General features: G+C 39.7%; 15 protein-coding genes and 2 long non-coding RNA genes across 71 annotated transcripts; 9 read left to right on the forward strand and 8 right to left on the reverse strand.

The window, feature by feature from the left end:
- The first annotated feature begins 24,722 nt into the window (after window positions 1-24,722).
- Window positions 24,723-42,428, forward strand: aak1a (AP2 associated kinase 1a). Of its 18 annotated transcripts, none has more exons than XM_023958561.2 (20): window positions 24,723-24,890; window positions 25,483-25,672; window positions 27,875-27,993; window positions 28,280-28,388; window positions 28,863-29,005; window positions 29,114-29,235; window positions 29,316-29,397; window positions 29,497-29,629; window positions 29,711-29,814; window positions 30,032-30,111; window positions 30,193-30,356; window positions 30,767-30,945; window positions 31,464-31,661; window positions 31,950-32,137; window positions 32,394-32,584; window positions 32,672-32,740; window positions 34,624-34,725; window positions 35,303-35,467; window positions 35,794-35,883; window positions 40,315-42,428. In XM_023958561.2, the coding sequence occupies exons 2-20, from the start codon at window positions 25,510-25,512 to the stop codon at window positions 41,115-41,117; spliced, it is 3,204 nt and encodes a 1,067-aa protein (XP_023814329.1). In that variant the 5' UTR covers window positions 24,723-24,890; window positions 25,483-25,509; the 3' UTR covers window positions 41,118-42,428. The 18 variants fall into 18 exon arrangements, with proteins under 18 accessions (XP_023814329.1, XP_020561707.1, XP_023814328.1 ...); XM_020706048.3 differs by adding an exon at window positions 36,390-36,489 and having other exon boundaries at window positions 24,815-25,672; XM_023958560.2 differs by having other exon boundaries at window positions 24,815-25,672.
- Window positions 42,429-42,794: 366 nt separating this feature from the next.
- On the forward strand, window positions 42,795-46,520 carry med22 (mediator complex subunit 22). Its single transcript, XM_004072488.5, has 4 exons — window positions 42,795-43,261; window positions 43,348-43,428; window positions 44,736-44,944; window positions 46,036-46,520. The coding sequence occupies exons 1-4, from the start codon at window positions 43,139-43,141 to the stop codon at window positions 46,223-46,225; spliced, it is 603 nt and encodes a 200-aa protein (XP_004072536.1). The 5' UTR covers window positions 42,795-43,138; the 3' UTR covers window positions 46,226-46,520.
- Window positions 46,329-49,006, reverse strand: c9h9orf78 (chromosome 9 C9orf78 homolog). 2 transcript variants are annotated; one of them, XM_011479335.4, is made up of 9 exons: window positions 48,859-49,006; window positions 48,633-48,692; window positions 48,492-48,543; window positions 48,327-48,397; window positions 48,140-48,217; window positions 47,670-47,867; window positions 47,444-47,580; window positions 47,257-47,364; window positions 46,329-46,998 (listed from the first exon to the last, which is right to left on the reverse strand). In XM_011479335.4, exons 1-9 carry the CDS (start codon window positions 48,936-48,938, stop codon window positions 46,901-46,903), a joined length of 882 nt encoding a protein of 293 aa, XP_011477637.1. In that variant the 5' UTR covers window positions 48,939-49,006; the 3' UTR covers window positions 46,329-46,900. The 2 variants fall into 2 exon arrangements, with proteins under 2 accessions (XP_011477637.1, XP_004072535.1); XM_004072487.5 differs by having other exon boundaries at window positions 46,329-47,001.
- nfu1 (NFU1 iron-sulfur cluster scaffold homolog (S. cerevisiae)) lies at window positions 48,997-52,674 on the forward strand. The gene is made up of 8 exons (XM_004072486.5): window positions 48,997-49,155; window positions 50,169-50,263; window positions 50,557-50,692; window positions 51,149-51,215; window positions 51,290-51,407; window positions 51,480-51,543; window positions 51,628-51,802; window positions 52,264-52,674. Exons 1-8 carry the CDS (start codon window positions 49,097-49,099, stop codon window positions 52,300-52,302), a joined length of 753 nt encoding a protein of 250 aa, XP_004072534.1. The 5' UTR covers window positions 48,997-49,096; the 3' UTR covers window positions 52,303-52,674.
- Window positions 52,675-54,211: 1,537 nt separating this feature from the next.
- On the forward strand, window positions 54,212-67,241 carry gfpt1 (glutamine--fructose-6-phosphate transaminase 1). Its single transcript, XM_004072485.5, has 19 exons — window positions 54,212-54,340; window positions 55,909-56,016; window positions 56,365-56,472; window positions 56,585-56,710; window positions 56,805-56,863; window positions 56,946-57,080; window positions 57,166-57,227; window positions 57,362-57,441; window positions 57,519-57,627; window positions 57,747-57,910; window positions 59,254-59,349; window positions 59,586-59,683; window positions 60,889-61,009; window positions 61,179-61,336; window positions 63,798-63,912; window positions 64,290-64,417; window positions 64,515-64,682; window positions 64,939-65,100; window positions 65,774-67,241. The coding sequence occupies exons 1-19, from the start codon at window positions 54,334-54,336 to the stop codon at window positions 65,816-65,818; spliced, it is 2,049 nt and encodes a 682-aa protein (XP_004072533.1). The 5' UTR covers window positions 54,212-54,333; the 3' UTR covers window positions 65,819-67,241.
- A 1,173-nt stretch (window positions 67,242-68,414) lies between these two features.
- Window positions 68,415-72,826, forward strand: LOC110015626 (uncharacterized). Its single transcript, XR_002290858.3, has 3 exons — window positions 68,415-68,552; window positions 72,399-72,473; window positions 72,710-72,826. It is a non-coding gene; the product is annotated as an uncharacterized LOC110015626 (long non-coding RNA).
- Window positions 71,093-87,430, reverse strand: antxr1a (ANTXR cell adhesion molecule 1a). Of its 3 annotated transcripts, XM_078952810.1 has the most exons (19): window positions 86,898-87,036; window positions 86,500-86,582; window positions 85,324-85,395; window positions 85,170-85,241; window positions 84,708-84,789; window positions 84,535-84,568; window positions 84,056-84,165; window positions 83,449-83,517; window positions 83,119-83,199; window positions 82,699-82,759; window positions 82,315-82,413; window positions 79,985-80,054; window positions 79,822-79,900; window positions 79,515-79,610; window positions 77,171-77,212; window positions 75,831-75,926; window positions 75,515-75,682; window positions 74,757-74,837; window positions 71,093-73,084 (listed from the first exon to the last, which is right to left on the reverse strand). In XM_078952810.1, exons 4-19 carry the CDS (start codon window positions 85,226-85,228, stop codon window positions 72,704-72,706), a joined length of 1,608 nt encoding a protein of 535 aa, XP_078808936.1. In that variant the 5' UTR covers window positions 85,229-85,241; window positions 85,324-85,395; window positions 86,500-86,582; window positions 86,898-87,036; the 3' UTR covers window positions 71,093-72,703. The 3 variants fall into 3 exon arrangements, with proteins under 3 accessions (XP_078808936.1, XP_004072716.1, XP_011477634.1); XM_004072668.5 differs by lacking the exon at window positions 86,500-86,582 and having other exon boundaries at window positions 84,086-84,165; window positions 86,898-87,430; XM_011479332.4 differs by lacking the exon at window positions 86,500-86,582 and having other exon boundaries at window positions 86,898-87,430.
- A 2,615-nt stretch (window positions 87,431-90,045) lies between these two features.
- LOC110015625 (uncharacterized) lies at window positions 90,046-90,730 on the reverse strand. Its single transcript, XR_002290857.3, has 3 exons — window positions 90,650-90,730; window positions 90,164-90,266; window positions 90,046-90,082 (listed from the first exon to the last, which is right to left on the reverse strand). It is a non-coding gene; the product is annotated as an uncharacterized LOC110015625 (long non-coding RNA).
- A 1,418-nt stretch (window positions 90,731-92,148) lies between these two features.
- kansl3 (KAT8 regulatory NSL complex subunit 3) lies at window positions 92,149-108,170 on the forward strand. 20 transcript variants are annotated; one of them, XR_013658148.1, is made up of 22 exons: window positions 92,149-92,358; window positions 92,646-92,915; window positions 93,037-93,207; window positions 93,296-93,386; window positions 93,693-93,878; window positions 93,966-94,094; window positions 94,211-94,327; window positions 94,409-94,507; window positions 94,831-94,902; window positions 94,971-95,045; window positions 95,244-95,401; window positions 95,497-95,560; window positions 95,655-95,843; window positions 101,625-101,781; window positions 102,108-102,185; window positions 102,468-102,641; window positions 103,914-104,001; window positions 104,266-104,352; window positions 104,682-104,788; window positions 105,038-105,236; window positions 106,020-106,138; window positions 107,483-108,170. XR_013658148.1 is itself a non-coding variant. In XM_011479326.4 (22 exons), the coding sequence occupies exons 2-22, from the start codon at window positions 92,707-92,709 to the stop codon at window positions 107,486-107,488; spliced, it is 2,616 nt and encodes an 871-aa protein (XP_011477628.1). In that variant the 5' UTR covers window positions 92,149-92,358; window positions 92,646-92,706; the 3' UTR covers window positions 107,489-108,170. The 20 variants fall into 20 exon arrangements, 16 of the variants coding, with proteins under 16 accessions (XP_011477628.1, XP_011477629.1, XP_078808940.1 ...); XM_011479326.4 differs by having other exon boundaries at window positions 104,225-104,352; XM_011479327.4 differs by having other exon boundaries at window positions 104,225-104,352; window positions 107,486-108,170.
- Window positions 108,171-111,175: 3,005 nt separating this feature from the next.
- Window positions 111,176-144,364, forward strand: bmp1a (bone morphogenetic protein 1a). Of its 2 annotated transcripts, XM_004072482.5 has the most exons (20): window positions 111,176-111,574; window positions 118,315-118,428; window positions 120,760-120,885; window positions 121,592-121,709; window positions 123,043-123,221; window positions 127,356-127,461; window positions 132,351-132,475; window positions 133,962-134,077; window positions 135,020-135,122; window positions 137,527-137,643; window positions 138,020-138,165; window positions 138,252-138,447; window positions 138,659-138,784; window positions 140,105-140,265; window positions 140,434-140,614; window positions 140,692-140,817; window positions 140,916-141,043; window positions 141,376-141,589; window positions 141,733-141,983; window positions 143,079-144,364. In XM_004072482.5, exons 1-20 carry the CDS (start codon window positions 111,430-111,432, stop codon window positions 143,211-143,213), a joined length of 2,913 nt encoding a protein of 970 aa, XP_004072530.1. In that variant the 5' UTR covers window positions 111,176-111,429; the 3' UTR covers window positions 143,214-144,364. The 2 variants fall into 2 exon arrangements, with proteins under 2 accessions (XP_004072530.1, XP_078808948.1); XM_078952822.1 differs by lacking the exons at window positions 111,176-111,574; window positions 118,315-118,428 and adding an exon at window positions 120,435-120,546.
- Window positions 144,365-145,261: 897 nt separating this feature from the next.
- On the reverse strand, window positions 145,262-159,634 carry disp3 (dispatched RND transporter family member 3). 2 transcript variants are annotated; one of them, XM_078952821.1, is made up of 22 exons: window positions 159,616-159,634; window positions 158,734-158,840; window positions 153,195-154,112; window positions 152,886-153,105; window positions 152,613-152,749; window positions 152,401-152,535; window positions 151,315-151,475; window positions 151,002-151,141; window positions 150,811-150,902; window positions 150,547-150,711; window positions 150,118-150,279; window positions 149,895-150,038; window positions 149,674-149,810; window positions 149,405-149,574; window positions 149,186-149,316; window positions 147,863-148,047; window positions 147,641-147,767; window positions 147,241-147,386; window positions 146,996-147,155; window positions 146,785-146,898; window positions 146,535-146,707; window positions 145,262-146,447 (listed from the first exon to the last, which is right to left on the reverse strand). In XM_078952821.1, the coding sequence occupies exons 3-22, from the start codon at window positions 154,102-154,104 to the stop codon at window positions 146,088-146,090; spliced, it is 3,969 nt and encodes a 1,322-aa protein (XP_078808947.1). In that variant the 5' UTR covers window positions 154,105-154,112; window positions 158,734-158,840; window positions 159,616-159,634; the 3' UTR covers window positions 145,262-146,087. The 2 variants fall into 2 exon arrangements, with proteins under 2 accessions (XP_078808947.1, XP_011477626.1); XM_011479324.4 differs by lacking the exon at window positions 159,616-159,634 and adding an exon at window positions 159,084-159,405.
- Window positions 159,635-160,136: 502 nt separating this feature from the next.
- si:dkey-32e23.4 (dynamin-1-like protein) lies at window positions 160,137-167,340 on the reverse strand. Of its 6 annotated transcripts, none has more exons than XM_004072481.5 (18): window positions 167,174-167,340; window positions 166,555-166,676; window positions 166,200-166,341; window positions 165,981-166,019; window positions 165,742-165,788; window positions 165,581-165,652; window positions 165,404-165,490; window positions 165,095-165,257; window positions 164,746-164,866; window positions 164,318-164,656; window positions 162,872-162,992; window positions 162,610-162,765; window positions 162,414-162,503; window positions 162,227-162,325; window positions 161,998-162,114; window positions 161,804-161,913; window positions 161,548-161,707; window positions 160,137-161,450 (listed from the first exon to the last, which is right to left on the reverse strand). In XM_004072481.5, exons 2-18 carry the CDS (start codon window positions 166,654-166,656, stop codon window positions 161,394-161,396), a joined length of 2,022 nt encoding a protein of 673 aa, XP_004072529.1. In that variant the 5' UTR covers window positions 166,657-166,676; window positions 167,174-167,340; the 3' UTR covers window positions 160,137-161,393. The 6 variants fall into 6 exon arrangements, with proteins under 6 accessions (XP_004072529.1, XP_020561704.1, XP_023814326.1 ...); XM_020706045.3 differs by having other exon boundaries at window positions 166,555-166,673; window positions 167,174-167,331; XM_023958558.2 differs by lacking the exon at window positions 167,174-167,340 and adding an exon at window positions 166,789-166,909.
- Window positions 167,341-167,552: 212 nt separating this feature from the next.
- On the reverse strand, window positions 167,553-170,145 carry ubl4a (ubiquitin like 4A). Its single transcript, XM_004072480.5, has 4 exons — window positions 169,931-170,145; window positions 168,635-168,740; window positions 168,341-168,546; window positions 167,553-168,144 (listed from the first exon to the last, which is right to left on the reverse strand). The coding sequence occupies exons 1-4, from the start codon at window positions 169,976-169,978 to the stop codon at window positions 168,037-168,039; spliced, it is 468 nt and encodes a 155-aa protein (XP_004072528.1). The 5' UTR covers window positions 169,979-170,145; the 3' UTR covers window positions 167,553-168,036.
- Window positions 170,146-170,656: 511 nt separating this feature from the next.
- Window positions 170,657-178,758, forward strand: prkg1l (protein kinase cGMP-dependent 1, like). 5 transcript variants are annotated; one of them, XM_023958554.2, is made up of 20 exons: window positions 170,657-170,788; window positions 171,227-171,416; window positions 171,489-171,606; window positions 171,784-171,950; window positions 172,349-172,462; window positions 173,761-173,866; window positions 174,074-174,137; window positions 174,299-174,376; window positions 174,499-174,593; window positions 174,694-174,759; window positions 176,587-176,664; window positions 176,919-177,015; window positions 177,115-177,254; window positions 177,339-177,428; window positions 177,512-177,653; window positions 177,742-177,905; window positions 177,994-178,116; window positions 178,262-178,324; window positions 178,408-178,474; window positions 178,553-178,758. In XM_023958554.2, exons 2-20 carry the CDS (start codon window positions 171,230-171,232, stop codon window positions 178,634-178,636), a joined length of 2,043 nt encoding a protein of 680 aa, XP_023814322.1. In that variant the 5' UTR covers window positions 170,657-170,788; window positions 171,227-171,229; the 3' UTR covers window positions 178,637-178,758. The 5 variants fall into 5 exon arrangements, with proteins under 5 accessions (XP_023814322.1, XP_023814321.1, XP_023814323.1 ...); XM_023958553.2 differs by having other exon boundaries at window positions 177,115-177,428; XM_078952827.1 differs by having other exon boundaries at window positions 170,688-170,788; window positions 171,183-171,416; window positions 177,115-177,428.
- Window positions 178,759-179,965: 1,207 nt separating this feature from the next.
- acsl2 (acyl-CoA synthetase long chain family member 2) lies at window positions 179,966-197,232 on the forward strand. Of its 4 annotated transcripts, XM_078952824.1 has the most exons (21): window positions 180,782-180,837; window positions 180,939-181,074; window positions 190,499-190,734; window positions 190,813-190,927; window positions 191,088-191,152; window positions 191,220-191,321; window positions 191,729-191,828; window positions 193,132-193,310; window positions 193,416-193,448; window positions 193,609-193,660; window positions 193,816-193,889; window positions 194,177-194,254; window positions 194,328-194,462; window positions 194,542-194,676; window positions 195,379-195,547; window positions 195,632-195,720; window positions 195,804-195,920; window positions 196,013-196,156; window positions 196,244-196,345; window positions 196,424-196,495; window positions 196,571-197,232. In XM_078952824.1, the coding sequence occupies exons 3-21, from the start codon at window positions 190,501-190,503 to the stop codon at window positions 196,709-196,711; spliced, it is 2,136 nt and encodes a 711-aa protein (XP_078808950.1). In that variant the 5' UTR covers window positions 180,782-180,837; window positions 180,939-181,074; window positions 190,499-190,500; the 3' UTR covers window positions 196,712-197,232. The 4 variants fall into 4 exon arrangements, with proteins under 4 accessions (XP_078808951.1, XP_004072527.2, XP_078808950.1 ...); XM_078952825.1 differs by lacking the exons at window positions 180,782-180,837; window positions 180,939-181,074 and adding an exon at window positions 179,966-180,081; XM_004072479.5 differs by lacking the exon at window positions 180,939-181,074 and having other exon boundaries at window positions 180,699-180,837.
- Window positions 196,923-230,099, reverse strand: bin3 (bridging integrator 3). Its single transcript, XM_004072478.5, has 9 exons — window positions 229,966-230,099; window positions 218,262-218,304; window positions 213,016-213,056; window positions 211,166-211,227; window positions 208,830-208,966; window positions 204,568-204,608; window positions 201,009-201,150; window positions 199,897-200,031; window positions 196,923-198,594 (listed from the first exon to the last, which is right to left on the reverse strand). Exons 1-9 carry the CDS (start codon window positions 229,971-229,973, stop codon window positions 198,448-198,450), a joined length of 756 nt encoding a protein of 251 aa, XP_004072526.1. The 5' UTR covers window positions 229,974-230,099; the 3' UTR covers window positions 196,923-198,447.
- A 1,096-nt stretch (window positions 230,100-231,195) lies between these two features.
- On the reverse strand, window positions 231,196-237,872 carry egr3 (early growth response 3). Of its 2 annotated transcripts, none has more exons than XM_078952088.1 (2): window positions 235,730-235,787; window positions 231,196-235,479 (listed from the first exon to the last, which is right to left on the reverse strand). In XM_078952088.1, the coding sequence occupies exons 1-2, from the start codon at window positions 235,734-235,736 to the stop codon at window positions 234,401-234,403; spliced, it is 1,086 nt and encodes a 361-aa protein (XP_078808214.1). In that variant the 5' UTR covers window positions 235,737-235,787; the 3' UTR covers window positions 231,196-234,400.
- Between the last annotated feature and the right edge of the window lie 5,225 nt (window positions 237,873-243,097).

The following is a 243,097-nucleotide window of genomic DNA, read 5'->3' on the forward strand; positions in this document are numbered from 1 at the left end:
GGCGCGCAGTAGTAGCGGTGCTTGGAGAAAAAACTATCAGTTTACTTTTATCTATTATTTCACAGAGTTTGTACCACCCGGAAACCTTTGAATTGCCTCCCTGAGGAAGAGCGCGCAGTTTTGGGGACGGGATGTGTGAGGAAGAAAGCAGAGGGGGTGGGGGGTGGGGGGGGGACCGGCAGCAGGTGAATCGCGCAGAGATGGTAAAAACGTAAACCCGCTGCCCGTCACTCCTGCAGCGTGGGTGTGTGTTTGGTTCCATGTCTGTCTCACATCTACAGAACATTCAGACCTACGATCACGTTTAAAGTCTCAACGCCTGCATGAAGCAGAAACTCACCACGTATCAACCAGACTAGACCATCAGCAAACCACCACGAGAAATACTCATCATTTATTAGCAACAGTATAACAATGTTATTAAAAAGAATCCACAGACTTATTGGACTTTAAAAATGTTGAAATTACATCAAATGCACACATTCATTTGTATATTTAGTTTTAAACATATTGTCGCGGACTGAGTTTAACTTGGCTGTTGGGCCGCGTTAAAAGTTCTGGAGTTCATGGAACGCATCGTTCAAGCAGAGATCTGATTGGCCCTCAGTTCTGTCGCTCAGCCTGTTGTTAGGGAGTTTGGACCAATGGGGTTCAGCCATGGGCCGAATAAGGAAATGGGAGGGCTGGAGCAGGACGGGGGAATATAAAGTTGGGAGAAGTGCTCTCGTCTCGGCGGGAGAGATTCAGGAGTTGCTGAATTAATTGTACGGCGTTTGTTGTGGTCTACAGTAACCAGAATAAAGAACCTTAAAAGAGGTTAAGTCTCCGTGCCTTAGTGTGGGAAAGGGACACTACATTATTGTATGGCTCTTTCGAAATTACATTTAAAAATATGTGGCGTTTATGGCTCTCCTGGCCAAAAAGGTTCCCGACCCCTGATCTACAGTAATAGATAATACCAGTGGAATGTATATAATAATTCATTAATTTAGCTTTATTGAATTGGAATTTGACTAGAATACAATTTGGATTAAACTGTTGCACAAATAATAATTTTTCCTCTTTCACATTAAATTTAAGCAAAATAGTGTCTGTCAGACAAACTGTTTTTATTCATTTTTACATTTACAGCTCATTTTTATGATTTGATTCATTAGAGCTTATAATGTGGCTACTGTTTTCTATTAATTTACTGTCATTAGTGATTATTTTTTCTGGTCATATTTATTGAAAATTTATGCAAACTGATTGCTAAACGGCAATTTGAATTGTCATACCACATATGTTTTATATTTTAAATGAGCATTATAAACATGGAAAGGTATAGAAAAACCATTAAGATGTTGAAGGATAACTTAAGAAAGTTGTAGATTTAATTTTTTTTTACTAAAGGACACTAAAATTGCTTCCACAATAGAAAAAGAAATTACACCTTACATTATTTTAACAGCTGATTGCGACTATTATAGGACCAAAAAAAATTTGTGAAACTCTACCACCTATACTTCTTCTATATAATAAGTTGTACATCTGCAATGAATGTTGGCAGATCGTATCATATTGCATGGGTCAAATTGTTGTGAAAATCAGCAGATAGAATTCTAAGGCCCATAAACTGGTTGTCAGGTTTAAGTATTGACATAACTGAAACCACAGGCAGCTTTAGATTTAAAGTTCAGCTTTTGTACCAAATTCAGGAAAGTGTCCCAAAAGGCTGTCACTTCAAACTCACATTATATTAGAATTTGAATATTACAAATTGCACATGATGCTTGTTTTTCTTGTGCTTTTTTTTTGTCTAGTTGGCATCTTGCACAGATGAACATATTTTGCAGCCATTTGGGCTGAAATTTCCTCAGCTTTATTTGCCTTTACCCTTCTTGATAAATTGCGATTTAAAAATGAGCTTGTTTTTCTTTCTATATTTATCAGATTTATCAACATATTTTAGCATCTTATTATCAAATGTAGTCTCACAAATGCAGTTCAGAGAGTGCAGTCATGGTCTCTTTTTGATTGCATATTAACCTGTGATTAAGCTTTCATTTTTCTTCATTTTTTCTACATCATAACATGCCCTTTTAAGGATTTTATTTTATGTTCAACTCCTAATGGCTTTTACTTTCTGGTTATTTTGTTATTTCAGCAACAACAACAGAGTGCATTGGTTTAATAATCAGCAGCACTGAGAACCTGCCGCACGTCACTGTTGATCCACACAGAAGACTGAAAGAATGCTATTGGGTCTACATGCAGAATTAATATTGAAACTGAAATCATCAGCTTTTTTTTGGTTTGATTTACTTTTGCATAACGTGTGAGATTTTCCGACTGTTATTCAGTTAGTTGGGTTTCTGTTCCTGCTTTGCTTAGAACACAACTGGGTAACGTATATGATCATCACTCCTGCTTACCCGTCATTTGAGCCCAGAAACAGTGAGGTTTTCTCTCTCAGCCGCCTTTTCCCTTTTCAGTTCTGAAAAGAGTGTTATGATTTTGTCACACTATCCTTGGGTCTAGTTACTGTCGTGTTTATTTAAACTGTTCAGGATTTCATTTTCCAGAACCATCAGTCATGACTTTTCTGCCTTTATAATCCTGATGATTTCCAACTTTTTGTAGTGAAAAGAAAACTCAATTTACAAACAAAGAATTTGGTTTGCTTTAAATATTAAAATTATTATCAATTATTAAATATTGAGAAACCTCATCTACTGAAACAAGTATTGATCATGTGTCAATATTTTTTTTACTCATTTACACAATAAATGCACATAAAGGGAACATTTTTTTACACTTGATTTCTTACATTTTTTAATTACTGTGCTAATAAAAGATTTCTATCAGATTTATTTTGTTTAGAATTACTTTCTCCCACAATAGGTAACAATAAGGCATGCAGCATCCATGGAATAAGCATGAGACTACAAAGATATCCAGACCGGGAACCAATTTGCCATCATGCTTAAAGGTATGTTTCTAAAGCGCAAGTTCTAAGAACCCAGAAGAAAGGACTACAGCAATGTTTGGAAGAGAAATACTGCAATTTAGTGGTTGTATTTGAATTGAAAAACTTTGTGTAAATGTGGCAAAATTTAAACACTGTGCACATCAAGGGCATTCTATTTAATTTAGATTAAAATACTCCCTGAGGAGAATATAGGAATGGTAATAATTGGGTCTCTTGTGGCATCACCATAAGAAATGTTCCCGCTTAAAGTCAACAGCCTGGGGAGTTAGACTAATCTCCTCTGATTAGAGTACATGAACTGCTTTTTTTAAGTTTGAGAATATAAAAAGTGCTTTTCTGTAAAGTTTAGATAAATTGGCTGAGTCAAATATGATTTTGCCAAAAATCAAAATGGAAAAATATTGAATAATATACGTTTCCATAATGAACATGTCTGTCTTAAATCTTTCTTTACATGAAGACAATATTGCAGTGTGAGTAGCTGGTTTGGCAATTCTAAAAGGATGCATGTAAATTACTGACACCTTGTTATGGAGAGTTTTAGGAGTTGAAATAATTTATTTGAATCTCCTTTTGTAGTCTGTGCGATTAGCAAGTGTTTAAGAAAGGATACTGCCATTAGTGGTGCCCAGTTTGACTGCACCTTTAAGGCTATGGCAGAAAGTTCTGCCCATGGCGCCATTTGAAGCATATTATAATAAGGCTTAACATGCTGATGGAAGATAAAGCTGAGAAAAGGAAATGTAGAGGAAGGGGAACTGGGATGTGTAATCTAGTAATGAATGATCGTTCATAGAGAAGAAGAACATCCTGTTCTATACAACCTTAAAAAAATAATAATACAATGTGTCATTGAATAAAATTGTAGTCTGCATTTTTACTTAGTGTAAACTTCATTCTAGAACTGCTTTGCTCATGATCCCAAAGGGCGGCATAGATAAAGGGGACAGGCAACCAGCAAAGGGAAAGGCGGCATCTGCTTTCCTTTGTTAAAAAATTCCTGCACTGCACGCAACTCCCTTGACATGCACAGCTCCTCAGTGAGGACTGGACTCAGATTAGAACAGACACATCTCAACCTTGCTTTCTAATGTGGCTTGGTCTGATTACCTGTATGCCCCAAAGAATGTTGACTGGTCAGTTCATGCTTGATTTGCACTGCGGAGACAGGCTGACGGAGCAGGTAAATAATAGATGCAAATCAGAGAGAGAGGGACAAGCTTGAAGGAGAAGACAGACAGGCGAGGTTTCAGTCTGCAGATTCAGACAGCAGTAGCACTCCATTGGCATGAAAACATGAGTGTGCACTTCTGTGATACCATCTTTTCGGCCAGCTTCCTTTTGCTTTGGAACATTGCTCACATTGCTAATGGTATATGTGTGTAATCTACAAGCGCAAACCTGTTCTCGACTTTTAAATAGAACAGCCAGCCCCCTGTGTTCTCCTGACTCTTATGTTGCAGAAAGGCCAGTCCAGAACCAACCACTAAAAAGTGCAAACGTCTTGTTACTCAGGGGAAACCAATGTCCATTATGTGGTGAAAAAAAAGCCCAAGAAACAGGTCTTTTCCCAAAGTCATTAGAGCTTTTCTGCTTTTCCCTTGAACCAGAGTTTTAGACTTTGAATGCCAGCGTTTGTAAAGCAACTTCCAGAAAAAGTGAATGTTTTCTGGAAGCTGCAAGGCCAGGAAAATTGAAGTTTTCAGAGGGAGACAGATGTGGAATCACACAGTGTTTACAGGAGTACAACAAGTTCCTAATGACATTAAATGTCACTAGAACTGCTTCTATAAAAATAGCAGCTTATCAGCAACAGAGTGATCAGGATGTGATCAGGTGCCAGGGTTGGTTTGAGCCTTATCTGGCTCTTAGGGCATGGATACAAATCTGGATTACTACTCAACAGTTTTTACTGATAATAATTCTGCCTGTTGCTATACTTGAGTGAATCTTTTATTCCAGAGATTGTTTAGGGTTTGTTCTCCGATGGATCCTAAGACACAATTCTGATTGTTTAATGTAGTTCATAATGTTAATTTGGGTTTATCAGCAAATAATTCTATATTTAAAGATAAAAAACAGTGCGTATTGTCTACCAAGATCTATTAACACAATTTAACATTTATACAAAAGGAAAAACTGAAAAAAATACAAAACAAATTAAAGTAATTTCTTGACACATTTAAACTTTAAATTTTAAACTTAAGACATAAAATAACATATTTTGAAATCTGAAACTAGAATGGTTTTCAGAAGCTTCTTTTTGTTAGCTTAACCTGAATTGTCAATTAATGTTTGTCCTAAATGTTTTGAAAAATTTGTGTCTTGTGGTGTTTGAAAACCACGTACGTAACCACGTAGGCCTCACGTAGGCGGGCAAGGCTACACACAGGGAACTAATCCAAAGAGAATGTTATCCTTGTTCAGTGGTCTGCAACCTGAGGCCACATGTGGCTCTTTTACCCCTGCATTGTGACTCTCTGGTTTAAGAAAACAAAAAGTAAGTATGGGGGGGGGGGGGGGGCAGTGGCTCATGTGGTTGAGCGGGTCGTCCAATGACCGAAGGGTTGGCGGCTCGATCCCCGCTCCCACCAGCCAAAAATGTCGTTGTGTCCTTGGGCAAGACACTTCACCCTCAGTGCCTCCAGTGTGGCTCCACTGGTGTGTGAATGTATATGGATGATCCCGGTGATGGTCAGAGGGGCCGTAGGCACAAAATGGCAGCCACGCCTCTGTCAGTCTGCCCCAGGGCAGCTGTGGCTACAACCATAGCTTACCATCACCAAGTATGAATGAGGAGTGAATGAATAATGGACAGAATGTAATCGCTTTGAGTGTCTTGAAAAGCGCAGATAAATCCAATCCATTATTATTATTATTATTATTATTATGTAAAAGTTTAAAAAAAGTAAACTAACTCAAACTTCATTCAACTCAATCACAAACAGGCAGACTTTCAATTTTTTAACAACTTAGAGGATTTTAAGTGTGCCTTAATTTTAGTTTGTCAAATTTACAAATTTCTGCCTGAAATGCACCACAAATGATCAAATAAATTTTTTTTACTACACTACCAAAAACTACATTTGATGCATTGAGATAATCCTATGTGGCACAGGGTGTCTTTTATTTTGAAAGGAAGTCATATGAAACTAGACTGTCAGAAGTTATCAACTATTTCGTATTTTGAAAAAGGCTATTTTGTCTTTATGTTTATGTTTTGTGTCTGCCAAAACAAACCATGTTTCCTTTATAATATACATAATAGTAAAAATAACATAAATGCAAATCAGTGTCTTATTTTCTAAAGGATGAAATGAGACTTTTTGGCTCCTACTGGGCTGTGGTCAGGGAGACATCAACCCGATTGGCTCCTTAAGTGTTGAAGGTTGCAGACTCCTGTCCTTGTTATTTTGCAAGAGGTTATCTTTCTTTTTAGTCCCATCCGCCAAGTCTTCAGTATGCAGGTCCATCTATCCCAGCTGTGTTGACTAGTCAAATATTAAGCTAAGCGGCAAATCATGGTCCCTTTTGCATCCATGCACAGACTTTTAGCTCGTGGCTTCATGCACTCTGCACGTGTGTCTGTTTGCACAAATCCACTGAATATGTGCATTTCCACAGTGCAAAAGGCCAACTGCATTTACTTCACTTATTTCTGTGAGGGTCACACAAAAAAGCGATCCAAGGCGCTTAAGCGAAAACAAATATTTGGTCATTCATCATATTTTCCCGTGCTTTGTTGAAATGATTAGTCAGTTTTCTAAGAGAGGAAGGAGAAATGAGGACACACAAACACACACACACTGTACAAAAGGCTGAAATAGTGGGATTTCGCACATAGGTAATTCCATCTAACAAACATACAAACTACAACATATTGTCAAGAATTTATAGTGGCTAAATCAAATAAAAATAGCTGTGTATTGTCATGTCCCACTTAGCGTTAATCGAGTGGATTATAAAGCCTGTGCGCTCTGCTGTTTCTGTGAGAGGGAACTGGATAAGATGAGTTTAATGGGAGTTAATGCTGCAAAGAAAAAGTTCATTAAATGTGCTTCAGTGATTTCACATGCGGATTTTGAATACCCACTCCTCTTGTTGCACGGAGAGATCTAATGATTTAAAGTAGGCATCCATAGTGAGCCATGGGAAAGCGAGGGAGCTTTAAGCATGCAGTGTGTTTTGAATTGGATTTGATTAGTGTTATTGCAGACTATTTTGGTCTGTCACAGCACTGCAGCATGCAGCTTAAAAGGCAGTTTTAGCAAAACAGTTATTAGACTAAATAAGGTCAGCTTTTGGGCATTATTTTTGCAAAAAAATCTCAACGCTTCATGCCCTCTGTTTTTCTCTTTCTCGCCTATTTTTGTTGCTTAATCACCCTAATCTGGAGCCTTAAAGACCCACTCCAATGAAAATTGTGTTTTTGGTGTTTTTATCATGTTATTGAGGCATTTTTCTTAAGATTTAGGACATATGTAAAGGAAATTAAGCTCAAAAAGTCTTTCTTTATTCAAACTGTGGTGAATCAGGAGCAGACAAAAAAAAGTTCTTTGAAAAATCTTGTAGTTGTTACGGCCACATGCATCCTGCTCTAACCCCTTCTGAACCATCCACTTGCAGAGAAGCAGATCCATTAACGTCTTAGTTTTCCAAAACTGGATAGCTCCGATTGTTCGCCATTTTTGTTGCACTGCTAATGTTAGGTTGGTGTTGTGAGGGGTTGCAAGATAACAGAAGAGAGTGTGAACAAAGGGATGATGGGAAATGAGCGCAGGCTTACTCTGTGCCAACAGTGCTGCCCATAACTCAGAGGCAAAATTTCCTGCCGCTCTGCAGAACCTGTCCTAGAAAACAACAGAGCTTTTTTGATTTTGCCTAATTAAAAGACCACTGGGAATGCTTTTACAATAGATCAAAAGATGATCAATATAACTTTAATATCTCACCTAACCGAATTCTTAATTCACCTGTTAGTAAAGCCATTTTCTGAGTCACAGTTTGCTAAGTTTTTGCTTGGTTGGTTCTCTCCAGCATTCCCTTATCCCTCTCTTATCATGGTGAGTCCTTCATCCCAGTGTGGCAGGTTCTGGCTTAGACCCAAGCAGACCTGATAATGGAGAAAAGGTAGAGTAATCAAACATACTTTGCTCTATTCATGTAATAGATGATTTGTTTTTTACTCTTATATGTCTTGTTGAGTCATAACATGTCTTTATTTTCTATCTGCAGCAGTGGATATTAGGCTGTGTGTTATTCTTGGATGTCTGCAAGAAATCAAGTATGCCGATTCTTACTTTGTGCTTACTCTGAGGGAACTCACTAAATGCTGCTGTCTGCCTTTCCCTTTTTTTCCCCTCTTTTGATCTCGCTTTAGATTACATACTTCCTCCATCTTTTATCACTCTCAGTTGATGCACGACAAATGAGCTTTTTTACTCTTGGCCCAAAAAACAGAAGAAATCTGATGGTACATTTTGTTCTCATAATTTACTGTGTTATATGTTGGAAGAGATAACCACACAACATGTTATTATTAGGAATATTCAGTGTGAGAAAACTATGGATTACTTTACGTTAGACAGATACATGCTTTCTTGAATTTTGTTGACAGTTTCCAGAACTGCAGTGAATCAAGTTTCCCCACTGACCTTATTTTTAAACTCTCCGTTTAGTCATGGCAAAAAGGAAATTTGCTGCCCTGCGTGTCAGCGTGTTAAATGAATGGTGCTGCCATGTGTGCTGAGTAAACTCAGCTTCCATCTGTGGTTTCTTTAGCAGGTAAAGTCCAGATGGCTGACCATGTTCAGAACAAAAACAAAAAAAGCCATTTCTTTGTGCCTGCATAAAAACTCAAGCAAGACATGACTCTGGCTTGCTTTGTATCCCATGAATCACTTTTCATTTATATCATGATAAGAGAAGAGATGAGTGATTAGGTTGGGAGGCTGTTTTGCAGCTGCTCTACAACAAAAAATCTGACATTACGCACACTTTATACTTCAGAGACGCTCTAATTCCTCGTGTCTAAATAAGAATCACTTTGATCAGGTAACACAACAAGATTTAAAAAAAAAAAAAAGATGGCCTTGGTCTTTGAGATAGCTCTTCATTTTACTTACAACACTGATCCAGACACGTAACATAACATCATCAGAATTCTTCTGGCTTTCATTCCAGTCTAAATATTCTTGCACTTGACATTTGACCGCATGGCCTCAAATGGCCTCAACCTCACATCCACCTGCAGCTTTTAAAACTGTTAAGAACAGAAATGAGCTGTCATTAGTGATTTATGAGCTGATTGTAGATCTTGGCTTTTGACTAAGGTGAATCCTTATCAGTGAAGAGATTAGGTCTTTGTAAAACTTTGATTTTAGCATGTTTAAAGCTAAAGGGAGAAGGCTGGCCGCAACTGGTCCGAGTGGGCTTTTTGGGGAACAGGTCTGTTTTTAGACATGAATTGTGAGTTTGTTCCGATAGCAGCTGCAAAGACAAAGACTTTTTTGGTGGATTTCACCCATAATGGCTGAACAAACAGTGCTGCATTTAGGAGCCTGGTATTATCAGCAATCCTGGAGATAACACAGTGTGTTTTTACTGGAGGAGACAATGGGAAATGAGGGCTTGGGGTGGGATGGAAGGACTTAAGGGTGGGTATACATTGTGAACTTAAAAATGTCTGGGCTTCCTTGCACCAGCATGATTAATCTCTTTCACACACTCACACACAGGCAGGCAGACTTGACCAATTGAAGTTTGTGGGAATGTTGCTCAGACCAATGAGAAACTTCTTTGCACAACTGCATTCTTCAAAAGCGTGTTCCCTTGAGACACAAGGTATATGTTCAAAACAGGAAAACCAGTTCTGTAAACCTATATATTTATTTGCAATGCCTTTGGGAGTTATTTCAGGCTCAGAGTAGCAGTTTACAGTTGCTTGTGAATTGGTAGATTGACATTCCTTTCTTGTTCTCAGGCCCTCATGCTGGTTTCCACATGTCCACTCTTTGGGTCAAGCCCCTTCACCCCAACCCGCCTGCCACAGTGCAGCCACAGTGAGCACAGTTCTATTGTAACTGCCGACTGAGACAGTTTATAAGAAAAATAGATGTCTAAAACTCTATTTTCACCACCTACAAAAAAACAAGTGGAGCAGATACAAACTTGGTTTTTTTCTGTTTAGATAAAATAGTTATTGACAATTGTAAAGTTTTACTTACAATACATTTACTAAAGTTACCTTTAATGTGGAATGTCACATCTCAAAAATTTACGATTCTACTTAAACATATTGTACTGCTAGGCTAATTGTTGGCAGTCAATAAGTGCTACTTACAAAGGCACTTTTTCACTAGGATTAAGGCTCCCCTGCAAACATACCCATTTTGGTTCAGGGACACTGTGTATGCAGACAGACTGTTGAGCAAACCAAAAAGATGTTGTCTCATGGTGCAAAAAGAAAGCCCCCATCAAACAAAGTCATATGAAGACAGCTACCAAGTATTCTACTTTTCTACTTCTTTCAGATCAATGCTCATTTCTGGCCACACATTATCCAAATGTACAACAGTTGTAACTGAATTACAGTAAAACCAAGTTTTCCAGACTTTCTTATGTAACCATTTTACAGTTTTTCTCAGTCGCTTTAGCACAATTCTCAGATCAGAATTGAAGTTTGCAAATTCACGTGTGCATTTCTCCAAACAATTTGTACAAACAGCAAAACACTATGGATTTCTTGCAAAAGCCTGTAACTTGCTCAAAATCTTTAGTTCATCTCTCAAAACTAAGTCTTTATGTCATTGAACTTGTCAGTGCCATCAGAATGTCAAGTCCTTGTGTCATTGTCTACGAACAAGACTGTCAAATTACTTATTCATGTTGTCAATATAACTGTGTACTTTAGAGGGAGGTTCTGATGTAAACTATGGCTAAAGTTTTGATGACAATTACAGTATTGTAAAATGTAAGTTACACCTTTTTTGTTTTATTGCAAGAGACTGGACAAGATTCACATTTACACTTTTATTGTTCATATTGTAATTTGTTGACAGAACCATGTCATACCAACATAGAAAAAACCCACTGCAAACAGCAACACAAAGGGGAAAAAAAGATAGGACAATATTCTGTACAACAGTACAGGCAGTGCAGTAGGAATTGGTGTGGTCTTCCTACACCTCTTGTTGTTCCTGTATGTTAGGCCACAAATTCTCATCCACATCACAGCGAATATCCTCTCTTGCAATGCAGCGAAATATGTTTGTGACATTATGACAACTTGGTTAACCATTTTGCAGTTAATGACTTATACGATGAAGAAATGACTGGGTGTTTTGAGGAGTAAGACTATTGCACAGTGAACTATATAATACATTTTGATCAACATGACATAAACAATTGATAATGTAGCAAAGAGCAGAGAATTGTACATAATCATTTGCATTGTTGTACCAAAGCAATTGCAACTTGTTCAAAGAAGTGAGAAACTGCTTATATGATGTGCACAAGTGACATCGTGATGTGAAGATTGAACAAATGGTTTTGGGAATTTCATTCTGATCTGAGAATTGTACTAAAGCGACTGAGAAAAACTGTAAAGCAGAGAACAATCGATCAATTGTTATTTACTACACTCTTTTTAATGTACTCAGTGACCGGAGTGCTTTATGTGGAACAGTATTGTAAAATAATTTGACGAATTGATCATTAAGTCCTGCAGAGTGAATGTAGCTTAAGAGCGTCATTGTACACCACCTGTATCTTTCTCATACTGGCACTTTTATAGTTTGCCCAAAGACGAGATGTATACAGAGGATTACAAAATGCTTTAAACAGCGCTACCTTGACTCCTTCTGTACACATACCAAACTTTCGAGAAAGAGTCTTGGCTTGGCCACATACCACACGTAGCTGTCTGCATCATCTGATATTTCTGTGGTGAGATGTATTTTAGGGGCTGCACGGTGGGGCAGTGGTCAGCGCTCTTGCCTCACAGCAAGAAGGCCCCTTGTTCAAGTCCCAGCTGGGGGACTTGAAGCAGAACAACAATGGAGTTTGAATGTGTGGAGTTTGCATGTTCTCCCTGTGCATGCATGGGTTCTCCCCAGTGACTCCAGCTTTCTCCCACCATCCAAAAACATGCTTCATAGGTTAATTGGTCACCCCAAATTGTCCATAGATGTGAATGTGAGAGTGCATGGGTGTGTGATATGTGTGACCCTGCAACAGACTGGCAACCTGTCCAGGGTGTCCCCTGCCTCCACCCACAAGTGGCTGGGATAGAATTTTAGCTCTTTTCCAGAAATAATATAATGATTCAAAAACGATAAAATAATTAAAAAGCTAGTTTTTAAGACCAATGACAACCAGTTCATATTCGCATACAGCTTAAACTGTTGTTGTCTAATGGTATACACATCCTTGAAAAAAAACACACATTAAAAAAACGACTTTAGTTTTGCACAAGTTATGCTGAGCAAACAGCTGTGCTGTCAAGAGTAATTTTTGCTTCACTTTCTTGTCAAGCAAATCCCAGAAGACTCTTAAAATAATTTAGAACTCTGCTTTCTGTTCTGTTTACAGACCCCAGACTCCCACTGTGTGGCTCATTTTAAGTCCTTCCTGTCATTATAACTAACATGTATATATTACACTTTGGACATTCTTTATTTGATTTTTATACAGAGCTTTGTTTTCAGAGCAATGACTCACCATGTATGGGTGTTCAGGTGGACTCCATATCAACGCTTCACTATGTGAAATCTCATTTTACTGATTGGCCAAAGTTCCAGAAACAAATCAAATAGTTTCTAAGGTGAAGTAAGCTTTGTGGATCTCCTCTACTGTAAAAAAAAAATCCACATGGCATGGGACTTTCAACCCAGACTCATATCTAAATAATCCTTTCCCCACCCGACTCCGTCAGCCATTGGATTGTTAGAAAAGAGGCTATTTCACATTGCCACAACGTCACCCTTCCATCTGGTTCTGTAATTTATAACCCACCACAGTTGGGAAAAACACAAGGAAATTGTTTCTATGTGGTCTGGCAACATCCATTGTTTCGGTAAAAGAAAAAAACACATCCCATTTGTCAAACACAAGTTAATATTTGGAGACAAAGATTTATGGATTGATGTGTCAACAGATGCTGAACTGAAACAATATCTCCATGTTTTCCTAAACTATTTTTACATGATCAATGGAGAGATTTACTTCATCATTTTAATCTTTATACCTGCATTGTTTTTAAAAAGGAATAGAGAAACACTGAGTGGTAAAACTCAAGTGAATGGATGTCTACAACATAAACAAAAAACACGTCTTGAGTATTTGTCACTACAACAGAACTTTTTCTAGTGATTGCATGTACAAATTATATTACATCATGTTGTGATAGTACTGAATTTTTTGTAAAAAATTTTTACACTTTCAAGTTTTTAACCAGCAATGATAAAAATGTCTAAGCTGAATTAAGCTGATTTTTCTCAGGTGTCACTAGACTCCATCAGAGGGGCTTAAAAGTAAAACAGTAAATTTTTACTGTTTAACATCCCCCGTGTGTTGTACAAGATAATCAGACTGGTGATTATCTAAATTTTAAAAAAAAAATCTGATTTCTGGATATAGACAAAGATTTTTTTTTTTGAAGAACTTGGTTTGTATCGAATTTGGAACAAAAAGTGGGGACCACATCCATCCATCTTCAGAGCCACTCTTTAAGGGTCATGAGGTTGATGGTACCAATGCAGCTACTGTTTGACAAAGGTGGGGTACATCCTAGACAGGTCACCAGTCCATTGCAGGGACACACACTCACATCCACACCTAGGAACTATTTAGATATACAAATTAACCTATGAAATAAGTTTTTAAATTGTGAGAGGAAGCTGGAGTGCCTGGAGAAAACCCGCAAATGCACAGGGAGAACATCCTCCACACAAAAAAAGGTCCCAGGCAGAATTTGAACAAGACCAATATTTCAGATGCCTTAGACTTTTTGAATGGCCTTGTCACATATTCTCCCTGATTTTGATTTAGCTCACATGTGTGAAACTCAATGTGCCCCGCCATGTAATTTTATGTGGCCCCCGAGAGCATAAAAGTTTTTCATTCACCTTTTTCTGTCCAGATTGCATTTCTATTCCATGAAGGCAGAACCATAATTAATTTGAAAGGGATAAAACATGCATGGCTAAAACTTGCTTTTTTCAAATATGCACTTAAAGAGTTAAAAGAGCATCAACAGTGCGTTTAATGACTTTTCCATGCAGGAAAAGCTAAACAACCAATCAGTCTCAGATGTCCAATTACAACCAACGCACAGCATATCACACGACCTATGCAATAATACATGTGTGTTGATGTTTGTTATTTCCCAGCCACAAAAAAAAACTTTTTTTCCCATAAGATTGACAGTAATTGCAAAAACTTGCATACTTGCTTACTCTAGTAAATGACAGGAAAAGATAAGATAAAAAGATAATTGTTTTTGGCTGCATTTTTAAAAATACCCTAAATGTTGCAAATGTGCAGTTAAAATAACTTTGAAACTGGTTAAAAAAAATGAAAAACAAGTCAAACTGTTAAAATATATCTATAATATTTTGCATAACGATGTCCAGGAGGTCTTTTCATTTTGCTATTGCTTTTCGCTCTCAAGCCAGAAACTGTTATTTTGGTGACTAGACAGAAGATGCCAGGCTCAGGAAACATTGCTGACGCGTATGACAAGCCCCTAATGCTCCACTTCACACCATTCATCTCATTTTACAGTGACTGATCATTTGTCTTGTGTTTGTTAACCTGTTCCCTCAGCCAACCATGAAATAAGCTTTGATTGAGCCTCATCGCTTGGAGGCGATTCTTTTGCACGTACACATTATTCAGTATAGATCTTGGTTCAGTCTTGTGACCCTCCGTGCTCTAAAACGTCTTTTTTTAATGTGTTGTCAAAGTAACTGGCATTTTAGTTTGGAACTGCACCAATTCTTAAAAACACAGATTCAAAATTCTTTGACTTTAAAGCAAGGAAAGATGATCTCAATTACTTCAAATGTTTACTTCTGCCTTAAGGTATTTAAGCAGAGCTGGCAGGAGCTGCAGATGAACTGTGGAGAGATATCTTGCCTGGTGTCCTATTGAAAGATCTGCAAAACATCCTCCTCTTCTTTGTAATTCAGTGTGTTAAAAGATTCAAACAGACAGATCATTTTACATGGTACATCCCAGACACAGCTGTTTTTAAAAGGTGATATGAAGTTAAACAAGGAAATAAAGCCTAAAATCTCAGTTGGATACTTGCCTGTGTGAAAACATTACACAGAGGGGTGTTAAACCTTCTGCAAAAACATGAATGGGGCAAACTGAGTTCTTGTTTTTTAACCAATGAAAAAAACTTAGGACTAAAAATAGAGGACAAAAGATATACAAATCATATTTAAAGTTATGTAGTTTATACAGATGCTGCTTGTATACAAATAACAGCAGGGACTTCCATAATCTAATCTTTAGGGCACCAAAAACAACCAAAATAAAAATAAAAATCAAAAAACAACCATAATGTCATCTACCTTCAGCATCAATTTTAAGATACTTTCTGGATATCATGAAAGTCTTCTACTCTTGGCTTTTTCTCAAGATGTGCATGTCATCAAAAAAAATGGTAAACTTGATTTATTTGAGAGGAGCTCATGAAAAAAAATCCCCATTTTTGCAAAATAAAACATCTCAAAGCCTTCATCAATTTATCTATAAAATTCATCCACTTCAGCGCATCTGGCTCTCTTCCCAGCTGTTATCAGATGGCAGGCAGACAGAAATGTTGGGCTTTGAACCAGACCCTACTGCAATATAATACTGCAATTATTTGTGCCATTATATGTTTTCAATAATGGTAATATTGGATGTCAATTAGTGTTAGTCATAACAGCTTGTTTTTAAAGCTGACATTACAAATTACTCATAACTTATGATATCTATGAGGCTGTCTTGGTCAGTCTTTAAAGGAGTAGATGTGAGAGCCTAGAACGTGACTCCCTTCACAAAAACTGAAACTGTATGTACCAGCATGTCTTTGAGTGTATGATGAATGCAGCCTATATAATGCCCGTATTCAGGGTTTCTACTTATTTACCTCCAGTAACAAAAATTTTTTTTTCTCAAAGTAGTTTCAAAATGCAACACAATCTTTAGACGAGATCAGTAAAGTCAAAATGTTTGTATGTATCTCCAATCATCTCTGCAAGTTGATTGGAGTTGAAAACATTTGACTATCTATAATCTATTAAAACAAACAAGCTTAAAATATCTTTACAAAAACTACTCTTTATAACTCGATGTCTGCAAACAGCATCATCAGTTCAAATTCTGTGATGGTTTCAATGATGCAGAAGGTTCAGTCTTTGCTTGATCTATTGTAGAAGGATTGTGTTTCTCTGGCAAAGAGTAAGGCAGGTTTTGTTTTGACATTTTCCTCTTAGGCATAGGGGTTTCAGGGTCTCGCCATGCAATCTTAGAGAACTTCTCATTTCTGTCTTGGTCAGCACTTCCTGACCATGTTTTCCCCTATAACCCTGTATTTAGTTGTGCGATTAACCTTTGTGCTATCCCAGGCATTTTAATATTGAGAGTTGGGTCATCTAGACCCACTAGACAGTGCGCTGAACCTTTTTTTTTCAATGATTTGTGATCTTCACTGGTGTCCATGGATTACATGAAATCTTACCACCTTTATCCACCTTTGTCATGGTAGGGAGAACACGTCAAAGTAGGGGTGGGGTCATCTAAGATAGCACAAGGGATAACCATTCACTCAATCCGTTCTCAGACAGTCCTCAACGATGAGCAAAAGAAGCTGCAAAGTTGAAATCTATGAGAAATCCATCAAAACATTGGCTGAAGAGCATAAGATTAAAGGACTTGAAATCAGTTAGTAGCTGAGTTGAAGAAGAAAAAATCTATAATTAATTCATTTGTAAAACAAAAATTACAATAAAATTTCAAACATGCTATGCCAATGTTAGCTCACATACATTCTGTATCTACAAGTTTTGTAAAACCTTTCTTATGGCATTTTGTTTATATAGAATGTTTTTACAAAAGGTTACAAAATCAAATGCCAAAATGGAAACTAGAATTTTTTATGAAATGCGTCACTTGCATCAAATTCACGAATTACTTTACTATATATTCGGTTAACTAAATGTATTTAAAGTAAACCATCTTTGTAGGTTTTTTTTATTTTTTTTTTTACAATTTTTTGTTTTCTACATTCCGGCAATTTAGAACCTGCACTGTAGCTTTTCCCTGTCAGCAGATGGTCAAAAAATGTGAATACGTTTTTTTGGGCTTTTTTGACATCTAAAATAATAATCTGCAATTTGGAAAAAATATATGTATAATATTAATATTAATATAATATAACACGAGCTGTGATTAAGACAGAAATTGTTTTTTTATTCAGCCATTCTCTCTGAGTGTAAATTTTCATTCTAATAAATTTGGATTTTAAAATAAACTCAGTCATGACAAGATGTAGGTTTCTTTTTTCTCTCTTTGTTTTGGTGCAAGTGAGCTACATCCCTACTGATTTTTTCAAAGCTCCTATGTCAGTTTCTTCTTCATTCATGAACAAATTCTTATCTTATAAAACTTCTGCTTCTGTTTACTAAAACAGGGAAGTGCTAGCGCGTTCTGTTCTCTGACCGCATATGATTTCAAAAAAAGGGAATTGGAGTTAATGCTCCCCTCTTCTGTTGGCAAAAAGCACTCCACCCTTTTTGCTTGAGAATGAGTAACATTCCACAGGAAGTTTATCCATCGCCTCTTCCCTTCATCCCTCACTCTTCCTGCCTTGACTGATTTGAAGTGATAACTGATGGCTGGCTTTGCTGATAAGATATGCTAATGAGAAGAGGGGACCCCTAGCCATTTAATGATCCAAAACATTTCCACAAACACGTAAATTGACATAAACGCTGAAAGAGCACTCCACATTTTCAAAAATGGAACATGTGATGGTGCAACGTAAAGACAGAGCAACAAGCCAAATGTGAGGTTAATGCACAGAGCTCCAAAAAAAGGAAGTACACCTTCTTTCAGTTCTATATGTTTACCTTTAAGAGCAAAGTAAACAATAAAATAGAAAATGGATTTTAAAAAGAAGTAAGAATGCAACATTGGAATATTGCAACTGTTTCATTTTAAATTGAAAAAATACAAAACAAAAAAATAATAATAGAAATGTTGAACAGTTTTATAAAAATGGATATCAAGTCCTCTATTTGACACGTTCTGCTTGTTTTGTTCTTGGTTTTCACTCTGATCTTGTGCAGCGGGGTCTGCTGTGGCTTCTTCTCCCTCCTGCTCTGCCCACTGGAGTCCACAGCTTGGACCCTGTCAGTTGATTGGATTGTCTGTCTATTTAAGCCACCTTGTTTTGAATCTGTGTTGGAGTGTTTTGTGTGCTACTCATTGGTTTTGGTGTACTGTTCTTAAACAGTTTTCAAACTTGGCCTTTTGCATCAAGTATTGCTCTGCATTTGGGTTCTTGAGTTGTAGACCATAACACTATTAACATTATTGTAAAGTGTGAAAATCTGGGCAAAGCAAAGGGTTTTGGCAATTTCTTGGTTTGAGCAGTTGGTTTGTTTGTTTTTTCAATCTCAGGGAAGCAAGTGCTGCCATCTACCAGTCTACAAATGACAATTCTCAACAGTTTGAATATTTTAGCGGGAAACATTATTCACAAATATTAAACAGTCAAGACAGCTTCCAGTCTTTCCTACAAGAAAGTCATACTCAAAGTCATGAATTGGTTACAAACGACTTCTACACCACTGCTTTTGGGTCATCAGAAATTTTTATATTAACGCAGTGTTGGCTCTGTTTTGGACATATGCACAAATACTGCACAAAAAAATAATTACTCATACACATTTTAACTTAACATTTTTGGAAAATTCTTGCACAAACCCTTTTCACTGTGGAATGACAAAGATACAGTTTTTTTTCTTTTTTTATATTGTGCTTTTAATATCTATTTTTAATCTTTGTACAGTGTCATTGGGTTTCATGAAAGGCGCTTTAAATAAAATGGATTATTATTATTATTAGTTGAAGGACACTGTGATTGGCATAGTTTTGTGAGTCTTTCATTCAACAGATGCTGAATGAGACAAGTTCAGAAATGTTCTCATTGGACTTGGTTTGTGATTTAACATACAGACTGTCCTGGATAGAAACCACATTTAAAAACTAGCACCAAAAAAAAAAAAAGATTCAAATAAAACATAAAAACCCACTTTTAATGTTGAGATCATTGTTAAAGAATTTTGTTGGGGGAGTTACTGAAACAAAGCAGCGATAATTTCTCCAGTTGGGATTACAGCTGTTGCTGGAAAAGAATGCAGTGAATCATGATCTCGTCCAGCATTGACGGTGTATCATTTAGAAAATGCTCATGAAATGTGCTATATCGTGTACTTACCAGAGAATAGTACTTTTGCTTTGAACACAGAGTGTTTGTAAACTCAGCCCTGGTTTATACACAGTTGAAGAAATGATTATTTAAAATTGTTTGCAGCCACGAGCGCCTTCAACTTTGTTATTGATATGAACAAAACATTATTCCCAGGTCTAATTTTGGGATCTTATCTGCTGCAAAAAGCATCCAGCTTGTTTATTTAGAGAACCACTTCAATAAAAAATCTTGTTTTGGGTGTTTTTAACATGTTCTTGAATGTTCTGATCGTGTTCTGAATATATCTCCTAGTAAACAACACTGTTTGTTTTTTTTGTTGTTGTTTTTTTTGGCTAAAAATGGCATTTTCTAAAAATCAAATCAAAAGATGATCAGTTTCTTCAGAGAATCAACAAAGAGGGAAGATGGTTGACCCACTAAAAACTGAGATTAGGCTTAATTTTTCAACTCTTTCCTAAATGGGTGCTTGTGTGGGCATCTGTTTTGTAGTGATAGAGTTAGGGCAAAAATACAAACAAGTAGCAAAGTAATCAGCATTAACTGTTCCATGTGAATTAACTAAGTGTAGTAGTAAGTATGTAGTGGCAGTCAAACTTTTAGTCCATCCAGGCAAATGTACAGATGGATCCAATCACTAAAGAAATACATGATGTAATTAAACAGTATGGTTAAGGGAACTTGTGTTCAATAGAATTCAATGGAATCTCCTATTAAACAGGAGTGTATACTGTACACAAGGGAGTGTTTGCATGTGGGTTGGGTAGATTGCAGCTGCCACAGGTTCCATCAGTTATCAGATTGTTCCAGGTAGTTTGTCCCCACGGCTATCAGCACTAGAAGACAGCACAGCTCGAGCCACTTCAGTCTTCAGATAAGTCCAACGCCTGCTGCTGTCATCTGTGCCTGTATGAAAAGCTACCTGTCATCACAGTTTGTAGAAAAAAAATGTACTATTTACTCACACAACTGCTGCATATGTGTTCAACATTTTGCAAACACGCAGGTGACAAATGCATCCTGTTACAGGAAAAGTCAAACACTGTGTCACTCTTTGGGGTAAGTTTTGTTTGCCCAAAAGCACGGTCTGTGCATATCTTGAATCATCAATCAAACGATGAAAATAGATAAACATGTAACAGTCACTGTATTTCACTGTTTTATTCCACCCTCTGCACCATGAGACTAGGATATCCATCCATCCATTTTCTACACCCACTTATCCCATTCAGGATACATCTAGTGCAGATCGCCAATCCATCGTAAGGCCACACAAAGCAGATTTCCACACACACTCACAGCTAAGTGACAATTTGTATTCACCTATGAAGCACATTTTTGGACAGTGTTTGGAAGCAGGAGTACCCAGGGAAAACTCATGCATGTACAAGGAGATCATGCAAACTTCACACAAAGAGATCCCAACTGGGATTTGAACTGTTAGACATTCAAGTGCTAATTTATGGCAGGAAAGTAAATCTTTTTTTTTTTTTTTTAGCAACTGAAGGTCTTCACAAAGTCATTAATGATTCATGTGGCAGTGTGGTCTGAAATATGTTGACTGAGCAGTTGTCTGTTACATTGAAAAGTGCCTAACTGTAATCTCAAAAACAAGTCACAAAGCACAGATATGTTTGATCTACTAAAATATTTCAAAGGAAAATAAGGATTTCATGTTGCTGAAATACATCAGCAAAGATGTGAAACAAGTGTGTTACTTTGCAAAGCAGAGGTAAACCTAAAAAGAAAGGGCTTTGATCAAATTGTATTCTTTGAAACTGCAAGGTTAACTTCACCACATATTGCATTTATATACTCAGGCAAACACTCGCACGCAGGTTTTATTCAAGCTCGGACAATCTTAAAGTTATTGTATTCAAAACTTACTACACACCTTTGTATACTGCCCACCTGTGGACAATTTATAGGGCATCCAGCATGAGGAAGCTACAGGTTGCCTATAATGATGCCCTAAGGATTTTATTAAAACAGCCTCGGTGGTGCAGCCCAAGCAGTTTGTTTGTTGGTGCTAGAGTTAATACTCTCCAAGCGTTATTAAGACATTTTATTTATGGTTTTATTTGTCGTCTTAATGCTTCAAATAATGATATCATTTTAACTCTCACCAATGTAAAGCACAGCACTTTTAGATACCAATCCCCTATTCGGAGGTTTTGGTACGATCATCTTTTTAAACTTTTAAGTTTTCATTTATTTGTTTAAGTCAGCAGTTTTAGTCTTTTTATTAAGTTCATGATACCTGGTTTTTTATTGTTCTTATACTCTTATCTCGTTGTTTTTGTATTCCTATGTAATTGATTTTTATACTTCTATGACATTGTTTTTTATCTAATACCTTTTATGTCATTTTCTTATACTTGTTTGAATGTTCTATTTTTATCATTAAGTCTTTTATATGTTTTGTGTATTTTTGTGGCAAATGGACCTTGAGTCTGTAATAAAGCTTATTATTATTATTATAGAGAAACAGAATTCTTTTAAAAAAAATATATCCGCATGACTGAAACTTTAAAAACGCATTGAAACTCCCAAGTTTGGACCACCTTAATGGAAATCTTCACACCTCTGGCTAATAGATGCAACAATTAGAGTGTGGGCCTGTCTATTGTCAAAGCCCCAAAAAGTACATGGTGTTTACTTATTATGTTTGTGGTGACAGGCTTTCCCTCACGGGGAGAGGAAATCCAAATGTGTAGTGCTTCTGCTTCATGAGTAAAAATGGGCACTCCAGCTCTCACATGTGGGTACATTCTGTCTTGAATACTCCAAAATTTTAATAATCATAGCCTCTGAAACAGCACTGCAAGCCAAAAAAAGCCAGCACACAGGAGGGAGTCTGACAGCACCTCTTCTAGATGTGCTGTTAGATTTGCTTTTTAAAAATAAACTACTAGATATCAAGAACAAATCTGGCTGTTTTATGAGTATCTGATATATACAAGATTTTTCAGCACGACTACTTTGATCTGCTTTCATCAAATGAAGTATCTATAAAAGTTGTCTTTGATCAACCACATGGAAGATGGAAATGCTGTATTGCATAATGCTTTTATAGGCTTTTTTTATCAAATACAAGGTTAAGATACTGTTCAGCTTTTTTATTGTTAATGTCAGAGATGCTGGTTTTTACTCATGTTGCCTTTCCAGGGTTCAAGTACAGCTAAGAGTCAGATGAGAAGTCTGGTTGCGTCAGCTGGACGATAAACAATATAAAAAATTATTTGTGATATTAGAATAAGGACAATCAAAATACAATAAAAGATCATTTAAAGCTCAAAAAGGCTGTCTGGATGAAAACAGACTATAAAATAAGCTTAGGCTGTAAGCAAAAGACAAAGGTTACTATGATTTTTGCAAAGTAGTTTAAAAATGGAATTTTAAAGGTGCAACAAAATATTCCAAAAATCCTGAACAAATTACTTTTTTTACATTTTTCATCAATATTATTGATAAAATATTTTTTCCTCAAAACATTTGTGGTAGCACGAGTTGATTTTAATTTTACAGTTTCTTTTTGTTGTCTGTTTTAATTTGTAAAGCGCCCTGAGCTGCATGGCATGAAGAGCGCTTTTTTTAGTTAATTAAATAAATAAGCTTGATGCCAAAACTATATGTCTCTTTTTTACAGTGGCAGGTCTATCTTTTATGATGAGGTAATACCACCTGCTGTTATGATGCGTATACAAAAACAGCATACCATGTCAGATGATCATACCTACACTGAACCATAAGAATTGTTTGGTTCTCAAGAGATCACACCACAACGGGGAAAAACATGTTTTCATTTTAGCATTCGAATTGGTTAACATGTGTGACATTGTAGAATATGAGAGCGGAAACAACGTCTCATTTCAATGACATTTGTCACCAGCGCACAAACAACTATGCTGCAAAAATGACTCAATGGGTCCATTTTTATGCTAAATCATCACCACATGTTTAAAATGTGGCCACATTGATTCCAGGGAATTAGCTGTGGTGAAAAGAATGTCCTACATTATGTAAGCAAACACCAACTGACATAAACACTGTACATTAGAAAGGATCTAACTATAACTTAAATGAGAAAGGTCTTTTCTTCTGGGTAACTTTACCAAAATGTATACAAATTTACTTTAATTGAAATTGGTAGGTATCTAGGGACTATAAATTATTGTCAGTTCTGAGATGAATTGACCACGAAGGTTTTAGCCAATTTTGCACAAAACAGAATCAAATATTCATTTTAATAATAAAGAAATACAAATGTTTAAATAATTTTAAATATTTAAAATCCCATCACAACACTCTAGAGAGCTTTTGAAAATTTGTCAGTTGGCAGGTATAAGAGGACAGAGGCCTGACTACATTTTTTGTGATAACACAGTGACCCCTACAGGAAAATCTTACGTGATTGTTAATATTTACTGTATGTATATTGTACCTATGCTAAGCAATGTCAAGCAATATCCCTGTTGCAGGATCAATTAAAGTTCTATCTATATACGTATTAGAATGGTGGTATCCCGATTATGTATATAGATATTAGGGATGCCACATATTAGGGCTGCTACAATTCTCAGTTTAAACCGAACTGTATGTTACACCATTGCCCTAAATTGGGAGGAAAGCGAATCATTGCATTCCTACTGCATACCAGTATGTTTGCATTGAATGTATCAAACAATTGTGCTAAATGTAAGAAAGATTTATTATTTATTGTTTCATTACATTACACCAGGCTTAGTATGAGCTAGCAGAAAGGTTTTCTTCATTGTTACTTGCTTAATGCCATTTAAAAAATAGGATTTTTTTTCCTGAATTTTTAGTTTTTTTGTTATTTTTTTGTAATAGACAAAGCATATCTCGATCAAAACAAAAATGACCCAAAATATTCAGTTTGAACCAAATCATGGGGAAAGAGGGCCCTGAAACAATCCAGTACATAGCTGCAGGGTTTAAGATGCTGGAATAATGTACGAGAACATGTGCGGAGAATATGGACTGGAAACCCTAAAAAAAAGAGTCTAAATAACAATCAGTTGCTTGTTGCTGATTCTCTACTGACATCTAGCTGCTGCTGCCACAAAAAGGAGCACGTTCCTCCCACATAAAGCTTGTGAGTTTCTTCAGGGCTGACAGAAAAGGAGTTGAAGGTGGCAGCAAATAGTAAGAGCCATCCAATACTGCATTATTTTTTTTTTTACAACACTTTATTTTTTTAAGTGGACAACATGTATTTTTTCACATTTGGATCCACAGAAAATCCAGTACCCACAAGGTGTCTCCTAGATGTGAGACAGCACCACCAATTCCAGGAAAAGTGAAGGGATCTGGGCGGGCTACCGGAAGTTACTTCTGATTTGACCAATCACGTGATCAGAAGTCCAGCATGACGAGAGACCCGAACACAAGAGCTGGAACGAAGGGGTTTGGACTCTTCTCACTAGCCTCTCCTCTGTAGCTAGCCCCGACTGTCATTAAATTAAGCGAAAGTTGACCGGGCATTTTTTTACAGCTTCTTTTTCAATTTTAGTAAGCGAAGAATGATTATTTTGATAAAGAGCCAAATGAATTTATGAACACTTTAACTTAAGTGGAGATGTGTGACTACCTACAGTGGAGACAGAGGACCTCCCTGGTTTGCCAGTCTGGCAACTGACAGCTGTCATATAGGTGTTAGCTTACTAGCTAGGTGAGCTAACAGCTTTGCAGCTTAGCAAACTTTAGTAAGTGTTAGAATCGGTTAGATAAATTAAAACGACATTTTTATCTTTATTTGATTCCGCATTTTTTTCCTAGATCATGTCAGATGAGTGTTGGCAACCAGTATTTCTAATATTTTAAGGTAACGCTATTTTGGCTAGCATTGTTAGGCTAGCTCGTTGTTTTCATTGAGTGAGGTGAAGCTCTCCTGGAGCTCGTGCAAATGTATTTGGGGGATTAGGAGTTCACTGCTGCTATCTTTAGGTGTTTGTTTGTTTTTTCCTACTCAAAAAAAAAAAAAAAAACTGCAAACTAGGCTGTACTCTGGATACAATCTGCGGAAATGAAAAAATTTTTTGATTCTCGTCGGGAGCTTGCGAGTTCCGGGCCTGGTTCGGGAGCCGGTGGTGGAAGCGCTTGTTGTTCCGGCGGCGGCGGCAGCTTCATAGGAAGAATGTTCAGCATTGGACGATACCAAGTAACAGTGGAGGAAATAATCGCCGAAGGTGAACTTTAACATTTGTCACTCCATTATTGCTCTACTACAATAATAATTAAAAAAACAAGTTTCACACGCTTGTAACTGACATTATTTTCATGGCTTAACCCCATTCTTTTGTTCACACTTTGCAAGCCAAGTAACATTATTCTTTGCGACATGTTTTTTGTTTTTAGATTACGGCACCTTGTTGCCGCAAAAGGTTTTATTTGTCTCCCAACCTCATTCGATGCTAATGTTTTTTTCATATTATTCTTTCTCTGTTATGAGTTAAATATCAGAACAAGGCGAGGTTTTACATCGATTAAAACCTGTTGGACAAACTTCCAAACAGCATTTAGTGATTATTACAAAGACTTCACCCGAGGGCTGGGAGGAGGGACGCGCTGTGTGTGAATTCATTTTCCACTGTACTGTGGGAGACAGAAGCCATGATGATTCATGCCTTCCTGTGTTTGCAGAAGGAGTGTTCGATGTTTCAAATGCTGATCAAAGACAATTTAATGAAAGGACATAAGAAATTACTTTTTGGTTTTACAGACACTCACATTTATGTATAGGAAAAGTTAAATACACAATGTTAATCACACATTTTATCAGGACCTAGATCTTGTTTTTATAGTCCAGGTTATTAAATTAAAATAAAAGATGGACTGAAACTATATTCGTTCCAAACTCGATCCAAAAACTGTTGTAGTCTGAGAAATGTCAGACTTTTCTCATGTTCATTTCTCTTTTCAATGAGTATTGCTAGCCTCTACAACTTAGAGGGTTGGTTACTGAATAATAAATGAAAGGCTGACTTATTTATCAGTGCTGTCCCATAGACCGCCTTTGTCTGTTTGGCCACATTTTAGGTTCAGTGGCTCACTCCAATACTCAACAGGTAAATATTTTGAGATGAATTCCATTTGCATGACATTCCACCTTTTCCCGCCTGATGGCGATTCAAATCTAGTGCCTTTGCCAGGGTTTAAAAGTATATATTGCAAGTACACTGACAATAGTAGTCAATATTTATTTTTTTATTGTTCAAGATTCAGGGACACACTTTTTCTTTATTGTTAGTAGAATGTTTGTATGTACCAAAATAGTAACTGAGCCATTTGTGGGCATTAAATATTTGAAATAAAAGAAAATGTAATTTTCTTGAGGTTTTGAGGACATACAAGTAGTTGTATTCTAAAGCAAGGTTTTGGGCTGTAAACGTAAACTTTAGATACACATAACACTGTAGCTCTGAAATAAAATGCAAAGAACTCTAAAGACTGACATTTCTGCTTTCACTTTACCCTTCAACGTGATACTTAAAGTAATTTTCTGTTTGCATATACACTTCATCTAAAACAGTTTGATTCTTACAGTAATTAACGTGAGAAGGCAGTGGCTATTTGTAGATGTCTAAAAGGGGACTAAGATTGTAGACCTTTGCTAACTGTTGCTTAAGAAGGCTGCTAATCCTAATTTCTCACATGCATCTCAGATTAGACTCCACCAGACAGCAGTGGCTCAGGTGTCTCCACTCCAATGGTCTACACAACTTTGGATTGACACACACTGTCAATTCTTCAAATACTTTCATCTCAATTTTAAATATCAAATCTGATATTTAATTGCATAATCATTTTCGTGCATGGAAATAAATAGACATTTGAATTACATTTAAAAAGAAATGTAGTGATCTATAGTAATTCACTTGAATTTACATGGGACAAAATGTTAAGAACGCCCAAGAAAACTCTAAAATGTAAAGAGTTTGATTTAATCAAGAAGGGATGGAAGTGTCTTTGGCTCAGTGATGCCAGCTGAATGAGTCGGTGTGCTGTGTGGCCTTAACTCAAGCTGTTAGGAGAAAAACAGAGCATGATAGCAGCAGTTAAAACCCTCTTCCAGTGCCCACAGTGAAAGCTGCAGTAAGCTGTGGAAAGTTTATTATTTTATCTGCAAGGTGGTGATGAGAAAAACTGTCACTGAAGTCTACAGTTGACTGCTGGAACTGTTTTGCATAATACTGTGGATTCAGAGTCTGTGTTAAACCAAATGGTTATGCTAAAGTTGCTGGTAGCTTTGTTTATTATGTGCTGTCATACCTTTTGAGTGTTTGTGTGTTTCAGGAAACAAAAAATCCATTTCTTAATTGGTTCAGTTATTTTCCCAGCTTCTAACTTTCAACACTAAGATCCTTTTTCATGCTTCCTGTTTTTTGCAGGCGGTTTTGCCATAGTGTTTCTGGTGCGAACCCATCAGGGTCATCGCTGTGCACTAAAAAGAATGTATGTAAACAATGAGCATGACCTGCAGATCTGCAAACTAGAGATACAGATTATGGTGAGTAGGAACTCATAACTGCAGATTGCAGAACACTCTTGTGAAAACGTGATCTCTTGTGTTTGTGCAGTGTCTAGAATTCATGGGTTGATAAATTTGCAGTAAAGTTTTTGTCAATTAATCCAAATTCAAAGGATCATTTTTTAGAAAACAGAAGTTTAGAAAATGGAAGCATTATTTTGAAAATAAAATGTTTATGAATACTTTTAAAGTTTTTATGTCTGAACATGTCATTCAAAAATACTAAAAGACTAACATTGGCCCGGTTTGCTTTTATTTCTTACAGAGAGACCTAGTGGGCAACAAAAACATAGTTGGTTTTCTGGACTCCAGCATAACTGCAGTGGGATCTGGTGATGTGTGGGAAGTCCTAATCTTAATGGACTTCTGTCGAGGTAAACCTGTCCAGCCCCACCCCCCAAGCCCCAGGGCCTTCCCTTTGGATTCAAAGCTCCATTACCATTGCCCTCGGCTGCTCACATTCTACTCTGCTCAAAGGGGCTCATTCATCTGACAGCAGTCATGGTCAATGGATCTACAGATTCATTCTATACGTAACTAGAACTGTGAAGTTCTTTTGAGCCTATAATCCAGCGAGAGGATCTGCGGAACAGGAGCAAAAAAGTGTAGTTCTGAGACATTACCAGTGATGTTTTTTAAGTACAATACTCATACTAATATTAGTTTGAATCCTAACTATCTCAAAGATATATTTCAATTTTAACAAAGTTGCACAACCTCAAATTTTAGATCATATTTGATTCTCTTAAACAAAAAGAAGTGAGGAGCCTGAGGAATCACTTGTGAAAGATTTGGGTCTTTATTGTCTTTTAGCTTATCTTTTTCTTTGAACTTATTGTTTGGTGTAGGTGGACAGGTGGTAAACCTCATGAACCAGCGGTTACAGACGGGCTTTAGTGAAGCTGAGGTGCTGCAGATCTTTTGTGACACGTGTGAGGCAGTGGCTCGTCTCCATCACTGCAAAACTCCCATCATTCATCGAGATCTCAAGGTAAGCTGCTTTCTTTTATTTTGTTATTTCTGTGTTACTCACTACATATGAATTCATTGATTCATAAAAGATGATGTGACGAGGGACGAACTACTTCTGTTTGTTTAGGTTGAAAACATCCTCCTCCATGACAGAGGCCACTACGTTCTCTGTGACTTCGGAAGTGCCACCAACCGCTTTCAGAATCCACAGGAAGAAGGGGTGGCAGCTGTGGAGGAGGAAATCAAAAAGTTTGTCTTTTATCTGCACTAACTGCCTGGTATCCTGTCTGCAAGCATGTGAAAAGTCATGTTTTACCCCTTAACCCCAGGTACACCACTTTGTCATACCGTGCTCCAGAGATGGTCAACCTCTATGGTGGAGAAGCCATAACAACAAAAGCAGATATTTGGGTGAGACTTTGTCGTTAGAAAAATACTAAAGAATTCAAGTAATTCATGGTCACGGGAGCTCAAAACACTAAAAAGATTTTTTTTTTTATGTTGATATAGGCCTTGGGTTGTCTACTCTATAAGCTGTGCTTTTTTACGCTTCCTTTTGGCGAGAGCCAAGTGGCAATTTGTGACGGCAGTTTTACAATCCCGGACAATTCCCGCTACTCCCAGGAGATGCATTGCCTCATCAGTGAGTAACCCAGGGTTCTACATGAAGCCTGAATCTTGAAAATGCTAATATCTACCGAAATTCTATTGAACCATGTTTCAGGATACATGCTGGAACCTCACCCAGATATACGACCAGACATCTACCAAGTGTCTTACTTTGCCTTTAAACTTGCTCGACGAGAGTGTCCAGTTCCAAACCTGCATGTAAGTCAGTCTGGCTGCAGGACAGAATTCCAAAATATTTGCTTAGAAACTGGGTTTTTGGGTTTGAGTTGAAATAAAAGATTTGTGTTTTCTTGCTTTTGGATCATATTGTATATGTTTATATTTAAGTGATAAAGGAATGCACATGTGCATCTCTGTAGTGGTGTAAGAGCACTCTGTGGGGCTGGTTGTCTGAAAAATCTCCTTATTGTTGTAGAATTCTCCCATTCCTGCCAAACTTCCTGAGCCCATCAGAGCCAGTGAGGCAGTGGCCAAAAAGAGTCAGACCAAAGCGAGGTGAGCGACGAGCATCACAGTAGAGGACGACTGTTTTTCACTGGACTTTCCTTGCTACCTGGCTGTTTTATCTTTCAACAGGCTTACAGATCCAGTCCCGACGACCGAGACATCAATTGCCCCCCGACAAAGGCCTAAAGCTGGCCAGGCGCAGCCCCAGCCTATCTCAGGCATTCTTCCCATCCAGCCTGCTCTCACGCCACGCAAGAGGCCCAGTGTGGCTACAGGAACCACTCCAGCAATAGGTATGAGGCACCTTAACTTGATTGGATTTGAACCCCATTGTGGAAAGCTTTTGGGAAATGACAAGCTTTGGCCATTTTGCTTTTCCTGGAAAAAAGGATTGCAATTCAATTGCTGCTAAATTTTAGCTGCTGGATAAACTGACTCCTATTTGACTTTACAAGTCCTCTTCTCTCCAAATAGCAATAGTCCAGTCCTTAATGTTTTTCCAAGTCAACCCTACAAACAGATGAATATCCTCTTTGAAGCCTGTCGATGCTTGTCGCTGAGCTTTGTTCATGACATTCATGACAGCTGTTTGGAACTCGGCAAGCGCGTACACAGAGCTGACATGTATTCTCGATTTTACAGCATTAGGTGCTGGTAATGGAACTGAATGCAGATTCATTTCATGCATTTATTTTCCTTCCAGGTGTCGGTATCGGTGTCCCAGCTGCAGCTCAGGCTATTCAACAAGTTCCAACTGTGCAGACCGCTCCGCAGGCATTGCAGACGGCAAACTTGCAACTGCAAGGGACTCCTCAGCATCAGCAACTATTCATGAAGCAGCAGCAAGCCCCTGCTTTCTTGAGCCCTCAAATCAACCAGCAGGTACCATTCCATCAACAAAAAACATAGAAACAGTGCTGAGTGGAATTAAACAATTAAGATGAAATACTTTGATTCTCTGTTTTCTTTCTAAGACAATTGTTTATTTCTAAATCACCAGTTTGTTTCAGAATTGTTCTAATGGTTTTAGATGGTAAAAAAGCTGCAACCTAAAACCTTCAAAGAGAAATTTCATTTTGATTCGTTTGACCATGGTCTTTATTCTTAATTTTTAATGTTTCCTCATTATAAATAAGGATTTTTAGAGCACCACTTTTTGCTGAACTGAAATCTGCATTTTCTTTTTGTTTTGCCCCCAGTTCATTTCAAATTCAGCCTAGATTGAATACATCAGCATCTTTGTGTTCTGTTTAAATCTTCATTTCCTACAGGAGTATGTTAAAAACCGTTTTCTTTTAGAGCAATATTAACAAGCTATTTGAAACTCTTTAATGTTAAAGGTAGATAAAACTATTGATCTGAGTCATCCTCACTATCGGATGTGTGGTATTCCAATGTAGCATCAACTACAGGACCTCCAGCAACAACAAACACCTCCTCAACCGTCTGCTTTGCCACAGTCCAATGCAAACGCCATTCCTCCAGTTGTCCCCATGCAGCAGCAGCAGCAGCAGCACCTTATAGTTCATGAAAAAGCCGCATCCCATCTCACAGCCATCCCTGAGTCTGCAGTCATAGGTCCTGCAGCAGACCCTGAGGTTGTGGTAACAATATACTACTTCTGCTGTCTGTGGTTCTTTGGGTCGGGGCTGATTGAATCACACTCCATCTTGCTCTGTTTCCATCCTGTTTAGATCTAAGAAATGTTTTTTTTCTGGATTGTCTCTGTTATAACAGCATCTTTTCCTCTTTACATAGATAGTCTACATCTCTGCTTTTTTCATATTTATTGAATGTATTCTATCTGATTTTCTGTGGTGTTTCTTTTTCAGGTCATCAAGTTGTGCTTTCCTATAATCCCGGTCTGTTTTTTTTTTTCTCACCAGGGTTTTTGCCGAGGGATTCACAAAGCTGGTTCCTTGACGCCCCCCTCATCGCCAAAGATCGCCCCTAAGAGCGGCCACAGACGGATCCTAAGCGATGTCACCCACAGTGCAGTATTTGGGGTTCCAGTCAGCAAGTCCACCCAGCTACTTCAAGCAGCCGCAGCTGAGGCCAGCCTAAACAAGTCAAAGTGAGCAGAACAAACTCCTTTTAGTGATCTGGGGAAGAACTGTCCTTTCATGGCACAGAGCGAAGCCAGAAGCTCATTTAAAATTCCAATGAATCGACAGAACGCAGAAGAAAGATAAACAAACCTTTCACCCCATCAGAATCCAGGTCAAACAACTGTTATGTTCAGCCTTTGCACAGATCAGCAGTCCACTATGTACAGACTTTACACCCTCTATCCTGTTGCGCTTTGACCATTGGATGTGTTTGCACTGCAGATCTGCTAGCACCACTCCTTCGGGTTCCCCATGCTCGTCCCAACAGAGCGTCTATCATCCAGGTGGCGTTGATGCCCCATCAGGATTTGCTGCACCCAACACCTCCGGCTGGAACCCATTTGCAGACGACAACTTCTCCAAGCTAACAGCAGAGGAGCTGCTCAACAAAGATTTTGCTAAATTAGCCGAGAGTATGTTGTCTCTCAACATTCGCGAGGGCAACGATGGCAAACTAAGGAAGTCACATAACCGACGCAATGTATTGTTTTTTTGCACAGCTGCCGCAGTGGAGGAGAAAGTTGCGCGTTCCAGTGAAGGTGTTATTCCAGAGCTTAGTGCGTTTCCAGGTAAGACTTGGTTTAGCTTTGCACACTGCTTTGTGTACTCTGTTTCCCAAAAGCCCTTTCCTGTTATCTGTCATGTCTCAGCCTCCATGTGGTGTTTGCATTCTACAAGATACCACGTTATGAGCTATTTTTTTTTATATCTGGAAATTTCTAACCACTTTCATGCACTCTGTAGTGTTTTAATTCTCAGTAGTTGGAGATTTTAAATTAGCATAAACTTAATTATTCTCAGGTTTAGAAATATTTAGTGTGAAACATCCAGATGTTGTGTTATTTTTCTTTGTAATGGATTCACTGTGAATCTATACACACGTGTGTCCTGTTGACATAACAGACGGCTTCACAACAGCGTCTTGTAGGCATCCAAGAATAGACACTTTAGCTACAGCTAGATGTCATCTTACTTGCAGATTTGTACTGTTGCTGTTGCCTGGTAACGGGAAGGACAAGCTTTGGTTTGTTAATTGGATTGCTTTGCTGCCAGAGGAACATAAAGTGCCAATAATAACAAGAAAGAATTAGGTACAATATCTTGTTAAAATAAAGACATATTCTTATTACATTCTCTTTAAGATCAATCATTAGCCTTTAAGCTATTTTTTCTACCTCAAAAGGAATATGAGATGGTGAGTTTATTATGTGGGAAAATCCTTAAGAGTTCTACTCATTTAGGTTAGATGTGCACAAGCAGCCACTGGCTTGTTTTTTTTTTTTTGCCTAAACGTCCCTGGTCTACATGAAAGATGCCTATTAGCATAAAATAAACTTTAGTGTTTATTACATTCGGATGGCTGGAACGTTTGAAATTGATGAGGAATATTAGCTCAAGCTTTTCCAATCTTTTGATCAGTTCTGGCCTTTTTCCTGTAGAAAAGGGAGCAAACGGTCACTTCTGCTGTGCCATTTGCTGATCCGACACATTCTTTTAAGACCTTCCCCAAACACCACTTTAACCGTTTTCTTGTAAGTACAAGCATCCGTCAGGAGTTAGGTGTTCTGTGCATGGAGTTTAACGTACACACTAAATTTACATAAGCCCAAACATTTTAACAGGTTTTTAAGTGAGGATTTTGGCGAAGTTTGAAGAGGATTTTTGTGCCACGGCTCTACTTTGATTCTAAACAGTCAACACTTAGTAAACACAGTAGAGGTGATAGTAAAAGCAGCTGGCACTGCTCTGTACAGACAGCACCTGTGTTTGCCCCTGTGTTGTGTGGACAACTGCATGTCGAGTGACGGCGCTGAATGGATGAAGCTTGAGCTGCTCTGGTGGACAGACTGTGTACTGACACTAAGCAACTTTTTCTGCCACGTGTTTCATTAAAAATGCTTTATCTCTGCAAACACACACACACACACACACACACACACACACACACAGCTATCTGTTGACTGAGGCCTGTATGGGCTGATAGTCTGACATGGCGGATCCAATCGTTTCAGCTCAACACCTTGTTTATGCTTCTGATCCTGACCTTATTGTAAATGGTGTGTAAACACTGATAATACTGTAATGTTGGAACAGAAATATTAAGGCTGATGGAACTCCTCTGTGTATTCTTAGGATGTACTGCAGCTACAAAAGTAAAACTCTTTAGTCACGTCTTCACACTTCTCTTTACTCCTCTGCTTATGTTCATGCCCAGTTTTACCATCCGATTGTTCCTGCTTTGGCTTTGCTGCTGGATTTCTTTTCAAGTTTGTTGGTTTTTTGCTTTTTTTTGATCATCCCAAACTTGTGCTGCATTTTTCCATTTTCTTGATCTTATTTCTATTTGTTTGGTTACAAAAGGGAGGGGAATGTTGTGGGGAAAGAGCAAAGACTTGTCAAAAGTCAAGGTTTGGTGTAAATTATTAACAGTGACTTTTCTCTTGACACTCAGTAAAGACAGAGGTGTGCGTGGATTCACTGATTCCTGGTTTGAATGCTCTCCCGGCCCAGACACACTCAGGCCAACCAGAGCTCATTTGTCCCAGCATGGCAGGTCAGCATCCACAACAGCAGAGCATGAAACCTGAAAGAGCCACTCTGATGAAAATAGGGTTTTTAACATGTTTTCTGATGATGGAGGGCATAAATTGAGAAAATTAAGCTCAAAATTGCATTTCTGACAAGTCATTATTCAAATCATTGTGAATAAGGCACAGATGAATAAATGCCGTTTTGAAAAAGAATTGATTTGTGACAGAAAAATACGCTGGGCGGGTCACAAACTCTGAGCTCAGTTGCCCACAACTGAGAGACGCATTTCTGATGAATTACATCCCAGAAAACAACACAGATCTTGTTTTAAATTTAGCCTAAAAACAGCATAATCATAATTAAAAAATAAAATAAATCAAAAGATGATCAGAGTGGGACTTTAAAATTCTAGGGTGCAGTGACACACGCTGGATCCCCAGATTCCCTGTTGATTGAACATTTTTCCAATCCTGCAAAATGATCTTCAGTAGTTGTTTGCACAGATGAAACTTGCAGGTTTTGCTAACTCTTGTGCTTTTTTCTTCTCTAACACCAACAATCTTGTTGGTCTTCTGCGGCTGTTCTCGGTTCTGTCGCAGACTGTTACTCCAGGGAGGACTCTCTGCTGGGTCACGATCTATTATCTCACACTCCTGTTGGAAGCCCGTCTGTCTCTGCCCTGCTTTCTTCCTCTTCCTACTCCTCTGCTCCTCTCCGCTCTGGGTCTTGTCTGGAGGAGTTGCTTCCTGGCCAGTCTGTTCCTGGTAAGACTCCCTGCTTTTGCAGCCGTGTGTGCTGGGTGTTTTAGCGCCAAAGCATAAATCAAAGCCTAACAGCCTGTTAAAAGCATTCCCTCCTATGTTCTATTGAATTAAACTGTAAAAGGCACCAGACCCCTTGACTCAAAGGCCAAAGTAGCAAACCTTTAAAGCCATGTACCGGTGGTTAAAATGGCTTTTGAAGGTTTGACCGCCTCCCTGGCGATGCCAAATCTGCTTGCATCCTTTTTTCTTTGTTTTGGTCTTTTCTTTGGCTGAGTCAACTTTCTGCTCCTTCCATCATTACTTCACCTCCTCTTCCTTCACTGCAGACTCTGCTTTCCTCATGTCGGGTGGGGAGAAGGGCAACGATGACGAGTTTGATCCCATTCCTGTGCTAATCTCCAAAAGCTCAAATCAAGGTAAGGCTAATGGAATTCTGAGACGATGCGCTGAAGCTCAGACATTGAGGCACAAAGATGAATGACTTGGCCTGTAGTTTATTCAGCGAACCTCGTTGCTGTGATTGTTGAGGAGCTTTGATCTTCCAGCTCTCACATTAGTCATCGCTCTCCTTTTGTGTCTGTGGTTAAAATGCCAGTATCTTCCTGTTTCTTGTAGTTCATCCTGAAAGTCTTTTCATGTCAGAATGGGATTCCCTTTCTCTCTTCCTGTAATAATGCAGCTGTTTAACAATGATCCCAGCTCACTCTTTGCTTCTTTCTCTTTCCCCCCCTCATTCACTCATCTTTCTGCTCTGCCTTCACCCCCCATCTCCTCACCATTCCTAATTTTCCATACAATCCCTTTCAAAATGTCTTTTTTTTTAATTATTATAATTTTTTTTTGCTTGTCTTCCATAAACCTCCCTTTGGCTCCTCCATCTCTGTCTCTCCCCGTCTCTGTCTTTCTTTCCGGCACGTTTCAGGTGGTCACTCGCGCAGCAACAATGGCAGTTCAGAATCCAGCCTCCCAAACTTGGCTCGCTCCCTCCTGCTGGTGGATCAGCTCATCGACCTCTAGAGGGGGTGGGAGAGGTCGAAGGGGCAGTGTGCAATCCTAGCAAAAAGATACGCGGGAGGGTGGAGAGATGGAGATGGGCGAGCAGAGGCACTTACTGTAGCACCTTATGAAATGAGAAGATTCTGTGTGAATTGGTTCTGTGGATCTATTCCCTATGCGGGGCCTCTTTCACCTCAACTCCATCTCTGGTTGCCTGATAAGCTGGTTCCATGCATCTCTGCTGGCTTTGTCGACATTTCCATGCTGGTAAAAAAAAAGGGTCTTGCTAACGCCAGAGCATATCGTCTGCTTTCACTTTTTTCATCCTTTCATTAACGCCCCTCATTAGTTGCACGTCCATGGAGACAAATGTCTGCACCATTTGATCACGGCTGCATCACATTTATTTTATGTGCTTGCTCCAGTTGTAAAGCTACAGCGCGCCCTCTCCTATGGCCGAGTGTGTCTGGGGTCTGAATAATAAGAGTTAACACAGTTTCCTGTAAAAGCTCTGAAAGAATTCATAAAAAAGCGAGAGGGGAAAAGGTTAGTTCGGGGCAGCAATGATTTATTTCTCTACCTTCTGTGCTTTACTGTAGAGCAAAGAGAATTCAATTGACTTGTATTGTGTTTAAGGAGGAACTTAATGCTTCAAAGTGGCTGCAAGAAAGAAATGTACTACAAAATAGCCTAAAACAGAACGTTACGGGACAGGAGAGTCGTATTTACCCAAGCTTCTAAACAACATGGAAGCAGGTTAAGCAGTCTTAATGAAGCAAAGAAAATGGTTAAGTAGTGTCAGAAAAGCAGCTTCAGGAACCAGAAAGGCACACAGCACCTACCAAATGTGAAGAGCATTAAAGATGACAAACCAGTTTCTTTATTTGTTGTCCTGTTTTGTCTAGTTTACTTTGTTGTGCAGCCAGTGACTGTATATGAGAACTGGATGGAGGAATGTGACATCACCCGTAGACAATGACTTGTTTCCTGTTCCAACAAACTGAACTCAATTGAGTTCATTTGACTTTTTCCCGGTACGGACGCCGCCATGTTTGAGTCAGATGTTGTTAGTGCGCAATCTGAGTCGAGATCCTGTCTGAGTCACGATTTCTATGGCAACCACCCTTGCAAATCAGGAGTGAGCTTGTTAGAGGCCAGACCCCTGCCACTTGAGAGCAGGCTCTGTAGAATCTGTCAATCAAACATTTTGACAGTTCTATGCAAGACCACATACTTTTATTGAGGGTTGGTCAGTCAATGGATTAGCAATAACATGTTAGAAGAAGGCAGCAGAGCCAGATTGGTTATTCTGATAAATACAGCGACTGAGTGATTGCTGTTTATTTCTCAATAGAAGTCTATTTCGGCTTCGTGGAGCCAGCAGGTACTTCCTATCTGGACTCCTCTTCAATCAGTATATTGATTCCCCTCATTTGTTTTCTTGTATCCGGGTCCAGAGCAAGGACAACACGCCATCTTTCTAGCTTAACAGAGAGAGCTGTGGCTGTTCATGGAAGCATACGGACTCCATGTATTTATTCATCTCTTAAAAGCCTCAGCATTAGTTTTGTAAATATTAGGCGAGGTGCATTGAAACTCTTAAGGCTTTTTACTCTGAAACATTAAAACATTTAACAGTATATTGCATCACACGTCCAGCAATACAGTAAATTTTCAAAAAAAAATACCACTTCAAAGCTCAATGTTGTGTGGTCTGTGTTTTATGAAGAAGCCCTTCTGTGGCTCCTTTTCTAGCTGTCAACCACAGGGAGGAGACGTCTGCATTGAAATGTCTCCCAAATCTGTTTAAGAAAGAAACGAAAAACTGGAGGAACATTGTTTTAATATTTCTTTCAGTGTCCAGATTTTATTGGGCCATTTAGTTTCCTTCTGCTGTCAGGGTCAAGACAATTCTACAGCTTTTTTTAAACTGTGTGCTTGTAAATATCATTCATATTCAGATATACAAATCTGTCTTTTCCATCCTGTTCTTATCAGAATTTTGTTTGTTTTTTGGGGTAAATGTATAAACTAAGAATATTGTTCTCACATGGTTTGAGTCATTTTCACGGTTGATGATAATTCAGAGTGAATGTATGGAGTGTATATGATTATAGAGTATGAACATTTATGAGGCTAAATGGGTTAAAGTTGTATATATTGTATCTAAAACTGTATATCAAGAGTGTCAAATGTCATTCTGCTTATGTTTTTATTTTATTTCCTCTTCCATTCATGTCAATTCTTTTTACCAAGCTGATATGATGAGGGGATTATTATTTTCTATACGTCATTTCTCTGACAGACATAACATGGAGATCATGGCTGCATTAGTTTCCTGAATATCTGCAGTTTTGCTCCTCTCCCTTTGAATGAGACAAAGCAGTTCAGAGGAAATGTTCATGTGCTCACATTACCTACAGCTTGGGTCACTGTGTTATAACCTGGAACGTCAGTTATCAGAGGAAGATGCTGCATGAACTCTTGGGTCTTATAAGCTCCATATCAACTAGTCCTTTTAAAATACGACAAAGCGTCCGCCTCTCTGGAGGATGTACACAAATGCAGCCGGATTAGGCCTGGACTGAGGGTGTTTGCTTCTCTCCGTTCTCCATTAATGATCACTTGAGTCATATGTATGCATCTATGCAAACTTTACAACAGCTCTCTTCTTATCAGACGCCTGGGTTGAGTAGGACACTGGCTTTCACTTGCAGTGCTGGTTGATCTGTCGTTGTTGCAGTAAATGTGTAAATGCTTGAGTTTGGGCAGGAGCTTTATTCTGGTGGGAGTTTCTATTTTTTATGAAGGGGGGGTTCAAAAGGGGGCCGTACTTTAAAGGGACAATAAAGCTAATGAATGTAAATGAAGTGTGTTTGGGCTATATTTTCTGACCGATTCAAATAAAGAAAGGCTTCATGTGGGATTCTTTTTATTCAACTAGAACTCTAGTGTCCAACACCAGTCCTAGAAGAACTTCTACTGTGATTCATCCTTATTGTTTGTACAAAACAATAATCCTTCACTAAAATGTTAAACTAAAACATGCATTTTCTTATTTTTAATGACCTTTTAATAATAAGGCCAGCAAAAAAATGTTTTTTCTTCTCTTTTTTTGGGGCCTGTTTGATGATTCTACTACAAGGAGGCTTCAGTTTGTTGAAGTTAGGTTATTTATTGGCTAGAAAAAGCTGTTTTAAAACCAAGTCAGACACATCTGCAGGGATTTCATGTCTGAGGTTAAATTTATAAGAGAAACGTTCCTGTTTCTAAACAACAAGCCAACATCCTCTGGCTTTTGTAGTCTTGCTCATAAGTTATGGGAAAGTGTTCCACGCTGGGGAAACTTTATGGAACTTTTTCTTTGACTGCAACTAACATTTCGGCAAGAGCTTCCATCTTACCAGCTGCTGTCCACACTGCTGAGGTAAGACGGATCTGTCCCCGTTAACCAGTGCCAGCCCGTCTCTCCCTCACTAACTACCTACCTCCTATTGTGCTGTGAAAAGCTCTTTACCTTGTTTCCACAGACTCAGCCTCCATTCTAACCCAGTTCCAAACTGCTTTTACTAATATTGCTTTTATTGATTTATTTTTTGCTTGAGTTAAGGACGTAGTCGTGGAAACAAGTGGTTGTAGTGGAGCTGTTAGTCTTGTCTGTCCCGTTCCACTTCTCCAGACTAGTCCTGTCAGTGTTGTAGTCTTCAGCTGGTTCCTCAGTTTGGGGTCATTCTCTAAGGTTTCTGCAGCTTTTATAGAGGATCAGTTGTTGCTGCATAATCTCAGGTGTGGTAGATAAACAGTCTCATATTTTGCATCTGTTTTTTATATTATTTTTTGTCTTTAAATAGATCTGCAAGAGGTGAAGAATGGCTATTGTGTACTTGAAGAGGGACACGAATCTGAAGCCGTTGAAGGAAACTCTCTGTATAATGAAGGCTGTGAGCACTCCAGTGGTGATGATGAAGATGAAGAGGCCCAGAAGGACGAGCTGCAGGAGGAAGAAGAAGCACTTGATATTAATGTGACAGGCCATGACCTTAGCGGCTCGAGGCCATTGCTGATGGACTCAGAAGAAGAGGAGGAGCACGGACCTCCATTAGCGCTCAACTCCTCACTGCACTCCAGTGCCGCTCCGACACAACCCCCCGACTCCCTCCATCAAACTGCGTCCGACACCTTTTCCCCGAATCATTCCACACTAGTGTCTCAGCCAGAAAAAGGGATGGACGTCACGGCGGACGTCTTCTGTAACGCCCCGTTTCGGATTGCACAGCACGATTCAGCTGATGTCTTTGCAAATGCTCCGTTTCCACGCGGCCCCACTGTAGCTCAGCCAGATGACGACGTGTTCTCACAGGCTCCCTTTGGGAAAAAGAAAGATCCAAAGACCGGATATCACCTAGCAGCGGGAGTCCTGGCTGTCCCGCCTGATCAAGGGGTGCTGGGACAAGTTGCCCAACAACCGTTCCGCCCTCAAGCTCTGGCCAAATATTCTCGACACTTCGAAGGACCTCTGCCTGAACCAGCAGCAGCTCAGGGAGCTGGGAGTCTTCAGGCTGGGCCTCTGCAGTCGTGGACTTCAGAGATGAGCTCTGTTGACCCCTTCATCTCTGCGCCCTTTCACCTCAAGGCCCAGCAAGAAAAGCCCTAGTCCCAATCCGATCGAAGCAGCTCCTCTGAACTATGCAAACTGCATTGGACTCACTGCATGCTGTCACCAGTGCTGCTGCTGCTGCTGGACCGTAGGCCTGCATGGATGTCATCCGTACCTGGCTTGAAGTAGATCTAACGGCGTTATTTATCCTTTTTCTGTCATTTTGCTGGTAGACATCAAAGTTAAACTGATGTGATGGACAAGCATTGGATGGTTTTCCTGCCTACCTCAGTTGTGTTTTTTGAAAAAGTCTATACTGTAGATCGGCTGAAGATTAAGCACATTCTTCTCCACACATTTACGTTCCACGTAAACAATCCTCCAGTGGCACCTTATTCCCCTATTGGGATAGTTCTCAGACAAGAGAAAGATCACTCGTTAGTTTTCTTTTTTTAAATCTCATTTTGTCAAACCAAGTAACATTTGTATCCACATCTGAAATCCACAGCTGTGGTCACTTATGACAAACTCTTCAAATGACCATGAAAAATGTCTCTTTCACCTCTCACCATTCAATACCTTTTTTTTCTCCATGTGATGTATGACTTTGTGAACGTGTTTGGCAAAAAAGAAAGATGTTTTGTGTGTTGAAGATTTCCTCTTCTCTGAAGCCTTATATGCATCTTCTGCCACACAAAGTAGCACAAATCATGTATTTTTCCACACTTTCCTTCCTTCAAAACTGCTGTTTACATTATCGCCCTGCATTTACATGCATCACCAAATACTCTGGCTGTCATAAAAGAATAAATATGCATTAATATCTTTGAATTCCAAAATATTTATCAGCTAACACCTAATAATGGTTGACTGACATATCGACAGCGCTTCTGCTCAGCTCTTCTAGTCGGGGATTGTAGCAGTGGAGTTTTGTGAGGTCTTAAATGTTGTCTTGTGATTTTTTTTTTTTTTTGTCCATTCACATCAGGAATTGCTTTGTTGTTTTTTATACTTCGTAAACATTAATCAGTCTCCACTGTGGCACTTTGAAGAACGGAGATCCAGCATCAATCCAAAGGTTCAAATTTTAAATGACATTTTCCTCTTCTGCAATGAAAAACTTTTCATTTTCTTATTTTTTTTTCTTTTTTTTTTTAATGTCTCCTCACCAAACCTAAACACAGGTTGCACATTGACACAAAGAGCAAAGGATCTCTACACATCTTTGAGTGTCAAATGTTGCTGGAATGCTGTGTGGAAATCTTGGCGCTGTGGGACAAGTTAGCACTCAAAACACTTATGCTGCACAGCCTGCCTTTAAAATAATTGTAAGAAAGAAGCAAAAGAAATAAATACATGTAAATAAGGTTTTTTAGAGTTTTTGTCTTTTGTGACCCAATTGCTGTTGTGTCAAATCAGTGTTTAGCTCAAATGTATATTCAAATAAATATACTGTTGCGTTTATTTGAACTGGTAAAATTTCCTGGTCAAATGACAGACAACTTTGAATTATTTGCTGTCTGCAGAGAGAATAAATATAATCTAAATAACATATATATATAGGTTATTTTTAAATAGATAGATAGATAGATAGATAGATAGATAGATAGATAGAGCAGGGCGCATTTTTTTTATCAGTTAATTGGATTTATTCTGGGGCACTGCTTTGTATTTCTGGCAATGCCTTTCGCGAGAGGCCGAAGCAGCTTTTTGTGCGACCACTGGGTGGCGGTAATGCGCCATTGAGCGGAATCGAACACTCGCTGCAGACAGAGAAAAAGAGCTGTGGCTGTTTGAGTTTATGCTAGTATCTGGATGTATTTTATTATTATCGCCAATGTGGCTCTGGGTTAGTCATAACTTCCACAAAACTGGTCTCAAACGCTTTAACCCAGCAGTTTAGATACGAAAACGACACAAATGTAAGGCTTTTTTTTTTTTTAGAGTTATTTCGTCTTGAAAGAAGAACGTGCCTTTTTCGCGCTAAACATCTCTGGCGTTTGCGTGTAATCATAATCATCGCTTGTATTTGTTGTTATTGAACAAGTTTAGTGCTTGTTTTTTTTATTCTGAGCGTCATGGCGACGCAGAGAGTGCTGCCTCAGAGCAAAGAGACTTTGCTGCAGAACTACAACAAGAGGCTCAAAGATGACATCAAGTCCATCATGGATAACTTCACGGAGATTATAAAAACAGCAAAGGTAGATTTGTTTTCTCTGAATAAACGTTTTTGTTTTAATTTACAGTTTTATTTTTTAATATGCTTTGTTTTGCTTCTTCTTTCCAGATCGAGGAGGAAACGCAGGTGTCCCGCCCAGCTCAGGCAGAGCAGGACCACTACGAGATGCACGTCAGAGCCGCCAACATCGTAAGCGTCTCATAGAAAGAAAGAAAGCTCGACTAGAACATCAGAAAAGACTTCATCTGTTCATGAAAGCTAAACAGAACTTCTGAACTTTGAGATAAATATTAAATAATGTTACAGCAGAGCTGAACGACAAAAAATTATGCAACTTTCAGTGTTTTTACAGAAATTAATATAAGACCCTGATTATAAACAGAAATGTGGCTCAGGTGTGTAGGATATAACCACTAATCACAGCAGGTCACAGATTGTCTTGCTTTTTTTTATCTCAAAATATGGCACGTCTTTCAAAATTAATAAATTTTCAATTTTCAAAATTAAAGTGAGTCAATTTTCAAAATTAAAGTGAGTCAATGTTCCAAGTTACCTTAATATTTCTAAATTTTTATGGTAAAAAAGAAGGAATCGATGACGGATTATTAGAACCACCATAAAAATAAATAAATCGGTGAGAAGAAAGAACACAATTGTAAAATCGTGGAGGTAGAAGTCAACAATTTACAAGAATAGAGTTGTAATATTATAAGAAAAAAAGTCCAAAAATAAAGTTTTTTGTTTCATACGTTTTTTTTTTTTTTTTTTAGATTTATCTCATCATTTTTTTTAGACAGAAGGCTTTACTAAGAAAAATAATAATGAAAAAGTAATTGTGTCTCAGCACGACAGACTTAGAGCGCATTGTACGCAGCTACACAAACAAGAACAAAAGTCTTTTAATTGGTAAACTTTTTATTGTTGTACGTAAAAGAACATTGAAGAGAATTTTCAGGAAACTGGATTTCTTCAGAAGAAAATGTCCCACAGGTTTGGAAGAAATGGTGTCTGTCATGTTTGGAGTCGACCGTCTGCAGAGATATCGCTGCGTTAATCAACCAGCAATTCACAGTGGTTTTGTGTTTTTTTCCCATGAGACATTGAGAACGGTCGATGAGAAAGATCCTTGACCCACAATGAGTGGATTTCCGGCAGGCGCCGTTGATGCCATCGGCAGTACGGTTGCAGATCCAAGTGTATTATGGCATAATGTCCGTCATCATTACCATATAATATGATGGACACCTATGATAGACTAAAGCTTTATGACATCAACTTAAATGGCTTCATTACACAACCAACTTTATTTTTTAAAAGCATAGCTTTTCCTTGTAAAATGACGACTTTAACCTCATAATTTTACAACTTTATTCTTGAAGACTTTGACTCTTTTGACATGTTTTTTCTTTGGCTCGTCTCCCTTTTTTATTGTTTTACTATGAAGTGTAAAAGTCTCTGTACAAAAGCCCATTTTCCCTTTGTTGTGTCTTCGTCAGGTCCGCGCTGGCGAGTCCCTCATGAAACTGGTGTCGGATCTGAAGCAGTTTCTGATCCTGAACGACTTCCCCTCGGTGAACGACGCCATCAGCCTCCAGAACCAGCAGCTGCGTTCGCTGCAGGAGGAGTGCGACAAAAAGCTGATGTCGCTGCGGGATGAGATCGCTGTCGATCTGTATGAGCTAGAGGAAGAATATTACTCCTCCAGGTATAAGTAGGCTCATCCTTGCCCCCTTTCCACCACCCCTCTGTTATTCCATGCCCAGCATTGTGTAGGCTCCCACTTTTCACCATTCACCGCTGAGCACCAGCAAGGCTTTAGCTTTCACATGCAAACTGGATCCTCTGTAGTCACAATTTTGAGGATTGTAGCAGATGTCATCTCACCCGGTTACCGTGCTGTCGCCTGAGTGTTGTAATCATTTACAGACTATCCAGCATTTCAAGCTTTAACTCCATTCAAACATGTGCCTTTGATCATTCAGCATAATGTACTGTTGTACTTTAAAGGTTTTTGCTGAGAAGTACTCATTTGATAACTATAAGTCAAAGGTGCTGGTGTTTGGAAATATTCTTATCATAAGAGATCAGGTTATTAGGATGTGATGCATTAAAAAAATCCAGACTTTTAGTGATTGTTTTAAAATAACCAGTGTAGAGGCTGGTCCCTATTATCTATAATACTACACGTATTTAAATCCCACTGAATGTTGACAATATCAACCAGATTATAGAGATCTATTATAAAGCTGCACATCATTATATTACTGTTATTTATTTGATGTGAAATCTAAATCTAGTTTGAGTTCTAATCCTATTTTCTGAGTTTTAAAGGGATTACACTTTGCCAGTTCCCTCTGAATGACTGTAATCGTGTAAGCAGACAGTGCAGTTGTACATTTGTTAGCTGTTCTCTTAGACAGAAATAAAGTAGAGACAGAGTGAACAGCAGTGAGTTTTGTCTTGTTTTCTTTGAGAAACTGCTAGGACAGCCTCTTCTGTGGTTGGAGCATGCTGGGTGTGGATCTGCCTTCCTCGCTGCACTCGCTCTGCCTTCTCAGCAACTAATTCTACGCTTCTGCTGGACCTAAATCAGTAGTTGTTCAGTTTTGCTCCAGAGCCAAATCCAAAGGCATTTGAATGTCGTTTCATAACCTCTGTGCTTCTGTGCAATGTGTGCTTTCATGTGCTCTTCTACGTGTGGGAGTTTGTTAATTCTGACTGTCGCTCTTGTCTGCTCCTATTTCTCTGCGCTGCGCTGATTCTTTGACCCTCCCTACTGGTTTCTGCTCTGCGAAGCTGCAGTCAGTGGGACAGCACTGATCTGCCTCTGTGCGAGGCCTACCGCTGGCGAGACAGCTGGGCCTCCCCGAACAGCAGCTGCAGCTCTACGCACGGCGATCAAGAGGAACCCGACGGACCTCTGTCACAGGAGGCAAACGCCCAAAACCTCAGCGAACTCGGGACTGCCTCCTTAGTGAATCCATAGCTGAGGACATTGGACATGGACAGAACTCTTGTTCTGTGACAGCAGCATTTTTTTGTTTTCATTAAACCTTTGGTTGTGGTGTTACATTGATCTTATTTGAAACTGGATTTGAAAGTCCCATTTATTGTCCATACACATCTTTCAATGGTAACTTAATAAACTTCACAGAAAAGAAAAGAAAAAGATTTAAAAAATATGAATCTTTGAACATTGAATACAGTTTGACCTAAATATTTACACCTAACAAGCAATGTTTTTGTTATGTTTTAGCCAAAATAAAAGAACACATCGTTAATGGTTTTATCTTTTCTAACAGTTCAAGGAACAGGAAGTTATGTACATCGAAAATAAATTGAGCAGAAAAAGCTTTAAAAATTAATTTGAGAAACTGATCAGCAAGTAAAGTATGTTAAAGTTTCTTAATACTAATGATGCTGTTGGTATTCAAATTGTTGCAGGACTGAAGGAAGATTTGGTTTCAGTGTGAAGATTTTAAATGCTCATTAGCATTGAGGTTTTGTTTTTATCTACGAAATACAGGGGAAGATGTTTCTACAAACAATTGACCAAATACTAAATCGGAAGAAACAGCAAAGAAATGTGAATTATCTAAACTAATAACCATGTCACGACTGACAATAACTCTGCTGGACTCGGTAAAAAGCTGGATCTTTTTTAATATCTTCGATTCATCTTCTTGAACTTCTCATAGTGGTAGTCATCTGTGGCCTTCTCGTTGTTCGGCCGTTTGCGGAAGTTGGGTGGAGATGGAGCTGCTGAAGACAGTGTCATTTCAAATTTTAATTAATTAATATAGCTTTTAGTTTACATTTCTCAAAGATTTAAGAGAATATCTACAGGCTAAATATAAAACAATAAAAAGGAGGTGAGATTATTTGTAAAGTTAAATTAAAATAAATGTAATGATTTTCTTAAAAACCTTGTTTTATTTTATTACCTTAGAAAGACTAAATAAGAAACCAAAACAAAAAAACGGTCTTCTCTTAGCACTTGAAAGTGAAGTGTCATACCTTCTAGACCTGGTTTCTCTGTGTCACCCACACGCAGTGGTCTTGGTTTGGGTTCTGGTTCTTTGTGTCTGTGATGCCTCTGTGCTGCGTTTGAATCTTCATGATAGACTGAAACAAAAAGGACAATTTTCAAGTTACTCTCAGAGTCAGTTTTTTTTTTTTTCCTAGTTAAACTTCCAGAACTTACAGCGGTTATGTTGGACGTAATTCACCGCAATGTTAGTGGGCACGAATGAGGTGCCATTGTCTTTTTTCTTGTTTCTTTGTTCCGCGATAAGCTTTGCTTTTGCCTCCTCCGTCTGGATAATATTCTTTATCTTTGCACTAGAAAAGCAATCACAAACAGGTTAAGCACACACTAAACCTCCTGAAGAGTTAAAGCAGGGATCATTTTTGCAGCTTCCTGAACATACTCAATGCCAAGGTCAACTTCCGGGATCCCACTCAGCATCTGATTGGACAACATCTCCTCCGTCTTCTTGGCAGAATTGACTCGGATGTTCTCAGGAAGTTCGTAGAGGTGGTCCTCTGGATTTTTTACTTTGATTTTCTGTTCCTCTGCCTCCACCAGTCCTTTTTTCTTCTTCAACTCTGTCTCAATATACTTCATCCTGTAAGAAGAAATTCAAGACTTATTTCTGCAATGACAAATCTTTATGCACAAAAAAAGGGAGAGTTTTGAGGCATTCGTATATGGGGCCATTTATCCAACAAGCAATGCACCAAACTCTAATAGCTGATGATAAAACATCATGGAATCACAGTCTAAGGAGCTCTGATTCCAAAATACCTCATATGGATTTGGTTTTTTTCTAAGTGTTTGTTTTAAAAGGTGTGGATAAGGCCATTAAAGTTTTATAGTATTTGTACAGCGAGTCCTTACATGTCTGCATCTTCATCTCTTCTGTTAGTTTCAGCTGAGAAGGATGTACCCAGATTCAGCTCCGTCTCATCTTCTGTCCTGAAAACAACCAAAAACAATGCATTATGTACAGAATGGCAAGCTGTGTAAGACATTCATAAAATGAATAAGAATATAAAAAAATAAAATAAAAAAACATTTTACTTACATGTCTCTATTTCTATCCTTCACCTTTTTCATGTCTATCACGCCTCCTGTCTTGAGCTTAAACGGGTCATTCTGTTGAAAACAGTGATTGTTTGTTACACAAGTCTTGTTGCTGTTGTGACTCAGACATGCAGTGCAGTGTTAGGAACATCCGGACCATACGTACATCAATTTCAGCCTCTGGTGGAAGTTTCTCTCCAACGAGTAATGCAGTCACACTAAAGAATAACAACACGTTTTTTTTTTTAACTCACGTACATCTGGTAAAAATATTTTGAGTTCGAGAAACAACAGTGATAATGATTACCTGACACCGGTTTGACGTTTCCTTAAACTCTGGATTTCTTTAGCCTCCTCTAGCTTTGATCTTTGCAAACAAGATAGAAGCACAGATTCGAAGTGGTAAACTTTTGTTCCAATAAAAATCTTAAAATTTAGATGTAGTTTAAAAAAAATCATGAACAGACACAACGACGTTAGCCGGAGGCTGGCTACCTCAGTAGCTGGCGCAAGTTTGCGTCTAACTAACTCACCTGACTTCTTCGGTTGTCTCATCTTCCTCTTCGTCATCTGATGAGTCCCTTCTCCTCCTAAAATTTTTACCGGAAGGCATTTTTGTATTGTATCGGTTTCCTTATAACGCAGAGCTTTACAAAAACCGACTTTCGCGTTAGCAGTCTCGGGGAACACTTTAACAGATGAACAAAATACTTACGTCATTTCCGCTTGCGCAATCCACATTTCCGTCTTGTTTAGCTAACCATAACAATCATGGCGGCGTACGCACAGTTTGGAAGGTTGCTGGGCGTTTCAGCGAGACTTTTAAGGCCGTAAGTGCTTTGCATTTGGGTTTCTGTTTTTATTAATCTTTCTCGTAATTCATGTATGAATGTGTGTATGAACACAGAGGACATGAAAGCGGTTACATTTAATGACATGGCTCACTTACATACATGGCATGCGTCGCATGACACAAATGAACTGTTCACACTCACTGAGGATTTCCAAAACATTCTTACAAATAACAGAACGTATCTATAAAAAATATAGCCGGTTTTTTAGATGCCGTGTCTGGAGAAACATTTAAATGCACGTGCAAACTTCACTTTTATAGACATTTAGACCACATAATGGACACTTTAAACTTTTGTGACCTTAAGTAAGCTGGATTGTTATTGAAATTTGTTTTCTATTCAGTCATCTAGCTTTTTATCGTTATCATTCCTCAGTCGTGCAATACATTTCACTGCACACATACAATAGATGTATATGTGTGTGACAAATAAAATGTCTATTAAAAAAAAACAATGATTTTTATTTTATGTGGAGGCTGTTGCTTCTGTGATTCTACAATTTTAACACTTCAAAAATATGTAAAGGCAAAAAACAAGAAGAGATTTAGAATTAATATGAATTATTTACTTTATATTTGAACACTTAGATTGTTCATTAATCTCCTAACTATGCTTTTTTTGTATACAGTGATCCCTTGCTATAACGCGGTGTACTTTTCACGGTTTCGCTACTTCACGGATTTGCATCGTGCATTGTGTTCTGCATTCTGATTGGCTAAAAAGTCACTCCGCTTCTTCTCTACCTGTGCGTCAATAACGTTGCAGTTTAATATGTACACGTACTTAAATCAGCTTGCCAAATTTACATTACGTACGTGCAAATTCTTTTGCAATTTCGAGTTTCTCTAAACCCCATAGAAAAAAGAGCGACAACAACTGTCAATCACTATGTTCTTCCCAAACACTAAACATACCTGAAATGTTTACATTTATAACAGTTGTTGTTTGTCATTAAAGTTTTTCTGTTTTGTTTTTTTTATGAATTTTAGGCTCGTTGGCAGCGGCTGTCCAAGCACTGGATTTCCATCACAGGCAACAAGAGTCTCAAACAGAATGCCACTAAACCCCATTTGGGTTATTCCTGGTTTGTTGTCTTATTCCATCATCCAGTATTTGCATTAGTTTTTAAACACTGGTACTATGATATAGAGGTGATTGCAGCATGTTCTAAGAAAGTGTTCAAACTGTGAGCATGTCCAATCTGGATGTGTACATTTGGGGTTTAGTCACAACAAATACCAAACTACATGTAGGTAAAGTTTATTTTGTCGTGAGAAAATCCTGTGTGTGAACTTGAAGTAAAAAACCAGACATATCTCTTCCACCTTCTTACTACTGTTGTCACTTTGTGGTTCTTCTTGTTTTGTCTATATTCAGGACGAACAATGTTTGTGCAGACGCAGGACACTCCTAATCCAAACAGTCTGAAGTTTCTGCCTGGCCGGACGGTTCTTGAAGAAGGGACTATGGATTTTGGAGGCCCTCGTGACGCATACTGCTCCCCCTTAGCCAGGTATAGGACTCATTAAACACGGATGTACACATTTTTGTCAAGTTGAATTTTACTGGAGGCTTTTGGAACAAGTTATAGAAAACTAACTAATTGCTATTTCTAACAACACTGCAATGCAATCCCTCTAATAAATGAGCTAACATTACTTTTTTAAATGTTTGTTTTTGCAAGGGAATATACTTTTCATTTAAAAAATTAATTTCCCTTGACTTCTGTTTTCACCTCAGATTATTTTGCAGGTATGCATACTGCTTTTTAAAACATTTGTGCTAAAAAATATTGAGAATTATTTTGTTTGGGATAATATATTTGATATATTATTTTACTTACTTACATTTACTTATTACTTATTTCTTTATTCTGTTTCTTCATGATACCAACAAAGTCTTGTCAAATGGCCCAAACATTAAATGCATTCAATTGCAACACTAAATTCGTGTTATTTTGTGTTTGTAGGCAGCTTTTTAGGATTGATGGAGTTAAAAGTGTTTTTCTTGGCCCAGATTTCATTACGATCACAAAGGTAAAACCATCACATGAATATATGTCAAGTTGTCAGCATTATCCTGAATGAGCGACATACACTTTCTCCTCTAGTCTGATGCAAACATGGAATGGAAAGTAATAAAACCAGATGTATTTGCTGCTATCATGGATTTCTTTACTTCTGGACTCCCTGTTGTCAATGAGGACAGCAAGCCCAGCGCAGACACAGGTACGTATTATTCTGCACTGAAGAGTAAATAGACTTTTTAAAAATCCAGAGACATTCGATTTCTCTTCACAGCACCGTCAGATGAGGATGATGAAGTGGTTGCTATGATCAAAGAGCTCCTGGACACTAGAATAAGGTAAGACCTCTTGAAATGAAACTCTGGAATCCCTTTATTTCTTAAAGCTGTTGTTTTCTATTACGCTGTTTTCTCGCTCTGCAGGCCAACGGTGCAGGAGGACGGCGGCGATGTTGTGTACAGAGGGTTTGAGGATGGAGTCGTTAAACTGAAGTTGCAAGGCTCGTGTACCAGTTGCCCCAGTTCCATTGTTACGCTGAAGAGCGGCATCCAAAACATGCTCCAGTTTTACGTCCCTGAGGTGGAGTCAGTGGAACAGGTTTGTCCTCTTTTTCTTTACCTCAATTGTTTGTTCATTTTTTCATCCTTCTTGAACGTTTAAGCCTTTATCGACTGAATCCAGCTTTTGCTTTTCTTAGTATTTCTTGAATTTTAATGAGTTAACTTTACCAAGACGTTATATTTATTTGCAAATGGCTTAGTTTGTCTTATAAATTAAAAATAAAATTGTTTAAATCTTATCAGTTTAACATTTAACAAATGCATAGAAAAATATTTTCAGTTGGTAAAATATTTGTTGAAATATTTACTGCATTATGTATGCAATAACCTGGTATTTTCTCTTTAAAAGGGCCTGCTATGGTGTTACTTAAACTTTTTAAAATATGTTTAATTACAGGCAGTATAAGTCTTAGCAGCTTTTAGTTAAATTCAAACTAATATAGAAGGTACCAATAAAAGCTATAAAGGTAAGTAAAATTAATTTGTACTTTTTTACAGGTAAAGGATGATGAAGACGAAGAGGCTGCTCAACTGTGATGAACTGATTCCAAAACATTCTTATATTTCCCCATTTTCCCACCTTCTTTTATTCATTTAAAGTTGCAATAAAATAAGTTTTGTAGCACAGATGTGCAGAAATACATCTTTTTTAATAGTGATTATTTTTATTCCTAGATGCCAATGATTTCAATTGCTATGGCTTTTGCTTCATCAGTATTTAAGAAGAACTTGCAAAATAATTGATCACTAACAAAAAAGATGTTTAATTTAAATCAATTGTATTTTTTCTTTCATTGTGTTACATGTTGTCTCTTTTTGCCAGTCAGCGAGCCTTTAATTTGAAAGGACAACCTGTATAATGTATACTATGTTACTATGTATCTGTATAAATAAAGTTTGTTGAAATAATTTGTTATAATTTAATTAATATCTTTTTTATCGGTAGGAATTGTTTTTGGCAGAAATTGTGTAAAATATTGTACAAGAGTTGTTACTCTGGAAAGGACTGGTAGATATTTGTATTATTTGTTTAAGCTTTTTTAAAATTTACTAATATTCCAACTTTTAGCCAAGCAGCATGAAGTATAGAAGCCTAAGGGTTTAACTTGATTTGATTACAAATAATAGAGACGTGAGTCTGACTTAATTCGGATTTTAAATAAATTGTGTTTTGGGAATATTTCGAAACATAAATATATACGTTTTGCAGCATCTTGGGGGCAATAATGTTTTTTTTTTTTTTTCATATAATGAATTGATTTATTGTTTCGGATGCTACATTCATGTAATGTTTGCAGGCCGGCTATAATTCAAGGATGTTGATAGAGGGTGTGCTGACGGGGAGCTTCAGGATCTTCGAGCTTTTTTTTTTTTTTTTTTTTTTTTTTTTTGGTTTTTTTTTTTTTTTTTTTTTTTTTTTTTTTTTTTTCAAACTTTATTGAATGTAAAAAATCAATACAAAATAATGTTCAACATTGAACAACGAAGAAACAAGCCAGGGGGTTTATACATTTTATGCATAAAGATTGAAACTAATACACAGATCTAATGTTTTGATGGCGTTCTTATTATCAGAGTTTCTTATTGTCTTAATGTATTGTTTGAACTCATTAATAAAGACTGAGAAATGAGGGGTATGATTCGTTACTTTTGATTTATGAATGTGCCATTTGCATAAAAACAACAAAAGGTTAATGAGGTACAACTGTTCTTTTTTATGAGATGGACAGTGGGTGATGCCAAACATAATATTTTCTAAGTACAGGCGGAAGTCAGGGTCAATGTGGGCAGAAATGAAATGACAAACTTTAGACCAGAGAGTGGTGGAAAAGGGACATGACCAAAATAAATGTACAGTATCTTCAGGGTATTCTTGACAAAAAGAGCAAGTAACATCAATATCTTCCTTGAACCTTTGTAGATATAGTTTGGTTGGATAGAATTTATGGATTAGTTTGAATGAGATTTCTTTCACTTTATTGGTTAAAAAGTATTTTGCTGGTAAATTCCAAATCTTTTTCCATTCTAAATGATAAACTAAATTATTCCAAAAAGAAACTACGTAAGGAATGGAGACAACATCCTTCTGGAAGAGTGAGCGTATACGGCGATTTGTGTTACGTGAAGAAGAAAAACAAATTTGGCCTATTTCTATTTTAGTCGGATCAATTGGCAATAAATTTGGACTTTGCAATGATGAACTTTTGAATAATGTAATAATACATTTAGGAATTGCTTTCAAAACAAAGTTAAATTCGGTTTTTGGTATTTTGATGGAGTATTTGAAGCAGAATTCTTCATGTGACATTAAAGCTCCGTTTGAATTAAACAGCTGATGAACCAAAAGGATGTTTTACTTCGAGCTTTTCCACTCACACATTGCATCCTGATGCCACGTCACTAACGTTTACGTAGATGCTGTTGCTTGACTGACGGCCTGCTCCACCAATAAGAAAACACTTTGGAGAAAGGAGATTCGTTGTCAATCAAAGAGGGGTGGGCTTTAGTGATAGGCGTTCCGAGCAACCCAAGAGCCGAGTAGTTGATCCTGACAAGCAACCTGAAGACATGTGTGGTGAGTTGTGTGATGATTTTTTTTTGTAATTCAGTTTTTATATGATCTGGATAGAAATATTTGTCTATCGCTGTTAGTCACACTGTTACTAGGAAGAAAAATCAATCAACAGTTTTAGACCAAAGGATTTGACATTAGGCTAGCTTGGGTGGCTACCTTGATTAGCGAACATGATGATGCTGCAGCTAAATTTACAAGTCAGCTTTTAGTTTATCCGTTAATCATTATATTTTTATTGATTCAGGTGTCGTGGAAATATAATTTTAACTGTAAGATTAAATGTGTTGTTGATTACTGCCTGTGTCTGTGTGTGTGTGAAGCTACAGCGTTTACGTCCACAGAAACATTTCCTCCTGGTTTGCTAATGTCATTAAACACGTAATGTTTTTCATTTATTTATCTAAACGCTAAAGGATAAACAGACATTTATATATCAAAACCGTAATAGAAGTATTTAGACTAATATAAACGAAACCAGACCATGGCTCGGGGTTTTTCCGGACATTAGTCCTATTCTTTGAGTTAGTTAGTAATAAAGGTATATTTAGTATGACATAAGAGGCTAGTGTTGAATGAATTAAAGACATGAATTTGTAGATTTTTCTTTGTTGGTAAATCAAATGCCAGGATTCTCAGTCGCCTGATAGCTGACGTATGCCTCTCATCACCTGTCAGCACAATCTGAGAATACTAACCAGACCAGAGAAACTAGTTAGTGTGCTTTTCTATTATAATGTTGTTTTGGTTAATGGTTACTTTTAGTAAATCTTTGTTTCTCCAAAAGCACTGCTGCAACTTCCCTCACTGCCTTCTAATATTTGCTGTTCTGAATGAAGGCTCTGTTCTGACATTTTGGATGTGTGATTTTCCTATTGGTCATTTATGGTTTCAGTGTGTGTGTGCGTGTGTGTGCGCGTGTGTGTGTCAGCTGGAGCGCCAGATGTTTGCAGATCAACTATGAAACTTTAAACTTTCAATCTCGCTTTGTGTTTGTGTGTTACTGTAGCTTAACCACGTTAATACATGTGTAGCAATCAGGTAACGGGGGATTCCAGACATGAGTTTAGCTTTTCTTTTTTACATGTTTGAGGCTTTTTTCAATGTGATACAACTCCACCAACACTATTCCCATAAAGTGCAGAGTTGCAAATCATTTGAGTGTACTTACTAAGCTGGCATGCATTTGTAAATAAAGCGAAAACATTGTGGTTGCTATTTAGGCTTTCCTTAATTATCATTTTATTTCCAACAGCCAGGCTTTTGGACTGAATAGTTTCAGAGTTCCTAGTGACAAAATGCTTTTTTCTTTCTCCCCTGAGCTGATGTCTGAAATGCTCCTCAGTATTTGACAGTCTGTTGCAGAAATACTGGCAAAAACACATAACACACCCGTCTTAAGCCAGTACTAATACAGCACAGTTATGACTCAGTTTGGCTTTGATCGTGATGAGAATAATATACGGATGTTTTTTGCAGAACAACAGAGTAATATTTATTTAAATCAAATATACAGTGCCTAACAATTATTCTCAAATAAAAACATAGAATAAAACTTTCTTTCTTTTTAGGAATCTTTGCCTATCTCAACTACCACGTGCCAAGGACACGGCGTGAGATCCTTGAGATCCTCATCAAAGGTCTCCAACGTCTGGAATACAGAGGCTACGACTCTGCTGGTGAGACAGATCCTAGACTAAATTGCAGCTGTTTTTATCTTTTGTTTAAGTTCATCTCTATTTTTTTCTCACTCACAGAAAAGTTATTTAAAGTAACTCAATTCATTCTGGCGCTATTGTTAAATTCTAAAGAAAAAAAACAAAATTACAATACTATTTTATTAAATTATTTATCTTCTAAGTATTAAAAAAACACAATTTCATCTTTTAGTTTGGGCAAATGAATGTGTTAAGCTCCTAGTAAAGCTAGAAGAGTATCTGTACAAAATGCCAGGACATTTCCATAGCTTTGGCGTTTAGTTCTTACGGCTTCATCTCATTTTGCTTTTCTCTGCATAAACTGGTCAGGTGTGGGAATTGATGGAGGAAACAATAAGGAGTGGGAGTCCAACGCAAAGTCCATCCACTTGATCAAACAACGTGGAAAAGTGAAAGCTCTCGATGAGGAGATCCACAGTAAGACGAGATCAAACTGCAGAAAGTGTTTTTGTGATTTCTTTTTTTTCCACTCTATTTGCTTTGGCGCCATGTCACATGTTAAACATGACGATTGTGCTCGTTGTTTTAGAAGAGCAGGATATTGACCTGGATGTGGAGTTTGATGTTCACCTTGGCATCGCTCACACTCGCTGGGCAACGCACGGTGTGCCGAGCCCAATGAACAGTCATCCACAGAGGTCTGACAAGAACAACGGTGGGTTTTGTTTAGAATTAGAAAATAAAGCGCATAAATCTTCTCTAAACCGTTCATTCATATTAAAGTTGATAGATGTGTTTCTTCTTTGCAGAGTTCATTGTGATTCACAATGGAATCATCACCAACTATAAAGACCTAAAGAAATTCCTGGTGAGTTTTTTTGTTGTTGTTGTTTTTCATTTCTTCATCTGATATGTCTTCAGAATTAACCTTTTTTTTTTAATCTCCATAGGAGAGCAAAGGCTATGAGTTTGAGTCAGAGACTGACACGGAGTCTATTGCCAAGCTGACAAAGTACATGTATGACAACCGGGAGAATGATGACCTAAGTTTTGCCACATTGGTTGAACGTGTTATCCAGCAACTGGTAGGGACCCACCAATATGCACCAGCATAACCAAGACAACTAAAGACAGCCCCCTCTTTAATGTGTTTGTTCTTCCACCTGCCAGGAGGGGGCTTTCGCCCTGGTCTTCAAGAGTGTCCATTACCCCGGGGAGGCCGTTGGAACAAGGTGAGCCTGGATTTGTATTCTCAAAGCTAATGAAGCCATCCAGACTACAAACATAATAATACAGATTTTTTCCACATGTGTAGATTAAAAAACATTTCTACAATGTCTAAGGTTTACCATTTGTGCTTTTGTAGGAGAGGAGGTCCTTTGCTCATGGGCGTTCGCAGTGATCACAAGCTGTCCAGTGATCACATCCCTGTGCTGTACCGCTCCTGTAGGCGCACCTTTCTCCATAGAGTTTGAATTCACTATCACATAACCCTTTTATTAATTTTATTTTTTTTACTCCAGCTGGTAAAGACAAGAAGAGCTGCAATTCCATCCCCAGGACAGACCAGGACACCTGCCTGTTCCCTGTAGATGAGAAGGCGGTGGAGTACTTCTTTGCCTCTGATGCCAGGTCCATCCTCGCATTTGTCTTGTCTAAAACTAAAGAAGTCATTCACTGTTCATTTCAGCTCATTCAGAGAGCAAAAGTTAATCGGTGCATGTCGATGTTCATTTGTTTGGTTGTTATAGCGCTGTGATCGAGCATACAAACCGCGTGATCTTCCTTGAGGATGACGACGTGGCTGCTGTGGTGGAGGGCCGCCTGTCCATCCACAGAATAAAGCGCAGCGCAGGAGACTACCCAGCCCGTGCAATCCAGACCCTGCAGATGGAGCTGCAGCAGATCATGAAGGGTGAGGGACAGGTCACTGTTACATCTGCTTCCCTTTTTACTCTGCCTTGTAATTTTGACTCTTCCCCCGTTATTAACACGCATAAAGAATATTGTTAGCCACCAAAAAGACAAACAAAAAACTTCAATGTAGTCTTTGTCTGACCTTAAATCTGTCCTTGCTGTCAGACTAAGTGGTTATAACCTTTCTGGATCAGATTAGCCTCTGGCAAGTATCTGTTGAAATGACGTCTTAGGTTGTAGACTTGACCTGTTCCATTGCTGACATTTGCTTCAAAGGTGTGGTTGTCAAGCTGATTGATTAGTCCCATTAATCAATGCCTGCTATATAGTTGAAAACAACATACTATAGTAACACCCAAAGCGAACTCGACTCAAACATATTTAAGTAATATGTGACGTTTGGTTAAAGTTATATTTTAGTGACGCTGTAATCTGTGAGAGAGTATTTTAATGCAATTGATTGCAATTGTTCAGATTGAATTCTTCCTTTGGTCCAGTAGGGGGCAGTAGAGCTCTGCTGTTGATTTTCCTTGGCACTCATTTGAGGTCCTGTCAACACTGCTTTGTTTAAATTTTACTTTTCTTTCCAATAACTCCTTTTTTCCTGACTTATTATACTATCTAAAAAACTGTGCCATTTTGTCCATCACACATTGTTGTTACTGAAGAATGACTTGTGTTTCTATATTGGTGTAGTCGAGTCATCATTAAAGTTCCAGTCCAATCATCTTTTGATCTATTTTTAAAGCCAGTGGTCTTTTGATTATAATTATGCATTTTTAGGCTGAATAACAAAAATAAGTGTCTATTTTTAGGACATAGTTTTTTTGGGCAGGACCATTTTGGGCGCTCATTTCCCATCATGCTTATTTTTACGCTACCTTCTGCTAGCATACAGCCCTTCACACCCCCAAGCTAACATTACCAGTGCAACAAAAATGGTGAGCAATATTAGAGCTACCCAGTTTTGAGCCGGATGCCAGCGCAGATGAAGAGAATGAAGACATTCGTGGATCTATTTGTCTGCAAGTGTAGTTTGTACACAACAACTACAAGCTTGTTCTGACGGCATTTTTTTTGTCTGCCCTTGATTCACAATAATTAGAATGAAGAAACACTCAGAAACACAGTTTTAAGCTTAATTTTCTTTCTAGATGTTGTCCATCATGGAAAAATGCTACAAAAATACCAAAAAACACAATGGAGATCTATCAGGATGTTTAGGAAGTGAAGGAAAGATTTTCATTTCGTTGTACCACAACAACTCATGTGGGACACATTTAAAAGTTGATCACAACGTCCTGAAGAGGGTTTGTTCTGATTTCCGATCCTCATCTTCAGGCAACTTCAGCGCCTTCATGCAGAAGGAGATCTTCGAGCAGCCAGAATCTGTGGTGAACACCATGAGAGGGAGAGTCAATTTTGACGACAACACAGGTATCTTATTATCTCTACATGTTTAAACTGTCACTGAGCAACTCTAACATTTACTTTAAGGATGTTTTCAATCATGTTTAGTGCAGATTTCAGAAAGAGAAACTTACCGTGAACTCTATGTGTGCAGGGATGTGTATTGTTTGACAGTAGGGTAAATTAAAAACACCCTTGCTCCTGATATTTAATGGAAAGTAAAGTTGCAACAGTAAAGAAAAGCTTTTTTGTTTGTTTGTCAGTGATATTGGGTGGCCTGAAGGACCACATCAAAGAAATCCAGAGGTGTCGCAGGCTCATCCTCATTGCCTGTGGAACCAGCTATCATGCTGGTGTGGCGGTGAGTGTCCAAACTGAACCTGTTGGACTTTCTGGAAACAGGACATCCTTTCTATGGGTGTATTAAGACTGGACACGTTTGTTTAGCTTGAAGTGAACCAGAGTTTGTTTCCCTCGATAATCCGGAACAAATTCTTAGTCTTTGGAGGTGGTCTGGGTTTTTTTTTCTAATCAGACGGAGCTTCGATTCCTTCTGAGTTTCCTTAGTCTAAATGTGATCCGTCCTCGGAGCGGAAGACCTGAACCAAAACGGCCACTGTAGCTGACGGAAACAGAGTAGGAATGAAGGAACCGCGAGCCGCAGACAAATGTAAAGCAACGATTGTCGTGTTATCAAACAGAAAACACTTTGCTTATTGCTTATTTGTTAGTATGTTTATTTTAACACAGCTGAAAATGCTTCTTACATGCTTTTCTGTGTCTCTTTATGTGGTACGCTTGCAGCGCTGCTGTGACCCACCCTAAAAGCTACCTTGTAGTTTACTTAACAGAATCTTTTAAAAAATAATACCATAACATCACAACAATTGAGACAAAGGAACTCAGTGAAATATGATTGGATGAATGCAGGCTCATTAAAACAACTTTTAATGTGACACACTTTGCGTCTCCCACTGTTTTCCCCGACAATCTATTAGTCATAAACACTTAGCAGCAAACCTTCAGACCCGACGTCTCCTCATCACTGCAGTTGCTTGCATCCTCTGAGTCAAAGCACACGCGGCATGTCTGCTTGCCAGTAACCAGGTGGCAGCATGCCTTCCATGCCAAAGTAAACAGTTTGTTCTCGATGTTTAAAACTGGTAGCCTAAATATAAAGTTTTAATAAGTTAACTGTCCCAGTAAGGATTGTGAAGCACGACACATCCGTCCTTCTCTTCTTGTTTTTACCCGCCCTCGTAATTCCTGGCCAATGACTGACGAGATCTTTGGTCATGTGGTGTTGTTTACAAGCTGCGGTCCGTAACAGAATGGTCTGCTTGATGCCCAGTCTGAATACACCCAATGATTCAGGACTGGTTTTAAAACTTCGATTGATCAAATCTGAAACTGAATTTTGATTAGTCAGAAATCCAACTGGGATTTAGTTAATTAAAATTGAATTAGTTCAGTATTTTGGCAGTGACACCTGTGACCAAATGTCCATACTTAGATAGAGCAAACTAACATTTAAATAGGATGATAATGAGTTTTGTCATTCTTCAGACCCGACAGGTTTTGGAGGAGCTCACTGAGCTGCCAGTCATGGTGGAGCTGGCCAGCGACTTCTTGGACAGGAACACACCCGTCTTCCGAGATGATGTCTGCTTTTTTATCAGCCAGTCAGGTGTCGTCTGCATTTCTTCAGTTTCCTCATCTGAATTTAACTCTCTGATCTCCCTTGTGTAGTCTCAGCATTACGTAATCTCTTCTATTGGGGTATATAGTGGTGCCGTTTCCACTCTACTTCTCTGTTGATTTTTAAAAGTTAATGCATGTTTTCGTGCATTGTGCAGGGGAGACTGCGGACAGCCTCATGGCCCTGCGCTACTGTAAGGAGAGGAGTGCTCTGACTGTGGGCATCACCAACACAGTGGGCAGCTCCATCTCCAGGGAGACGGACTGTGGGGTCCACATTAATGCTGGACCAGAGATTGGAGTTGCCAGCACCAAGGTAATCTACCAGCACCACATCTTTTTGTTTACCTTCACCTATATAAAGGTGAAAGATATTAGTTTGCCTAGGAAAGCAATTGTTCTGAGATACTGGAGGTGCTGATAGGCTGATGCTTTAAAGCCTTTATTTTGTAATTCAGAACAATGGAACCATCTAAATTGCTTTACTTTAGAAAAAAACACATGCAAACCCTCAGACTGCTATGCTGACTTTCATGGAAATGCCAGTTTGTAGTAGCACATTTCTCAAATCTTCTTTTTGCTGTAATCCTGTAAATTGCAGCATTTTTTTTTTGCATGTGATGTACAATCCTTAGAACATGTGTTTGATATTCACTCTAACAAAAAGGCATTTTTTTAAACATAAGATGAACACTTGATATTGAGATATTAAGACTAGCATTGTGTCACAGAGAAATGTAATCCACTTAAAGGAAATAGAAAGAAACCCAGATGAACACTATTGTGAGTCTTTTGGAGGTGGTCATTCTTCAGTGTGTAGTCACCATTGTGTCTCATCTTAACATGAAGACTTTGACTTTGTCACCACACATAACAAAAAGGATTTGTCATCTAAGTAAAAGCCCCAGCCTGTGTGCACAGAAAGGGAGATTGCATACAGCCCTCCTGAGGGAACCAATGCCTGGCTCAGTGACTCTGGCGCTCCTCCAAAGCCTGGAAGGGCGTCTGTGAGACGCCGCCATTAACAGCTTGGCTGACCAGCAGACACACCCACCTCCACCAAACTCTGCTCACTTAACAGCCGAGGAACACGTGTCGTACTCACAATGTCTCCATTTCCACCACATGGACTCCATTCTCTGTTTCGTGTCCAGGTCATTGGTCTAATTTTAGCGCACATATTTCTTTTGATTTTTCTAGAATCAATAAATATTAAGTTAAACCTTTAATAAAAAAATCTTTAATATTGCATACTTTTAAAGGGCTATGAATTGTCTAATGGTGTCCATTGGGATAATGCAGGATTTGAAACTTGCTTAAGTTTATCCCATTTAACTGTCTCTTTATTTCTTCATGTTTTCGGTTTCACATTTGGCACATTTCATGGTAAAACAAAAAGACTGAAGGCTGCTCTTTCTGATGTATATTAAATATGTTACAGCTGTGCTGATGGCAATACCAGTCATATTAGAGAACTTGTAGCTGGAGTGGTGTCCAGAGAAAAACAAAGTGTTGGGGGTTTTACTGTTCTGGTTTTGGCACCACTCCGGTGGCTTTTTGTAGTCCGGGGGGTCCTGTGAATCTTGTTGGCTTTATTCAAACACAGATTACGTCTGCTAAATGATCATGGAGAGCTTCCAAAACTGCGGAGATGAAGAAGCAGAAAGATGGAACAAAGGCTGGGTGGGAATGGCAACAAGCTTGGATGAGTGAGAGGCATTTCTGTAAATTAGAGAGTTGACTTTTAATGATTCAGTCTTACCCAAACTGTCAGGGATGAGCGGCGTAAGCATGAACTCAACCACCTGGATGTTTAAACTGCTCTTTTGGCAAAAACACCCACATCTCCTTCCACCAGACTACTTCAAAGTTGATGATGTTTGAATGTTTTTGAGGTTCCGTTTCTCCAAAGCAGATGGTCACTATCTGCTTTGGAGACACTATGGTGCTTTTCTTTGTTAACGTCCCACTCCCACAAGGGTTAAATTAGATCGAAATATGTATTTATTCTGATCTAATTTAGCCCTTGTGCTATCCTAGATGACCTCACCCTTACCATGACAAAGGTGGATAAAGGTGGAAAGATTTCGTGTAATCCATGGACACCAGTGAAGATCACAAGTCATTGAAGAAAAAAGGTTCAGAGCACTGTCTAGTGGGTCTAGATGACCCAACTCCCAATGTTAAAGTGCCTAGGATAGCATAAGGGTTACAAGCGTTCCCAGTGGTCTTTTATTTATGAATATGACGGTTTTAGCATAAATTTAAAAATGAACTGTCGTTTTCTTGGACTTAATTTCTGCAGAGCACCAGGAATAAGCCTGCCCCACTTCCCATCATCCTTTTGTTTACACTCTCTCCCACTAGCTTACAGCCCCTAACACAACCAAGCTAACTGTAATGGTGCAACAAAAGTGGTGAGCAATATGGGAGCTATCCAGCCGTACAGTTTTGAGCCAGATACCAGCTCAGACGAGTGGATGCACCAGAATGGAGCAGAGCGGAGAGCTTGCGGCACGCCGTTGTAGGTCCCATTTCACGCCTACAAGCTTTTTCCAACTGCATTTTTGTGTCTGCTTCTGATTCACAACAATTTGAATAAAAAAATACTAAGAAAAAGGCCACAAGGACGTGTTAAAAACACCAAAGTCACGATCAGTGGAGTGGGTCTTTAACCTGCGTAGGAGAAAATCTATGAAGTTTTTTTTCTTGAAAGTGTGCGCTTGCTTCTTTGTGGTTGATGATCCATCTGCTTCTCCCCACTCTTTGCTCTGCAGGCTTACACCAGTCAGTTTGTGGCCCTCATCATGTTTGCTCTGCTGATGTGTGACGATAGGATTTCCATGCAGCCCAGACGCCGAGAGATAATCCAGGGCCTAAGAGTGCTTCCAGGTAAATGGAGCCGTGAGAATTCTGACTCACCTGAGAAAAAACAATAATGCAGATTGACTGCCAACTCTCAGTCCAGAAGGAGTGATTACTTTATAATTTGAAGCATTCTTCTTGGAAACTGAAGCTAAATGTTGATGGGAGGGGAATGAAAACAGAAAAAGCTAGCTGTGACAGGTTGACCGTGATTAACTGCACTTTTCTTTTCTTTTTCTATTCTATTCTAAAGCGTATTCTAGAGCAGCCTAGATGGCAAACTGATCGTTTATTTAAATACCAATTGTTTTCATCAAAGATTAAGTATTTCTTAAAGCCTAGTTGTTAAATTCAGACTCTTTCCATAGAAAAGGTCATAAAATTTCTACATATTTTAAACACAGATCTGATTAAAGAGGTCCTCAGTTTGGACGATGAAATTCAGAAATTGGCAGCAGAGCTGTATGAGAACAAGAGTGTACTGATCATGGGCAGAGGTTACCATTATGCAACATGCTTGGAAGGAGCTTTGGTGAGTAAAAACAACATTTTTAATGGCTTTTCTTTTTGTTGGGCAAAATAAAAATGCATTCTTTTGTTTTGTTTTGTTTTCTATTTATCCTGTGTAGAAAATCAAAGAAATCACCTACATGCACTCTGAGGGAATCCTGGCAGGAGAGCTGAAGCATGGTCCTCTGGCTCTGGTGGACAAACTAATGCCAGTCATCATGATCATCATGAGAGACCACACCTACACCAAGTGTCAAAATGCCCTGCAGCAAGTGGTTGCTCGTCAGGTATGTGGAAGATTGTCTTTCAGTCATCAAAGAATTGTTCTCATCGAAATAGTTCAAACATGCTAAGCTGTAGGCGACCAAAGCGCATTAGGTGTTGGGTTGTTTTCAGTCCAGTCTCTGATCTGTCACCTCCATTCATTTAAGGGAGGAGCTGGTTTACTGTGGCCTCAGAGCTCTCAGTAATCTGCTGCAGATGTGGATTTAAGTGATGCAAAAACCCAGAAATCCTCCTTAGTGAGTCCTGTTCCATTTGCAGGGGCGTCCCATCGTCATCTGCGACAAAGACGACCAGGAGACCATCAGAAATTCCTGTCGCTCCATCAAAGTACCTCAATGCGTAGACTGCCTGCAAGGCATCCTGAGCGTCATCCCCCTGCAGCTGTTGTCCTTCCACCTGGCTGTCCTCAGAGGATACGACGTGAGTGCCACTTCTTCAGCTTCAACCTTTATTTACATCAACAGAAATAAACAGAAAGTGTATACACAGACAGTAGTCCTCCAAACTTCATTCAGTGTGTAAGCAAAGGTCAGAAAGATGGATGTTAACTTGAAAACACAAATATTCTGGTTGCTGTGTGTAGAAAAAGAAATACTTATTTTAAATGTCAGAATTTTTTTTGCATTACACATTTGCTCTATATATATATATTTTGATGCTTTTTTTCTTCTTCAGGGAGGCATTTGTATCTTTTTCAGTTTACCCCCGGTTCTTAGAATAGTCTAAGGAAAGCATGTAAACACATAATTCTTATTTATGCTGCTTTTAAAGGACTTCACAGTGAGGTCCACATGGCCTAGATTTGTAGAAACATTTGTGCAGATTGCACTCCTCCCCACGTTTTAATTTTTTCCCCCTGAAAAGTCCAAAGGGAGTGGCGCAGAGTTTTCTTGCCAGGAATTTGGAAATCATGAGAGCAGCTCTGACAGGCTGCCGTATTGCTGGCTCGCACATTCTAGTTTGCAAGGAAGATGTTGGTTCAATTTTGGAGTTACACAGCATCCTTCAATTTTGTGGCAGAAGATCCTCTTTCACTCCATTTTTTAAAAATCATTTTCATAATGTTTGTTTTCTTTTTCTTTTTTCACTTCAGGTGGATTGTCCAAGAAACTTGGCCAAGTCAGTGACTGTGGAGTAAACGGCTGTTACCACCCACCGCATGTTTAAACACTGATATCAATGGAGCATCTGGGGACAAGATGGATGTTTCCTGTCATTTCTCTTTTTAGTGCAACCTTTTAGCAATGCTCTGTTAAATAATCTGCATCTCATTGTTTTGTTTTTTAAATTTTCTAGAAGTCTTTAGCGTGATGATTTTTGTTGATATTTTGTCTTTGGTGGCAGGGACTGGCTGGCAGATTCATCCGATATTTTTATTTCTTTTGTATTCTGTTTGTTCTCCTGCAGCTTACCTTTCTGCTTAAAAACCTATGAGCAAGCCTTCCATGTTTATTTATGTTAATTGGTATTTATTGGAGCTTTTGTTAAATTCACTGACTAGGAGACGTGGAAAGCTCACCGGCTCGTCTTTTCTTTGCGTGCAATAATAGCTTACTTGGAATATTTTGCTTTGGCAGCTAATCATTTACTGTAGAAGTAAAAAACAGTCTTGAATCATTCCAAAGTTTCTAACCCCGTTTGGATTTTTTGTTTTCTTGGATTTCTTTAGAGAAAATCCGACATACTTGCAGAGAACCATCGCTAGAGAACAGGTGTGGAAAGAAGATTGTTTAAAAGGATCCAGCGAACATAAAAAGCCATTTTCTTTCTGTAGAAACCCACTTCTGCAAAACTGTCTTCATCTGCATCTGATGAGTTTTAGTGTCATACTCACATCTTGCCTTTTTTTTTTTCTTTCTTAAAGAGATTACCTTTTTCTTTTTTTATTAAGTTTTTTGGTTTAAAGTAAAATCTCATGTAATCCAAATAAGGAAAACGTTACTGACATGAAGTTGAAGTTGCACTCGGTTTTTTCAGCTCACCTGCCGCCACATCTGCCGCCACTGCTGGGACCATTTGTAGTCTGTTTAGTTCTTGTTTTCCCCCCTTTTTTTTAAAATGGGTTTTATTTTATGTAGACATGCTTAAAGGTTCTTTTAAAGTGAATGTTGCTGTCATTTAAATTGTCAAACCAAAAATCTTGGATGTCTTTAGCAGTTGTAAACTCAGACGTGTTTTTGTAGCCAGACTGTGCTGCTGCTCTTAGTCTTAGACTCAGATATGAAGACTATTTAGGACCCAAAGGGGGACAAATATCTGTTGCTCTACCCGTGTCACAATGGTTTCTTTTTACTAATGGTATATTGTGTGTCTGAAACAATGAAGTAGCAGCTGTGGAGACACCTTTGCAATCAAGCCTTAAAATTAACATTAAATTGCTTTTTGAGCTAGCAAAAGGCTTTGGAAACTGAACTATGATGTTACAGGTATGTTTGTTTTTTAGCCCCACCCTCCTTTCCTTTTCCAATGGATGTGTTGGCTTAAGCATTTGGCACCATTAAATGAGAATGTTGGGTTAGTTGAAATGATGCAATAAATTTTAAAATACATCTCATCTAAAATGTCTCTGGTTATTTGGGAATGGGAACTAAATATCCAATCAAACTGCATTTAAAAAAAAAAGCCACATCTGGAGATAAAAGAAGTTAAAAGGCTTTATTAAGTTAAAAGTTTTTAAAGTAGATAACTATTTAAAGTTGGAATGCACTTTTGGCTGTTTTGGCTCTCATGTTGCACATAAGTCCTAGTATGTGGAAGACTGATGGGGTTCCACTGTAATCCAGTAAAGCCAAAATGGTGGAGAAGAAGGGCCTGATGTTGTTGAACAGGACTGGCAGAGCCACATGGAGAACAGGCAGGATGGTCACTGAAACATGCAGCAAATGTTGGTAAATAGCTGGTAAGACGTGCAGCGCCGTCTTAAGTGACTGCAGCCGCTGAATGGCTCTTTTTTTTCTGCACAGGAGGGAGCAGCTGTCTGAGTTCTCCGCTGAAGGCCAGGTGGAGCAGTTGGCGCAGTCCCTCTGATCCGAGTCCCCTCGTGAAAAGATCACACCTGCAAGTGTCACCTTGAGAAGCGTGTTGAGCTTCAGCAGGACTGAGAGGCAGGTAGCCAGGATGTGGATTAGAACAAGTGCAGTTTTTAGGATCAGCTCTCCACACACGCTCAGTGCAAAAACAGCCTCGCATACAGCCACAGAGTAATTACACACCACAGCCATGGCCTTTAGTCTCCACTCATTGAGAAGGAAGATTTGATGCATTTTTGGTAAAATTCTTCCCCACCATCCAGAACAAACCACCACTGCAGTTTAATCAAGGTGCTCTGATAGGGAATGGGTAATGGTTAGCAGGTGCTCTCACCACTCTGACCTTAATTGAAGCAAAGCATGAGGGAAGCAGTAGTAACTTACCAGTTTTCAGCAGTAGATTTATCTGCCCAACTTTGAAACATTTTCATCGCACAGACTTTTTTATTTCTTTATTATCATCCTGATTTCATGATAAAATATAAAGGGAAAGCCGTGCATTTAAAGAGGCACCATGCATGCGACGTTTGGTCGCAGGTTGCATGCATTCCAGAGACAAAATGCTGAATGCTAATAATGATTACAATATTTTATTTTTTTCATATTTTTGGGGGGGGGGGGGTATTTTTGACACGTTTCGACATACTAATTGACTGACAGCAATCTCAGACATCTGTGATAATTAGTTAGTTTGTCAGGTGAGTTCAATTATAGAAAAAACTACTAAAAAAGGACGTTCCAAATTTTCAAGCAACATGGGAAAGAAAAAGGATCTCTGCTGGTGAAACACATGACATACATGCTTTGGACAAAATATTACGACTTTGGATATTTCACGAAAACGTAAGCGTAACCATCGTAGTCTTAAGAGATTTGAGTCTGATTCGGAGCATTGGATTTGTGCCGATAAAGGCAGAATGAGAACGGTTTCTACCAGGCAAATACATTGGATTAAACCACAGCAAGCACGTTTGACGCTGTAGGTGTCTCTGGGGTCCCATGAATACCAAGGTGTATGATCCTCCAGAGGCTTGCAGGCCCCCACTAAACAACATCCACAAGCAGAAATGGCTGCAGTGGGCCCAGACATACAGTAGAGACCAAAGGTTTGGTCACACCTTTTTATTCAAAGAGTTTTCTTTATTTTCATGACTGTGAATTAACGCATGTGGACTGACAGACCTCAATTTCTTAAAGTAATGATGGGCACTTGTTTTTCTGTACTTAGCTGCTTTTCTCTTGGCATGATACAAACTCTAACAGTCTATTCAGTAGGTCTATCAGCTGTGTATCCACCTGACTTCTGCGCAACACAACTGATAGTCCAAACCCCATTTATGAGGCAAGAATTCACACTTATTAACCTGACAGGGCACACCTGTGAAGTGAAAAACATTTTAGGTGACTACCTCTTGAAACTCATCAAGAGAATGCCAAGAGTTTGCAAAGCAGTAATCAAATCAAAAGGTGGCTAGTCTACTTTAAAGAACCTACAATATGACATTTTCAGTTGTTTCATACCTTTTTTTTTTATAATTCCACATGTGTTGATTCACTGTTTTGATGCCTTCAGTGTGTGTCCAAACATTTGGTCTGTGCTGTACATGAAGACTTATTTTCAAAAAGTTTTGTTTACTAAATACAGTGCAACCCTGGATGGTCCAGATGGATGGAGTAGTGGACGGTTGGTGGATGGCCACCTTTTCCCAACTATGCTGTGACATCAGCAGAGAGGGGTCAGAGTCATGTTTTGTGCTGGAATCATGGGAAGAGAGCTGGTCGGCCCCTTTAGGATCCTTTGAATGTGTTTGGAGTTTCTGACCACTTTCCCCCGTGGTACAAAAAGAAGAACCGAGCTTTTTGTATCAAAATTATCTTCATGCATGACAATGCACCATCTCATGCTGCAATGAATACGTCTACATCATTGGCTGCAATGGGCGTTAAAGGAGTTAAACTGATGGTGTGGTCACCCATCTTCCCCTGACCTCAGCAGCCCTATTTGGAGGATCCTCAAGCTAAATATCCATGAGGGTGTGAGGCAGTTCACATCCAACCAGCAGCTCTGGAAGGCTATTCTGACTTCCTGCAAAGAAATTCAAACAGAAACTCTCCAAAAATTCACGAATTCGATCCATACAAGTATTGTGAAGTTGGTTCAAAATGAGGGGTCCTGTGATAACTTGACCTATTAGGAGTTTTTTTATTGCAATAGTTTTTATTCCTGTAAAAATGACTTCCCAATGCAGCAAATGACCATTTCAGTTCTTTAGAATCTATGAAATGTTGTGGAACTCTGTTGTGCGTAATAATGTGGAACAGTCCATTTGAGTTTTTTTTTTTTTTTTTTTTTTTAAATATTACTGTTACCTTTAGAAGGTTTGTTCAATAACTTCTACTCTAATGGTTAGTGGTGCTGACTGTTATTTGCATTAAGTATATAGAAAAATCATAGAAAAACATCATTTGCATAATAATTTGGAATGCACTGTATTTTTAAAACGTGAACCTGTCAGTCAAAAGTATCTTGTGTTTTAGTGGAAATCTGTTGGGAAGCCAAAGAAAATAGCCTCATGTCAGCGTGCTTTACATCATTACCTTCACATAATAAACTCAGGTTAAAAATGCCAAAACAGAATTGTTATTCCCCTCCGTCCTTTCAGCTGTCCCCAAAATATGACGTGAATTGTCAGCACCAGCAGCATTTTTTGTGCAGCGTGTCCAGTCTCTATCTTAACATACGGCAAATTAGCATCTGGAAATACTTAGGTGTTTTGGATTTTTTCTTTTGCTTTTTCAATCCCAGAAAGTGACAAAAGTGAAATCGACTCCTATAGGACAGAAATTAGAAATATCAGGTGACTAGAATAGTTTGTGCACTTGATAATTTAGAAAAACGAAAATAACGCATGGAAAAAATGGAAAGACAGAGGAGTGAAAAGGATCAAAAGTAATTTAAGGAACAACAAAATAAATGTTTGGGTTTTTTTGCTGACGATGACTCACTCAAAACTAACTGAACTCACAAACACAGAAATTCACCTTTTGTCAGCTTTTGTCTACATTTCTAAATGTCAAGACCAATTCTATCCCTCTGAATAAATTGCTTCCTGGTAATTTCAGTTAGATTGTGGAGACAATTCACCTTTGTCTAGGTTTGGACTATGAGTAGCTAATAATTTCTGTCAGATAATTAGGATCTGGGCTGTTTGTTTCTGATCCCAGTTAAACTTCAGTTTTATTTTCATATCTAATTACTTTAATTTCATTTTAAATTAAATATGGAACGATAACAAAACAGGAGTGGCTTTCTTGATTTAAAGACCTGATACTCGTTTTGGATTGGATGCTTGCGTGCGGATGAAAAGTTGAACACACATGGCTGCTTTATTTACATAAAACTTTAATAGAAACGGTGGGTGGGGAAACAATATGGTATGCAAAGCATTTCCCTGATTCTGAGACATTTATCCACACAATGATACAGCACATGCACTGTTAAAATGTCTATGATTGCACTCAGATTGGATATCTAGACACACAGAGCTGAAGAAATCACACAAGTTTGAATTAGTTTACGGTTGTAAGCAGAAAAAAGGCAGTTGTGTGACTAAGATTGGGTTGACATAATATGGGAGTCAGTGAAGACCAAATATTGTACATTGTTGCAACAAAAAACGTATTTATCAAAAGTTATTGCCTCTTTTTATAACCTACATTTATTTGAGAAATCATTTAACATGTGAACATGAAACATAAATGAAAGTAAAATATTTTAACTTCATTATTGAACAGAACAAAAACATTTCCCAGCTTTTAAAAAAAAAATCTGCCTCATTTTAAACATGATGACTTGGATCTAAAGTAGAGTAAGTGCTGGCAACTTTTTTAACCACGTCAGTGAATGCAGTGATAGATCTGAGAAGAGGTTTTATATAATGTGCAACCCACCAGATGGATCTAGACCAGGTTCTGGAGAAAATGCACCAGCATGCCTCCTGCATGTACTAACCTGACCAGATGCAGTCCAGACTTCTTTTTTTTCTTTACACTCAGATTTTTCAAGGAATATAAATGGAAAAGTACAAAAGAGCTATCAAAAGACATACATAAAAAATATACAATATTTTGTATTTTTAAAACATGTTGCAGCTTTAGGTTGACATGACAGAGACAAATATTGTCTTGATACAAATTAAGGCATTTGCAGTTTCCTCCCTCAGAAATCTCCTAATCTCTAATTTGTGAGTCCATTTTCTATACTTGTTGCATTTCACCTTGGGTTATATGAGTTTGGATGGTGAGATTAAGCCCAAAATTTACTGGCATTCCTTGGAGATTATTATTCTTTTTGCTTCATAGGTATAACTGATTTTAAACACTGTCCCATAATTTGTTATGTTGTAAAAAAAATGCTGTGCTTGGAACAGAAATACACTTGTAAAAGCGATTCCATAAATGTAAACCTTCAAACAGTCCTGCATGCAGTTGTTTAACATTCAAGAGTCTGATGCCTAGTCTCCTCAGATTCATCTTAGTTTACTTTCTGCAGAATATTTAATCCTCATTAGAAGCACAAAAAAAAGACACTGCAGGTTGACTCTGTGTATGGATAAACCCACAGGCATATTAGTGTTGTGCATGATTGTTCCTCTGCTAATCAAGACTCTTCCACTGTCCTCTTTGCAGATGGGTCAACAGCAGCATCAAAGCTCCTTGCTGCCTGACCTCCATTATATGGACTGTCTGTGGAGAAGTCTAAAGGTAACTGCCAAAGTCTGGGAAGAATAATTCAAGCATTTTAGTAATTGCACTGTTAGGCTACATGTGTACAAAGTCCCTGTAGACCAATGGCTGAAAGAAAGCGTCCTTGCTTTGCCTCTTCACATAAAATCCACAGCTAGTGTGGCCCCAGGGGCTCACTTTTCCTCTGTGAATACATCAACGACTGTGAATCAGTCTCAGGTGTTGCTCTCCTCCCTCTTGACGGCGCTCTACAGATCTGGACGTGGCGGCGGGCGCAAAGGAGGAGGAGCTCGCCCAGGAGGAGGGGGCAGTGTGCCAGCTGGTGGGAGACAGGGAGGAGGGGAGGGTGGGGGTGCTGGTGGACAGGGGAGCTGCAGGCTGGGTGAAGGAAGAGCTCGATGGGGCGGGGGCGTGTAAAGGGGAGGTTGAGCGGAAGGTGAGGGACTGGAGGAAATTGGCGTTGATGGCAGCGATGGAAGTTTGGAGAAGGAAAATGACAGTGGGCTGCCTGGATTTGGAGGAGGTGAAGGGGGACTCCTGTTGGGGGGGTTATAGATGGATGGAGGCTTTTGATTGTAGTGAGGATAGTGAGGTGGAGACTTAATCCGGGTGAAGTTCATGCATCTGCCCTAAAAACGAACAAAATGACATTTGTCAAAACATTTTGTGTATTGCCCTGTTTTTGTAAACTTAAATGTAAAATCAACCCCAGATTTCTTCAATTAAATAAATCTATCCTGCATGATCATGTTTGCTTTTATTTTTAAATAACCAGACAACTATTCTTTTTTTGCCATGAAAAAAAGACCTCTAAAGTTCAACCACAATGACTTTGGAGACAGTTTTCAAACAAAATTTGTATGATTTGCTCTGTAAGTAATATCAAATATGTTACACTAAGGTTATAACAGAAATCCCAAATAAATAAAACAGGTCTTTAAGGATAGAAACTAATGATGACAACGTTGAATTTTTCTCTGTCAGACAAACCGACCTCTTTGGGTTTTGCCTTCATTCAGGACAGATTGCATAAACATAGTCCGAACAGGAAATTCCTAATTTGCAATCAGCAGTGGTTTGTTTGTTTCTCAGGGAAACAAGAATTTTTGATTTTGTTTTGATGCACCAGCAAGTTTGACACATGTCTACTGTTCCAACATCAAATTTGAATGGCTTTTATTTTTACTCATTTGAAGATAATATAGCACATTTTGAGCTACAATAACATAAATGCATTGTTTATTCTAGTACGTTTACAATATCAGAATTAATATCTAAACAGTAGATGACTTCTTTAGAAACATTTGAGTTTACGAAGACAAGAAAGTTTGTCTTGCATAATCCTATATTGACAATCAAACACCTCAAAACTGGACTCATGCTCACATAAACACAATTTTCCCCTCTGCTTTTCACATTTTTAATGTTAAATATTTCTTAAGTCAAATAATGAGAAAGAGGCAAGCTGTCAATACATGTTGGGGTGAATAACATCTCTCACCACTAATAATGAAGCATGTTTCTGGACAGTGGGAGGAAGCTGGAGTCCCCGGAGAAAATCCACGCATGCACGGGGAGAACATGCAAACTCCACACAGAAAGGCCCCCCTTTTCTGTTTCAGGGTCCCCCAGCCAGGACTTAAATTTGGGGTATTCTTGCTGTGAGGCAAGAGTGTTAACCACAGCCCCACCGTGCAACCCTTAAAAAAAATTAAATCTAATTTAATTAAATTTTCAAAAAACTTTAGTTTATTTTTTGTTGTTTTGTTGACAAAAAAATTAATAAAACCTTAAAACTGGTTAAGAAGGATGCCGGAATAGACAAGGCTGTAGTCTCTGTAAATGTCCATCTGTCCAGTTTCAGAACATGCAGAATCATTTTTGGGGACAAAGGGTTGCTGGAACCAACCCAGCTTTCTGTACAACAGAAAAAATATTTTTACATTTCTTGAATATACAGTTTTTCTCCTGTCCTGGAAAATACATAAACTGTTGCTGTTTGCTGGTTTCCTGTAGACTTCTTTTTGGGCCAAACATCAGCTGCTAACTATAAAAGTCATTGCATTGCTACCTCTGCACTACAGCTGGCGTCTATGATGACTTCACCAGGCGTCTTCACACTGCAGTGCCAGACGCTGTGCTCCAAATCCTAGCTTACCTCAAGTTTTCCCCTAAGCCTCTCTGTTCACACTTTGCAGCTTACAGCTGAAACATTTTCTCAGCGTGTCTAAATGCAAAAGAACTGCATGGCACACATCCTTTATGTTTGATAACTTGATGGCACAGTCTTTGTGTTCTTACCTTGTCCCCGGGATGAGGTCTCATTATAGAGACTCGATCATAGCCTTTTTTCAGAAGTACCCACAAAGCTTCTAATTTGCTCTACAGACACAGAAAAGAAAACAAGAAGAACCGTTAGAAATGGAATTGGGTCACATTTAACATTTTTAAGAAAAATGTGATTAATTCATTCATTAAAAAAATGAAGATGACACTCCAGCTGCTACACAATGACAATTTTTTTCTTGATTGCTGAAGTCGTTCCAAAGGGAGAATCAAAAATGTTTCCAGTTTATCAGGAATTGAGTCTTCCTGAGGTAAACTGCGAATGTTTTCAGGATAAGACCCGAAAGCACAGCTGTTTTTCTTTACAAACTGCTGGCTATGCAGCTTGTCTCCCAGGAGGTCAGTCTAACCAAAGCCTGGTTTCTGTCAGCAATCCCCCGCTGACTGGAAAGCCTTAACCCCTTTTAACTCCATGGAGGCCTTTGGAGGAAGAAGCTGTGCACCAACTATCATCAGTACTGTAGCTTTAACACATCTCCTGCTTTTTTCCAACAATTAGCACCCTGTACTGTGTTGGCATGTGATGCAGCATCTGTGCAATCAACTGTAAATACATGTTTCTGAAATTGTTTGTCTGCTCAAGATGAGTGGAAAATAACTTCACATCATGCAGAGTCCTTTATAATTACACTTCACTGTGAAAGCAGGTTCTGCTGATTTTATTATCAGCATAGCATGTAAAGAACACCTCCATTCTGCAGACTCTCTCATACCTTAATAGGTGAGTACCACTTGCGTGGTTCTGGAGGTTTGTGCATGCCGTTGTTGAGAACCCGAGTAGGTGACAGCTCATACTCCTGCTCAGGCATCTTCACCTTTGCATTTTTGGCTTTTTCCAGCTTTGCTCCTTCCTCGGTGGAACCCTTCTCACCCCATCGAACCTAATAACACAAGTTGGTAGAACGTTTGTTGCTTCATTCTACCTCTAAGACATTCCACAGTTAAACTATTGCTGGAGTTTTGGATATCTGGTCAGAGAGGCCCTTTCTGTAATACCAATAAATCTCTTAAATCTTGCTTTAAGCTCACCTCCATCCTTTTTATTCCTCCTACTCCTCTTCCTCCATAGTAGGAAGCATCCACAGTTGGCCACTTCTTCTTAGGAGCATCAAAATCTTCCTCATCCTCAGATGGAAACATGAGAAGCAGGAGTTCCATGTAAGTTCTACAACATTTTCAATATGTTTGATGTGAAACTAAGGAGCAAAATTTCTCATTCTATATTTTTGCGGAAAACATTTGAAAACTCTGCTCTGTTTTCCCTTTGTGCTGATTGAAGGGGTTGTCAATTGAATTACAAAGCCCATATGCAGACTGAACTAGTAGATTTTTGTCATGCAGACTGTCTGACTCACAGTCCTCCAGGATATTACAGGGCGGAAAACACAATTAAGTTTGAACCTTGTCTTTGAGGTCTTTTTAAAACCAATTTTCTGTTTAACTTAGTGCAAAGAAGTGCAGCATGTGGTCTTTGACTGTGTGTTTGTTAGCTTGTGTGGGGAGATGAATGAAAACCCATGTGGATTAGAACTTTTCCATTTGATCATGTTGAGTTGATCATGAAAAATTGATCAATTTCCAAATGAAAATTCCAACAGTGAGTTAAAAAACAGGAAACGAGGTTTGAGGCATGATTTTACGCGATATATAGAGGGGGGGTATCTTCTGAAATTTACCTTTTATCTCATAATGTAAACTGTAAGATCTAGTTGTTATTTCTGGAGGATAGATCAGAATCACATTAAATTTGATTGATCCACTCAGCAACCAAAGAAGGTTTTAAAACAGTAGTGAGTTACATTTATTTCATTGTAGCTCAAAATTTCAAATTAAAATTGAATTGGTTAGTTCAAAAGAGGTTTGTTTTTCCAGGAAATGATTTTAATTGCATAGCTTAAAGGGAGGCTACACCAAATGATTAATACTTTACCCAGATTTAGCACCAGTTCACAGCTTATAAATGCTATATTATGAAGCCCTTCACTTTTATAATTTCAGAGGACTAGCAAACTAAAGTCTCTGGACTTGGGCCCTTCTTGAATCAAACAGGGGCGCTGCCATTTTGGGTAACTAGTGCTGCCATCTATGGAATAAAGCTAAACTCATGCAAGAGAGGCCCAAGTCCAGGAATTTTGCACTTAATGTATTTTAAATGTCAAGCATAGTCAATACATTACAATGGACTTGGGACTTTTTTGCACATAATCAGATAGCTTTTCCCTTGAAGACCAAAGAAAAAATAATATCTCTATTTTGAAAAATTGTGGACTTGGGCCCCTTTTGAACTAACCGATTCAATTGTCAAACTGAGAGCCGAAACCTCATCAACAGTGCAACCCAAAGTTCCTTTTTGACTTTTCGGCCCTTACCGAGCTTTCCTCCTCAGGTGGTGGTGGAGGCTCATGAATGATCTGTTGACAGAAAGAAACAGCCAAAATAAGAGACTGTTTCTCACATATTTCAAATGGTATTTCTGACTTAACGATGTCCCAACAATGTGTCGGCTGTGTCCAACAAGATGTTACATAACACCACATGACAGAGGGATTGTTATTTTCCTTCTTATTCTTTACTGCTGCTGACCTAGAAACCTGCTATGCAGATTTATTCCCTGAGGCTGTTGACTTGTAAAAAAGAATTAACAAGCGCAGTAACAGGGTCATTAGAAGTATTTTTTTCTCATATATTAATATATATGCACTTTTATAACTATTTGATGCAATATTAAACAATCCTTTGCTTTTAGAGCACTTCCCAGCTTTGAATGATCACTTGAGTAAGAGCACTTAATGAGTTTTATCACCAGAATCTGATTCAGAACTGTGTTGCCAAAATTATTTGAGCACAAGAAGAGACAGGAGAAAAATTGTTGTTGTGTGTGTGTGTGTGTGTTTGTGTGCGTACGTGGTGGTGCTGGGGGGGGGTTGTTAAAGCTGACATTTTGTACTGGCTTTTATCCCTCCCCTTTTTCCCTTTCACTGCAGAAGGATTTTTGAACAGATAACACACATGCTCTCAGTTTGAAAATGAGAAATAAAAATGTAGTTATGGAAGTTGTTCAGTCACTTTGATCACTGACTGAATAAATGCAGACACATGTTTTTCTTCTTTCTTTTTGGCTGTGTCCAGAGCAGATGACTTTTATCAAAACTTTCATGATAAAACTTATAGGGAGTTTTCTCTCAGCTAATAAAATTAAAGTAGCAAATATTCATGTGGACATTTCAGTAAATATCTTTTTTTTCCAGAGATGTGCCGGTGCTTTACCACATCACTGGAGCCATTTCCTTTGTGAATGAAATTCCGTGGGTCATAGAGCCAGTCTACATTGCTCAGTGGGGCACCATGTGGATCATGATGCGTCGTGAGAAGCGCGATCGGCGGCACTTCAAAAGAATGCGCTTCCCACCGTTCGACGATGAGGAACCCAATTTTATATATATATATATATATATATATATATATATATATATATATATATATATATATATATATATATATATATATATATATATATATATATATATATATATATTTTATGACGAGCTGGAAAAGAAAAATTTTGCCTGCATATTCATAAAAGAGAAGAAAAGCTTTATTGGCAATACAAATAAAGACCAATTACAGATATTTTACGCTCTGGCCTAAACTGGAACCTAACCTTTTTCAAACAGGAGCATTATTATTTAAACACCCGTTCACCTGGTGACCTTGATCTCCACTGACAAAAAATAAATAAATTCCTGTTCAAGGAGCCTTATGGACTCAGAGCCCCTTAGTTTTTCCCCATGGGAGTAGTTTAGGTCAATAAAAGGCCTCTGGGGTCATTACCACTGTAGGAGGGGTCATTAAGCGCGAGACACTTTGTAAAAACAGTCTAAATCAGCCTCTTTCCTCTAAAAAGGGACCTGCAAACAATCTGTTTCACCGCACATTATCATATAATTCAATTTTTGCTTCAAATAAGAAAAGTCAGGCTAATTAAATGCCAATTCTAATTGATATATGCATTTGTTTTTGAATGATTTAGAGAAATTGCATCATGCTCTACTTGTAATCAAACTTGCAAAAAGGGGCAGCAATGTGGCATCCTATTTCAGTAATTTTGCAGCTAGCATTCGAATAAGTTAAAGTCCCACTCCAACCATCGTTTGAGCTAAAAGGTTTCCCAGTGGTCTTTAAATTATGAATGGGCCGTTTTTAGCCAAAATCGAAGTTTCTCTGTCATAACTACTTTAAGAGCAGCAGGAGTTCATTAGAAATTCACCTCTGAGTTGTGGGTGGGACTGTTGCCGCAAAGTAAGCCCGCTTCTTTTCCATCATCCATCTGTTTATGTGCTCTCCCGCTAGCTTACAGCCCCTCACAACCCCAACTTAACATTACCGGTGCAACAGAAATAGTGATCCAGCCGCACAGCTTTGAGCCAGATAATGAAGACGTACATGGATCTATTTGTACGTCACACTTACAAGCTTTTCCCAACGACATTTTTTTCGTCTGCTCCTGATTCTCAATGATTTGATTAAAGAATAATGAAATTCTCATGTCATTCTAAGATTTATTTCTTTATAAATGTCCTCCATCATAAGAGAAATGTCACAAGAACATGTTAAAAACACAGCTTTCATCTGAGTGGGTCTTTTAAAACAATTTGATAGAAGACCTGAAAATAGAAAAAGGAAAGAAAAAAAAAAGGCCTTGAGAGAACTCACCACAGTGCAGCAAAGAGGCCAGAACCACCAGAGCAAAGCCAAGACCAGCAGCAGCATGAGGAAGAGCAACGCTATGGCCAGGAGAGTCCCATCAGACTACAACAGAGACAGTCAGACACATGTAAACCACCTCTTCATGCACTGTGCAAAGAAAATATTCTTTGGGTTTTGTCTTCCATGAGTCAGAACTTTTGAGTGTGAATCAGTTAAAATGCTTTGCAACTATATTATTTGCAGATCCAAAGTAAACTGTTGAGGCTTTTCTTTTTGATCTGCTGTTCATGGTAGGTCTGGTGTGTTGACTCACACAGCTCAAAGAGGTAATAGTGACTGAACTGGAGATGAAACTGAGACCATCGTTCATACTGACATAGAGGTTTGCTGCCCTGCAGGAGAAAAAAACAAACATTTCTTAGTTTTCATATATTCTATGCAATATGCTTTGATGCAGAATGGATTCTGTGACTCACATTCCCTCATCCTGTAGCACAGGCGCAGGGCAGAGCAGATAGGAATCTTCCACAATCAAAGGCTTCATTGCTAGAAAAGCAGAAGGAAAGGTTCAGCTTTCACCTTTCAGACTGCAAGGTTAGATGATCAACTAACCAAAGCTGCATTTCCATATTTTGATGTAGAAATGGATGAATGAGAAAGAGGGGGGTCATCCTCTGAAATGATAATGATGTCATATTGTTAACTGTAACTGTCTTGGATGACGCAAATGTGCTGCGCCTTTCTGAAGACATCTGTATGCCCATTGGGAACATCAGTAAAAATCTTTTGAGAGTTTTTATATTCCAAACAAAATCTAAAGCCCTCTCATTGTCCAGCTGGCTGTTGCCTAAAGGGGCTCCAGCAAAAGTCCTTACCCAAGCCCAGTGCTTATCCTGGCAAGGAGAGAGCATACCCCAGAACTGAGGAAATCAACTCAAGGCTGCTCTCTCCTTAAGGCAGAAATGAGGACAAGGAGGAGGGGCAGCGTTGAGGGTGGAAGGGTTGCTAAAAACACCTCCATGCCACAGCAGTGGAGGCCATATATCAAAGTGAGGCTTAGACCCATTTGTGCCCTCAACAAACCCATTTAAAGCAAAGGGAAATTTTGGGAAAAGGGGACAAAAGAAGCTTACTTGCAGCACTTTGTGTATTTCTGCAAAATGCCTTGAGGATTAGGATTGTGGCAAACATCCCAAGTGCATGACAGCGTTTTATTGAACTATTCAACCCCCAACTGGCAGGAAAGGTCAGATTTTATGGGGATGTGCAGGCTGCGCGGATAAGTTTGAGCTCATTGTCGCTCATTGTTCCAGATGTAAGGACAAACTAAGAGACTACTGTTGATCAGATACTCTGGCAGTAGTATCCACAAACCGTAAACTCTCTGGAAAAATGTTTACATCACTTCAAAAAGAAAACACACTTCCGTCTATCTGTCTTCCATTCGGGAAGGTTTATTTTAGAGCAAGGAGGTAATATGAGGATTCATTACGTCTGCTCCAACCGATAGTTCAGTAAGTTACTAATTAGAAGCAGCTCTGTCCACAAGCAGCAAACACGTATTTTATTTATCTCTTGCTTTTCTTACTAATGTGGATGTTTGTTTCAAGTGTTTGCTGTGGAAATTTGCAATATTTGTAATATTTGTACTCTTCAAACAAAAGATGTTTTTTATTTTAATTTTTGCTAAGCTTGTGCCCCACAGTGCTCTTTGTCTTCCTACATGTTCACACTAACAAGTGTCATCTGTCATGATTGCACAGGACAACAGCAGTCCATTCACTGTGCGCCTGACTGAATTTGAAGCGACTTTTTTCCTGGCTACACAAAGTCAAACATTGACTCATCTGCTCAACACATGTAATTGCTGAGTACTGCTTGACTTTTTTGCTGTTTGATCTTCAATACAGTCACACCACTGTGCAAAAAAAACTTTTGAAATGAACAGAATTCTATCAACAGCTGGAAGATTTTCTTAACATTGCTTGAAAAGATTACTAGAAAGTTTAGAAACTTTTTGGAAAGACAAGAAATTAAACTTTTGCATAGTACAGTATGCAGAGAGCTGGAGATTAGAAAAACAAAAAGTGAGTTTATCAAAATAAAAATTCTACAAACAAGACTGTTCATTCATTCCCAGATGGCCTGACCCAAAAACAATATTAATCCCTAAAAGTTTATCCAAAAAAACAAAAACTAGTTGCAGATGATTTTGAGAAAACAATCTGCAGAAGTAGCCTGCTCTTGAGTAAACCAAAGTTTTTAGGGCCAGACTCAGATGATAAACTGACCAAAGTTACTTCCATGTCCACATATTTTGAAAGTTGTAGAGTAGAGACACAATTGTGCAAAAGAAAGCAATTAATAACTAACTGAAAATGTAAAAAATGTTTGTTTCCAAGAATGTTTGCAGCTTTAGAGTAACACTTTAGGAAACTGAACAGTCTAGAAAGACATTTCAATTTGCCTCTTGGATAGTATATACTGGTACATGCTTAACCTCCCAGAGCTTCTGAAGCAGTAATTAAGGAAATGTCTTTTACTGCTCTCACTGTAATCTGCTTGTAAAGACCAAGGGGCATCTGTTGTTGTTCTTAAAGTGTGGTTTTCCTGTCCTGCTTCTGGTAATTCCAGCCTTTTATCTCTTCTTTTTACCAGGCTTTTAACAATTAAATGTGTTCTTTAAAAAAAAAAAAAAAAAAAAAAGCAGGGATACTTGTAGCGTCAAAGTGGCTCGTTATTTTGAAAAAATAAATTGATGTGGTGTGTCAGTGGAAAGCCCAGGTGGCAACAGTGCTTCACTTACTCTTTGTCGAGGTGTCATTGATTCGGAAACTGCACAAGACTTTGTTAACATTTCTGGTGTGCAGAAACCCGTTTCCTCTCACAACCACCTGAAAGGACTCTAAAAGAAAAGGACGCACTATAAGCCCCAATATCAAAGTGTGACTTAGTCCATTCATTGTCAAACGTCTACTCTTTTCTGCCATTTATTAACTCTTAATAAAAAAGCTTCTGTTTTTATTCTTTCTAAATGTTAAAGGTTGTTAGTGCTGGGAATGTTCTGGCAAAATCATAAAACAGATCAAAGGTATTAATTAAAATGGGATTAACACAGAGGAAATGGCGTTTAAGGTGCAATTCCAGCTGTGACAGATGTTCTTCATTGAAAGGTTTGAGTTAATGTCACCTCCTGCACAGATACTAGAGGGCTCTGCTGCCAGGATCTCAATGCAGGATTTTTTAAGGATCTGAGGAGAGAAGAAGAAGAGAAAAGCATTGTAGGTAACTGACCGGTGATAACTCTATACTCTGTTTATCATATTTATTTGACCATTGTGATTAATGAAATACATTTGCATGTAACACTTTGCTTTTAACAGACTGTCCTCTGTAGATGGACTGCACAAGTTCCTAAAAACATACAGCATAAACCCTAAAGATGTCTCTTTCCTGCAATGTTCTCAAATTAAACTTAAATCTGACATCGAACACTAGTGTGAGGTACAAAAAAAGTCAGTGTTATTTGCCTTTTTTGACCTTATTTTTTGGCAAAGAAAGTCTGTTACATTTAAATGTACATGTGTGTGGGCGCAGAAGAGCTCCTTACTGAATCGATTGCTCCCTGCAAAGCGTTGAACCCATCATTTACAGGGAAGACATGGTCTTTGCCGTCTGCAATCTTTGCCAGCTGGAAAATAAACAAATATTATAATTACAAGGATCAAAAAGGAATTTACTCATTTGAAAGTCCTCTGGAAGTGGCTGATGAACACAACTTTACAGAAAGTATAGCAGCTGTGGTAGCAAACAAAAACTAGAGATGACCTTTGTGACTGAAAACCATTATAGAATGGTAAATTCTGCTAGTTAAAAAAAGAGGTAACTTATACAGTTTCATTCCCAGACTGTCATGAATGTCATGGGACTCAACAGTCACCTGTGTTTCATTGAAGTCTTTCACTCCCACACAGTAAACGGAGGCACCCAGACTTCTGGAGCGGTTGGCCTGTTGGGTACGTACACAGATTCAGAACAGAAACAGGAAGATGCTAAACACCTGGATTCAGCGCCACCTCTGCCTCCAACAGCATCAGACAAGACACGGGCTAAAGAGGATCTCTTCAGTCCATAGTTCATTTCTGACAACGCAGTTGCAGAAAAGATGCTATTTAAAATCATATACAACAACATCAATGGCACACAAATATCTGAACAAAACAGACCGGCACTGCCTTATTTTTTGTGTGCAGTAATGACCATTGTGTTTGGTGTTGAAACTACATGGCATTGGATCTTCAACAGCTTCCAAGAGCAACATTTCCAGCTACCAAGAAGCTCAGGTTGTCTTGATCTCTGCTGTCAGTGTGTCTGAAGCTGTTTTTTTGCTGAGCATTCAGCTACTCCTGTAGTTCAAGCGCCTGAATGGTTGTAGGAAGAGATAAATCATCGCAGTGACAGAAGCTCTTTTATTTGAGGAAGATGAAAGTGATGATAAATCAAGTGTCAGTGTTTCATCTGGCCCATCAGGTGTTGGGTTGGTTCACCTGGTCGTACTCCTTCCTGTTCTCTCTCACCTCCCTCTCAGCATGGTGGAAAAGATTCTCATGCAGCTCTCCATCTGTCAGAGCTATGATGACACTGGCCGTGCGATAACCTGCACATAAAAAATATGCATTTACATCCTGTTTTTTCCTCTAAATCCCAAATAAACATACATATATGTTCAAATAAGTCCACTTTTGTCAAAAATGTTATTAGAATTCCTTAAAACAAATAAAATGTGAATGTTTCTTCTAATGAATTTTAACAGTAAAATCCCAAAAAAAAAACATAAAAAGATTTAACCAAGACACTATAAAAGTTTTTCACTGAAGATTAAATATTCAGATATGAAAATACCAAAACAGGGATGTGCAAAGTTTTGCAGTATAATTTCAAAATGTAGAACTTTATTTTTCTGCTATTACATATCCACCTTTTGACTCAGACAGATGCTCAGATAAGCTTTGTGGATGATACGCACCCTCTTTATTTCCATAGTATATCTGCTCACTAGCCTGTGAAAGTAAGAAAGAACTGTGTAAAACACATTGATGTAGTGGCACTTCAGCATGATAAAAGGGACTCCTCTGGTCAAGTAGAGCAATCATGGGGTGAAAGCAGACACAAACTTGGAGTCGGATGTAGACTGCTCACCCTCAAGAGGCCTTCATGCATGAAAGTGTCACCTCCTGGGCGGACTGCGTAGAGCTCCTCCAAACCTTTACGAATTTGTTCTCTGAACAACAATGCACACGATTATCCAAGTGATCATGTCACAGATGATCAAGTGTTTTATTCACAGAATGATTTGAGGGGAAATACGTAATAGATGTTTTTCTAATTTTAGATATAGGAGATGTCCTTTAACTGTTAGAAATATCATTAAAGGAAGAACTCCAACTGTAAAAGGATCCGGTTAAATAGTTTACCAGATTAATGGCAATAGTCACTGAGAAGCATGGGAAAAAAAGTGTTTTGATTCTTTCTTGATCATTAAAGTCATGGATCATAAATGGCGATGTGTGAGCTTTGTCCAAATCTGTTGCTACACTCACTTATTTCAGTTGAACAATAAAAAAAAAAGGTTAAAAGCAGTTTCAAAGAATCTGATCCCACCTGTCATCTGTCAAGCCCATCAGGATTCGTCCCTCTGTGGAGAACACAATGAAGGACATTCGCAACTGTGGACTGCAGGGAGGGGAGAAGGACATTGCAGGCTGTTAAAAGAGCAATAATTTCTTCTGAAATGAGTTTGCTGACTCTTGTTTACCTTGTGAATTTATGTGCTAGATGTTCAACAAAGTAGTAAATCTCATTCCAATGGTTCTGCACACTTCCAGATCTGAGAGGAGAGCGGATAAAAGATTTTTTAAAGTCACAAATGTCTTTTCCGAGTGCAGGTTTTATATCATTGGGGTTTTTGTGGTCAGTGCCCTGGAGTCCTCCGACCTGTTTCTTAATCAGACCACTAAAAGAGAGAGCAGCTGAGAGGTGATCTGAGTTAAAAAGGTTTCAGAAAAGCTATGCATTGATAACTGCTTCAAGCTGTACAGATGGTCTTCTCTGGAAAGTTGCAATGATGTAACACTCCTCATATTACAGTTTAGCACTTCTTAATGTTTGAAATACTTTATAGGTGTTGTAATCAGACCATGCCCTCATTAAACTCTGCTCCATTGGGATATGCGATCCTTCAAAGCGGACCTGAACTTAACAAATCTTTCTTCTCTATTTTTTTCCTCATGAATTCACATCTGGATTGTTTCTTTTAACTGCAAATTGTATGTTTATGTCGATTGTAAATGTACATCATTGCTGATTCATAAAAATTCTTTTGATTTAAAGTGTGTTCATAACCTTTGTGTTTCTTAAACAGATCTTTCCATTGTTACCAAAACACAAAAGCCTTGCCAAGAGACTGAAGCCTTGAAACATCTGGACCAAATGGAGAAATGCAATGCAGACGTGACGACTGGATGAAAGAAGAAAGCTGAGGTTAGAGTGATGCTGTGAGAAGAGAATGGGGTCATGTAAAGAATGGGAAAAGTATGGCACAGTCTAGCCTGGATGGCAATCAGGGAAAAAAGTGTTTGGAAAAAAACAGTGTTTACATTGAAATGGTAATGAACACTGTCAGGAAACACATAAATCTACTTTCAGAACGAAAACAATTACTTTGATTAAATTATGATTGCTGAAAAGTTCTTTCACAATAAATATTGTGCTTGGCCTGGATATGTTTCTAGTCTGTATTGAACTTTTGTAGCTAATTTGCAGAAAAACCTATTGATGAGATTCCCATGCAGCACAGCTTTTAAAGTAAGCCATAAAAAACTTTAATGTTTTTTTATGTTGTTATCATTTGATCATTTTGTTGGTTTTTAATCTAGCAAGTATTATTTTTTTGGACATCAAAAGCTTTCTGTTAGTTAAGACAGTCACTCACCATCAAGCAAAAAAAGAGAAAAAAATGTCAAGACTGTTCACTCAGAAGAAACAGGTTGGGTTGCTCAAAAAATGAGTTTCTCCCTGCAAAAAGTGAAGTGCTCAAACAAAGTTTTTTCTCATCATTTAAATATAACATAAAATTAGTTTGTCATACAATTAACAATATTAGTTTTTCTGCATGAAAAATAAAAATGACAATAAAATAATAAAAAGCAGCCTATGCTGTTTGCATTGTAAACTACAAAAGCAGCACACAATAATTTACTGCAAATATTATGCATTTTACATTTTAAAACTATTAACAGTTCAGAAATCATAGACATATTATTGCAACAGCCTCATCAGACTCATCAATTCTCCGCACGAGTGTCTGGTTAAGAGTGTTTGTGAACTTACTTGTCCAAAACAAAGTAGAGATCAAAGCCTCCAAAGCATGAAGATGCCTTATCTTGCCTGGTGCCGCTGCTTGGTCCAGCACTTTCAGCAGTAAGAATATACAGCATTGCAATAAACATCAGCAGAGACAGAAAACTTCTCCTCCAACATGGAGACATTATTCCAACCTCACAAAAAAAAAAAAAAAACTCCCAAAGTGATAACACAACAAAAATGACCACTCTAAAACAGTTCTCCTTGCAGCTTTTAGTGCTCCACAGATGTTGGCAGAAGACAAAAGCAGTTATCCATGCAGGAGCTTTGAGTGTAGTTCAAAGTTTGAGGAGAGCAAAGACAAAGCAGGAGGGTTGATGACACTGTCTCATCTCTGAGTCCAGCGTAGACTAGCATAAGATGAACTTTACTGCCTCCCTCCACTTGTGCTTTTTTTTTATTTCAGGAGCATGCCGCAGAAAAATCCTTCAATCCTGGATGTCTTTGTGAAACTTTCCCCTTCTTCTCCAATTCTCTCCTTGTTTCTCAGCTGCAAATGAGTAAAAGTATTGAGGGCAATGCAGTAAAAACATTAGAATGTCTGGAGTCTGGCTGACATCTAGTGGTAGGAAGGTGTTTTTTAATCATGCTGTCAACAGACCCCCAGTGCCAGTGAAACACTGCAGTAAATCCATTCTTTGAGACTCAATAATAATTTTGCCTTTTGAAAGTAGAAAAGCTCAAAATAAAATACACTGAAACCCTTTTTATCTGCAAAGCTTTGTAACAAAATTTGCTCAAAATTAAAACTTCTACACTTGAAATGAGCTCTAAGTAGCATACTGATGGCAAGAACCGTAATTTCCGGACTATAGAGCGCACCTGATTATCACATTTTTAAAGGATAAAACATTTTGTACATACATAAAATGCATGGGCCCACATTGAAACGTGTGTTGTAGAATGAGGCTGTGTATGTGCGGAAACCATGTGCTGGGTGTGTAAGAAGGAGGGGAGAGCTCGTGCAGCGTAAGAGGGAACGCTCTCACCCACTCTTGTGCTTCTCCGCTCCTTCCTCTTACACAGCAGAGCACTGACACACATACTCATTCTACAACATCTATATAGTTAGTTCATTAGCTAGATAGTTAGTAGTTAGTTGTTACTGTTATTTGTTAACAAAGAATACTGCGGTGATCAATAATCCCACACCGTCACAGCTCAATTCCAAACAGTGCCTGTGACGCAGCAGTGATACGGCAGCAATATGGTAGTAACAGCACTAACAGGGCTGGTTAAAAAAAAACATTCCGGTAAAAGTCACTGAGAGCAGCAGTGACTTATAGGTGCGTGCGCGCCTCTGTGCGTCACGCACCTCCTGTGCACTGAAACCATGGAAGTCTTCCTCCTCAGTGTTGGATTAGAATAGCGTCAGATAGTCTTCGCCACACACTCTCTCAGTCTCTCCTTCGTTGTCGCTGTCAGTGTCACTCCGAGGCAAATTCACTCCCGAGCTTGCGCTATCCTCTCCGTCACGCAGCAGACCAGCTTTTCGAAAACCCGTTGGTGATGGTGGATTTTTTCACACTGCTTTTAATGATTGCTTTTAACTTGAAAGCTGCGTCATATGCATAACTTCTTGCATTTTCCATCATAAGGGTCTTTTTGTGCTATTCATGCACAAAGCAGGAATTTACATTAAACTTGTGTCTTCCTCGACACATATACCGTATTCCCCCTGTCTCACTCTTACCCTTTCTGCACGAGCACCCCTAGAGACCGTTAAAAAAAATGCATTAAAAAAAAAGAAAAAAATGCATAAATTAGCCGTATCATTGAATAAGCCGCAGGGCTAAAGGCGTGTGACAAAAGTAGCGGTTTATAATCCGGAAATTACGGGTATATGAAAATCTATCTCTCTAGTGAAGAAAACAACGTCATTTAATTTTTAAAACTTAAAAAAATGTATCAATGGCTTGCTGTTTAACTGAAGGTTAAAATAAATTGTACTTCGGCCGGAGAACCAGCAAACACAAATGTTCCAATCGATCAAATATATAATCCAGCTATGTGAAGAACCGGGTAAAACACTTTGAAACATAAAACATAAACTACACTTCTTTAGAATTATAGTGTTTAAAAATAATCATCACTTTAAAGGACATATTTTTTTTTTAATTTTGTTTGAATTCATCCTTTGAGATTGCATTAGTAAGTGAGAGTCTAAGCTTATACACTTTTCACAGATTGATTTGATGAAAATTATATAATTTTATTTTTTGAAAAACTTGTTTTTCAGATGTTTATCAGGCCAAACAAAAATATATTAAAAGAATTACCTGTTGACACAGCAAAGAATCCACTGTTATTGCTCTCAAACTTCTAAAGTTATGTTGGATTGTAGATTTAGCAGATTATGTATTGGAATTATATTTCTTTCTTTTTTTAAACATGGTATGTTGGCCTTCTGAGTCAAACATAGGGAAAGATAAGAAAGCTGCATGTCAAAGTCACATAAAAATCTCAATGTCCCATTGGCAGAAGAAAGATAAAAGTGCAATGTGCAAATCAGTGCATATTTATTTAAAAAATAATAATAAACTGGGCAACAAAACCTCTGTTAAATTAAATTAAACAAGCAATTGTCCTTAAACATGTGTAGTGACATAGAAGTTGATTGTGCTCTAAAAATCAAACTACATTTAATTGAATAAAAAAATAGGCTTTTGTTTAGGAAGCCTAACCTTTCCAAAAGTGGAAATAACACATAAGGAGCAGGTTTTTGTTGTTTTTTTAATCTTGAGATCCATAATGAAAACTGCCAAAATAGATACAACAACCAGCATCCTTTATTTATGCTCATAATTCAGTCATTTTAAGGTGGGCATGTAAAGCTACCATTTCAACTATACATATTAACTTGAATTTGGTTTAAGGTGATTTTTATCTTGTTTTATTTAAAATGTTCAGTTTTTCTCATTAACACTTTGATGATTGTTTTTTCCTTCCTTTTTAGAGCACATTTTAAAAATATATATATATTCATCAGACATTATGGTAAAACAAAATTTCAATGACGGCTTCATTTCCCTACTGCTGCTGTGACTGGACACAGCACAGATGGATCATCTTTTCTTCGCACAACGTATTCACAGGCTGTAGTGTTAAAGACAGATTCACAGTCCTCTGGGAAAACCTGTGGAATGGAGTACCTGCAATGAACAGTAAACACTGTTATCAGAGGAAAGGGTCAAATAAAAGGGTCTGGGATTTGTAGCCGTGTTTGTGCATACGTGGAACAACATGAGAAGCAAGTGCAGTTAATGCAATTACTCATCCATGAGGACCCTACTGCATGCCAGCTCCCATCTGCACTGTCCAGACAATGAGTTGCATCTGCAGGAGCAACAAGAACAGATAGTTCACAAAACTGTAACAAATTCAAACTTTTTATTAAAACTTAATAAAAAAATTTCCTCAATTTCCTGTGTATTTTCTTTTACCGGGTTCGACATGCATAAAAAAGCAGTGAGCGCTGGCCAGTGACAACACTGCACACAACAACAAAGAAAGAGTCAAGAGTTTCTGCAGAAGAAAGATAGACGTTTCAGGACTTTATTAACTGATTCCAGAGCTAGTCATACTATCGAAAATAAAAACTGACAACATCAAAACATCATGAAATGTTAGAGCATGGTTTATATTACTGTTATGGTCAGTACAGTAAAGAAGAGGCAAAAAAATAAACTTGGATAACATTATTTGACATCAACACTCACCATGGTGGGAAGGAGATGTGATAGCCTTTGGGTAGAATGCTTCACGTCCGCATGAACAGTGTCTTTTAAATGTAACGTGTTCAGTTAACTTTGGAACAAATCATTAAAAAAGATAGTGAATGTCCCCCATCCCACTTTTAAAACTCACACAAAAAGGTCAAAGACCAACCAAAAGGATTTTTACTTCATTTTCTGAACCAGCAGAAGTGGTATTCTTGTTTGTTTCAACACAATGTTGCAACAGCTGTTTTTCCCCAAAAATTATACATTTTAAACTTTATTTTCACGGTGGCAGTTGTATCTCCCATGACGGGATGTGTTTTGTTTATTCAGTGGCTTGTCAAGAAAATAAAGAAAACAGAAGTGTCGTCAAAGTTTCTCATGCGGTTTTTGGTATTGATAAGTGATTTTTTTTTACTTCCAAAGAGGAACAATATCAATATAACAAAATAACAGTTTTTTAAAAGAAAGGGTGTCCATTTAACTTTTTAAAACACACATTTGGAAAAAAAAAAAAGGAGCAACGGTGAGCATCCTGTTATGGCTGTGTAAAAACAGCTAAGCTGTTCTGCTTATCATGTGTCTTCTTGGCAGATTGAAAGATTCAAGACTGGCTGAATAAACACTAAATTGTTTTAAACACAAACAAACTGCATATTTTTAAAGTTGTAAAGCAGTTTGTTCTGTTAACATTGTTCGTACGGCTGCAAAAACCATTGACTGTTGTTATTTTACTGCCCTGTGATGTGGTGCATCATCTACTGTCACTTGAACACAAACAAGACGGTGAAGAAAATGGTGGATTTAACTGTGGGGGAAAAAGCCTAATATACCTTGGATTTTTAAAAGTGTTGTGCACAGGAATCACAAAAGTCAATAATGTAGCTGCTCAATATAAAAAGAGAAGAATGGACATCATGTTTTGAGAAATTTCATAGGTTTTACGGAGCTAACATAATACCCAAAGCAGACTACTTTATCTATTTAGTGTTTTCCATCACTTCAAGTCTGAACAAATTTCTATTGATGTTGATAACCTTTTTAACCAACAACTAACATTTGACTTCAGTAGACCTAGGCCCCTACAATGACAGGAATGTCTTCTTGAAATGTTTGTCTGTGGATATGAAACGATCCCTGTATTGATAGGGGCCTTGCCTTTTTACAGAAATCTCACTTTTCTCTTTTTATTTCACAGAAAGCCTTCATTTGATTCTGACGTTGAAAAACTTTGAAGCAGCAAGTTGGTACTTTGACAGTGGGGTCCGTGATTGATTTAGTGCTTGTACACTGCGTGACATACACAAAAATACTAAATGTAAAAACTTTACACATAATTCAAATTGGACATGCTCCTATTAATTATGAATCCTAATTTCAACGTACTGGTAATCAAAAATCCGAAGATCCAGTTCGTATTTTGCGAGTCTCACACTGACGCGCCTTACTTGCTGGGTTGCCAGTTTCGTTGAAATACAGCCATGCCATGATGTTTCTTTTGTCCTCTCCAAAGAGAAGGATAAGGAGATAAACTTGGCAACAAACCACACAACAGGAGGAAGTGAGGGCTTGACGCTTGTAACATTGTGGTGATAGCTTACTCTCGTTTATTAACAAATTCCCCGTTTCCATTATTTTTTTATTTATTTTTTTCGATTAAAAAATAAATTCAGACTCCAATGGTCAGCATGGAATAGTCAAAGGAACAGGTAATCTGGGGGAAAAGGCGATAACGTCATTGCCTGGCTGTCAGAGCTAGTTGTGCTAATGTTAGCATTCTAGTTTTGCTTACCGCGCCGAATACGCCTTTACTCTTTAACTTTAGATTTTGACTTCACGAAAGCTACAAATAAGTAACTTTCATGCATTAATGTGTGTGATCACAACTGTTTGATACCTAATTTGAAGTTACTTTTGTTGAATGTAAGTTTTCTAGATGGTAAATATAACAGATCTCTGTGTATGAAGTAAAACAAAATTTTCTTTTTCCCGTCAGTTTTCTCTGACTGCAGGGTTGTTGTTTTTTTTCCTTGGGCCCTTCAGGGCCCAGGAAGAGGATGCATCGTGTGGACAAAGAGTTGCAGACATCAGCTCACAAGATGAGTACATCCTTGCTTTTCCAGCTGTCGGCTCATGAGAGAGAGCTGGATTTGGTGTTTCTAGACCACAGCTATGCCAAACCGTGGAATGCTCACCCAGATGCCAGCAGCGCACGCCCCACACGGACGCTTTTTGTTGCCCCCCGTCGCCAGCCTGAGCCATCATTGTGAGTTTGAATGCTTAATGAAATAAGACTTTTTTTTTTTTATCAGCTGGGTAGGACAAATGGATTTTTTTGCTCAACTATTTTTATGTTTTACATCTATACCATGTTTTCTGTTTTGCAGAGACTCTGATTCCCTGATAGATGTGGAGACGGTCACACCCTCCCCAGTTCCTTTGTATGATAACCATAAAGCTCTTGGTGTGATGAAGGAGTGCGAGCGACATGTTCTGTTTGCTCGAACAGTTGCTGAGAGCCCCCCACCCCCAGATGACTGGGAGGAACATATAAACAAGTAAAAGATAATAAACTCACATAAAACCAACACCATGAACATCAGTTGCAGTGATTTCAATTTGACTTTATGTTTTGTGGTATTTCAGGACAGGATGGTCGGTGGCACAAAACAAATTGTTTAATAAAGTCCTGAAAGCTCTACAAGCTGAGAGATTAGCACGTCTCGCCAATGAAGATGTAATGTATTTGATGAAAGTCTCTTTTCTTTGATTTGTTTTTCTTAATGATTCTTTTTTATACATAGAGGTAAAAAATCTAAAAGCTGGTGTATTGTTTATATTTATTGTAAACTTAGTCAACGATTAGACAGCAAAGTAATATATGCTTTTCTCCTGTTTTAGATTTTAAAAAATTACCTAAATTGAGAATAGGTTTTTTTTCTCTGTAGTCAGTGAGATTAAATTAAAAGAGAGAATTTCTGCAAAAATATTTATTTTGAATGAAATTGATTACTTGTTACTTGTATTGCCCTTTTCCCTTTAGGCTTCCAATGAACCCATTTTAAGAAGGATTGCTGTGGACAAGTGTGCCAGGAAAGTTCGACAAGCACTCGCCAGTATGAACTGGGACACCAAACTGACACAGTGGTTACACACCACTCTGATCGAATCTTTAAGCTTGCCGATGCTCGCTGCCTACCTTGATGTGTTGCAGACTCTCAAAACCAAGGTATGATCTTAGTGACTGGACAAAAAAAAAGTTTTTTTTTTGATGGATTTCCATCTTAATAATACATTTTTTTCTACACATGCAAAGCTGCCATCGTTGATAGACAGAATGTTACTTCCGACTGCAAAAACTGGAGCTCCAAGTGCAGAGGCTCTGTCGCTGCTACTGAAACGTCCATGGGATCCGGCTGTCGGGGTTCTCTCTCAAAACAAACCGGTAAAAGCCTCAGACCTCAGTTCCTGGTGTGACAATAGCATTGTATGACTTTTGTGTTTACCTCAGCAAATTCTGATTGCACAATCTGTATCCCTGTCTGTTTTTGATTGTTTCAGAGTAAGCTTCCAGGATCTCCTCTCATCCTTATTGCCCCGTCAACCCCATCCAATCCGGCTCTTGCCACAACACGGCGGATGAGGTTCTGGCAGTCCCAGCTCTCCTGCTTGGGAAAGGTCTGAAACACATTGAAGTCTTTGTGATATTCGGATTATTGGTGTCAATTGCTAAAACAACAACAAATGATTGTGTTGCAGGTGATCCCAGTGCACACTCACGTAAACAGTGGAGCCAGTATTAGCATCACTCAGTGTTTGGAGCACATGCTTGGGACTGTAAGGGCAAAGGTCATGGAGGTAGGGGATCTTTATGATTGATTGTAAAATTAATCAATTTGAGTGCAGCTTTTTTGTTTTTAATAGGCATGTGGAAAAAAATCTTACTGTATTTTTTTTTCTATGTTTGGTTGCTTTCTTAGCAATTCATCAAAAACAGGATTTATCTTAAAGACATTAAGTTTATATAATAAGAAACATTCAAGTTTTTCCAACCAAAAATATTAGTGAAGTTAAAATGAAAGTACCATATGGATTGTATTTGCAATACAAACGTATCTTTTAATAAAAATTGATGTCTGCCTTCGGCAGCTTTATTCATGTGCTGCTACTTTTGCCAACAGGTTCACAGTCACTTCCCCCACAAGCCCATCGTGCTGGTTGGCTGGAACGCCGGCGCTCTCATTGCTTGTCATGTAAGACTTGGAAGTTATTTAAAATCTGAATTCAGTACATTCTTTAATTTGCTGCTGTTGCATTTCAGGTTTCTCTGATGGAATATCTGACTGCTGTGGTTTGTCTGGGATTTCCACTGATAACAGTCAATGGACTTAGAGGGGTAAGACTTTCCTCATTTGGTTTAGGGTTTTTGTTCCTCTTCTGCTGTTTTTTTTTTCTTCTTTCTTGGAAAAAAGGTTGAGCTGTATGTCAATAGCATTTCTCTAAAAGATGCTTTTGCCTTTAGTCTGTAAAATAAGCTGGTATTCAGCTTGCAGTTTTGTTTGGTCTCTATTGATGTGCTGTCACTGGACTGCAGGATGTGGACGACCCACTGCTGGACATGAAGACTCCTGTGTTGTTTGTGATCGGGCAGCATGCTCTGCAGTGTAACGCAGAAAGCATGGAGGAGTTTAGAGAGAAGCTGAGGGCAGACAACAGCATGGTGGTGGTGGGAGGAGCAGATGACAACCTCAGGTTGGTGGATGTCTTTCATGATAATGTGAAGTATGGCATCATATTAGATGCTTTTAGGCCAGTCTTGTTTTTAATATTTATGCATCTCTTTACAGAATCAATTCAGCAAAAATGAAGTCTGAAGGTCTTACACAAACCATAGTGGACCGCTGCATTCAGGTTATTATAGCTGTCTGGTGTTTTGCTAAACTCTTTTTATCTTCTGTTGTAAGTTTTGAACACGGTAATGTAAACTTTTCTCCTGTGTTTTCAGGATGAGATAGCCGACTTCCTCTCCGGTGTTCTTACCCGGTCAGAAGGTCATGGACATGGAACAGGAGAGATGAGGGACTTGGATACAGAGAAGAAGAAGCGGCCCAGGCGGGAGCTGCCTTTTGACATGGAGAGAGGCCGACCTTCCTCCCCGGCGCTTCGAGTTCCCATTTCCCCTTCGGGTTCTGAGGTTAGAAAATCTTCATTTCTATCCCACTGAACAATTTGATGAGCAATGTATCCAGAAATATAGAGAAAATTGCTGATGTTTCACATAAAAGCATGCTAATGTGATTTCACTGCATAACTTTCAGACTCAATGCAGTAAAATTCCCTGTAGGGTTACTAAATATTAAACATGTTTTTCTCTAAGGCTGTGTTTTTAGTTGCTATTGAAATTTATACCAACTACCTTTCACCTTTGGCTTACTGAAAGTAAAAAAAAAAAAAAGGAAGTGCAATGAGCTTCATCCAGTGTGAATCCTTAGGCAAGGTCCTTCACGCTACTCCCTTGTGGCCCCCAACTTTGTGGCCACAAGGGGGCCACAAGTCTGGGTCGTCCTGTGCCGGTCCCCAGCCCGGATAAATACACGGTTGGGTCAGGATAGGCATTTGGCGAAAGAATTTCTGCCAAATCACTTGTGCGAATCGGTGAAAGCTGATTGGCTGTGGCGATCCCTGAATAGATATGCTGAAAGGTGTCATTTTATTAGGTGATGCCTTTATAAAGCCAAAAGTTTATGTTTTTTTTTTTGTTTTTTTTTTTTTTTTTTAACTTGTCCTGTCCAACAGCTAGGCAAACAGATGAGAGCTGAGGGCCTCTTGTGTTGGACATATTTTATTCTAACAAGAGGGGTTATTCATCTTCAGACAAACCAAAGGTATGTCTGAATAAACCCCTTTTGTAATTGAGGCCAAACTTTATTAATTTCAATCATGTTTGAAAATCTTTGGTGTTGGACCGGACGGAAAAGGAAAGAGGGGAACAAGAGAGAGGGACGTTAGAGAGAGGGGGGGGTAGGAGGGTGATAATAGGAGGGGAAGGGGGGTAAGACCATGAAGCAGCATAGAGCAGGCAGGTTTACTGGTTGTTTATCGTTACGGTACGGTTCACATGTAGTACAAAAAGGGCGGGGCCTGTTCACACACACTCAAATATTATCAACACACCTGCTAGCCGCAGAAATGTCCACATGTCAACATGCACACAAAACAGATAGTGTTCACGAACGCATACTTATGCCTTTAAACCAACTAGTGTGAAATCTTTCATTCATTCAATCATGCAAACTATTAGTGCAAAGGTGAGCTAACACCTGTGCTCAGGTGAGTGTTTATGTTCTTCTAAAATGGATGGTGGAATGTGAAAAGAAGGAGGAGGAGCGCCCAGCCACCCCCACACCCATACCCCCGCCGCAGCAGCAGCGGCAGCCGGAATTCCCCCAGCGCCACACGGGAACAGGCAGGGAACAACCGCCCCCCGGGCGACCAAGACCGCCACCCAGGCCAGGGCCAGCAGGACCGCCGCGAGGCCCCCAGAGCCAGAGAGCAGGGAGGCGCAGGGGGAAAGAGAGCGCCGCCCCAGCCCAGCCAGGAAAGCAGCCCCCCGCCGCGCCGGAAGAGCCCAACGCAGGGCCCCACCGGAGAGGGACGCCCACAGCCCCAGACGAGCACCCCACCACCACCCAGGAGTTCCGGGCATCCCCCCGCCCCGACCCCAGGTACGAGCCAGGACCCCCCAAGGGAGACCCGCTCCGCACTCCAGGCAGCCACCCACCCGGCCCACGGTTGGTCCAGGTAGGAGCAAGGCAGGGGCCCGCCGCCCCCGCCCAGGAGGGGGGAACCCCGGGGAAAAAAGGGCGGCCCATAAGGGATGTTATAAATATGGCCCGACCAGGCTCGGCCATGTTGGAAGTTTGGCGGGGCCCAGCGCCCAGGGGCAAGGACCAGGACCCACCCCCCAGGGACACGAACACCCCCGGCTCAGGTGTAATATGAACCCCCCCACCGTGCGGAGAGAGCACCGCCGGGCCCAGGGAGCCGGCACCCAAGGGACACGGCCGCCATCGCCAAGGGGCCCGCACCCCCCACCAGGGACGGGGTAGGGGACAGATGGACCCAGGTCCCACCTTCCTTGTAAAATGTGTGTGCGTGTATGGGTGTTTGAGAGGGTGTTTGTGTGCATGTGTGTGTGTTTATGTTTGAATGTATATATTGAAGGGGGAGGGGTGTGTGTACTAAGGGGGGTGCAGTTAAAATTGGCGAGTAGGGCACTAAGGGGACATCTCCTGATTACTCACAGTGATGTCCCCTCACCCTCCACACCAAGGGGCCCTAAATGTCTAAGGTGCGGTTAAAATTGGCGGGTAGGGTGCCAGGAGGACATCTGCTGCTTGCTGGCAGTGATGTCCAAGCACCCCCCCTACCAAGGACCCTACGTGTCTAAGGTGCAAATAAAACCGAAAGAGGGGGGGCCCACTCCATACGGCAACCATAGGAGGGGGGCCACTCCCAAGTAGCCCCCCCCCAAGGCGCATCGCAGGCTAAACCCCCCACCCCCTCACCCTAATATGAGGTTATATAAGGAAGGGGGTAAGTTGGGGACAGCTGGTAGACTGTCCCCCGGTGGTCAAACAGCCGTCCCCCAGCCCACCCCCAGCAAAGGGGCCAGGGCCACCCAGCCCAGGGGCCCACCCCCGGAGGCGCCGACACCCCAGGCCCGGCACCACCCACCCCACACAGAGAGAGAGGAGCCAGAAAGCGTCGCCCCCCCCCGGAGCAAGCCCAGGCCCCCACCCCCAGACGCCGGCCCTAGAAGAGCTCTGGTCAGGCCTCGACGGGACCGAGGAGGCCAACCGGCCGAGGCAACCACTGATTGCCTCAGCGGAGACCCCGACCCGCTAGCCCCCCCGACCCGTACTAATAATGGGCCCCCCCTCCCCCCCAGAACGCCCCCCCACAGGACAGGGCCGACAAGCCCCCCACCCCACCCCACCCCAGACCCCGCAGCCGAAGCGGGTGACACCCAGAGCGACCGGGGGCCCCGAGAGGGTTGTCCCGTCCCGTCCCAGAGCCAGGGAAGGGCCGATCCCAGCCCCAGGTGCAGATGGGCAGCCCATCCGGCGCCGCTGGGCCCCCCCCACCCGAGCAGGGCCCCCCGCCAACCCCCCCCAGCACAGGCAAAGGGACCACCCCCCCAAGCCAAGCCAGACCACCACCCCACCCCCCCACCACGCACCCCCACACCCAAGCCCAGAGGACCACGCAGCGCCCCAGCCCGCCCCACCCAGGCACCGGACCCGACCCCCCGACCAACGGAGCCCCCCACCGCCCCCGCCAGGCACCGGAAGCCCCGACCCCCACCCCAAACCACGGCAGAAGGGCAAGGAGCAGCGACGACCAAGCCCTCCACCCCCTAAGTCATGGAGTCAACCACAGGAGACCAGAGAGACTGAATTCTTTCAAAGTTACTTGAGCTTTGGGCTGACATTTTTTCCAAGCTGATATGATCAAACAGCAGATTTCTGTGTTGACTTATGTTTATATTTTTCTTGTTTTTCCAATTTATTAAAATAGTTTTTTTGGCAATACAAAGAGTTATGAAAATGATAGATGCTAATCCTTCTTCTATATCGATGGCACTCATGTCACCAAGCACACAAAGTGACGGTGAGGCAGTGATTGAAACCTTAAGCCAGACTGATAAATCGGCACATACCTGCTGCCAGAGAGCCCTGACAGGAGTGCAGAACCACAGTGCGTGCATGTAGCTGTCGGGTAGATTATTATCACAGTGCTCGCAAATGTCTGAGTTACTGAGACCCATCTTGAACATCCTCTGTCCAGTGTAGTAAATTCTGTGAAGAGTTTTGAGATGGATTAGCTGCAGATTTGGACTTTTTGTCAGTTTAAAGGTGTTTAGACAAAGTTCTGACCAGAAGCTTTCATCTGTGCTGATGCTCAAATCTGCATCCCATTTTTTTGTTGGAAGGGCAATATTGTTATCTAAATTACATAAAAGTTTGTATATTTTGGAGAGAGTTCTATTCATTGAAAAATTAATCAGAGTGGTAACTACATCTGGTAGCTTTAAATCGTCGTCTTTAATTTTATACTTTTTAGTAATACTTGATTTAAGTTGCTGATATTCCAAGAAGTTATTTATTCCATGTTTGTCTTGAAGTTCCTGGGGGGTTATGAATCTTCTATCAATAATTACGTGCTCTAGTTGTTTTATGCCCCCTGCTTGCCAAGCTGGGAAGTGAATCATTTTTTTGTTAATAAGGATGTCCGGGTTGTTCCAGATGGGTGTCATTTTGCACGGTTGAATTGATGATTTTGATATTTTGAGAAATTCCCACCAGGCTGTTAAGGTGGCATTTATATTAATGCTTTTGAAACAATCCTGTTTTTTAACTGTATGGCTAATAAATGGTAGCTGTGACAGGTTGATCTTTCCACATAACACCTGTTCCAAGTCTAACCATGAGTTGGTTTCTGGATTATTTTTTAACCATTTTAAGATATATTGTAATCTATTTGCAAGAAAGTATTTGTGGAAATTAGGTAGTTCTAATCCTCCACAGCTTTTTGCAGATTTTAAAGTTTTTAGACTAATTCTTGCAGGTTTGTTGTTCCATAGAAAGCTTGATATGGATGAGTCTAATGTTTTGAACCATTTTAATGGCGGTTGTGTGGGAATCATTGAGAAGAGATAATTAACTTTGGGTAAGATTTTCATTTTAACCGTGGCTACCTTGCCCATAAGGGACAGAGGCAGGTTGGTCCAGCGTGTTAGATCGTCCTGTATGCTTTTCAGTAATGAGGTGTGGTTTAGCTGCACCAGTTCTGATAGTTTGGGGGAAAAGTAGATACCCAGATATTTGACATTTCCTGTTTTAACTGGAATTGTGAGTCTTTGTTCCATATTCCTGTTAAGTGGTAATAAAACAGACTTATTCCAATTAATGGAATAGTCTGATATGGAGGAGAATTCATTTATGATCATTGCTGTTTCATTTACAGAATGTAAATTCCTTAAAAACAGTAATATGTCATCCGCATAAAGACTAATTTTATGATGGCTGTGTTTGGTTTTTATTCCTATAATGCTCTCATTCTGTCTTATTGCTGCAGCTAAAGGCAAAAGTTTATGTTTAGTTTCTAATAAAACTGAGAACTACAGAAAATAAGTCCACATTCCAACAAGTTTGTGTCAAGATTATAATAAAAAAAAAAACAATGTTAAATTTAGTTGAAATAAATAGGGGAAGGCTCGGGTTCTTAAATTGGTTTCCCACAGTAAACCTCTTTGAAGGAAGTCATGTGTTCTAACATATCACAAGACTTTTAGTACAAGGTTTTACAAGTTCCAATTTAGGAGCTTTTGTAGTTAAGTTGAAAGATGCAAATATTCACTTAAGCAAATCCAGCTTGTAGCTGAGTTACAATCCTGAAGTAATAGCAGACAGTTTTTACAATGGGGCAAAAGGTATTTGTCAGACACTGATTCTGCAGGTTGTTAAATGAGAGAATTCTGAAGGGACTCACATTGGGTGATATTTAAATCATTTATTTGTATAATGGTATGGAAAAATATGTCGTTCTGACAAACATTGAAGAACTCTGTTCCTCGTGTACCTCTTACTTCTTTAAAAAGCTCTTCTCTAGAACATTACAGCATTGCTGACCAATCTGCTAATGTTGGTGATATTGGCTGGACTATAATTCATACAATTAAAAAAAATCCATTTCTCACGTCTTGCTAGATAAAAAAAGGAATGATTCTTTAAAGGTGGGAGGAACTCCCTTATGTTTTTGCCTCTTTTAAAAAAAGTTATTTTTCATGCGTGTTTGAGCACAATTATTTACTCATTCTTGCCAATTATTTTGACGAACCAGCAGATCCTGGTGCAGCAGTAAAGAGTCAATTGGCAGTAAATGTAAACTCATTAGAGGTTTTTGTCTTCAGGATCTGTCTAGTGTCTGCAGCAGCCCCACGTCAAGTCCCAAACCCAAGAGTTCTGGATTGTCTCCAGCACAGAAGTCCAGTCTGATCACAGCCACACAGCTCCTGAAGACCCACATGCAGCGCTCGGGCACAGTACTCTCTCACAAGCAGGCTCAAGGTGAGTCTGCATCTTCGTCCGCATTCACATTCAGCTCCACCTGTGCAGTGACTCCTGGTACCTGTGTGTGTGTCAGCAGCTGACATTGACCTCTTTTCTCTGTAAACTTGTTAAAAAGACTCGTTTGTTTCAAACTCAGTGGTATGTCACCCAAATGCTGCTAGCAGAGCATAGGGGGGGTGCTGTGATTGTTCTTTTGATTTTCAAGAATCACGTCTCGACATATGTTAGGGTGAGATGGAGGGTGACTGAAATACTTTCCTTTCATCCTCTTGTCTCCTCTTCTACAACTTTCCTTTCTGGCTTTTTGTTACAATTCATTCCAGCTCAGTTTGCTGCTTTTATGAAACAAAACATGCTTGTGAGGAAAAATCTTCCTCCGGGCACCCCTCCTTGTATTTTTGGTAAGTATCTATCCCTCTTCCTTCCTTCTGTTTGACTTTGTCTCTTTTTTTCTCGCTTCTGTTTCCATCCATTTAGTTCAATGTAAAAGCATAATGTGAAATGACTTGTCTTGACAACATCAATTGTTACATTTTTTGGATCACATTAAAAAAAACTGTTAAATTGAACAAAATGCAAAGCTTGGTTCATTATGTTAGGAGATTATTAGGACCAGATGAGGGTAGCCTCCCATGACTTCAGGGCTTCTTTCTTTGTCTTCATATGTTATTCTTGTGGTGCAGTGCCTGTAACCAGTGATCAGATGGAGAGCTTGGACCGAGACGACCTGCGGACACATGGAAAGAGGAGACAGACGCCCAGCCCCACACTGAGCAAAGCGTCCAAGAGAGCGAAGATTAAGGTCACCATTGTTTCCCAAAGTGACTCAGCAGGAGGCAACAGCAACCCTGCTGAAGGTAGAGTCACTTCTAGCTTATACAATAACCAATATGGACTGTTAGCTAATCTGTTATCAATGCCATGCAGATGTTTCTTTTTTTGTAATGAGGATTCCTTCTTTACAAGATTCAAAAACTGTCCATTTTCCCCTTTGTGAGATCAATAAAGCTTATTCTATTCCATTTAACATTGGGTTGCGTCAGACATAATTTTAACAGTCTTATGGTAACTGAATGCACGGCCCTTCAGATTCACAAGAACTTTTTCCCTGGCAACTAGAACATTTTTTACAATGAGGGTTAAAATTCATTTTACCTGATTTTATTCTGACATCTTGAGCTCAGTTCATCTTGTTTTTCTTGGCAGGTAAATGGAAATTCCAGTCACATTTTATTTAATTATAATGCAGAGATGTGCACATGGGGTCTCAGCATGAAATGAAACTAGCATTTTTCCCTTGTTATTCTGTTGTCAGCCACATTCAGGTATCTTTGAAAATATGTGCATATATTACCATCAGTAATTCATTAAAACACACCTTTATCCGCATTTCAGTGTTAAAATGAACCTTCAGCCTTTAATTTTTTGTTAAATAACTTTACAGAATTATTTTTTTCATAACTCTTTAGTGATTATTTATTATCGCATGCGTTCGATACTTGTGTTATTGCTGCAAAGCAAAATGATTTAGATTAGATTTTTCTTTACTTTGCTGGTGTGAGAACATGTTCATTTTTTTTAAGTTACTGGTTTATTTGTGGAAATCTTGTAAAGCCTAAAAATCTGGCTACAGATGTTGTGTTTGAAAAAAATAACCCGGACATGGCCTATTCACCAAAATCTTTTCTGAAAATCAATGAGATAAGATGGAAAGATTGTGTGTTCGTGTACTTTTTGTCCTCTGGGCTTTAATAGTTTAGCTTTTGTTTTTCCTGACAAAGTGAACCTAAACACCTATCCCAGAATATCTCTCTCTAAAATCTCCATCAGGAATGAAAACAGATTGGGGTTCTTGTTTTGGGCGATGTCTCTAGTTTAAACATACTCAAAGTGTTTGTTTTTTTGAGCAAATCAAAATTTGTCTGTTTTTGTTAGAATGATTAGAGTAACTGCAAATATTTATAGCTTTTTTCCCCCTAAATTGACTGAATCAGCAGTTGGTAGATATTTGTTTTTTTTTTTAGGGTAGTTGGGGATGATGGAGGATTGTGATGTGGTTTCTGATTTGTTGTAACTGCAAAGGTAATAACACAATTTCTTTTTTTTTTTTTTTTTTGCATGTTTTCCAGCGGGTGTCTCGGGGAAGCCTTTAACTGTGGCAGTGGGACAGACTGTTGCTGGTGCAAAGGAGCTGTCTGGACTTTTGACAGGCCAGCGGTATGTTTCTCGGCACCGGCGAACGGTGGCACCTTTAGTGTGGAACACTCCAAACCCAATACAGACCTACACTCACCTTCACTCCCACTCAGTTGAAGAGAAATGTGTGCGGTGCAGAGGGATTGATGACAGTGGTACTTCCAAGTTAGGGAGCTAAGTGATGTCCAGACGGCACTTGCTGGGGGTGGCTCCTGTATAGACTGGTGGTTGTGTGTCACTGCAGGTCTGGTAGCCTCTCAGAGGTGTCTGGTGCCCTGTCCCCAGGCTCCAGTTCATTCAACAGTGTGCAGCCTTGCATGATGTCAGGGTCTTCCACACCCGTCCAGGTGCAAGCTCCAACTGCTGCCCAAGGTACCTCTGTTTTGTCCTGCTTTGCACGCTCATTTGTGCTCTGCTGTGCAAATAATCTGAGCAGCTTCAACATACAAAGCTGTATTGATTAGTGACGTGTAGATATATGGGATGAGAACAGCATTTCTCATTCACTAAGCAAATCATTGATCACCTCTTGCACCATCGCTTCCCATGATTGATTCAAACATTACCCTTATAACTCAGCTGTCCTATTGTGTGTTTGTGGTGTGTGTGTGTGTCAACATTTCTGGGAATTCATTTTAATCAAATGTAAGCTCTACTGAGTTGTTGCTTGACTTTTATTTTATGATTTTTTTTTTCTCTAGCACCTTCCGCCAGCAGTCTTCTACAAGGTCTAAGTTTCAGTCTTCAGGAGATAGTCACCAAAAGTTCTAGCCTGCCCTCCACAGCATCAGACTCAAGCAGCACTCAGGTACACTTAATGTTTGCAAGTTTAAAGGCCATAATGGCATATTTTTGGAACTTTTAAATCACCTTCTCCTACTTTCAAATCCAAATTGTATTTCACTCATTCTCTGCTAAAAGAAGTTGAAAAATAAAAAAAACGGGGCCAAATTGGACCTTGTGGGTTCTCCAGGGTTAAGATAACTGCAGCACATGCTGCTTTGATTAGATGCATGTTCAAGGAGTTCTTCAACTTGTCATTCTTCTTTTATTGCAGGCAGTTTGTAGCAAAAGCCAGGGTCCGGTTCTGAGCTCCGTCAGTGCCAGCGGCAGCACTCTGCTGCGTGCAGTACCCGTGACCACCACAGGGGGAGCCGCTAAAACGACAGCCATCCATCAGCTGCTCACCAATGGTGGCTTGGCCAAACTGGCAAGCAGCTTGCCTGGCTTGGCGCACATCACCAGTCAGACCAGCGGTATGTGTCGAGCTGCCAAAACACGACGACCTCTTTGAAAGCTCAGGGTTCATTAGCCTTTGTTTTGGAAATGGTTCAGGACGCCTTTAGGCCATGAAAAAGAGTGCTGCATAAGCGGACCATAGAGGACAGCCTTTTGGACATGAGGACAGAGTTTACGTGAACTACGTGAGCAGAGGGTCGGGTGTGCAGCTGCACGGTGTCAGATCTCCAGCAAAAACAGTGACATTTGTAACATTTCAAAGCCACAACGTCGAGGTTTCATCTCATCCAGGCTTGTTGCTAAAAAGTGTTTCATCATGAAAAATTGTTTTTAAGTGTCATTATTTAAAAGTTGGCCAACATTCAGGTAGATTTCATCTAATCTGCTTGAAACGCCACAACCATTTGTTGTAATGCCATCACATGTTTGTTTTGTTTGCCGCTTCATCAAGTAACACGCAGTTCATGAGCTATTAATCCCCATGGAGATGAATCCTGGCTTCCTGGAGGGTCATGTTGGAAATCCAATAACACTGACACAAAGGCATTATCCAAGTTCTCTTTCTGTTCTTACAATAAAGACTGGAATCAAACTCATGCTTTCATTGTTCCTTTGCTTTGTTTTGTGTGCATTGTCATTTTTAGCCTCCACTGTTCAACACTCTGCTCTTAACCTATTCTATCAAAGTATTCGATGAATGCCTCTATTTGACCGAAAGACTTTGTGGCATGACCAAATGCTATTGAGAGCCAGCATGGCAGTCTTGATCTTGTTGAGCCTCTTTGTTTGTGTGTTGTTAGGAGGGCAAAAAGTGCCGACCTCTATAACCGTGACCCTTCGAGGAGCACAGCCAAATAGGGCAGGATCTCTCAGCCAAGCTGGGGAAACTGTGACTGCAGCTCAAGCAGCTGAGCCCAAGGTGTGTCATGCAGGACACGAGAACACTTACGCTTTTTTATTCTACATTCTTATCCACAGCGGTTTGGCCCCAGTATAATTTGTCCTGACTTTTATTTTAACCCCTCTATCAAGTGTCTAAATACAGTTGCAGTCAGAAGAATTCAGTCCAGATTGTAAATAAGTTGGGTTATGTTTTTGGTTTTTGTTGCCACGTCATTAACAATAAATACATTTTTAATATTTGTCAAAGTAATATGTATTTATTTTACAGTTTTCAAATGTGGCAATCACAGCAAGTGTACTTCTGATTAAACTCCTCTACTAGAGTGCTGGTTTCGGATTTATTAAACAAATTTTTAGAATGTATATTTTCCTTTTTTAAACTGTTAAATGGAATTTTTAAAAGATTCAAAAATGCTTTGCAGTTAGCAGCAAAGTGTACAGACATAAATTTAAAGGAACAGTGAAAACGTCAGGAATACTGCTTCCTGAGGAGGCGGGAAACCACAAACTACAGTGAAAGACTCAACAGTTGTTGCAAAATTAGCTACAACTGCACAGCTAAACTACCAACCTGGTCTAAAAAAAAATCTTGGAGGACAAGATTGGATTCATTCAATGACTGTATCGCGAAATTCAAGGAATGTGTAGAACTGAAACTTTGGCATCAAACCTTCCAACAGGACAATGATCCCAAGTTTGAGACAAAACCTAACAATGGTAGGTTCCAAAAAAGTTCTGAATATTTATCTGTGCCCATCATAAGTTAAATTGCCAATCTTAAACTTAAAAAAAATGTATTTTATCTCTGGTTATTGAAAACCACTGCAACACGCGAATTAAATGGTATAAATTTCAAACACTTAAGAGAATACAGAACATATTTTCGAACATTCAGTTCGAAATATTCAGTTTCGAGTATTCAGTTGCTTTATTAAAACTCAGCTCCAACTCATGTAAGAAGGCATTATTTTTTCACATGAGAAATCTTATTTCTTATTTGTTTTTTTAAACTAATTTATAGTTCCGACATTGAAGTTCAAAGCTGGTTACAAGACAAAACACAATCTTAATCCAGTTTCTATGACCTCTTGTAGATTATCATGCAATTGTTTTTAGCCTGACACAATTTTAGCGCTACAATGCTAAAAAAACTGATGAAGATAGTGAAGAAGTTGGTTTTTTTTTGGCGATAAAATAGGAATCATTTTTAATTTGAAGCTATATTGGTAAATGATTTCCTTGATAAGAACCCTGTTAGTCTATTTCTATGTTCTCTTTACTAATTACAACGATACATTTGCATGCTGTTAAAAATAAAAACGCAAGGTTTTGTGTATTAACATGTTGTGCTTTTGTGCAGCAGTGAAATTCTTGGCCTCGCTGTTTCCATGCGAGAGAAACAACAGACATCCCATGCTGCTGGGACTTCCTGAAGAATGGACAAAACATCAGGAAGAGTCAGTCCATGATGCCCTTGAGGTCTATCCAGTGACTCTGCTGAACTTTTGAACTAACACGCCACTCTTGACCCGTTTTAGGATTGCTCAAACTTTATTCATAATCCTGAGCACAGGTGTACCACCGGGCTTTGTACTCAGCCCGGTTGTCTTCTTCTTATTTATATTGTTTCCTCATCCACTCCTCCAGTGCTAATGGGGAGTTTGCTTTGAATAGATCATTCCTATAATAAATGCTACACTTTTGCAGACCAACCCACTTAACGAGAGTCACTTAGAACAGATTTGGAACGCTACATCCCATTGCTGGGCTGTATGCATGAGTTGCAAAATAAAAGATAAAGCCTAAAGAAATGTCTGTCCTAACCTTACCTGCTGATCTGACCTGCTGTCTGAACATCATTGATGTGAAAAAAATTTACAAGTTAAGAAAAATGTAAAGTAATCCCAAATAAAATAGACTGTTGTGGATTCTATGGTATGCTCTTTCTTCTTTGTCTTAGCAAATGTCTTTGCACAGTTAACAGATGAAACGTTGTGTTCTTTGTTTCTAGTTTTCAGTCCTTTTCCAAATAAAGTGATTTGCCTACAGATGCTTGCTTTGCTCTTGTTCTTGTGTGTCCCATCCCTGCGGCAGACTAAGAGGCTTCGACGAGGCTTTACAAAGTAGCTTACTCATGCACAACTGTTGCATGGCCTTGTTTACAGTGGCAGCATAAACACAGCCCACAGAGTCCAGCATATTTCCTGTCTTAAATTCTTCAGTGGGAGCAGATAAGATAAGGAAAGTGTATCTTCCTTTTTATGCAAGAATTTGAATGTAAAAGACAGAAGCATTTTTGCTGATGCAAACCAGGTAACAACAGATGAGATGTTGGCATTTCCTCTCATGGGTTTTCAAAACCCAATTTTTCAGAGTCCTCAAAAATGTATTTGGTTTGCACAAAGTTCAGTGAAAAAAAATGCATATCAGTCATCTAAGTCCTGAATATTGGTACTATTTTAATTTTAAATTAGCAAATATTTATGCCCAAAAGTTGGATGATAATTTTTAATGTACCGTAACTTTTTAAGGGTATTTTGTTTTGACTACTTTCTTTACAAATCATAAAATGTTTTTTTTTAGTACTTTAAACTCTTAAGAAGTATCGAAATTATTAAAATGATGCAGGAGAAATTAAGTGCATCAGATAAAAATATAAAAATTTCTTTTAAGCAAGGAATAGGTAAATTTCCATAACCCAAAACTATGTACTGTAATATTCTTCTGCTTTTTTACAAAACATCTTAAACAAAAACAAGAGTAATTTAATAAAAGCTAGATTTGCTAGCCTACATAGTTTCTTGAATAATATGATTTAAGAAAATTAAATCTTCTGCAAAAATTCTTGAAAATTGTTAAACCATCTGAAGAAGTTAAACAGAGCCACAAAAAAAACAGTAAGGTGATCAATGTATGCACAATTAAATTTAATTTTCAAAAGTTGACAAATTGTACAGTAGCTGCTAAGTTAGCAAAAGAAATTCCAAAATCAAGTAAAATATCTGATTTATGCTAATTCTAAAAATGCTGATAAATGCCAGAAAAAAGTAATGTTAATTTTTAAAAGAGGAATTTTAATGATCTAAAGCTTATTTAAGGTCATAAAGAATAAAATGATTTAGCTTGTTCTTGTAATAGTGTTTCTTGGCAATAAGTGTTACTTTTGTCTGCCTTTGAAATGGTGCCACATTTGTAAGGAACATACAATGACGAGCAGAGTGGAGGATGTTTCTGTTCAGGAAAAATGTGAAAAGTCTTCTCTATCACTGGCAAACAACTTTGACTCATGAATTCATTACTAGATGATTCGATTTGAAGAAACAAGATGTATGGGCAATTTAACTGATGCATGTATGAGCATTGTGTGGAAGAACCGAACCCTGCTACAACAGCCTGGCACCTCATCCTCATGTTGGTCCTTTGCCCAGTCAGTCTTTAACCAGCATCTGTGGGAAGTCAGCCATAGTTGGGATGCTCTCTCTGGAAAGATCAGGACACTCAAGCTGATCCCACAAGTGTACTGTGGGAAAAGGTCAGAACAGATGACAGTCATTTAATACTCTCCACTCTCAAATTCTTTGATAAACCCCCAGATAAAGTCTCTGATTTACCCCCAGACTTTAAAGATAATTGGTTGCGGAATCTCATATTGATATCTCAGTGCACTAAGATTGTCCATGCAGAGAGATGCTACCAATATTGTCCTGCAAAACCTGACCACAAATATGTAAAGACAACCAACAGTACCTAAGTGCTGACAGGCTGAGGGAACAGTTTATCTCTGACGTTCCACATTATACAGAATCAGGCCCAGATTTAGGCACCCCCACTGTGGGGTGAAGGTAGGGGAAGGTCTGGGTGTGCTGAGGTGTGAAATCCCCCCAGGCCCCAAAAATGCATAGAAAACCATCCTATCATCATATCATCTATCCATGCATCTATATTCTCCTTTGATCTATTTGATGTGTCCAATTCGTTTTATGTTGGATGCTCTTTATGGGCTGCTCTACAGCCCATCATGTTTGGGAGGGCAGTAATGCCATTTGCCCCCTCTTACCCGTGCCTATATCTGGCCTTGTACAAAACCTGTGCTTCAGTGTGGAGATCGTATAACCCACCAGTGCCCTATAAAGATTAGTGAAGGTACACAGCCTGAAATGCAAGGTTGTGTCAGGAAGGGCATCCAGCGTAGAAATCTTTGTCAAACCACATGTGCAAATCACTGAAAGCTGATTCACTGTGGCGACACCTGAGGGGATAAGCCGAAAGGTGAACAACATTGGAGTAGGTATAGAAATGCTTTCAAATGTGGATCCACTCAAAAGCACAATAGTAATTTAGCTTAATAGCTATTTTTATGTTAGTTCCGTTGCTTTAGCTGCCAAAAAAAACAAAAAACTTTTCGTTGAGCATAAAACAACTTTTATTTTGAGTTTCAAAAACCACAAAACGGACTAAAATCAAAAGCACCCGGTTGAAGTTCAGATATATTGAAGAATACCAAAGATTTTAGGATCAATCTGTTTATTTAATTTAAAGTCAATAACCTATAGGAATAAACACAAATGTAGAAACAAATAAGTGTAAAGTACAAGTTTTTTTCCATAAAAATGTAATATTGTGATTCAACGAGCGTTTTCACAAAATATGGGTGCAGCTCTCCAAAATCACCGACAGGTGGCGCGCGAATCAAGTAAATTTACCGGTAATTTTCTGTAAACAAGCCTCACTTATAGTTAGTAAATTTCAAAATAATTCACTAAACTTAGAAAAAACCGTTTTACCGTAATATTTGTTCTAAAGGAGCCAATGAACGAAAAAATGTTTTTTGAATCGTCTTGTTCGCTAAATGTGATGATAGCTTAACTTCCGTAGAATTATTTACTCTTTTTTAAACTAACATTTATTTAGTGTTTGCAGACCTTTGCACGCTCTTTTCAGTGACCCCTGCAGAGTGGGCATGGGAGCTGGAAAAACGCGAGCATCTCCGTCTGGAGGAGTCCCAGCGGAGCCGCCGTAGCATCAAAGTTTCTCAGGCGCTCTGCTCTAACCCGGAGCTCCAGCTGGAGGAAAGAAATCACTGCCCCCAGAGCCAAACCGACACGGGAGAGAGGCTGCATTTAAAACCCGCCCTCCAGCGATCTCCTTCCCCAACTCAATAAAAAAAAAAGAAAAAAAAACACCCTCCCATTTTCTCTCTCACCATTTCTCTTTCACACTCACTCTTCTGTCTTTCCCTCTGTCCCCCCCTCTCTATCTTCCTTTACCTTTATCCCTCGCCTTTTGCTGTCTCTCCCCACCACAATCATGGATCTCTCGGTGAGGTGTTTGTTTCTTTTATCATGTCTCGGCGTGATATTGGCGATAGACTTAGATGCAGCTGATCCAGGCTACTATGTGGAGCCCACTGCCACATCAGAGGCGATCGACTACAAGGATCCCTGTAAAGCTGGTGAGATGTTTTTCCTCTTTCCTCATTGTTTTTGTGGTGCGCTCTGCTGAGGCAGCAGCTCGAATCGGCGCAAACCGACCGTGGAGACGCGTTTGGAGAGCTGACAGTAGTGGATGCAGTTTTGGAAAGAAGTGGGAGAACATTATGTGCAGAGTTGGAAACATTTGAAGCACACAATTGCTTTGGGGAAGCCGATAATAATAGATAGTTTATGTATTAAAAAAACAAACAAAAACAAAGCATGCATTTGTAAGAAAATGGGAAAAAAAAGTTTTAGCTTTTTGTTCAAAAGTCCTGTCAGATGTTTGGAATCATTTTACTGACTTTACTGAGATTTAAAAAGAGAGCTTTATTGTAGGATCTCTTCACATTTCTGGAAATTGTAGTTTTTTTTCTTCTTCTCTTTTCTGCTTATGGAGTAATAAAAGAAAGTGGAGGAGGGGAAAGGGGAAGCTTTGGAGGACTAATGTGTCATTTTCTTCTCATAGTTCTGCATAGTTCATCATTTTTGGGCCTTTTATTGAGGTTTCATCACAAAAAAAAGGGGGGGGGGGGGGGGGGGTCCACCTGAACCAAACCAACAAGCCTTTTTCCTCCAGTAAAAATATTCCGATTACGATGAGTGGGCTTCATCCAAAGTGACCTCCAAAACCCAAAACGTGCTTACCAGCTGGGAATCTGTCCCTTTCCAGTGTGTCAGCCTTTACAGGAATAAAGTAAGTAGTTTACTCCTCCAGCCAAATGTCTGCTTTCAGCATCTTTCTGCAGAATCAGAGCTTAAGGACGTAAAACTCGATGCATAAACACAACAAAGGTCAAGCTGTGGAGAAATGAAGATGTTCCTTCCTGTTTTTACTCCACTGTTTATGATGAGTCACGCAAGTATTCCCTTCTAAATAAATGTAACATCAGTTTCTTCACATTGGAGCGTATTTGATGACACTGAGTGTGGTGTTGGTTTGAATGGGGTTTCTGAGTTCATCATGTCCCAGCAGAGAACTCAACTCTTCAAGGCAAGGACTTTTTTTTTTTGATGAATAGGCCAGTTTGTTCCAAATGAAATGTCAGCCAACTGGAGTTTTGATGATGGTTTTCCATGGAAAAGTCACCTGCTTTCTCCTTCTGACCTTGCAGGAAAATATCCAATATCTCATCTTCATGACCTCCACACAGCCTGTGGTCAAAGGCGGTGTTGATGGTTCTTGGTTTATTGATTTTTCTCTCGTTTTTCCTCGTTTGTCAGTTGCATCATAGCGTTGAGGCAATTCGATCACTTGCTGTGGTAACAGGTCAGCGTTTTTGGAGGATTTCACTCGTCTGTATTGTGAAATTTGGGATTTCTGTTTCTTAACATTTTGGCTTGCTCTTTCATAAAACATATTATTCTCACATCTGCATTTAGGGTTTAACTTAGTGAACCAACAGTGACTTGTATTTAATAAAGTGTTTTATTTTATTTTTATTAATTCCTCACACAGGTCAATGCTTCCTATAAAACACAGTTTACATGAGTAAAATTTTACACAAAAATTGGCAGCTAAACCTTAAAAGGCACTTAGTGAACCAAACACTTCAATAAAACAAAACTAATTTTTATAATAAGAAATTAATGAGAACCAGATGCTCTGCTCAAATGATGATAAAGAAAATTGTGACTGGTTTGAGTTATTCCATTGCTGGAGGCGTAGACATCATAATCTACTTAAAGCCTCCGGTGACGATGCCAGCTGACTGTGCTGTCTATTGTACATGTTAAATCTTTGAGCATTGGCTTAACCTTTGCGCTCCTGCGCTGCCTCGGCTGTGGCTGCCGACAGGTCAACCTACGTGCACCCCTTTTTTGTTGTGGCTCTCTCCTGTGCGAGCGGTTTCTGCATAAGCCTGGAGTTATTTCCTCTGGCTGGCTCAGGAGCCTCACACAGACCCAGATTGCACGCCCAAAACTCCAACAGGGCAGTCACTTTCTACTGTTCTAACATAACTCAGGTGAGGCGAGCTTCCTTTCATGGCCAACAGGGACTTGAAATCCTTCGTGTCTTCACTCACTGTCAGTGTGTTGTTTTTTGCTTTACTGAGTTCTCTTTGAGCTTTTTAATAACTAAAAACTCCTCCTTGCTTCACAGAAGCTGGCTTAAGATGCCACATCTGATAAAAAGATGTGCAACAGACTTCTGTCAGGAAAAAAAACTTTTGCCTCTTTTGTAAGAACTTGGGTCAGATTTTTTTCATCTCATATAACTGTCAGATCTTTCCTTTTTAAGATATCGTCTCAGTCTCTTAACACAAAGGGTAAATTATTCAAAGACCCACTCCAATGAAAATTGTTGTGACATTTTTGTCATGATAGACACATAAAGAAAATTAAGCTTAAAACTTTTTTTCTGAGTATTTTTTTAATTCAAATCATTGTGAATCAGCACCACTAATGTTAGGTTGGGGGTGTGAGGGGCTGTAAGCTAGAGGGAGAAAGTGTAATTAAAGGGATGATGGGAAGTAGGGCTGCACGATATGAGGAAAACTCGCGATATGCAATATTAGTGCAATGCCGATTAAACTTGCAATACATAAACAAATAGCAAAAAAAACAAAAACATTTCCATTTCACTGCAAACGTTTAATTTAAATAAGAATCAAAATACCTTAAATTATTCTCCAAATGACCGTCGTCTAATTAGGAGGGACACATGTAACATAAAAGCTCCATCCGATTGGTCAACAACGTGTAGAGCTCTTTCTAATTGGTCAAATGCATAAAGGGATTATTCGATTTGTTAAATACTTAAAGCTGCCATAAGATTGTTTTAGCACTCTTAAGGTTAACCATTTATTGCGATTTTCGCTGACTTTTGCGATATGTATATTGCACAGTTTGAAATTGCGATAACGATAAATTTGCGATTTATTGTGCAGGCCTATTGGGAAGTGCGGGTAACTGCACCAACAGTCACGCCCACAACTCAGAGGCATGTTTCTGATGAACTCCTGCCGCTCTGCAGAAACTATGTCCAAGAAGTTTTTAGATTTTGGCTAAAAACGGCATAATCATAATCAAAAGATCACTGGGAATGCTTTTACAATGGATCAGAAGATGATCGCAGTGAGACTTTAATTATAGATTTTACAAGTTTTGATGTCGCTCAACTCAAACTCCCTTTTTTTTGTATTCGTGCTTGTACTTTTTGTAATTTTTGGAGTATTGTTAGAGTTTGCGAAACGCTAATTGATTTCAATTAGCCTGAATTCATTTCTTTATTAACCTTTAAGGTTTCTTGTGTTGTATTTTTTTGCAAAGCTGAAAAATGTCTGTGTGATCCATTGAATTATTCATCTCAGTTTGGATTTCAGAGACCGTGTGACATTAAAAAAGAAGGACAAATGTTTAGCAAGCTGATGAATCATTAGAGAGAGCCAAACTGGCAATAAGATATCCGTAAGCACTTGCAGGGAGGATCTAGGAAATCCAGAGGACTAATGGGCTTGATGGAGCGTGAAATGTTATAGGTGAGGCAGGCTCTTGCTGTGTGCCATTTGCAGCAGAAGCCACTCACATTGTCAGGAAGATGGATGCTGCGGTGACAGAAACACAGTCTTGATCCCAGTTGTGGGTGAGAGGATGTCAGGCTTTTAGTGTGGAATAATCACTTCATTCTCGTGCTGTTGTTTGTGACTCCCCTCTAATTACACCCCAGTTACCTTTTTGAAATGAAAAGTTTATATACGCCTTTTTTCCTCTCCTGCCACAGGCTTAAATTGTGGTGTTTGGAAATGTCATGGTAAAGATTTGTTGAGGAAGAGGCTCGGTTTCCACACAGCTCATGTAAGGAGTCATTTATCATTACCCAAGAAGAGTTTTTACTTAAAAAAAAAAAAAAGTTTAGGTTCATTTCAACCGAGTGTTGGAGGCTAAACTGCCAACAACAAACATCTCATACCGCATGAAAACCTAAACGGTGATACTCCTCCTATCATCGCATGGTAATCACCTTTTCTGCAATACGCCATTACCTTCTATAGGAATTCAAATTGTGCTGGGAAAGGTGGTGCCAAGGTATTGTGATGCATTCCGGGCCGTGGCCAAGCATTGCATCCCTCATCATCATTGGGTCATGCATGAGGACAGGCTGTCTAAATGTCTCTCTAAGCTCACAGTCAGGAGTAAAGCCCCTGCCTCCCAGTGGGACTGGCTCTCTAAATATAGGCTGAAGTTCCAGTCTGCTTAGGCTTGCTATTGATGTTGGTGCAGTTTTCAGTGGCAGATGTCATGGGTTGGGATTCACGGAAAGAGATTTGTGGGATTGGTCCAAGAGTATTTGACACCATAAAGGTCAAGACTAGGGCATTACACAAATCAGGGGAATTAATATGATTGAGGTCTCGTGTGTAATCTGACTAGATGTGATGGTTGATGGGGGAAGCAGACTGAGATCAGAAAGATTATGGTGTAGATTAAAATAAATCATTAGTGGGGGAAGTTGACTTATTTTATTTTTCAAACTAGCATGTTAGAAATAAATACACCAAAACTTCAATGTCTTTATGGTTTTTGACTGCATTCAAATAGGGATCATAGTTGCAGTTGTTGCTATCCAGGTGATGAACTCCTGTTTGGATGGTGATACAGCTCTGCACTCTGGTGATCACTTGCCATCTGCCACATTTATTCGTTTATAATCCACTGCATACCAGACCAGTCTATGTGTTTGCTTTTCATATCATTAGAGCCCTACATATCTAATTTGTCAATTTCCCTCAAAGTCTGGCCTCAATCCCAGTCTGCAGTTTTGTACTCAAGATTCTGAAAACCATGTGTCTGTGTAAACCTAAAGCCTGGAGACAAGGGGATTACTTACAAAATCTCTGTGATTTATTTTCATAAACTTCCACCAGCATCTAAATACAACCCCCTGTGTCTGGGGGAAAATGAGTCCTAACACCATTAGACTGTGGAGTTTGCTCACTTTAGCCTTCTTGTCTGATAACAACAACATTTTGGATTAAAGGGCCTCTCCTAACATCAGCAGCAGGAGCTGATGAAGACATTGGTAAGCTTTCACCGGATTATTTAGTTTTGGTGTGCAAATAAACTTGCCAACACCTAGCAACCCGTAAAGAAACATCACCTGGTGGATTTTCTTTGGTTTGCGTGCTATTTCCACTGCATTTAGATTTAGGACCTGTACTCGGACTTATAGTTCTGGGACTGTCTGTTCCCTTCAGCACTTCTGGGAATCCAATAACCTGAAGAAAAAAGCAAAAATTGTCACGGTTTAGTGAGTCTGTCCAGTTTATAATAAACAACATCTGGTGGAGTCTCTGTATCAGTGATACAGTTTCTGCCAATAGCTGTCAGTATAAGTGTTGTTCTTTTTTGGCACACACAAATTAGAAGATCTCTTTGACCCCTGGAATCTGTCATCAGAACATGCCCCATCTTGCCAGAGCTCATCTACACCTTTTCTTATTGCTGTCATTATCTGCTAGTCCGGTCATTAGCATGTCGCGGGTCTACTTTGTCTCACAGAGAGGAAAACTGCTCTGCATTTACTACAGCCAGCTCTAGATTTATTTAATCGTAGTCATGTGATGAAAAAAGAGAACCAACCGGTTCTTTTTATTGTCTGGTACTTCTATCAAGTTTTATTTTTGCGGATAAAACACTTTTGCTTTGTTGCAGATTGCAATGATAAGCCTTCTAAAAGCTTTGGAGCAATACCCCGCTGTGTGTTCTGCTGTAAGAAGAATTTGACCCTACTTCTGTTAGGCACTTCATTGACCCAAATTATTGCTTGCCAAACACACTTGAACCGAAATACCCCACATTCTATTCAACCACAAGCAGAAAGCGATCTCTTTCCTTCTCTTTGGTGCACATCTGCCTTCAGTTTCAGAACTTTTGTTCTGAGCCTAGAGGAGTGGTCCCTCTTCTTTTCCCTTTTCCTGTTTAGAGATAAATTGCCCCCCCCCCCCCCCCCCCCCCCCCAACTTTGCAGTTTTCTTTCTCTGTTTCTTCAGTGACACCCCCACCCCACTCCCCCAACCCCTGCATTCTAGCTGAGTAATAAATTCTGAAAATGTGCGGGTGTTAAAACCCCAGTAAAACTGAGCACCTACATGTTGCAGGGGAGTTTTCTAGCAAACGAGCATTTAATAAGAACTCCAATAAAGCACATTCCACATAAACTGGGTCTGTTTGGATATTTTCCCTCTCCTTGGCCTCATTAAGGAGCCGTTAGTCGTTCAAGGTGCCCCATATTGCTCCATCCAATCAGTGTTAGCGTTGCATTGTTTCCAAGCTGAAACTTCTCATCTGGCAAAAGTGCAAATGTGATTTTTTTAAATGGTGAGCATCTATCTGTCCATTAGTCAATTCATCATTACAGAAGATTGCAGGACTCATTCTTGCTGCATTATATAAACCTTCACCTTTGAAATTTACTTCCATCTGTCCAACTCTGTAACAGAATTGAAAACAGTTTGTCCGTCATAGTACGGCTCAACAAATATTTTTATCTCGATGCAACTAGAGGGTAAACTGAACAGAATCATTCAGGATCATGTTTGTTTTCACAAGCTTCTTACACAATCAGCACTTGAATGAAGCTGGTTGACCAAACTTTCATGGAGTTTACAGCAGCAGGAAAGTCCTGAGGCTTTTAGACTGCACTGGCTGACTGTTCCATTCTGTTAAAGAGCTTCATGTTGTCTGATGTTCCTTTTTTTTGTATGTTTGTGTTTTCCAGTTGCCTTCTTGGGAGACATTGCTTTGGATGAGGAAGACATGCGACTCTTTAAAGTGGACAGAATAATAGATTTAGCGCAGAGGACGGTCCAGAACGTTAATCACACAGATGAAGGTAACAACAAAAGATGCCATCTAAAGAGGCAATGGTTTCCATTTAGCAACTGGTTAATGACATATGTGAACTGGAAACAGTACAAGTGACGAAACTCTCCACACAAAAGTGCAATGAAAGCTTTATTTTTGCTCTCTTCAGGTTTGTATGCCTACAACTATGTTATTAGGTCTCACAGCAACACCTGTAATACGGTGTTTGAGAGTAGCTGCTGGGCTTTGTCAGGCTGAATGTGGTTCTCAAATTAAAAAGCACAACTTAAGCTCCAGCTGTGAGTCAGAGTAGACCAGCGTGGTAAACTGTAGGTGAGCAGGAACCAACAAGCATGCACACGTTGGTGTCTACACTTGAACACAGCCATTTAGCAGCTTCTTTAAAAAAAAAAAAAAAACTTAATGAGGACATTGTGAAACAGGCAAATTGTGGGGAATTTAACAAACATGTTGCAGATAAAAAAACATGTGCTGAGTATTGATTTTTCTTTTCTTTTTCAGATTAGCTAGAGGCCTCTTTACTTGTAAAGTACAACAAATAGTGTTGCTAAATTTCTTAACATGGTCATGAGCAAGGTTTCATTGTTAAAAGCTGGTAAAGTACTCCTATGTTCAGAACAAATCACATCATTTTCAGCTATAATCAAGAATGCATCACAAAGGACAGAACAGAAACACACTACAGATTTAGAAAAAAGGGATTTAGTTACTATTAAAATAGCAATTTCTTTATTTGTGTTAAGCGAAGAATTTAAGAGAATTCCAAATATGAAGAAAAATAAGCGAAATGTGGAATCTCACCCACTTCTTTGACTTTGAACTGTATAGCCTTGGCAAAAAGTATGGCAAAAAGCTGCTAGATCGTTTGGCTGAATATGTTGGACAATCAAAATTATGTCACAAGTTGTAAAGACTTGTCTGTGTGAATGAAATCACATTGGTAGGTCAAATCTCATTGATGCAATTAACACATCTTGTACACATTTTATCTCCTCAGCCCTTCTTATCGGCTGGCGGAACACCGTCGGCTGTTATCAGCATTTTCCACAACACATGCACGAGTGTACGTGCTAATTGTTCTTGCTAGCATTAGAGGACTCCCTCAGTCTGGTCTCCAGCAGATCACATTGTTCCAGAAAAAACAATCCCCTTCTGCATGCTCATTGAATTTAGTTTGAAAAATAGGAGAGCTTGTAGTACTTTAACCTTTTAGAAGAGTTCTTTTCAGGGTTAATTAATAGATCTGATTATCTGACACCCTCAGATAAAACATTATTTTCTTAAATGCTAATGAGTAAATGAAATGGTGACAGAACTTCCCACTTGACTTTAGACGTAGCAAATAGGAGTCAGGTTGTTGAGGACATTGTGATAAGAGGTGCACAATATTTTAAGAATTCTTTGAAGTGTGATACGCATTAAAAGGTCAGTTTATAGAGATGACCTTAAGTTGGAAGTATACTCACTATCACTACTTTTATATATATATTTTTTAATCATAGTGTAGTTGGTTATAGGCTGCACAATTGCTGTTATTTTACGTATCCAAAAGTGTTGTACACATGACCAGAAACAAATTTTATGTTAAAATCCAAATTTGCAGCATCAGTTCCCTTTTTTTTTAAATTTCATTTCAATTCATTTTGATTCATTTGAATGTATTAATATAATTTTATTTATTTATTTTATTTTAATTTATTTTGTGTTTTTTGTTTAAAATTCTTTAGCTTGAATACACACAGCGTTTTTATTCTTGAGACTTTTTCAAAGTCTAAACAGAAAGTTTTCCAACTATCCCAACGTGTGATTCTTACTTTTGATAAATAGTTTTCTTTTTGTGTAAAGCACATAAACGTCTCGATTCTAAAAAATAAAGAACCAACTCCATTCCACCACAAATGTCCTTACATATACCGTCAGGGATCCTTCCATAGGGTGGTCATGTCTCTGTAATTTTGAACACCAGATTTAGATGGAGGCTTAATCACCATGGCAACATGAATGCATAGTTGAGTGACATTAAAAATGGTAAAATTACATTGGAAGGAAAAAGTATTAGTCTTCTGTAAAATCCTTTTAATGTGACGAGAAAGTAATTACGGTGTTTGAAGAAATCCCTCTTTGAGTGAGTAAATGTCATTTCTTAAGTAATTATGATGGCTTTTTTTCGGCAAATCTTTAATAATCCTCACTGGCTGTAGAATAAATATTCATTAGTTCTTCAAGCAGCTATCTCAAACTATTCACTCTATGTGCAAAAAAATCATTTGTTCTCAAGTAATGAACAGAATAATTTGTGTTGTCTTTGTCTTTTTAATTTTAATTTTTAAATCCCCAGGATCTGACCATAGTGGTAACGCAAATAATCAAGGTTCGCAGCGCAGGAAAAGGGCTGCCACCTCCAGACCAGAGCGTGTGTGGCCTGAAGGGGTTATTCCATATGTTATCAGTGGGAACTTCAGTGGTAGGTAACAACACTTGTGATTTACTGCACAGGACAAAATGAACCACAGCCAATCAAACACATAGAAGTTAATATGTTTTTATTACCTATTAGATTAGCCCTGTGTGTGGCTAGATGTAGGACTCAATTAAGATTTGCATTTGTAATCTATAATATTCATACTTAACATTAAAATGATGGCAGAAGTGTCTTCTTAAAAAGAAGTAGACTACTAGTCTTTTTTCTTTTTTTATTTTCCACAAGAATTATAAATCTGTTCAAATTTATTCCTTAATGTCCTCTTTTCATTGTGTTTTTGAATTATGACTTTTCTAAAGATACTGGTTAATCTGATGGTGCTCATCTGTGCAAATAAACTCACTGTTTTAATTCAGGAGTTTTGCGTGTAAATGTTAAAAAAGACATGCAATAGCTCATTATGTCAGTTTGTTTGTTTTTTAAAGCTTTTTTTTGTTTTTCCGATATTCCCTTCTATATGGTTTGGTCTGTTCTGACAGCTTTTAGTGTCATCAGCTGCCATCTCTCCAGGCGAGAACACACACAAGCACATAACAACGTTAGATTGTGTTAGCAATAGAATCATTTACGTCCTTGTTGGCAATGCACAAAATAATAAAAGATTGCCATACTAAATCAACATTTGATCATTCGGCCGCTGAGGCTTACCGCTGTGGTCTTTGTTTGAGTGTTGTTTTTTATTCCTCAGGCAGCCAGCGGGCTGTATTCCGTCAAGCCATGCGGCACTGGGAGAAGCACACCTGTGTGACCTTTATAGAGCGAACCCAGGAGGAGAGCTACATTGTTTTCACCTACCGGCCATGTGGGTAAGTCACTAGGGTTTTTTTTTTTTAGCTCCCCTTGATAAGAATTGAATAATGGTCAGTCTCTGCTAAGCCCTCATTATCCACAGCTAATTATCTAGTGCCTGAGTACTCTTCCTTGTATCCTGCTCAGCTGCCTTTCACCATTGTTCATCCTCTCTGTTTGCAGTCTCTGTGCAGTCAGAGAGGTGTTATTTTAGTCTCTGCCAACTCTGAAAGAGACAGCCTTTCAGTGGTCAGGAATTTCCTGCTCTTCAGCATCGCTCTGCATCAGTCGCTAGGCACTTGTGTCATACATGACTTAAAGGACAGCACTCGAGGGGAACACTTCTTCCCCAGCCTCTCCAGAATCCTGTTCACTGTTGTCCTAAAGTTGAACTTATGTCTGTGTTTCTCTTTTAAAAATATTCTCTGGGGTAGAGCTGGTTGTGGCTCGTGTTGTTGCTTAGCGACAATTGAAGATCTGTTTGAACGTGGAGGATTTTTTGAAAATTTGTTTATCTTTTTTTTTTTTTTTTAATTAGAGCATTTGGTGCTCTTTGTAGTACATCCTGTCGATATGATATTTAGAGGAAAGGAGACTAACATTTGCTTTAAAGACGTCTCCTCACAGATTTAATTCACAAGCCAAATATCATTTTTAGACATTTTTTACTTCTAGAACTTGTGGGAATCATTTATCTCACAAGTGAAATATATAGCACTGATCAAATGAAATGCTATGGAAATAATCTTTTTCCAGCTGTCTTATTGTCCATTTTTAGCGGTAAGATTGACCCCTTGAATAACAAGGATGACATTATCCTCTTGGAGCAGCAGTTAGCAGTGGGAAAGCTTGACTCTGCTGCATATTCAAGAGGCCCCCATCTGTACTGTGCAAAGTTCAAGGCGTGTCTCAAGAGAACCTGACTTGGCTCACAGTAATTAGAGAGCGGCCGTCTGGCCCACACTGCCATTATGTGTGTGCCCGTCCTGCAGACTCTCACACTGAACCTTTCATGTCACGCTGAGGTGGAGTTCTGCAGCCAGGCAGGATCTAGCATCACTTTCACAATTTGCATTGGCAGCCACATGAATGAAGGTCACTCCAGTGTGCGTGTGTGTGTGTGGATAATGGGTCAGCCTTTTTCAATATTAGTATCAGCAGCAATAATATATCAATGTTTTCTCTGCGTCCTCAATTACCCCACAAGCATCATGTGCTAAATGTCAGCTTTTCACAAAAAAAAAAATCTCCCTTTCTATGGTTTTCCATTTGAAGTGTTAAATCTAATCTCTGTATTTGTGCTGGCACAGCTTCCTATGTTTAAGGATATGTTTGGCTTTTGCTTCATAGGTGCTGCTCATATGTGGGTCGCCGTGGAGGGGGTCCACAGGCCATATCCATTGGCAAAAACTGTGATAAATTTGGCATTGTGGTGCACGAGTTGGGTCATGTGATTGGCTTCTGGCACGAACACACACGGCCTGATAGAGATGAACACGTCAGCATCATCAAGGACAACATTCAACCAGGTAGGTGCAGCATAAAAAGCTTTTTTATACACAGAGAGACAAAGCAGGGGTCTCATGTTTGACTTTTATGAACAAGACACATTTATGTTGGACCTCTGTTTGTTTTTACCACCCAAATGTTTTCCAGATGTTTTGAAAGCCAAACCAATTGTTCAAATGACAAAACGTTGATACTGGATTGGTCGTGACCCAGGTCAACAACAACCATCACCGTTGCTGTTGACCTACAGGGAAATTGGACCACTGTTGGGGGAAGAAAAGGAAAAGAGAAAAGGAAAAGCACAATTTGTGGACTAGAAACTTTAAATGTAGGAATTTTGACAGGGAAACCTAAAGATTGATATGATGGAAAGAAGAAAGGTGAATATCATGTGGGTTAAAACTGATTTATTAAGTTGTGGGTGGAAAGAAGAACAGAGGAGTGATCCGAAAGGAGGAGTTAGCAAAGAATGTTCTGGAGAAGAGATTGTCAGAGAGGGTGATGAGTCTGGAGCTGATGGTTGAAGGTGTGATGTTGAATATTGGCAACGGTCATGCTTCCCAGGATGTGAGCGAGAGGATGAAAACAATCTTTTGGAGAAAGATGGATGAGATGATTGAGGGTGTCCCTAAAGATGAAGAGAATGGTGATTGGGGCAGACTTTAACAGACATGTAGGTGAGAGAAGTAAAGGTGATGAGGCAGTAATTGATACATTTGTTGTTCAGGATGGTAATGCAGAAGGACAGATGATAGATTTTGCTGAAGGGAAGAAATGGCAGTGGTGAAGACATTTTTCCAAAAAAGAGAGGAGCGTAGGCTGACATAGACATGAATACTGATGGCATTTTGTGCAGATGCTGGGAGAGTGTAGTTAGGCAGCATAGGATGGTGGTCTCAGGATTTCTTTGGTGTTGAGGAAGATGAAGAGGACTAAGGTGGAGGAAATTTAAAAAAACAAGTACTTTATGTCTTTTTAGGGGGGGTTAGTTTAGGAGGTTCTTCCAGATGACCGGACAGCTACAGCTAATGCCTTAGTCACTGTGGGTTTTTGGGTTTTCGGGGCACATGGAGGGTTGTAGACAGGAGCAGCTGCATCTTGAGGGGAGCACAGGTGTGTTTTGAAGTTCCCTTGAGGCTTGTGCGGCCACCTTAAGGGATGTCATGAAAATAAAATGTACCATTGTTCCGTGTATGTGGTAAATGCATTGTAAAGTATTTGTGAGGTTAATGGAAGTTACACGCACTTATGACATATGGGGGGTGCTGTCGTACAGTGCCCTAACCCTGCACTTTAGTCATTAGTGAGGTGCGCATACTGGCTCCTTACTGACTGTGCGCAAATGCTCCACGCACAGTGTGCAGGTGATACAAAAGTGGCTTAAGATGCATGGAAGACGTCCACACAAACTACAGTCTGATTGTCTAACTTCCTCATTTCTAACAGCCAGGCTGTGCACAAGAAGCACACAATAGGAGCACAAATAGCACACACTACTTGAACGGGCTCCTTGCACAGTGGGCAGGTTTTGGTGGGGTTGAAAAAAATGACAAATCTGTACAATGGGACAGTGTCTCACCTACTTTACTCTTACTTATTTATCCCTGAGTGTTGTATATGTGTTTGTCACAATCCGATGCCTAATGCCCACAGCATGTCCATAGAAAAAAAAGTACATGAACATTTCACCTCCGGGTTGTCTAGGGTCTTAAAATTTCATGAGGGCCACCTGCATACCCTCAGGGAAATTGTGACAAAGGCATAAAGTGATCGGGGAGACTGGGAGGAGGGAACTTGGTTGGTCATTTAGAAAGAGGAAAGCAGACAATGAGACTTGGTGGTGGAACCAGAAGTTCAGGAGTGTGTTAAGAGGGTGGAAATGTGTTGACAGGTTTCACAAATGGGATAAAAGGATGTAAAGAAAACTTTAGGAAGCTGTTAAATGAGGAAAACTTTAAATAGCTCAGAGTAGAAGAGGTGACTGTTGTAGAACAGGAAGTAAAAAAGATCAGTCACAATGAAGTGAGGAAGCTATTGACGAGGATGAAGAGTGGAAAAGCAGTTAGTCCCAACAACAAAACCGTGGAGTTTCTGACTGGGCTGTTTAACAAGAACTTAAAGAGTGAGGCGATGCCAGAGGATTGGAAGAAACGTGTACTGGTGCCTATTTTTAAGAACAAGGAAGACATAAAGAGTTGTGGAAACTACAAAGGTACAAAGCTGATGAATCACAATGAGGTTATAGGAAAAGAGAGGTGGAAGCACCCTTTGGCTGAGGTTTTATGCCAATGCAGAGAACCACAGATGCTATATTTGCTTTCACGATGCTTTCAGAGAGGCACAGCAAAGGTCAGAAGCAGCTGAATTGTATTTGCAGACCTAAAGAAAGCAGGGAGCAAATGGAGGAACATTAGGGAAGTGGAGGTTTTCTCTAGAAAGGAGGAATGAAAATCAGCTGCAGCTAGACAGAGTATCTGGTGTGTAAATGAGAGGAACTCAAGTGGAACAGTGAGATTACAGGGAGCAGAGGTGGAGAAGGTGGAGGATTTTAAGTACTTAAGGAAGTGAGGAGATGGGTACAAGCAGGTTGGAATGGGTGAAGGAAGGTTTCAGGTGTGGTGTGTGGCAAAAGAGCGTCAGCAAGAATGAAAGGAAAGGTGTAGAAGACTGTGGTGAGACCTGCCATGTTGGTTTAGAGACAGTGGCTCTGAGAAAGAGACAGGAGGCAGAGCTGAAGATGTTGAACTTCTCTGGGTTGGATAGGATCAGGAATGAATCCATCTGAAGGACAACTCAGATGCTCTGGAGCTGCCAGAATAAAAGGCCTAGACGAAAACCAAATAGGAGGTTCATGGATGTAGTGAAGAAAGACATGAACTAGGTGGGTGTGAGTGAGGAAGATGCAGAGGATTAGATGAAGATGGATGATTTACTGTGGCACTGCTAAAGGGGGTGACCGAAAGACTAAGAAGACGCGTGAAACCTGTGCTTACAAACAAATGACACAGCTTTTCCAATCGCATTTTTCACAGTGAAGTTGAATCCCTTCCAATCCAAATAAAAGAAAAAGTATAAAAGTACATTGAAATAGAAAAGTTTTTGTTAAAACTGTGAAGAATGTGTCACGGTTTTTTAATGGTTTATATAATATGAAGTTAATCAAAGACAAATCTCTCCCAAAAAAAGTGATTTTATAGTGTTGGTGCATGACATCATGGAAATTATAACATGAAATCCAAATTTAGCAAGAGAACTGAGGCTCTGTTGCATCTTTTGGTGCATTTTCAGATACTTGAAGGTTCCAGCTATAAGTAAAACATGGTCATACATAGCTGCACAAAAAAGGAATTTTTTTTTGTTCTGAAATTATTGTTCTTTAGTAAAATAAATGTGATTCTACCCCCAGAAAAATAAACAACCTCTATTGTAGGTGTGGCACCATGAGAGTTTCATTATTTACAGTGAAATTAGTTCTATCTATGGCCCCAGTAAAAGATTCATCATATGCCACAGCTTCACTTCAGGATATTCATTTCTCAAATATTTCCATATTTGGATCAACAGATGGAAGTTTTTGTCTCTATTGAACAGCTATTTTGTTTGAACATATTAAAGCAACATTTAAAGATGTTATTCAGAATTGTAAATCTTGAGTGCACAGCTACAGATTAGGAAAACTAATTAGGGGGATTTCACTCCATCACAAAGCTTTCATCTTAACTCTCTAAACACTGTAGTTATGTTGGAGCAAAATGGCCTTTAAAAGTGAGTCAGCTCCACTTGTTCTGTTAGCAGGATTGCACAACAACAGTGAGATATACTGACTAGCGTGTGGTAGGCTCCCTCAAAGTTTTTTTTTTGAAGACTCGACCAGTTTAAAGGAAAAACTTCTAAATGTTAGACAGCAGTTTTTAAACTTCTCAAAAAATGTAAAATACATTTTGATTTTATACTTTAAAAGATCCCAAAGGCCTTTTTTAGTGTTTAGCTTTAAAGTCTGACGCAAAAGTTCTGCCTCAATCCCAGATGTGCATATAAAAAGTGTTTTTGTCTTTTCTTTGCTCTGTTCCTGAATGAAATTCTGACTGCAAGAGTCTGGTTTGACTCGGCTTCATATGTGATTCTTCTTTTTCCAAACACTTTGTTCCTTTTAGGGCAGGAGTATAACTTTTTGAAGATGGAGCCAGGGGAGGTGGACTCCTTGGGAGAAGTCTATGACTTTGATAGTATCATGCACTATGCCAGGAACACCTTTTCCAGGTTAGTTATCTGGCAAGTTGTAATGTGCCAATCCTAAAAACCTGTTAAGCCATTTTCAGTCTGTTTCAGCCTTTTACACTGTTTGCTTAAAATGTTGAATATACAGATGTGTGTGATGGACCAGAGCTGTACGCTTCAGACCACTCCTGATGATGCCTACTTACTTACAAAATATCCACAAATAAACCAAAAACAAATTCTGAACCATTGTTTTTCAAGCAATAAATGGCAGGAAAATTAAATCTTTCTTTAAACCCTGCTGTTAGCTCAGCATCCAAAGGTAAATGTAATAGTTTTTGTGCCTTTTTACTGTTGTTGTCTATTTAGTATTATTTTATTATTATTATTTATAGTTTACACTTTTTAGCATCTTGAAAATCCGTCATGCAATTTATGTCATAATTAGACAAAACTTTTTTTTGCTAATTTGAAATCACTTGAGGCACAAAAAACCAGACTTGGTACATAAAAAAACGTTTTTAAAGAATTTGGATTTGTCTGGTTCTACTTACAGTCTTCCTGTCAGCTGATTAGTGTAATGTCTAAATTGATGTATGGTCTTGGTTTGAGGGCATTTTAGTTGTGGTTTTCTTTTTTTTCCCAGCAGGATCTTTTACACTTTTTTTCTAACACATGTGGCTTTGGAGGATTGATACTGTATCAGCTGTCGCGTAATATTAAACTGTTAAATTTCTTGAAATATAAAGAAACGTTTGTCTGAAACAATTTATGATGTTGTCTCACATTTAGATGACAATTAATCTTTGTCGCCACAGTGAAACTTTGTATTACCTCTTCTCACAGCACGATCAAATTAAAACTCCTCTCCCTGGCTCCTGCTGCCTCATTAAAGCAGTGTTGTTCCTGGTAGCTGAACTTGTACAGCGACCAGGAGCAACAGGCCCTGCTTCATAATTGCGAAATTTCTTCATTACACTCTCAGGCTAGCATGAAACTTCCTGTAAAAGTTATGCTCTTGTGCTGTAAACCACCTCATTATGATTTTGGAAGCTCTTTGAAGAAGTTTTATATGACACTGCATATGTTTATTTAGGTGTCTACTGCTATTTCCAAGCATTTAGTTGTTACAGTAAATACTTTACATTCAAAATCTTGTACACTCATTATACAAGTGGAAAATGATGATGAGACACTGGAAAACACTGATGGAAAAGCCAAAAGTGTTTATTAGACAAAATTGTTGCCATATTTCTAGTACTCACCTTACTCTGTTAAGTGATTCAGAGTCAAAGGTGAGCACCATAGACTTTGGAGTGGAGGTAAATAAGTGACAATCATCATTTAAACATTGGAAGTCTATCTTAGATAAGTCTGTTTTTTTGCTCAGCTTTTAAATGTAGACGTGCTCATGTCAAATTTTAAAATGCACAGTTTTCCTCAACTAACCTCAAGCTCCAATCCTCGCTGAAAGCTGCAGGAAGCTTTTCCAGACATTCTGGTGTTGGACGAAGGACTTTGCTAAAAAGCCACACAGCAAACACCAGTCAGGACTTTCAGATCTAATCATCTGAAGTGGTGGTTATCTACCAGCTGGGTCACTGCAAAGCCAAGAAAGCCTCAGAGGGGAACTTGGAGCTGATTCCGCCTCTGATTCATAATTGTGATTACAAAAACATCCGTCCATTCTCTGCACATGTCCTTCTGGTCGTGTTCAACGTTTGACAATTGAACTTGGAAAAAATGCATGGGCTTGAGTAACATTTACCTCATCTTTAAGCTCTTCTCCCATCCACTGAGACAGAGCTCAGTAATTCAGAGCAGATGCAACCTGATCTCTGGGCAGACAAAATTCAAAGCAAGAAGCGGGTTTAAGCCCAGACTATAATAATTGCTACCTTTATCTGATATAAGCACCAGCTGTGGACTTGTTTTTATTTGGCTCTCTCTTTCAGCTGCATATATATTCCACACCAGTGGCATTCCGGGTTTTCTCTCTTGACGTGGAGGCCTCTCCTCAGATCTACGGCCGGGCTCTAGCAGCAAACAGATTCTGGGAAGCAGAGAGGAATCTTTGTTCAAACAGAGGCTGAGGCTGGATGTAAGCCAATGTACAGAAAGGTCCTGTCTGACACTGTGCAACCCAACTTTGAAACGTCGGTTTGGAAATGTAGTTCACATAGATCAGAGGGAGGGGAATACTTTTTTCCTTTTTTTTCTTCATTTTGTCTGGCTTGCTTAAATTTTTTAAGTGCAACTTTGAACGTTCTAAAGTACAAGGGCTTTGTTTTTTGCTGGAAAGATTAGGTTGAATTTCAGTCATTTTGGCACATTTAGGTGTTGCTAATCTGAGGTCAAGATCTCAACATATCTTCTTAATCTTGCAGGTTGGGGGTTCGCCCTGCAGGTTTTTGCTCATTTAAGTGGTCCACTCCTCTTTGTTGGGTAATTCACCCGGTTCTGCTTTTAGTTAAGCTCTGTTCTAGTTCAGTGAAGTGTCCTGTTATAGCTTCTCCCTCTATTTTCAAGATTACTTAGGAGTAGGAGGATGACTTCAGACAACTAAATTGGGGCCCCTGTTGGCTTTTTGGTCTTTTTTTTTTCCTTGACGCTGATTAGCAGATTTACCTGTGGCTTTGTCATTCATTGTTGCCCCTCTGCTGGCCGATGTCGTTTCTGGGTGTTTTACAGTAAATCACCGTGGGAAGCCTGGGCCTTTGCTGCTGCTGTTGTTTGGAAGATTTCATGGCTTGCCTTGATGTTTTGCTGTGTCTCCTGGGGACGAGCAGAGTTGAACCCACGCGTTTTGTCTGGGCTGTTACCCGTCCCACAACCCTACCAGCCCCCCCTTCCTCCTATGCTTTAAAGATATTCTTGAAGAATGTTGCATGAAAAAGTGCCAACTCAAATAGAGACTTGCCGATGTGCCCTTTGTCTCATCTGACACTGGCTTGAGTTGCTTTTCTTTTTTTAAACCGACGGCCAACATATGGGCTCAAGGAAGCTTGCATACCGGCAGGCAGGCACAGTCTAAACTGTTAGCTCAGGCTGCTCTGTTTGCACATGCCTGTCGTTGATAGGCACGTCACCATGGGAACGGCCAGGGAGCCAGCACTTACAACGATGAAGATGATAAACTAGTAAGGTGTCAAAAGATGCTGCATTGTTGAAGTTTTGGGCTCTTCTGATCAGCTATAAGCAAAGCTACTGGATGCTGCCCCACATCCCTTTTTTGACTTGTGTTTAGATGAAGAATGAAGCTTATGTTGACTGGAGATGAGGTTGAGCCCTTGGAGTTGGTCCATGCCAAAGCCGACAAATGTGATCAATAACCTCAGTGTTCAACTTAGTTCTAACAAAGCAGCTGTTCTATTGCTGCTCTTTCAGCAATCAATAAACCTGACAGACAAGGAAGAAGCATCAAACTCTACAAAGTTTAGTGAATATTTTCAGGTTTTACGCACACTCATCAGAAATGGAATCAAATGTCATAAAAAAACAGAATATCAGGGGAAAAAAAAGAAAAAATCGTTTTTTTATGATTGAAAGCAGTGTAGTAGCCATATTAACTCACTGCAACCGTTAGCAAAAAGTAGTCTATTAACATGCCCTCTATCAAGCCTTTAATAGTAAACAATGCTCATGTTTGTATGTGATTAATATATTACCTTTGGCACATCAAAGAACGATTTTTTAATTGAAATAATAGTTATTTTCACAGCAAATTTTCCTATCCGGAAGTAAAACACCTCAATCCTTGAGGCGCCGCCTTGCGCTGCCTGTGGGTGTCGTCATGACATCAACCTAGAGCCGACCTCGGTAGCGTGTCTGCGTTTCGCCTTCGGAAACAAACAAACATTTGCAAAGATGGATGTGCACATTGTGCATATGAAAGGAAAGTGTTTTTGCCAATTCTCACTTGCTCCGGTGAGAAAGTGTGTGTGTGTGTGTGTGTTAGCCTGGGGGTGGTGCTGGCAGCGCAGACTCTTCCTGGAAGGGGCTGTTCCTCACTTTCATACGTATGAATGTGAGAACCTGCTCGTTTTTGTGGATTGGGAGTGACTGGCTACTTTTTAGATGAATACTCAGAAATGTGTGAACAGATGCTGAGTTGATGTACAGAGTGTGTGTTCAAATTAAAATTTTTCAAAAAATACCAACTCTGCAATGACTGTTTTAAAGAATTGTATATTTATACACAGCTTGGGTTGTTCTAAAATCTTTAAAATTTTATTTTGTGTTGAAGTTGAGTCATGGCATCTGGACTTAAAATCATTCTTGAAACGTTTCAGTGCTTCTGATGAAGCACTTTGGATGATTTTAAGTCCAGCTGCCATGACTCAACTTCAAGACAATGTCATTTGAATAAATGAGAGCCTTCACTGACATAAAATCATATTGCTTTCCAATTAAAATGTATATTTTTCCCCATTTCATACAGTAAACTAATTTTAAAACCTACGCATAAGTCTGAACGTTCATTTAATGGCGTGGTGTTCATTGGTTGTTTTAAAATTGTTTTTTGTCTTTTCCTATATATGTGTGTATAAAATCACAGATATGACCTCATGCAGAATTAGCTAATTCTAAAGTTTAAAGCTTATATAAATGTCTTAAAGCTGTTTAACGCCTTAACTTAAATAAACTGAGCACACATGCCAAGCCTCTTGAGTGATTGTGACATTTGTTAAAGCTTTCTTAAAACCAAATTCTCTTTTGTCAAGACTTAACTTCTTCCGCAGAATCCCACAGTTTTGTTAGGCAACAGTGAGAGGATGACGGTGATTTGAATTGCACAATTTCACGGTGAATCACTTGATCCTTCAGCACGCATTTTGCTTGAAGGGTGCGCAGTGAAGTGGGTTGAAGGAGTCTGCTTGCTGTCTGGGTGTCGTGCAACATTAACGCCAGCTTCTTTTTCTCAATCGCAGAGGTATTTTCCTGGACACCATCCTGCCACGCTACGATGTGAATGGAGTGCGGCCTCCCATCGGCCAGAGAACCCGACTCAGCAAAGGAGATATAGCACAAGCACGCAAGCTCTACAAATGTTCCAGTAAGATCAAGATGACAAGTCCCCTTCAGTTTATTTACTTGTGATTTCACATGACTGCACTTCAGCCACAGAAGGGGTACTGCTCTTTTGCACCCCCCCCCCCCCCCCCCCATATATGTTTCCAACACTGTTGCTCCATATTGATGTGGTGTGGTTCCCTGGATACAGCATCAGTCTCTACCACAGAGGAAATGCCGAAACAAATTGCGGACAGGAAGTTTTCAATCACTCTTTCCCAGAAAGATGCAAAAGCACTGCTTTTTTTTGTGGACACCATGATTAAATGATACTTAGAGACAAAACTCATGTCAGCATTTCACTTTATGCTATCTAAACTGTGTAGCAACACTCTAAAACTAGCACTTTCTAAACCACACAGTTTGTTTATGCTTCCTGATAAAGAACAGATAGCAGCAGAAGTACACAGATTTGCACATGGAGGAATAGCTCCTCTCATGTCAGACAGTTAATTGTAGGTCAGGATGGGACAGCTGAGCCGCCTGCCTCGCATGGAAACTTGCTGCATAAACATGGTTGGATTAAAACGGAGATGGATGGACTGGCCTGTGTGGCTGCAGACTAAAACTGGAACCTTAAACCATAAATGGATCCTTGTGCGAGTCTGAGCGTTCTGTCTTTTTAATCACGACTGTCTCAGCCTCCAGAGGAAGGGTGGATGATGTGGCGCACGGTGTGGGGGATGAGGTTGTGACTCTCTCCACATGGTGCTGGAAAGAAAAAAATCCTTAAAGAGACACGGATCTCCCATTCATGCAACATTCCTATGAGTGTTTGTCATCCTCGGTGTGCGCCTAAGTTCTTTTTTTTATTGGTTTTAGCTTGACAGACCTCTGCTAGGTATTTTGGAGCACTGCTGGTAGCTCAGGTCTCTTTGCTTTTTTTTAATTGGACAGAATCCTACATAAAAACAATGAACGCAGACAGACAGGAAACACCTGCTAAGGTGGAAATAACACTTTACTAATAGATGCACAAATAGACGGCACAGTCGTTTCCTCTGTTACCTAATTAAACAGATTTCTCCCACTGGTAAAGACCCTCCCTACTTTTGTCCATGAGACCATGTATCGTGTTTGGATTTGGTCCTCACACGCTTCTGCTTCTAAGTTATGCCAGTTAAACTAAGTGCTGTTTCTTACTGTCATCATGTACATAATGCATCAAGTCCTCTAAGGTGCTGGGTTATTTATAGAGGAAGAGATTTATTTTCAGAGGATGCTCAGAGAAAGTGTCTAACACTGTCCAATCATCATGTGGAGTCGATGGGGGATGTGATGGGGGTAATATTATCACCAGATGTAAACTTTAACATAAAAAAAGCAGCTTTTTGTTTTCTGTCAGTCATTATGATTCCAGCATCTGTTTTACCAAAATGCTTTTAACGAGGTTCAGCACAGATTAGAAGTCTAAGCAGAGACTAACTGGCCCAATGTGCGGGTCTGTGTTTGTTGGTAAATGAATGCAGAATGTGGAGAGAGCCTTCAGGACAGCAGCGGCAACTTCTCGTCTCCTGGCTTTCCAAACGGATACTCGGCCTACATGCACTGCATCTGGAGAATATCAGTCACACCAGGAGAAAAGGTATGACTGTAAGGAACTGGAAGATCAACTCTGAGGTTACTTTTTCTTTTTTATTAGGCTTTGTTGTCTTTTTTTTATGGGGAATGGGAACATTCTGCAGCAACTGACCTATGGGACCACAAGGTTTGGCACAATAGATTTATATGGGGGGAAAAAAACTTCCAGAACAATAAAAGTTTGCTGGAAATGTTTCTGTCATCTACAGTTTTTCTGTTTTATCATTAAACAAATAATCACAGATTCTGAGGTTTTGTAGTGATTTCATCAATCTCTTATTTTTACAGAATGAAGTTGAACATTTTTAGATAATCTTTAAAATCCTAAATATTATTTGAAACTATGTTTCTTTGCAAAAATCAGTTTGAAAATATTCTAAACTTTTTAGGGAATAAAGTGTTATAATTTCATATAATAAGATAAAATAAATTTCTTGTCTCATCATATCTATTGCAAAACAGAAAAGAAACTATTGCTGTAATTTTTTTCTATTCTTGATTTTTTTACAATAGTTTTTAACTAAATCTATATAACTCTAAAAAAAATACTTTTTTAATAATAATTTTTCTATTTCAAGTTTCAATAAATGGATCTCAGAAAAAGTTATAGTACATTTCTAAGAGGTTCAACCTGAACTGTTACAATTGAACAAAATATATTCCTTTAATAGATCTTTAAACAAATGAATTAAAAAAATAGTTTGTGAAATTATGTAAAATAGCAGATTTATTATTTAAAAAAAGGGGAAAGCAGGTCTTTATTACTGCAGCAGTAGAGATTTTGCTTTGTTAGAAAAGCCACAAAAAAAGAGTTAAAATGCCAGATAAAACTACTACAGATAAAACTACTACAGTACAAAACAGTACACCTATGTATATAATTATCAGTGTATTAGTTGATTTACAACCCCAGCTGCATTGATAACGTGGATTTCTTGTATTTTAGATCATATTGAACTTCACCTCCATGGATTTGTACAGGAGTCACTTATGTTGGTATGACCATGTAGAAATCCGTGACGGATACTGGAGGAAAGCACCGCTCAAAGGTCAGCTTTGACACTGAAATTAAGATTACAGGATTATTCCATTGATCAGATTGATTAACTGTGCACGTTCATCCTTATATATTTAGATGTTCGCCATCAGTGTTGATCTAGATAGTTTAGTCTTTGTTTTGTTTTTAGACTAACTGACAAGTAAAGACGGGTTTCACAAGATTAAAACATTTTAAAGTTTCAATTATTTTTGTTTTCACAATTCACAACCTGTAACAAAAATTAAAAGTGGAGTAACACTGCTTGTTACACTACAGGACTTACAGTGTATTAAAGTGGTATTTATATGGTACTTCTGTTGTACCTACTGGGTACATACAGGGTACATGCTGTGTATTTAAGTGGTACTATATTTGCTACATACTTGTGTGGCACATATTTGATATTTTTGCTTTACACACAAGGTTTTTACATAGTACCAAGTGGGTATTTATGTGTTGTGTTAATGTGTTTTTGTATAAATAGCTCAAGAGCCACATTAGCACACACTCTTGGGTTATTTCTTCAACCCAATTTCTGAGTTATTTATGTTGGGGTATGTTCTTGGGTTACTTTTTTGGGGGTTAGGGATTTCATTTCAACCCAATTTATGTTTTTTTCTGAGTTAAAGTAACCCTGAAAAAAGTTTGTCCCTTTTTACCTCAAAGGTTGGGATAAAGAAACAACCCAACCTGGGTTATTTTTTAACTATGGAGATTTAACTGTGGAACTAGTACCACATACACTGACCAAAAATATAAACGCAACACTTTTGTTATTGCTCCCATTTTTTATGGTATGAACTCAAAGATGTGAAACATTTTCCACATACACAAAATAACCAGTTCTCTGAAATATTGTTCACAAATCTGTCTAAATCTGTGAAAGGGAGCACTTCTCCTTTGCCAAGACAATTCATTCCACCTCGCAGATGTCAGATGCTGATTAGACAGCATGATTATTGCACAGGTGTGCCTTAGACTGGCCACAAGAAAAGGCCACTCTGAAATCCTCAGTTTTGTTTTATTGAGGGGGTCAGGGGACTCAGACAACCAGTCAGTATCTGGTGTGACCACCATTTGCCTCATGAAGTGCGGCACATCTCCTTCGCATAGAGTTGATCAGGTTGTCTATTGTGGCCTGTGGAATGTTGGTCCACTCTTCTTCAATGGCTGTGCGAAGTTGCTGGATATTGGCAGGAACTGAAAGCACTTTGTTGGATGTACGGCACAACAATGGGCCCCAGGATCTCGTCACGGTATCTCTGTGCATTCAAAATGCCATCAATGAAATGCACCTGTGTTCTTCGCCCATAACATATGCCTGCCCATACCATAACCCCACCACCACCATGGGCTACTCGATCCACAACATTGACATCAGAAAACCGCTCACCCACACGACGCCACACACGCTGTCTGCCATCTGCCCTGAACAATGTAAACCGGGATTCATCCGTGAAGAGAACACCTCTCCAACGTGCCAGACATCATCGCATGTGAGCATTTGCCCACTCCAGTCGGTTACGACGACGAACTGGAGTGAGGTCGAGACCTCGATGAGGACGACGAGCATGCAGATGAGCTTCCCTGAGATGGTTTCTGACAGTTTGTACAGAAATTCTGTCGTTATGCAAACCGATTGTTTCAGAAGCTGTCCGAGTGGCTGGTCTCAGACGATCTTGGAGGTGGACATGCTGGATGTGGAGGTCTTGGGCTGGTGTGGTTACACGAGGTCTGCGGTTGTGAGGCCGGTTGGATGTGCTGCCAAATTCTCGGAAACGCCTTTGGAGACGGCTTATGGTGGAGAAATGGACATTCAATTCCCTAGCAACAGCTCTGGTGCACATTCCTGCTATCAACATGCCAATTGCACGCTCCGTCAAAACTTGCGACATTTGTGGCATTGTGCTGTGTGATACAACTGAAGATTTCAGAGTGGCCTTTTCTTGTGGCCAGTCTAAGGCACACCTGTGCAATAATCATGCTGTCTAATCAGCATCTTGATATGGCACACCTGCGAGGTGGGATGGATTGTCTTGGCAAAGGAGAAGTGCTCACTATCACAGATTTAGACAGATTTGTGAACAATATTTCAGAGAACTGGTTATTTTGTGTATGTGGAAAATGTTTCACATCTTTGAGTTCATACCATAAAAAATGGGAGCAATAACAAAAGTGTTGCGTTTATATTTTTGGTCAGTGTAAATACACAGCAAGTACCATGAAAGTACCCAATAGGTACAACAAAAGTACCACTTAAAATCCCTGTAAGTACTGAACTGTAAAAGGAAGTATTTTCTTTGTTACTGAAAGCTTCATCTGTTTTCCTGCTTTATTATTGCTATATTTTGTTACGCAGAGGAATTTCTGAAGTGACACACATCGGTATAAACTGTTTTTTTTATTCATCACAGGTCGTTTTTGTGGCGATAAGCTACCTGAGCCAATCATCTCCACAGACAGCCGACTGTGGATTGAGTTCCGCAGCAGCAGTAACTGGGTGGGGAAAGGTTTCTCTGCAGTTTATGAAGGTAAGCCCCCATTTACTGGACCCCCATCCCAGCATGTTGTCCAGCTGACCAAACTCAGTAGTTCATCAGACAATGTGGCTGGAGGCCGTCGCATTTGTGCACGAGCCTTGGCTCTCCTACTGCTAATGTGTCACAGCTTTATGCGGCATTAATCAGAATTTGGCTGGTCTTCACATGCAGCTTCATTATTTCCAGACAGTGAAAGGGGAATGATGTGTGTAGTATGTGTGCACGAATTTGCACAAATCAGTGAATCAACTGTGAGGACACGTTCTTGATATTTTTTTCCCTCTGAGAAGCTTCTCCTGAATATTTTACCATTCAGGAATGTTAATGGTGTTTTTTTTAAGTATTTCTTTTGGGTTAATTCATGCAGCAATCTGTGGCGGGGATGTAAAGAGAGACAATGGCCAGATTCAGTCCCCCAACTACCCTGATGACTACAGACCCAACAAAGCGTGTATATGGAAGATTTCAGTCTCTGAGGGTTACCATGTAGGACTTACCTTCCAGTCTTTTGAGGTACTGAAGTGTCATGTTTTTTTTTTTACAGAAAGTTTATTTTTCAGTTCTTCTCTTCTCAACTCAAATCTTCTGTCTCTCCTCAGATTGAGAGGCATGACAGCTGTGCATATGATTACTTAGAGGTGCGTGATGGGATCTCTGAAAACAGCCCTCTACTGGGCCGTTTCTGCGGCTATGACAAGCCAGATGACATTAAAACCAGCTCCAACCATCTGTGGATGAAATTTGTTTCAGATGGTTCTGTCAACAAGGCTGGCTTTGCAGCCAACTTCTTCAAAGGTGAGAGGGTAAAGGTGGTCCACTTTTTGGAAAGAACTGTACATCTCACGGATTCCAGGAATTACTTTGCCACACGTTTGTTCTGCTTGCACATTTGGATTTTGTATGACGTGTTTCTCTTGGTTCTGCTGCTGCTTTGAAGAGTTTCTCTTGTAAGCAGTTAAGCTGGGGCCCCAGCTAAAAAGGCCCTAACATATCTCTGTGTCTTCAGAGATGGATGAGTGCTCCAAGCCTGACAACGGTCGCTGTGAGCAACGCTGTGTCAACACACTGGGCAGTTATAAGTGTGCTTGCGACCCTGGCTATGAGCTAGCTGCAGATAAGCGCAGTTGTGAGGGTAAGTAAAGCAGGACAGAGACCGGTGCTGCTTGCCTGAAGCACTTTAAACAGTTGGCAACAAAAACACAGTTAGTGCACCCATTCACAAAAGCCTGAAACAATGTGAGTGGAATTGCCTTTGTTTTATTTTTGTCTCAATTTGGAGATAATTCAGTAATGTCTCAGAGTCATTTTACAAGCTGCTCCACTGGGCAACAAGAAAACGGTTTCAGCTGCAGAAATGAAAACAATAAGATAATCTCAGAGAATACTTTAAGAAAAGACAAGTTATTTATCCTAACAACGGTATGATAACAATAGTATGGAAACTAATTTGGATAAGAGCCTTAGTGCTCACTTTGTGCATGATATGTGTTCTCATCTTTAAAATATTCTTAATTTAATCAAACTGATGGGGTTTTTTGGGTAAAATTCCACTACTTTTTATTTTGTATTGCTAGGTAAAATGTCAAATTATTTATAAATTGTGAACATAGTTTTTTTAATGTGCTTAATTAAACTAAAAAATATATCACATTTTAGTATAGAATCGAATCCAGTGTTTGTAGTACTGGGTCTTCATGTTGAATATTTACAAGTGGCCGGGATAGGCTCCAGCAGCCCTGTGACCCCGAAAGGGAATAAACGGTAAAAGATGAATGAATGAATTTACTGTAATCTGTAAAGGAAAAGATGCAGACTGCTTCAAGCTTGCATACATTTAGATTGAAGATTTTGCTTTTGAAAAAAAATCTTTAAATCTCAGTAGGGTTAAAAAGAAATCTAGGAACTGTATTTAAATAGTTTGGAACGTCATGTCTGCCATCGTGCTGAAGAGAGTCGACAGCGCTCTCGAGCTAAACCTTCAGTCTTTCAGACATCTCTTCTGACTGCTTGTTCAAACATCTTTGAAGCCAAGCTGTCACGCTTTGGTTCGTTGTTTTGATTCCTCATTTGTGGTTTCAACTGTTTTTTTATAAAAAAAGAATGATATCATAGGTTTATAAATAGTTTAATGATCATTTCACCATTGTGCAAAGCTAAGAGCTTATAATTGCTTCATGTCTTGTATAAGCATGTTGTGCAATGACTATAGATGATACTAACAGCTATCTGCACACAATTTCCAGTCAAGTGAAAGCTTATCTGGGCCTCCTGCAGTACTGTTTGCCTGTTAGTCCTTTTTTCTTTTGCCAACATAGAAAAAAACTATGTTTAAAAGGCCATAAAACGTCTGGAATGTACTGTTGCAACATGTGGTGATATTAATTTCTTCTGCACATCTGCATGTGTCACTCTTTAACCCTGCGACTCTTCCTCTGCTGTGTGCTCTGTCCAGCTGCCTGTGGAGGCTTCATCACCAAGTTGAACGGCTCGATCACCAGTCCCGGGTGGCCCAGAGAGTACCCCCCAAATAAGAACTGTATTTGGCAGCTGGTTGCCCCCACTCAGTATCGCATCACTCTGCTGTTTGATGTCTTCGAGACTGAGGGCAACGATGTGAGCATTGGGTTTACTGTGAAACTGTACGGGGTGGGTTTGTTCTGAGCGCTTTCTGTCATTGCACCACATCTCAAAGCAACACAGCCGTCCCTCTGCTTCATGTGTTTCATAATTAAAACACAAGCAAAAGGTCCTGGTCTCCTCACGCTCTGTTTCTCTGCTTAGGTTTGCAAGTATGACTTTGTGGAGGTCCGCAGTGGACTCTCCGCAGACTCTAAGCCACATGGGAAATTCTGTGGGTCTGAGAAACCGGAAGCCATTACTTCTCAGTACAACAACATGCGCATCGAGTTCAAGTCAGACAACACGGTGTCCAAAAAGGGCTTCAAAGCACAGTTCTTCTCAGGTGGCTCTTTAATTACATTGTTCTTTTAAAACTCGGCCTTAAAGGTTAAAAATGTTTAAATGTTCTTTTGTCTTCAGACAAAGATGAGTGCTCCAAGGAGAATGGCGGCTGTCAGCATGACTGTGTCAACACATTTGGCAGCTACCGCTGTCAGTGCAGGAGTGGCTTTGTTCTGCATGAGAACAAACACGACTGTAAAGAAGGTTTGTTTCAAAAATGTATCCACTTTTCCGTGGTTTTTAGAAAATTACATTGTGTTTAATAATTGTTAATTGTATTTGTATGTATATATTTTCTTCAGCCGGTTGTGATCACACAGTGAATAGCGTGAGCGGCGCCATCACCAGTCCAAATTGGCCAGATAAATACCCCAGCAAAAAAGCGTGCACCTGGGCTCTGAGCACCACTCCAGGCCATCGGATCAAGATCGTATGTAACACTTCTTTATCCTTTCAGTGTAAATGGAGTTTGTGACTTTAGGACTTAAAGGTTAAATGTAGTGAAGTACTCTCCCATGTCAAAATCTGTAGCAGTGATGTGTGGCTCCCCCTTCTGTTGTCTGCGTTTTAGTTCTGTTTGTTGCAGATTTAGGGCAAAAACACTTTATGCAAAGCAAAACCACCAATGAAATACAAAAGAAACTACACCATTTTTAGTATTTCTAGTACAAAATTTGTTTCTAAAGTGTTTTTTTTTTTTGGTATATTATACTGATGTTTACGTTTAGGACAATCAGACTGATACCTCTTGGTTTGTGACAGGCCTTCAATGAGATCGACATGGAGGCCCATCTGGACTGTGCTTACGACCACATTCAGATTTATGATGGGCGAGACGCCAAAGCTCCATCTCTTGGTCGCTTCTGTGGCAGCAAGAAACCGCAACCCATCATCTCAAGCGGCAACAAGTTGTTCATACGCTTTTTCTCTGATAATTCAGTGCAGAAAAAAGGCTTTGATGCCTCACACTCTGCAGGTAACTATATTAAAACAGTATAAATGTAATTCTTTTTTTCTTAGGGACATTTCAGTCTCTGGAATATTTGACTAAATTTGCAAGATCTAGTTGAACTTGATCAAATGATCAGTAACTCAACTCTGTTTAACCTTTTTGCTCAGAGTGTGGAGGCATTCTAAAGGCTGAAGTCAAAACCAAGGACCTCTTCTCCCACGCCCAGTTTGGGGACAACAACTATCCAGGGGCCTCTGACTGTGAGTGGGTGATTTCAGCAGAGAAGGGCTACGGCGTGGAGCTCATCTTCCAGACCTTTGAGATTGAGGAGGAAGCAGATTGCGGTTACGACTACATGGAGCTCTTTGACGGAGCAGACACAAAGTCTCCACGACTCGGACGTTACTGCGGCTCGGGGGTGAGAAAACTTTTTATGTTATTTCTTGAATACTCAGCAAGCATATTACATCTGTTGCAACAGCAGGAGAGTTTGCTCCTCTGATTTTGAGTATTTTATTCCAGTGACGATTGTGTGACTGTGTAGAGCTAACTACCTATAATCACTTTGAGAGTGTTGTTGTAAGGCGACACAACCACGTGTGTGTCGATGGACTATCTTTAGGGCTTAAACTAAAACTTTAAATTGCTATCCCAAATCAAAATTGAATTACAAAAAACAGAAGGTCAGGTGTCCTCCTGTTGCAGAACATGATTATATATTTATATATAAATCATTTGCTGAAGGGGCTGTAACTTCCTCGCTGTCTGGGGAGAAAATTCTCAATCAGGTTTCTTGAAATAAACTGACACAATTCAGTGGAATTGAAGATGAAACTCATTACAGTGAGGGGTTTCTTGCTTATAGCTCCAGGCTCTCAGTAAAATAGCTTTCCGTTTCTGGGTTTGCGTCAATGTCGGCAGGCTTCTCTCATCTTTCCTTTTAAAGCACTTATGGAAGAGCTGTGGGCTGTTGTAGATAGAGCTTATTATTCATGTTGAATGGCAGTTTTAATCAGCAGTCTGGAGTTTTTGAAAGTTGGCTGCTTTAACCACTCTGGCATTCTTGTCTTTTCTGCTGCTGAAGAATTGCTCATTCGGTTTCTGCAAATGCCTAATTAATTTTCAAAGAGATTCTTTTAATTGCTTTTAATGTTCTAATTTGGCAAAAACAGAAGTTTCTTTCAAATCCTTTATGCTTACATGAAAATACTCTTAGTTTCGCTTCAAACACTTGCTAAAACACAAAAGCCTGTGCTTGTGTTGCTTTGGGATGCACCTGGCCCGGGTGATCCTTTTTTTTTACACCTCCAAACTGAGAAGAAAGCTACAGCGCTAAACTCTGACCCTAACACGGCTCAGGCTGACAGAACAAGCATTCAGAGCCTGGTCACCACAGTCACCAGTTTGACCCCAGATCCAGCATGTGAGGAGACTTAAGTTTCAGCTGAAAGGCGGTCAAACAAGCTAAAAGCCACAACCATCAAAGACTCTCTTGTTTCTTCCCTCCTTACAGCCTCCAGAGGAGATCTACTCAGCCGGTGACTCCATTGTGATCAAGTTCCACTCCGACGACACGATCAACAAGAAAGGTTTTCATGTCCGCTACACCAGCACCAAGTTCCAGGACACACTGCACTCACGCAAGTGACCAGCGGGGGCCAGAAGGGGCCGTGCAGGGCAGAGGGGCAAACGGAGGAGCACCCAGGGGAGGCGCTGGCCTGATGCTCGGAACCCTTCGGCCACCAAGACAAACCAGACACGTCAGAACAACCGCAAGACCACCAACCGCACCTCCGCTCCTAGGGGCTCTAGCTCCCCCCACAGACTGTGAGGAGTAAAGCCATTCTGCAGTACACCTTGTTTTTACCTTTTTACGGTTAGGATTGGGGTGGGAGGGTGTATAGGGAGGCAGCGGGGAACATGTATTCACCCAGTAACCTCCAGAAATTTTTTGATTCATTCTTTGTTTTTTGTTAGTTTTTTTTAAAAATATGCCTTCTAATGAAAGGCACAGAGGAAAACCTGCAGATTCTCAGGACCTGCTGGAAGGCAGGCATCAGCTGGACAGATCCCTGCTTTTGTCAGGCCAACCCACCACAACCATGGGGGGGGTGTGAAAACATCTCCTGCACTCTTCAGAAATTGCTGTCCTCTCCTTGCACTGTCATCCCTTCAGTCCAAGGATTCCTGCCGTAGGAGAACGAAAAGGACTTGACTTGAGCGTTTTATGCTGTATTTCAGTCAGTTGCATGTAATCACAAGAAAGGAAGAAAATCTGTAGAGGGACAGCACCAGCATTTGTAATTGGCATTACCCGGGCAGCCAGTAGCAAGATCCTCGTGGTGACCATTGACGAGGAAATTAAGGAAGCAGTTATCTTTTTAAAAGACTAATAAATGAATTGTGGTCCATATCTTCTGGTTGGTAATTGCTTGCCCAGTGACTGGCTATTACTGTACCTGTAATGTGTTTGATCTTTCAAAGGGAACATGTTTCATTTTAATTGTTTTTTTTTCCTCAGCTCGGACCAGTTAGCACTTTACAGTGAATTGTTCCAAGACCATGGGCTTATATTTGTGAAATGCAATGGCAGTTCACTTCTTTTTAAATGCATTTTATCTCTCTTACTCTACTGTTTCTTTTTTTTTTCTCATCATGTTCCTCAGGCATACTTGAACATTGTGTGCCCTGCAACATGGGGTATAATAAAGACATGACTTGTGTTTCAGTGTTGCTTTAATGTAAAGTAATTTTTTCATGTTTTACTTGATGCAGTTAAAACTTTCCCCAAGAACCAAATGAGCCTGGGTGTTTATTGTTATAACTGCACTTATAATGGCACGAAGGAACAGTACTGTTAAAGTTAACCTTCTAATGTAAAGCCACTGGTCTATGTTTGAATACATTTTGTTGCTCGCTTTTTTTCTTATATCATTTATTCTTCCACCACATTGTGTGAACCTGTGGCAGACTGCCAAAAGTGTTTGTCTGACCCATTTTTCTTTGTAGGACAGATTCGAATCACTACATCTGAACTGTGAAACCATAAAGTGGACATCTCAAAAAGGTAACGCAGCATTGCCCTTGTGCTATCCTAGGCACCTTAATGTTGGGAGTTGGGTCATCTAGACCCACTAGACAGTGCGCTGAACCTTTTTTCTTCAATGATTTGTGATCTTCACTGGTGTCCATGGATTACATGAAATCTTTCCACCTTTATCCACCTTTGTCATGGTAGAGATAACACGTCAATGTAAGGGTGGGGTCATCTAAGATAGCACAAGAGGTAAGAGTGCACTTAACAGGTCCTAAATTGTCTAAATAGAAGCTGATTTCATTTCACTGGATTGGTGTGATGTCATAAAAGTGGAGATAATAGGTGGAACTGCAGCTGGAAAATCTTAAAAGCTAGCTGTGTAATATGATAAAGGCCAGGTCTAACATTTTTACTAAACACATTACTCATTTACAGACATAAAAAATATTGGATCTGTATGAAACGTTAATATTTTTATTTTGTTGTTTAATTATGCTGATTGAATATATAAATGTGATACTGTAATTTACACTTTACTGAGGCAATTGTAATAAATAGCAACTCAGAAATGTGATGCTGCGGTTCTCCCACTGACTGAGATTTGATCCAATTCTGCTACACAAATGCTGAGTGTTGAGCTATAAGAGAAGACCAAAGGGTTTGCTGCCCCCGATTTATTTAACGTTCACATAAAACACGTACAGAAAAAAAAAGACCAGAGTCAGTCCTCCGACCATAATTGTGTTGTGATCTGACAGACGGCCCTCACCTTCACTGACAGGAAACACTACTAATGGCTGTTTGAGTGAAGCTCTAAACTGAACAAAGTGATTTACCATGACCGCATTTAAGAGTCGAGCGGTGGGGGCACACCTGAGGGGGAGAAGAGAGGTCTCAGGAACAGCGAATGATAAATGAACGCAAACAAAGGGGCAAAATTTGTGTGAGGCGCTGGCAGTATCGGCGAGTTTAGTTAGCAAAACAAAACGTTCACACATTTTGCATGAAACTGTTTAAATTGGCTACAGTTACAGTAAAATATAGTCTGATCCCACTATTTGGCACATTGAAGTCAAGACAAGGTGATGTTGTGTGAACCAGCAACACAGAATCATGGTAGACGTCAGAGCACTGCGTTCTGTCAGAACAGGCAGCTGCTCTTTCATGTTAAAAAGTTGATACAAATGTGAAGAAGACTCGATTCAAGATGAAACCGTTTCATCATATGAATCCAGAAAGGTCAGCCATCATAGTGTCATTTAGGAACACTCCAGAAACATTGAGCAGGCAGGAATTGCTCCTATAATACTCATTAAAATAGGTTAAAAAAAAATCTTGGTTGGATAAAAAGTTGATAATCCCTAAAGTGGTTCTGACATCTTTGTGCTATCAAGTACAAGATCACTTCTTGGTCTGATATTCCTGCTGACTCGGAACGAAGGTCAGTATCAAGGAGGAGTCGCCCCGCTGGATGGACTGCAGAGTTTATGTCCTGATCGACAGCCAGGCCAATACGCCCTGCTGTCTTCCCACCCAGCATATAAGAGCTCCCAGGGCTGCAGCTGCCATCACAGCCAGGGTGGCCTTAAGCACAGCACGCCGGTGTCTGCTGAAGTGGGGAGGGGCCACACTGGCCAGCATGGCAACGGTTATGGTCAGGGTGAAGAAAATAGAGATGGCTGTGTTGATGGCCACAATCTGACCGAACTTGGCAAAAGGCACAATGATACAGAAGAACAGAGGGACTGTGGAGATTGCTGTAGTGACGGCGCTGGACACTATGGCAACGCCCACATGGTTCACTGCCTGCAGAGTTCGCCTTTGCCTTGCCAAAGGAGAAGGATCCTGCAGGGAAAAGGAGAGTGGAAAAAAAAATCAGTGTCATGTTTAATATAAAAACATGGTCAGAAACTCCATGACAGTCTTGCATACCAAATCATGAGCAGCTGTAGAGGGAGTGATGCCCCCCGCCAGCAGATATCCCTCCACCAGGTGCAGACAGTAATCCACCGAAGATCCGACGAGGATTGAGAGGGAAATCGCCTCCACAGCTCCCATCTCCCATCCCAGCCAGTACATAATGGCAACAACCAGGCAGATCACTCCTGTTGAAGAGCACAAACCCAGAGCTGCATCAACAGATCACAACACAGTCATGCTAGAAAACATGATTTCCCCCTACCTAAAATAGTTACAAGTACTGGGAGCAACAGCAGAGGATGTGCAGTGAACACCGACACAGTCGCCACACAGATGGCTAGTGATAGCAGCAGACTCCAGAGGGCACTCTCTACACCTGCAAACCCACACATTTCAAGAATAGATTCAAACTCCTGTTCTTCACAGCAGAAAACTAAATGTATTCACATGTTCGGTGTGGAAATATCACTCACCTATGATTTCCATGAAAATCTGTTTCCAGTGTTCACATGTCTGAAAGCCTTTCTGCAGGGCAGAAGACTGTGGGAGGCCGGCGAGCAGCTCCTGGATGAAGGTCTCCCACTGGAGAAAGTCGGAATAGGTCTGAAAAGAGGACTTGCCCTTGTATGTGGTCTTGGGGAGAGCAGAAGTCAGTCATTAGAGGTGGTTTGCTGGAAAGCCTTTGGAGCATAAAAAGCTGAAAGTTGAAGAGACCCACCGATTCAAAGGCCATGGACAGCCAGCGGACCTTGTCTCCGTGCATTCCCACCACTCCGTGGGAGAGCTGCCCCGGCAGCAGGTTGGGCTCAGGCAGAGACTGACAATCAGGATGGAGTAGAGGCAAAACAGAAGAGAGCTTGTTGCCTAAAAAGGACAAATGAAAGACTAAAAACCCTCTTTAAACCCTCTTTGTACTCCATAATTGAATGTTTTTCCATTAACATTCGATCTAGTGTCTTTTATTAAGCCATTCAGAACTTTTTAACAGTTTATTTGAAGTTACATTAGCAAATGCTGCAAATTTTGATCACTAAAAAGCAAATTCCCCGAAATCAAACCACCGTGTGGTTTGTACCCCCCAGGACATTAGCTTTAAAGAAACTGTGTAGGGATGAAACCTGATGGCAAACACTGGGCTCCTCCTGGCTTCACAAGCTGTCTGTTTGCACCAACAGCTTTGCAGATTTTGCAAAGATGGCCCATCTCCTTAAAAATATCAAAGTCTGGATCCAGTATTATGCTGCCCTTAAGGGGAAAAGAACAAGTCAGCAAAGAGAGAAAAACAATGAAATAATGTACACAAACCAGGGACAAGGAAGGATTCAAAACGAAAAACTCACCATATCGCCAATAACATGGTTGTCCTTATGTTCAGTTCGATTGACCCCCAGTATCCCAAACACGACAAAAACCATGGCCCCAGTGTCAACCAAAGGGCGCACTGCCGGGTGGCCGCATGTACCGCCGCTGCACGGATTGAAGCCAGATGTTTTAGATGTTTTATTCACTGTAGAAGGGGGGGGATCTTCAGAAATAGAACAAGAAGAAAAACTTTTTACTGCATTTGTGGTGTAAAAATATCATCTTGACTGTCACTGTCACTCATGCATCAGCAAAACTCTTTTAGGACTTCTTTTATAGGAGCTGTCATATCAGATAAAGTTTAAACTTTAAAGATTGAAACCCAGATGATAAAAAACAAATTAAGAAAAGGCATAATTTCGGACCTCTATAACTTATTGATATCTAATACCTAAGAGAATTCAAATGATAAATTAAAATCATGGAATGATGACTTAACACTAAATATTAATGAAAATGATTGGACAAGGGCATGTTGTAAGATTCATTCTGTCTATTAACATTCGACTGAGAATACTACAATTTAAATGGTTAATGCGTTTATATACTACACCAGTGCAAATACATAAATATAATAAGAATATACCAGATGTTTGTGCAAAATGTGGATTTAAAGGCACATTGAAGCATTGCATGTGAGACTGTCACCAAATACAAATCTTTTTGGAAGAAGTTAAAATTACAATAGAAAAAAAAAATCTCAAAAGAACTTGCAGTGAGCCCTACCCTATTTTTTTTGACTATATATCCAGTGAAACATAATTTTATTAATACAGAGAGTACATTTATTGATATTAGCTTCTTAACGGCTAAAATATAGAAAAATATGAACAGAGCTAGCATAAATCAGTGGTTAAAACAAATGTTGTACTGTCTTCCTTTGGAAACAATAATGTATCTTCATAAAAGCAAACAACCCCTTTTTGAGGAAATTAGGGGACTCTTTATTAATTATATTCAAAAATTAGACCTAACAGATGATTCAACAGATTTTTGATTTCCACTTGAATGGAATTTTGCAACCTCAGCTTAAAAGCTTTTGTTAAGGAGATCTGTGACGGTATCATGTAAGTGAGGCAATGTTCACTGTTAAGTTTTGTTTTTGTGATTATTATTTTAACTTTTTGTTTGAGTGCAGATACTTGTTTTGAGTAAAATGTCATACAATACAGTTTTTGTTTCTTTTCTTTCCTTCTTGCTTTTTATCTTTTTATAAGGAAAATGTAACTAGTATTATTGAAGTTGCTGTGTTATTAAGACTAATTCTTTAAATAAAAAGTTGTGGGGAAAAAAACCCTCACCACTGGGGAAAGGAACATAAAAGCTTCCACGTGAATGTCCATCAGGTCCAGAAGAGTATCCACATCCAGGAGTGTTAACACAGACTCTGCTGGGATGAGGTCTCTGGCGACACTGAGCAAAGTACAGCCTCCTGAGGGGATGAAAATGGCTAAAATGACACCTGAAAGTCACAAGCTACTGTCTAGATAGATGTAGATAGATACGTCATCGTTTTGCACCTGCTGTTCCGCTGCGGAGAAGCTGCTGCATAAAAGGAAAAGTCCCGCGTCCAACCGTGTCGAGAATCACATGAACCAGATGTGATCATCCAGCTGGGGTTCGGGCGGTACACATGGGAAACACACACTGTCATTCTGGTGGTGTAATTGCTCTGCGGCTGACTAAAGGCCTATTTAGACAAAATGAGTTCATTACAATCTGTTTGGGTTTCTTTGGCATGATTAGCTATAAGAAAATGTACAGAAGTTGCCTCCTTTCCCCTCCTGACCTGGAACGAAGACAGCTCCTCGTGATCCGTGCTGCAGATTTTCCAAGGGGATTCAATGCTGGCATTGAGTGAAAAACTGTATATTGTTGTAGAGACTCCCTGGTCTAACTTTGATATGTAAATTGTCAGTAAGGAGCCTGAGAAAATCCAGGCAGAACAAAACTGTCATCAGGAGAGCTGTGGTTGTAAATGCAGAAATATTTTTATTTGTTCTCGTTTACCTGTTTGGTTTATGCTGGAGTTTATAAAGCTCTGAGGAGCAGCTGGGGTTGCTGCTGGAGTCGGGCCATGCTGATGCGCTGAGAACCTAAAAGGAAAGGAGGAAGCATGGGAGTGGAGTGGTTGGGGTTTTTCCATGAACACGCCTGCAGGATGAAACAAGTCAGTGAGATATTGCATCACACCTATAAATCCTATAAATCACCTTCATGGTTACCGTCTCACCTGAGCACATGGGACAGGAGATGCCCTGGCCGCTCAGGTTGCTCCGCAAAGCCAGCAGAGTCTGCAGGTTTGTGTCTTTGCGGAAGAGAAGAGGCGCACGAGTGGCCGGTCTCAGGAGACAGCAGCATCCAGCAGATAGGAGAAAAACAAGGAGGAAGACGCCTGGGTTTGGCAACAAGACAGTGATGAATAACAAGAGTCTGATGGAGGAGATTAAGCAGTTTAGAGGAAGCTGAACGAGCAGGGATGCAAGCTTTAGAACAAGCAACCACTCTTGCTTTTGGGTTGATACAAACAAATATTACAAATCGATTGGTCAAATTGCTAAAAAAAAAAAAAACTCTTCGTTTTTTTGTCTTCAAATATAAAACAACATGTGTCAACTTAACATTAATTTGTTTTGTTTTGGTAGTTTAGATGAATGCTTACCTAATACCATTTTTCTGTGCTTCACAGCCGGTTCGGCCACCAAGTGTTTCAGGCCCCACTGGAGATTTGTGCTCACCACCCCAACATGCTGCTTTCCTGGAGGGGTCACATCAGTCTCCACTGAAAGAGACAGAATGGCTGCATCGTCCTCTGCATCACAGAAACCTACCCAAGACAAAGCAAAAAGGGTCTTAAATTGGAGTTAACAGCAGTGTTTTATGGCCTTTTCTCCCTTAATCACTGCGAGGGAGATGGTAATCAGACCTGGTTCCATCTCCACTGACAGCAAGGCCACATCACCATCCTCATCTGACAAAGGGCTGTAGCTTGTTGACAAACCTGGAAACAGATTCACGCTTTAAAGGAAAAAGAGTTTAGGTTAGAGCAATTCCATCTCTTTGCTGTCACTGAGCATGCACAACCTCACACACTGAAGAAAATGAACAACAACTAACCAATTCAGCCAGCCGTGTTCATGAGGCTCCACGTGCTGAGTCCAGATGCACAGGGCTGCCGGCATCATGATGGACACCCAAAGCCAGCAGCAGCTGACAATGAGGGCCATGAACAGCCCAAAGTCATGCACGGCCGGGATCTGGTGTTGGTGAAACGGAAGACACGATGAAGGATCCTGAAGCATTTGAGTTATCAGGTAAAAACAGCTATCGCCTAAGCAAGGCAGCTCCATTCATTCCCAGAGAAAGTGTCAGTCCACCCTTCTGCAATAACCCCATTAAATGCTGTGTTTAACCCCTCCCCCCAGATAACCTGAGAGAATGTGTTAGCGGCGTAAGCAGCTGCGGTCGTGAAGGAGGTGAGGAACGTGGCTCTGCCAGCTGTTTTCATCGTGTAGATCATGCGCTCCCGAGGCTGCTGCAGATGAGAGGCCTGCCTGAAGGTGCTGATGAACACAAACACATCGTCCACCCCTGAGAGAAGAGGAGACCACACAAGTGTCTGAGTGCTGGCACATACGAACATCATTACACAGGAAAACACACTTTTTTTTACTGTTTAAGGATTATATGTTTATTACATTCTACAAAGAAAAACGTGAAAGTTCTTGGTCTTTTTTACAGAAAATAATTAAACACCTTCTCATGAATTTAAAAAATAAACACATTTGCCAATAAAATGTCAACAAATGGATCGTTTGATTTCAAAAGAAATGAATAACCAAAGAATGAATATTTTTGCACTGATTTCTCAAAAACATTTTGAAATTCCACTCAATATATTGATCCATTTTTAAAAGCCTCTCAAGTGGTCTTTTAATGGTAAATATGCTGTTTATAGCTGCAATCAACCTGTGTCATTTTTAAGGACATCGTTTCTGCAGAGCCGCAGGCGAAATTCGCACTCTGAGTTGTGGGCGGGACTATTGGCATGGAGTAAACCTGTCCCTACATCCCTCTGTTTACAGGCCTTCTTGCTAGTTTACAGACCCTCACACCCCCAACAAAAATGGTGAGCCATATTGGCACTATCCAGCCGAATAGTTTTGAGCCAGATCCCAGCTCAGCTGAGGAAAACAAAGACATCCATGGATCTTGTCATCTACTAGTGAATACATCAGAATGGAGCGGAGCAGGGAGCCTGTGGCCCGCTGGTTGTAGCTTCTATGTCATACCAAGAATCTTTTTCAAACTGCATTTTTGTCTGCTTCTGATCCACAGCGATTTGAATGAAGAAATATACAGCAATGCAAATTTAAGCTCAATTTTCTTTATAAATGTCCTCCATCCAAAATGCCACAAGAACATGTTAAAAACACCAAAAACACATTTTGTGACTTCCATAGCTCCAAAAACGTTTCCACAAATACAGTCATGTGTGCTGCCTCAGGTAACTTACCAATACCGATAATAACAAAGGCTGCAACACCATTGAGGATGCCCAGGTACCTCACTCCGAACACCACGTGGTATAGGAAAAGAGCCATCAAGCAGCTCAGTCCAATGCTCACCAGTCCAAAGAACGTCAGGAAAACTTCAAAGAAAGAAGAACGTTTCTGTGTAACTAAACTTAAAAAAACGAGATAGAAAAATGGGTTGAGAATGCCGTACCTGAAAAAGAAGTAAGGATGTAGACTAGTACAGTGATGCAGGCTCCACTGATGACAGCGAGCATCATGTCGTTGTAAAAGGTGTGTCTCACTTCGTCATCGAACAGCTCCGTCCCACCATACAGCACCTTCACTTGACTGTAGCAAAGGATGCAGACACAAAAGCTATCAACTAACTTGTGCAGCAACTATGAAAATCATGACTGTAATCCAGAATATCAATGCTTAAAGAGAATGAGAGTGTTTCGGGTCGGGTGGTTTCTAAGTTTCTGACCTGGTGGATTGCTTGGCCAAAGTGTCTGCATACTGAACCACAAAGTTTTTGAAGCGCGCTCTCTGCTCGTCCGCTCGGTCCTGCAGGGAATAGTAGGACGGCAGAGGAGCTCCAAAGTGGATCTCACTGCGGAGGAGAGAGGAAGAAAGATGCTCTGGTGTCAAACTCTCATCCACGTACCAGTAGAACTGAGGGTGGGTGATGGCCAGACTGAGAGAACCTATAAGAGTCCATACAAGGCAAAGCAATGCACTCCAGTTAGACTGTCAGCTTAATTTTTTATAATAGCAAGAATTTAGCTGTGCTTGCCTTGAATGTCAGCCAGATCTGGTCCCATGCCATCGTAGTATATCTTGCCCCCTCTTTCGCTGGGATAGAGGTAAGACAGGACGGAGCTGGGGGGAGAGCAGTACGATGGTCCCAGTGGAAGGTCCTTCGTTATTTCCAGAGGCTTCCAGCAGAACTGATGAAACTGAGGGTGCTGCATGAGCAGATGCTCCACTTGGTGAATCGTCTGCAGACGCTCAGGAGTAAAGATGTTGTGATTTCCTTTCCCCTGAGCCACAAACACCAGCTCAATCCTCCACAGAGCCTGGCTCTGCATGTAGTAGTTGGAGGCAAACCTGCGTCTTCTGTTGAGGGAAAAGCTGGAATTTCTAACCTGTAGTCTCAGCTCCCTTTGACTCAAATCCGGCTTTGTCCTTGTGTCTTGATAAGCTGCAGCTCTTTTTCTCAGGTCTTTACCACTTTGTGAAGTGCTGTTTATTTGAGTGTGGGTCTTGTTGAGCCACCCTGTTCTCCCCAGCTTCCCCAACAGAAGTTCTTGCAGAGCCTCGGACTGGGAATAATCGACATCTCGCCTGCGTCTGTCCCAAGACCCGAGCTGAGTCTTTACAGCAATGGTAAGGGCATCAAAGCGCTCGGCGGAGAAGTGACTGTGAACCTCAAAGGCACTGTAAGACAGGTCTATGTCCAGCGGGGGGCAGTAAAGTAGCATGTAGGCAAAGAGGGCACATGGCAGCAGGATGGCCACCCCTAAAACCAATCCACTGGCCCACGGCTGTGTGTAAATCCAGCCCGCTGCCCTCCACACCCCACAAACCCCCACCTTCCCAGCGGAGCAACTCTGTCCTGCTGCATGCATCACTTCATCCTCCTCCTCTTCCTCAGCCCTTCCCCAGCTCGCCTGAAACAGCAGTGGCTCATCATCTGCCTCCATCTCAGCACCTGCCAGAGACACATCATTCCACTGGATCATTGCTGAGTTCAAGGCAGCTCTGGCTCAAGCTGAGCACCAAACAGACAAGCATTCAGCTGAAGCCAAACCTGGAACAAAAAAACACTTCAAAAGGTGTGCATGCATGCATGAAAGAATCAAGTCAATCAGGTGTGGACCCTGGCAAACCCATATGGACAAGACTAAAACATGTGGTGGTGGTGATGGGGGTCACATTCTCCAGCAGGCTTCTGCTTTTAAAATGCTGCTCACAAGTGCCTCAGGCGTTTCAAGCTAAAAGCTGCAATTTGATTCAACTCTGTCTGCCGTTTTCACCTGCAGAGCGTCCACTGACGGCTGCCTCACTTGTCAGGAGTGGAGGTGCAGCTGTCTTGCCACTCAACCTAAATCCTCCCACTTGTCTAATCACTGACAAAAAGGCTGAGTGAAGCACTAGATGGGAATCAAAGAATAAGAGCTGGTTTCACTTTTCTGAGTTCATCCACAAATTCTGTTCATGGGCTCCCTTTGGTTTTTTTTACCCATCTGCTCCACACTCCACGATACTGCAGACAGTTTTTATTCTAGTGGCTGCGAGGGCGCAATTTATCTCGCGTCTTTATAGAAAAGCTTTAAGGTCAGCTTTGTACGACACAGAATCTTGATTTATTGTGTAACATTCCCTTGTTCAGCTCCAGAGCTCGTGTGGAAATCCATCATTGAGTGTGAGCTTGTAATAAAAACGTTCAAAGAATAATTTCTTCAATTATTATGAGACCTTTGATTACAAGCCCTGAAGCTCAAAGGAATTTTAGGCGTTTTTCTGTGTGCTGTTTGCCCAAATCTTGCATCATGGAGGGGTAAGAAGCAGAATGGTGCTTGTTTTTGCAACACAAAGTCACCTCCTGTGGTCATTGTGCAGCAAAGTCAGGCTGCTGTTCACTGATAATGAAGCAAATCGTGGATGTGTGGAACGGTGCATCATTAAAAACCAAGGCTTTCACCCTGAGAGCAGCTTTTATGGGAACTATCCACGAGACTATTTTATGCCTTCACTTTCAACCTTTTATCTTAGAAACAGTAAAGCCTGTAAAGCTGAAAACCAGAGAGCTCCGCACTAAATGGAATATTAAAAAAAAAAACGAGGTCAATTGTGGGCCATTCATCAAACAGAACAATATTTGTTTTTTATGCAGCAGTATTTTTTACCTAGAGGTAACCTCAAATTTTGTAATAGGAGGCAGAAGTAGTTTGAACCAAATCTATCTGGCTTTTTAGAAGGCAAAGGATAGTTTTATTATGAATTTCCCGTGTTTACTCTAAAAGATTACGCCTTTATTTCTAAAGGTGTTAACCTGTACCACCAAAATACGTTATTTTATTTTTGTTTTTGTTTTTGCATGATTACCTTCTTTTGTGGCTTAGAAGCAATGGACTCTTCCAATGTGTTTTTCAGAATAGAATAAATGTGACACATTCATCGTGTTATCTGCAGAGAGCAAATTATATTTAGAAATACGTGACAACAGCTTTTTTTTTTAATGAAACCAGGCAAAATGGATTTGATACAGATAGTGCTTCTGACGAATAGATTTTGTTTTGTTTTTACCTTGTCACATTTCATCTCTATCTTTTTGTTCTGTTGATAATACTACTTTCATCAGCAGAAAATGAGCAGAACCATGCAGAACAGTGATATGATGAGGGGAGCAGAAATGAAAGAAGAAAGGAGTGAAAGCTTTGGTAATAACTGAGATTAAAGCATCCACAGTCAACATTTATTGCTGCACTCACCAACAAACCAGTCAAATCAAAAGTGAAAAGAAGTTGGAGCTGAGAAAAACAGGGGAACGTCCCCACAGCTGCATTTCTTGGTAAATTTGGATGATTAGATGGTAATTTAGCAAAATGCACAAATCTACAAACTTGGCGCACATTAATGATCGAATACCAGGAGACTGATTAGTGCTGTAGTGCTGTGATCGCACAGTGATGCACACCTCTTCTTGATGACTCCAAAGCTAAAACACATCTGCAAACACGTTTCACTTTATGCACTTAGAATGATTCCATCTGCAAACACTGCAGCATAGTATCAGCATGATACCAGAAGGCGGAAACATTGCTATCTATTTCTGAAGTGAAAACAGGATTGAAAACCCGCGCAGTGCACGTTACCAACAGAGTCATCCCATGTGGTGCATTTATGGAGCTAAACTCCATCTCCATCTCTTCTTTGTATTCCTATTAGCAAGAGAGGGTTGTGTTCTTCTTTATTCATTTGTGATTCTCAGAATTGAGGCGGATGAACACAGACAGAGTCCTGGAATATGTGTGCAGGCTGTGAGATATCAAATCTTGCATGAATCTGCTGGAAACTGAGCCTACTCTTTCATAATGTATGGTGTGTTTTCTGGATAACCTGTCTAACCCCCAAGTTAGACTGAGCTGCCAGAGGAGCTTTATTTATTTATTTTCCTGGCCGTTTTTATATATTTTTATTTTTTTCCGAACAATTGCAGCTCGGGCTGCCACGCTCCACCTGCCTGCTTGACGAGAGCGTAGCAGCTTTATGTAAAGAATCTTTTTTTTTGTGCTGCAGAGTCCTAATTTTGCCGTCTCAGTAGTCTCGCTTTGTGATTTTTCCAAACAAAAACGCTGTTGAATCGTGAATCTCCCTTGACTGCATCTTTTCCCCTGTAAATATAGTTCTGCACAAATGCTTATATGGATGTACCGTCATGACAAATATGAACCCCATTAATGTTTTATTGTCTTGACACACAAATACTTGTGCAGAGGGTTTTATTTAAACATAAAGCTTAGTCTAGTAAAGAAGTCTAAGAGGCAATCAAATTTATCAGAGCAATTACGCTTTGGTGGAAAATATTAAAAGGGATAAAACAACATTTCAAGAACAACGTTGTAAAATGTCTGATCCTCAAACATGTTGGAACATCAACGTTGCTTTAACGTCAGAATTCCAGTCTTTTCTACCTTTATTAATCACTTTCCAGTCACAAGTGCCATTCCCCCATGCACACACACTTTCACACAGTGATGGTAGCAAAGCTGCCATCACTGTGTGAAAGGTGCAAACTAGACCACCAGGAGCAATGTGAGGTTCTGTGTATTGCCCAAGGACACTTTGAAACATAGGAAAAGCGAGAGCTGAACCCGCAATCTCTTAGTTAGAGGTTGACTGGTCTTTCTCCGCACCACAGTATTTAGAAGAAGACTTCAGGAGGACAATTTGTTGTTCTTTGGTGATGTCATTCTTATGGATGTTTTTTTGCAAAAAAAAAAAAAAGCTTTTAACTCCGTACCATGATGGAGCACGGCGGTAGTGCTATTTCAATAAGGGCTGGTGCTAAATTACAAGAAACTGGAATAATTTAGGTAAAATCGGATATTTCACCATGAAAATTATTCTAAAATCCCTCCATATTGAAGCTAGTTTTGTGTAGAACGGAGCACATTAGTTTTGCATTGCTGTATATCAAAGGTCAGGTGAGATTTTGCAAACAAGGCAGTAAACTCTGTCCCCCTGTGTTTTGGGAAAACATCAAACTAATAAACACATCAACTGCTTTCTCAGCATCATCTGGAAAAAACTGAACTAAACTAAACATCAGGCATCCTGTGTTAAATAAAACATTTTTATAGTAGAAATATAACCCATTCATTGTGGTTACACACTTTGGGTGTTTTAAGGCACACAGGTAAACTGGTAAAGTTATTTTTTTATTCCATAAAATTGTAATGCTGATCCAGAAATATCCGATAAAGCTAGAGTCAAGTTGAATATTGACAAATCTAACAAAATAAAACAACAAACTTTTGTGTTTTATGCTTGGTGAGTCAGGAAATTTAAGGATGCCTGCCTGAGCTTTCTCCATGTCTTTCTCCTCGGTCAGTCCTCTTTTTACTTCCCCCTCTCATCGTCTTGACCTTTTCCACCTTTCAATCCACATTTCTCTCTTTTTAGACCTCCATCTGTTCCATTAAAGCAATAGATGACCTTCACTGTTGGTGGCAGCAACATGTAACTCGCCCCCTTGTCGTCAATTTATCTCCTCTCCATCTCATCCGGTATGAATACCACACATTGGCTCCTGCCACACACATCTTCAGTTTGATGTAAACTCACCACCCCATTTAAATAAGCATTGATTTCACCAGCAGTGTTCTATGAATAATATATTATGCATGAGTACCCAGCACGCTGTTTACGGAGACTGTGCCTTCCATTCTTTTCACTCTGAAATCAAACTGCCACTATCACATAGCATCCAGCGGAGGCGATTATTTTTCTCACCACTGATGAATTTTTGCTTATAGTAGAGAAGCAGCAAAGCTCTCTGGGAAGTGGGTGAATCATGATGGGGATGTAAAATGTAATATATTTTACATCATTTATATCATTTGCTAAGGTAAAATGTTTGTTGTTAGGTGTGTAATGACTAAAAGTGTATTTTTTTCCCCTAAAGGCAGCATATAACTTACAATAAATCCAAATTGTCCTTACTTTCAGCTTTTTTATTTGCAATTTTCTGGACTTTTTTTTGGTGCTTTCATCAAGCTGCCAAGAACAAAAGCAGCAAATGTCCGCACCACTGAGGAAAGACTTACCTGGTGATGATGACAGAAGAAACCCAGGTGAAGTGATCAGGTCAGGTCTGCTTGGTCCACTTTTATGGCACTAAACTTGTGATCTTGAGGTTCATCAGGTCCATGCACTGAGGTGAGAGAAAGATGAATTAGAAAGTGCTTGTTTGCATAGTTGATAACTCATGAGGAGAGCAATGCAGGTATATATATATGGAGCTGTGACCAAGAGAGTGCTTCACAAAAAAATCCACTTTTCCTCCATCACTCAGCAGCAATCGCCTGGTGCGGTTTATGGTGTGACGTCCGCCTCTGCTTCTATTCACATCGGTCTTTTCTCCCCTTCTCTGTGGTTCCCTCCCCTCATTTCTTACCCGGTTGTCGAGGAGACAGAGTCTGTGAGAGACATTTCTTCCCAGAAGCTCCCCTCTATCTCTCTCTCTCTCTCTCCTGTCCTGTGGCTTTGTTCAGCCTGCTCCGATGGCTGACTCAACGGTGTGGAAAACACAAGGAGGGAAAGCGGCTCAAAGAAACTCTGGACTCTGTCGCTGGACGTCTGCAGAGCAACGGCTGGTTCTAAATCCTTGTATGAACGCCACTTAAAAGGAAGCGGTTGTTTTTTCAATCACTTATGGTTCACCAAAATGACGTTTCTCTTTGAGCGCTGCGCCCGAGCCCCCTCAAACCATTTGCTGTGGTCTGGTCCAGTCTCAGTCGGTGGGGTGTGTGTGAAAGGAGGAAGAACAGAATAACTAGCCACAAAGGGGGAGAAAAGTGATTTAAAATAATCATCTGATGTGAGTTTACCAACTTCTATTCTATCTTCATTCTGAGCCTCTTGGACGAAAGACGCCGTTTTAATGATGGATTAAAGATGCTTTTTTTGTGTGCAGCAGCGTGACTTACAATCAAGATGTGATTGTAAAATGCAGCATGGGTTGGTTGACTCATCGAGTTCACTTTACTGTGTCAAAAGATGCATTCTGCGGGGGGGTGTAGCGCCCACCCACCCACACTCATCCAACATTAATGACCACGCTCCCCGTGTCACATCCATCACACAGTTCCTCAGCTTTAAATCATGATTAACTCGGATTGCTTGACATCAAGGGGTCATTAAATAATCCATCATCTGATGACTGAAGTGAGGCTGTGCTTCCTCTGCAGCAGTGTCGAGTCAAACACAAAAGGATAACAGCGGATGAGCCTGCATGGCGAGCATCCGAGTGCGTTACATCCACGGGTGGAGACGCTCTCGTCTGCACAGATCCATCCAACCTGCTGAAAGCAGCGTTACGATCCATGACTTGAGGCCAATCGTATCTGTTACAACACCACAGTGGAGGACAATCGGGTTTGATGGCCTCAGCTGCAGACTTTTTTCTTTTATTGGGATAATCAAACAGACTGGAGGAGGTGGTGCATCGTTCTTTGTTCACGTTTTAATGAACTCAGCAAACAGCACAAATATTGGCAAGCAAGAACTGAGAGGCAATTGTCAAAGAAATGTACAATAGAACAAATTCAACCTTCATTCACTGCTTAAATCATGCACACACACACGTGCACACTAAAGCAATGCTTTTACACATTTAACACAGAATATGTCAGAGCTACAGAGCAGGTCGTCCTGAGAAACCCAACAAGTGATATGGATCCATTAAGGAATGTTTCAAAGTAAAAGCACCATAAAATAAATAGACGTTTTTTTTTAATCAAGCAACATATTACAAACAAAATATGACAAAGACACAAATGGCTTTAATCAAGTAAGGATTGTAGATTTACCAATTTTGATCATTCTTGGAGGCAGTTTGTCTTTCCAGCAGAAAAATAGTCAACATTACATGAACCTTCAAACTTCTACAGGAGACGTATAATTGTTTAAGGAATAAATATTAAACAGTCCGACTTCTTTAATACTTCTAATTTTAGAATATGTCATCCATAACAGCTCACTAATACTCAAACGTGTCTATGAAGGGATCTGATGTTCTCCACTTTATTTCAAGAATTCCAAAAATATGTCTTGTTAATGACACAAAAGTGCAATATCCTCCAAAAGTACAAATGGACTGATATGTAAATATGACTGACCAATGCAGCTCTATTCATTAATAAAAACTATTTGTTTCACCCATCCATTACTTTCTGGACAATAACTGCAGTTAGTCTTCACTGTTGCACTGCAGTCAGCACTGGCACGCTTTTTTTTCCCTGTCTAAATGATCAAAAGGTGATGAAAGTTTAAACTATAAATCCATATTAGCACAAGTACCTGCCAAAGGGGTCCAGGGAGAAGCCCAGCTCATGGATACACATGGAAAAGGGCAGCGTAAACACATCCTTAAATATTACACATTACAAGGTCACACTTAAAGCAGGAATGTTCTCATAAGGTGGCGCTAAAAGGACTATGTTTGTGGCTATGATTTTCACAGGAGGAACCTCTAAGAAACACCTTTGGCCTGAGTTTGGAATTGATTTTTCCAACGACACACATTAGAGGGAACAGCAGCAGCTCCACTGCGCTGAACATGATCTGTTGAGACAAAGTACCGGCTTAATGTGCTCATTAGTCTATGAGGAAACTACTGCGGCACACATCCTCCACAGAGAACTCGCATACACTTTAACACGCATAAAGCTCTCCACAAACAAAGAGGCTCGTCAGCTTCCTCTGGCTACCAAAGATGGGTCTCCCGGATCTCAGAGATGATGTTATTGGCCTTCTTAAGTGCCTGAAAATAAAAATAGGGGGGGGGGGGGGGGGGGGGGGGGGGCAGGTAAATTGACAGATACCAGCAAGAAAATGTGGAGGGCTTTATACTTTAGTACCTCGAGCATTTGTGCGACCTCGGTCCGCTGCTGAGCGGTTTCCTGAGACTCGATGAGTAACTCCTGCAGCAGGCCCTGCTTGTAAAGCTGACCCACCAGCTCACTCTGCAGATGCTCCTTCACGAAATTCACCAGGAAGTGCATGACCGTCTTGGGTACGCTGCAAAAAACACAAATCCAACTATGTTACAGAAACTGAAAGACATAATCTCATTGGGACTGGATTATGACTAGATCTGTTGGGGTCAAATTGAACCTGTCTTGGATGCTTTTGCGGACAATCAGGAAGTAGGAGTTGATGAGACGCTGGATGATTTCACAGTCCCTCTGCTCTTTGGCACTCAACTTGCGAGAAATGGGTACCGCCTGATAAAAGGAGAAAAGAAAAAAACATGTGGCACTGAAAGGCCTTGGAAATGTTTTTGCTTTTTTACTAATCCCAAAACTCACTGTGTCCAGCAGGTTGACAGCTTGGGTTTTGCTGGGACTGCCAAAGCCTGGCACTTGAGCTTTATTCTCCACTGTCTTCTCAGTCTTCCAGTGCTTTCCGCCGTCCAGAGTGTCTGCCTGAAAACCAAAAATCCAAGAAGTTAGAGTCAATCAAGCCTGCTTATTAGTATTCCCACATTTTTACGGTGGCAGAACAAATGAAAAGCAAAAGAAAAAAAAGTAAAAATACCTGCTGACTGTTGACAGATGCTGAGACCTGTGCTGCATCTGTGAAGTCTGGATGTTTTGTGTTGATATAGGCAAGCTCAATTGAAATTAAATTGTGCACCTAAAAGAAATAAACAAAGGCCGAGAATCAGTCACCTCCAATTATTTACAAAAAAATGAAGCCTTTGTTTAGCAAAGGTACAAATGACCATTTCATTAGTAATTGGCAAGCGCTTCCTCAATAATCCGGTCACCACTTCCACTATGGAATCGTGCAGTTTGGGAAATCGAAGAAGCTCCTATAGACACAAAAAGCGCTGTGTTTTATGGTAATGGCATTACAATAAGTGCACTACTGTGCCGCCCATCATTGCTGTTTGCAGAGATCTTCCTCTCTCAGCTGACCTGTGTGCTGTAGGAGGAGCAGTGCTGGATGATCCTCTGGAGCTCCTCGTGAACGAGCTCTACGCAGCGCATGCTGGGCTCCTCCAGGCGCTTTATTTGCCTCTTCACCAGCAACTCAAACGACACTTCAGGTACAAAAAGAGCCGGCCTTGGACCCTGCAGCATGTTGTTCAAACCCATTAATACCTGAATTCAACTGTGTTTGAAAGGAGAAAAACAAAATGATTGAAGGACCATTAGATGAGCGGAAGAGGAAGCCCACCGTAGCGTTGCGGATGGCGGTGAGGATGTCCAGGTCAGTCAGGCCTCCCAGAGGGTCGATAGACTGCAGAGTGCGGCCAAAGGTTTCGTGGAATATGTAGCAGATCCGAGCACCTCCACAGCTGCAGAGGAGATGAGTTTAGCTCAGGCACCACTGCTGCTTTACTGTGCTTTGAGTCATTCAGGTTAATTGAGCCCAAATTTAACACAACCAACCGGAAAAAAGCAACAACAAAAGGTCAATATTTTGTCCCAGTAAAAAAAGAAATTGTCTTGATGAAAGATAGCAGGAAGAATGAGGTGCCAAGACCTATTTGTAATCCTTCAGTTTATGACTACATTACCAGGAAACTACTATCTTCTTCATTCTGTGAGCCAAGAGGCAAAAAAAAAATGAATGAAGTGCTGACTAAAACCTAGCTTTTAATAAGCCAATACACGTAATAAATAAGTAAAAACTATGTTCTGCTACTTATAATAACTAGGAATGTTTTTAATTAACAACAGAATATGTTTAAAGCATAAAAAGCTTACTTCAATATGAAGTACTTGAAGTATGATGGGGTTTTTTTCATGGAAAAGAAAATAAATTCAGTTTTATCCCATGAAAAAATATGAGGGTCAATTATGGATCTACAATTCTAGCAGTTTAAAGACATTTTTGTTAGATTTTCTTCTCTTGAAAAATGTTCCATTTCAGAAAAACATTTATTGCATTTTTTATGTGAAAACCTGCACAGATACTTTAGTATTTGTGGAGCTGACTGTGATGATTAAAATCTTCTTTCATATCATCTGATTTTTGAACAATTTCAGATTATTTAGGAAGATTTAAGATTTCTTTTCATGCTGTTAAAATGTTGTCAAAGATGGCTCTCATTGGCTTTCATTCACTAAAAAAAGTGAAGAGTCCACTCATGTTTTATTTTGAAAATCAGCCTGATTATCCGTCCTGCTGGTATGATCAGTGGCAACAGTGGCATGGTTTAAATGTGGATGGATGCCCAAAAAGCCTTGACCATATTTGGCTGAGCAAACAGTTGCTTCTGGGGTGAGCTATAGAACCTCTAGTGGCAAGATTATAAATGATTCAAAGGTTTCTGATTGAGTGAGGAGCACAGGAAGTGTGAGCTGCAGATATCTGGGAACTCCCCCCCTAACTATCAGAGGTCTCAATTTGAGCTAATTCAATATTTTTCTTTGGGTAGGTAGTTTGTTTCTTTTCCATTTCTATTAGTTCTGCTGGAATTACTTTTAAACTAAGAACATTTCAATAAATTAAACGCTTCAGTCAAAATTACATTTGAGTTGGCTTAAAAAAAACATTTTCTTGGTGGTCAGGAGGGATTACCTTAACAAAAACGGAGTCTAGTGAACATGAAGACTGTTCATCATCATTGAGACATTTGTTTTAACAGAAAAGACAATCAAGTGAGGTGATACTCACAGCTCAGATGTTTGGATGTGCCTGGCTGTTCCCTCTATGGTGTTGCAATAATCTGTGGCAAACTTGGTGACAATTTGCAGCAGAGTGGCGCTGTGGTCCTCCACAGGTTGACCATAGCTGTTGAGTCGTGCCTGGTACTGGGAAATGAGTACTGTCACTCGTGTTTTGAGCTCTGGCAGGCAGTCCCTGATGTGGTGCATGAGCAGTTTACTAAGAGTTTTTGCGAGGTAACGGGAGCCCGCTCGGGATACGAGTGAGGGGTAGTGGCGCTGCAGGAAAACGTGCTCGTCTTTAATCGAGTCCTCCAGGCTCTTTTGAGTATTAATGTCATGCTGGCTCCTAAAAGAAGACAGGAATGGAGGTTTCATAGAAGGCTGATGTGGTAGACTAAGCTAAAATAAGACGAACATGTATGATTTCTTTCACACCTGTTGACCACCCCGATGATGCCAAGCCTTACAGGTATGACTCTCCCCAGGAGGACCTCCAGCGCATCAGTTCCAGCATCCATCAGGTCCAGTTTACTGACCACCAACAGCGTTCGACGACCTGAAGAACCCAAAATCTACGGATCAGACCTGCAAGTTCTCAGCATGAACGAGGACTTTCAAAGTGACTGTCAGGAGCATTTGGACTGGAGAGAAATATCTCAACCAAAAACACACGGAGACAGTCCTGAACATTATGTAATTTAAAATTTAGATTTGTTATGCAAGAAGCACATTTTAACAAAAATCCTCAGAGAGAGAAAAAGGGATTGTATTCAAAATGTCTTACCATCTGGATCAACCTCACGTGCCAATTTCAGAGCATCAGAGGTGGCCAAGTCAGAATTGGCAGGGGATACTGCGAGGATAAGAGAGTTTGGATTGGAGATGAAGGATAAGATCATCTCTTGCACTTGAGCCTCAATGTTTTCTGGCTGGTCTCCAACAGGAACCTAAAGCAAAAACAAGAGGCATTCAACATTAAACCCAGGCAGATGTTTGGATGAAATGAACATGGATTGCAGATACAGATGTTTGCACAAATCAAAAAGTAAAGATAAAAAAAAAAATTGCATTTTTGTCAGATTACTGAGTTCACCTTGATAATTCCAGGTAAATCAACCAGAGTGAGATTCAGAACTTTGGGGGAGAATATCTTCAAATATATGGGCTCACAAGTGATTCCCTGGAAAACAAGAAAGAAAAGAAAACATGATTATTATGTAAAACCAAAATATTGCAGGTCAGTAAGGTTATACAAAAGCCTTTTTCTCACTTTGTTGTCCCCCGAAGTGCGCTCTGTCTCTGCTTCGATTTCTTTACGAATTTCCAGAAAATCTGTGAAGATCTGTTAAGAAAGGCACACCCATCAAACATCAGAAAGCTTGCAAAACAAAGGAAGCAGAAGCATAACAAGAATAAAAATGATGAACATACCTGGTTCTTACAATGCAGAAATGTGCCCCATTCTTCAGCTTTGACACCTGAATAGAAAATAAGAGCATAAAAGTGTCAGGGATGAAGAATTAAAGTATAAAAGAATGGAATATGAATTTAAAAAAAAGGATTTGGCAAAAACATAATGAAAATAAACTGAATTAACTAAATGAGTGAGACGGTTAATGGTAAACATGAAGAAGTAGAAACTTTTTCTCATGCAGATCAAATATAGTGACCTGTGTAGCTGTTTTGAATATTTTGTTTAAGCCCATTTCCTAAAAAGTAGTAAAGAAAAAGAGGAAGAAAATGTGTTAGTTCAGAAAAACCCTGTATCAAAACCAAGTGACAGAGAGAAGTGCATAGAAAGATTTCAACATAACTCAATGCTGTGAGAGAATTATAAGCCTAAGTGTTTTACATCGAATTGAGTTATCATTGAGTCATAATCTGTTTACCATGCTCATTCTTCAGCCTTTCCTGTTGTGGAGCAACATTGACGAGCTGCAACACAAGGGGTCGTCTTGTGACTATTCCAGATCCCCGAGGCAAAAAATCCCTTCCGACCAGGCTCTCTAGCACTGAGCTTTTTCCACTGCTCTGTTATAAAAACAACGACAGCACATGAGTAATAACAGGACATCATCTATTTTTAATTTAAAAAGAACTTTTTAACTAGAACCCTGAACTGGGTGAAACCATACTTTAGTATACATCTACTCTGGATGATTATCCAATAATCAAGACAAGATAAGTGTACAAACACAACATTGTTTTCACTCAGTTTTCCAATTCTGGTTTCCATCCACTGACCTGAGTCCCAACCACGACTATCTGAGGCAGCTGTATGATCTCTGTCCCGACCGTCTGAAAGACCTCTTGCAGCCGGTTGATGGTGGGAATCAAAGTTTCCATCTTTCCAGTCGTCTCTCCTACTGTTGGTGAACACATGAGGGATGTGAACAGAAACATCAAGACACTCAACAACGAGAAACAAGGCTGTTTGCTTCATGGATGCAACCATCTCTAACATGTTTAATTGATAACCTTAGGCTTAGCTCTAAGGAACAGGATCTTCAGTTTTCCTCCTCTGTGGCGCGTTGCTATCCTACTAAGGCTTTTCTCCAGGGAGAAGTGGTCCTGATGATCATGATGAGAGGACTCAACGCCTCAACTCGACCAACATCGGATACAATGTACTACTTACTAGCTTGAAGGGATTTGAAATTTAAAATTAACTATTGATTGCCGGTAGCAAAGGTGACAGCACGTACATTTTAGACATTTGTTATCGACAAAGTCCGAGGTAATAAATGTTATCTGCTAACGCTCGCTGGATGAATGCAGGAAGTACAGTATGTGCTGCTAGCTTCATGCTAACATTAGCTTACTGGCCATAAATAAATAAATAAACCCGATATTACATTCTTACCTTTTCAGTGTTTACGAATATATCCACCCCTATCCGACTATTCTATGTTTCATACTTTAAATTATGCTAAATATGTTTAAAATACACCATTTTATAGGAGCTGGTTTACAAGTAACCAGAACATAAAGCACAGACCAAATGCTTGGAAAGAGGGGCGGAGCGTTGGTGGCAACCCACCTGATTGGTCAAAAAACATAGATCACGTGTCTTGCTATTGCTTCATTGGCTCCCTTAATTGTTCTCGCCCAGCGGTAAAATAAAATGTCCCGCCTTGCGACATTCTCTTCAGTCTTCCTTCTCCTTGTTTCCAAACCGGCAATATTTACACAAAACACAACTATTTCTCACAATACAACGTAAAAAAAACAAAAAAACGTAGTAATTTCTTGATCTTTTATTGTCGTCATATATAAACAATATTTACAAATCGCACAATGGCCATCTGAACAATAAAAGATGTGTGTATTCTTTTATCCCACGTTTAAATGAAAAAAATAAAATAAAAACAGGCATCATTCAACGCTGACATGAATAATAAATAGTCTCAAGTGGAAGTTAGTGTTGCCTGGAATTGCAGCAGCCAGAAATCAAGCAACATTAGCACGAAACAATGTTTTTGTGTTTTGATTTTACACAAAAAAAACTAGTCTTTCAACAAATGGTGTCAATATTAAAAATAGAAGAGAAAACACACATGAGAAAGCCCTATTGCTGAGATAAACATTAGTCACTGACACAAGTCAGCAATATCAATAATCACTGATTAGGCACACATTGTATTCTCAATGGCCTCACATTTATTTTCCCAAACATGTAGTTTCTCCTAAATCTATTCATACAAAGTAGATTTAGGTTTTCCAATGCTAGTCCATGTAGGAGGTGTCCATGCTCTCGCTGTCAGGGTGAAGCAATCGCACTGCTAGTCGTTCAATGTCATCCAGGCTGAGCTGTCGAAGTGAACGTTCATAGTCCTAAAAACAAACAAAAACAAAGTTTAGTAATAACAAAGAGGAGCTTAACTGTCAAGCTCACAACATGACAAATTATTTTAAATAGTTAAAATAGACATTCGTTTTGTAATATAATTTATATAGTGGGTTTGAAAGGCAGTAACAGAACTTTAACCATTACAACTTTTGGGAAACCATGAATAAAAACTTATCTTACCTTTATAAGCTGTTCATGAACTTTTGCTGCATCTGCTGGACTGAAGTGTCTAGCAAGTATAGTGGACACAGTCTGCCACAGTCCTCCCATGTTCCTGCTGCTGCAGCCAGTCACTGCTGAGGCTGCAGATCTTTCTCCTGCAGGACGGATTACTAGGTTCAATTTAGCCTCTGGTCCAATGGAATAATCACTAAGTCTGTGTTCATCTGAAAGAAAAAAGGGCATACAGAAAGATAAATTATGAACCTGACAAAAGTATAAAGGAAAGAAAAAAAAGTAGTAGGCAAATTTTACCTGCCAGTGCCTTTCCTTTGTAAAGCAGCCGCTGCTGGTTTGCTGGTATGTTGAGTTGCTCAGAAACAAGTTCCTTCACTGTGGAAACCTTTTCATCTTCTGTCACCTGTGGGATAAAAACAAATTCTTAAACTGTAATTTAAACAAGAACAATAGAGTCAACTGGTATAGAAAGACTGCGGGGAAAACAAGTTCTAAGGATGCAATAATAAAAAAAATGAATACATAAAAACAGTATTAAACGGGCAAAATAAATAATTCATTTTATGTAATAAAGTAACAAAGTACCTATTGTGAAAACGTTTTATCAGCTCAAGACAAAAACATTTGTTACAATAATTCAAAACAATTACAAATATATTGTTTATTCAAAGCCTTCGTATTTTTTTCGAAATGTGCCGAAAACTCACTGTCTTGTCTGGGATAAAATTCTCGGCTTAAAATCTAATTCAATAGATGTCTTAAATGGCTTTGTATGACCAATTTTAAGTGCACATGTTTGACTTAATCTGAAGAACAGCCATATATAATGTATAATGTGTAATTACCGCTACACTTTAAAGTTGGCATTAAAGAAAAAAAACATGATCATAAGTACTACGGTACTCAAAATAAGAACAACACAAAACCAAAAAAATGTTTTGGTTAAAAAAAATTATAAATAGAATATATAACTACATAATTAAAAAAGTTAATGAAGTGCTGTGGAGTTTTAAAATGATTACTTTATGTAAATGAAAAATATATACAATTCTAAATTTGTGATAAGAGAAGCAGGTTCATAATGCTGCTTTCATGCAACTGTATGTCTTAACTGATTTGACACAAAGGCACATCCAGGAGCAGCAAATATAACTGCTGAACTGTAAAATAATACCAACACCGTTTTTTGTTTCAACGCGCTGACCAAACAAAGTCCTCTAATACACCGCGGTTCCTTACTCACTTCTCTTTACTGCATTAGCACCAAGTAAGGAGTAACAACAACTTCCACTCAGCTGCTGGGCGTGACCTCAGCGAGAATGATTCAGACAGAAAGAGTTCTTCGTCTTGCATTTCTAAATTAGCTAACATGCTAGCTGCGGTAAAGCTGCTTTAGAACTATAAACGGGTGTGTATATGTACAACCGCATCTTTAGTACTGGTTAGTGTTAGAGTTACAGTCACTAATAAATTAAATTTATGTTCACTTTATTCAAAGCACTTTAAAAAACTTATGATGCTGAGCGGCTAACAGATATACCCGGCTAGCTGATTGTGCAAATTAGCATTATGGAGTTCGATTTTTTAACTAACCTGAACACTGCACTCCTTCCCTTGAAGTGGCTTTACTGTAAGAATCATTTTTCAACACTCTCACTAAAAACAAAAACACACAATAATGTGATTAAAGTCCAGCCAAAAGGGTTACTAAGTTTGCTCGTTATAGCCACACTGGCTGTGGTCCCGTCAGCGTCCCATCTTCTTCTCCTGTTTCCTCTCAACGATGCCACTGCCTCTGTTGCTGACATCAAGTAATGCTGCTGCCGCCTACTGGCATGAAGGATGTACCGCAGCTAAGAAGAAATGACACCACGATTAAAGTTCAATTAAAAGTTTATCGGAACTAAAGTGGTTAGGCGATGATATCCAAATTGATCTCCTAAGCAGGATACTGTGCCAATACACCTGTACACACATGGGTGTTTTTTTTCCTTTGACAGACAAAAAACATGGTGATAAACTTTTGTCATTACATTACATTTGAATAGTAACGTGTTTGTCAATTTGAAAAGAAAATTGGATCCGACTCACCTGTAGATTACTGTTACAATTTACCCATAATTACCTGACCACCTTCTATTGCTTATGTTCAATACACAAAAAGATTTTCACAAAAAATGCGTTTACAGCATTGACATTTTTTTAATGTCCAAAGTCGGGCAGATGCTCGTTCTTTTTTCTTTCCGAAAGCAAAATTTAGTGTCAAATTTTCCCATTAGAACTACTTTCCTCTGACCCAGTTCGGATCCAGCCTGTGCATGTGTCATTCTGTTCCCCCTCCTCGTGGTTGGAGGGAGCCCGCGTCACGTGACCGCCTGTCTGCGCTGTGGGCATTCCTCCTGACCAGCATCCTTCACTTGAGGACGCCAGGCGGACTGCTCACCTACACCGGTGAGTAGCATTTGTGTACCATCCATCAATTAGGTGTTGAAAAAACAATGGATCTGTGGCTGAGTGTAATTAAATTTAAGATGATAAAGACAATTTATCTTTGTTATTGTTTTTTTCTCTTTTGACAATTTTTATATAGCCTACATAAAACCTTGCAGCTTCACATAAAACGTACATAATAAAAAAAAGTATAATTTGTTTACTCTGAAAATGTATTCTTTTTAGTGGGATAAACTTATGATGCACTTGACAATGAATTGTTTTTGCCTTTAACCTGGATGGAAATGTGTGCTACAATTGCAAGGCAGCATTTTGACATAGATAGATATGCATAATATTTTTCATATTTAAGTTTGTGAAATAAAAAATTACAATTTCTTTTTTATTCTCATAGCAACGAGCTGTTTATCTTTGTGCTTTCCTGGCTGATGCCTGCAGATCATGGGTACACTGAGGGACCTCCAGTTTGCTCTGCAACTAAAAATCGAGGAGCTCCGCCAGAGAGACACACTCATAGATGAGTTGGAGCTTGAACTGGATACAAAGGATGAACTCATTCGAAGGCTACAGGAAGAACTGGACCGTTACAGGACCACTGTTTGCCTCTCAGGACCCTCACCCAGTGCAGGTAAAGAGTAGGTCAATCATTTAAAAGTACAGGTTGTAGACGTGACCTAAAAATCTCAATTATTTTTTATAGCTCCTCAAATTGAGGGCATGGAGCGAGCTAAAAAGCACACAGTCATTTCAGAACCCTTCAGCCCGGACCCCGTGACTCTCGCCAGGATTTCACACAAAAGCTGTGACAAAAGTCAACAGTAAGAGCACACTGTGTTCCTCCAACTTCAGCTAAGAAGGCCAACTTTTCAAATTTTTTAGCATCACTCAATGGTCAAGCATTTTGAGTCAGCATTTGTGGCTTGTGGCGCGGCATTTAAGGTGATTGACAGCTACACTCGGAGTGTTGCATCTTTATCATCCCTGTGTGTCATCAGATCTCAAAGCCTGATCCAGGCAGGGCTTTTGAAAAACGACCTGTTGAAGAACTTAGACGAAGGAGAAATGAGAGCTGTCACATCCTGCACATATCGCTGCTCCATCAATCAAAACTGCACTCTCATACAGGAGGGGAGCGCTGGGGAGCAGGCTTTTATTTTAGAAGGTAAATTGCTGCCATCTGTCATCCTTAAGATTATTTATTAGAGGTTTCTTGTGAGGAAAGTGGCTAAAATAATTTGTTTTCACCAACAACTGCTTTTTAAAACTCATTTTGCAGCTTGTTTTTTTTTTTTTTTGCATTTGATGACAGCTTTATGGTTTAAAGCACACAAATAGCTCCCGCTTAAAGACGGGGAACATGAACAAGAATACCAGGAGAAAAGAGGTCATGAACTGAACGTAGATTTCATCAGAGAGGAAGCTGCCTCCTGCTTTCAGTCTTGTCACTTGAACCATCTTTTGTGCATGAAGTGCGCATCAAGCTGACAGTTACTTTTATCCGACATGGATTCTATACTATCAATGTGCTCCTTTTTCCTACTAAGTGTGTGATGTTGACAGAAGGAAGATTGAGCGTGACTCAAGACGGGTGCAAGCTGCTGACAATTGAACCAGGGGATACGATTGGCGAGCTGGCACTCCTCTACAACTGCACTTTCCCCTTTTCTGTCTCTGGTAAGTTGTGGGATGATAGGATAAGATGCCTCAAAGTGGAAGCATGCTCTTTGAATAATTCTTCAATCTAAAATCAACAAGGACAGCTTTTGGCTTAAGTCATTTTGACCGTAAAACATATTTTGATTTGAATAACCCAGCACTTCTCTTCCCTGCAGTTCTGGATTTAGCGACACATTTCAACCCATTTTGTCGACCTTTTTAAAGATTTGTGATATTTTCATGACATAGTAAGTGTCACATCCTTTCTTCATATCTAATCTTGAAGCTCTATGGGGGAAACTCTGTCGTTACCCCAAGCCTCTGACCTGGTTTCACAAATAAATGCAGAATCTCATCCCATCAACCCATTTTCTGATCTATTTTGGCGTCACAGGGCTGCCGGAGCCCATCCCAGTCACTGTTGGGCAAAGGTTGGATATACCTTGATGGTTTTTGCGGTCCATTGCAGTGACACACACATATTCACACCTTGGGACAATTTAGAGTCATCAATTGACTTAAGATGCATATTTGTGGACACTGGGAGGAAGCCAGAGTGTCTGGAAAAACCCACACATGCACTGGGAGAACAGGCAAACTCCACACGGAAAAGATCCTGCTGGGATTTGAAGCAGGACCTTCTCACTCACTATGAGGTGATAAGATCAATTTGTGGGAAAAAAGAATTTCAATCACTATCTATGAGTTCAATTATCTTAATTGACTTTATGAACCAGATTCCTGCTTCTGTGAATATCCAGGCTGCCGAGTGTCTGCTTTCAGTCTGCTCTTCATCTCATGTAATTCTTTTGTTCGTCTGAATGATGATACTGTGCAGATGGCAGCATGTAATCAGGAAGAAAAATGATGAGAATAGGGAGAAAAATTGTGCTTCAAGACAAACAATTTGGTGAAGCTGTAAAGTGGAAGCTCACGGTTAATATCGGAACATTAAAATTGAAACGTTTTGAGTCGCACCGTTTATTAGCTGCTGGATCCACTCTGACTGTCTCGACGATAACATCTTTTATTTGCAGGAAGCTTTTGTGAAGCAATCAATATCAGCACTTACTCTTTTACACCATCGTCAAACGCTGAATATAGAGTATTTATTGCTAAAGGATTCGATTTATGTCTTGTGAAACGACAGCTATTAACTCTGATTTACCCGCTTGCTTTTTAGGTCTCAGCTGATATTTAATTGTGAATCTCAAACCACTGCAGGCGGCATGTACTGTCTCTCCTCAGCAGCTTCTCCACTTTACTTCAGGTGTCGCTGACAACAACCTTCACATTTTTCTCTGCTTTTGTCTCAGCACAATCGGACTGTAAGCTGTGGACTATTGACCGCAAGAGCTTTCAGACTGTGCTGATGCACTGCAGTCTCAGCCGCCTTTCTCATTCAGTGGAGCTGCTCAGAAGGTGAGTGTCAACCAGAGAAATCGAACAAAGCAGCCTCAGACGATGAGTTTTAATTCACGGAACACCTCAAGGGTTTTATTTTTTTGTCGAACATCTATATTAAATGAAAACGATTTTGTTCCCAATAACTGTGAAAGGAATAACATGTCCACAATGTCAAGTTTGACTTTTTTGAACATTTTCTATTTCTTCTTTGTGCGTTTGCAGCCTTCCCCTCCTGCAGTCATTGCCAGAGGATGTCATCATGAAGATTTCTGAGCTCATGAAAGAGGTGAGCTCCTCAGATGTGTGTTACTTTTAACAGAACCTGCATGTCCAGACATGAAGTCCATTTACAATTTGAACTTTCTGCATTGCTTTGACTGCAAATATTCAAATGCGTGCCGTGTTCTGCTTCCTCTTGTCTCCTGTGATTTTTTTGTCTTCTCACAGACATATTATGCAGATGGTGAATATATTATTCACCAAGGATCTGTGCAAGTCAACCTTTATGTCATCAGCAAAGGACAGGTAAAGTTGCACTTCCTCTGTCATACGTTTGATTCAAACCTAAATGGAGAATAGCAAAAATCTGATGAGAAGGTACTTTGTAGTAAAATACTCTTTCTCTTTTTTCTATTGAAACCTGACAGGTGACTCTGACAGAAATGAGGGCGGGGCATGAGGAGCACACAGTCTTGTCTGAGCTCTCTGAGAAGCAGTGGTTTGGAGAAAAAGCGCTCTCGAGGTCAGATGGAAGAGTCTCAGAGGATGTCCTGGAATATTTTATTGTAAAATCTAATTTATTTCTGGTTTTCTGACAAAGTTTTTTGACTCTATTCCTTCAGAGAAGACTCTTGGACTGTGAGTGCACTTGCTGTTGGTGCTGTGACATGCTTGGTAATAGACAGAGAGTAAGCAAATATTTTATTTATCTATATATATATTTTAAATATATATATATATATATATTTTATTTATATATATATATACATATATATATATATATATATATATATATATATATATATATATATATATATATATATATATATATATATATATATATATATATATATATATATATATATATATATATATATATATATATATATATATATATATATATATATATATATATATATATATATATATATATATATTATATATCTCCAGTGAGCCACACTACCCAGTACGCTTTTCAAGTAGTTGGGGTGATATGCTAGATTTTTTCTAGATTTGAGTAGAAGGAAAATGATGAAAATAATAGTTTGAATGTGTAAAACTGTGTTTAAAAAAAATATGATTTTAGAAAACGATGGGGAGCAGTGGGTTCGTTTGGAAAAGAAAAGTCCCAGTTAGGGGGAAATAATTAGAGCTTGAACAATGTGTGACATTTCACTGTTTTTTTTGTACTTTGGGTTGAAAAAAATGATGGATAATTAACCTCAATCTTCACAGCTGGAATCAGCAGAGCTCTGATTTGTGATGAATAACCACAAATCTAACATTGTTTTTTTCTAGATCAAGTTTACTCTTCACAAGCTTTTGAAGCAAACAACAAGTAGTCAAAGTTTTATCAATCTGCAAATACAAGATTGAAAAACATCTTTTTGTTCAGAAATACAACCTTGACATGTCGCCTTTTTCAGAATTCACAGTTTCACGAAACACAACCTAATAAAGTTATGTACAAAGAGCAATAAAAGAAAATGTGCTGCTATAAACTACAATAACATTGGCTCAGCCAGGAATAGGAATGTATTTTCTATCATAGTGCCTTTAAAGGGCCTATATCATGCTTTTCTTAAACCATATATCCATATATATGATGATATTTTACCTTTAGCACGCAGTTGGAACACAGTGTGCTCTGTCATCATCAAACACTTAGTAAAAAAACGTTTTTGAAATTAAATATTAGTCATTTTCACAGCAAAAATGTTCCAACCTGGAAGTCAGACGACTTGATCTCTAAGGCACCACCTTTCGCTCCTTGTGGGTGTCGCCCATTTCATGACATCAACCTAGAGCCGGCCTAGGCAGCATGTCTGCATTTCGCCCACGAAAACAAACAAACTTTTGCAAAGATGGATGTGTATATTGAGCTTATAAAAGGAAAGCGTAATTTCCAAACGCCGCTGGCTCTGCTGATAAAGTGTGTGTGTGTGCATGTGTGTGAGTTAGCCTGAGGGGTTGGATGGCAGCGCAGACTCTTCCTGGGAGGGGCTGTTCCTCACTGCATGACGTCACAAAGTGAGAACCCATCAGTTTTCGTGAATTCCGAGGGGCTGGTGCTCAGAGCGCAGGGTTTCAGAAGACTGCTCAGAATTGCATGAATTTTGCATGATATAAGCCCTTTAAAGTCCCACTCCAATCATCTTCTGATCTATTGTAAAAGCAGTCCCAGTGGACTTTTTTATGATGACTATGCAGTTTTTAGGGGAAAAAAACAAAACCTGTGTTACAAAGACATCCATGGATCGATTTGTCGCCAATTTTACATGTCTGTAAAATTCTGCATGAATACAACTTTTTGGTAGTAAAACTTGATGTGAACAAAATTAACCAGGAACCAAAGCAGTCGGGGTGTTTCTGAAAATGTTTGGAAACCAAAAATGAAAAACTACCGGTACTTTAAAAGAAGTCTGGCTTCTTGGACACAAAAATGAAAACTTAAGGCTCTTTAGGTTTAATTGAAAAACAATGCTTGTAAAAGAATTGTTTTTTTCTATTTTCAGAACCTTCAAAGACATTACTAATGGACTGCTAACGGACTGCCATCAAAAGGATCAAAGGAGCATTGAATCCAAATTCGAGTGAGAATCATGACCACACCAGCCTCTTTTCCATTGTGGTCACAGGGCAACTATTTAAGTTTGATTGAGAAGATGTTTTGTTGCTCATCCAGGTAGCTTCTTCAATACTCAGATGAGCAGGAAAATCTTTCCTTTTCGTTCCTTAAAAACAGAATCCTGCAATACTGTGACCTGGATGACTGAGAATCTTCACAGGCATTTTACCTCTGGAGGAAAAAAAAAACTCTTCTCAGACTTATTCTCCTCCTAATCAGGACAAATGAGGATCCTGCTCTCCTAACATCTTCAACCCTGAGCGATTTCCAGATTATTCGCACTCTGGGAGTAGGGGAGTTTGGGCATGTTGACTTGGTAACATTTCATCTAAAAAACACTCACGCACATCTGCGCATTGAAATTCCTTGTTTCCACAAGATAGCGTATTGATTTCCCCCCCCCCCCTTCTGTTAGGTGCAACTGAACAGCAACATAAAGCTAAATTTTGCAATGAGGGTCCTTAAGAAGAAGCTAATTCTAAATGGCGGCCAAAGAGAACACTATCTGAGAGAGAGCTCCATTCTCATGGAGGCCCAGTGTCCATTCATAGTCAGGTGTCTGGCATTCAGCATTTACCTTATTTGGACTGTTGTGTTGAAAAGTTCCTTAAAGGTTGTAATGTATTTCATTTCTCACAGATTTTATAAAATCTTCAGAGACCCCGAACAGCTGTACATTTTGACAGAAGTTTGTCTTGGTGGGAATTTATCTTGTTTAGTCAAAGAAAAGTAAGTTTCCTTACTAAAAGCTTTCATCCCTTTTATCTGAGCATCTTCAGAGTGACTCTTCAATTACCTCTGTAACATTTCAGGGGATGCTTGGATGACTGCACAGCCAGGTTTTACACGGGTTGTGTTGTTGAAGCATTGATTTATCTTCATCGCCAAGGAGTGGTCTATAGAGACATCAAGCCTGAACGTGTAGCTCTGAATGAGCATGGCTACGCCAAACTGGTGCTACAATTTCCTTCATGCAATTTCTGTTAACAAGATTTATCTTCATACAAAAACAGCTGCCTGTGCTGATATATACTTGATGCAGACGGGCTCTAGGTGTCTGAAGAGGCTTGATGGGGCAAAGAAAACCTGGACGTTCTGTGGTACATTGGGTTATATGGCACCTGAGATCATCCTGAGTAAAGGCCACGGTAGACACTCAGACCTGTGGTCACTGGGAGTGTTTGTGTTTGAACTTCTTAGTGGTCGGTAAGTTTACATTCTCCTGCAAACGTCCTTTGAAAGCTGCTTTACCTACTGGTAATCTGAAATTGGAGACTGTCTCTTCTTCCTTCAGACTTCCTTTTGACAACACAGAGCAGATTAAGATTATCACTGCAACCATTCAAGGCATCGATCACGTTGAATTTCCAAAGACCATCTGCAAAGATGCCAGTGATCTCATTAAAATGCTCTGCAGGTAAAATGTATTAAAACTCTAATGTAGTGTTTGTCTCGTCAGTTTTTTGTGTTTCTTCAGCTACGGTATGTTGCTACTCCCCTTGAATTTTAATTAATAGAATATTTTTTTCCAATGCTGTTCTTGTTTGCTTTCCATTGCCCAGGAGCAAGCCCTCAGAGAGACTGGGCAGTCAGAGAAATGGGGTCAAGGACGTTCAGCAGCACAAGTCAGATGAATTTGTAACATTAAAACATTCTAGCCTGCTGCAACATGTGGCATTTCAAGCAATATTTCTCTGCTTCTACTTAGATGGTTTGAAGAACTCAACTGGGATGGAATTTGCACAAGAACTCTAAAACCTCCAGTTATTCCAGAAGTAGGATAATTGAATTTGGTCTGAAACTTGATATTCGTAACTTGCTTTGAGCCTTTTTCAATGCTTTGTGTCTTACAGGTTCAGCATACGTGTGAAAGCGTCTCATGTGCTCTTTACAACAAGGACTCAGTGGAGCTGTGCACAAACTGGGAGGACTTTTAATGGATTTCTAGGAAACTGAAACAAAAATGTCTTCATTATTAAACTGAATTGTTTTTCTCGCAACCTTAATGCCATCAATAACTCATTAAAAAAAAGCTGATATTTTGGTGTCACCTTCAGAAACTAAGAAATTCCATTCATCTATTTTCAGAACCCACTGAATCCCTTTTGGGGTCACGGGGGTGTGGGGGCCTATCCAACTAATGTTCAGCAGAGGAATGACACACCCTGAGCTGGTGGCCAGTCAGTTCCAGGGCCACACAAACACCGTGGGGCAATTTGGAGACACCAATTAACACATTAAGCATGTTTTGAACTGTGGGGGAAAACCCAAGCGCAAAGAGAAACCCAAACATGCACAAACAGAACATGCAAACTCATTACAGAAGAGTACCAGCTAAGATTTGAACTGGGGCCTTCTCATTGTTAGGCAAGTGCACTAACCAGTGTGACACTGTGCAGCCCACTAAGACATTCACCTGGTAAATTGAAGTTTTCCTTTGTTGTCGTTTGAATAATATAGGCAGTAAAAACAGCATGGGATACTTTTAAGGATAGTGTGTGTGTTAAAGTTGTAGAAAATCTAGTCTGTTCCAGATGCTAAAAGCGCTTTCAATGTGACCATTATTCATTCACTCTTCATTCATACTTTGTGACGGTAGAGGCGTGGCTGCCAGTTCACGGCTCTGACCTTCACCATCACGCACATTCAGGCAGTAGCGTTAAGGGTCTTGCCCAAGGGCCCACACTGGGTGGTGTTCAATTCCCCCCAGGAATCAAACCCTGCTTTCCTGCATGTCAGTCCTTCATCTTACCAACCGAGCTACCCAGCTGTCAAAAGATATATGTCAATGAACCAAACTACACACAGAATTATAGGTGGATCTGTTTTTGGAAAACTATTTCATGTTGCCAATAAAATTGGACTCTATTAATACAATTATAATTAATAATAATAAAAAATAGTAATATTTTGTTTTGTTAAAGTGTGACATACATATCCGAAAGATGTGCGTTTTTTTTTTATTTAATTGAATCCATCTTATTGCTTTTTCAACCAATTATTAGATTAAATCTTTGTGTGTGTTGGTAATTATAACTGAACTATTTTGTTTATCCTACTTTAAAATAAAGAATTGAAAGAAAAGAAATACTTGTTAACAATTCAAGGAGAAAGTCTGATGACATCCCTGCTTTCCAGCTCAATGAAAAGATCGAATTCCTTTGGTTTCCTCTTAAAACCGCGTTTTCCCGTAAAGTCTGTATTTTGAGGGTGGTTGGTCCCGGGTTTGACTTGGGTGACGTCAGCGCCAGCGAAGGCTGTATTTTAAAAAGTGAAGCGCCGGGGGGAAAACACGACAAAGCAGGAGCAAGAAGTTTTGCACCGATCCTACCAAAATAAGAAATCAGAAACGAATTCAAACACAACAGAGCAAAACCTCCAGGTGATGATCATAATTGTAATTTCTTCTTTATGGTAGAATATTCTATCTAAGGTAAATTCAATTACAGATTAGTATAAACTTTGCACCTCAGTTGAGATAATGTATTTTTCGAAGAGTATGGGTTTTGCCTCCAAAAATCTGGAATATTTGTTTCAAATAGGGGCAAATATGAAGATAATAAATTATTTAAAACATTATTTTGTCTTTGGCTGGTGTTATTCGTCCGTATTTACGTGCGACCAGCACAAAAAGTGATAGAAATTAATGTTGAACACACGCACTACGTGCAGCCTAGACGCACATTGTTGCATTGTCTGCAGGTATTTTGAGTGCGTCGTAGGCTTTTGTTGTTGGCCAAATTAAACTTAAAGTTTAAGTTTAAGTCCGATTAGTTGTCACGTGTGTGAAATGTGTTCTCCATAATTGATCAGTTTGGAGGTGTTTAACCCTAACTGCAACCGTAACCCTAAACTTAACCCTTCCTCTGGGTCCGTGTAGCCAAGAAAAGGTTCAGCACTGGCCGTACGCATTTGGAAAAGTACGTGCAAACAGACACTTTCATTTTTTATTCTCCTACTAACGTCCTACGGACTGCATTTACTCAAACCGTACTTCGTATTAATTTGAAAGTTTGACCGGAAATGAAGACGCGTCACGTGGGACTTCAAAAGTGGGTAAATACCGATGGACAGTCTGCAGAGGCATTGATTTGGTCTTGTGGCTTGCGACAGTTTCGGGGGGCTGCGTCTCGCTCAGGTAAACTTTTTCTTTTCCTTTTTTTTATTTTTTAAATAAAACTTGTCGACTTACTTTTAGTTCAAATTCTTCCGTTTAACACGAGAAACCTCGCTCAAAAGTTGAAAAAGTTTTGCAGCAACTCGACACACAGTTCTGCAGCCCCGTGGAGACAGATCAGGATGAAGAAACTTGCATGGAGCGCGTGAAAGGACGCGGTGTCTCACTAAAGCTGCAGAGATGAGGGTGAAACTGCAGGTCAGAGTTCAACACCCGCTAATCCAATCGTCTGAGAAGGTGTCCACAGATAAACATTTAAGAATCAGATCAACAAATAGAAAAGGAGGACAAATTGAAAGAAACGTAAACTAACAGAAAACGGCGTAATCCTTATTTTCAAAGTAAAAGAAGTTTAAAATGGTTAGAAAAAAACTTTGCACGTTGCAACTTTGTGTAAATAAATTAAATCCTTTTTTTAATTCATTGCATTTTTAAAAACAAAAATAAGGATTTTATGTTTGGCATTACAACTTTTGAACATCATTGAAAACATCTGCTCTGTTATAAATTCTATATTTTCAGGTTTTCATTGATTAGCTTTTCATCTTTTACTTTTAGAGACATTTAATTTTCATGATGTTGAGGTCACAGTTGATAATGAAGGTTTTAATGTGTGTTATATATATTAAATATAAAGTGGTACAAAACAGCATGGGACACATGAAAGTGACAGGTAATTTCAAATTGGATCCAGAAACAGGTTATTCTTTACTTTGTTTACAGGAACAAAGGCTTCATTGTTTTCAGAGGTACAGTGACACTGACCAACCAACCATAGTAACATGACTACATTGTGGTATTTGTTATTGACTGACATTCAAATTTGACCCTTCTGGCCTCTTTCCTTCAGCCATAAATCCTCATTTCACCTTTTAAACGATTTCACTTCAATTTAAGTTGTTTAAAATCCTTTTTTCTCTCAAACCAGAATCAGATCTTTAAAACAGGAGTAATGTTAGATGTAGAAGGTTCTATCTTCTGCAGTTCAGTTGTCCTGCCATCATTCTGTCGCTGCTTCTAAAAACTGCAGGTCCACACAGTCTTGTCTGCAGCTGAAACACTCAATATTCCAAAAATCTCTTCTTAATTGAAACAACAGCAACAACACGCCATTGATGCTGTGAAGGTTCTTCAGCATCACTTGATCCGCGTCTCTCCATGGAGCTTTGTGTATTTTAGGACAAAAGCATTTAACAAAACAACTCAGGAAAGGTTTTTTTTTCTTTTATAGGTGATATTTTAAAAAGTACTAGGTCTTACATCGTCTTAAAAAAACAGTTTTATTTAAATGGTTACAGAGAGATTCCTCTACTGAGTGTTCACTTTTTTTCCTCAGCAGACACACTATTCTGGTGAAACACAGCAGCTGATAGATTGTGTGTTTGTTTTGTCTGTTATTGTTTAGGGTTGTATAAAGAATTAAAGAATGCTTCCTTCTGTTTTTCACTGCACTTTCACATAAATGAATGCATGGCAGATGTTCAGCAGCCGGACACACTGCCTCCTCATCTTTCACGTACATAGTAGTGTTTGACGTTGCATTCAAGCATTGGCTTGGCTCTGCTGCATCGTATGATGTACCTTATGCCAGAGGAACACTGTGGTCGACCCAGCAGCTGATTTATTTTAATGAATTTAGTCACTTCTGCGTTGGTCTCGCTCCTTACTGACTTATCTATTGTAAATACTTAAATGACCTAAGCTAGGCTTAGGCTTTCTGAAGAACACTCTGCTCTGTTCTGTTGTGTGTACAAACACGGTGTTGCAGCTCAGCTGAACATCCAGGTATAAGATCTCTAACTGTTCTCCAGGAGGTAAATTCTTAGTTCCTACTCCATGTTAAGCCAACATTAGGTTTAGTCTTCTATATGTTTATGGTGACGTTATCCAGAAAGGATGAATGAGTGAATTATGGAACTGGGATCAAGGGGCTGTGAAGGTATCCTTTTCTGTCTTTGAGGCTTCTCATGTAGTCAATGCAGGCTGGATCGAGTTAAGGGGTTATAGTCCATTTCTAGAGCTCCACAGCTCACAGAACTGCTTAGTCCAGGTAACAGTTGGCTAACTCCTGCAGAAAGAGAATATCAGCTTTAGTTCCGGAGCAGAAACCTGCAGGAGATCCTGAAAGGGTTTTGAAGCTACTCAAATGCGAAGGCAACTGTTTCTGTAGGACTTTTATGCAGTGAGATGGTCTTCTGAGGGGTTCTTGAGTGAGATGATGCTCTAGGTGCTAGAGTTCCTCCACACGCAGATGCAGATGTTTCAGCATCCATGTTTGGAGAGCAGGATTGAGGCTGTGTTGGAGTGAGAGGTAAGCTGTCGGCTCAGCGAATGACTTCCTCCCACCAAACCCGTTGATGTTGGCTTCTGTGGCTTTCATTTTATCTAAAATCTGAGGCTTTTTGAAACTATGATCAAGCACTTTTCACACTATTTTCCATCAATTCAGCATTCTGTCTATAACATCTCATTAAAGAGAAACCCAGACTTAAGACATTTTCTCTTTTAATTGTTAGTTTGGGGAAGAATTTAAGGTTAGAAGGCTTAGACCCAAGTAAAATCATCCTGAGGTTTTCCTCTGGACTACAAACATGTCCGACTGTTTGTAGTCGATTATCATAGAAGAATCTACTGCTTTGTGGGAAATATACAGGGCATTTGCCCTGGAAACAAAGAGGAGGTTACATGTCATGAATGCTTAATTAGAAATAAAAGCATGGCTGACTTTAAAACTCTGCCTGCAAACATTCTGTCTGCACCAGAGCTGGGTTCATAAAATTAATCAATGTGGACTTTAAAAAGACACCAGCAATTCATAAAAAGATCATATTTAGGCAAAATAAAAGTTTTTCTGTTGGATGTTAATGTATGACATCACAGTTCGGTTTGTTTTTTCAGTTGAAATACTGTAACTAGTTATGTGAAAACGCTTTTAATAAGCAAATAAAACCGATTTTAGACTTGAAGTCTGACAGATTTTGTGGATTAGTATGAACTGGAAAAGAATGGATTTAGTAGTTTTGGACCCTCAGTCTGCACCAAAAACCAAAAAGCATAGACATATTTTCCCTTCTTGTGAGCTCTGACCTGAGGGTCTTGTTTTTTTTCACAGGGTGTTGTTAAAGTATGCAGTTAAAGTATGTTAAAGTATGTTAAAGTAAAGCTGATTTTAAATTCCACATTAAACCTAACTGACAGGTAATACTAAAATATGGAAACACGCACCTGACTGACCAATAAAAATACTTTGATTTTAATTTTCGATGTCGTAGGCCTTTGTTGACCATGGATGATGTATCCTAACTCTTGTTTTCCTTAATTCCTTAATATAAATTTTAAAAGCGGTACCAGATGGATGGACATGCCTAGACTGGAACTTGAAATGTGGATTCAGTGTCGACCTGTTCAACCAGTTTAGATTGATGCCCCATCCTCGATCTGATGAAGTGTTGGAAGACCAGAAGAGACCTGAGCAGAATAGTGACAAAGTTAGAAGAGGTTGGAGTTGGTCACATGGTCTGGAGCTTCACTGCTTTGTGAACGACTGTGTGTGACGGTGACGCCAGGAATGCCACACAAATGTGCTAAATTGATTTGATTTGACTGATTTCTTTCAAGCATTAATTGTGGTCAATGCCATTTAAAAAAATAACAGATTTATCAAACTCATTACAGAAATCATGAAACGCATAATTAAAAAAACAAAAACAAAGACACACTTAAGTCACATTTGCTTATTTAAATACGGGGATCATTAACTAAAGTCATGTAGAGCTTGATTTATTGCTTGAAAAGGAGTGGATAGCAGCAATCTTTTGTAATCCCACCCCTCCTGAGTTCATTCATTTTGTAGTTTTGTATAGTTTCTGTAATCCGGTTCTGATCAGATAGATTCTTTTCAAAATCAAGTGCTTATTGATGATCGATTGTCTTCAAAAATAATTCATTCATGATTTCAGTAAACAGTAACGGTAACCGACATGTAATAATCATTCAATATCATTAAACCAGTAATCATTGCTACCCATCGCAGATCAAGTAAAGAAAATCTAAACCGTATTGATAGTAATTTAAAACATTTCAGTAATCATTATCGCACATTACACAATGTAATACTCATTGGTTGTAATTAAAAGAGCTCGGATTATTTCACCACAATCAACTTCACACATGTATTTGGAATTATTCAAACACCTGTTGATCCTTAACTCCTCTTATCTTTATATAGTGCAGTGTTTTTCAACACACTTTAAATTGCTGATATCTCCAGGATATCAACTCTTTGTTCATCCAAACAGGCCCTGTTAAAACACTGAGTAATTTGGAATATGAAAGATCGTAAAATACTTTTTTATTTCTGTTTATTTGATTTTATTAAAGACATTTTGGTAAGAATGACGATACCACGATTTAGCTGCAGCCAAAGCTGTTTTCAGAAAAGTCCCGCCCCTTTAACTGTCTCTGCCAATCATTCTTGGAGGCTTAATCACACGTCATCAGTCTGACCAGTCAGAAGTAGTTAATGTCCTCACTTCCTTGTTCCGATTCTGCTCATAAAGTGCTTTGTTCCAACAAAAATAGCAGCTAAAGCTCATCTTTAGCGGTGTAGCTTTCCACAGGATCCGATGTCAGACCGTGGAACATCAGAGAGAAAGATTGAGTGTGGGCTCCTTTTGATGGGTGGATTTTTGTCTTTGCTGGTTTTGCATTTTGGAATTTCCGCTGCCAACTCTGGACCCACGTTTACAAAATAGTCATTCAGGCTGTTTGCTGCTTCATTGATGTTATAGCTTTTACCCTTTTCATCTGTAAAGTAATCTGGCTATGTCCGCTTTTTTATTAAAACTGCATCTCTGTGCCCATCCGTCTTCATTCGGAGCGCTCCGCCGGAAGACACACGTGTCCTCCATTCTTTCCCGTCCGCTCGTTTCCCTCCGGCCGCCCCAAAGGAGGGGTGTGAGGGGCGTCACGTGTCCGTCTTACAGCCGCCTTTACAGCTCCCCTCCATCACACCACTCATCTCTCCAGGCCAACGGAGCATGTGCAGAGCGCTTTGCTGCTGCTGCTACTGGTCTGGAACTGCAAGTACAAAGAGGAAAAGTGGCCCCGCTCTCCCCCATAAAAGTTTCCCCCACTTCTGAGTCACCTCTTGTAGTTTTCTGGGTCAGTCACCAGTGTTGCTCCCATCAAGACTGAAGCTCAGCTCTGCATAAAGCTTGTTCTGTTATTGTTGTTAGTAGGGAGAAACTATCGCCTAATGCCTTCATGAGGTGACATTTTCCTTTTTTTGTTTTGTTTTTTCTTTTGTAAAAGCGTGGTCTTTTAATTATGATTACCGTATTTTCCGGACTATAAGTCGCACCGGAGTATAAGTCGCACCAGCCCAAAAATGCATTATAAAGTAGAAAAAAACACAGATAAGTCGCACTGGACTATAAGTCGCATTTTAACTTTCACAACCTTATATGACACAATCATAGCAGACTGTTTATCTAATAATTTCACAGTAATTCTTTCTCTTACTTAATTATTTATTCCTTTCATGAAGCATCATTGGCCAACTAATACTCTGTTTTCATCCTGTATTTGTAGAAACAGTTTTCACTTTTATTGCATTTCTGAATCTATGAAATCATTGGAAAATAGAATATTATGTTGTTAGCCTTCAAGATCTTACTGTAAAAAAAAGTTTGCTGATTCTCTGAGTCACTTAACATCCTCTTAACACTTAACATACCTCATACATCAAATTGACCCAGAAACATCATCTCTGTTCCTCACAAATGAACATAACAGGAGGGTTAACAATGTATTTATTTCAATTTATTTCTAATATAAGTCGCTGCGGAGTATAAGTCGCACCCCTTGCCAAACCATGAAAAAAAGTGCGACTTATAGTCCGGAAAATACGGGTATGCTGTTTTCAGGCAAAATCCACCTGTGTCGTTTTCCATACATAGTTTCTGCAGAGCGGCAGGAGTTCATTAGAAATTCACCTCTGAGTTGTGAACAGGACTGTAGGCGTGGAGTATGCCTGATCTCATTTCCCATCATCCCTCTGTTTACACCCCCTCCTGCCAATTTACAGCCCCTCACAACCCCAACCTAACATTACTGGTGCAACAAAAATGGCAAGCGAAATTGGAGCTATCCTTTTGTACAGCTATGAGTCAGACGTCAGCTCAGACGAGGAAAACACAGACGCTACATGGATCTAGTCGTGTACAAACGGATGTATCAGGAGCAGGGAGTTTGTGGCCTGGCCATTGTAGCTTCTGCATCAATGCTACAAGATTTTCTCAACAGCGTTTTTTCTTCTGCTCTTGATTCACAATGATTTGAATAAAGAAATACTCAGAAATGCTATTTTAATCGTAATTTTATAAATGTCCTCCATCACGTGAAAAATGCCACACGAACATGTTCAAAACGCCTAAAATACAATTTTCTTCTGAGTACCGGTAGGTCTTTCAAGAAAACATTAAATTGGCAAAAACTCATATTTCCTACTTTTTTTTTTCCTGCACTGAAGGTAAATTTTTGGTCATCTGAGTACATTCCAGAGTAATCACACTCAACACTTGCAAATCGTTCCTTGTTAACTCTTGTGCTATCTTAGATGACCCCACCCTTGCATTGACGTGTTCTCCCTACCATGACAAAGGTGGATAAAGGTGGAAAGATTTCATGTAATCCATGGACACCAGTGAAGATCACAAATTATTGAAGAAAAAAGTTTCAGTGCACTGTCTAGTGGGTCTAAAGGACCCAACTCCAAATGTTAAAGTGCCTAGGATAGCACAAGGGTAATCAGTTGTTGATAAACTACTCTTGTTTCTATTGTATGTAAGTCTTTGCTGAAACTACACGAGAGGCTCTTTGCTGTTAAAAGACAGTGAAGAAACAGGGGATTATAAAAAAAATAAAGTAACGTTGCCTGTGCGTGTTTGCCTCTTGTTAGAGTATCTCTGCTGTTTCTGCTCGTCAGCATGTGCTCAGACATGCAGACTGCTGCAGGCCTCCCATCTCCCTGTAAACGGGCATTTTGCCACTTTATTGCATTTCATGGTTGCTGGGTTAAGTCACTTTTTTTACATCTGCTTTGAATCTGTTGCTCAAAACTTTGGTGCACTTGTTGCATGAAACTCCAAAAGTTTTTCCTCTGCAGGTAGGAGTTGGTGGAGTGAAGATGCTCCTCTTTCTCCTGCCGTATCGTTTTCCCCTTCTTTTTGAGCGTCTCCTGGGTCTGAAAGCTGGGAGCGTAACTGTTCTTTTCCTCGACTTTGACAATGGATTTAATGAAAGGGAAGGACAGAGAGAGAGAGGAGGGGCAGAGCGGTAACCTCTTTTCACATCTTTTTTTTGGGTGACGTTTCATTGCATAAAGCTTTTCCTCTCCATTTTTGTACCTTAAGAGACTCAATGAGATGCGTGGCTCCTTTGTCGCTCCAGCAGGTGAACAGAGGAACTTAAATGATTCAGTTTGCATAAATTGCTGCTGCGTGAAGATTATGAATCCTCAGAGAATAAGGGATGTGAAATAGCACCGCATGGGCTCGGTGATGGCAGAGGGATGGGGAGGGGGGGGTGTCACACCAACACCCCTCCCCCTATCTGGCACTGGGGGAGAAAGTAGGTGAGAGGTCATGGGGTATTTAGGCTGTGGAGTTAACGTGAAGAAGATTTCCTCAGTGAGCTGAATTGTTTTTGTGGTAGGGATGAAGGGATTTGGCAGAAAGGGTTAAATCAGCATTCACAGTAATTACTCCCTCTTTACTTTCTCATTGGTTCATTCAGTTTTGGTGTGAGGCTTTTTTTTTTTTTTTTTGCCCGTTGGGTGAAGCAGCGTCAGAGGATGACTGAGAGTAACCCCAACGGCGGTTTCTGTGAAGGCCGTCATTATTACTTCCTGGTGTCTCTCCACTCCCCAGGACTCCTCCCAGCTCAGGGCCCCGAGTCTTTTCTTCTCTGTCGAGCCTTCTAAGCAGACTCTGAGGGCTGGACTCCAAGGTTGTGACGTTGCACTGTTGTGCCTTTATTCCTTTGAGCAAATGAAAGAAGCAACTTTCAAAGGACATTTGGGCAAATGAGTGCATGTCACTGATTCTACTAAACAATCTGATAAAAGCAGCTTTTTTGTGTCTGTGTGCAGGTATATGAAAAGTAAAGTCTCTCTCTGATCTTTTGTCAAAGCGTTCCCAGTTATGACGTTTTTAGCCGAAATCCAGAAATGCATCGTGGGGCATATTTTCTGCAGAGCAGCAGGAGTTTATTAGAAATTCACATATGAGTTGTGGCACAGAGTACGTCCGCCTCCATTTCCCCTCATTCATCTGTTTACTTGCTCTCCCGCTAACTTGCAACCCCAATGAGACAAAAATGGCGAGCAACATCGGAGCTATCCAGCTGTACGGTTTTGAGCCAGATGCCAGCTCGGACGGCAAAAACAAAAAGCTATTTGCATCTATTTATGTGCTAGTGGATGCATCAGAATGGAGCAGAGCAGGGAGCTTGTGGCCCTTTTTTCTGTCGGCATATTTTCTTTCTGCTCCCAATTAGCAACAATTTGAATAAAGAAATATAAAGGAATGTAATTTTATGAATTCTTTTCTTTATTTATATCCCCCATCATGAGAAAAATGCCACAAGAACATGTTAAAACACAGTTTTCATCAGAGTGGGTCTTTAAGAAGTTAGAGCAGAAAACAAAATGCATTGTGGGTGATAGAGGAATCAGATTTTGATATCAAAATAAAAACACAAAGCCAAACTATTATGGGAAAAGTGCTACTCTAAACCTTCAAAAATCTTTGTTTATATTTATTATCAGATATCACACCTTTTTATTTAGTTTTAGTTATTTTAGTATTTTTTTTTTAGAAATCTAAAAAATAATCCACTATATGCCTTATATTCTTATTCAGTATCCAGTTAAACCTTTTTAAGAGAATTTGTCCTTAAGAATGTTTTCTCTTAGGAGATACATGTTGCATGAAACTGATGAATATTCGTATTGGGCCAAAAAAAATTGATGCAGCAAATAATTATTCAGCTCTTATAAACAAGGAAGTACTCCTTCCCTCACATACCTGTTACTTCTTTAAGAAGCCACTACTATATCATCAACACGATACCTTTAAACGGCCAGACATCCACCTCTCCACCAGGGCCAGGACCAAAGAGCTGTCGAAAGACACCAGGGCCAAGATTGTAGACCTAATACTTCAATGCCCATTTTTGTTAAAGCTTCTTTTAAATTAAGTCATGTTTTTTTCAGAGGGTCATTGTCGAAAAAACAAGGAGACAACGCTGGAGCGCCACTTTGTTCATTCAGAGAAACCAACATGCATTTATGTGCAAACCTTTGAAGTCATGCATGTGAAATTCTGCAGGATTGAAAACCATAGTTTGTGTTACATCATCATGTTTTTATAAAGCTTTACATTATGATGTCATTATCCAATGTTATTATTGATTAGCTCAAAGTCTGCTTGCTAGATCTGTTAATGAACTTTTTTATAGGAAGTTGAACTAACGAATCAATTAAAAAATGTGTTTGCGTTTGCTCCATTTTCCAACTTCTATCTGTGCACTTAGTGATCCTCCCCTTTTCTCCCTGCAGGTATGCCTCTTCAGGAATGGATGCGGTCGCTTCGCTCACATGCAGGACTCAAAAGATCTGAGCTGGAGGACCTCTGGAGTCTTCTTCCACCTGTGCCCGTGTCCTCCATCTCCCTGTCCACATCCTCTCTGCTGGGCTTAGGAGCCCTGGCCTCCGTCACGGCGTACTGGCTGGTGACCCGTCCTCGGCCGCTACAGCCTCCCTGTGATCTTCAGGCCCAGTCGGTTGCTGTCGGTGTAAGTGGAGAACGGTTGATCAGGGTTCCAGTATTTGAACGTGTCCGTGCTCGTCCATGAAGACTTTCTGGGTTGCAGGGAAATCCAAGCTGCAGGAGGTCAGCCCTTTTAAAGGATGACACCCTGCTGGAGTTTTACTATGACGATGTGAGGACGGCTTATGATCTGTTCCAGAGAGGCCTGAGGATCACAGGTGATAGATGCTCTGAGCATTTAGCTTGATCGTGTTTAAGAACAGGGAGGAAACCATTAAAAATGTAATCCGCACAGATTAAAGAGGATATCAAATAAGAATTTATTTGATATACATAAACACAGTTCTTCATTAACTCAAGGTGACCTTTTCCTTTCAGGAAATGGCCAGTGTCTGGGTTACAGGAAACCGGGTCAGCCCTATGAGTGGATCTCCTACACTGAGGTTTGAAGAGCTTCATTCTTCTGTCACAGTTGCTCTGACATGATGGCGAGCGTGTCCGTTCTTGTAGGTGGCTCAGCAGGCTCAGTGGATTGGCTCTGGCCTCTTGGCAAAAGGCTGCCTGCCCACCCCGGAGCAATACATCGGCATATTTGGGCAAAACAAACCTGAGGTATGGACCCGTCCAGGTATCTGTGCGCGGAGTGTGTGTTTAACTTAATTTATGTCGAGAGCAAGGTGCAGGAGATGAATGTGGGCCTCCAGGGCAGCTGTGTGTCTACTTTCAAGCTCATGTTTTAAATACATTCATCACAGCGGCCTGTTTCTGTCATTGCTGTGTTGACTGGTTTAACGAGTGGCTTAAGGCCCCGATGGAGCGGAAAATTGACTCTCATTTTCAAAGAATCCCCAACGCCATCTATTTAGAACAGGCTTTTGTTTGTTTTGTTAAATGGGAAATGCACAGCAGAGTGGATGATTATGCATATTAATGTGAGATATCAACCACAAGTAGACAGGAACCACTGAAGCTGGAGTGAGTTCTAACTGCGCTGCTTTGTCTCCCTCTGCTGGCGGCAGTGGGTCATTTCAGAGTTAGCCTGCTACACTTACTCCATGGCGGTGGTTCCTCTGTACGACACGCTGGGGACAGAGGCCATGGTCCACATCATCAACCTCGGTAAGAAAAACTTGAAGAGGCTTAAATCGGAATGCACTGAAATGATTTCAAATTCTAAATGAAATGCCACAAAGTCAACCGCTGGGAAGGAGGCTTGGAGATTCATATGATTTATTCATTCTTAGTGTGAAAGATAATTATGCAAACAATGGACTAGTGATGAACATAGTCACTTTAGTTGGTAACTAAACAGTTTTAAGTAAAAGCAGCCAGCCCTTTGGTGTTAGCTTAAATGGAGATCTTCCTATTACTACAGCAGTGGTCCCCAACCTTTTTCAGGCCACAGACTGGTTTCAACAGCCTGTACGAGGCTAAAGGGGACGCATAATTTCTTTCTTCTTTTTTTTTTGTATCCTCCAGTTTTCCTTAACTTTTGAGGGTAAAGTTTATCCTCATCTTTTGCAAAATGTCTGCAGCTGCTTTAAGCTTTATTAGACTTTGTGTAGGAACCATTAAAATGTGATAGAGATTTTCTTTTTTTCTTTAACTTGCAAAGTGGAAGCTAAAAATTGGACGCCAACTTCAGCCTCGTCCGATTTTGAAGGGGCAATAGATAGATATAAAATAAAAAAGGTATTTCCTAAAAATAATATATTCTTATTAAAATGTGCAGGAACAACTGTTACAACAAATCCATATATGGAGGAAATGCTTCTGGTTTTGTCTGTTAAATGCAGTTTACTTTTATTTTGAAGTCAAATGTTGTTCTACTATTTCCTTCCTGGTTCTTTTCTGTAAAAATAAAAACATTTGAAATGCGTTTGTTTTTCATAAACTTTAAATTCAGCGGGCCGTGGATGTGTTTTCGACACACGACTGAGCAACTTGACATGCGTCAAGAATGAGTTGGATGTTGTGGGGAGTATTCAGTAGTTTTTCAAACTAAAACTTCCTTCAGATTCCGATTATAAATAAAATGAAAAAAAGTAGGTCATATTTCTTTCTCTGTGACCAGCCGTCCCATGGAGCGTTACCGCTACGCAGCGTGGAGGTTGGGGACCGCTGATGTAGAGGGCTGTAATAAACACATTCTTGTAGGAGGGATATGAGTTACAAGAGACTACAAATTATATTTCATTGGTCTAAAATTCAACGTTGAATAATTACTAGTATGAATGAGAATTCAAGAAAAGTTAAAGTAGATTAGACAAAAAAAATGTTTAATTGTATTTGTAATCTGTTTAAGACTGTGTTGCAGTCCACAACCTGATTAGGTAGCTGGGATGCACGCTGTACTTGTTAGATCTGAGTGGAAAAAGCAGCGATTTCACACGGATGATAACACTTGTTTGTGCCTGTCTAGCTGAGATGTCACTGGTGATCTGTGACCAGGAGCAGAGGGCAGCATCTCTGCTGCACATCAAGGAGAAGGGCTTGACTCCAAAACTGTCCTGCCTGGTTCTCTTCACCAGCTTCAGCCAGGCCTTTGCTGAGAGGGCAAAGAAGTGCCATGTGGAGGTTTTGAGACTGGATGAGCTCATGGTGAGTGCTGTGGAAGCTGCAAGCAACAATGCTGACTCATTCAAATGGAGCTATCAGCAATGATGTAGAGATTGATGGGAAGACCCATCTGTGTGCTTATCATAGGAACTGGGAAGGCAGAACCTCAAAGATCCTGTGGTGAGTTTGTCAGCTCTCAACTGCGACACCGTCACATCAAACTCTGAAAGCCCTCTTGGCAGCTCCTGTCCGATAAGATATCATTAACAAACAGGGTAAACAGGGCTTAGACACAAAACCGATTCAAACTGCTTTTTTCCCCCTCCCCGGTCTGTTGTAGCCGCCCCAGCCTCAGGATCTGGCAGTGGTTTGCTTCACCAGTGGAACCACAGGTACCGTCTGATCTGTGGATTTCTTTCCCCTCCTATAATTGTATCTCATTCACATCAGAAGAGAAATGTCCCTCAAAGCCCACTAACAAGCTCTCTTTATGCCAGCTTCCTCTGCTGTGCAGGACTCTACAATAATCTCTTGTTTATTTATCCAGGGAAACCCAAGGGAGCCATGATCACCCACGGCAACATCGCCTCCAATACTTCCTCTGTCATTAAGATCCTGGAGGTCTGTCTACATTTCCACCTCGTTGTCTAATTGAGAACAGCTTCACGGCTGCAATCACTTCCCATCCGCTTGTATTTCAAATGTGTCGTCCTCCCCGCTGTGTCTAATAGTATGATCAATTGGGTGTTTGATTGCCGCTGTCGCTATGAGGTACTTTAACTAATTGTCCCTGTCTAAAGACTCTGCTTGCAAACTGCTGTTGAAAAAACCCATAAAGCCTTTTTTTATGACTTCACCATATGCAAGTATCTCATCTTAATCTCTCCATTGTACTTGTTCATTGTTAGGGTTTTTTTGTGATCCGCCATGACGACGTGTCAATCTCTTACCTGCCACTCGCTCATATGTTTGAGAGGATGATTCAGGTAGCTAAACTCCTAGATCTCAGTTTTAGACTCGTTTGCCAAAAAACAACCACTGAGTTCATTTCTGTTGCAGCTCACAATGTTCTGCTTTGGAGCCAGTGTAGGGTTTTATCAAGGGGACATCACTCTTCTCATGGACGACATGAAGACTCTCAAACCTACTTTCCTCCCTGTTGTGCCACGTCTTCTCAATCGCATCTACGACAAGGTCAGCAGGTCGCTGAGGTGAATCCAGAGCCGGGAAAGATGATGTCATAATAACGTTGTTTTCCCTCGGATCTGTGGAGATCCTGGCCTCCACGAAGTCCCCGTTTCGAAGGGCTCTGCTTCACTTTGCCGTGCAGAGGAAGCAGGCGGAGCTCAGCAGGGGGATCGTGCGGAACAACAGTCTGTGGGATAAGCTGATTTTTAACAAGATTCAAGTGAGTTTGTGTAGGTTGCAACTTTGGAAACAACTTCAAAAGATTTTTTTTTTTTTGTATTCTCCATATTCATTCTTAGTCTGTCCTCTTGATGTTAAGTTTGTCCTAAAGAACCACATCAGTGTTTTTTTTTGTTCTTGAATCTAGACATTTCTATTCAGAAGCACTGGTAAAAGCTTCTAAAAATGTTATCAGTCCAACAGCTGCAAAGACCCTCATCATCACAGTCTCACTTCCGTGCTTCACTGTGGCGATCTAACAAAATTTCTGTGCATCATCTAAAAGTTTTGTTAAATAAAAAATGGTTTAAAATACAAAGTGTAAATTAAAAAATCAAAAAGACCCGTTTTTAGTTTGTCTAAGTTTACGTTGAACATTTTGTCTGTAGGTTTTCACTAAAACTTGGCTTTAAGAGGAACCAACCTGCACATTCTTCATGTCCAGCATTTTAGTTTGACTTCTGTTGAAGCCTAAATTCAGTTACTCATGTTTACAGCACTGTTAAGCTGTTTAATTAGCAATAAAAAAAAAAAAAGCTTCAGATAGACCTCAGCAGATTCCACTCCTGTGTCAAAATTTCAAGCATCAAATCAGATCAAAAAGCCTCAATTATAAGAACTGGAATCATATGACAAAGTCGGAATTCTAGCAACAGATGAGTCATTTCACATAAATGCAGCTTCCTTGTCGTTCTGGTTCCAGGCGAGTTTGGGAGGCAACCTGCGGTTCGTCCTGACGGCCTCAGCACCCATCTCCTCCACAGTGCTGTCCTTCCTCAGAGCCACTTTAGGCTGCTTGATATTTGAAGGTTATGGACAGACGGAGTGCACCAGCGGGTGCACGTTCTCCATGCCGGGGGACAGTAGCACAGGTGATTCTCCCTTCATTGACATTTTTGCTCTTGTAGAGGATGTTCCTCCTCTTCCTCAGCAGGGATGTGGGTTGGCTCTTTCAGGTCACGTTGGTGCTCCTTTACCTTGTGCCATGGTGAAGCTGGTGGACATCCCTGATATGAATTACTATGCTAAAAATGGAGAGGGAGAGGTGAGCTGGTGTCAATGTATCCTGCATTTGCCCTCTAGAAGCTGGCCGAACTGTGTGATGCTTCATCAGATCTGTATTCTCAGATCTGTATTCAGGGCCCAAGTGTGTTCAGAGGCTACCTGAAGGACCCGGAAAGGACGGCAGAGGCTTTGGACAGCGAGGGCTGGCTTCACACTGGAGATGTGGGCCAGTGGCTAAAAGTAAAACACTTTCTACTACGTGTGTTATCCGTCTATTTTCCTTTTCTGTTTTTTGTGTGCAAATGTTGAGTCACTAAACACCTGTTTTCTAGAACGGCTCTTTGCGAATCGTCGATAGAAAAAAGCACATCTTCAAGTTGTCCCAGGGGGAGTACATTGCCCCAGAAAAGATAGAGAACATCTACATGCGTTCCACTCCTGTGCTGCAGGTGTTTGTCCACGGAGACAGTTTACAGGTACTGCATTAGGTCGCCATGTGTTTTCTACTGCAAACCACCATTGGTCGCTACTTGAATCCTTCACATCCTTTTGTGCATCAACAGTCTTATCTGGTTGGGATTGTTGTGCCCGACCCAGAAGTTTTTGTTGACTGGTCTAAAGAGAGAGGCTTCATGGGGTCCTACAAGGAACTCTGCCAAAATCCTGTAAGCCAAACCTTTTTTCACAAACATCCTTTTGATTTAACCGTTTCAACAGGTTTAAAACACAGACTCTCCCAACAGGATGTAAAGAATGCAGTACTAGAGGACATGAGAGGTGTGGGGAAGGAAGCCGGGTTGAAGTCCTTTGAACAGGTAAGCAGACTCTTCTTAATTGAATAAGCTACGAAAAGCTGCACTACAGTGAACACATTTCATTTCTCATCTCAGGTAAAGGATCTTTATTTGCATCCAGAGATGTTCAGCATCGCCAACGGCCTTCTCACGCCGACCCTGAAAAGCAGACGCAACGACATCCGCCAAGTCTTCCAGGAACAGCTGTCAAGCATGTACAGCAAGACGCCACTTTGACTCAAAACACCAGACGCCAACGTCCATAAAAGGAAAACATAAGCTGAGTTTTGGAGGGAAGAAAATAGTCCCCAAATTCCTGTAGTGCTTACAAGAGAAACCCACCTGTTGAGCATGTTGCTGCTTTAAAAGAGATTCTTTTTCCTCTTTTCTCAGATTTCTCTCCATTCCAGTGTCATTTAAAGTTTACTCCATGACTCACAAGAACATGTTTTGGGAACACCAATTCTTTAATTGTAGAATCACATCATAAAAAGTCACCCAGAGTCATAAAAATAACATTGTCTTTACATTGCACTATTTTCCTAAGCAACCATGTAAGGGAATGTGTTGTGTGTACATGGTTCTTCTTGAACATGCACTAACTGGAGGTTTGTGCGCTACAGTAACCCATCATCATCGTGAATATGGCTGTGGTACTAGCTAATCCTATTAATGATTTCATCACAGAAAACGGGAAAATATGCATCCTAATCTACAGCGAATTGTAATAAATAAAAAAATAAACTATTACAACTGGACTTCTTCGCTTTAACTTTAAATCAGTCTATTGAGAAACTAGTTTTGTACTCGTTTATTATTTCATGATTATCGTTGATATTAAAGATTGTCATAGAAAATTAGAAAAAAAAAACATTTTTATATATCAAACACTTCCCCCTGCATGACAACATATTTAGCAGTTTCTTCAAAAATGTAGAAAAGAATAATAAATAATAGTTAACTGGTTGTAAAACCGTACAGAAAAACAAAATGACATTAGAATATCTTCATGTATATCATGTAGTGCTTTCTACCTTGACCACGATTCACCAACTCAGGGGTGGAACAAATGAGTGCAATGGCAGAAGGATTTGGTCCCAGACTAAGAGAAGCCAAAAACAAACACTGGCTTCAATCCCTGGTGTTGAGGAACAGAAAGGACGCTCTAGAAAGCCAATATTGTGTGAGGTCCTGTGCTAATAAACAAAACTACCCACTACTAACAATAAAAGAACAGTGGATGTGAAATTTGGGGGGGAATCTAAATGTCGTAGCCAGTAGTGACCACTAGAGGGGGTCCCAAGCCTTTCAGATCTGGGCAGATGTCTGCCATCCTTCCAGGATGAGCCGTCCACTTTCCAAGGTAGTTATGATTCTATTATAGATGATTTATTCCTTGGAGGGACAATGTGGACACATTAAACAGTGGTTATAACAGATAAACGGTGTAAATTATTTATCCTCATGGCACAGAGCTACGAATAACATGAGATCAAGTTAAAGAGCTAGTGTTTCCTTTTTTTTTTTAAACCTGCAGTTTATTACAAAATGATTAATTTCAGTGTTAAATTATTTCTTTGTCAGCCAGTTAGTAAGTCTCACTAACAAAGTAATCAAGACCTTTTCTGTACTTCAATCCTGAATTCTCTCACCTATAATATAAAACTCAACTTGACAGAAATCCTTAACTTAAATAAAAACACAACAACTTCTTGGCTTATTTTGCACTTTGCTGACGGATCCGTTTTTCACGGCACTGGGCTGCTTTGAGTCTTTGTACAGACAAAGAAACAGGGTGTCATGCAAAAAAAAAAAGAGGGGGGGGGGGGGGGGGGAGATGAGGCCACGAGGAAACAAACTGATAATCAAGTTAAGGCCAATGCAGTCGGTCTGAATCCCAGAGAGCTTGAAAAGAGCAGAATCCATTCAGAAAGGCATGACAAGAGCACCTCCCAACATTCGGCCTTCCGTCCTCAGTCGTCCGCAACAATGGACAGAGCCCGCAACTCGCTGAGCTTGGCCTCCGTCTCCTTCTGCCTCTGGTCGTCGGTCATGCCTGCCTGGTCGATCTGGTCCGTTAAATCATTGAAGATCTTGTACATTTCAGTGAAATAGACCACCTGTTGTGCAAAGCAAAAACAACAAAAAAGAAAAGAAAAATTGGAATCTTTTCTTCTAAAATGACTTTAAAGAGGGTTCATCCAGAGCAATCATAAACAATGCTTTCACTAACTAGACTTGCTAAAGCTGGTGGTCTCAAAGCTCTACGACCCTCCAAATGATGAGCGATTTGAAAAGAGGGAGCCCACAGACAAAACAAGCCCCCCAAAAAGGAGCTTCTTTGGGGGGCAGTGACCCTGCTTTTCTCTCTCAATCTGAACAAGAGATAGTGTTCTCTGAAAGCTCTGTTGACACTCCTCGCCCCTGCTTCTTCCCCTCAGTTCATGAGTCAGGCTCCCTAGAGAGTTGCTTTGATGATTAATAGGCTTTAATCACATTACAAGACTCCAGAAGAGTGGGCAGAGAATGAAAGTACAGGGAAATACAACCCCTTGAAACCCACACGCAAATCTCAATATTTACACATGAAGCAATGCAAACAATGCTGTACACTTAAGGGCAACATCTCCAGCTACTGAAACAACAATTTCCATTGCAGACAAAACCAACGATGATTACTAGACAAGCAGAAGTCACTGCTGAGCTAAACCGATTTGCAGCTCAAGAACTCTGTCAGAACGGAGAGTTTTTAAGAAGTAACAAATCTCCAAATGAAATCTTAGAGCCTACAGCACCTTGTAAAACCTTCTCAAAGTGCTCAGATTGAATGATGTTGCCTGTTTACATCAGTGTTTACCAACTTAACCACACACGTGGGACATAAGTATTGGGTTACAGCTGTTTGTAGGGGTAAAGCGGATACATTTTTTTCCCCAAACGTGGTTTTCTCAAAGTTCTGTCGGAAATGTCCACATAAGAAGGGATGACAAAAACCTGGGCGTGTCCTCCACAGTAATTTCAATAAAAATCAAGTTTGTTTTGTATGCTAAACAATACAAACTTGGAGCAAGTTTGCTAACTGTAAGTTTAAAGTGCATCACGGAAGATAATCTGGTTTACTTTGACTAACTCAGAATGGCCTAGTGGACATGGTGGCGCTTTCTTTAGACTCCCAGCTGCTTTAAGAAGAGCTCCAGGTTAGAGGAAGGCCTGCAGGACCGCAGAGGAGCCAGACAGATGAGGCCTTCCACACAGCCGTGTGTGGGTTGTCGCTGGGGGTTAATCACATTAGTGCCGCATGGAAAGAAACAGACTGCCTGGGTTATACACACCCCTCCTCAGACACTTATTCAATGTTGAAACGACTGTTGGACGGGTGTGTCTGTACAGCTGTGATAGACTCTTCAGCGAGGGCTACCAACCTGCGCCCGGATAAGAGCCTCAAAGCTTGGCTGGAAGTAGTCGATCCGGCTCTGGTAGAACTTGGGCATCTCGTCCAGCAGCTGCTTGTTCTTCGCCTCAAAGTCTTCCTTGACTGGTCGGAGCTCTTCTTTTGCCTGGTGGTGAAAAGAGGAAAAACGGACACAAGGTTCGGACCTTCCTCTATTAGCTCAAACAGACCAGCAGCAGGTGCTGCAACATTTCACTTGATAGGAGTAAGAAGCAGTCATTTGCTAGGTTTGGGTAAATGTAGACCTGAAGGCATCAACGTGTCCTTGTCATTTTAGTTTAGAAAGATGTTTTTGAATTCCCACGGAGATGCGGTGCAAAATGGCTGTAATCACGACCACGGTGAGGAGGAGTCGGTAATGTGGGAAGACTTGGCTGCGGGTGGACTGCAGCACCACTGATCTCTGTGTGAATGTATTAGTGGGCAGTCTACTCAAGGCACGAAGTTATGGAATGCACGATGAATAAGGGTGAGATTTTTTTCCGTCTTTTTTATACTGAGGGGAAGGGGAGGTGCAGTATTCAAACAGAACCATATTGTTGATCAGTTGTACATGTTTTTCCGTGGTCATGGTAAACATATACAGTTTGAGAATCATTTCTTTAGGTCCAGAGCTACTTAAAGGGCAAGGATGTAGGGGCCTCTTCAAGGCATTGTTCCCCTGACAGTGCTTTTCTCAGCATGTGTGGGTGGATCACCATGTGAGAATGTGTTAGAGGCAATATCATAGGCAACGCTGCAGCGCTATCCATGAATGTGTGTGCTTCTGTAGTGGCCTCACGGTGTATATATATGTGTGTCTACAATTCTCAATTACGTGCCTGTAGATGTGCAGCAGCACCTTTTTGAAAAGCCAGTCCTTGAGAGGCTGGTAGCTTGCGTGGGTGAAGCACTGCACATGTACACTATACATGCGCTCAACTATTTTTGTTCATATCCAGTCAGCATTTGTGTCTTTTTTGCACTTATTCGGGCTCTATGCTCTATTCACAACATGTGAGAGCAGGTGAGCGGCGCTCCGCTCTGAGTCAGAGGGGAAAACCGTCACGGATCGACAACATGCAGCGAGGCGCGCGCCCGCACCTGATGCAGCTTCACCATGACGGGCCCGGTTTTGTCCTTCTCTTCATATTTCTCCACTTTAGATTGCAAACGCTTGTAGTCCTGCAGGGCCTGCTCCCGACGTTTCACCGCCATGTTGAGGCTGGGGAAGACGCCGCTGTACCTGAGACCAACAGATAAAACCAGAGCATTTCTTTAGAGAACCGTACCTCACCAAGAACACTGGGGCATGCATTCTGTATTGCATCTCAACTAAAGTCATTTTGATTTCATATCACTATCAAAGAGGCACTTTGAAACCCCCGAGGACAGCTTTGCATTAAGCCTCCTCTCATCCATCATCTAATTACTATCGTTCAGAATAGCATGAAACATTTCATTTTGTGACAATTATCATATTCCACATGAAAATATATTCTTGCAACAAGATTCCTGGTCTCTCGCACTAAAAATAGAAAAACATTAATCTGTAACTTAGCAACAGGAGTCTGAGCTTCATCCTGGGACTTGTTGCACTGGTTTTGTTCCGGATTTTAATGGAAAACGGGAAACATGTCCACAAGGATATTTTAAATCCAAACATTTAACAAACAGAAAAAAAAAGTAATGAAAAAAGTAAACCCAAAGTTATGACCCATCCTAACTTTAAAATGAAGTGGATAAAATTATTTACACTCGTCAAATATGTACAACCAACATTCAGGAAAAGTGGGAAGAAGGATAAAGACAAAAAACAGACTAAAATAAAATTATGTAAGAGTATTTGTAGCAGTTACTTTTTTGTTTTCTTTTGGATTGAGCCATTTAAAGAATATTCTATGATGTGCAAACCTTTTATCTTTTGAGTTCACATCAATGGCAATATTTTGTCTCAAAAACTGTCAACTACTTTAATTAGGATTCCCTTCATGCCGGCCTTTGTTCAGTTCTTCTTAGCAGATGAAAAAACCACTGGGAACCTGTGAATTGATTGTGAAATCCGGGATAACGAATGTGTCTGGCACGGCATCACGGCAGAGGTCCAAAGGGGTAAAAGGAGGCCCAGACTCTGTCCCAGACAAGCAGGGATTGTTTCTGACAGGAAGTTAAGCAAGGAGTGGTCTAGAAGTGCGCAAGTGACTTCACACAGCTCAGTGCAAGCCCAGCCCCACAGCCCACGCTCTTCCACTATTTATAAAAAATACTACTTTGGCTCAGTTTACAACAGGGGTGTATGCTGATCCTCAAGTCTACTATCTGCTCCAGTGTACACAAACTTGAAGCGCCACGGAATTATGCAACTGCCCTCCAGGCATTTTGCTTCTCCTGTATGGATCGTCTTTATGTTTCATGACAACACAGTAAGAAAGCTGATGGCATCTGAAAAAAGCAGCACACGTGTTGATTTTTAACAGGTTAGAGCCTCCTTTTTGCAACAAAACTGTCCTGTAACAGTTAATGGCTTAACACATGATCAATTACAATTAACCCTTGACCCTATCAGGCTGGAGGTAGATGCCTCACGCATCACCCTTCTTTGGGTCCAAACCTCCCAATGACTCAGCTAAACCCTGGATTACGACATGAGCATAAACAGCAGCTGAAAATGTCCACATTCTTTTGGTCCTAAAACTCTCCAATTCTTGCTATACAACTACCAGTCAACCCCGTCGGAGTTCATTTGTGGTCAGCGCCGACGGCTGACTGGTTGGAGGCAGCGAGGGGGCCAAAGGCATACCGCTGTACATGAGACGGGTCGGGCTGTGGTGAACAGGCCTGATGAAAATAGCATCTGCAGCGTGCGTCTGCCAAGCAGCGTAAAGTCCGGTGTGGCCTGTCGGCCAAGCCCAAGTCTGGTCCACACAGCCTCAGTCTGGGAGGCTGACTGTTTTTCTTGACCATCACCTCAGCACAAGTCACCGCTAACGATACACAGCGAGCAGCAAAAACTATGGATAAGGGCACAGTTTTTGTGAAATTTTCAAAGGTCCCCATCATAATCAGAGCTTGAGGCAACAGCACGTTATGTTGTGTTAAAATGTGTTTGGTTGTTTATGAGCAGAAACCCTGCAAGAGAGGAAACTTCCTCTGATAGCGAGAGATGCTTGTGGTTTGTTTAGTTCTTGCTCAATCATGGGCAGAGGTCTCAAAACATGCTTGACTTCTGTCTCACCCAAAACAGCAACGAAGCAGAAAGGCCTGTGTTATGAGGCCTAGATAACACAGATGCTTGGCTGCCCACGCACTCCCCTCCCCTCAGTGATGTCACTCTGTGCCCCCATCGAGTTGGTAAAAAAAAAAAAAAAAGCCACGTAGATTAAAAGACTAAGGGGAAATGTGTGAGAGCTGGAAAAAAAATATGGCTGCCAAAACTCTCGTGTCCATCAACCACACACAGACACACACAGTTAAAAGACCTAAAGTCCTCCATTAATAGAATATAACCATCTGCTTTACTAATTGTTTTTACCATGCTAGAAGATCACCAGCAGAGAATTTTAGGAAGAAAACATATTTATTAGGAAATGACTAATGGAATCTTAATGGATGTTTTGTATTCCTTCTTTCTGCTTGCAATACGAATTCTTATTTATTAATGACAAATGATAATGCTGCATTTTTAAAAGGAAGATCACAGTTCAGTTTAATATTGAAACTTTTCTTCCGTTTTAATCAAATCTGGTTTTCTGGTCTGAAATAACATCTTTGTCAGACGGCGCCCCCTCAGAAGCCTGCACGAGTGATTGCATATGTGCCTATGTTTGTGTGAGAGAGTGCACTGTCCTGAGACACTTCTGTTCCTCAACTAATCCACAGGTCTTGGTCCAGGAAGCTGGGCCCTCTGCCATATTCTGAGACTGCCCACACGTCCGCCTGCCGCCCACCAGGAAGAGGAAATTAGAACCATTCCATCCTGTCATTGCTCCACCACCAAAGCACAAGAGGGAGAGGGCCCGGCGAACGCAGACACGGATACTAAAGCCGTGTTTACAGTCACAATGAGTTCTCCTCATGACAACTGTAAATGACCAAAGTAGACTTAATATAGGAGGAATGTTCAGCACATCTTTTGCTGCACACACAGTTGTGCTCCCAAACATGCTTAAATAACATGGGAGGAGCTAAGAGGAGGAAGCAAAGCCTTAACTAGCATTCCGGAAGATGGGTGGGTAAGTCCGGCCACTCCCTGAAACACCTCTGCTTTTTTTGTGCCTGTGTGTGTGTGTGTGTGTGTGTGTGTGTGCGTCTGTGAGCAAAGTCAGGCTCAAGGAATGGAATAACGCTTGCTGTAGTATAAATGGAGGCGAATATTGGAAATGAAAACCAAATAAACATTTATAGACTAAAGAGTAAACACGGCTCACTCCCGGCTTCCTTTTACAGGGATGTAAAATCTCCGTCATGGAAGTGACAGGCGAGGTCAGACGGGGGAAATATTCAAAAAAGAATTCCCGGTTATACTAGTATACTGGAAATTAAAGCAAAAAAAACAAATATCTTTACAGGTATTTCTCACACAAATCAAAACAATTTAGTAAAACTTAATTGTTGTAAACAACAAACACAAAATACTACAGGATAACTAATAGAGAGCACTTACTTTTTCAGAGGCTCAATAACAGTCTTCTGAATTTGGGTGACCTGTAACGAGAAGAACAGTCGTTCAAAATGCAAAACTCACCATCAGACAAAGAAAAAAAAAACACCAATTGATATTCACTGTCAAATGGAATGACATCAACACTGAAGGCAGAGCTTCTACAACTCTCGCTCATTAGCTGCAAAGTAATCCTTTAGCATAAAAACTAACAGTTGTTTATCATTCAAACAGAGTAATCAAGAAAAAAAAGATAATAAATGGGAGGGGAAGGGGGGTGATCGCAAAGAAACTTTCATGACGTTGACTCTTTTCATTGTACACAAGCCCGAGGAGAAATCCCTGAATATTCATTGAGCTAGCAATACAAAAGGATGAACTGTCAGGGGACAGACATAAAAGCAAAGCCCCACTGATTTTCAAATCCTGTGCAGAGTGGGCTGCCGTACAAGATGAAAGTTTTTAACAAACAAACATCGGAACAATAACAGTTCATATTTTCAAGCATTTCTCCTTCTGGTTGTCAAAACCGACAAGGGAGGAGAAAGGATGCGGGAAAGGGAGTTTTAAATGGAAGTAAACTAACATCACATCTGCAGGCCTCCAGCCTTGGAAAAGATGAGAAGTTTTTGCACAGTTAATGAACTTTAAAGCTTTATTTACGTTGCAGATTTTAAATGACTTTCATGACTGTAGCAGTGCTTTATTAAGGAGACGATCTGCTGGATCCTCCAACATGCTTAGAAAGGAGGAACTTAGGAAGGCTACAGTATTCATGACTTCATTTACCATTGCAGGGACAGTCAGTCACACATCAGCATGGAAATGCAATCACAGCTGTGCTTTATACAAGTGAACTGACTAGAAGGAAACAAAGCAGCAGCTTCAAACAGGCAGATTTCCAAGTAAAAAAAAAAAAAAAAAAAGGCTGATTATGGTTTCAGGGAAAACGGAGAACAGATAACAAATAAATAAACGGGAATTCACATTTTCTTGGTTTTACATATTCAAACCATACCCCCTCCCTCCTTATTTGAGATGTGCTGCTACTTTTAAGGTGAGAACATGCATAGAAGAGGGAGAGTACAGCATCAGATTTGCTTAAGCATGCTGATGCCCTCTACCCTCTGCCCCTTCCCACAGTGAGGGGGGGATGAGAGATATTCCTTGGAGGCCCCGTAGAGCCTGAGGCCGATGCTCAAGCATCAGTCTCTATCAATGAGTCATGGGGCAGAGGCCATCCTGGCACACAGGCCTCCCAAAAATATACACAGATCGCAGAGGAAATCAATATCCCTCCAAACGTAGTCTCTTCTACTGCACTACCGCCATCTACACTGGGGCTCAGCTTCGGTAGCAGTGCGCCGGCGGGGCTGTGCGCCCTCCTCAGCCCCAGAAATACACACACAGACCTGGGCCACTGCTGCCTTCATTATCACTGCACGTTTTATCTACCGGCTCTCTCACTTGAGCGCCCCGCGGCAGAACATCTCGTCTCAACAGGGAGAGGAGCAAAGGGTGGATGCTTTTGTGTCTGTTTTGCTCGAGCAACAAGGTTTGCAACGAGAAGCGCTGCGCCGTCAGAATCAACCGCCAGCTCAAAGGGAGAAGTCAGAGTAGTGTTTTAGGAGCCGTGCTGGATTATAAACACCTAGCAAACCTCGAGGTGATCCACACAGAAGACTTCGCAGAAAGTTCTCACACTTGTTTCTTTCGCCTCCAGGTCTTTTTTAGTCACCTTACAAAAAAGGAGCCACACAGCCCTGCCAAAACTCGGAAGAGAACATTATGTCAAGGCAAAGATTTTTATCTAGTGAGACTGAAAAATCACGCCGGAAAAATGTAGGTTTTGATGATAAAGACGACTTTAAAGTCTTCAAATGAAAAGTAGGACTTGTTAGCTTAACTTTAAACGTGTTTATATGTGTGTGTTGGTGTGTGTGTATATCAAAGAATATATTTTTCTTTGTTTCGGAATTCCAAAGATAGTAATGACGGGAAAAAAATGCTGGCAACATATTGTTTTAGAGGAATGTAAGAGCTTTTATGTGAAAACGGTCACACTGGGCACACTGACTTTTCCTGGGCATCGAACCAAGCCGAGTCCTGGAACATACACGGCCCAGGTCACAAACCACGCAATTTGACAAACCTACATTTACTTTGTCTAGTCACTTAAAATGGCTGCAGTAAAATTTGATGAACTGTGAGCGAAGCCCGTCTGAAAAGCTGGGATGGTAAGAGAGTAGAGGGGAGGACACAATGAGTGCAGGAGAAGAGGTTTGTTCAATCTTCACTCTAGAACTGAACCAGAAGATGCTGGTTTTTTATCTGTTCTTTAGAACATTATTAAAAAGAAAAGAAAGCATCTTTTTTTTAATGATTTCAAACTAAATTTCCCAGGATATTTTAATAATCTCTCAATAACCAATTAACTGAAGCTTAAGTATCACATAGATCAGTTAGTATTTAGCATAAAACAATTGCAAGATTAAAGCAAACTGCCTTCAAAATTTAAACAATGACTATTTGCTTTAACAATTGTTTTCAAAAATTAGGGTTCAGGCACATAAACTGGAAAACACTACAAAAAAAGCTCTTATGAGATGTGAAAAGAAAAATAAAATCTGAAAAAAAAGCCTTTTGTCAAAGCACTTAAAAACAAAATAAGAGAGTAAAACGAAAAGAAAAATCAAATGTAAAAATGCTGCAACAATTATCCATAACACTAAGTAAATGGTAAACAAATGACAAAATGTGTCCTTTGACGGTGTTGACATGGTTTTGCCTGTCAGACGGTTAATGCGCTTCATCATCTCAAGCTAAATGTTGAGTTACTAAGCGCCAAAAGCACAAAAAAAACTGTCACATTGCTGACAGAATAAAAGATTTGCAATATTTCTTTAAAGTTTTCACAAAGTCAAATTGATTACAGTCCCTTTCCACAATGAAGAAGACATACTTTAATGTGACTTCTTCCACAGATTGGATAGGGGTCACTTTTCCAACTCTTGATTTACTTTCCTTTTTGTTAAAATGTAAACATTTGGCTTTTTACATTTGGATTTTCTCTTAAAACCTGGAGTTTTTTTTCCCCATCAAGATGGACATTTGATAGCAACAACAGCATCAGCTGAAACAAAAAATGGACACTATTTTCATATCTTTACAAAAAATCTGTATAAACACTTTAAATTGTTAAATAAAAAAACGATTACACAAAGAGTTTTCACATGTTGAAACATTGCATTTCTAGCCATGCTCTGTGGAGTAAGCTAGCAATGCGAGAATGAATGAAAAAGGCCAGCAGCCAATCAAGCCATAAAGTACACTTGTCCACCAGGCAAGTGCTGCTCTGCTGAATTTTGCACTATGGCAAATTTTCCTGTAGTGGAAAGGACACTTGGTTGTAGTTATTTTGAAAACCAGTGAGTCACAAATGCTTCAGTTTTCACAGCTGATAACCAGTAGCTTGAGCTTATAAAGGATCATACAACAGATGCTTTTCAGAAACAGCAGAAGGAAAGGCATAAGGACAGATTTTAGACCATTGGCATCAATAGAAATACAAATACAAAACACGCAATTTCAACAGAGCATTCCTGGGTTCTTTCCTTTAAATGTCAAATGACACACAACATCCAACATTAGGGCTGTGCCAATTATTAAACTCATGTTCCATCACAGTTGAACTAATGGATCTCTGCTTGTCATTTATTTGATATGAACTGCTATTTTAACAACTCACTGAGCAGTCAACCTGGAAAAATACACACATTTCTTTCGGTTTATTCTGTTGCTATGATGGCTCAGTTCACTGGAGTTGAAATAAGGGAAAATCATGAAAGACATAGCCACTATAAGGTTGAACACATCAGCAAGTTGACGCCATTGCTGATAAAAGGGGTCATGCAAAACCGGCATTCTGGAAATGTCAGCGTTTTGTGTCAACAAAGCAGTTGTTGGCTTTACTATTTTATTTATAGTGTGTTATTCTTTGTTACCTTCAAATATTGCACATCATATTTTCAAAGGTAACAATTTCCATTCCAAGTATTTTTCAATAAAATTAATATTTGATGGTTTTACGTAGTTCTTTTTAGACGTTTTAGTAAATATTGGTATATTCTTTGAAAATCCTGCTTTTTTTGCCATGTGGCCATGCACATTTTTCCTTTAACAAAGCTAGAAGTAAATATAAAGAGGAAAATAAATTCTACTATGAGATAAACAAGAACAATATCAAATTTTGGACTTAGTCTGACCTTCTCCTGGTTAAAGGAATCCATTCTTTTCATGGCTGTATCCAAAGCACTCATGGCCTCCAGGAATGCCTGGTCCTGTTCACACAGCGGGTTACTCAGCAGATCCACAGAGATCTTCACAGCAGCTTTGGACATGGCTGATAGAAAGATATTTGCAAAGCAGATAATAATGTCAATATAAATCTAAAAAAAAATGTGAAAATGTGACAAAAGAAGGTAAATTATCTGTGCAAATATCTAAAGCACTCATGTATCCAAAACAAGCTTGTGGTAAAAGCAGCAACAGAGTGACGGCTCATGTAAATAAATAAAAAGCAGTACTGTCAACTATCTGACTACTCACCAGTACGTAAAAAAATATTTGCACTGAAACTCAAATGTCCCAGAAATCAGTTTTTATGAAGCCAGTGAGTATAATTTAAAAAAAGATATAAAAGTGGATATATTTCAGTAAGGAGGATCCCCCTTGATGTTCTTCAGCTCATCTTACTTTCTTAAGGTGTCATTACACCTAATCCACAGTTTTAACATGACTATGATCTGGTAACCTATTAAGCCAAATTCTCTGGTCAATTCATCTAAAGCTCCGTCATTAATAACCTGCTATGGTCTTTTTTAGAAAAGTGGTGGAGACCCTTTCTCCATCCTCACCATCCTTCTACCTTTAACATTTATTCACATCTTGGTTGGTGTAAGAGAGGATGGGCTTAGATGAAGGCAGATGAATAGCTGTGGTGCCCTGTAAAAGGAGTTTTTTTCTTCCCAGAAACCACCTGCCAGTTCTTACCATCTAGATCTGTCCTGGTGTCTTCCCGTGTCTGTAGAGAAGCCACTAAAGCGTTCTCTGTCATTTAGCTGTTACTCCAGTCAGTTACTCATCCCACGACAATCAAAGACTGCAGCTGGCAGCTGTTGCCCCACTCAGTGAGATTACAAACCAGAACACAACTACTTGTGGTCTCAATGCTCATTCATGATAGACAGATTGCTCTACCTAGGAAACATTGCCTTTGTGGAAGTACAAAAAAAGCCTGTGCCTAACCTCTGTTGATGTGAACCGTCTCTGTACAGTTATTTGTGTTTAATTTTAGAGTTTAACCCAAGATTTTCATATTCATTATAGACAAGACAATGCTGTCGCTGTTAATTATGAATATAGATCTGAAACGTGAAGAATCCTTTTTTTCAGCACACTCAGTCAAAATATTCAAAGAGGCAGCTATGTGGAAAATCCCATTTCATAAAAAAATTGGTTCACCAAGATGTCCTTTATGAATTAGCAAAAACCTCCAAAGCAATATTTGTCTGAATAATGTGAAATACATCCACTGTAATCCAGTATTAGACTTTTAGACTCTGTTTATATGAGTATATGGATTTAAAAAAGATATTCATTAAGATAAAGTATAATAAAGGTCCCTTAAAGCAGGGATAGACACTTGGATGTCTTAGATGTCACTGTCATACTTCTTTTCCAGCTAGTCTAGATAATTAGCAATGACCCCTGGTGAAAAGGTCATTGTTGATGATACAGATTAGGTGTTCCTTCAAGAGCAGGGATGTTGGGAAAGAAGCCGAAGAGCAGGAGCTGCTCTTTCTAACATAGGCCAAATTGTAATCATAATCTCCTCAAAACTAATTTTGATGTTTTTAGCAGACCATGACTACAGTCTGGTGCTATCAGGTAATTCTTACTAGGTTAAATATAGAACTTTAAATTTCACTCATCTAACCTAAAAAACATACAGTTACGTGGAGAACAATCTATGAAGTACAGAGACAACTTCCAGTGTTAAGTTCAAATCTTTCTGGCTTGACAACAGTTGGTGCAGATGGGACATGTACAACAGACTGAACCAATTAACAATAATGAGACCCTGACGGCTGACACTTTGATGATGCAGACATCCATATTCCACTGCACAAAGTAGAGGAAATGAAGAAACCTTTTGCTACTCCGACCATCCCCATTCCTCCACCCCCACAACTGAGTACTTACCACCTATATAGCTACTTGTTATCTACTCAAAGGCAAAAAAGTTCATAAGGAGGTAAATGTAGAGTAAATATGGTTTATGTAACAAAAAAGACACATATAAATGTCAGCTAACAAGTCGGACCCCGAAGGAGTAATATATTAGAAGTAATTATAAAGATAAAGGCAAGGTTGCATAATTATTTCTTCCATCCATTCATATCTAATGAGTTATTCCCTTCAAAACAAATAAAACCAACCAAAATTTATTGAACAGTCAAGCAACAAAGAGCATGTTAAAAAAAATGTCAAGATGAACTTAGGATTCAATTTTATTGCCAAAGTTGCAAAGATAACACACCTAAATCGGCTTCTGTGCTTTTCTTCATGTCTTTGTGGAGCTTTTTTGTCTGGTCCTCCAGCCTGTGGATCAAGCAGAACAATGTTCTGTAAATTTTTTGTCTTGTAAAAAAGGAAAGAACCTAAAGAAGTTTGGAAAAATATGATCTCAAACTTCATCAGCATTAAACACACTGCTATCCAACTTATTGATGCAACATAAAAACAAATAAAAAAACTAAAAAGAAAATTGAATCTACAAAGAATTATTATAATAGTGTTGAATGATATGCGTTAGCCAAGTAACAATATAGGAAGCTCTTTTTTTTAAACCATCAACTATAATTCTGCAAAAGCAATAATGCCTTCAATCACTTTTTTCTGTGCATTCTCCACTGATGGGAGAAAAAGAAGGCAATTACCAGACTTTCCAGGCTTCAAACACATGCCATTCATTATACCAATTAGGAGAGAAAGGGTTTTAGGATCTCCCAAGAGACAAATTATATTACTTCTCCTAGTAGTATGATGAGAAACATAAAATGTGGGGATTCATTTTTATCATTTCTCCCATCAAGTCAAAGTCAAGATTAAATGTAAAAAAAAGGAAAAGATAACATACATTTTACAAAACACTAAACAACTTTTAGTCAAGTTGTATGTAGATATGAAAAGATTAGGGAAATTAGTTTTGGTCATTTTAAAGTTCCACATGTTCCAGATCCACATTTAACCTTTCAACATGAATATTGTGTTGCTCATTTTTGTGTAAAACTGACTAAGAAAGCCACTATTATGTTCAAACTTTAGAATCTTTCTTACACTAAAGTGAAAAAAGAAAAAAAAAAGTCACAACTTCAGGCTTTTTGTGACCTGACAATAATAAAAACTGTCCGCAATATACTGGAGGGACTATTATATACACAAACACATGCTGACAAACAAACTCACACACACACACTTGTGTCTGCTTAACGTATGAGAGGTAAGCAAATTTTATCATTAAGAAATATTAAATTAAAAGTGATGAAAAAGCAATATTAAACTATAAGGTTTTTACTATTATTTTAATATTGCCTGGTAAAAAAGGGAACATCTATTCAGGTGAAAGGCAGGCTAAACAGCCTGTCCACATCATAAATGGAAAAAAGGTTGTTGTAATACATTACAGCTAAAACTTAACTACAATTTTTAACACAGGTATGCATATGTGTATTTAATGCATCTTAATTCCTTCATTAAATTAATTGCATAAAAAAGGAAGACGTTAAACAAAAGAAACTCAGAAACCCTTAAATACTGTTTTTAATAAATGCACCATTTTGGGCAATAATAGAGAAAAGTTAGAGCTCAAGTTTGTCTTTTGAAACTATTCACACTATAATTGTATTTTTTTTTGGGGGGGGGGGGGGGGGGGGTGCTTTTAGGCAACAGATACTCCATGGAGTTTTTTTCTGGATTTCTAGGGTGGAGAATGTAAATGTCTGTACATGCCTGGTTCTCTGACTCATGTATAAGGTCTATCTGCGCCACACCTTTGTGATAAAGGGCCCTCCCCACTGAACAAAACTGAAGATGAAATGTGTGTTCCCACTCATTTTGCTGGGCCCTTAGGGAGTTTCTTTAACCTGAGGCTTTAGGAGTGTAAGAGCTTAAAGCCTCACTCACCTTAATTCTGCAAAAAAGGACTAAATACTTGAAATACGCAGTTAGGAAACCTTGGTTTCATTTTGTATATAGTAAGACACACAATTATACAGATAGTTGAGATGTGTGCTATGTAACATGTAACATCTAATTAATAGTGGAAATACAAGCAACCAAATTTTCATTGGACTTTGATAGAAGACTTGAGTAGGCAAGCAAACTTACTTTTGTAGCTTATCATACTCTCGTTCAAAATCTCTTTCAACCTAAAGAACAGGAAAAGAAGAACAGACATAAATGGTTTCATATTATTTTTGGAACATCTGAAATCAGTGACTCATATGAAAGTTACCCCAGGTGCTTTTCCATTACATACTGCATTGGATAACGTACTTGGCTGGAGTCTGCATGTTGTGTGTCTGACTCTTTACAATAAAGAAACGAGTGAGCTTCAAGTTGTCAAATTTACAAATTTGGGGTAAATTAGTCTGCTATTTGGTGAAGGTGGGGAGGAATATAGGATATACCTACATATAGCTAGACCACTCTGGTGGTTGCACCGGAGCTGGACTGGATCCAGTGTGAGCCCAGGGTAATACCTTTAAACTCCCTCAGCTTCTTCACCTCTGCTCCTTCTAACCCCACCCTTTCACCTGAGTCCCTATCGTCTACACACGAGAGGGACTTTCAGATCTTCATTCCTCGCTTTTCCCGACTAAAAGGCCACCAATCTAGAAGTTCCTCCATTATCTCCCTGCTCTTACTGCATATCGCAATGTCATCTACTAACTTTAGCCTGTTTAGAGCTCCACTTCTGCCTTCTTTGTGCCCAACCTGTCATACAAGTCTTCATGCGCCCTTTGTTTGGTCTTTGCCATCTCCACCTTCACTTTGTGCTGCATCTTCCTATACCCATCTTCTGTCCTTTCAGGGTCCCCCTTTTTCTTAGCCAATCTCTAGGCCAAGTCTCCTTAACTGATTTCCTCACTCCAGATGATACACCAACCATCTTCCTCCCAGTCTCCCCTGATCACTTTGCCTTTATTTGTCCAGTCATCTGGAAGAACTTCCTGATCTCTCCAAGTCCGTTTTAACTCCTCCCCAGAAAGCTGAAAGATGAAATTATTTTGTGTTCTCCTCCCTCCACTCCTATATCAGTCTATGCTCTTCTCTTTTCTAGAAAAATGTCTTCACCAATGCCATTTTCCTCCCTTAAGCAATGTCCACCACCATCTGTCCTTCTGCATTCCTGTACTTAACACCAAACATATCCATTCTTTCCTCATCACCTCTGCTTCCGTCACCGACCTGTCTGTTGAAGTCAGTCCTCATCATCATTTTCTCCCCTGTAGGGATACCCTGAATCACCTTATCCATTTCCCTCTAAAATGTCTCTGTCTTCTATCAGGGGCATAACCACTGACAACATCACACCTTAGACTTCCAGCTTCACCTCAAAAACACTTTTATATCACTTCAAGTCCATTCAGCTCTCCATTCACACCATGATAAAACACACACACTAACAGGCAGCATATTATTTATACTTCAGTGTGCACATAAAGCAAACATAGCAATAAATGAAGGACGGACATTTTTAACATGACATGGTGTAACAAAGCCACTGTAAATAGTTGTTGGCAGTTTAAAGTTGTAGGTCAGGTAAAATGACACAGAGCAGTCCTGATACACCAAGCAATAATAATATGAAACTCAAGGTGTGGCCAGATTGGGATCTGGCAACAAGTTGTCAAAGAGATTATTTTTGGAAAAAATAGCAACTTATTCCATCATGATTTGGAACACTGACTGTTAACGTTTACAGTTCTTACTATTCGCTAAAAAAGGAGGAGCTTTCCTCTACACAGCAGTTTCTCAGTTACAGTCAAAGCAGAAGCTCACCTTTCCATGTCTAGATGGCCTTTCACATTTGGCCTAAACTGCAAATATAAACTCATAATTTCACAGTTAACTGACCCTGATCTGATTAGGTATACATATGAGAAAAAAAAATTTATTAAGGGGTTAATTGACAAAAGTAGACAAGTTACTTTTTTTTTTCAAACAGAGAACATTAATGCAGACCACAAATCACCTGGTGCAATTTCAACCCAGATGAAATGTTGTAAAAGTTGACAAGTTGAAGAAATGTGAAAAAGGTTCACAAAATATGTGGTAAAAAACCTCCATTATTAGTATCAAACACCTGTTATGTTTCTTCGAAGATTCTGAATTCAGATTTTGAGTATGAGAAAATGTGGGTATAGTCGAACAATTTCGAGAGGGACCAAAAACTAAACTTGGATCAACTCATTCAAATATTTTGAGCTTGTGGCTTTCACTTGAGTGTATAAATATCAACGGTGAGCAAATTTAGGTCTAAGTTTCACCAGGATTCGGTGCAACAGTTATAAAATACAAATTCAGTGTGCATACAAACAGAGAATGCAATCTTGCATCTACAACTCTGTGGGCTGTTGTGACCCAGCCTATAATCTAAAAATATATTTATACAAATATCAGAAATGCTTTATTGATCCCACACATGGGACATTTGTTTGTTACCACAGCAGTAAAAGAAGAATAGTAGACATAAGAGAAAATAGATAAAAACAAAAAAAGTAACATGAATGTACACAAATAAGGTCGTATAATTTAAAGAGTTGTTAACTCAAATATGAATATATTTTTCTATTATAATAAAGATAGAAAGTGTAACTTATATTAGGCATAATTCAGTCCAATTTTGTGCATCTAGCACAGACAGAAACTATTCATTTAATGTAACTAAAGACAACAATTTTTCCCTAGTTGCACAATCTTTCAAATTCTTTTTGAAAACAAAAATAGTCCAATGCTACCAAGCATGCCTGACCGGTTATGATGAACAGTTCAGATAAAAGTGATAAGCCTGTGTGTTACTAAGTCCAACCTGTTAGATAGTAATTGAGACTTATGTAAAAACACTTTTGTCCAATCACACATGAAGTGATTGGAGGGCTCAATATTTTCCAGAAGAAATGGCTGATATGAGCAGACCCATTCTTTCTCAGTGAGGCATAAGACGGAGTCCATTTCAATAAACTCAAGCAGGTCAAATTGCATAGCCTTCATAAGTTTGACTTGTGGTTGTGTGGGTTTTTGTATTTAAGCACAGTGTCAAAAACAATGAAGGAGACAGTTGACACAATGCTCTAAGAAGACCAGCAAACTGGTCTGCTTGTAACCCACTCCATGGTTTTTGCAGGAAGCTACAAACCCAGTCTCAGAGGAAATACTGGGCCACAAACCCATTAATGTGGAAGTGGTTTTGCCAGCAAGGGGATCACCCACTCACTGTCACTTCAAGGTAATCACCTCTGCCCTCTGAAATAGTTTAGACAAATTGGTGTCCAAAAGTCTTCCAGCTGTAGCACACCAATGACAGCATTTGTCCTGCTACTCAAAGGTACAAATTTCTCTCATGGGGTTTAAATGTACAAATAATTCCCTGCAAGAAAGTAAACCTTTGTTGTTCCAAAATTCTAGATTCTCATTTCTCTGGGTAGATTCCATTGAAGTAGTAGGTAAAAAAAGCTGTCAACTGGAACTCTTGTTACTGAAAATGGTTTGCCTCTTTTTCTTTTAGTTGCTAGGGTTAGGCTCTCTGTATAACTATCTCAGCTTTTCGTTTTTTCAACAGTTTTTCAGGCAAATCTGAGGTGGTTTTTGTAATCTGCTAGTTTCCTAGCAGTTCTTGTACCATCTGAAGAGCATCTTTTCCAAAGTATGTAGGTTGTCATTTCTGCAGGTTGATCATATCAAAGGTGAAGGTAAAAGAAGCGGGAAATGGACTTGGTTTATCTTTTATTATTGAACACATCCAAGTCTACTAGGAGTGGTGGGGAAAATCAATTATTAGTTGCACGAGCCATAAAACACTCAATCATTTTATGAGTTTTATACTGACGATCAAAAAAGGAATGTGATTTAACGTAGAAGTATTTAGTGGAACTTAAAACATGCAGAATGTTTTTTACTCTGGCATTTTTGAAGAGCACAAAAACATGGCTAACCTTGCAGACTGCGTGATTCGACCGGCCCCAGCTTCAATTAAAGCTAATATTTGGAAGCATTTTGGCTTTTTTAGTGTCTACGCTCAAAGGCCTTTGGACAAAAGTCATGCCGTGGATAAATCGCTTTGTATCAAAATTACGTTTTTAGGGAACCCAACAAACATGCAAAATAATTTTGCACATTTCCACAATGTTAAAATATTATGTTCGGCAGCTAGCTCGGCACTCTTTATTTTGTTGAATTTGAGTCAAAGAGCATCCTGTTAAAGCAAATCTTCTGATAAAAAGCAACACTGCATGTTGTTTAAGGTTGTTGAGTTCAGATAAGATTTATCCTTGAACACTTGTCTATTGCTGATTGCTGTGAGAACATTTTTTGGTATCAAACAAAACATTTTTAATGTCAAAATTTTTTGTTTGTTAATAAAAGTTAAACATGTATATTGATCTGGTCTTTACCGTACTTACAAATGCACTCTGGCGGAGATAAGTATGTAATATTGGTCTAGTAGTGTCTTGTGGTTAACCCTTTATCCCAATAATAATAACAGTCTGGCTGGACCTTTTCTTTATTCATCACATAATCTCTCAATATATGTTTAATGAATAAAATCTTTTGTTCCTTTTTTCAGAATAACTTTCCAAAATCACTCAAGAAATTGTGTTTTTTGTATTCTTTTATGTTTTCTAGATGACACTAAACTTGACACTAATAGTTAAAATTGCACCAACATTAATCTGGTGAATCTAATCACAGGCATCTTTTTGTTCAAAAATATTTTACTTTAATACGCCCTCCTGTTTTTCTAACTCTACTTTCTCCTCCAAAATTTCTGCCAGGAAGCTCTCCTCCTCCTGGTTGAATGCCTCAACATACTTTTTCACAACACTAATAACTTTTTAACTGTAAAAATTTCAATAAAACCCAGCTAGAAACACAACTAAAAACAATCTATATTTCCTCCATCAACTCTTCATCACATTTCTGCTGATCCTTTACATCAGTGTGGAAAAACTGGACGCACCGCAAGAACGGTAGAGAATACAGTAAAGTGTTGCATATCATCGCAAAGTTGCTGTTATAGCTTTCAGAATCTGTTGGAATGTCAATAGCGCGAACAGTCAAAGAGTTTTGGTAGTTCAACAGAGTGTGCTATTTTCTGTCACCAGCGAAAGCTCCAGTGTCAAAAGGTTAAGATATTTTTTTTTAAATGTAATAATTCAGGAAGCATTGATATTAGTTTCATAATCGAATCAATGCCTCCTGAATTGTAATGGAATTGAATCTTAAGGTGCCAAAAGATTCCCAACTCTTAAGTCCAGTTTACCTTTTTACCTATTTTTGGAAACTAATTTGAATAATAAATACACTTTTCTGATGTGTGAACAGAGTCAATGTTTGATTTTGTGACTTACAGTTTTAGAGACAATCTGCTTTTTTGGTTGTCCAATCTTGAACCTGAAAAAAAAAAAGAAAGCAATGAGAGATGACAAGTGGAAAGTGACTATCTGAAAAGGTGAGATTATTAAATACTTGAGCTTCTCAACCACATGCTGCCAGTCCAGAGGTCAGTACAGACCTAGAGTGTGCTAGCATGTCTTACAGATCACTGACAGACCGTAGGAGGTTGTTAATGTCTATTCCTCTCAGGTATGGAGTCAGTGCCATGTACATTTACTGCATGTCAAGACTGATCACATCTGTCATTCATTGCAATCATATGCCACTCAACAACATAAATCGTTTTGTCCTTTGTAGTGTTGCTTCATAACCCCAGTTGATGATAAATAACTGATGATTTATACTAGTACCTTTTAAGAATGTTAGGAACTTAAGTTAAAAAGGCATTTACCATGTTTACAATCAGCACTTAGTGAGGCAAAAAAGTTGGTTTTAGTTTTAAAATAGTCTTCATCGTCAGGGATCCTACACTACAGTTAGCAGAGGGAATTCATTTTTTACTCATCAAAATAAAACAGAAATTCATTCTCATAACCATAAAGCAGGACATTTCTTGCAGCAAAATAATCTTTTATGTTGACTTTCAAATTGTGTTTTTCTTAAGCTCCTGCTGGGCAGAGACAAAAAGCAAAGTTTTATCAGTGTGATAAGGGCTACGTCTTCACAGATTTTACACTGTATGTGGCAATCTTTATTAAATTATGGATATTCGCTGTTGACAACCAGGGAGGGGCAGCAGCTGCATCAAAAGAAAGGTGTGTAAATTATTGTGATGGGTGCAATGTGAGGTTTTGTTCTGCAGCTAGAAAAGAAAAAGTGTTCTGCGTGAAGATCATGACACCTAAGCAAAAATCTTAATCTGTCAAAAGTAAAAACAGCGTAAAGATTTTCAAAAATCTTTCACAGGGTGCAGACTAATTTATTTTAATTTGGCACAGAGACTGATGAAGGAGGAGGTCTATTATCCATTTGGACATCTTTATATGTGACCATTTCCAACCAGATTTCACTTGTTTTTAGCACATTTTTGTTGATGAAAGTAGTTTCACTCAATGTGTCAGAGTTCAGGTGAAAAAACATGGGGGGGGGGATGTTACTGCAACATTTGACGTGACTCACCTCCCAGTTGTTAACTGACAGATGTACAATTACATCACAATAACGTACTTCTGCAAGAGTCTAATGTTTGGACTCAATTCAACAGCTGCATAATTGAACAGAAACCTACAAGTCAGAAGGTGTAGGAATGTGACAGGAACAAGCCCTCCACCTTGACACAAATAATATTCAACTTCAAGCTTCAGCATAAAAAAAGCATAAACAAGGAAGTTCTGCTCTTACAAAGGAAAAAGAAACATTTGTTCTATTGTTTTTTCTTCTTCTCCAACTTTGCTTCAGCTTCGATTTGCCAACGCACATTGCAGGACTGTGTAATGATGAAAAAGACTATCATTCAATCTTGTTGGTGGAGCTTGTAAATCGCCTGTAGTTGCTTTGTTTTGTTGACACACTGCACAATTTTTGAATATTTTCAAGAATACGCCGTAAATATTACTGATCCAATTGTTTTGTGAAGCTCAACTGAAAAGTTAGAAAGGTGGCCTTACAGATAAGAGCTCAATAGTGTCAGATGTGGGGAGTAATTTTGGGGAATATAAGGTGAAAGGTTATGCCTGAACAAGAAGTAAGTTCAGGTCTGAGTTCAAATTAAAAGTCAAGCTTTTCATTAATTGTTGAGTATAGAGTATAAATTCTCAGTCTTTTGGGTAAAGTTAAACTTGTAAATCTACGCATTTAGTCTATTTAGTCTAGTTTTTCCACCAGAAAGCATAACTTGAGTATTCTTTATGCCAAATTTGACCTCAAGTGGATCTTGAATTTTTATGTTGGCAACATGGCTGTTTTTTATTCAGTGCAAGGTCTTTTTTGGGGTTAATATTATCGTGCATATGAACACACCACTGATGTAACATAAACAAAAACCTTTCCAGAGAAGAGCACTGGAACAATTATAAACTACATCGGTCTTGACTAAAGAAAACTCTAAAAAAGAAACTAAATTGAATAAAAAGTTAGACAGAACCTGCAAATGAATCCGTTTGCCTTAAAATGTGATAACGGGTACACTGTTTATTACAAATAAAGTAAAACATTTGTGCTTTTTAAAAGGACTCATCTGTTGGACAAGGAAATTAAGCCTTGGGGTAGGATGGGGACACTGCTCAACGGAAAGACAGAATGATAGCCACTGTGAGAATCTTTTCCAATGCCCCCTCACATTGAAATATGTCTGCAGTCTTTCACATTTAGAAACACTGGTGAAGCCAAACATGTGAACCAAGAACTACACGCATCACAAAGACCCATCTTAAGACAGATGAACATACACACAAATGAGAACCAACTGCTGACCAACATTTCTGGAAACCTTATTTAGGCCTAGTGATGACAAGCATGGGTGTAAGTATAAACAGAGCTTGAATTACTAGAGAACCACCAGTTCCTGATGGTACCGGATGTTATTGGTTAAAATCCCCCATCTTGAATTTTTTTTTTAGGTCTAGGCATAAAGAAAACTACTGATTCAACTAAACTGGTTAACTTGCATTTAAAGAGGTATCATATCTGATCGGCATGATATTGGTAGAATACGCCATGCGTCACCATCATCATGAAAGCACGCAAGCCAGAACAAGGAGTAACTGTCTTCTTCATCCGGGATCAAATTATTCAGCAGCTGGAAGAACCTATGGCTTAAGCTAAAACTGCAAATGTGTTCATCATTAGAGAGATAGTGCATCATTTGACCTTGAATATTCCATGGAGCACAGAAGCCTAGTTGAAGATGCTGGGAAATGGGATTGTTTTGATGATGACCCCAAAGTCAAAGCTCTCACGTCATAGAACGGAGTTTGAAGGCCCTGCTGGAATGCATCAGTCAGCAGAGCCCATAAAGGACTCTTTTCAATTGTAGAGCACTCCACTCCTGACCTTGTGTTTGGCAGAGCATCATGGATGAGATTTTGCTTGCCAGCTATTGACTGTTTGGCTGAAGTGAATGACGCCATCAGACTCATAGTCTTGACATTAAGAATGAGTTGTCCATTACAAAGGAAGTTAATATACAAACATGAGGTAGATAGAAAAGCTTGTTTCCTTTCACTTTCCTTCAAGAAATGATTTGAACAAGCGACTTATTAAGCTTTTGCAGAAATAGAACACCAAACATTGCTAATGTAGTTCAAATCAATTTCATACTTTATCCTATTCAGATGCTACAACAGAGAGCAAAAATGCTGCATATTTGTTAATATTACACCCCAAATCAAGTGAGTAAAAAAAAGTTATACTTTAGTTTAATTTGTCTGTGCAGCAGTATGACAAATTAATCTAAGGTGGGTTCAGTTAAAGATAAACTGAATGATTTTAAAGATTGAAAGACTGAAAGATTTTAAATAGAAGACACCCTAACTAGCAGGCAAAGAACCCAATGATGCTTAAGACCCAAAGAAAAGCCAAAAATCTTGAGACAGTTTAAGGATAAGTCTGGAGCAAAGGAAGAATGTGAGGACCGAGTCATTCATGATGCCTTCATTTGACTAACATTAACCTTCTCCTCATGGTGTCAGAAGGCAGACTGTGAAGCGAGTTCAAAACACTTTCCAAAATGCACTTTAGAGCACCATTTTAAATGTTGAGAAAGAAAAAACAACACAAGGCTTCTACTTGCACTATGAACTTTTTTTCCCTTCAGGATTGTGCAGGTCCTGAAGCCACAAACACAGTTTAACAAGAAGTGGGCGATTTTTAAAAAATACTTGATATAGTACAAGACTACTATTAAATGAAATAAGTTACTACATTGTAATTTTAAAGATAAGGTGAAATAGTTCTGTGTGCATACACTTTCTAGTACATCTCATTTTGGTTTTTTACCCCTCTCCTCTGCAATTTCCTTCTGGCAGGAAACATAAGTCATTCAGCTGTAAAAAAGGAAATTTGCTTCTGAGCAATTCACAAGGATTATTAGGACCTGGTTACCAGCATGTCACTCTAAAGCATGTGCATGTGTGGCAATACCACTATTATATTTCACGAGTTCAACTCCAGTTAAATGAATTACAACTTAACCTCTAATTTTCCACATTTTTGAAAAGTACAAGTGATAGAAGCAAAGGAGCAAAAAAACGCTGCCTTATTTGATCAGAAACAAAACTTAGATGAGCCAGACAAAGAGCGGTTCAGAACCCCCTGATGACGAGTAAAAACAAGGACCCGATTACGTCGCCCGGATAGGCGTCACCGGGGCCCCACTCTGGAGCCAGGCCCAGGGTCGGGGGTCGCAGGGGAGCGCCTGGTGACCGGGGCTTTTCCCACGGGCCCCGGTCGGGCACAGCCCGAAGGAGCGACGTGGGACCCATCTCCCATGGGCCCACCACCCGTAGGAGACCTCAAAAGGGGCCGGTGCATTGTGGTTTGGGTGGCGGTCGAGGGCGGGTGCCTCAGTGGCCCAAACCCAGGTCAGGGAACTTGGCCTATGGCAAATGGAATGTCACCTCTCTGGGAGGGAAGGAGCCTGAGCTGGTGCGAGAGGATGAGAGATACCGTCTAGATATAGTCGGGCTCACCTCCACACATAGCCTGGGCTCTGAAACTCAGTCCTTAGAGAAGGGTTGGACTCTCTACCACTCTTGGAGGTGAGAGGCGGCGGGCTGGTGTGGGCTTACTCGTGAGCCCCCAGCTTAGCCGCCAAGTGTTGGAGTTCACCCTGGTGGACGAGAGGGTCATGTCCCTCCGCCTTCGGGTGGGAGACAGGTCTTTATCTGTGGTTTCGGCTTACGGGCCGAACAGCAGCTTGGAGTACCAGGCCTTCTTGGTGTCTCTCGAAGGGGACTGGAAAGTGCCCCAACGGGGGACTCCATTGTCCTTTTGGGGGACTTCAATGCCCACGTGGGCAATGACAGTGCCACCTGGAGGGGCGTGATTGGTAGGAGTGCCCCCCCTGAACCCGAGTGGTGTTTTGTTTTTGGACTTCTGTGCTCGTCACACAGTTTGTCCATAACGAACACCATGTTCGAGCACAAGGGTGTCCATCAATACACCTGGCATCAGGACACCCTAGGCAGGAGGTCGATGATCGACTTTGTAGTTGTTTCAGGCGACGTTCGGCCTTGTGTCTTGGACACTCGGGTGAAGAGAGGGGCGGAACTCTCCACCAATCACTACCTGGTGGTGAGTTGGATTCGCTGGCGGGGAAGGAGGCCGGAAAGACTTGCAAGACCCAAACGTCCTATGAGGGTCTGCTGGGAACGTCTGGCTGAGCCCTACGTTAGGGAAGTCTTTAACTCCCACATCCGGGAGAACTTCCAACAGGTACCGAGGGAGGTTGGGGACATTGAGTCCGAGTGGACCATGTTTTCCACTTCCATTGTCTCTGCTGCTGCTCGGAGCTGTGGTCGCAAGGTCTCTGGTGCCTGTCGCGGCGGTAACCCCCGAACCCGGTGGTGGACACCGGAAGTAAGGGATGCCGTCAAGCTGAAGAAAGAGTCCTACCAGGTCTGGCTGGCTTGTGGGACTCCAGAGGCGGCTGACAGGTATCGGCAGTCTAAGCGAGCTGCGGCCCGGACCGTTGCGGAGGCAAAAACTCGGGTCTGGGAGGAGTTCGGAGAGGCCATGGAGAAGGACTATCGGTTGGCCTCGAAGAAATTCTGGCAAACCGTCCGGCGCCTCAGGAGGGGAAAGCAGTTCTCCACAGGCACAGTTTTAAGTGCAGGTGGGGGGCTGTTGACCTCGACTGGGGACATTGTCGGGCGGTGGAAGGAATACTTTGAGGATCTCCTCAATCCCACTGACGCGCTTTCTTTTGAAGAAGCAGAGAATGAGGACTTTGGGGTGAGCCTGTCTATTACCCGGGCTGAAGTCACCAAGGTAGTCAACGAGCTCCTCGGTGGCAGGGCCCCGGGAGTGGATGAGGTCTGCCCTGAGTACCTCAAGTCTCTGGATGCTGTGGGAGTGTCTTGGCTGACACGTCTCTGCAGCATCAGAACTGTACACCTGGACTGGCAGACAGGGGTGGTGGTTCCCCTCTTTAAGAAGGGGGACTGGAGGGTGTGTTCCAACTACAGGGGAATTACACTCCTCAGCCTCCCTGGGAAAGTCTATGCCAGAGTACTGGAGAGGAGAGTCCGTCCGATAGTCGAACCTCAGATTCAGGAACAACAGTGCGGTTTCTGTCCTGGTCGGGAACAGTGGACCAGCTCTACACCCTATCTAGGGTGCTGGAGGGATTGTGGGAGTTCGCTCATCCAGTCCATATGTGTTTTGTGGATTTCGAGAAGGCGTTCGACCGCGTCCCCCGTGGTATCCTGTGGGGGGTGCTCTGGGAGTATGGGGTCCGGGGAGCCTTACTAAGGGCTGTCCGGTCTCTGTATGACCAGAGTAAGAGCTTGGTTTGCATAGCCGGCAGTAAGTCAGACCTGTTCCTGGTCCACGTTGGACTCCGGCAGGGCTGCCCTTTATCACCGGTTCTGTTCATAGTTTTTATGGACAGAATTTCTAGGTGCAGCAGGGGATCTGGTTTGGGGACCACAGGATTTCCTCTCTGCTTTTTGCAGATGATGTTGTCCTGTTGGCTTCATCGAGCCAGGACCTCCAGCGTGCACTGGGGCGGTTTGCGGCCGAGTGTGAAGCAGCTAGGATGAGGGTCAGCACCGCTAAATCCGAGGCCATGGTTCTTGACCGGAGAAAGGTAGCTTGCCATCTCTCGGTGGGTGGAGTATCCTTACCCCAGGTGGAGGAGTTTAAATATCTGGGGGTCTTGTTCACGAGTGAGGGAAGACCGGAGCGTGAGATTCACAGGCGGATCGGAGCGGCGTCCGTAGTTATGCGGTCGCTGTATCGGTCCGTTGTGGTGAAGAGAGAGCTGAGCCGAAAAGCAAAGCTCTCAATTTACCGATCGATCTTCGTTCCAATACTCACCTATGGTCATGAGCTATGGGTCATGACCGAAAGAACGAGGTCCCGAATACAAGCGGCTGAAATGAGCTTCCTCCTGAGGGTGGCGGGGCGCTCCCTTAGAGATAGGGTGAGAAGCTCGGCCACCCGCGGAGAGCTTGGAGTAGAATCGCTTCTCCTCCACATCGAAAGGAGCCAGTTGAGGTGGCTCGGGCATCTAGTCCGGATGCCTCCTGGATGCCTCCCTGGAGAGGTGTTCAGGGCATGTCCCACTGGGCGGAGGCCCCGGGGAAGATCCAGGACACGCTGAAGAGACTACGTCTCTCGGCTGGCCTGGGAACGCCTCGGGGTTCCCCCAGAGGAGGTGGAGGAAGTGGCTGGGGTGAGGGAAGTCTGGGCATCTCTGCTTAGACTGCTGCAAAGTATCCATTTACAGTGTTACCCCGCTTGTTCACGGTTCAATATTCGCGGTTTCACGTATTTGCATATTTATTTTCAATTACGTGACTCTTCCGGTTCATCACAAAAGCACAGACAACTCAAGACGCTTTTATGAGACTTTTACGTCCGAAAAAGGTGCTGTGGGAATGTCTGAGGAGGGGAGCCGAGATGAAGAGCACACCGGCCTGTCGGCTTCCTTGCCAGCTGCTTAGGAATATTTCAGTTCCACCGGTTCCTGTATCGTTTGTGCCCCTGCGCGGAATATGGCATCGGCTGACTCAGAAGCGACAGGAAAAACGACCTTAAATGCTGAAGATTATGATCTTGGAGAATAATTATTATCCGGAGAAGGTATTTAATATGAATGAAACCCCCTAATTGACTGTAAAAACAATGGACAGCTCAACCCCTCAACCCCTCAATAGGAAGTAGGCGCTGGTTTCAAGAAGCCAAAATCCTATAGACTTCTGTTGAGAAATAAAAAGCTATTACTCTTTCATTTTATTTATTAGAATGACCATTTTTGCTCTGATACCTTCTTACTAACATGTTTTTTCTAATCCATTGTTATTTTAAAGATTTTTTTCTTTATCGCGAGTAATTAAAGTTATTAACTGACCAATCAGATAGCTGAGTAAAAGCATGTGGGTCTGACGTTGAACGTCTAAGGCATTGACAGATTATGGGTAGCCAAAGGCAGCAGACTTCATCCATGCTGTCTGTGAAGGCCTGTTCCTTCTTATTTTGCTTTTCTTTTTAAAGCGTCAAAAAAACATCAAAGATTTTCCGGTGTCTCTCTGGCTCAACGCGGATGAACCAGGAGTGAAAAACTATAAAAAGAAGAATAAAGGTCAACAAATGTCAAATTACTGTTCGCAGATTCAATTGATCGAATGCTTCTCTCTCAATGGCTTGAACTATTCTCCCAAGCCTGTGTTATTGACTGTATAGAGGAATCGGTCCGGGTTTACGTTACACAAATGCCCAAAACTTTATCGAAATTCTAGAAGAGGCCCTCTAGCACTTCACTGATGAAGGAGGAAGCACAAACTCCTGGTTTTAAGGGACAGAGAGACAAAGTGAAATTCCTTATGAGAGTCATAAAGTACTCTATGGTACATTCAATTGCTCTGAATTAAAAAAATAAGTATACTTATTGCTGATCAATGTTCGAATGCTGTTTAAAAATGTTTTACAAAGCATCAGAACATTTTTAAGAAGAGTATTTGATGAGTAAGCACCGGTGACGAACATTCTTTGACTGCTTTGCGTATTCGCGGGTGTCTCTGGTCCCCAACCCCTGCGAATATGGGGGGAATACTGTTCATAACTTTGCCGGAGAAATTGTGTGCCGTTGGGACTATCTAACCTAGCTCTTACGTATTCTTTAAAAGTAGCATTTCAATCATCTTCTGCCTTATTGTAAAAGCATTCCCAGTGGTATTAATTATGGTTATGCCGTTTTTAACCAAAATCAAAGAACCTGTGTTGTTTTCTAGGATGTAGTTTTTGCAGATTGGCCGTAATTCATCAGAAATTTGCCTCTGAATTGTGGGCAAGACCGCTGCCACGGAGTAAGCCTTCCCCCATTTCCCATCACCCCTTTTTTAACACTCTCCCCCGCTAGCTTACAGCTCCTTGGACCCCCATCCTAACATTACAGGTGCAACAAAAAAGGAAAGCAATTTTGGAACTACCGTATTTTCAGGACCATAAGGCGCACCTAAAAGTTTTACATTTTCTCCAAAATGTACGGAGTGCCCTACGGTGTGGTGCGCCTAATGTGTTGTTGCGTGCCTTCGGTGAAGAGGACATAGGAGATGACGCATGACAACGGCAAGGAGGGAAGTGAGGACATGAAAGAAGAAGACCCCCCCCCCCAAATAGTACTAAAGTGCAGGTATGTGCATTATGCAGAACATCGTTTTGGAAACCCTGAAAATGCCACCTGCAAAGAGACACACTTATGAAGCACAGTATAAACTGCAACCTTAGGCACATGGGAATCGAGCAGTTGCGAGAGAATTCAAAATTAATGAATATATAGTTCGCAAGTGGAGGAAGCTAGAAAACGAACTCCGACAAGTCAAGAAGACGCAGCTGAGTTTCTGTGGAAACACGGCGAGGTGGCCCGAGTTAGAAGACCGACTCGAGCGATGGATGAACGATCAGAGAAAAACTGGGAGAAGCGTCTCTACAGTCACCATTCGACTAAAGCCGCACGGCAACGAGACGGACTCTGACAATAACGAAAGGGAACCTGCTGTGTTGGACAGAAATTTAACCCCGCTGTTCATTTAAGATACAGAAGATGAAGACTTTGATGGATTTTGGATTATTGCTGACTGAAAAAAAAAAATAAATCTCAACCAACTCAGTTTTGCTCCAGCTGCCTTTTTTAAAAACACACACTTGCATGCGTGTTTTACCGATATGTGTTAACGTGCCCGCGCCTTAAAACCTGGTGCTCCTACAGAAAAATCACCCATAACTGAAACTGCGCCCTATGATCCAGTGCGCCCTATGGTTGTGAAAATACGATATCCAGCCGTACAGTTTGGAGTCAGATCTCAGCTCGGCCAAGAAAACAAAGTAGTATGTGGATCTTGTCGTCTACAAGTGAATGCATCAAAATAGAGAGGAGCAGGGAGCTAGTGGATTGCCATTGTAGATCCTACGACACTGCTACAAGCTTTTTCAAACTACATTTTTTCTTCTGCTTCTGATTCCCAATGATTTAAATAAAGAAATACTCAGAATTACAATTTTAAATCTAATTTTCTTTAAAGTTGTGCTCATAGATTTACATACACTGGAAGAAACTATGATTTCTTCGTCATTTTTCAAAGAATATGAATGATAACACAAAACCCTTTTTCCACTCATAGTAAGTGTTTGGTTGAAGCTATTTACTGTAAAAAATAATTCTGTTTACCCTTTTTAAGCCACATTCTGCAGCTTTCCCCATGACTAAGGATCCAGAAATGTCAGTGCAGCACTGGATGAAGGATGCAAGGGTTTGTTGGGAGCTCAGAAACTCCAAGACCTTTTGTGGACACACATTGATTACAGGCAAACTTAGCTGTCATTCAAACTCTTTTGTATCAATCTGTCTGCATGTTTTCAGAACAAAATCATTAGGGTATGTAGACTTTTGAACAGAATATTTGGGAAGTTTCTGTTGTCATAATGATTTAAAAAGGGTAAACATATATTTTTTAAATTTTTTACAATAAATGACTTCACCCAACCACCAACTATGAGTGGAAAAAGGTTTTTGTGCTATCATTCATATTTTCCATAATTTCTTCCAGGGTATGTGAGGATGACGGTCTGCATGTCCTCCATCATGAGAAAAATGCCACAAGAACATGAAAAAAAACACACCAAGAACACGATTTTCATTGGACTGGATCTTTAACTTTAACAATTGTAAAAACTTTCATTTGGTTTCATGTTCCAATGTTATGCTTCACATATCCATTTATTGTTATTTTACTATGTAAAAAGTGATATAGAATTAAAGACTACTTGTTTACTTCCAGACACCGTAATGTGGCAAAAATCTAATACTTTTCAATGTTTTGTGTATTATCACTTAGATAACATAAACGAAGGAAACCAAAGTAAAACTTAGTTCATCCTTATTTTTATAACTAAATGCTAAATGTAGGTTTCCATAGTTAAAAACTAAGGGAACTTAAGTCTCAAATAAATTCAAGAGGTTAAGATTCAGGTGGTAGCCATGACAGTGACACCACATCCTTAAAGGTTTACTAGCCTGTGATTTAGCAACAATCTATGTTTTTGGCTTAAAGCACAGCGTTGCGTCTTTATTATACGAACATATAGAGAAACAATTAACATTTGGAACATTTTTGAAGAGCTATTTTTGAAGGACGTGACTGACAGGTTGTACTAACGTCACCTGACAAGTCTAGCAAGAAGCTACACGACTTTTTCTTCTTTTCTTTCTTTTTTTGAGGCAATCGTGTAGCTGTTGGAACTGCTCTTCTTTTTCTTTTTTCTTTACAAAGTACACAAGTCAAATATCTACGAAAGTATTACTAAAGAAAAGTTTCGGATTGACAGCTCAAGTGTAACAAGCTAAAGCTAACTCCATGTCTGAAGTACTGTTTATGTAGCACTTCCAGGAACTAGCCGGATCCAAACGAAAAAAAGCAAGTCCTTCAACACAGATATTATAACCCACAATATATTACAAAATATAACAAAACATTAGCTATTCTTCTATATACGTACCAGCTCATCTTGGGAGTTCTTTTTATTCTTCTATGCCCAGCAGTATTCTTTATTTCCCAGCAAACATACCTTTCGTACTACTCGACGTTCGAGCTTCAAACAGGAAGTGAACCAAAGCGCAGACGTTCACGTTTCCTCTAATAAAAGATTTCTTTTAACATCAGGTTTTCACATATAGGAGTCAAAATCATATATGACAAAAAAATAATGTACATATATAATATCTGAGACAACGTATATATTTATTATTTTTTATTTCTGAATATCTACGTGTGCGCGCGTGAACTTTAGTGCGCGTTTTTGTCAGGACTTTTTAGTAAACTGAAGTCAGGTGATGTTTTTTATTCAAGTACTTACATAGAAATAACAAAACAATTGCATTACAACAAACAGAAGTGTCATGTAAACAGGGGAGCACCTCATCCCCCCAACCACAAGGATATTGTACAACTATTTCTTGTTGCAAAAGGACCTTATTATAAGGTAATAAAAACATGAGATAAACTAAAGACATCCCAAACATTTGAACAAAACCCACTGTTTTTCTTAACAAGAAAAAAAAAGCCAACTAAACAGTTATCCCAATGTATGTTCCATCGTTTTCTGTTTTGCATTGTTGTTATGTTTGTCCTATTTGACCCAAAGTGACTTTTTTCATGCATAATAAAGAAATAAGGACCACCTGCAGAGGGTAGGTAGCACTTTGGGAAATTTCCGTGCACATGCAAACATGAGGGTATATTGTCAGTAAAAGAAAACACAACATAACAAAAAAAAGAAAAGAAAAAAACAAAAAAACAGTGAGTACCGACTCCATTTTAACACCAATGTCACGGCTGAAGACCACAAAATCCCTGAAGCCACCCTGTAGTCCATAAGATGACATGATTTGCTTAAAATATCTACATCGTTATTGATATAAAAGTTTTCTATTTTCCCATTCTTACGGAGGTCAATATTTATTCATTCTCTTATGTAAATCAAAGGGTTAAAAACAAAGGCTGCCCTTAGAAACAAGCAAATATTTACGATTTATTTTTTCTTTCTTTCTGTCTTTTTTTTTTTTTTTTTTTTTTTGCTCCTGTTAGATTTTTCTACATGTATTGTCTGTGATCAGCCAACCCTGCAACCCAGTTTGGCACAAAGGTGGCTGCTGACCCAATGGTGAGAGGATGGGACAAATTCAAAATTTCAAACATTCAGTCTCTTAATCATGACCAAGAAAAAGTGTTTTGTCAAATGTATTTTTATTACATCGAAGAGGTATTGAGTTTAATGGGTATTTATGCATATCTGTGGTATTTGTCAAATATTGCACTGCTGGAAAAATGCTGAATAAAAGAAATAAGATATAGTAGATTGTTTTATATTTACATAATTTACAAAAATTATACAACAAAAATGGTGTCAACAAAAGTCAGGCTAATGACGAAATGTAAGCTTGTAATAACGTGATTTCATTTGGACATTTATCTGGGGAAATAGTGATACAATGTTCTTTTTTTTTTATATGAACTTAGGGCCAGTTGTAAATCAAAAATAATTCTTACTGATAAACAATTGGTTTTCTCCCATTGCTGTGAGAACAGCTTGGGCTAAAACAAATATTAAAATCTTGAAACCAACCACTTTAGAGCTGAAACTCTAGAGTCTGGAAAGACAAAATTTGTTTTGTAGAAGTTGTGCCATGAATGTCAATTTAATCATGAGCATGGAGTAGAAATGTTAAATGTCTGTGAGCACCAATACCATGATACAGATGCCATGTTTTAATGATCCTGGTTCAAGATTACAACGTCAGAGTCAGTGAGACTTTTAAGACCTTTGACGAAAGTGCAAAGAGTTCTGTTCATCTAACCACACAGACTTCGGAAAGACTCTCTGAGGCCACTTTATTTGGAAATTGATTGGGCACTTGTCCGCAACCTTAACTTGTAAAAACAGTTTGTTAGAAGTAGAGGAAAGCATTTCCCCCCTAATTTTTCCATTCTAATTTTCTTTGCATCACTGACTATAAACATTGTGGTTTTTGCAAGTGTCAGTCTAGCACTTTCTTTTATTTTTTATATATTTGCTGAACTTTGTTTTGTTTAAGCTGTGTGCACAAATTCTTTGTGCTGTGAGAGCATGGCTGGTCATCAGAAATGCTCTCAAACAAATTGACATGAAGCACGTTTGCTTGGTTTGGCATGGTCTGAGAAATTATCTCAAGAGTTTTTGTGAACTCAGACGATAAAAAGGTTGTAACTTCTTCAAACGCCATTTCTTGATTAATGAATGCATCCCCGGTGTGGTTACGTTTGACTGTTGTGTGTTTTATGGACCTTCAGGCTAAAGTGCATTCTTCATAGTGTTTCTTCCATTTTTCCCAAGTTTTTTCCTTTGAGACTAATAACTAAAAGCATGCATGAACACAGCATCTTTGTACTTTAGCCCTTGTGCTCTGAAAATGTTCTATTGAGTCCACCCAAAAAAGCAGAATAACAAAAACTTTCATTAAACATATGTTTTTCTATGTTTTAACATTATATTTAAAAAAGTGAAACAATGCATGAAACAAGATCATTGCACTGAACAGTGGAACTTTTTTTCCCCTTCTGCCAGGATGGACTTAATAAGGCAAACTGAACTTCATGAGCAAAAAAATTGGCATTCAAACTTCTTATTTTGCAAAACCGGATGTTCCATAAGTTATAGGGGAGGTTATAAAGTAAGATGGACGTAGAAATAGAAATAAGCAGTGATTTATTTTATAGAAATTCACAAAATGTAAAAAATAATAAATATATAAAAACTCTTGAAATTTATTCAGAGAACACATTACAGCTTTTCTGTGCCAGTTTCCACTCTAAAGCGTGCAGATGGTGCCATTATATCGTTTTTATCCTCTTTTTTTTTCCAATAAAATCCAGAGCATTATATTTGGCAAAACTGCTGTGAAGCAAACCGCTTTATGTAGCCAATGACAACAAAAGAATTGAACTTATACCTTTACATTACGACACACTTTGCACAAACATTCACTCAGTTGAAAGTCTTTGTTTTATGCAGACATTTGTATTTACATTAGTGTGCTTAAAAGAATGCACATACAGTATAATCACAATTTAATACTGAAGTATGGTGCATTTGATATTTGTTTACGAAAGTGAAATTTTCTACTTTAGCTACCTGCTTACATATTTGCATACTGTACAAAAAACAAGATGTTAATTTTCAGTTCAAAATCTCTGCATTAGGAAAGATGTAAACAAAAATTTGGAGATTTTTTTTTGTTTTTAGCATTCTCTGACTATAAAGGTAAATCTTTTGCTGTGCAATGAACCTCTTTCATCCTTTTTTTAATTCAGCTTTATCATTTAGACAGGCTAAAAGTATGTAACCTGGTGTGCTTTAATGAAGTCAGCTCTCGAAATTGGTTTCTTGGCAAACTGGATTCATGAATTGCTCAAAAACATATCATGAGTGCATATTTAAAAAAAAAACGGTGGAGTTCATGAGGAGAAAAAAAAGTATGAAATTCAACACAAAAAATATCTGGAAACATGAAGAAAAAGCTGCCGTGTAAAAAGGCGAAGACGACACCCAAAATGTTTCTCACAGTGACTAGAAATAAATAAGTATTGGCAAAGGGCGTATTGCTGCAGGCATTTTTGAACAGATGACAAGACATTGGTTTGCTTAGCGTGACTTTGTCAGTCATTTTTAACCAGACTAAGCTGGTTGATCTGCTATGAGATGAATGAATCTGATCATTCCGTTTACAACTGTGTTAAACTGATACCAAAATTGGGTTTGGCAAATGTCAGGCACAAATATAAGAACAAGGTTGGCTGCATCATCACAATACATTTGGCACATTCCTTACAAAAAAAAAAATGCTTTAAAAATATATATATATAAACACAACATCTCAACAAAAAAAGACAGTCAAGTGCCACCTCCAAGGTATTTGTGACACTACATCAAAATAACCAACTGGACATTGTAACTGTGCAATAAAATGAATGCATACACTCCAGATGATTAAACGCTGTATCGAGCTCCATCACAAATTTGTCGGTTTCTGCTCCATTATGGAGGCTGGCATGTCTCCAATCTAAAAAAAAAAAACGTACGGCTGAATTTCCATGCGTATTAACCTTAAGATAAACAGTGATCTTTTTTTGACAAAACGTGCTTCAGTGCCCTTCTTTGTGCTGACACCGTGTTACAGTAGCTGAGGCTCTGAACTGCTTAAACAAAAAGAAAAGCAGCCTTCCCTGTCTTACTTAAACTTAGTGCATCCATCTCAAAATAGAGGGAACAGCAAGGAGCAAAGGTGTAAAAGAAAAGAAAAGAGTCACCTATTTATTTCATAGTGGATCTGATCCCTTTTTATCAAGTCTTTCTATGGTGTTTGGCCATAATTTAGTCCAAGTGCACATAGTGACGGTCATGATGATCCCACTGTTGGCCCCCCACAGGAATTAGGGGGTGAGGTGTGACTGCCCGCCACCCCACTGCTCTTTTCTGCCTGTTTCTTGTCCTTCTGTTTCAGATGAACCTTTGCATGTCTCTTTCTCTCATCACTTCTGGCAAACTTGCGTCCACAGAACTCACAGGAGAAGGGTTTCTCACCTGTGTGTGTGCGAATGTGCGTGGTCAGATGGTCGCTCCGGCTGAAGGATCGCATGCATATTCTGCACTGGAAGGGTTTGTGACCCGTGTGGATGCGAAGGTGACGTGTGAGCTCATCAGAACGTGAGAATCTTCTGTCACAGTTCTCTGCGGGACAGGCGTGCGGACGTTCGTGGACTGGAGTTTTGCTGGGGCGGTTGGGGTACTTCCGTGGTCGAATGGGTTTCAGGGTGAGAGTCTGAGGCGGGGGATGGTGTTGAGGTGGGTGCTGCTGTCCCCCCGGGAAGCATGGGTGCATCTGTTGCTTGTCCTTGAACGCTCTGATTGTCTCCAGGGGTGTAATAGGTGGAGGGTTCACTCTGATGGGATCCATAGTCTGGAAGGGCTTGTGCTCCATCACACCGACCTCCCCTTGATGATGAAAAAGGTTGTAGTCGGGAATCATTGAGAAAAGGCTGCCATCCATGGAGGCTTTGGGCGTAGAATGATAGTCATTGCCAGGGTAGGCTAAAGCCGTGCTTGAGACAGGGCTGTGATGAAAGGAGCCCTGATCTTGGTAGAGGTCACTGCAGGTGGAGTAAGGAGGCAGGGGTGGACCATACACCTGCTCCATGTCTGCCGCCTGTCCTCCCATGCTGGCTCCAGAGGACGATGTCTGTGTGGTTACGTTGCCCGGTGATGGAGAGACACCCAGGATCCCTGCACTCACGAGGCTGATGATGTTGTTGTCAGGACACCAGCCTGAACCGCCAATCCCACCCGAAGGAGGTGTGTCAAAGGCAAACTTCCCCAGATATGTGACGGTCTGCCCGCTGCGGCTGGACTGGAAGCTGGATCCATACTGAATCTCTGAGGTCGCCTTCTCACTCCCCATGCCCAGATCCATGATGTTATCTACATAAAAGCACAGAAGAGAACAGAATGAATCATTAAGCTCATTTTTACAACATGAAAATAAAATGCAACCAAATGAGAGACTGAGAAAATACTAATTTAGCACAAACTGTAAAGAAAAAAGGTCCAGAAAATGTTTTTTATCATTCAAAATGAACAATAATTGACAATAAATGATAAGTCTAAAATTCAAATGTCCTTAAAATCTTTAAAATATATAATAAAACAGATTTTTTTAAGAGTCTCATACAGTTCATGGGGAAGCGTGAACGCTACCAGACCTAGAAGTTAAGTGACTGACTTCTGCATCTGAGACAGTGGTGTGTGTCTCTCTCTTTTTAGAGATCCCACAGGCTCTCATAAATCAAGACCTAAACACCCCCTTTGATCCAGTCATTGTGTCCCTCAGAAGGACAGCCAAACTGAATGGCAACGTTTGACGTCTCAAAAGCAGGGAGGGTAAGAAGGCAGACGACTCACACGCAGTATCGCACACAAGAACTCAAGACGTATTTGCAACAGAATAGTGGGCTGTTTCCACATGATTTAATTCTACTTATTTTACCTCTTAACACATTAGAGCACACTTTTTGGCTTATTATCAAAAGAAGAGAAATACCCCCTCAGATATTAATATCGTATAAAAATGTTATTCTGGACAATAAAAAAGAGTGCTTATTTGAAAAATAATATTAATGTTTAAAGAACTGAAGCATTTTCTACCTGCTGCATCTGTGGACTCCCAAAAATTGTGTAGCATATTTCTGGCAAAGCCAAATGTCATTTAATTAAAAAAAATATAGATATTACAATTTGACATGTATTAATCAGAGAAAAACTTGTGGCTTTTTGGATGAGAAGGTGGGAGGTGAGACAAAGGAAGAAAAAGAAACATTTATCAGCGTTATTCCCCTAGTAATTCTGAGGAATGAGATTTTAAAATAGAAGTGGAAGCAGTTCGAAAACAACACATTTATAAATTTAGTCCTGCCACTTCTGCTTCATTTGGTAAATTCTGGCAGCAAATTTCCCATTTTTATTTCTTAAAAATTAAGGAAGATTTGGGCAGCAAATGAGTTTTTTTATTTATGGAGTGGGTTAATTTAAGGAGGCTGGAAACACAGAAAAACAGTAAAAACATTATTTTTTATTCAGGTTTCACTTTAACATATTTTGTATAACATGTTTTATGTAAATAACAACTAGAATATCGACAAATTCATAGTATTGGTATTTTAAATGATACTCTAAAAGAAGTACTTGTGACACATGTTGCGTAGATCATTGAGGCGCGCACCTTTGTGGTTCATCCATAGGGGGGAAAACTCCAGCTAAATTTGAGTTTGATTTTAATTTTTACCAAAGGAAATCAAATCGGGACATTTGCAGAATTTTTTGGATGTTTTTTTGTGATCAGGTTTACCAACTTAACTGGTAAAGCTGAAAACGAATAATTTATTGTACATTTGCCGCAAAAATATTCAGGTGCGTCCCTTTAATAAACCTGAGCTTCAATATGAATATATATTCCTGGCCTTTAAATATATTGAATAACTGCTTGACGGGCCTGTCCGTTTCACACGTGCTCTTAAAAAAAAACAACGTCACATACGCCTACTAAAAGCCTTTCGGTCTTATAGCTGAGAATGAAAGTCATTGTTTAATTTTCCTTTACGAGATGAAATCAAATCAGAGACACTGTAACGAGACCACAGCGTGTTTCTGCTGTCCTGATATCAGTCAGGAGACGCGCGCGATACAAATGCGTAAAAGTGTCTTGTCACAAGCTTTTTAAAGGTTTCCTCGAACGAACGCATGAGAGCTTAGACGAATTATGTTCTCAAGTAACATCATTTATAACTTCCACATGCAAAGACATGGAGCAGGGAATAGGTTTGGAAATGAATGAGTTGACTTTTTCCACATTCATTGTGTTTTAAAAATGATCTCTCCGCAGCGAATGCTTAACAAAAACGAATACAAAAATCTTGATTTATAAAACAAACTTTTGCTATTTTCAATTCTGATAATATTTGGGGTGAGTCTTTCCAATTGACAACAATAAATTCGTGTGGCTAAAAGAAAGAAGCTGCGGGGATTTGTCTCTGCGCGCATCAGCCCGCGCGCAAACAGGTGCCTCAAGCCCGGAGACAACTGTTGCCGCACGCATGTCTCAGTTAGGAGCGCGCTCAGAAAAATAAAAAAAAGACACAAAAACAGTCAAAGATGAAGATCTTACCTGTGTTCATCTGTGAATAATGGTTTATAGACTCCGTATTGGTGAAAATATTCATAGACGTCGGGATGTCCTCTTCTGGGTAGAGACTGTCAGGGATCGTGTTTATTAAACTGCTCATGGTAAGAGGGATCTTGTCCGCTAGTTTCCCTGTCATAGCAGTTATGGTCAGTCCGTCATTTAGGAAGGACAGCGCGCGGGTATCCAAGCCACGCAAAAAAAGCCCGGGTTTTTCTTGGGGAGCACAAAACAGGTGTTGCTCAGACGTGATGATGAACAGCAGAGAGGAGCGGGGACGGATCCTGTTGCTGTAGCTTTCCAAGTATCCCGCGGAGGACGAGAGGTGCCGGCTGTCTCCCCCCGCGTGCTCACTCAGGCTTTGCTTGTTTTGATTCGGACCACAGTGGAAGCTGGCGGACTGCTTGTGGGAGAGTTGGAAGAATCAATGGACGTGGTGCTGTTGGTTGAACAGGAGCTGCTCAACTTGTTCTATTGAAAGCTGGTTAGGGGACTCCAGTCTGCCCGTGTTAAATAGGGGGGTGGAACATTTCAGTGACGTAGATGACCATATATGGACATGGGCGCGCGGCGCAAGGCTCTCCGCTTCAGTCAGTGGAAACTGTAGTGGAGGTAAAAGACTCCAGCTGAGAGATAGCAGCGAAGTTTACTTAAAATCAAGATACACAATTCTCGGGATCCTAATCTTTTCCCACCCTTGTGAAAGCCTCTGACAGATTTTGCAGCTTTTATCTTCATCACTAAGTCCTTGTGATGCACTGGCAGGCACACAGCGAGCTGTGCGCGCCCGACTAAAACAAAGAGCGTGTTGTGGCTGTAAAGGCTGGTGCAAAACACGTTTCTGTGATAAGTAAGGGGATCTGTTGTTCTCTGCTGATCACCCTGTGTTTTGCTCTCATTTGTTTTCTGCTCTATGGGTATTTATTTCAGAAAGCTGAGTCAGAACTTGAGATGTCTGCGGCGCTCCAAAAACTTTTCCTGCGCGTGAGCTTGCTGACACTTTGTCCCACATTGCAGAAGAGCGCCTCTAAACTCCCTTTCATGCAGCAACAGTGCCAAACAAAAGCAGCTGGAGACGGAGATAATCGTTTGTAAATATCACAAGGCTTTGCACCGGCTTGCTTTGACTTAGAACCCAAGTGAGAGGTTGAGTGGAAACTCCTAATAAGGCAGTGTCCGGCTCCACCCCTTCGTGTCTTTATTTGGAAGTCGCGTTTCCGATGTGAACTGGTAGTGGAAAAGTGATCGGAAGCCGCAGACGTTTACAAAGATGACGCGTCATGGTTTAAATTTTACCAACTTGGCAACTTGTAAAAAAGAATAGTTGCCCTCTTATGTTTAGAACCAAAATGCCCCTTTTCTGTTTTCTCACACCGGTGTCTTATTTACTTCCTTCCAACCATAGAAGTCACTTGTAAGTGGATAAAAAAAGCTGCAGTTGAAAATTTTTTTCCAACCTGTCTTGAGTCATACTTTCAGCCGTGACAGAACCTTTTAATAAACAGCTTTCTAAATCTGTATACAGACCCAGAGAAACTAATAAAAAAAGAAGCCATTGCTCAAAAGCCAAAGAGCATGGCTAATGAGTGGGAGAACCAGTCTGAATCACACTATGTGTTTGGGGGCTAACACAAATAAAGCAGCCCGTGATATTGCATGTCTGTTGCCTGTTGCTGCAGGCAGATTGTCCATTGCTTTTTTTCCCAACCACCTCCCAGCAAATCAGAGATTACGCTAAGATTGTGTTATTTAGGAGTTTTTAAAGACCCAAAAATGTCACCTATGTCGTATACATTTAGTTGGCCAGTTTTAATTTTTATGTCTTACGTATAATATAGGTAGTAGCCTTTGCTGTACAAAAGTACATTAAAAACTAGATGCTATGAGCCATTAAAATCACACACAACCCATCAGTGACCTCACACTCTTCTAGCTTTAACAGAACACAAAGTAATAATGTTAAAGTCCCTCTCCAATCATCTTTTGAACAACTAGGAAAACATTCCCAGTGGACTTTTAATCATTATTGTTGTTTTTAGCTAAATTAATAACCAAAAAACTGTCGTTTTCTAAAACATAGTTTCTGCAGAGCGGCAGTTCATTTGAAATTCACCTCTGACTTGTGGGCGGGACCATTGGCACGGAGGACACCTCCCCCTCCTTCCTGTCACGTGCTCTCCTGCTAGCTTACAGCCCTTAGCAATGCCAAATTACTGGTACAACAAAAATGGTGAGCAATATATGAGCTATCCAGCTGTACAGTTTTGAGCCAGATGCCAGCTCAGACGAGGAAAACAAAAACGCACATGGATCTATTCTACAAGTCTACATCAGAATGGAGTGGATATTTAAGAAATAGTTGTCATTAAATGTTTTAATGCACTGCGTAAAGACGTTCTGTCTCTTTTTTAACTGAGGGACACCTTGACTTGGCCCCTTTCCAGAAGTTCTCCTATAAAAAAGGTGACATGTTTTAGATTGTTGGCCTGTTTTGAGAAAAGTCTTCTCTCAAATGCTTTAAGTTGATATTTGAACTAACAACAGCTATGATCCAAAGCCCGGTGGCAGGGAAAAACTCATTATTCTTCCACCACCCTGCTTGACAGCTGGTATGAGATGGGTGTGGTGATATGCCTGCACTTTATTAAAATTTGGACATTGTTCAAAAAAACTAGAAGCATTTTTAAGATGCAAACTTGAACCATGACATTGTTTTTTGTTTTAAATGTCATACAGGAGGACATTTTCTGTGAACATTTGTAAAATAGACACTGAGCAATCTTTTCTCAAATGTACAATCATGTGTAGCAAAAAAAAACAAAAAAAAAAGAACAGGGTAATTAGGACCTGTAAAAGCGGAGCTGTTCTAAGGGTTTTTTGCAATCTGTCTGAGCACTGCATGGTTTGATGCTGTGGTGAAGATAAAAGGATGGCACATTCTGGGAACTGAGGATTTGCAACTCCTCCCTATGCTATTTACCAGTGAATAAATTTGGAGAACAAATCAATTCAAAATTGCTCTCTAAACATTTAATGCGCAGTGATTTTCATAGATCACTACTTTAAGTCTTTCTTTCTTCATATTTCCCAGAAATCTCCAGGCCTGTAACCTGCCTAAACTCCAGATTATTATTGACAGTGTTAAAAATCATTTAGGATTAAGAGTTGGATTTGCAGCACCTGGATTCTACTTTTCTTCCTTCCTCCTAAAAAGTAAAAAAGAGGACGTACCAAATGCTTTCACATTTTCTGAATTGTAATTCTATTCTTGAGTGAATATTTATAATGTCGTCAATGCTGTTCTGCTTTTATTTACATATCTTTTTGGCCCAGAAAAGTACCAAGTGATTTGTCTTTCTTTTTAAGTTCTGATATATAAGACCTTGGAACTGAAAGATTGTGGACTGGATTGCAGTTTTTATGACTTCATACATTCATTCATCTTTTTAACCGTTTATTCCCTTTCAGGGTCACGGGGTTGCCAGAGCCTATCCCGGCCACTTGGGCATAGGCAAGGGATACCCTGGACTGGTTGCCAGTCTGTCGCAGGGTAGAATATCCTCAATCACACATCCATTCACTGTCACACTCACACCTATGGACAATTTAGAGTTGCCAATCAACCTATGTAGCATGTTTTTGGACGGTGGGAGGAAGCCGGAGATCCCGGAGAAAACCCACGCATGCACGGGGAGAACATGCAAACTCCACACAGAAAGGTCCCCCATTGATGTTGTGTTTTTCATGTCCCCCAGCCGGGACTTGAACCGGGGGCCTTCTTGCTGTGAGGCAAGAGCGCTAACCACTGCGCCACCGTGCAGCCAACTTCATCCATAACAATGACATTTTTAATGCTGCTTCATTGATCAGCCAAAGATGATTTTAGATATAGAGAAATGGTTCTTAATGTTTTATAGTTTGTAAGCCTGCATCAGCTTTGAGTGGCCTAGCACTTGTAAAAATGTTACATTAAATTCATAAAATAAACTTGGCTTGAAAAAAAAAATGGTAAAACTATGTGACCTAGATAATGGTATAACCCATGAAGAAACGACTTGTGCTGATTTATTCCATCTATATATTTCTGTTTTTTTTTAAATATCTTTCCTTTTTTGGAAATTGTTCTTGGAAGTCTTGGAAAGACTTTAATAATAGGAACATGATATTATTATAATTGTTCATTTTTCTTTCTAAATAGGTTGTTGAGTTAGATCAGTGCAATGGAAGATTTACTAAAAAAGGCTTCCTGATTTATTTATATATGCAAAATCATGGCAGAACTCCTAAAAATGTCATTGAGGACTCACTGTAGTGTCTTTCCTCAGGCAAATGTCTGTGACTGCGTGGTTGGAAAGTTGGCCGGCTGGTGTGGAACACTTACCTGTTGCAGGTCTATTTCCTCGACTGTGAGATGGGACACACAGGGAAGGCCCAGTGTTCATCAATGGTTTGCTGCATGAGCTCTCTCTGGCTGCAGGCACCTGCTACTTTGCATATGGGGATTCCATTGGAAGCTCTGCGCATTTTGAAGCTCAGTGGAAAACTTCCCAAGGACCACAAGTAGATAGTCAAATTAGTTTAGTTTTTTTCCATATTTAATAAGAGAATTCTAAAAGTGGTCTTTGTTGTGAGAGAAGGAGTTGTGTTGGTTTGTTCCAAGCTTCATCAGATATTTTCCATCCTTTATTTATCTCTCTAACGGAAATGCTTTCACTGTCGTTACAGTAGGATTTCACATACTGCACCACTGACAACAAGGGAACAGTATATCACAGTGCTCATAAATTCATGATGCAATCTAAAAACAAATAAATACCATTCTAACCACCAACAGAGACAAGTTTCCAACCTGCCATTCAGCTAGTGAGGGCAGACATGTAGTTACAAGAAAAGCACAAATAATCTCCTCTCTTCCATATAATCTGACTGTTACCACATGTTTTTTGAGTTAATACATTTAGAAAATGGCACTTAAATACAATTTGCTAAAGGGATTATTCATTAGTAGTTCAAGTTCTTGGGTAAAAAGGTTGAAAACAGAGCAGAAACTCTGACAGAGACATGGAAGGATCTATATGTGTCTTGAAGTCCTACTCCAATCACCTTTTGATCCGTAGTAAAAGCGTTCCCATTCGTCTTTTAATTTTGATTGTCATTTTCAACAAAAAAAAAAAGAAAATGTAATTTTAGTTTCTTCAGAATGGCAAAAGTTAGAAATTCGCCTCTGACTTGTGGGCAGAAGTGTTGACGGAGGCCCACCCCTTTCCCATCACCCATTTGATTACACACTCTCTCGCTAGTTTACAGCCCCTCACGTCCCCCAAATTAACAATAGTGGTGAATGAAAATGGCGAGGAATATAGG

Source organism: Oryzias latipes, chromosome 9 (genome assembly GCF_053564925.1).
Source record: "Oryzias latipes strain Hd-rR chromosome 9, Olatipes_Hd-rR_3.1".
Taxonomy (NCBI): domain Eukaryota; kingdom Metazoa; phylum Chordata; class Actinopteri; order Beloniformes; family Adrianichthyidae; genus Oryzias; species Oryzias latipes.

Coding starts and splice junctions, on each gene's coding strand:
- bin3 (XM_004072478.5), bottom strand. Junction 211,228..213,015: donor GAGTATGATAAGCTACAAAA/GTAAGTTTGCTT, acceptor CTTGATCCACAG/GCTGGAGGACCAGACAAAAA. Junction 204,609..208,829: donor ATTCCTTTAACCAGGAGAAG/GTCAGACTAAGT, acceptor TTCTCGTTACAG/GTCACCCAAATTCAGAAGAC.
- c9h9orf78 (XM_004072487.5), bottom strand. CDS start 48,938: ATGCCTTCCGGTAAAAATTTTAGGAGGAGAAGGGACTCATCAGATGAC. Junction 48,218..48,326: donor AAGGATAGAAATAGAGACAT/GTAAGTAAAATG, acceptor GGTTGTTTTCAG/GACAGAAGATGAGACGGAGC. Junction 47,868..48,139: donor AGAGATGAAGATGCAGACAT/GTAAGGACTCGC, acceptor TTCTTCTTACAG/GATGAAGTATATTGAGACAG.
- antxr1a (XM_011479332.4), bottom strand. CDS start 87,055: ATGTCTCCATGTTGGAGGAGAAGTTTTCTGTCTCTGCTGATGTTTATT. Junction 84,569..84,707: donor TGCATGAAGGCCTCTTGAGG/GTGAGCAGTCTA, acceptor TTACTTTCACAG/GCTAGTGAGCAGATATACTA. Junction 83,518..84,055: donor ACAGGAAGGAGTACGACCAG/GTGAACCAACCC, acceptor CGTACCCAACAG/GCCAACCGCTCCAGAAGTCT.
- bmp1a (XM_004072482.5), top strand. CDS start 111,430: ATGGATCTCTCGGTGAGGTGTTTGTTTCTTTTATCATGTCTCGGCGTG. Junction 127,462..132,350: donor GCCAGGAACACCTTTTCCAG/GTTAGTTATCTG, acceptor TCTCAATCGCAG/AGGTATTTTCCTGGACACCA. Junction 141,044..141,375: donor CAGGCCATCGGATCAAGATC/GTATGTAACACT, acceptor GGTTTGTGACAG/GCCTTCAATGAGATCGACAT.
- prkg1l (XM_023958553.2), top strand. CDS start 171,230: ATGGGTACACTGAGGGACCTCCAGTTTGCTCTGCAACTAAAAATCGAG. Junction 174,594..174,693: donor GGAGAAAAAGCGCTCTCGAG/GTCAGATGGAAG, acceptor CTATTCCTTCAG/AGAAGACTCTTGGACTGTGA. Junction 177,906..177,993: donor TTTGAACTTCTTAGTGGTCG/GTAAGTTTACAT, acceptor TTCTTCCTTCAG/ACTTCCTTTTGACAACACAG.
- med22 (XM_004072488.5), top strand. CDS start 43,139: ATGGCGACGCAGAGAGTGCTGCCTCAGAGCAAAGAGACTTTGCTGCAG. Junction 43,262..43,347: donor AGATTATAAAAACAGCAAAG/GTAGATTTGTTT, acceptor TCTTCTTTCCAG/ATCGAGGAGGAAACGCAGGT. Junction 43,429..44,735: donor ACGTCAGAGCCGCCAACATC/GTAAGCGTCTCA, acceptor TGTCTTCGTCAG/GTCCGCGCTGGCGAGTCCCT.
- disp3 (XM_078952821.1), bottom strand. CDS start 154,104: ATGGAGGCAGATGATGAGCCACTGCTGTTTCAGGCGAGCTGGGGAAGG. Junction 151,476..152,400: donor CTTTGTTATTATCGGTATTG/GTAAGTTACCTG, acceptor CTCTTCTCTCAG/GGGTGGACGATGTGTTTGTG. Junction 149,317..149,404: donor TCTCCGCAGCGGAACAGCAG/GTGCAAAACGAT, acceptor TCATCCCCTCAG/GAGGCTGTACTTTGCTCAGT.
- si:dkey-32e23.4 (XM_004072481.5), bottom strand. CDS start 166,656: ATGGAAACTTTGATTCCCACCATCAACCGGCTGCAAGAGGTCTTTCAG. Junction 164,657..164,745: donor ATCATCGGGGTGGTCAACAG/GTGTGAAAGAAA, acceptor GTCTTCTTTTAG/GAGCCAGCATGACATTAATA. Junction 162,993..164,317: donor CACATCCAAACATCTGAGCT/GTGAGTATCACC, acceptor TCTCCTCTGCAG/CTGTGGAGGTGCTCGGATCT.
- aak1a (XM_023958561.2), top strand. CDS start 25,510: ATGAAAAAATTTTTTGATTCTCGTCGGGAGCTTGCGAGTTCCGGGCCT. Junction 34,726..35,302: donor CATTTGTCCCAGCATGGCAG/GTCAGCATCCAC, acceptor GTTCTGTCGCAG/ACTGTTACTCCAGGGAGGAC. Junction 35,468..35,793: donor TCCTGGCCAGTCTGTTCCTG/GTAAGACTCCCT, acceptor CCTTCACTGCAG/ACTCTGCTTTCCTCATGTCG.
- gfpt1 (XM_004072485.5), top strand. Junction 61,337..63,797: donor TTGGAGTTGCCAGCACCAAG/GTAATCTACCAG, acceptor TTTGCTCTGCAG/GCTTACACCAGTCAGTTTGT. Junction 64,683..64,938: donor AGCAAGTGGTTGCTCGTCAG/GTATGTGGAAGA, acceptor TTCCATTTGCAG/GGGCGTCCCATCGTCATCTG.
- kansl3 (XM_011479325.4), top strand. CDS start 92,707: ATGCATCGTGTGGACAAAGAGTTGCAGACATCAGCTCACAAGATGAGT. Junction 95,402..95,496: donor GGAGCAGATGACAACCTCAG/GTTGGTGGATGT, acceptor ATCTCTTTACAG/AATCAATTCAGCAAAAATGA. Junction 101,782..102,107: donor CTCTCACAAGCAGGCTCAAG/GTGAGTCTGCAT, acceptor AATTCATTCCAG/CTCAGTTTGCTGCTTTTATG.
- acsl2 (XM_004072479.5), top strand. CDS start 180,723: ATGAAGACGCGTCACGTGGGACTTCAAAAGTGGGTAAATACCGATGGA. Junction 180,838..190,498: donor GGGGGCTGCGTCTCGCTCAG/GTAAACTTTTTC, acceptor TTCTCCCTGCAG/GTATGCCTCTTCAGGAATGG. Junction 193,311..193,415: donor TGAGACTGGATGAGCTCATG/GTGAGTGCTGTG, acceptor TGCTTATCATAG/GAACTGGGAAGGCAGAACCT.
- nfu1 (XM_004072486.5), top strand. CDS start 49,097: ATGGCGGCGTACGCACAGTTTGGAAGGTTGCTGGGCGTTTCAGCGAGA. Junction 50,264..50,556: donor CCCCATTTGGGTTATTCCTG/GTTTGTTGTCTT, acceptor GTCTATATTCAG/GACGAACAATGTTTGTGCAG. Junction 50,693..51,148: donor TACTGCTCCCCCTTAGCCAG/GTATAGGACTCA, acceptor TTGTGTTTGTAG/GCAGCTTTTTAGGATTGATG.
- ubl4a (XM_004072480.5), bottom strand. CDS start 169,978: ATGATTCTTACAGTAAAGCCACTTCAAGGGAAGGAGTGCAGTGTTCAG. Junction 168,741..169,930: donor GGAAGGAGTGCAGTGTTCAG/GTTAGTTAAAAA, acceptor TTTATCCCACAG/GTGACAGAAGATGAAAAGGT. Junction 168,547..168,634: donor CAAAGGAAAGGCACTGGCAG/GTAAAATTTGCC, acceptor TTTTTCTTTCAG/ATGAACACAGACTTAGTGAT.